Here is a 269,312-nt window from a genome sequence, read left to right on the forward strand (position 1 = left end):
CGGATCGAATCGCTTACCTTACCTCGAACGCCTCGGCAAATGCTTTTTTATTGTTTTTACTCTGCGGTAAACTGTAGAATTTAACTGACAAGCTTAACGAAGTCGGTGGTGTGCCCTTTTTCGTTGGTGTCTTTTCTCTGCCATCTTGTTAGCATGTAACTCTGGTAACTAACCTTTTGGCCCCAAACAACCGCAAGAACAAATGGGGAATTATTGGATTTTCAAATGGTTGTCAGAAAGCAACTTTCGGGCAAGGGATGCTACTGATGGTGGGGGGTGGGTTTTTACCAGATAAAATGGTGCAATTAAAGTCGTGTCCGATGGGTTCACAGTTTTGATTAGCCGAAACTAGGTGCCTTTAATTAAAACCAAGCTTTCGAATAAGTTTCCTGCTTCGGCTGTTAGAAATCACACATGCCTTTGCATACTTTTAGGCGCTTTTTCTTCAAGAATTTGAAAACAGCAAAAGACTGCCATGTTACTTAATTTTTCTCACAATTCCGTCGGTATTTCCATTACACTTTCTCGTAAAGTCAATGGCGATTGAAATAATTTTACACCCTCCAACCTACCTTCCATCCCAAAAACTTTCACCATAAATTCTTTCTCTCGCAGCTTCCATCCCATCACGGCTGCTTATCATCTGCACTCACATTTTTCGAACACTTTAGGCAACCGAAAGATTGCGCTTCGTCCCAAAAGCCACAATCTTTTGGCGGTGTGATTGCCACACGCCACCCACCCATCGTTAACCGCTCCGAAACATGCGAAACAATGATCGAAAGTGTGAGGCTTCCGTCGCGAAACGCCACAAAATGGAAAATTATAAAACAATAAAGACAATAAATTAACGTGATTGTTTCACACTCGTGAAATTTCCGGCCTCGGGTGGTAGGAGAAGATGAAGCAAAAAAAAACCCAAAAAGAAAGGCATATCCTCATACCGACGACATCGACAAGCGCCATCAGCACTCGGAGCACCGTCGATGTGACGGAGCTTCAGAACGGGTCAGAGCGCCCGAAAGCGGCCGGCAGCTTGCCGTGCACAGGGAGTTTTGTGTCCCGTTTCATTATAATGTACGCCGACGGAGACAGTAAATTATGCAAATTTCTATATCTAGCTACCATCAACCGTGCGACTTCCACACTCCAAGGATGCAAGGTGGATGCTGCAAGGTTCGATATAATGGAGATGGCCCGCAGGCATTCGTTCACCGTTCGTCGACCGTAGAGCGAACCGTCGATGCACCGCACACATACAGTCGAGCGCTCGAGCCGAAGGAGTACGGGTAATGCTTTCTTGCGGTAAAGTGATTGTATTTTCGGGAAACAATTTCCGTCAAACGGTGCCTCCAAAAACCATTCCCGGAGCTTCCCCGTTCTGGAACATTGTTCGGTTTAGCGAGTACAGTGTTGGGTGCGTATATGCCACGACTGTTTAATGCTAAATTGATCAAAATTCGTTCGAACGTAGACGGAGACGGGAAAGTGCAAAACTAATTGCTTCGAATCAATAAGCAGAGAATTTTTAAACCAAGCTAGTAGCAACATTCTCAGCATATCAATTTCATTGCACATCACTGTACTTCAACACGTTCCACACGTTCAATCATGGCGCACAAAGCATTTGCCCCGCTCACATTCTTGCAAGTGAAAGTTTGACGACATACTCACACACACACACAGAGACGCTGCTAGTGTTTGAAGCGAGAATGCTCACGAGCATCGAGGTGAGGTCTTGGGAAAATTGTTTCCGAGGAAATTTTCCCAATATCGCGCACCCGTACGCCTATCAATACATATCTCGCCCTCATGCACGCGGCCACATCGGAATTTTCCCATTTATACCTTACCGGCTGTGTACCGGTGGTTCGGTTCAGCACTCGACACACTTCTCCAATTAATCATCGGAAGGGGAAACCGGGGGAACACTGCGCTTCGAAAACCACCAAACATTGTTCGTCTATTGAACCCGCCGCAGCGGGAAAATGCATTGTTCCGCACGGTGCTGCATGCACCGCTTTAAAAATGTATGTAACCACATTTCTCTTCCACAATAGCAGGCGAGACGAGGCGCCCAATTTCTTTTCGTTTCCAGTACAGCTTCTTTCTTATTCACCAAGAAGTATAAAAAAAACTTTCTCCCCGCACTATTCATTCTTACGCAAATTTGTGCAATTTTATTGCGCGACTCTTCAGCGATGGCTACAAATATCGAACCACCCGGATATCGATCACTATAAAACGAACGGGGGGGAGGTGATGTGGCCCCGTACGATTTTCCGACTGTTGCTGTGCTTTATCCATAAACAACGCTCCGGACTGTTGGGTGCGGGTCGGGCTGGAACCGGGTTTGTGATCGGGTTTCACTGTCCAGCTTTTCAATTTCTCGATCGATCCACGGCCGGTAGGTGGTTAAGTTGGTGAACAGATGGGGCGCATGATTGATGTCGGTGGACCAGGTCAGGAGGCCCTGTACGGTGCGACGGATTTTACCGTCTGCTTGCAGTTGATCGCAAATCAACGGTGATCCACTGAAGTCCTATAACGGAGAAAAGGAAGATATTATTTTAGTTTTGCATGAAATTAGGTAAAAAGGAAAATCTGTAACTCTGTGTCTACTTGATTCATTCCTATAAGTCATTTGCTATAATTCATTTTAAAGCTACGCAGTCATTTGTGGCCTTTGTTCCTCTATTCATCATACATTTGGATTCATTCCTACAAATCATTTGCTATAGAAATGAATCGACCTTCGAATCGAATCCCATAATTCGGTTTAAATCAGTATGTCCGGCTGTCTTTTTATGCGTTTGATGAAATTGATTCAATTTCTATAATTTATATTCTATAATCAGCCTCATTGAATAGTGATAAAAGCTTCGATTGCTAACACAAACGAACCTAGTTCAATTCGGACCTTCTTATCTCATAATCAAGCTTGACTGTATCCAGCTACGGGTAATTAGTCATAGATTCAGAGGACTCAAAAAACGAAGTAAAACACAAAAAAATCTTTCTACAACTTCGATCAGGAATAACCGAGCAATCGACGAGGTGATTTATGTCTACAGAACCCCAGTTTGCCTTCACATACAAACACTCCCAATTGACCAATCGTCACATACGATTGACCGTTTCATCAAACAACTTTCCACTTGCACACTTTTTCCCCGAACCAACTCGACCATGAACTCGTAACCACACTCGTGAGGATAAGAAAACCTCAAATGTCGAAATGTTGTCTTCCATCGGCTTCCCTTCCCCCCAAGTGCATGCATCCGTAACCGTAACCACAATGGCACAATGCCCTCGTGGAAACGGATGGAAAAACTCGATCCCGAAACAAACTCCAACCCCAGAAGCGAGGAAAATCCTTTACGCAAACGCTTCTCACACACACACACACACCAAGCTCCCGGTACAGAGATTTCCGGAGCGCAAGCATCGCCAAGCAAACGGGCGGGCGGCCCGATGCTGCCCAAACTGGTGACCGGATCGGAGGATTCGGTCTGACACACTTACCACATCTATGCTACGGTTTTTGGCCGCACCGTAGCCAGCGCACAGATTGCCACCGTGTTGCAGATACTCCCGATGCTCCGGTCGACACTCGGTGGCCGGAAAAATGCTAATATTTGTCGTAACGTAATTAGTGCCATCGTTCGGCAGCAAGTTGTTCGCGCCAGTGTCCGTGCTGCTGCTGCTGCTGCTGCTGCCGGTTGCCGTTGGTTGCGGTGCCGCTGCTCCGGTGCGGCTGTTGCAGTTTGTGTCCAACATGTGTCCACCGATGCACCGAAGCCGGCCGAGGTGGTGCAATCCGGAAATTGGAAACCGAGTGTACCCATGGTGAGAAACCGAGAAAGATAGAACCGGTGCTAATTGAATGAACGATCGTTCTTTCGATGAAATTATTTAATTCAGATTTTAGTCAAACACGAAGCAAACAGCAAACGCGTCCCAGAAACCCCCTCGTTGACCAATCCCCGCAGTGTTTGGTGGTCGCTCATTAGTGTCGAGCGAGGACCAATCCATGTGCACTCGGTTGAAAGGTTTGTTTTTCAAGGAACAAAAACCCAAGAGAAGATGGGGTCTTACGTACGTTACCTCTGCAGAAAGGGGTTAATTCTTAATCAACCCGATGGTGGATTTATTTGGACGATGGGAATAATTGTCGTTAAACAAGACTTGCGGGCTCATTATATCCTTCTAGTTGGCTTAACGACATCTCCTTGAGGATCTTTAATTAGGTCTACAAAGTCTTCAGATTGCTATTTATACAATGTGTTCAGGCTCTTGAGAGAAACTTCATTCATTGAGATGAGTCTGAGAATTTATTCGGTAAGATCGACTGTTTAATGTTCTGTCAATACAATATTCTTCCAGATAGTTAAACTAAAGCTAATAAGCGATCTGTACAAAATAGGTTCAGCACCGACAACAGCATTAATGTTGAGTTACGTGCAAGGGTGCTGGCTGCCAACCGGTCATACTACAGCCTGAGGAAACTTTTCCACTCTAAATACCTGTCGCTGACGGACAAAGCTGGGATTGTACAGAACATTTAAAGTTCCAGTACTCACACACGCCTCTGAGACATGGACTCTGTCCAAAACTGACGAAGCCCTCTTAGCTGCGTTCGATAGGAAGATGCTCAGAAGGATTTTTGGCCCCGTATGTGTGGAAGGACAATGGAGGAGCCGTTACAACGACGAGCTCTAGGAGCTGTACGATGATCTCACTATCGTGCAGCGAATTAGACTCGCCAGGCTCCGGTGGGCTGGTCACGTTATGAGAATGACACCGGACGACCCAGCCCGTAAAGTCCTTTCAGGCCGTCCAGACGGAAAGAGTAGGCCTGATGAGTGATGGCGTTGATGCGTCGACGGCGCTAAACCGTGCGCGGTATCGAGGATTGTTGCAGCAGGCCAAGACCGCAAAGCGGTTGTAGCGCCTGATAAGTAAGTAAGTAAGTAACAAAATAGGTTGGGACAAATAGTTCAGATAAAAAACGGATCTTTTTTAATCATTTAGGAGAATATTCACAATCGATCCAACCCATTATGGAACATTGCAATCATATAATGGAGCTCAGTAAGGGGATAATTACGATACGAAGGAGGATCTTTGCAATCAGCTATGGATTTTCTGCTAAGTGTTTGGTCCAACCTCGTCAGGCTATAAAGTGTCACACAGGCAAATTATAAATCTATCCTAACTCTTTGCAATATTCCATTATATGGTTGCAAAGATCCATAATAGGCTTGCAGTATTAAATTATTTATTTGTAATGTACCCCTTAACGATTCAAAAGATCCGATATATGGATCGAAATTCATTAAGACAACCAATTATTACCATCAAGGGAACCCAGAATAGCTGAAGGAACAGAATTGATCAAGAATCAAGGATATTTTACTCAAATAGCCCTGATTTGTCATCCAAAAAGCATAATGAACTCTAATATTTTTTTATTTTAGTTCAGCAATGATAGTTACATAAAAATTCAAGGTGCCCTGTAGAGTCTGAACGCTGTGGTTGGTTCTGATTTACAAGTAAAATAATAAGCAAAATCTCTGCAAAGTCAACCATCTTAACAATGAAAGGTAATAAATTGTGTAACCAAATTCTGCCCGCCATTAATATGCGGTTCAGAACTGAAAACTAAAATAAAAGCCATCGAAACTAAATCTCCACAAAAGCCCAAACCAAAAGGTAAAGCCACGCAATCGCTCCTCGTAGTTCCTCAGCCCCCACCCCGAGAGGTACTAATTGCAAAGTCAAACGAAAAGCCCGTAGCCGTCTAAAAATGGTTGGCCACGTTAAATTTGGCCACCGAAACCGAAAAACAAACGAAACAGTACGAGAAACTTTATCCCTTTTCTCAACTCAACTGAACTTCTTGGGCGAGCAACGAACAAAAAAAAACCATCCAAAGACTTGCACCAACCAATACTTACGCGTGTGATAGATTCGTCTTCCGGAAGGAGACGGCATAGCAGGAGCTTTCGGGCGTATCCGGCGTACGGTCTATAATTGATGATAAGCAAATAGACGTCGGTGTCCGTTTCCGCTGCCCGGGGAAAAGTTCCACCGTCCGGGCAAGGCTTCGATCCGCCCCACTGTCGACGACCCGCACACTAACCGGCCATGCACGGAGCCCACCACCACCACCACCTGGTGGAGAGCTTCGGCCGATCGGTCGGTCGGATGACGGCGGTGGACGGTGCACCAGCAGCAACAATGCCTGCAAATGGTTAATAATTTATTTTATTCCGCCAGCCACCGTTCCGTATCATTCGGCAGTGCCTACAATTTGTGTTCTTTCGTTTCATCGTAACATATCTCGACAGGTTGCGCGAGTGGGTGTGTGTGTTCATCTGGAAAGGTTTTTCTGCGAAACGGGGGAAAACAATGATGATCTATGGAAGCGGAGAGATACGCATCCAATATTCATTAGCAAAGGCAGACCGACTGAGCAGCATTTGTTCGGCAGTGTTGCATCCCAGCTGCTGCTGCTGCTGCAACATCGGTTGTACGTTTCAATTAATTTCATCTTTCGCTTTCCGGTGCGGAAATGAAAGAACTCTCCCATCCCTATCCTGACCAGCACGCCCCTCAATCCCCCGGCCACGGCCGTTTGCTACCCGGGTGTTTATTGATATTGCACTTCCGTTAACAACTTGTCATCACACCGAGCTTTCATGCAAGCTGCCGGCGAGAGACTCACGCACTTGCCCCTTGAGTTTGTTACCCAAGTATCATCTCAATTCCTCGAATCCACACACACACCACTGCTCCCCCCTCCCCTTTCTAATGCGTGGCAATATAAAACCCACCGGAAGTGGGAGAGATTTTCCAGGCACACAATCGCTGATCTTCTGAAGGGAAGAGCCCGGGATTGCACGTCACGCCAAAGCTGTCACACGCCAAGGCGTGTCAACAGCTGAAGGGTCTCTGAACAGATTCCAGACACCGTTCCGGGCGTCGTGTTCGGCGACGCAACTACAACACCACGCTCACAAACATCAAAGGCCATGCTTCCCACATGCACGAGGCGGCAGTGGCATGTCCTCGTCTTCAAAAAGAAACAATCATTTGTCAACCGGCTCCAACTATACTGCCATCCTCGGGGCATTACCCTAGGAGGGAGAGATGTTTACCAGAGATGGAGAGAAGTTTTTCAACCTCCCAGCACTTCAAACTTTAGACCGGGGCTTCGGGGATATAGCCCGATGACAACTGTACATTCTGTGTAGCACTTTGTACACGCATTGTTACCTACAACATTGTTCTCGAGCCGCTCGAAAGTGGTGGCGAATTGTTCCGGCAGCATTATCCTGCCGACTGGCCGCTCGTCCCGCTCGTCCGCATCCACCGGCCGCTCCGGACCACTCCAGACGACCAGTTCTTCCGGTTTCTTGCTGAAAATTTAATTACAATTCCATGAATGTGTATCTGCTGCTTGCCGGGCTGGTAAATAAATGTAGCAGTATGTTTGAAATAAATCTGATTGGCTGTGGGAATGGTGGCTTGGGTTTCAATGAGACGGTGACAGCAAGCTGAGTAACGATGGGCTAGACGGGCAGCGAGTTAGCAAAAAGCATATTGGGGCAGATTGGGGTACGGATTAAGTGAAGGTACGTACGACGATCGGAACGATAGCCCGGTGCTATGCATGCTATGCAAACTTAAATTATTTATCCGTACGAGCTGAGGCTGGGGCCGGCGTGTTTGGCTGTTGTGTGTATGTGTAATTACAAGATTATGCCATGTTCTTTGCAGCGGCGTAACGAGAGGATCTTTGACATGCATTTAATTGTACAAATGCAACAAAGGATTTTTGATTGTCTCGTCTTGTCTGAGTCTCGCCCATTGAGAGTATGTGCTAGAGAAAATGTATTCTGGATTATTTATTTTTTCATGAAATTAATTATTGAATTACTAGAATATAATGATAGCTCTAACATGCTAGTAGGATTAACTCTAGTTACTTATATTTAATATTATCTTAAATTGTTAGATAAAGGAAATAAATTAAAGAACTACTTCTATTTACATTTCAAACACACACAAACTTTATCCAATCGATCATCAATCGTCCCGCACGAGAAAACACTTCCACAAACAACGAACCCTGCATTGCGCCTGGAAGGTAGGCAAAACACCCTACATCAGCCCATCAGCCGCCTATCGATTCCGATAGCGTGTACCCCTTTAATTAGCACTTCAAACGCGTGCTCCCGTCTGCGCAGAGGTAAGCAGTAATGAACGTTTACCACGGATTTTCATTTATTTGCACATAATTAACAGCTGCTGCTGCTGCTGATCGTCTGCTTTTTGTTTTGTCTGGTCTGTAATAAAACATAAACAGAGCAGTTTCAGCTCCACCAGTACGACTCCATCATTACCCGATGTAGGTTTAACGCAACGCATTGTACAGTAAAATATAAAATCAATGCTTAGTGCTCAACTACAACCCCTATTAGCCTCATCTCTTCTAAACCTATTTCTAATGCTTGATTTTAAACCAAATACTTTCAATTTTCTCTTGACTAAAAAAGGAAAAATCCTCATCCAGTGCATCCAGGCTAGGGTGTGATGCGGCGGTAAGGGGATACTGATTACCGAGCGCGACGAACCGTTTTCCCACGAACTCACTCGTCCACAAAAACTCATCAATCCTATGCTTCAACTAAAATAGCGCGGCACCCGCGGCAAACCCACAATCACACAATCCGTCCCATCCCGGGAACGCAAGCGACCGGAAACGGATGGAAACGCATCAGTTGCGAAGCATCATGCCACAGCGAATGGGGCAGAATAAGGAGAAGCAGCAGCACGCACAAACATAACAGAACGATGTGCGATAAGGACTTAGCGCAATCATTATTCATCTCGCCGGTATCTCTGCCGGAGCGTACTAATGAGTAACGAGCTCGAGCAGCTTGGGCCCACACCCCAGAACAACCGCCGAAGGAACAGAAGCTGATCCTGCCCGTGCGCGCGCGTTGTTCGCAAGGTATCGGAGTGCGGCCCAAAATGAAGACAAAAGACTACTAAATCGTAAGTAGCGAAGCGAGCCGTCGCTGTGCATGATGGAAGGAAAAGCGAGCGGCTCTCGCTCTCGTCTAATCAGAAAAAGGATTTCCAACTCTTCGCCGCTGGAATCGTCGGACAAAAACTCATTTCCTGACAGCCAACGGTAGCCGGCCGGCTTCATCGCTCCACCGGGACAAATGAAGGAAACCGAATCCCTGGTTCAGCCGCCACCGCTGGCTAAGCTCTGGCTAAGGCCTTTGCCTCCGCGCTTCGAGAGGTTTTCCGGTCGAGTGACGAAAGCGCGTGCCTGCCAAATATGGCCGTGAGGGCGGCGTGGAACGGTTTTCGGGGGTTTGGGAAAACAAGTATATTACTTTTAATCAATCATTAGTAAAAGCAGCTTTCATTTGTCTTCAGCTGCTGGCTCTGGTCTGGAGTTGAGGCTACCTCTAACCTTCCCGTGTTCACTTTGAGCGCAATGTTTGAATGCCTCAAGTGAGACACAAAAGCGATACAACCGTCCAAGCAGGGCTAAGCAAAACAAACAACAAAGTCAACCACACGAGGGATACTGGCCGACCGCATAGCCAGGCCGCTATTCGCATTACGGGCCTAGACGACGGCTGTTAGGTTTTTTTTGGGGGGAAATGAGAAGAAAAATGATGGATATAAATTTTCCTTTTAGCGCAAACCATTGTAACCAAACAAATGAAAATAAACATTTTGCCCCGCTTTTGCGCCGGAGTTTTCCCCCCGGGTGTCGGGGAAAATGAGTCAGTGACTCTGCTCAGTGCCCGGTGGCTAGGAAAACAAAATAGAAATGAACGAACTCTCTTCTTTCGCTTTGTTCCATCACGAGACTCTTACTGACGGCTGACAGATTTGCCGACGGACACACTCGGACGGTCAGATGTGGTGACGAGAAAAGCGGAAGAAGAAAGGATTCCATTTTTCTTTTGCCAATTCCGCACTGCAACACTCGAAGACAACTCCGAAAGAGAGAGAGCGAGAGAGCGATGTGGTTTGTATCTTGAGGTTTAGTCTGATGCGATTCTGTCACACGGTACATTCATTTCCGGAACCGGACACGGTCGCACGGCTGAGTACTCTGCTGTATCTGATGTGCGTTGTATGGGTGTATGTAATTAATGCGTGTAAATGGTGTTGCTTTTTGTACTTGCACACAATTGCACGATCTATTGGGTCGATCTATTACACCGGGCTTGATGAGGTTTGCTCGAGACGCGCACCGGATAAACTGTATTAAGTCGTGTGCGTAATTTGTCTTGCGTAGTACGTGTAGTAAATAGTTTAGCTTTTAATTAAGGAATAATGAAATAAACAAAGCGAAGAAACACATTCGAGAACGCAGGAGTTTTTAAATTTATAGCGCCCGAAAGTATGCAATCCGATGTTCAATCCATCTATTGAAGCGTTTCGTTAACCTAACTTCACAGTTTAATTCTCATTTTTCTTGAATTCATTGCCACAAATTCTGTTTCTAATTAAGGATGTACATTCACCACACTAAATGTGTAAATTTTGAATATTTTATCAATTGCTTATCCGATTTAAAAACATATCCTTTTTTAAAAGGCCTTTTTAAATTTTTATGTTCCATTTAGAAGTCATACTTAGTCAATTTGTAAATGCATCAAAATATCGTATAGGTAAACATTACTTAGAATTTACTCAAGGTTTTCTACAAATGATTAAAACAGTTCTCGAGTCAGGCCCTTAAACACGAATTTACTAATTTGTATTTTCATTGCATTTAGCAGCTTCCTGCGAGAAATATTCTATGTATTCCCTGCCTAGGTATGGTAAAAGTAATGATTTAAGTAAAGATTTTCCACATAATTTTTTGTAATTCTTCTTAGTTCTTAGATAGCACACACAGATAAATATAAAATTTTACAGCACATTGCATACCTTCAGAGGCCCACTGCCTTTAAAGCCATCCCGCAGCGCTAGAACGGAGAAAAATTAAGACATATTTCTCCTGTCCAGATCCGTTGCAAAAAAAACAAACGAGAACCTACCAGAACATCGCATTAGCGCTAGCAAACTCTCGTAAACATTTATGAAAATTATGCCACTCCTCCATAAAGATCAGCAGATAGCGAAATACTGTGGCCGTACTACAGCATCTTGTGTACGCGATCCCACCAAGTGACTTTTATTGCTACAAGTGCGGTACTTTCAAACATAATATCGCTCACACACACACCAGGCACTGGTAGTCACCGGCACCTGTCCTGCCGACCGAACCCACCAAACCGTTGGCCTTTGTTTTTAACGACACCGTGCGCGCACAAGAAAAGAACAAAAAAAGTAGTCTTCACCCAAGAAAACATACCACCGTTACAACAACAATAACAACAGCCACAAGAAAAAAAAGAAACTCGGAATCGTCGTAACGCACCCTTTGTGCATTGTGCATCCCGAGCAAACCGAACCAACTTCCTCCATTACATGCTATAATTAAAAAAGTTTCCTGGGGGTCCCTTCATCACCGTTTGAAAAGTTTAACCCACTCAGGAGAAGCTGCAGTGCTCGTCTTCGTTCGTTTTACTGGGTTGGTTTAGTTTTGCCGTTTGATTTCTTAACCTGCATCACGGGTAAATGCAATTTAAAAAAAAACGAACACAAAAACAAACAAATTCCACATCTCCTCGCAACAAACAACACGAGAAGAGAGAGAGAGAGAGTGGGGAAAAAAGCTCCAATTGCAATTGTTACGTTCTGCACGACTCGATACAATGCACTTTCGAGTGCGAGAACCTTAATTGCGTGTGCAGCAGCATCCATTCCATTCCGGAGTTTCCTTGCCGTTCTGTTATGTTGGTATGTTTTGCAACAGTTAAACTGTTTCCCTTTATTCCTTTCATTTTCCACCGCGACTAATGATAATAAATTCCCGGGAATTTCAATATCAAAACCACCGTTAATGCACAATGATTGCAGTCGTGCAATAAATTGCATGCCACAGTTTGTAAAACAACCCGTTACAGTTCTGCCAAATTTCTGGTACTGTTTCAATACATCCCCACAGCCACGCAAATCCTCGTCAATCGTTCCAAGGTGATGGATTGGTATGGTTTGCCCACTGTTTGGGTTGCGAAGGTCAGCGGGGAAGAATCAGCACCCAGCTGCAGCTGGTCTCATTCAATTTATTATCTCCAATATCCTGCCGACCGACCGAAAGGCCGACATCCGAACGATCGAGGCAAAAACCTGCCGACAACCATTTTCTAAAAGCCTTTTCTTCTCGACCAACACAAACCGTTCCGTTCAAATCACGTCACGGTGTACAGCATCCGGAAAAAGGTTAAATCCTTCCCCGGGGGGGGGGGACGAGTCCCAGGAAGGCGTAATCATTTCAAGAGTCATCGAGCCATCGTGCCTATCGTTGGGGTCGGATCCACCGAAACGTGCCCGCACACCGTGGGACAAACGTCCTGTCCTCTGTTGTGCTTTGAGCTTCCGTTATTTCATTTGGTCACACACAATGTTTGCTCGCTTTACCCGACACATCCCTGCGCCCGGAGGGATCCGGTTCAGGTTCCACAGCTAACAGGGCGAAATGGCCAGTGTCCATTTCATTATGTACGATTATGTGGTTTTCGAAACCGGCAACCTGCAGGCAACAAAGCTCGCCCACAAACCAGGACGCAGCAGAGACCCGCGGTTGGTGTCTTACTCCAAAAACGGCCGTGTCGTACCTGGCAGATTGCAAAACGATTTGTAATGGGCCACGGTTTAGCCTAGCGGGTTATCCTTTCCCGGAGCATATTTTCGAAAAAGCATCCTTACCCTGTGCGCCAAGGTAGCAACCAGTGTGTCGCAAGTGTCATTTATTTAAAATTCAAATTAATACTTTCATACGGTGACCTGCGTCTACGTGCTGCGGCAATAGAGCTGAACCTAAGTTCAGCACCCACGGTCCTGGAACGGGTCCTTGAAACGAGCGTTCTCGGATGTCGCGTTGTGTTTGCATGTTGTGCTCTTTTGTGCTCGAGTGGAGCTCGTCCTGCCTTACGGCGGGATACATCCGGGCAAATAAGCATTTTACAAAACGGAAATGCATCTTCAAATGTGCAATATGTGTGTTTAGCCCCCCGGATCAAGGGTGGCGCTCTTTGTTGCATACTGAAACAGCACACGAGCAAGCTTTATAGCTTTCGTTTCTAAGTAGTTTAGTGTTTTCTTACTGTTTTATAGAATTTTATAGCAAAACTGTGTGTTGGAGGCTTTGAACAAGTTTAAGAATGTGAAGGGTTTTGTTTTTTAAACAGTAAAATTATGGTAGTATGGAAATGTTATACCTTAAGCCCATATTTCTATTCAGACTTCATAGCTCGTACCCAATCGCTCCGTGCATCGCGCAAAAGCTGCAATAACGAATTAATTTCCTACCATTTCCATAACACCGTACCATTTGGCAAAATCATTCGCAGAACGGCCAGCTACCCAGTACCAGCGACCCTGCATACAGTTTAACATTGTTTACGAAGAATTGTCCAGATTCCAGGTAGAACTCCCGTACCGTCCACTCCATCGTCAAATTGTCCAGCACACAAAAATCTTCATAACAGCCGCCAGTCTCGATTGCACGGAAAGGATGATGATATTCGCTTCCGGGTCGCTTCGTTGTGAATGTTATTGTCTACTGCCCAGCAAACCGTGTTACCGAACGCTACACTACAACCATCACCGTGGGGACTACACAACCCAGCAGCGAAGTTTTTGCACGTTCAACCGTTGACGGTACTATGAGCCCAAGCGGTAAGCCGGTACTTACTTTATAACGCACACTGCAGTTGTTAATATTAAACTCGGATGGATTAAAGCGCCAACGCAGACGGGATGCTTCGTTTCAATTAAACCGACCCGGTACAGCCACGGCACCGTCCTTACTCGATTGTTGGCAATTGAAATTTGCTGTGTAAAAAAAATGCAAACAGATGGAGAGAAAATGGATTAGTAGTAGCTGGAAAAGTGGCCGGTGATGCAGGTAGGTGCAATGATGTGAAACATAAATAAGCATTTCTACCGCTACGGAATGGAGGAAATGAAATCAGAAGTTTATATACTAATAAATTGCATTATAGGTTCTGAAAATCAAATAACAAGGAGATTTATGGTTCATCTAGAACTATGTTTTATAGCAAGTCTTAGTGCACTAAGTAGGAATGAACTTTTATAGCAAAATTCATCAGTTTGTAAAAATACTCCTATTAGAGCATTATTCTAGGAAAAGGGAGAGAGCAATCTGGCATGGCATGGCAGTACTTATCTGCTGGCAACATTGTATGCAGAAATCAACACAAATCATAATAATAATTTTATAATAATACTCCATTAGAGCGACAAATTATAGCAACAGCAGAATGGCCACAAAAAACAGGGATTCATTTTATGCCAATCATACACTTCCCAACGCCAAGCAGTAGAAACGAAATCTCCCTCAATTACACTACTTACATCGATTCCATCACTAGCGCAGACTCTTGCTGTTTCTCCTGCTGCTGATTCTGCTGGTGCTGGTGCTGCCGATCGGTCACGATGGTCACGGACGCTGGCGGGCGAAGGTAAACCGGTAGTTGTTCGCAACCGAAACGCCGGCATTACCGACGGTTGCGTCCCTTTGCCAGTGGGACTGCTCGCAGCTAATGACAGCGATCCCATCGGTGACCGATGAACGGTTGACGAGCTCGGGACGGTATTGTAGCGCCTTGGCGATGCACCAAGTGACGATGTGACCACATTCTCCAGCGCTGCCGGATCGATCGAGCGGTTGAACTTCTTCTTCCGACAGCAATGGTCCCGACAGGAGGTGTGGATTTTCCTGCCAATTTTCGTGCAGGTAGAAAGAAGAACGAGCGGAGTGCGAAAAAGAAAAGAATCAGTGCGAGAATTGTACCCGAGGGGTGGAGTTTTTCCTATCGAAACCGCGAGATGGGAGACGGACCGACAACCCTCAATCCAAGGGAAACCATTCCATCATCATTAAACGCCCATAAATGGTTAATTGCACGCATTATCTCATCCTCACAGGCACCGTGGCGCTTCGTTCGCCGCAGTTGACATTGAGTATGGGGCCAGCAGCAGCAGCAGCTCCTAAAACCTGGAGCCCTGCGAGCGTTCAAGTGTGGGGCGAGTCGCCTTTCGAGTCGTTTCCCAGCTGCTTCTATTTAATTATCTAGCGTGTCGTGCCCACATATTGACACTTGACTTCTCCGGCGGCTGCTTCCTTCGGTCCGGGGACGAAATGTGCGAACATGCTCAATTAGCAATCGTCGCACCGTCCGTCCTTGTAGCATTTAATGCGGTGCACGCGGTGGCAATGAACCGGCCGTCTCCCGACCATCTCCCGGGCGCACACTGTCAACCTGTAACGAACCGGCCAGATAATACGATGCAACCGCACCGCGCAATACTGATTACACGCGCACCACCACACATGTTCCACATTATCACACCACTTTAGTGGCCGGCGTGCAAAAGGAATGGACATTAAAATCAATATCAATTTTATACCAGCCTTCGGGGATACGAGTGGACGCTAACGCGGACACGGACTACATCGACGCTTGGGATTGGTGTCTTGCGCGGGCAGTAAAGTTTAATGACGATCAGTTGTAATTGCTGATAAATATGGCAGCAAAATACAATCTACGACGATCTTGCGCACGTTGAGCACTACAGTGTGAGGTTCTTAAGTGCATTCTATTTGGGGAATGAAATCTTCAGAATTGAAGTAAGAAAAATGGCTGTTTCTAGACCGATCTGTTTCCCTCTCGATTATCTAAGCGTTAACAATTGGCCAATTGGGAGCTAAGGGGGAGTTCATTTCAACAGTTTCGGCTATTCTTCGGTCGTTAACACATCAGAAATATGGTAAAGTTGGTTCATATCTTTAAACTTACACATCGCCAAGAGGCCACCTTGAACTCTTGATCTATAATAGTTCCCTAGTTCTGGTACAGTGAAAGCATATTGAAGAGATGTTCGAATAAAACCCAACAATCGCCTCACCCCAACATCCAACACAACTTCGATCCAAACTCAATTTAAATTCGTAAAACGCACGGCAGAAATCAATTCCACGGCCAATCGGCTAACCTTTTGTGCGTGGTGCAGTAAATAGAAAGCAAATTTACCGAACAATCGCATCCCGGATAGACAACTGACCTTCATCAACGCCAACCCAAAATACAGAGCCCGGATTCAAAGTTGGCGAAATTAACACCCAACCAAAATGCCAAAAAAACCTTTACTCGCGCCCCGTTTTGGCCTTATCAACCATGGATCACATCGAGCGCACATGCTGCAAGAAAATCACTTTCAAATTCATCCGAGCACGCTTGAATGAATGACGGCGATACGTCCAACAAGGTTCGCCCGCTGGACACACTGGACGGGCAACATGCTGTACAACCATCACGCTGTCGATGCCGATGGCCGCTGATTGAATGGGTTTGATTTATTATGTATGAATTAATTAAATTGATATTTGAACAAAATCATCCGCTATATGCAACGGCATACCGGCCCTATACGGTTCGCTCGGTCGGTGGCACTGTGCAAACACGGTACGGGAAGGAAGGGTGGGGTTTCGTATGTGGGACACCGGAAGGCGTACCGAGTACCAGGTGATCACACGTGTCACGAACATCGATACGAAGCTGGCGTCAGCTGCCCAAGGACGAGAGTTGGCTGCGATTGATGCGATACCGGTTTCGAAACCATGCTTTCAACCGAAGGGACCGAGGATTGAATCCTTTCATCACATCAATCGAGTCAAGCTGTCCGAACAGCGTTGCATCCGTGGCATGTAAAATGGATTGCATACACACAGGGGCATTCAAGGATTTTAGTGGCGCCGTTGCTAAGGATACAGAAATGAACTCTGGTAATATTTTACTTCCAAAAAAGAATATTTTTACAGTAAAATTAACCTTCTTTAGAATAACTAACTATTGATTGATTGTCAAACAACCGTTTTTTTATAGCACGCAACTTTGCGTTTAACCACGACGAATAACAGTTGTCTAACCCTACACGGATGCTCATGGATTTATTTATCCGTTCAGCACAATCCATCCCAACCGTGGCCGGCTGCTAGATTGTGATCGGAAGCGAGTGCATTAGCCGTAAGTGGCATCCCCGGGTCGGTGTTCGATACCATGTTTTAAGCCCTGCCCGACAACGTTGTTTTAACGCCAATGTACCGGCCTAATCCACCCGAAAAACGGTTCACCCACCGTTGATCGCTGGGCGCTTCCGACGGTTTTGGCTAAGGGAAGACCTTCTCCATCCAAGGCTGATATTCGCCTGTCGTTTACAGGCGTCGTTCACTCATTCAGTTCGGGTGCAAAAACGGGGCCCAGCGGAAGTCACTCGAACTCCATGAACGCTGATGAATGATTGAGCCGGCCGCATCGGGCGCATCAGCCTCGCTAGGGGGGAGGGATGTGAAAAGAGAAAATTGCCCACGCAGAACTCATCACGATAACACAAAACCACACTTACGCACCACGGGAAGAGTTATGGCATTTTGATGATAGTTTATGATCGTGCGTGGTCGTTGCGGCCGGAAGAATGATAACATATGCCGGGAAATACACTTGTCTATCATATTCCATTTTCCACAACCAATAAATTCCTTTATTCATATGGAGAAAATTATCATTTCCCGTACGGAATTTGATTTGATGAAATAAGAGGAATAGAAATAATATCGAAATTACAACGCTTCTTCTGCTATAAAAACCGAGGACAACAACAAAACAGACACCATCGACTGCAGGACACACGTGTGCTTTGGTCGTCGAACGTCAAACAAACCACGACGCCTCTTATACCTTTATCGACACCGAATCGACAAGCTTTCCGACAAGGTGAGATCATGCGGTTATAGGCACTACATCATCAACAAACCCGTACGCCGTCTTGTACTGGTTCGTGGTTACAAAGCCGTGAGATACAATTTGATTTTCGCTAACCCTTCGATGCTCAAACTCGCTGGCTGACGACTGTGGGCAGATTTACAGAAGCGAATATTATAGCAACTCAATAGTAACGCTTTGTAACGCTTTTTTCATATTTATTCGGAAGGTAACAAGTAGGGATTTTCATTTCTTAGGAATTTACTTTAAAATCCCTGTATCTATCCGTACACAAAATGCCCGCCCACTTGCGGGTTAAAGCTGCCAAACAAAAACCATCCATCGTTGTTCCGCCGAAGGAACGCGGCGCACGTTTGAGAGAGAGCTAATGGATAAGAAATAATAATAATCAAACACCCATTAATTCCCTGCCAGCGCAAACAACACACACAAGGCGTTCGCGTTATCGCACGCTCCAGTGCACGACGGTATGCGCGCTACAAACGTCCCCTCCTCCCCACCACAACCCCATCCCACAGGCCAATGCAATGCGCAAGGATGTAAACTGCATCCTGGCCGCTTCCGTGTAGCGCATCGAACGCTGCCAGCGGGTGCATAAATTTATGGACTTGTAAATCAACACGCGATCTCGCGTAAAGCACAATTAGCAACCCCCGACTTTGTTCGTGGGCAGGAGCAAAGGGAGAGAGAGAGAGAGACCCCGGGCAACGATGTGCAACGCTAAGCAATCAATTTATTAATTTCACAATCAAAGCAGCTACCATCTCTCGGCATAGGGGGTCCTGACAAGCTGCTGCTGCTGCTGCTGCTGTGTGCACAGGATTAGCACAGGCGTTGATGACGCAATCAGGGACGGCCGGGGATGCATCTTGAGTGGATCTCTGATCGGAAATGCAAACTTCGGAAGGTCGGTTAGCTGCACTACTCGATTATTCTACTGCAGAAGGGCTTGTGGGTGATGGACTGTGGGAGCGCTAGAAGAGAAGGCTGGGCAGCATCATTTATTTGCTGCTTATTTGTTAACGTGACGATAAGAGGTACGACCGACCGGTGCATTAATGTGCGATAATTCAGCATGAGAAATGGGCTTAAGAAAGCTCCATCGATTAGATCGCGGAGGGTATGTTTCAATGGCTATAATACTGCGTAATATATGAGCGGATTGAAAGGTATTCACATATAATATGCAATTGTATGTAGAATTTAACTTTTTCTATTTTATTTTGATGTAGTTAAAGTTTTAATCGTTATAACTGTCATCAAGCAGCTTAAATAGTTTAAGTTATGCATATCTACGGAGAAAACAACTCACAGAAAACTGAGAAATGGTGGAGCTAGAATAGGATTAATTGAAAATATATTAAGGAATAGAACACAGGGCAGAGGAAAATATATTATAAAGAGCTCTATTTTGATTTTAATATCGATTTTAGGGCAATATCGAATTAATATTGCTGCTTGAGGCAAAATTCAAATGAAACCCTGGAACAAACGAATTATTACGCCTAAAACTAGGCAATGTCATTACACAGCTATAAATCGTCCTCATATTGAGATTTTTATAGTAAGACGAAACTTTGCATGGATAAATATGGAAAAAAAATTTGGAGTGTTGAAGTGTTTTAATATTCTACAGCGCATATTGCTCTTCCATTAAAAGACGCATATGCTTAAGTGCCGACTGGTCCATTTCAATTGCTTTTGATCCCGGGCCGGTCTTATAGAATATTTATGAAAAGCTCACCGTCCCCTTACTCCCAGCCCTAAGTGATCGAAAGGATCCCTCACGCTCATGTAACATTCAATGCTGTTAATTTAAATGGACCTGCAGTACAACATGCATTACACCGCACAGGGGGCGCCGAGTGCATCCTGTCATAGGAAACTTTATAATAATCCCTTCGATACAGTCAAACCACACCACGTCCGTTGACGTGCCTCCATAGTAAACTATTCACACGGCACATTAGACGCTCGAATGCGGCTAGCTGCGTTGGTATCTTCGATTTTCTCGCTTAACGCCCCATATCTTCGACCACAGGGACGCGCGTGCCGATACCGGAAATGTGCACCGAAAACCGTCCGACGTTACAAAGCCAGCCCACCCGAAAGCCACCATCGCTCATTAGTGACAACCGGTCCGGTGACGCTGGTGAGATGGGTCACCGAAAGCATCAGCCACGGTCTCACCCTGACTTACCTCTTCGGTTGGATGTAGTTGAGCGGCGATGGGCTGGAGCTGGCGAGCAGATCCTTGCACGAGTAAGCCTCACAGTCACAGTGCTTGGTGGTCACGTTCAGCGACGACGAGTTCGCCAGGCAAGTAATTAATTCCAGCGGCGGCGGTGGCTACACGCGATGGTTTCGCAATCCCGAACAGCAAGGTGCAATTCCGTTCATTAGTGCCAATATGCGACGACCGAAGCACGGATGGAGATGAAAACATGGAAAACATCGAGACAGAGAAAAAAACAGAAACATTCAGCAAAGAGTCAAAGGGGGATGATGAAACGACGAGAATTATTAGTGTGACATGTCGGTGAAACTATAGTGGCGTGCTCATTATAGGCATCATTACATCGTACGTGCGCATTTTTCAGCCCATTCTTTCGGATGCTCTTAATCACCCAATCTTTTTCCTCAACGTTTCAAACTTTCCATCCGAACATTCTTTCCAACATGGGTGCAAACAGGCAAAAAATTAGTTATTTTTTACACCCGATTACATCGCGTTTACAAAAACCAGTGTAAAAACAGCGCCCCCGGCTGCAGACGGAAAAAAGAAGCCGAGATAATCGCAACCGCTAAAGATGACAATTTAATTTGCTACCAGCCAGACAATGGGCGTCCCCACCGGTTGATTGCACGAGTAGAAGGCGGAATTGATCGACTGCATCCGGAGATCCGCTTCCGTATGTGTCATCCGGCGCTTTAACGTCCCCGTACGTCACGTTTACGCATTCTGTGTAAATAATGAGACCCAAATAGACCGGGGGGGAAGGATGGGCAAACATGCAAAATCCTTTCAATCTCGTTCAACCCCGCTCGATGCAGTTGCAGCAGGCACAGTGGAGCGTAGACCGGAGAGAAGTAACACAGCAACAACAATAAAATGCGTCCCCCATCACGTACCGAGCGGGTGATTGAATAGCAAAAATGGCAGAGCGTAGAAAGACAAAAAAAAACTGTCTTCCTCGTTAATGGAAAACAGTGTACAGCCTTGTTAAGGACACGGGGGATGCACCCGTTTGGCATTAAAATAATGTTCGTTAAAGTTAACTTACAATACGATCAGCATCCGACAGCTATATTCTGGGCCGTGTGGATAGGCACGATTAAACGAATAGTAGCGATTTTTCATACGCTTTATTTCATGGCTCTCAGCACAGAGCTTAGAGCTTCTGAACCAAACGTTCACCAAGGGAGGAGAAACAACCGCACATTGCTAGTCGTTAAGCGATCGGAGCTAAATATAAAATATCCTTCAAGACAGAGATAAATTGAAACATGAGACGGTTAAGCATCTAACTGATTGGCTATTACCGAGGGATTTACATCGACTTATGATGAGCGATTAGTTGTGCTAAAGCTTCTGCGGGAAAAAAAATCCTACGGTAGCTGCTTCAATAATACGCCGGACGCGATAAAGCTCGATACAGGAAGTCTGAGGCCTGCATGGCTAAGGAATTAAAGATGCTACTATTAAATAATTGTATCAACCATTCCCACCTAACGATTTTCGCTCGCCAAAAATCCCCAAAACAATCCATCTCAAATCTGTTCTATTTACCAAACAAAGGTCTGGCCACCGGAAACCATAATTATGCACTCTTCGAAGCGCACCGCGGTTCAACCCCGGTGGTGCTAGCCTATCAAGTGGCACTGATTGTGTTGTCCTTTGCGAATAAGTAAACAACATTTGCAATTTAGCTGTCGAACCGGCCCTGGTGCGGTGCAAATCCAGGCCGTACCGACCAAACCGTGCGTGGTACAATTTACCGGTGCCGAAAAACATATTTTCAATTTTCCAACCGGCTACCTCCTTCCAGTGCGACATTTAAATCCCCTCTCGGCTGTGGCTGCCAACGGTCAAACAATACTACGGCCTCACCTATCAGCAAAACCTATGCCACGTCCCGGAAGTCAGAAGAACCATGGAATAGCCGTGGCGTTCCGAACCGATCGTCGCGTGGTGGTGGTGGACGAAACATCGGGAAAAATCACTGAGCAAAACGTCAGTTTCATTATTGCACGTTAGCCATTGCTAAAACAAACTCATGAATAAATAATTTACATTTTCCGCTCAAAACTCAACGCCATTCTATCAATTGCAGGCACGGGAGTTGCCGCCCTGTCCCCCTTCCCTTATTATATACCCGGCCAAAGTGGGTTGTACGGGGAAAATGTTCACAATGTTCAAACAATTTGCCAATCGCGGGAAAAGGAAAACGTGTACAGCGAAGGGGGGTTCGATTCCACGAGACTTTCAGGCCGCGATGGATGGAATTAAAAATTGAAAGAGTACACCACGCGCGCTCTCATAATAGAATTAAGCTGTATATAGTTGTGGGGTAGCTCTTTGCCTCTTCTTGATGAGGCGCAGATATGTAAGCGCGGCAGAACTCTCCCTCCACTGGATAGGCTAGGCGAGCGGGGCACAACAATACACTACGGGTTAAATTTCTCTGTTACTGACAATTGGCTCTCGGATAGGGTAGACACGACTAGACTAGAGACTATAAAAGGTCTCTCTCTGTGTGATATCAGCCGAGCACAGGCTTGGGGATATGATGATCAGTAGATCAGTACTAGTAGTATTTGTAAATCGCTCGTAATGTATGTGACATGAGTAAGCCCACAGCAGAAAAACAACTAGTCCTCTGTGTGTGGCCGGGGACTCGGTCCAGATGAGATTTGAACCTATCCCAGATCGCGTTGAAGACTCGTTCGCTACCGACAATCCTATTTGACGATCTCGAATCTCGCTTGCTAAAACCAATACTGGTTGTTCAGCTAACTAGCCCGAAACGTAATTTATAATTTCAATTTCAAGGAAAACTTGAACGAATGAGTATATTGACTATCGTAGTAATTTATAACAAATAAAAAAATCCCTTTTTTAAAAGTCACATTATCTAGAATTATTATTAAATTAATTAAAGACTGCCACACCAAATTCGTGCTCGGAAAGGTTATTTTTGAAATGGACTCTTAATAATTGAAAAACTATTTTAGCAATAATTAAACTACAGACTTCCGGTACAGCTCAATGCAGTTTCGACTCATTTATACAAATTTCGATGGCGTGTATGTTAGATATAATTAAACACTCGTTCCAACATCAAGCACACGGCCCTCCCTGCTCACCGCCCCGGGATGATGTTGCCAGCCTGCCTGCCGAGCCAGCCGAGAGCCGTGCCTGCACATGAATCCGTTAACAGACAAACAACACAGGACGACAATTGTTGACAACCACTGAAAGGCAACATAAACCAACCGCGCCACACCATTTCCACCTGCTTTCCCACCGCTTCTCCAGCTTCCCATTGAATGCACACACACACACGGGGGGAAAAAAAGAAGAAAGACATTCAAGAAAAACAAGACCGAACACATTGCACACACACACTCGTTCCGGCAATGGAGTGATCATTTAAAACAAGGATGCCAGCACTGGCCAGCCGACAGCCGGTCTGGTCGAGGTCCGGTACGAGCGTACCAGCTCGTATTGACCAGTTAAACAATACCTCCCCTCACTCTTCCCGTGTCTGCTCGAATGTCTGTGGGTCAGTCTCGGCCGATGCGCTTCTCGTTGTGCACAAAAGCTGCAACCTTTGTCATTCGGGCCATTGCTTTCCCGAACGTGGACACACGCGTACGTCCTGCAGCGGCCAGCCACCGTGGAGCCCGAACCGACCGTGGTGCAGAGTGTAGCCGGCAGGACGCCAACAGAAGCTGGCAGCAGCTGCTATGGTAAGCAAACACAAATTTTGAACACATTCTGCGAACCGTTGTGTTGTGTTGATTGCTATCCTGCGGACGACGAACCCGGTGCGGCGGACGTTGCGTACCGCATCTCTACCGCTCAGTCAGCGGCTGGACGGATGGGCATTTCGGAAATGACGCAATAAAAGGGAAAAAGGAGGAAAAAAAAGCACACCATGCGTACACAGATTTAGGAGCAGCCAGCCAGAGCGTTGATTTATGGAAACGGAAAAACCTGGCACAAAACCCGGCAGTAAGGCTTTGGCATCGGGTTGAACGCCGGGCTCTGCCAATGTCCAGCCTTGTTCGGTTTGTGTACGCTGATTTAGTAGTAATGGTGGCGAGTCCCTCGGAACAATGCATTAACTTTTAAGTGTGCCACTAATGCATTATTTCTTTTCCTGAGGAGCCTTCTCCTCAACAGACAAAAAAAACGGCCAAAACTTTCTCGCGATACTCAACCCCCTCCCTTTCGGTCACTGTCATCACATCACAACCATCAAACCGCAGGAATGTGCCGACCAAATTAGAGCGTTTTTCGTGGTAGGGGGGGAGAGGTATTTAATTCCCTCTTTCCTTTCAGCACTCCACATCCATTATTGAAGTTTCTGAAGCAGTGGAACGAAATTCTCCAACTGGCTACAAAGCAACACACGCTAAAAGATACAAGCGATGGAACTGAAAGCCTTTTTTCGGGCCAAACGCGTTCTCTGCTGCGGTCGTTGAGGGCTACTCTTATGGGGCAAGTTTTCTGATGTCTAGTCCCTCTTTTGGGAGGTAGATTCTTCGGGCTCCACACTATCAGAACACCCATCAGGTCAAGGACACATCGCTCACATCAGCCGTTAAGAACATGCCGAAAGTATGGTAAGGTTGGGTTGCGGTGCCCGCGGCACGTGGATAACCGCAAAAACCGGCTTCCATTAGCTTGATTTAGCCATAGCGAGATGGACGATCGAGGCCCGTCATCACCTTTAAAGAGCAGAAAGATGGCCCAAGACCCAAGCGACGAAAGAAGCAAGACAAAAACCGCAAACACACCAAAGAACGCAATTAACGCCTCTTACAAGCAATCGGTACCACCAGGAACACCGGTTTCGCCGATTTCAATCCCTATTTCGATGATTAATGAATGGTCGATAAGGCTGCGTCGAAGGTGGGATGGCCTTAAGGGTGAAGGCAAACGGAGGAATCTGTGTTTTTTTCCAGTCTGCAACCAAATAAGAAAGCAAATGGCAGAGTAACGCGACGATTTCTGACGATCCTGGTGATGAATATCTTCACGATCGCGTTTGCGCAAAAAGGATGTCCGACGCCCATACTTGGGGTAACGCTCATCGGAAGATTTACCGATTCGGCTTGCGACGAACAGAGAAAACACGCACACACACACACACCATTTCTGGTACAGAACACACGGAACAGGTCAATGACAACGGCCGTTCTTGGGTTTGCTTCGCTTCGTTCGCGATTCCTGCTGCTTCGCGCTATGGATGCTGTGGACGATGTCATAAAGCGAAAACTGCTGTGGCTGTCGATTAGCTGGCGCAGATTAGCTGCGGTTTCTAGTGCGGCCAGCTTCGTCCGTACGATCTGGTGGTCCGGTGGTTGACGAATGCTTCGCAATAATTCACTGCTCACACACAACCAACCGACCGACCGACCTAATCCGACACAGAGCCTGTAGAATTGGAGAAGAGCGCTCTTGACTTTTCGAACCGCAACGAATAAGCTTAAGCTGGGTGGTGAGAAAAGAGCGTTGTAAGCAGGCGGGATAAGATAGGGCAGAAGACGTTTTCCCTTGAAGGGCGATCAATAATCACCAACTACCAACACGCTTCAGGAATAATCCAGCTTGATCGTTTGAGATCGTTCTTTAGATGAGATGTTAAGGAGTGGACCTCACCTAGAATTGTTCCCGTGTAATCTGGGATTATGAGTTCACAGAAGATGCCCAATTATTAGCATTAACGGCAATGATCCTCACAAACTGGTTAGATTGACTACCAGCTGTAGAATATTTCAGACTCCTTTTTATTATCTCTCCTCTAGTCTATGATCCAATTTACATCAACCTCTAAAATACACATGTAAATGTAAGGCAGAGTCCAAGCTCCCCACCAGCAAGATAATCAAGCGGCAGCACGTCCGTCAAGATGCTTTGATGTCTTATTCTTTGACACATCATTATGTTTCAATTAGGCACATCCGGCAGCCACCACCGTCCCGTCCCATCGCTTTAACAGTTCCCACGCACTTAGGCAATAAATTATGTCGCTGTCAAAAAACCGGTCCGCCCGGTCCGGCATGTCAAATCAGCGTAATCGACCGGTAGCAGCAGGCTCGTCCCAGGTAGCTGTAACCCGTCCCTACCGTGGCCGCCGGTAGCTCATGGTGTTTTGACATTCGAAAACTATCGAAGCAACCACGTCGAACCGGTTGACAGACGACAGATAAAGCAAGGGGAAACAAATAAATAAACGACAAAATGATTCAAATCGTTTAGAACACCGCTTGTTACCGTCAATTGGCTGCCAGCTTTACCGGCGGTCGTAGTAAAACAAACACCAGAGAATAATAAAAAAACACACACACAGGAGCATTCCAATCAATCCATCACAACGCCTGGTGGATTGATACAGGGGCCGTTATGCAAATTTGCGGTGACGTTTGCGCCAAACTGTTTCCAATCGAAGCGTGTGTGTGTGTGTGTGTGTGTGTGAGCGCTTAGCAACCAGGCGCAAGTAACGCACGAGGACAAATTGTTTGTTAAATTGTCAAGAAGAATAAACAGCAAATCTTGCATTTTTATGCCTGCAATTGTAGAGCAAACGAGCGAGAGAGAGAAAATGACTAAAACAAACTAGGCAGCTTCAATCGAGCGGATGCACTAAAGCAGCACCAAACGAGCGTCCAAGTGCCTGATGAGCCTTGACCGGTTGCCGCAATTGCCAAACCGATGTTCTCTCCCGGGAGCAATAAATTCTGAATTAAAAAAAAATAAACTCCAATACACTATTCGTTGGCACAACAGTGCGGCCAAAATGGATATGTATGTTTTGTTGCTGTTCTTGCAAAGGCAAACCCCCCAAATAGAACATCAAACCAGGCTGCAGTCGGTCGGCTCGCCAAGTAATAGAGACGGTGCAATATAACGCACCCGGGGTTGTTAAAAATTCTATAAATTTTCAAATTTTGTCTCTCACCCGCGGGAATTGTGCCAAAAAAAAAACCCCCCGTTGGTGCAATGCTTGCCACGAGGAAGCAATTGCGAAAAAAATTGCAAAATTCGTATGTGCGTACAATTCTAATCAATTCGAGCGAGCAATATTTATCAGTCAGTGTTTGTTTAAGGTACGTTATTTTCGTGTTACATTTTCTATGTGCAATATTGGTATAAAAAGTATAGCAAAGACCAGTTTAAGTTACGTTTCTGCTGCAACTATTCAGAGAGCCTAATCGATATCGCAGTGTACATGAACTGATTCATGCACTTGAGCGTGTACAGAAGAATTATTATAAAGTTATTATTACGATAACAAACAACTAATTTAATAGCATTTTTTGCACATAGTCCAGTGCTCAATCGATGTTGAACCTGTTAAAAATAGGTAATCGGAATAACTTCCCATTAAGCGCCAGAAAGTATGCAATCGCTGAATAGGAGTTCAGTTTTCCATAGTATACCGGGTGCTATAAAACAGCTTTTTGCCTTATTTATAGCAGATCTATATCGTATCAGTAAAGTAAAAATGAATGCAATTAATCGCCATAAAAAAACTTAAACCGATTCCCTGCGTAGTGGCCCTATTAAAACATTCTAATAAAAAGCAAGCAACCTAAGAAGATCTGGCTTTAAAAACAAAACTGCAAACGCAACACCCGTTTTCGATCGACAACATTTCAACTCCGATCGAAGCCCTGAGGTTGTGTTATAAAGTCATTAAAGCCACTCTTGCCAGACTCGTCCTCGGCGTCCAGCTCGTTATATGTTAAGCCAGCGCGTTCCGGCGACCCGCTGTAAATAATCCCTGGGCAAGAATCTAGACGCACGCGGTGAGAGATAATTAATATCGGTCGATCGGTAGTAAAAAATCAATTCCGGCAACGAGCCGTTGATTGGTGCCGGTGCCGGTTTTTTGGACAGCGATTGGCGTACATTAACAAATAAAATATATTCACCCGTGGCCATTCGACTTCAATCAAGCGGGTCCGTTTGGTGGAGAGAAAGAAAGCTCTGCGTGTGTGTGTGTGTGTGTGTGCTGGAAAGGTAGAATGGCAAACCTGTTTCCCTTTTGGCTGGCTCCCCTGTTTCTTCGTGTTCCGTAACTAGTTTTTGCAAATTCTTCAGCCCGCTCTCGATTCGATTATTAGGAAAAGAACTAAAAATAAATTTCCTTTCAAACTAAAATAAGAATAATAATCAAGCTACTCACAATTTCATTCAGCATGTCCGCCAACAGAATCAACCGCAGCTTGGACAGCTTCGTTCGATAAATGTTCCGTTCCGGACGTTTATCTTCGGCCGGTCCACTCACACGCTCCTGTCCAACCACCGGACCAATCGAGCGACCGACGGTGGTGGCAGGATTCGGTCCAGCCACTAGCAGCCCATGGCGCGTCCAGGGTGCACTGCCGGTGTTCGCATAAATTTGTACTAAAACGCTTAAAATCACAACTAATCGCATTATCGTCGCGCAAATTTGCATCTCATTTAAATGCAAAACGGCCGGACGGCGCGTGAACAGAGCGCGAGACAGAGAGAGAGATGGAGGGACAAAGAAAATTGTAACACTTCTTTTATCGTTTTCTTTTGCTGTTGTTTTGGGAACGCTAATCTCCACTTTCCGGGCGCACACACTTTGCCACGCTGCTCACCACGTTTGGCCTGCTGGCCCACTTGAACGGTTTGACCTTTGCTACCGGCACCGGGAATGAAGGGCTCACCATTCCCTTCACCCTCGACTGCAACAACGCCTCCCCTTCTTCTGGCACTCAATCACCGTTATGATGGGTTCTTGCTCGCAGCAGCCACAGCGTTGGACGACGACAGGTGCCGATCGTAGCAACCGTTGTTGATGGCGACGATTCTTTCTCCTACGGATCCGTTCCGCTTCTACCATGCACTTTGCATACACGCACACACGCAAAACTTCACTCTTAAAACACAACACACGCTGAAGAAATAAACGACCAAGGAAAGGATAGAGAAGACAGCCACTTAAAAGCAAGAAAGCATGCAGAAGGAGAGATTTGGCGATTTTGTTTCAAAAATAAAACAACACAAACTACTACCACCATTAAGACTACTAAGAGAAAACCCCAAAATGCGTCACGCGTTCGTTAAACCGTTATCAACCGTCGATGCGTTCAGCCGTTCATGCGTGGTCATGCGTTTTTGTGTTTGGGAGGTGAGAATCAGCTTTTAAATCTCTTTCACCCGACGATGATTCAGAACACGTTGAGCTTTTAATGCACTTTTGTTTATCGTTGGTGTGTTGTTTTTTTCTCGATCAATATGGTAATAGGACTCACCCAGAAAGCTCTCAAGATTTATCTTAATTTGAATTAGTTTTAATTTAAATAAAGGACACAACAACCCCGTTTTTGTTTGCTTTGTAGGTTAGTGATTGATTTAATAAAAATTAAAAACAAAAAACCGGAATATTTAACAAAAATAAACTTCACGAAACAGAACATACATAAGCACAAATTATTTTAAAATAAATATTAAACAGATAAAACTTAACCGAAAAGAAATGAAAACTAATGCACTTATTTTTAATATCAATAAGAATTACTCATTAAATTTGAGAAAAGACATTTTTATCATTTTGCCGAACTACATAAGGTTATTCAGAACTATAAGTTCATTTATTTCCTTTTTAGAAATAATAAACACTTTCTTAATGTTTAAATTTAAACACTTTCACACACATACACAAAAGCATTTAATTGCTTCAATCTTATGTCCAAATCATAAGTTCCTAAAAACAATTTAAGAACTCTTTTCAACTCTCTTGACGTGCCCAATAAGAAAAAAAATGTCCCACAACTTCACACAAAAGCAACCACTTAATCGTTTAACTTCAGCTCCCAAAGACAAAGCTTCCTAAACACACCGAAAGAACACATTTCTAATCACTTAATGCCCGAACCAACCCATAAATCGTTCACATCTAAAGATAGTGTTTTCCACGCGAAAGGAATAATTTTCTACACTCCGTTCTGGGCGTTCTCGCGACCGACGTTTACTGTTACCTGCTCCACCGGCGACCGATGTCGTTCTGGCCGTTGAAGACGAACCACTGACCGTACCATCCGACCCGATCGAGCGCTGTTGGAATGGTCCTGTTGCGTCCGGTGGCTACTACCCATGTTTCTGCTTCTGCCTTTCGAATTGTTCTTGACGACGGCGATGATGATGATCACCGATGTTGATGATTATCGTACCGGGTTGGGAGGCCACCCGAAGAAGCCACGCAGCTATCGATCACGGTTGGTGACGCGACGCGGTTTGTGGACGAGAGAACGCTTGATGCTCCTTGTTTTTTTTTGTTGCTTGCCTGCTCGCTTTGTTATGATCTTCTCTCCTTCTCATGGGGGCCGAAGGAAATAGAGAAGCGAGCCGGACCAGAAGGGAGGGAAAAAACAACCCTCTGGGACACAACAAAAGCATCGCTTTCGTATGGGGAGAATCGAACGGTGGAGCATGTTCGAACCGGCCAAAACGGAACACGTAATCGAACCTGACGTTCCGTATCACCCCGGTGGTAGAAGCAGCAGATGAAACGGATTCGGGAATTGAGTGGTTTTGTTTTACCCTCATTTGTTGAGGCCGGGTTCGATTTGTTTCTTTTTTCTCCTGCCCTAAGGAAATTGAGAGGAACGTGGGGAGAGGTGATTGGGCAGGAACGGTCAATTGGCGTTGATTATGCCGGGTTGGAAGCTTATTATGCTGAATGAACCGAACGCCCCAGTACCGGTGGGATACTGTTCGTGGTGGTTCGTGAATTGTTATTGTTTACGATACGTCGGTACACGATTTCATCTTAAAAGATTTCTTGAAGGGCTTCCCATCTGCGCTGGGTGGGCTGTGCTTCCCCCTCTGGTACGGTGCAATGTTCAAGGACGGACGATCACGCCGCATCGACTGTGAGCAGGGCTGTGCTCGGGTGAACCGTGCACAGAAGACTTAAGTGCCGCATCAAGCGATGAACCTGTCAGTGGCTGGTGGTAAACGTACTAGAGAAGCGCTTTTTAAGGCTGTTAGGGGCAACAGATATGATGCTCATTCGCGATGTTATGGCTAGCGAATTGATTAGCTCGGTCGAATGGGTCGACTAAACTTGATGAGCTATTAAACTATAAAAATATTTCATTGTTGAGAGGAAGAGAACTATTTTTTTTAATTAAATTAATTCTTTATCAATTAAAAATTCTTTCCCTATGACATTACACGTTTAGCGTAGTGTAATAAAGATCAAGATAAGGCAACAGCTCAGCTGCAGAACAATATAGCAATAAATCACGCCACACGTAGATGAGGCGATTAGATCACTCTAAGGTGTCCTGATGCTTGATCGTACAACGACAAAGGACCGTACATGACAATTGTTATCTGCACATTCTTCATGATTTGCAACGGCCAACCAGTGGATTGGCCATTTAAAAAAATAAAAACAAACATGAGATCGCGATGTGTGCGATCGTTTTCAAGGTTCAGATGTGATCATTACTCAATCACATCGTTTCGAGGGGGGGGGGGGAACAAAGGTAGAAAGAAAGATCACAAGTTTACGGGTTGGGGGATGCAAAACATAACCATAAAACGATCGTCTGTACAAGCATCCGAATGCGAAGCAGTTAATAAGCTGTAGAGCAAGCTCAGCGATTCAGCATTAATAAACTCAAACGATCCTCATCCGCTGCTCCGTATCATTCGTTTTGCCGTGCGCCAACGGACACCAACCAATGGGCACTGGAACTGAAGGTGTAGTGTATCCGGGTGTATGTTTTCATCCTCAGGTTCAAGTTCAATTTGTGGTCAAGGGTATGGCCGTCCGGCAAGCTTAACTATTCCGATGCTGCTGATGCTGCTGGTGTAGATCACATTATCTATACAGCTATAGCTTAAACTGATCGCCCCGTTCTGTTGCTCGAGCTATTCTCGTCGTGCAGCATCAGATCAAAAAGGGGCAATCCAAAGGGGCTGCAAAAACTCCACCGAAGAATCGTCCCACCAAGATACTGGGTCCGCTTATGTCGCGATGTTTATGTTTACGATGGATCATAAAGCGAAACGACCTTGACGATGCGGCTCACGATCTCGGATCAAATGAAATGTAAGTTTTATGTGTTTGAGTCGTAGGTCCCTAACGGCAATTAAAGGCTTGTTCAGGCATCACAACGCATCACGATGTTAAAAGATTAATTTAACCATTTTTCTATGTTAAGAGAACGGATACAAAAAGATAATTTTCATTCCCGCCACATGAGTGTCTTCCGTGACAGTGCCCGCCCGGCTGCTTGAGGCACTGCCGTGACCAGGATTCGAACCTGGGTTACTACGGCCACAACGTAGGGTCCTAACCACTAGACGATCACGGCTACAGACGGTGGCTTGCGAGATGCACCATACGCCAGCAACTGCTTGTGCGCTGCAACCCACATTTCTGTGCTCTTGTGCGGAAAGTGAAAGTGGGTAAAAGTAGAGCAGAGAGATGGTGGATTAGGTGGTTCGAAAAGTGAGGGTGAAAAAGTACTCTCACTCAAAAATTAAATAAATCAAGCGAAATGTTTTGTAAGAACTTGGAAAGTGTTTTCAAGCTGCATTAAATGCCATTTGAGTGTAGAGCAATAAAACCTTCAAGCACTTTTTGATAGACCTAATCGTAAGGCAGGCAAAGAGGAAAGCTCAGCCACAGCATGGAAGCTATTAACCGACTCTCCCACCTCTCTGCCAGAGAAAATATCTAAAAATAACCACTGGAAGCGGGAGGATTTTCTTTTCCCCCACCAATGAAATGAATATTTCTGAACTTTACTTAAAAACATGCTCACATTTATTCAAACCCAAACGGTATAAAACATTTCGACTAATAAAAACACACACACCTTCCTACTTCCATATCAGTCTTTCCGCCCTTTTTTTTTTTACTCCCCCTTGGTATCATTGGTTCATACGAAAATTGCACTCTTCGGCGTACTGCATAATTTTGTTCAAGTTCGACTGCAGCTTCTTCAGGTGCTCCAGCGTAGCGTAATCAATTTTCGGCAAATACTGTTTATCCACATCCTCCAGATCGGTCGGTTGCAGCGATAGTACCCCGTCGGGCACCGGAATATTTACGTTGGCCGTGTGTTTGGTCATAACCGCATTCACTACCGGGCTGCCGGTAAGCGAGTAAACGCTTTCGCCCGCCCTCGGATACCGTATGAAGGCGAGCGGTGTGTTCGGTTCCACTTTCAGCGTAATCTGGCTCATGCCTCGATCGGTGCTGACCGCTTGCGAACGGCTTTTATTGTTAACCTGCGCCAACGGTGTACGCAGCTTGGGTCGCGAAAAGCGTTCCGATTGCCCCATGAATATGTTCTTACCGATAGCCGGTGTACGCAGCTCATTCCGCTTGCCTTTTATACCGAACAACATCGATGGCTGGGCCGGCTTGCTCGGTGTGGTGGTATGGCCCGACACGGAGTTGCTTCGGCGACGTGCGTAATTACTTTTCATGGCCGATGCGAGCGGTCCCATCGGACGCTTGGACGGTTTAGCCGAAGCCATCACGTCGAGTGAACGTTTCGCACATTCCTCCGTCAGATAGCCCTCATCGGTGCGGTACGATTTTTGAAAGCTTGTTTGAGCATCCGCCGAACCGTTCGACAGCTGACTGCAGTTCCCTGCACTTTCCCCATCCGCGGGACTCATGTTGAGCACATCGACAAACAGATTGCAACCGGTCTTCCGCAAATCGCCCATCGTCATTTGGAGAATCTCCTTCGGTATGCGGTTCCTGATCATACTCGTCTGATAGTCGATCCTTTTCAAATCGGCGTCCAGCTTGGCGTCGAGTGACATAATGAAAGTCTCAGCTTAAACAAATAAGGGAGGTCAAACAGGTGGTTCATCTTTCGGGCAGTTTGCCGGTCCGAATCGAAACTTTACTTACAAACGATCTCAAACTCGCGCATTATGTGGGCATGCCGCTCTTCCTGGTAGCTGGTACGATTACGCTTCGATGCAGTGTTTCGTGATACCTTTGTGCGGACCATCTTTGCAAACGGAGCTTATCACTGTAACGATAAACAGAAAAAAAAACATAATGAACGCTTTCACGCTGATTTAAAATGGAGTCCTTCGAGATCAGCAATATACCAGTCTTGTATCCAAATAACGACTATTTTAAACTATCGTTCCACTGTCGAATCACAGTCCAGGTTGCTTTAGTATCACAACAAAAAGCGTTTCTTGAATAATATAAATCAGATTGTGAACAAAATATTAAAATGAAAAGAGATATCAACAAGGATAGAGAGAAAACAGCTGCTCGCAATATCCTTTTTGCAACAACAAAAAAAGCAGCCGCCACTTTAAATGTCAAAAGTTTGACAGCCCCGTTTGTTTACGCTTGCACGCAATACACAAGGAAAAAGCTAGCTCATACTTAACCGCGTGGATGACAGCAGATGGAACGGTTGAGCAACAAAAAGGAGCGACTGAATCGTGTTTCCTAAAATAAGGCTACAAGTGTGAAGAAAAGGCACGGAATTGAATTAAATTGTGTCGAAATGTTGTTTTATTACAGCTGTACACTCTTATCTGCAGCTTATATGCGTGTTTACGTGTGTCGGGTACTAAAATGTAAGTACATATACGTTACTTAATGTATTTATTTACACCTCATTAAACCAAAAGGCTGCCGAACACGTTACACGTGTTCCGGTGGAATTTGATTCGATCCGATCTCTCCCCGCACGGGCGAAGAAGAAATTCTCGACCACATTTCGTCCGTCGTATCCTTCCGCTTACCTTCGATTAAAATTGTGACTCAGCTTGAAGCGGGAGAACGCTTGCTTGGCGTTGATTTTGAGGCCACCAAACCTTTGCCCCACCGGGTTCCTCCTAACTTTCCAACGGCTGCAAACCGTGTGCCGCATACTGATGCTGGACCAGCTCGGTCGCCGTCGTACAGCTAACGTCGCACAAATGGCACTGTATTAGCTTATCGTCCGTGTGCGTTCGCTTGTGGCCTCGCAAGCTATCCGACCGCCCAAAGCATTTGCCACACACATCGCACCGATACGGTTTCTCGCCCGTATGCGTCCGAAGGTGGATTTTCAGCGACTTTGGCCAAGCGAACAGCTTATCGCACATCGGACACCGGTGTTTGCCCTTCTGGCCGTTGGACATAAACTCGCCGGCACCACTACCGTACTGCTGCCCGCTCGTTTGCGATGTACTATCGTCCTCGTGATCGAATCCATTGTTGCTACTGTCTCCGCCGCTAGTGGCCGCTGCAGCCGCCGCCGACGCGAAAGCTCGATTAGACGAGACGGAGTGTTTCGGTCGGTTTCGTCGCTTCCCGCTCGATCCCTTTTCCTTTCGCGGATGTTGCGACGCGATCCTAAGCGGAGTAGAACGATTAAAACGGAATTACGAATGATGTAAATCATATTTGCTTGCACATGCTGCTTACATTGTGCTGGGTGCGATTCGGTTTGTACTGTTGTTGGCCGCATCGAACGGCGAATGCTGCCCTGCATCCTCGCCATCTTCATTATTTTCATCCTCTTCCTCGTCTTCCTCTTCATTCTCGCCATCTTCGTCGTCCTCTTCACTATCGGAGCAGCTCTCTTCCTTCACCATAACTTCAATTACCTTCAAAAATTAAGTAAAATAACAACCAATATGAAAACCCCACACACAATTGCTCCTATCCAGTGTGCAAACGCAGTGTTCCCCTTATCTTACCTGTTCATCCTCACTCTCCTCTGATTCCGCTTCCTCCTCTCCGTCTTCTTCTTCCTCGTCCTCCTCCTCCTCCACCCCGTCCTCCTCCCCTTCGGTGTCCTCATCTTTTATCTCCACTTTGGTGGGCTGTCCACCAGCAGTCTCGCTTCCTCCATTAACTGCAGACCCTCCCCGATGGTGGCGCTGTCCCTCGCCCGGCTCACCATCCGCATCTGAGTCACCCGCTTCCGAGGCCGTACTCGGTTCCTTGGACGTCTTGAGCGATAGCATGCTTAGGAACGATTCCTGCCGGTGACACTTTTCGTGCGTTTTCAGGTAATCCGAGCGTATGAACGCCTTATCACACTTGTCACACTTGTAAGGCTTTTCGCCCGTATGCAACCGGATGTGCATCTTGAGCGTGACGGCCGTCACGAACGTTTTATCGCACTGGTTACATTTGTACCGCCCGTCGCTGGTGCGCTCGTAATCCGATCGATGAAACTCGCCCAACACCGATCGCGTCTCACCGACCTCCCTCTGCTTCACCGGGCTCGGATTGGACGTAACGGAGGTGTTGTTCCTGTTGCTATTGATACTGCTGCTGCGACTGCTACTGCTACTCCGGCTGCTGCTGCTACCGCTACTACTGCTGCTACTGCTGTTACTGCTAACGTTTCCCTTCACGTCCACCGAACGCGCCCCCTCGCCATTAGTCATCGCCGCATGGCCAACCTCCTCAATGGACGCTTGTTTTGCATTGTATTTGCTCTCCACCATTTTCGAACGCTTGGTCGACGTAATTCCTTCCTCCATCGTGGAATCATCCTCTTCCTCGTCCGCACGTCCGCTGCCGATTGGCGCTGGCAAACTGTCTCCACCGGCAGCAGCTTCTGCCACCAGCTGCAAATGCCTCTTCGACTTAAAGTGTTCCTTCAGGTAGTCGACCCGATTAAACGACCGGTCGCAAATGTCACAGTGGAACGGTTTTTCTTCCGTGTGCGCCAGGGCATGTTTGCGCAGTAAAGCCACCTGATTAAACACGGCATCGCAGATCTTACACACAAACTGGCCATCGTTCGATTCGGTAAAGTGATAATTTTCCGGTGCCAAACCTGCCCGACCGATCAGTGGCTTGCCGGTGGAACCGCCACCAGTTGCGATAGGCGCGGCCGTTCCTGCTACCGGTGCTGCCGGGCTTTCAGCTAGTGAGTCCTCCTTAATCGTAAGGGGCGGCGATGAAGTAGCCGACCGGCTTCCACCAGTCGCGACGGCTGCGGCTGCAGCCGCCATACTGGCAATCGCCACCGCCGGCAGCATGCCATCCTTGAAGTGCACCTTCAGATGACGCTCGAGATAGTCCGACCGAATGTAGGATTCTTCACAAAACGTGCATTTGTACGGTTTTTCGTTCGTGTGGTTTCGGAAGTGGATGCGCACGGTTTGCTGGTGCGAGAAGAGACGCTCACAAACCGTACACATAAACTTCCCGTCGGCCGTCTTCACGCAATACTCTTGCTGATGGTCCGGAGGTTTCCGTTCTTCGATCGGCTTTAGCAACGATATGCCCGTGGAAGGTGGTTTCGATGTAATGATCGGCTTGGGAAGCTTGACCGTGGCCGGCAGCCCAACAGCGGGAGACAGTGAAGCTCGTACTGGATCCGTCGAGCCTCCGCCGACACCGGGCGCTGGTTCCGAGGGCGGAGCGGCATTCAGATCAATCGCTCCGGGTGCATCCGGATCTTCCCCATTACCGATTACATGCTTCTTGAGGTGGTTCTTCAAAAAATCCGATCCGATAAAAGTTAGCTCACACAGCGGACACTTGAAGGTGGGTAAGTCTAAAAGCAAAATAAAATCATTATCAAAATTCAGTGATAAAAATGGCGAAGAGACTTGAAGGGTTTTGAGACATTCCAATATTTCGTCTTCTAGAATAAAAGTATGCGTAAGGGCCTGCTGACCCTACGAACCCGGTGACCCAGAAACACTCATGGAAGGATGAGGCCTTATGGGGGGATGAGCCAAAAAAAAGGAAGGGGAGGTCAACCGAAAACACCACCCAAGCTACTTACCGGGATGGGTGCGCACGTGCGCCATCAAATCCGGTTCATGAGCGAACCCTCGGTCACAAACCGGACACCGATGCTTAATACTTTCTTCCGCCAACTTTTTCGAATGCTGCTCTTCCATTGCCACCAGAAACCGGCTGTGTATACCGCTCAGCTTTGGCGGAACGTAGCGACCGACCAAACCATCCTTGCGCTGGAGAAATCTGCCATGCTGATCGCTACTTTCCGCTCCCGTGCCCTCGTCATCCCCATCCTCATCATCATCCCCGTCCTCGCGATGATCGTCGCTCGAAATGCTTGTTCCGGTGCCGGTGTGTGACGTACGCCTCGAAACACCACCAATTCTACCACCCTTCATCATTCGATCGTCCACCAAATCCTCTATCTTGCGCACCATCAACCGTGGCCGTTTTGCTCTACTTTCTGCCCACTGCGAGTGCGGCGGATGCTGCTGTAGATGCTGATCCATCGGCAAATGGTGCGTCTCCTCCTCACCGTCCTCCTCCTCCTCCTCCTCCTCGTCCATCGGGTGAAAGCTGTGGTACTTTTGGTAGTGACACTGCAGGAAATCCATCCGGATGAACGCTTTCGGGCACATGTTACACTTGTACGGCCGCTCGCCGAGATGCTGCTGATGCAGATGCTCTTCCAGCTCAACCGCATCCTTGAACGATTTGTCGCAGTAGGTGCAGGCGAAAAAGTTCGCCTCCGTCTCGGGTACGGGCGGTAACGCATCCGCTAGCCCCATCCCGGCGTGCTCGGTGCGAATGTGGTGCGCGAAGGCAGGATCGGACGCGAACACACTAAAGCAAAGCTTGCACTCGAACGGGTTGTTCTTCTCGTGGATACGCATATGGTAACGCAGATGGTCCGGCCGATGGAATATCCGTGGACACACGTCGCACTGGTACGTCCGCCCGGTGCCTACAAAGAGATACAGAGAACAAGCAAAAAAAAACGTAAGATTGAAAGAAACCGCTCTAGGCACACTGTGATTGCAAACACAGTTTCGGACGTGTTAAATTCCGTGTGCACGCACGCGACGTACCAAGCAACGATGACCTCTGTGCCGTCTTCGATAGGATGTTTGCGGCGACGACCATCACATCTTCGTCGTCATCATCGTCGTCATCGTCATCGTCGTCGTCGTCGTCGTCGTCGTCTTCCTCACCGTCGTCATCCGACTCATCCTCACTGTACCCGGCGGCGGCAAGCGTTGGTGCTGGTAGTGCTCCGTTGCTTCCGCGCTGCTGCTGGTGCACTTTCAACCCGTTCAAAGCACCATTCCGATGGGCTGGTACGTGGAACATGGCGGCACGGCGATACTTTCCGCCCGTGCTGACACCGCTATCGACGTTTGTCCGCACTTGCCGCCCGTTTCCGGTGACCCCAATCGTCACGGTTCGGTGAGGCACCATCGATGGTGGTCGGTGCCCGTTGCTCGTCGGCTCCTCGTCGCCCGAGTGCATGCTGGTGAGAAACTTGATGTGATCCTCATCAATGCCAACTTCCACAATCTCCTGATCCGAAAGCTCATCGCCATTACCGCCATTCGGTGCTGCTGGTTCTGATGGTGCTGCATCGACATCCATCGCAGTAGCAGATGCAGCTGCAGCGGTGGTGCTACGATGCTGATGATGCTGTCTCCGTCGTCGTGCACCGTTTTCATCGTCGTCATGGTCTTTTTTCTCCGCCTTTAGCTCCATCGCGAACAGGCCCTGCAGCAGCTGCTGCTCGTCGCGTTCCGGTTCACGTTTCACCACCTCCGGCTCGCCCACCCTCGCTCTCCCGCTCTCTCTCTCTCTCTTTCCCGCGATGCTCCGGTCCGTACCGCGTTACCACACTGCTGCGTATCGTACGTTCGCTTTCTCGCGATCGCTCTGTCTCTATCCCACACGGAACACACTCCCGGACCGCAAAACACCCGTCGCGCAGTCCGTGACGCAAGATGGGAGCACAACACTTTCAATCCGATCTAATCTAACATAACCCACCCTCCGCAGGCGATGTGGTGCGCTACGCGCGCACAACACACGTTTCAACCTCTCCCTAGATACCGTCGGGGGTATGAAAGACGGCACACGGTGGCAACGGCTACGGTGGCAGCAGCACGTCCAACGTTTCCCCCATCACGTACTCCTACACACAAGCACACACATACACATACGCGCGCGCAAAATCACACACCCCGCGGAACACGCTCCGTAAACCCGTGTGCGGTTGGCGTAGCGGCGGCGCTACGTTGCGTTATGTCCTTCAAATACACGGGTGTGACGACGGCACCCCAAAGGGAAAAGACGACCGCGACCACGACGGCCACGATTGAGCTATTGTGCGTGTGGATGTGCGGATATGCGAATGTCGTGCCCGTGTTCCTCCGCTTCACACGTTCGGAATCGAACCACAACCGAAACCCGAATGGCTGCCAACATCCGGTGCACAGAAAGTAAAACAGCCTGGCATCGAACGCACACACTCGCCCGGGCGCGCTATCTCGTGCTGTCGCTACCCACCAATCGCGCTGTACCGCAAGCGAATCCGTCCAGAAGAACCACACGAACGAAACGCGCACGGCGGAATGAATACCGTCGTTGAAATCCGCGCACCACTACACACATACACGCGTACCAGCGAAACCCAGCGCCACTTGCGGCAGCACCCCGCGGGACCAAAACCTGTGCAGCGTTCGCCGTCGTGTGTATCCGCCTTTTCTGCACTTGTGCACATTCGAGACGTGTGCACGGGCGAGAGGCGGAAACCGGTGGCAACGGGTAACGAGAGCGCTGGTGGTGGTACTTCGGCCTCGGAATCGACTGTATCCTCCCTGTATCGCACGCCTACCGACCAATCCGGTTCCTTTGCGATGCGCGATTTCCAGCCAGGCTGAATAGCTGCAGCTTCTCCCTGTTCTCCGGTTGTTCCACACGACTTTTCCTCCCGCAACCAGCGCCACCACCATCACCGCTGATGTTCCACATTCGGCACGGTGCACGGTACAGGTAGCGGGAAGCAGACAAACATCTTGAGTACCGCGCGCGCATACGGGCCCCGCTTTCCGCACCGCCCCCTGGGCGATTCCACTTTCCTTCTGTTCATTTCGAATCCACGCCATTCGAGCAGTTATGCTGTATTTAGCTCTTCAAATACGCTTACCATGGGTTCGGGAAGGGGACACAAATTACTGCCAACTATTGTAGGATTTTTTAAAACACTATTAACTCAAAAATATAGAGATTAGGGAAATTTTCTTCTAATAAAAACTAAACATAAACACAAACCCCATTTTATCGAGCAGCGGATTAAACATTCGAGCAAAAGATGGCCGGGATTCGAGCAGCTTTTGACAGATCGAACTGCTCGAAAATGCGCTCACGGAAATAAACAAACTTCAAACAGCCAAACCGTTTCCAAACGCATTTCCCGCTTGTCAGATAACGCTGCTAACGAACGAGACGCGGTGTACGGAAAAATACATAATTTCTATACGATTAAATCCATTAAACGATGGTGCGAACTAAAGTGTCTCGTGCGGCTACCAAGCGGGGCCAAAACAGTTCCGATTCGAAGCTGTACATCGAAATGAAGCTCCGGGATTTCGATGTCATATGTAAGTTGCATCCGCTACCCTGCACAGGCAGGCAGCGTTCGATGGCGTCGGATCATTTCAGTGCTTCTCTTTGCAGCGGATTGCCATTTGACCAACATCGAGCTAAAGTACCAGAACGACATGGACAAGCTGAATCGTGCGTTTGAAGTGCTGCGTTCCCGTATACCGAAAAATCTTCTCTCACTCACGATGGGTGACCTGCGAGCCATGGTAGGTTGGCTTGTACCTTTTGACGGTTGTTGTCCGGCCGACGTAATAATGGACTCTTATTTTTTGTAGCAAAAAGTAACACAAGAACTAAACACATCGGCCCCACTGAATCAAACCGTTAGTGCCAATATGAGCGCACTGCTGGAGAAATCTTGTCGCAAAAAATCGAAAGACGATGGTAAGTTCTTCGGGGGGGTCGTTCTTCTGTTCACAGTATGTAAACTACACTGACTCTAAACAGGTTCCAGTCGGGAAACCACATGCACATGCCATGCACACACACACATACATTGCAACTAATTTTCTGCTTCATTGTAACTAACCGGTGTTTGTTTTTCCTTTCCGTTTTCTCGTTCAACATTGGGTGGCTGGTGACACACGCACACACGCACACTCGCAAAAATCATTCCCCATTTTCAATCCCGCTCATAACACTCAGGTTACCTTACAGAGGAAAGCGAACAGGGCGATACGTACCGGGTCGGGTCGCTCAAGCCCTCGTCCAAGGCGCGCTTCGGCCCGCTAATGTCGGCCAAAATTAGGCGTCGCAGTAAATCGACCAGTTCCATCACAACGCCCCAGGTCAACCGTACCCTGTTTACCGTAGCGCAGAGTGCAATGGCGGCAAGAACGCAGCCAGCAGCCGGCCTCGGTTCGGCAATGAAGCCGCTTGCGCCGCACACGGAGCGTGCGTCGCGATCGAAGCAAAAAACGTCCCCAGCACTAACACGACCGAAGGCGATGAGTGCTGACCGTGGGTACGGGGTGATTACGCCGAAGGTACAACCGTGCGCAGCACTCGCCATGATGCGGCATGCAAAGCAGGGAGAGTCTGTGTTTTCGATTACCGGTAGCCCGGTAGTTACGGCCAAGTAAGTCCAAACCAAACCGAATGTTTGTCGCTGAATTGTCCTAACGAAACCACTTTTCGCCTTCGCACTCTTTTACCCCTTTTCTTAGTATGCTCGAATCAAGCGCTAACGTGAACATTCCCGTATCGAACGGTATGCTAGCGATCAGGCCCACGGAGCTAGACGTTATCGATCAGTCACTGCTTCGCAAGATCGATCCGACTGTGCTGGTAGAGCTGAAGCAGCTACAGCTCAATCTGGACAAAATTATGGGTGCTCTCAATCTTTCCTAATGCGCAGGTTTACTTACCTTCGTTTGCGTTGAATGCTACTGATAGCCTACTTTGATATCTGCATGGATACATACCGCGCCGCCCCGCCCCTCTTTGTATTACTTCATTGTTTGTAAGCCATTCTCATGACATTTTTTTCGTAACTGAATAAACGATCAAAGCTAGACGTAAGCATCGAATCGAATCCACACAAATTAAAAAATGAAAGAACTCGTTCCCCTTTAATAGAAACGGTTGCCAAAGCCATCGTAAGCTTTTATGCACGCGTCTCTTAATTAATCTTTGGCCGTTGTCCGCGTGCATAGGCACCGGTCAAATCTCCTTTCTATCGATTACGCTCGCGCCCAACCCTGACTGTGGCTAAGGGCTAGGTGATAAGATTTGTTTTACCCCACGCACGTTCGCCGATATTCACACCGCCTCGCCGACGCTCGACGGTTTGATTAGCGACACGCGTTTGCAACGTTCGTTTCACCATCGCCCGAGCAAAAGCAAAAGTGTCAGTCCGAGTGCGTCGATCGTTCGGGTATATCGTGCCCTGCCGTAACGCTCGCAACCATGGGCGGCATGCACAAATCGCTTACCCAGCCGAACTCGTCGCTCATGGAGCAGGTGACGCTTATTGTGAAGATTCCCGCCGCCACCGTGTACATCGTGACCCGAGGCCTGATGCTGATCGTCAAAACGCTAACGCGTGAGTAGTTGGGGATGGGCGTATGGCGAAGAGTGTTTCAATACGGAACGATTTATCCTTCCCTCTCCAGGGCTTGGAAGGATGTTGCAGCAGTAGTAGCGGAGCTCATGGCGGACGGAATCGAAGCGAAGCCGAACGCTTCGGACGGTAGGAAGGTCATACAAGTCACAACCGTACATGATATTAAGCGGACGTCCAGTGTGTGCGAGGGTTCGGTACTAAGTGTAAGCTTACTTTAAATTAGATCGTACGATAAGTTATGCTTAGGCTAACGAATAAAAGCGTTTCGGATGTTTGGTAACGTTTAACGGGTAGCGTTTAGAATCTTACGGTCGCACCCGAACCGCCGTATGCACGGACGAAATCAAAGTTATCTCCAGCTTGCAAGCGTGGTTTTATCAACGAACCAGTTTTATCTTCACATCCTATCAATATTTACGCAGCGATAGCAGCACCGGCAGCCAAGCTTACCCCGCGTGCCTTCTATTCCGACCCTTGCTAGTGCTAAACATATGCCACCTGTTTGCAAATAATTCGCATCTCGCATCTGCCGATCGGACCATTCGGTACAAACACTGTCGAGCACGCTCTGACACGCAAATTGATTGACCAACCAACACAAGCATGGCGAACATGGCGAGACAACACCTACTAATGCGCCCCGCTTGTTGACGGTGGCCGAAAAGGAGGAAATACGGAATATGTCAGTTTGACCCTCCGCCCCACACGCAAGAGTGTGGGGGACTCGCGCACGGAAGCGCACGCGCTGGAACAAACCAACATCATTGCAAACGTCAGTTCGCAGCAGCTGGTGTGCCATACGCTCCGTTGCGGGGACACGGAAAGGAGAGTGCTACGTCGGGTGACACTTTGCAGCACCGTTGGGAGAAAAACGATCAATAACTTGTGACCATCGCACCGATGTGAACCTGCAGGCGAAGGTTCCATCACCAACTCCGAACAGCGACCAATCCGGCCCAAATCTTCGCCTTCAGTTAAAAGCCGCCAAGCGACCCAATCCCCCAGCTAGTGCTGTATTATGTGAGCGAGGCCAATTCGCTCCGGGGTGGATGCAGCCTGCCTTCTTCGAGTCGAGGTGAAAGTGAAAAACCAGTGCGTCACATTCGACGGATCGCTCACGTGCTAGTATCCTTTCGGATATTGTTCAGGTAAATTTAACAAAACACCATGCGTCTCCATCGCAAACGTGCCGTGCGTTTCATCCTTCTTTGGCGAAGGAGGTTTTTTTTTTCTTCTGTTGGTAAGGTCCAAAAGAAGAAGAAAAAAACCATGCCCACCCCGTGGTTTGGTGTTTCTGTACGGCAACGAAAAAATCCCCATAAAAGAACACACGTTCGTTGCAAAACAAAACTGTGCTCCACGGCGGATGCGGATGCGGATGACTACTGACTGGGAGCGATTGCATATGGCAAGGAATCTCCCTTTGAAATAGGTCAAGTTTACTGCTGGTGACAGTCCATGGCCTCCAATGCATCGTGAAGGAATCAGAGTGTTTGTCTCCGAATCGAAATGAATTCTGCCACTCGAATCTGAGGAACCTCTTTCACTTTGTCCCCCCACGGGACAGATCAATATTTTGTCGCCATGAATCGTATTGGAAACGCGTCAAACCAAGCCGTTCGTCCAGTGTTTTATCGATCGGTGTGTTTGGTTTCTGTGCACCATGATTAATTGAGCGTACGTACCGGAGGCGCGATTGGTAGATCGTAATCGACACCGCTCTTCACACTGTCCTTGGTGGGCTATTTCTGGCCGTGATAAAGTTGCAATTGCTTCCCTTTTTTTTTTTTGCTCTTCAGGAACCACCATCCGCGAACCATTTTTGGAACGTACGATGCCCATCGTAAACATACTGAAGCGTGCATCGAGCTACATCCTTGGCAGCGATGACGACGCGGAAGACGGTTCCACCGAGCTCGTCTACGAGGATAACGAAATACTGTTCTGCAAAAACAACATCTGCGTGCATCCGCCCGCCGTGGTGCGGCAGGAATCGGACGTACTGCACTACCCGGGCTATCTGACCGTCACCACGAAAACGTTCATCGATCAGTACAACAACGCGAAGCGTCCGACCCTGTTCCTCACCTGGATCCCGAACTCCACGCTCCGCAAATGCCCGTCCACGGTCGAGAACGTTCCGCTGGGCCGCAGCCTGGCCGGCAGTGTCGGGTTGAGCGAAAGCAAACTAAAGCTACACCTGCAGCAACAGCAGCAGCTCCATGTCGTCGCGCCCAAAGAGCACGGTCAGACGCTGGCCGCGAAGGGTGCACAGGGCGCGCCGGCACTGCAGGACAAGGGCGCTGGCGCGGGAGAGAATCCGTTCACGACGACGATTAAGCTCGCCAACACTAATCCGTTCCTGGAACCGTACAACGAAACGATCGCCCAGTCGGCAACGAGCGACAGCAAGTCGATCAACTGTTCCGACTACTCGGAAACGATCAGCATCAGCTCCAGCTCGGACAAGGCCAGTCTGTGCAACAGCAACGATTACGACGGGCGGGACGAGGAGCTGGCGGTTGGCCCGGACGAGGAAGGGGAGGACGATGTGGACGAGGGGTGTATCATAAGCTCGGAAGCGCACCACCACCATTCTACCGGCGGCCAGGACGAGCTGGAAGGCGATGAGGCGGAACTGAAAACCGAACTGCAACCATTGCTGGACGATGGCAGCGGCAAGCTGTCCGCAAACGGGGCGTCCAAGCTGCATCACCATCACCACCGCAAGCTGCCATCCCAGTCGTCCGTCACCTCGGTGAACATAACGATCGCGAGTCCGCACATCCAGAATGTGGACATTTCCCCGCCGGAAGCAGCGCTGCCGGCCACCGAGCGCTTCCTGCGCTCGCTCTCCATCACGTCCAGCGACGAAAACAACCCGAACTGGATGTCCCCGGAGCTGTTGGCGTACAAGCACAATCTCGCCTTCCCGGAGAGTGCGTCAGCGTCGCCGATCGTGAGCCGCAAGGTGCCGCTAAAGTGTCGCCGGTTCTCGGTCGACCTGAGCCAGATGCGGGCCCTGCGGTTGTTCTTCAACGACGAACAGTGTACGTCCGGGCAGCTGGTGATTGCGTCCCGGGAATCGCAGTACAAGATTCTGCACTTCCACCACGGCGGGCTGGACCATCTGGCGCAGGTCCTGCACCAGTGGCACTGTCTGCTGCACAACATCAAGCTCGCTCCGGGCGGTCAGGACGAACCGGCCAACGTGCCGTACCGGCAGTTTATGGTTTGCCGGCCCGAGGTGCGCCCGGCCGAGCTGCACCCGGAGGAGGGCAAGGTGTCGAAGATCACGACCGACTACTTCTACGGCACACTGCTGAACGAGCGCGGCCAGATCGAGGACGATCTTCAGCTGCGCAAGTGCGTGTTTTTCGGCGGGCTGGATCGCAGCCTGCGCAAAACCGTGTGGCCATTCCTGCTGCACTGCTACAGCACCGGGTCGACGTTCGAGGACAGGGCGGCGCTGGCGGAGATACGGCGCCAGGAGTACGAGGAGATCACCCGGCGCCGGCTGTACTCGATGTCGCCGGAGGCGCAGGCCCAGTTCTGGCGCACGGTGCAGTGCGTCATCGAGAAGGACGTCGTGCGGACGGACCGCGGCAATCCGTTCTTTGCCGGCGACGACAATCCGAACATTGACACGATGAAAAACATCCTGCTAAACTACGCGTTCTACAATCCGGGCATGTCGTAAGGAGCTGCGCACACCGGCAAATCCGGAGTGGTTGTGTCTCACCGCTACCCCCTTTGTTTATCCCGGCCAGGTACACCCAAGGCATGAGTGACCTGCTCGCTCCGGTGCTGTGTGAGATCAAAAGCGAGTCGGAAACGTTCTGGTGCTTCGTGGGGCTAATGCAGCGGGCCATCTTTGTCTGCACGCCAACCGACAACGACATCGATCGGAATTTAGTAAGTCGCCTGCCCGCCGGAAAGGGAGCGGAATTAACCCCATTTTGTGTGTGTGTGTGTGTGTCGGTTACAGTGCTATCTGAGGGAATTGATCCGGCTGATGGTTCCCAGCTTCTACAAGCACCTGCAAAAGCATGCCGACGCGATGGAATTGTTGTTCTGCCATCGTTGGATACTGCTGTAAGTAGAACCGGACGAGCATCAAGCTGTTCGAGAGTCGTTTGAAACTGTAATTCCCTATTTCAGGTGCTTCAAGCGTGAGTTCACGGAAGCCGTCGCCATACGGATGTGGGAAGCGTGCTGGTCCAACTATTTGACCGACTATTTCCATCTGTTTCTCTGCCTGGCCATTATCGCGGTGTACGCGGACGATGTCATTGCTCAAGATTTGCGCACCGATGAGATGCTGCTTCATTTCAGCTCGCTGGGTAAGTGTTGTGTGTGTGGCAGGGTCCGATAAAGAACCGTCACAATAAAGGTTCTACTATCTCCACAGCGATGTACATGGATGGGCAGCTGATTCTTCGTAAGGCGCGCGGACTGCTACACCAGTTCCGGCAGTTCCCGAAAATTCCCTGCACACTGTCTGGGTTGTGCAAGCGGTGCGGTCCCGGCATGTGGGACTCGGGACATCATCCGTCGATCGAATGCGTCGGGCATCTGGACGATGAAACGTGCGCGCTGGCCATGGATTAATCTAGCGTTTCTAACCGCCATGTTACCGTTGTTCGTACCACCGTTGCCTCTCTCGCTACTATCTTTCGCTCTCTCTCTCGACAAACTGGAGTACGAATATCGAGGATAAGGACTACTAGATTAGCAGGATAGCAATTATAGCGCCACGTTCAGTTAGGATTGCTCAACAGCTCATGCTTTCTATGCTCCGCACAGCAGCTTCTATATGCTTTCCATGTAAGTGTCTATGCTTCGAGGCTCTTTCTAACAAGATATAGCTTCTCAACGCCCTGCTTGAGTTGTTGTATCACTGCCGGCGATCAGTAGTTTGCTGCTTGAGGATAAACGATCTCTCATCCCTTGCATTCCGTTCTGTACAAAGACACTTTCACCCCCTTAGCATATTTTGGTTGTGATGGAGTAACACAGTTATACCGATATTGTACCATCGTTTCTCTTCAGCAGAACAGCGGAAAGTTGCGTATAAAACAAGGTATAAAACGAGTCGAGCTGGGCGCGCGATCGACACTCCAACGGATGGTTTTCGCTGATATGCGACCACTTACAAAAAGATTTAAATGAGAATAATAATTCCACTAAACTGCGAGACTGTTGCGTTGGGTGAGTGAGTGAGTGAGTGAGCGAGTGGTCGGTATAGGAAAAAGGAAAATCGTTCAATAAGAAGAGAAAGCTAGAAATTATCTACTGTTAATGTTATATTATACACATAAAAGCTATATATATACATATAGATATACCAAATTTTATAACCGATTTAAATTATGCTACTCCAAGCTGTACCGACGAGACAGAATATGGCTTCTCTCTACTGCAGGCAGCATGTGAGCAATCGATGTTGCGACCGATCATTTTCCTTTCGCTGTTCACTACTACAACTTATACTACCACTGTAATGTCCTTCGAGGCGTAGAGCAAATTGTGTAGGCAAAACACGGAATATATTCGCATCGAGAATAGAAATCAAACGAATACAAGGAAACTAAACTTAACATGGAAACACACAAGGAAGAAGGCTTATTCTGTTAAGGTAACTTTAGTGAAGTAAAACAAAATCAAAATGTGCTTGCATCGTAGGCGAAACCTACACAACACTCACTCAGTTACGCTAACCGACCTGCAAGCTTATAATGCTGCTTGCTAACTTACACTGCTGGGGCGGTCCGGTGGCCGTGGCGATAATGGCGGCGGGACCTGGGTTCAAATCCCATCCAGACCGCCGTACGCTTCCTCGTACGCATGGCTGACTACTTTATTATGGGTGAAAACCAAATCACAGAAAGCCAGAAATCGTGGCAGGCCGAGACCTTTCGAGGTTGTTTGTAGTGTCAAGGCAGAAGCAGAAGCTATAATACTGCTGCTGTAAATGACGAAATATAGACGAACATAGAGGTAATCAAACATTACAAACACAATAGTAAGGAATACAAATAAAAGAGTAAAACCAATGGCGGCATCGAGAAGTAGCAATCATCATCATCCGATTACTAACTACCAAGTACATATACATATACATAGCGTTACTCCCTTGTAAGCCCCCTTCTGCGCAATGTGCTAAGGAAAATAAAACGAACGAGCAAAACCGTACTGAATTGAATACGTTTTCCTTCAAATTCCAAAAGAAAAAAGCGTTCTCAGCCCCCTCCTGTTTTATCCTCTTTATCAATGACCTACGAGAAGCTGCCTTCTTCCCCCAAACTCGCATCGAATGTACGCTGACGAGTTGAACATTTGCCTACCTTTTCCAGATCCCCCAATCCAATCCTGGCGCCATTTGCCTTCCTGATAGCAAAAATGTCCTTCCACGAGCACTACGGCCAAAACCCAAAAAAAAGAATACGTATAGAACCCTGGGGTCTTATTCGCAAATTCTTCGTTAAAATCACTAACCCATTATGGCTGAAGAAGTCGCTTCATTGCAGCTTGTGCATCATCTGGTGTCCGTCGGCTTCAGTTTGGATCGCCAAGCTCTGCTAGAATAAGGGCAGCGCTATTTTACCAGACTAGCTAAACCGTAGGTTCGTAGGCTCCGCCAATCAGGCCCTTCCTCCCTATGAGGCCCGATGCCGGCATCTTTAGAGAAACGGCGGTCTGTGGCTCCAGGTTACCGACGCTCCTGATCTCCTGTACCGGATAGGCCTGTATGTCGTCCTCACCCGAGTTTTAAAGGTGTCTCCAATCACTCCGACTACAGCTCATCCATCTCCACCTTCCGAACATCCCCTCCTCCTTACAGTCCCGAACGTCGTCTAATTTTAAGTCCTTGTTCAGCCATGGTGACAAACCAATTTTTGTGTCAAGTAATAAATAAATCACTTACAGGGGCAACTTGCTCAGTGTTGTGTTCTAGAAGATGTCTTACTATTTATTTAGTCGATAAAGTATGGAATACGTACATTGGGGGGGGGGCGGGTTAGCGGGGGGCGGGATGGACGATGGTGACGCACACTCGGGGGTCGCGTGAACTTCAAACTAAAGATTCAACCTTCAACCTAAAGGCCCCATTGCGTAAAATACAATATCTCAAATGTACAGCCGCGGTTGCATACTTCATAGATAGCTCGCTTGCCTTGCCGCTGAGTGTGTGTGTTAATGTGCCTGCCACCTCACCTCCCAATCTGATGCCTGTGTTAGTTCAATCGTTTCTCTCCGGTCGCGGAAATGCGCAATTAATAATTAACTTCTACAGCCTACCGAAAAACTAATCCTTACAATGCTAATGCCAAAGCTCACCATAATTCCTCGAGTGAACCTATAACCCTAGCTGACCCGCTTTCCACCCGGGAAAGGTGGAAAAAGGCGGTAGGAAAGTGGGAAGAACGTACCGAGCAAAGGAGGTGTGTCTTCTAGTCCTTCTTGTGTTTGCTGGATTTTTTCTTCTTTTTCGATGATTTTGATTTCTTCTTAGATTTTTTACGCTTCCCGCCAGATTCATCGTCCGTTTCCGTGGTCGCGGCGGACCGTTTGGCACGCTTGCGGTCCTTCTTGTGCTTCCGCTTTTTGCGCTTCTTGCTGCTGGCCCTAGCGCCTGCTGCACCACCACCAGCCTCGTCATCCGTGTCCGGACTGCTCTCCGACGACGATGAGTCCGAGTCGGAGGTGCTCGAATCGGTCGAACTGCCACCACCCGATTTACCAGCTTTGCCGGACAGCTTTTCCAGCTTCGATCGCTTGCTGCTGCTGCTGCTGCCGGTTGCTCCACCGGCACCGGTTGCTACCGATGAATCGTCCCGTTTGGACGCACCCTCCACCCGCCGTCCTGGCGATCCTCCTTCCCGCAGATGTTCGGCCGAGCGTTTGCGCGATGCTCGATCGACAGGTGAAGAGCGGTCGCCACGGGTCGCCCGTTGCTGTTCTTGACCACCGGCGCCTGTCGTTGAGCTTGCAGCTGCAACGCTTCTTTCGTCCGCTGCAGTACCAGCTTCTCGGCCCTTCTGACCCGTGCTTTCATCCCGGTGACCGCTTAACTTGGACGATGAAACACGACCGGACGCATCGTCTCGCTGCGACTGATGCTTCTTGGTCCGGTGCGCGTCGCCATCCTTGCGGGTGCCGTCCCCTTTCTTCGAACTCGGCGATACCGTTGCTTTACGATCTCGACTATTACCACGTCGCCCTGCGCCTCGATTCTCCCGCTCCCGGTCGCGACTCCGTCCGCGCTGGCGTGACTGATTCCTGCTGTCGCTCCTTTCGCGACTATTGCGCCGTGTGTCTTCCTTGCGATCGCGCAACGATTCTCGTGGCCGGTCCTCGTTACGGCGGGCGGGTTGCTGCTGCTTTTTGTTTCCATCGTGCTTACCACTGCCGGCACGGGTTCGATCCGTGTGTTTGCGGCTGTCCGATTCATCCCGCGTTCGGCTACGGCTTCGCGAAGCACCTCGACGACGGTCGGCAAACGGTTTCGTCGTGCGACTGCTGCTATCGTTCGTGACACTTATTTTACGGTTCGGCGGCGGAGTTCGTGAGCCGGTCGGAAACGGTGACGCATTATCCGGCACTTTGGCACCCAACCGTTCCTTGACGGAGGTTCGCACCGGTGAGGAACGATTGTCCAGTTTCATGTCAAACTTTTGCTTGAGTGCGACCGACCGTTCCGCTCGCTCATCGTTGACGGGCACAGTAACCTTGTGGGGGGAGAGGAATTTAGATAAAATTGCGTTACAATAAGCGTTCGGTGCTGCGCTACTCACCTGAAAGCTCAGCTTCGGCTCTTCATGCTCCGGTCCATGTTTCATGTCCAGCGGCCGCGACGGTGAGCCGTCAAGCGGCACACTACCAGCGCCGGCCGTGTAAAGCTTCTGTCGCTCGACGCTTATCTTCTTAATCTCGATCGGCCGTATTGCGTTGATGGCACGCGTGAAAATTGCATTTTCCGCTCGCTTCAGCACCTCGCTCGTAACCTTACCACCGCCGCCCTCCTGCAGTAGGGCATCCCTATCGGCGAGCTGGCCGTCCTCGTGTGCTGGTGGTGGTGTCCCTGCGTCTAGCTGCTCCGTGGATGAGTTAATCTGCCCTTCCTCGTCCATTTCCCACTTCGAAAGCTCGGGCATTACGGAATCGTCCTCCTTTGCCTGGGAGGACAATGGCTGATCGCCCTCTTCCAGCTCCTGCTCGTAGTCCAAGTTGGCGTGCAGATCCAGAACGGAGTCGGACCGTTTCATCAGCATATCACTGTCACCGGTAGTGTCGTGCTTTGAAGCGTTCTCCTCCTCCCGGCTTTCCGTACTATCGGCAAGCCCGGTGGCGCCATCATCCTCTTCCCGTTCGTTTTGCTCACCCTCCACCTCCAGTACGGACATTTCTAGCTGATCTGCCTCATACTTGTCCGGAATGTCCGAGTACAGGTCCGCATGATCATGGCCGTCAATGTGGGCTTCTTGCTGGTGGGCCGAATGCTGCTGCTGCTGTTCACCATTATCCTGCTGATCCTCGTTCTCCGCACCAGACTCACCGGAAGCATCACTATCGCGCTTCTCATCTTCGCTCGCCACACTCGCTTGCCGGTGCCCACGCTCGTCTCCATCATTTGACCGGCTATCCGCCCGTGCATGCTGCTGATCGTTCTTCTGCCCTTCGGCATCTACCCCCGCCGCCGTCTGATCCCGTGCAGCAGCCGGTGTTGGTGTTGCCGGCTGCTGCGAACTGTCCGGCTCCTCCTTCTCCACCGTTTTGCGCTCCCTGTTGCGTCGATCTTTCGACCGTCGTTCCTTATCCCGCTCCTTGCGTTCCTTCTTGTGCTTGCGCTTTTCCACCTCCTTATCCTTCTTGCGCTTCTTCTTATCGCGATCCTTCTTCTTATCACGCCGCTCTTCGTCGCTCGAGTCGCGCAACTTTTTCTTCGTACCGTCCCGCCCATCCTTTTCCTTCTCGCGGTCCTTATCCTTGTCGCGATCCTTTTCCCGCTCACGCTGCCTTTCCCGATCCCGCTCCTTCTCCTTCTCGCGCTCCCGCTCCTTTTCCCGTTCGCGCTCTTTTTCTTTCTCCTTTTCGCGCTCCTTTTCCTTCCGCCGGTCCCGGTCCGCTCGATCGTGGTCCGTATCACGCTCCTTTTCCCTGTTACGATCCTTCTCCTTGTCACGGTCACGTTCTCTTTCGCGCTGGCGATCACGGTCCCGGTCACGATCGATTTCGCCCCGTTCCTTTGCGCGATCCCGATCACGGTGGTGATGATCGCGCTCATCCCGCCGGCCGTGCTGATCCGGCTCGTTTCGCTTGTCCTTTTCGGCGAACTGGTGATGTTTACGATCTGGTTTGTCCTTCTCGTGATCACCACCACCTCCGCCGGTTGAGCGCGAGCTACGGCTGGCGGTCGCACCCGATTTGTCGTGCCTATCCACCGATTCCGACCGCTTCGACCTATGCTTTCTTCTATCCGACCCATCCCGGTCGGATGCATCTTGCGCACCTGCGGCTGCCGATCGTTTGCGGTCACGGGAACGCGATCGTCCTCGACCATGGCCACCTCCAACCGGGCCGGTTGATGATGGCCGATGATCGACGCTCTTATGGTCGGAATCGCGAGCTCCTCTAGCTTCAGCGCTGTGACGTTCCGCATGATCATCATCGTGCCGGCCACTGCTCTGCGCTTGATGATAGCCAGACTGTTCAGAAAACTCTCCAGCCCACTCTACACCGTCTCTGCCCCGTTCTGCACCACCTTGTTCATGGCTCATGGCATTCTGCTGCTGATGTCCAGCGCTCGGGGACGAATGTCGGCTAGACGTTCTTCTGCGACGCTCGTTCATGTCCTTCGCATGTGGATGCATCATGTGGTCGCCGCCCTCGCCGTCACCAAAGTCCGACGGCTTCGCTCCTCCGTAACTACTAATGCTGCGCTCGCGTTCATCGCGTCCCGGATACCTAGCCGGAGACAGAAACAGACCAAAAGAAAAAAAAACCAGGACCGGGGACGGAGCAATTGAACGGCGAAACAAAAAGAAAAGAGAAAGAAAAGAGAGAGAGATTTTATTAATTAGTAAACGATTCAGGCAGCGAAATATCTTACAAAAGCAGCAGCAACATGTGTCACCACCACCGGTCGCTACAGACACTTGCAGGAACACATGTAAATCGACCTCTCTTTACCTCGGTAAATCACTCTCATTGGAAGATGGATGGGGGAGGAGGGAGGTAGAGGATAGCTTTTTCTCGAGGACTCGCAAGCTGGAGGACCGAATCCGATCGCCTAAGGACGACGAGGTGCCTGCTACCATGCATTGGGGGGGCGAAATTTTAATCACTTTAAGCTTATGTTCAACGGTTATTCCTATCGTTTCCGACGAGTTGCTGCTGGCTTCCTTCAAAGATGAATGCGGGATCGGCACTTAAAAAGCCGACCATTACTCCATCACGAAAAACACGATCGGTAATGCTAATGGTGTCCATCAGTTCCGCTGCGCAACGTTTGCTCTGTCGATACGATACGACGTCCACTGGGCTGGTAGTGTTGTCCGTTGTAGTTTCGCCGTTTTAAACTCTATTTTTAAAATTTAACCCAACAATGGCGGAGCAAACACATAGTAACGAACAAAATAAAAAAGGGATAATAAGGTCTTATACTTCACAAGGCCGGTCTCGTATAACAATAGCTTGTTTGTTTGTTTGTTTTTTTGTTTATTTAAATTGCGCCATTCGCAACATTTGCCTTCGTAAAGTATTGTATCACTAGCTATATGAGTTAGCTTTTCCTACTGCTGCTGCTTCCTTACAATATTACGAACGAACGGAAAAAATCATCCTCATAGCTGAAGTATCTGTACGTTGGAATATATTTACTCTACACATTTATATAAAAAGAAAACTGCAGTATTCGTGTTCGATATTACATTTTAAACGGTGGATGGGGTTTATCACAAATCGAGCTTTTCTGACTATTCCAGCGAATCTCTGCTTATCCAGCGACAATCCTGATAAGCCCCGAACAGCTTCATCTCTGTGCGAACCAACACTGCAGTGTAAGTGTTAACCTATTTTAACAATCAAAAACATGAAGCACTGTGGTTTGGGTTTTCTCGAGGGAGACTAGAAACACTTATTATGCTAGCTAAATTGTATAACAATAAAACGATCCAATGTTTTTGGCTGTATTGGCATAAGAAAACCGGGTGCCGCCTTTGAAGCCTTTCGACAGGGGCCTTTGAACTAGTGGTGTGCAAACTGAATCTGACTGAAATGACTTAAATCTTAGCAATGAATTAGATGATTTAAATCATCACGAAGAGTTATTTCAACTCACCTTTGATTTAACTCTCCGTGCCGACTAACCACTCACTCACCTCGTTTCTACTCACTAGAGATTTAAATATCGTATTGGTATATCGCGAGTTCTTTCCGATGCTCATTAACATTTTTTTGCTTCATTGACATTTTGCGATGCATTAACAAAGTTTTGCCCAAAGATCGCTTTGATATCATATAATAACTGACGAGCAGTATAGTTGAAAATTTTAGTGCGGCTACACACACACAAGCAAAAGATCTACATAGTCCCTTTTAATTTTTTTTATGAACAATCTATCATTATGGCTCGTTACCGTATTGTATTTTCTCTTTGTTCATCGTGTGATCGTGACCAATGCGATATCTAACTCTCTAGTGAGTAGAAACGAGGTGAGTGAGTTAAAACGAGGTGAGTGAGTGGTTAGTCGGCACGGAGAGTTAAATCAGGAATGAGTTATTTAACTCATGAGTGAGTTAAAACGCAGTTAATGAGTGGCTTGTCGGCACGGAGAGTTAAATCATTGTTCAAGAATAAACTCTTAAAGAGTGAGTATAAGATGTAACTCAATATTATACCTCATTCACTCTGATTTAATTCACGCTACTGAGTGGTTATTCCCATCACTACCTTGAACGTCCTTAATTTTAAACATTTGGATTATGCTTACTGTCGGTGATTTTGAATTTTTGTTAAATAAAAATAGATAATATGTTTCGGAAGATAGGGCGACCGAAGACCGTAATGAAAATCATCTATCAGAGAACCATCAGTACAAAGATATAGTAATAATAAATAAATAAATAACAATCTCTCTCTCTCTCTCTTTTTTTTTTGCCTAAAGACCTGCCATTTCTGGCTTACTAGATTTAATGATACCACGTAGTTGGATAGCCAGTCCTCACCCTAGGAGGAACAACGGTCCGGGGATTTGAACCCCGGTCCTGCTGTGCCGTTGTTGCGTTTACCATAATGTTTTCATCATTTTTAAAAGCCAGGCTACATGATGCGAGATGCCAAAAAGATTTCGCTAAAAAGGGGGGGGTTATGCGAAATCTATCCGTCAAAAAGATTTCGCCTCCTCGAGCTGAAATCTCGGAAAGATTTCGCTTCCTTCTAGCCCGCTCTGTCACTTTCCATTCGTTGCCATGGTAGTTTTCGGCTGAAGAGAGAGATAGCATGAAGTGCTCTAAACAACGCGGGTAGATGACCGAGATGATTTTGACGGAAAAATTTCGCAAATCCCCCCCTTTTTAGCGAAATCTTTTTGGCATCTCGCATCGTGTAGGCTGGCTTTAACGTATGTGTAGAATCAAAGAATTAAGCGTAACAGAATTAGGGTAACAAAGGAAAATCTTTGACAAGTCCAAGTACAGGTCTGTACTGTGACTGTCAAACAAGAGCTACATCAAGGACATGTATACTATTGAAGCAAAAACAAATGGAAAACAGAAATAATTGTTGCAGATGGACACGTCGATCCATATTTTCTCCATTACTATCATTACCGACTAGTGTTCATAACTAATAGAAAGGTACGCACGTTGCAATATTAAATAAAGAACGTTCCCAGCTATCTTCTGCCGTATTCTAACATGAAACAGATTCCGATAAATTTGCTAATCAACGTAGTAAAAATTTAAATTTGTTTGCCTATTAGAGTGTTCGGGGTCAGACTCGAAGGAAGGAGTTAGATACAGTTAACCATGATGACAAACAGTCTGAATTTGCTATAGTCAGGATTTCTAAGGAGAGTGAGAGTAGCAGATCTTAGAGGGTATGACTGAAGTCCAGGGATTGATTGGTGTCTAGGGACCCTTAAACAAGTTTGAGAAGGGCTTGATGTTTAAGCTTACAAGAGAAAAGGAAAAAAGCTACGAGTAAGTGGTGACGACATCGACTAGCATTCTGAAGAGTCCACCGATTGACACGCGTCTACAACTGACCAACATGATTCTTTCACCCCACTGAAAACCGGGTCACATTTCGTATCAATGCCGAGAACCGAGCACCACTGATTGGGACTGGTTCGCTACATTTAAAAATATCACTGCCACCTTGCATATGGCCAGAGTTCCACCAATGCCAACGAGTGGAATTAGGGGACTACCTTCCGAAGCAGCCGAAATCTGCTGTATCTGAAAGTGCATACAGTAGCTCTTCAAAATGGCATCAATAGTTCCAACCTATGCGCCCGCGCATGTCTCAAACTTGTGTTGGCTGATTCGTTTTATTTTTTAAAGCTAATTTATCCAAAATGCCAAGACAGAAAAAAAACTATCTTTCATCATCATACATGGGACATGACATGGGACATCTACACATATATAACATTACATAGTTTGTTTAACATATTACTCGCAACATACGTTACTCGCATTCTTAATTTCTCTGGGCAATCTGTTGTACCAGGACAGTTAGAAGACCGTAGTGCCGATACTGTAAAACATGTTTTATAATCTATGTTCTTTCGTTCTAACTGAGACGATCGATCGTTTCACACGCAGTAAGAGACCGAAATATCATATACTTAGATACAACCGCGTATTACCACTACTAACATCACACATTCATATCACAGAACTTACGGAGTTTCTCCCTCTCTCTCTCTCTCTCTCACTCTTTCTCTCTTCCAATTTGGATGGTTTAAATTAAAGTAACGCGCTACTGCTGTATAAGTTAAAATATATAAACTGTGCCGATTACATATTCGCAACCGTTTTACGACACACTGACCTGACACTGCGGCGTGATTACGCAGCATCGCAAATAAGAGTACACCAAAAATACTAAATATAGTAATGAGATGAACACAATACCTGTTTGACTGTGCGCCAACCGGCAAACCCGTCTGCTGCATCGAGGGACCTCCGGCCGGACCACCGCCTAATCCACCGCTGCCCATCATCATACCGCCACCAGCGTGCGGTTGTCCGCTGCCCCCCATTGGTCCGTCACGATATTCGCCCATGTGCTGACCGTGCATAAAGCCGCCCGGTTGGTGGTGGTGCACATCGTCTTGCCGCCCACCTGGCATCGGTAGCAAGTGGCGATCCTGTTGCTGGTGACGATCGAAACCTCGCGGTGGGAAGTGCTGCATGCCGCCACCAATGTCGCGACCGTTTCCGCGTGCGCGACCGCCACCACCTCCTCTGGGACCTGCGCCGCCTCTGGGAGGACGATTGCCAAAGCTGTATGGGGGGGGGGAGATGCACAACACACACACACACACACACACACACACACACACACACACATTTCTTATTAGAATGATGCGACTGGAATGGGAAAAAAGAGGTGCTGGTAACTTACCCGAAGTTTTGATTAAATCCTGGCGATCGGTCTCTGTTGAAATCTCCCGGCCGACGATCATCCCGACGATCCCTGTATCTGTGTGAAGAATGAAAAATAATAAAAATAACTACTTTTGCTCGTTCCATCTCCAAAGCATGTCTTTTGTAAGCTAGTTTACTTACCTCATTCCACCGAACGACCCCGATCGGCTTCTGCTGCGTCTATCCCTATAGCCTGGACTGCGAGACCGTTTCCGGGGGGACGATTTGTTTCGTTTCATCGGTGAGCGTGACTTTGATCTATTGAACGATAAACAAACACAGCGTTAGGACCCAGCTCAAAGCTCGATCATTCGCCTACCACCAACGTACCTTGTGTAGGAACGGGAGCTGGCAGAACTGTACGAGCTGGACCGGTTCCGGCGACGCTCACGCATACGATCACGCTCATCCGGATGCTTGTCGTCTGGCGACCGTCGCCTGTCCGGAGACCGCTGACGCGATGTACGCCTTCGATCGGTAGAGTTGCCGCGAGCACCGCCGCCACCACCACCACCACCACCACCCCGACTACCATTGTCGAAGGAGCGAGAGCGGCGTCCTCGCTCGCCCATAGGCGAACGATTGCGACGCATTTGCTGCTGCTGCTGCTGTTCCTGCTTCTTGCGCATCTCTTTCTCGCGCATGATTCTGTTAAACGCTTCCAGTGGATCATCGATAACACTGTACGAAATATAGAAGGGGGAAAAAAACGTTCGTTAGTTCAAAGCAATATTATAAGTTAAGCAAACACTTATCTTACCCAGGTCCAATCGCAGGATGTACATTCGGATAGCCTCCCATCGGTCCCGGGCCCATCGGACGTTGCCGTAAGTGAGGCGGGTGATGTGACATAAATCCTCCGCCACGCATCGGATACATCATCCCCCGTGGTGGACGATCGCCGGGATACATTCCGCCGTGATGATCGAACGATCGTTGCTGCGGCGGGTAACCAACGCCGCCGCCGCCGCCGCCACCACCACCTTGCTGCTGCATACCATATCCTCCCCCGGGACCATTACTTCCACCACCACCGTACTGCTGCGGATGTCCTATGTGTCCTCCGTATCCTCCGTTATTGCCAGGTCCCATGTACACACCACCGGCACCGCCCGGATGTCCCATCGCCGTCCCGATCGCTTGCACGTGCTGCGGATGATTGTGTGGAATGGGCATTAAGCCTCCTCGTCCTCCTCCTCCGCCACCAGCATTGCCTCCGTGTAAGTATTCTGGCGATCGGTCAGCGTACTCGCCCCGGCCACGCTCATTCATCATTCCGTGCGGTCCACCAGCCCCGTAGCCTTCGCCGCTATCCTTCTCCTCCATCAGCGGGAGACGCCGTCGATGTTCATCGTCTCGTTCTCTCTCCAACAGCTCGCTTCCGCGGCCTCCATTACTGCCATCCCTTCCGCCACCTCCACCACCATACCCGCCCTGCTGCTGATTCAGCGCCATCTGCCGCTCGTTCGGTGGAGTATCGTGACCGTGCGATCGTCCATGGCGCATCGGCCGACCACCACCACCCCCACCACCACCACCGTTATAGTGGCCTCGGAAGGCTCCCCAGCTCTGCAGATGGGCTGGCGGTACGGTAACCGTAATGTTATCCTCATAGTCCGACTCATTGTCAAACGCGGGAGCAGCTCCCTGCGGTACCACCCCCGCCATTCCACCGGACGACTCTTTGTTCTCCTGCCTGGGAGAGCCGAGTTCGCCCTGCTGGGAGATTTCATCAAACATTTGCGACTGTAAATTGCTGTCCGGCGCGTTACAGTGGCCAGCGTCCTCCTCGTATGTAGAGGATTCCACAAGCTCTGTTGTAGTGGAAATGGAACTACCGATCGGTACGCCTTCAACACCACTGTATGGTGCTCCGGATGCCGAAAATGATAGACCACCGGTAGTGGTGGTACTGTCCGCTGTCGGTGTTTCTTCTGGCTTTGTTTGCTTCTTGCCTGCGGCAGCTATCGAAAAGAAAGGCGTATTTTAATGCTACTATTTTCACGGAGGAAACCCTCTTTGCTTCCACCTACCTTTCGCGATTGATTTCGTGTAGCCCGTCTCGTTGCGGAACGCGTTGACCGATGTGCGCAGAAAACGGTTCGGTATTAGCGAACCAGGCGATGAACCCTTTTCCTTACAGTCCGGACACTCGTTGTCCTCCGACTCCAGCAACGCCGTACGTACACACTCGTCACAGAACGAACTACCGCAGCACGGTATCATGACCGCGTCCGTGAACAGGTCCTTGCAAATGCTACAGATCAGATCTTCCGGTATTACCTGCTTTTCCTCCGGCGGCATTTGCACCGGCTGCATGGCCGGATTGTTTCCCACCTCTTTGTCGCGCTCAATAAAGGAGCGCGGGATGCCGGACGTACGCTTCACCTCCATACTTTCCTTCGGCAGCGGGCCCATCGGGCAGTTCTTTATCCAGTGGCCCGGCTTGTGGCACCGGTAGCACTTGTAGTTCATGGGAACTTCTCCCGTCTGCGTACCGCGAACTTTCTGATAGCTAGAAGCGAAAAGAACGGACTGAGTATATTTGTGACATGGTTTTCCCCAATTTTGGCCAACCAGATTGTTGGAAGAGTACACCAAAGAGTATCATAAACAAATGCTTCCAAGTACCTGTGTTTAAATCTATCCAACAACATAATAACGTGGGCATTTGAAGTAGGAAAGAGGCACGCATTACAAAGCTGTGTTAGACACCATTAACGACCGTTCAAACTGAAAGACACAGTACTGATGGCCCACAGTACTTACTTGGTAGGATCATAGTCCGCCGTACTTTGAAACATCATTTCACGGATCTTGTCTTCCTCCGAGCCGTTCATCATCGACAGATCGACATTGGTTTGCGAGCTAGCTGCATCGTGCTTGCCGCGCGGAGCCGGAGCCGGCGCACTGTTTGCCTCCGCTGCAGCCGCTTTATCCCAATTCTTTTTCCCCGTATTCTTTACGGGCACGCGCGCGATGGTAAGCGACGTGTTTTTCGGTATCAACATATTATCGTCATTGTACTCTGGAATGAAACGAGAGAGCAGTTTTAGATACGACGTATCGCCAGCTACGCGGGGATAGCTGTTGCGCCATCATACCTTCCTTGGTCTGCGCATTGGTAATTTGTAGATCGAAATCGACGGTTCTGCCGAGCCGCTTCTGCTGTATGATGGATTTCTTCAGATCCGCCACCGATATGTGCAACCCGTCGAACGTGATCGTGTCAAAGTCGAGGGTGCTTTTGAATTTGTAGTGCACCGACATTTTGACCAGATGGATACACGCAAACAGACGCGAAAGAATTGTCCCTGAAATGGAAAAAAACGGCACACGAATATTAATTCTCACACTTGCACAAAGTACTTGTATCGACTGATTGGCAGAAGGAAATTGATCGTTGTAGCAAAAGATTGCTATTGCCAACGCATTGGAAAAATGCATAAGCGTACCAAAGACGGTCAATTTCGCGGAATTCGACAGCACAGACCGACCAAAATTAAGGCAAAAGCAATCAACCACGGTAGAGGTTATGTTTTGTCTCAGCTAGCTGCTGCTTTGCCCAATTGCGATCCATTTTCACAAACCGATGTCGCATTCCGTGCAAAACTTACACCCCCAAACCTGCACACACTGGCAACGGCCAGTTTCACCGGGACCGGGCAGGATTCACGTTGTTTTACATTTTCACCCAGGTCGTCCATGTTTGATACTTTCGCAAAGAAGGCACCCTGCTCTCTGCCTACTAAACCTTCACCGCAAGCAAAGTCTCAACCACACACAGTCGGTGGCGCAGGCTGTTCCTTCTCGTAATTCTTACGTAATTCACTCGGTAAAACAGTTCTCCAATACTCACCGTACGTATTATTACCTTCTAAGCGCTAATCGTTCACCATTTTCCCAAGCTTTGCTGCATGTTTTGCCTGGGCGATTGTACGAAACAGCGCGTCGAAGATTACAAGCTTGTCGATTTTCTACCACAAAAAAAATGAAAGCTGGCGGTGGCCGGGCTGCCAGACAGCCGCTTCACGAACAGCTGTCAAAACTTGAACTGTCATTGCTAATGCAGAAGCGTTACGAAGCGTTACCGAGATGGAGAGTGTGTGCCATTGCATCGAGAATGATCAATTTCGAGCGGGTTTTGCGCTGGTAAAACTCTACAAAAAGATCGGTTGGTATTATATCACACAAAGTAAATCGGCGCTCACAACCAAATCATCTGAAAATACGGTCAAACGCAGACAATTAAAATAACATCTTGGTGGCTTTCCAAAATTTTCAGCAGATTCAACGGAGCTCAGGTTTCAAATTAAAATGTTAGATAAGATATGCTTCCGATATCCTTTCCGGGTGGTGTCCAGGATACGTTCTATTTTTTTGTTTTTTTGATTATACGTAATTGTAATACATTCTAGAGCATGACCTTTAAGTAATGGATTCAGATGTGTCCTTCAAAGCGTTAGCGTTCTAGTCTTGGAAATACATATTATATAAGCTGTTTACAAGACGCTCGTTGTAATCCTTCCTAATGAGGCGCAATCCCACGCCACGGATCATTAGCATTATCATCCAATCATCATTCATCAGTACCAACGGGATCAACGTAGCCTTGTGGTACAGAGCTTCCAACATGTTGATGACGGTGAACAGCGTTACCATGCGCTCGTGGGTGGCCGGCCCGCTGTGAATAGAACCATATTGTAGACGATATAAAATTGCTCGGCCATACGTGTGCTATTAACGCGAAAGACCTGCTCACTGTACGTACCTTTTACACTGGGCTAGGAAGCAGTCGAACATCATCAGCAGGTCAAAGAAATTATCCTCCATGCACAGCAATTCTCTACGTAAGAGTTCGGCCATGAGCACCGTCATAGTTTCGCTGGACTGAATTGTTCCCAATTCTTGCACGCTACTATCTTCAAATAAAAGGAAGGTACAAAACAAGCTATAGTTTCTGAGCCAGTTGTCGGATTCCAAAATTGCTGCCGTTACTTACCGATGGACGAAGAAAAAGAATATACCTGGTCAGGGTTGGCACCATCTGTGGGAACAAAACTTTGGGAAGTCGGATGCCTAAATGATCCTACCTTGAACACTAGCACATCACCCTTCTTGATCGTTTTTGCCGCACGAAACACGACCGCTCCATGGTCAAGTAATCTGATGATGGAGGAAAGATAAGTCCCGCATTTTAAAAATGTTTTGCATGGTACGGGGTTCAGGTATACTTACGAATAGATAGTATTGAAATCGGTGCTGGAAGCGCCCATTTCTGTCTGAAATCGGTACATCCCACAGTATTCGTTACTCAAGATTATGCTTCGCTCGCATGTTGACTCCTGGTTTCCTGCGATATTCATTTCATCCGCTTCAGCTTTATCGAACTTAAGGTCGTAACGAAAACTGCACGCATTCAGCTTCGTGACGCATATAAGCCGCAACAGGACGCTCTCCATGAATCTGTAGGCCGAATTTTCAGCAAAGTCCATCACACAGCCGATATAATCTCGCATCACCCGCTTATCTAACACGATGTAGTACATAAGGAGCGTGACCTGTTGCAGCATTATTCCGTACGTAGCTTTGTCTTCCGCGAAGTGATCACACGTGCATGCTTGAAAGACTTTGAGAAAGTCTTCCGAATGCTTATGATCTTCAAGCAAAATTTCCCACATTTGCTGAGGAGTCAGCGTACTATCCACGAGCGGCTGCTGCAGGCGTTGCAATAAATTGCGCTTAAAGATGTCCATAGCGTTCACAAACATGCGTAGAACCAGTGGACTACCATCAACGGCCGTGAGGTAAGATATCTCGAGCCCCGAACACTCGTACTTGTGGTAACGCTCATCCTTTTGCAGACATGTCATGCTGCAATAAAATACTGCACAACATTCCGCACAGCTGCGGGAAGCAAAATGTTGAACGTCGAATTATGAGTGTACATGGGCATCCACTACTTACGGCATCGTGTACAGTGTCTTGACCAGGCAACAGTTGCACTGTACTTTCGAATCCTTCACGTAACCAGCCACGGGCTTATCGATGAATATAACATCTCCGACATTGAATTCTTTTTTAGCTATTAGCTTTCCATCCACCCTAGGAGAGGAGTAGTACCGAATGATGAAGAGAATGGTGCGTAGAACCGACGAATGGAATACTTACGACTCACACGACACCGTCTTGCTATCATTTGTCCCGAACAGATCCATTTCCCAGCTCAACACGCTGGGTTCTGTATCTAGGATTTAACCAAAAAAAACAGCCATCGGGTATCATCATGTCATGAAGTTGTGATTGAGCGTATGAAAATACTTTTACGGTTTACTTACGATATTGTCCCATATTGTTATAGCCGTCACGCAGTAGATAAGCTATCTCTCTCTGCACATAACCCATTGTAGCTTTCTGCGCGATGCCATGGGCAACTTCCAGAAAGCGTGCAGAATATCTGTATTTGCCTACACTATGCAGACGCTTGCCACAGTGCATCAGGTAAAGTTTGACCACCATACGATTGCCCGTTTGGTACACCGTTTCCCGGACCTTGGACGTGCCTTCCCTCAACAGCCGTTTCATGCTGATCGTCTGCATTTCCGCAAATGCTTTCTCATTACGCTGGTCTGTTCGTTCTACCAGTTGCATTCTGTACTCGCTCAATTTGCTGCTCGAGAGTAAAGACACCAAAAGGTTAGAACGACGAACGTGATCGGGAAGGTGCCTGCGTAACCTACTTTAGTAAATCTATTTTGCCGTAATTTCGCTGAATAACGCTGACTTCAGGAAACTGTTCACCACTTGCAGGTTCCACATCGAGCACCCCACCGTTGTCGTACGCAAATTCCATCTTTGTTTTATTCGCGATTCCACCATCACCCGCTGCGGACGACGATTCCTTTGAACAGCAGCACGTTCTGCCGGTTTTCTTCGAAATGAGCACGAATTGGCTTTTCATCGAAACGTCAGGATTCAAGCCACCAGAAGGAATCGATTCATGCTGGGTTGAACGTTGACGCAGTTAGTGTTTATTTAGATTATTTCCTTTGATTAATGTGCGGTTCGTGAGAAATATATTCTTACCATGGTACAATATTGATAGTGTTACGATATTTTACTCGAAAAAATGTAAAACAATAGACGGTGATGCTATGATTAATCATAATTCCAAGCTTTACCAATCAAACTCTAACTGAACTAGGAGCTATAAACGCATTGCATTCGTTGACATTTTGAAATTCAAATGGGAAAACCGTTCCTGCTTTGGTAAAACGTGTTGTTGTGCATTGCTTTTTAAGATTCATTTTGCCACTCACGAACGGTTCAAGGTCAAGAGCAGCCTTTTTTCGACTGGTAAAAAGGAATTATTTTGCATTCATCTAAAATATCATTGTTGTCGCATCTGGATCGAGTATCAAGTAGAGGCTAAATTTAGTACAACATGTACAACAATTGCGCTAAACATATCCTGTAATGTAAAATCCATTTACCCAAATTTACCAACCCTCCGAAAACTGTGATTTCGGCAGAAGGCCGAATTCGCACCGTCGAAAAATAAAACTGCAATGTTGATGCTCCGATACATTTCTTTCGCAACGGCATTGCTTGTTTGCGCAGCTGGCAAGGAAGGTATCTCAGGTTTCGTAACGGGAACACCGTTGTTTATTGGCTCTCCGTCGTTGTACAGTAGCCTTGCCTCAGCCACTAGACGATCGACTAACATTTGCTATCCTTATGCACGCCACAACTGAAGATTGGGCACTGGCAGGCTATTGCAAGATGCGGGCGAATTATCGACAGACGCCGGACAGAACGCAGACGGCTGAATGTTTGGCGTGGTCGGGAAAGCGTTGCACATCAGCCTGGACAATTTTATTTTGCGTATTTCATTGAGCTGTGCCGCACTGAAGCTTCCATCCTGTCCACCTGCTTCGAAAAAGTAACGGTCGCCAGCACGTGACGCGAGGAACTGTTGCTTGAACAGGCAGAAAAAGGTTGGACCCAACAGCGATCCAGCAATCGGTTCCTCGAATGCCGCACCAACGAACAGATCCAGATCGTCCACGGTGGGGTAGTACAGGCGAAGCTTGTCGATGGTTTTGGGACAGACCACCTTGAAGGTGGCGTTGTACGCTTCCCACGTCGCGAACCGGCTCAAACCGCACCGAGACCGGTAGTCGTTGTACCGCGCAAAGCCAAAGTCCCGCATCTGCTGTATGTCCAGCGCAAGAAGATCCTTACCCAACGGATCATAGCCACGGTACATGAAGTTTTTCCATTCGATGCTGAAGCTGCTATCCATCCGGTTAGTCGATTGTGTAGTAAGTCCTACGAAGTACAGGGCAAACATGCTCTCCAGCGTAATTACATTGCCCGCTACACTGCTTAGCGGGAGCGATTGCACCGTATCGTTGATGTATAAGCTATACCACAGAAAGCAACTTGCATTAGACTTGCCCACCCCCAATAGACGTTTAATACGTGTACTTACTTGATGCTACCTGGAAGTTGGGTTTGCATGAACGGCACCAGAACTCCTCCGAATTCGCCCAGCGACGACGGGTCTTGCAGTGGACTGTAGTCCGATGTGAAGCCGGTTCCTTCGTAGATCAGCCCGTTGCTTATCATGTTCTCGCGACCCAACACACCCGGCAGGTACTCGTAGTACACGATGTGCTGATATTGGGCAATGTTGATGCGTCTCGCTTCCTGGAACAGCACCTCGTCCGTCCAGCCGGGATTGATCAGCCGCAACTGGTTAGCCAATCGGTTGTGCTCCCGGAGGAAAAGTAGGTGCATTGTGGCGGACATCGGGAACTGGTAGCTTCGCTTATCCGCCACCAGGTAGCACACATTCGTTTCGGTACATCCGGCCGGGTCTAGTGCTGGCCATTCCATACCGTTGCGCCGTACCGCCAGCAACCTGCCGCCTGAGAATGCGCGCAGACTGTTGCTTTGTGAAACAGTTGAACCGTACACGAACGACAAATCCAACAGGCTGCTCGCCCGGTTAATCTGCTGAACGGGTTGCGACGGTTGGGCGGGTGTCCTCGTGAGCAACCTTGCGTAATTCAGGCAAGTGATGTTAAACCACGAGTACAGTGCGTCATTGTCAGGAATCGACACGGGATAGCATCGGTTCGGCGCGTTCGGTACGATCTGCCCATCAACACAACACTCCACTGGATCGTCGGCACCGGCGGGCGCACTTAAATCATTTCCAATCGCCTGCAAAAAAAATATATTCACCAGCGTGTTGTTCGGATCGGGCACTTCATCGATCGAGAACACGTTGAACGATATGGTTCGGGCGCTAACGTATGCACTGCCGTTCGTCATCACCGGTGGACTGGAGATTCCGTCCGCGTAGTTCGGTGGAAGCATGCGAGCGTACGGTTCATCGGCTTTACCCCAACCAGGATTCAATCGGCTGGAGCAAGACGAGTCGATCGGACGATATTTGGAGCTCGGGCAGGTAGCTGTTCCATCGGAAGTGGTACCGGTGGTTGGTGGCTTTGTGACAGACCATGCTTCAACGCGGCAAACAGCGATCGAAAATACGATCACATTGATCAGTGTTCGCTGTTTGGGAGAAAAGGGGTTTGATTAGATCGAATGCACATTTTCTATTTTGTTCTTTCGTTACCTTTACCTGTACTGTCCGCATCTTGACTGGGTGATAAATCCGTCCGGCAAGCATCGCTCTCCTTATCGGTGGTGCTATGGCTTAGCACTGTGCAGAACAGAATCGTGCGATTCGCTTTTTATACAAATAAACTGCTACAATCGGGTGTCGCTCGGGTACGTATGTCTGCATTCTGCGTGATCGAACGTCTATATGGGTGACTGTAGCGTCTGTGGAAGATGATCGTTCGGCGAGGAGATTGTTTGGAGAAAAAAATATTGTAACAGGTGCACAAATCAAGACGATATTTTTGCAACATTGCTGGCTCTGGAGTGCTTCGTTTTTTTTTCTTCTGACGGTTTCTGGTGACGAACTCACACATCAATGCGAATTCTTACGATAACAGGATCTCTGAGGAAAGGGGATCAAGTTTGAATGCATATAGCACGCATACATTGTGTGCGAACGTTTCAGTACTTTTTTATACATCGACAATAATTTTTTAACGATTATTTTGTTGGCACATTTTAAAGTGACTCTGCACGAATGGAAGTGGACGAATGGCAGTGAATGTATTTGGAAGAAATACACATTTTGTAACGAGCACCGAGGACACTAGAATCAATCATGAACTAATTTGCAGGAACGTGCTCAGTACACGCTTGTTGTTTTCCTTTGAATTGTATGCCTTTTTTCACTGGGTCGCAAAAGCTCTGCAGCTGTCATCGAAACCTATAAACACCGCTCGAAATTTTCAGCTGGTTCAATCACATGATTTATTTACGAATTTACAAGTTTCTTTGTTATGAAATCATTTCTACATATAATTAAGTTAAAACTCAATGCAAATAATTTTAAAAAACTTTAATTTTAGAGTTATTTTTCCTCTAAAAACAGTTCAAATCCCTCAACTACGCATTGTAACCACGATCGCAAAGCACCTTTGATTGCATTTTGTCATTCCCCGAATGAAAGTTCCAACTTGGCATTCATTTCTTGTTTTCGACGGTGGAAAAGAATTTCAATTTTTCTCTTCACAGCCGCGAAATCTGTCCCGTTTTTTTTTTGTCTGTGATCGAACGGGACTGGGCCGTGCAGAGTCCCGTGTTTCCGCGTTCCGTGCTACATTGTGCAATCGTTAGTTTATTCGTGTGTAGACACGTAATGCAAAAGCGTGTGTTTGTGTGTCTGTAGCGTTCAGGATCGTCAACATAGAAAGTGCAAAACGAAAAGCAGCAACAGCAGCAGGTACGTGCAAATGTATGCTGGAACCCTGGTCTGGTTGGGACGTGCGAAAGAAAATCTGACCACCGATGGGTGATAGTGAAATATGGTGGATAAGGTTGCACAACCTAATAAACAGCCAGCCAGCATATTTCCAGGCAATAGGCAAGAACATGTCAAGGATTTCAATGTTATGGAAAGTAGGTAGTGGGACAAGTGTCAAAAACCCCCCGATTGCGAATGATGAAAAAGAATCGAATCGAGTATTTTCCCCTTTCTTTATCAAGCTTTATGAAGATGGGCCGAAGAAACCGTTTTCTGCATTGATAAAGCATCCCACAGCACGCCAGCCGTTTGATAGTGCATCCTTGAAAATGCCTTGAACTGTTCCATATGATCCGCGGTGGGATTCATTGACCGAGCGCTAGCGCCTAGGTTGCATTTTGTCTCCAACCAGTTTCTCAGCTCCACTCTCCATTTCAATCGATCGAAGTAAAAGTTTCATACAGAGTGGGAGGAATTGAATGTTCGGTTGCAGCAAAGCCCCACCACATTTTGGCAAACAATTGCTATGGAGCTGATTATGAAAGTCGCTCCTGTCCTTGTCGGACGAATCACTTCGATTTGTCTTTTGGTGGAGTCAGTATTGCATATTTTCAGTTCAATAACAAAGAGAACCGGCACACTATGCGAAATGACCAAAACCTCTCGAAGATAGATCCAACATATATGAGTACGACGGAAGTATCTCATTTCGTACTCGATACACCCCACCATGGCAGGTGTGACACGTAGCAAATTATCCAACGTGTACGATACGCAAAGCTCCCGCGGTTAACTTTTTTTTTTACACTCTATGATATCGGGTCGGTTTTCGTGATAAGATGCCAGCATTTTTACGTTATGGTATCGAACAAGCGAAATATGTAAACTACCGATTGCGTAAAGTTATCGTAAATTAAAGTAAAATGCTAATGGATTCAATATTCAATTTTCTTTGTAGGTCTAGTGCCGATCAACGCCTGCTAAGCCAACATGCAGCATTTGGTTTGTGTTTAACATCAAGCAGCAGGATTTTTGTTATCCCTTTTCTGGACTAGTTTCGTATCTGTTGGTGTGATACGACTTGTGGCGGAGCGGGTGACCGGCCTTTTCCGGCCACCACAAAAGAATGGCCGAACAGTTTTCTGCTTCGACCGCTTTTACGAACATGAACAACAACACGGACGGCTGGGGCGATGATTGGGGCGATTGGAATGATAATTCCGGCCCGGCTGTGGAAACGACTATGCCTAAAACCGTTGGTTCGATGCAGACAGCACCGAACGCTCCTCCCAACACATACTTCCAGCCACCACAGCAGCAACAGCCTCAACAACATTTACAAACGCAATATCAACAACCACAACCGCAGATGACACCAGCCCCAGGAACGTACCTGACCGGTGGGCAAAATAGAATGGATCAACACAACCACAACTATGTGCCGAATTACTCGCAAAGCAACACCGGATACCAGCAACCGGCGATGATGCCCGCTACGACTGCTAACCAATATTCAACTGCAAATTACGCGCAGCCGTCGTACGACGCACCGGCAACTAATTTTTTCAACGCGCCACCCTCACCCCCGGCCCCGGCTGTTCCACATCCGCCTGCTTCGACAACGCCCCAACTGATACCGACCTTCAGTCAGACCATTTCCGATAGTTTCGATACAACGGCGAGCAACAACAGCTGGAACTGGACCGTACCGGAACCGCCAAAACACTCACAGCCATCCAGCGGCCCTAAGCCGCAGCCGAACGAAAATGTCGCACCAAAGCAATCGCCACAGCAGCAACAATCTGCTCCGGTCCAGCAGTATGAAGACTTTCCGCAACAGGGCAACTTACCTTCGGCAGCAAGCGTGCAACTACAGCGTCTGAAGGCGGAGACCCTTTCGCCGCAATGGTCCATCGAGAGTCAGGTGTCGTCTAGCGATCGTTCGCTGGAGAGTGATCCAAGCGGCGATAATAGAGGTCCGACCCAAACCAGCACAACCAAGCGCGCTAGCGAAGGTACGATGAACAATGGACCTTTTCCCGCATCAGCTCCAACGACCCTGCAGGCTGCCGTTCCGGATAAGCTCGATGAAGTGCTGGAAGCTTTAAGCATTAAGCAAGAACCAACGGAAAGTACCGCGGTTGCTGGTAACAGCCAGCTCGAAAGCAATTACCGTGGCGAACAAAACTTTCCACCACCACCACCTTCGATCGTTGGAACCGCGGCTGCAGCAGGACCGATTGTGAACGATTCCCTCTCGCTCACATCTAAAACATCCTCTACGACGCCACCCTTGCCACCTCCCCCGATCGATAACCCAACGATAGCATCCTCACCTGCATCTGGACCCCCGATGGCTGGTGGGGGACCACCACCGAAAGCAATGCAAATTGCCGGATCAAACCCGTTCAAACGAACCGGGCCACGGTCACATACTGCCACGCCGGGACTATCGGGCGCAGGTGCATCTCCTGCTGCTGTCGTACCACCTTCGACAAATGCCGGTGGAGCCTTCTTTTATCAGCAACAGACACAACATCCAGCGCTACTGCAACCGGCTTCGGTGGAGGAGCAGCACAACATCGAATCACTGACGCCCGAAAATCAAGAAATTCTGATCGAAACGCGCAGCAGCGAGCAAACGATGGAAAATCAGGAAATTGCACCAAACAACGATCGCAATCAGTACCTCCAGACGGGCCACCTGTCAGAGGATGGATATGGTGTGGAAGGCACTACATCGATGAGCGGTACTTCGCGCACTCTCCAAGCGACCGGCTCCGATGAGGTGGAAACGAATCATGGTGATGCGAACGATGGTCGTCTACCACCGCCGGGTCTTTCGCGATACGTGCCGGGCCAGAACGAGCAGCAACCGGAACCATTCGTGGCGTCGAGCGTAGCAGTGGGGCAAAGCTTTCCCGAGCCACCGCCGGGATTGGATCGAATGGTTCCCGGTATGGATCTGCAGAACGTATCGGACCTTTCGCTCGAACGCCAGGCGGATGGTGAGGTGTCGGACAGTACCACACCAGCAGCACCCCCCACGATTATGCCAGCGGCTTCGATGGCCGGACCGAGTGCACGGAACGATCATCTGCACCATCACCACCATCACAATCATCATCACGAACGACGGGTCGATATGAGCGATCGCAATCTGTATCGCGTGCCGGGCGAAGATGACAATCATACGCATCTCAACCAGCAACGAGTTGTGCCCGGTGGTGGTACAGAAAATGATCGTCCCATGCCCGCACCGGCATCGAGTGCGGTTCCCGTCTCGAGCGCCGCCTCGGTGATGTTGAATTCCGTCGCGTCGCTTGACATGCCCGAGGAGCAGCGTGAGTTGGTAATGGATGGTGAAAATCCGGACGATCGACGCGAAGATTCGCTAGTGGGGGGTAATGCCGATCCGATTCCTTCGGCAGCCGGTGCTGGTTCGAGCGCCGCTGTCGCTGCTAGTGGTGCTGCAGCGTTGGAAACGGAATCGAACGTTACTGTCGACAGCACGTACCGTATGGAACCGTCCAACACATCGACGGCGGACGAGAGCGACAAGGGTGGCTTTTACGGGGGGGCCGCCGGTAGCTCGAAAGGTGGTCGCCGGGAAGACGACAATCTTCGTCGATCGAACAAAAGCAAAAGCTCACGCGATCGGTACGATACGGAAGATTCCGACTACAGCGAGCACGAGCGTCGTCGCAGGGATCGTGGTGAAACGGGTGTAGCGGTTGCTAGTGGTGGTGCAGTAGCGGAATCAAGCTCCTCGCAACGACAAGAACGATCGCGCCGTACCAACGGTGACCGGGAGAAGGACAAACAGCGAAAGGATAATGGGCGCGATCGGGACCGTGACCGGGATCGTGAACGGGACCGGGACCGGGATCGCGATCGTGATTACTATTATCGCGATCGTGATCGTGAGCGAAACAGGTCAGTTTAAGCGGGAAAGTTGAAATCGGAGGCAAGTTGTTTAAAGAATCTTTTTTTTTTTCTGTCTGTTTGTTTGCTTTCCCGGCAGATACGAACGCGATCGTGGTGAACGCTATGGGCGCAATAGCAAGTATGATCGTGACAGTCGCTACGAAACCGACGGTTCAAAGTACGAAACCGAACGATCGACCCGGTACGAAAAGGAAGACAGACGGTACGGTAGTTCCACCACCCGTGACGACTACTACCGAAAGCGAGATGAGCGCGGACCGACGGACGATAGTCGTGGTGGTGGTGCTGGGCGGGACCGCGATCGCGACCGCGATCGCGACCGCGATACGCTCGAAAGGCGACAACGAAAGGAAAAGGAACGCTCGGAGCGCTACCGGGGTGATGAGCGAAGAAAAGGTGAGTAAATGATGCATGCTGGAAAAGGCTGAGGGCCATTTTTAGTAGGAATTCACTCATCCTGGGCCATTTTTGAGATTGAGATTCCCAATGTTATGTGGTGAGAGTCTGAGCCCCCGGGTCGGTTTAGAATCTTCTTCTTCTTTGGCACTACAATCTCGAGAGGTATCGGCCTACCATTTCTGGCTTTCTGTGACTTAATTTTACCCGTAGAAAAGTAGTCAGCCTTACGTACGGGGAGGCGGTCTGGATGGGATTTGAACCCCGGCCCTGCCGTGTGAAGACCTTTACAATAGCGATATTTAATAAGTTTACGATGTCATGGTGTGGACAATGCGTATTATGGTAAAAGACTCGAGAAGGCCCCCCCTAGAATCTTTTGTGTGCAGCACTGTGGCCTGTCATTTTTGTTGTACAGTGGGATTTCTTTATGGTCAAAACCCATTTGATGTAAACATTGTGCATTGTTCCTTAATACTGTTAATAGACAGCGAGTAGAACTTGATACAATACATTGTAACAAGTGGTTTGAGATTATGATATTCTTATGTTTCCTCCTTTGCTGAATATCAATGCAATGTAACAAGTATTCATCGAATTACTGTTCCGTTACCGTCCGAGAACGCCGTGCATGTTTTAGGCCCGATTGTTCAACCCTAGTGCGACTGAAAACTAGTGCGAAGCCCCTGTAACCCAAAATGAATGGTAGGGTTAGCGGAGAGGGGATTTTAATCAAATAATAACAATATTTTATTCGACTTTCTTCAACCAATTTTGACCACACTGAAAGCACACTGAAAGCTCACTGTGAAGCTCTCGCAACGTGTACTGCGGATTGCATACCTTTAGGCGTAAATCCTACAGCGCCTAACAAATTTTGTCAGGGGGGGGGCCTTCTCGAGTCTTTTACCCGTATTATAGCTACATCATGCCAGTCGGTTAAAGCTAGTTCTCAGTGTGATAAGTATCAGCCGGTTCGAATTAGACACAACATTGATTGGACATAATAATATTGACTGCGCCCTTTCGAATTTCGGTGATTTCATCGCTATCTGGTATCTGGTTTTACAGTTTTGAAGCACCTTTAGCTGGTATTATCTCATCCCACCATGTTGCACGCCCGGTTACGTCCGGTCCGGCCATTATTTCCGCTTCCATACGCTCGTAAACGTTTCCATCGGCCGCGCCTAGTGGAGAGTTAAGCATAAAGTCGGGCGGGGCCAGCGAGTCTATCATTGCAACTGCGTCCCGCTTGACAGCGGGTAGCAGCTGTAGGATCGCTTCCTGTACCAGCGCGAACGCGTTCGCATTGAAGTATCCTGCGCTTTGCAGAGTTGCCATATGTTTGCGAAGAAGCGTGGTACCGTACAGCTCGGCTAGGCGCGTTAGATACGTACGCTCCGGTGCACGATCCATCGTGTGGAGGAAGTTGCAAAAGGAATCGAAAATTGTACGCTAGAAAGTGGACAGGAAGGTAATTGCTCAAGCGGAATTAAAGGCTGGAGTGGCCAGGTTGGAACTTACCTCTCCAAACACGAGGGCCAGATCCTTAGCGTAGAATATTTGCGTATTGTTGCGGACGTCGAATTTGTGCATTCCCTGCTGTAGTAGCATTGCCTGTGCGCGTTGATAGGTTTGTTCCAGCATGTAAGCCGTCAGCCAGTTGAGCGTATCGAGAATAGCTAAGTGACGGAGGTCGAACGGAAGAAGCTTGACAATGTAGTGCACACACACATTCCTCGCGATTATTTGATGTATGAGGACGTACCTTGGAGATCTGTAACGTGTTCCACCGTGGAACATTCGACACGCTGTTGCATGATCTGCTCGTACTCGGCTAAAAACTTCATCGATCCCAGTGGAGACATGAGCGCAAAGGCCGCGTAATCACCTTTCGTACGTATTCCTATCAATTGCTGAGACACCTGCTGCAGCAGCACATTGTTTTCACCCTCGTACGTGATGTTCGCATCGTTGTCCACCCTCAAATCGGCAAGTCCCGCCATTCGAAGGTATCCGTGTCCGCCGCAAGCTTCCCGGGCATCCTGAATACCGTCGCGGGCTGCCCAGCTACAGATGGGCTTAACGGCAGAAGCCACGATATGTATTTCGAGCAGCAGGTCACTTTCGATCTGCTCGGCGCGTAGCATACGGACCTGCGCCCTTCCCGACACCCGTGCAAACCACAGATTAAACGTCTTTAGCGCTACACAAGTAGCGAGATGAGGCAGCAGTCGGTGCTGTTGTGATTGGTACTCCAAAATCGGGTATTCCTGGTCGTCCGGTCCGGGGCCAAACTGACGCCTGACAGCCGAGTAGCGGATGCCTACTGTGAGCGCCTTAGCGAGCAACGTCTGTGACACGATACAGATATTAACCCGACCCAGCACGAGCGGTCCCATCGATAGGGCGAATCGTTCGGTAGCACTTTCAATAGCCGATTCAAACACTCCCGTCTGCTCGTTAACATCGCCGAAGCGTGCGAGTAAATTTGCACGCGGAATACGATACTGACGAAAAATCACAAACCCATTGTCCACCCCATTCAGACCGGCCTTTTCTCCCAGATCACCCACCAACAAGCCTGGATAGGTTTGCAGCGTGTGGCGATCACGAATCGGCACCAAAAATCCGCTCACCCCGTGACACTGTCCATCGGCTGTGTAGAGCTGCGCCCATACGATCATGTGCGTGCAGCTTTTGGCTAAATTGCCAGCCCAACATTTTGCCGCCTCAAAGTCCGGCGTGTGCAGGACGAACTCACGCTGGGCAGGATCGTATGTGGCACGTGTTCGAATCGCGCGAGCATTCGTACCGTGGCCTACCTCGGTGAGCGCGAACGAACCGGTAATATTGCCGGCCTCCGTTTGGCCGATCACATGCGCTAGCCGGCCATTAGGTTCGTCAAACATACGTATAACACCGGTAAAAAGCAGATAGTTGACGGTTAGACGCACCAGCAGTGACATATCGTATTCAGCGATCGTGGCGTAATAGACGGAAGCAAGATCGGGACGCTCGGTAAACGTTTCATAGTCGAAGACACGTTCGCGCTGGAGATGTTGCAGCTGTACCATCGCAAGCCGGCGCCGTTCGTCGGTGGGTAAATTACGGGCGGTGCGGCCCCGTATGAATGGTTCGCCGGTACGAAACAATCGATATAGGCGGCGTTGCAGCTCGAGCCCACGTTGATCGGTAAAGGAAAGGCGCATCAGGCGCCAGTCGATGGTGGCAGCGCTGCGGTAGCTTTCCAGTGGACCGTGCTTGGGAAGGGGACAGAAGAACCGCTTATCCCGTAACAGTTCCTCCCTGTTGGATGGGCTAGAAGGTTTTTTTTATGGAGAGACAATTGGGGAAAAACCTTTAACTTGAGTGTTGCAAAACAACCTCTAGCACTAACCGATTTGGAGCAAACTCAGTCAACACCATTTTGAAGGCTGAAGGATTAACGTTCACACGCGGGAGGTTCCGGCAAGTAGAAGCTTCAATTGACGACTGTGAGCCGGACACAGAACGCAGACGACGGGGAAGCATTAGTTGGTGCATGGAAAAAAGTGAATTGAATGAAAAGGCACGATTTTCGAGGAACATTTTTCATTCCCTCTTTGACTTGATGCAAATTATTATTTATGTGCGGCGCAACGTTGTAGCCACCGAACGGATATGAACCTTGGTGCTAACCCCCGAATGCACTTGATTATGTATTCAGATGTCACTGTTGTGGCTGCAGCTTTACTTCTAGATGAGTAATCGTTCTCCAAAAGCTCTGATCTACTGAGTGTAGACTGCCTGCAGTCCCTCTCGTCGGGACTCAACGGGCCCTAATGAAGTCATAATCCTGAACTACATTCTCATCCCGAGGAACCCGTGGTACTCTCCGCACTCGTTCAGCTGAAGCGTTCCTTCACTCCCGGTCCCGACGGCATTCCCTCTGCAGTGCTATGATTGACTCTAGAGAGGTGTTTGGTCCCAGATTGAAGTGCCCTTTCGCGAGGTTGGTTAGTATGGGAGATTTTTCCCACGCTTTGAAAATCATCCAATTACCGACGCATACAACGATCCTATGTGCTGCGTCGTAAGTCCTCGAGTCTGTTATCCACTCTTTAATCCGTCCACCCGGTTATCCCTTCTTCCCAGCATGGTGTCGCGCCTAGACGCTCCACCCTGACGAATCTTATGTCGATGATGATGGATCTGTTTTCGCACTTAAATACTGGTAGACTGGTTGACGTCCTTTACACGGACGGTCAAAGTTGCGTTCGATTGCTTGCCTTGTAGGCTGCGTTTTGAATAAGCTGGATCGCTTCGTTTTCGGTGATTCACTCTAGTCCTGTTCCTTTCTGAAGGACCGCACTTACAGGGCAAGGGTGTCGACCCTGTGTACTCTCTGATCCTTTCGTCTGGTGTATGCTGACGATGGTAAGTGATATCTTCCTGTGTCCTCGTCTCAAGACTTATTGGTGTAAGCGGCTGTATAGCTACTAGTTCGCTGGCTCACCACTCCCACGAGTGTCCTCAAGCATCAACTTAGTCCTCAAGCGGGCCAACAAATTATTGGGCCTCATCACCACCCAAATGGCGTCTAAGGTCCGTGTGATCCGCTGAGTTTGAGGGCGTTGTATTGCTGCTGGGTCCGCCCTATTTTGGACTTCGCCAGCGTCGTCGTTTGGTCCCCAGCAGGTGTCACCTCTATGGATAGGTTGGTGAGAGGGTACAGAGGAAGTTTTGTAAAATCGCCATAAGGCGCTTCTTAAACGATTCCAGTGCTGCTTCTCCTCCATGCTCGGCGCGGTGTCAGTTGCTGGGACTGGTTGGCTTGAAAGATCGTCATTGTCAGCCGCGCAGGCTATTTATTGCCATCATCCTTCCTGCCAACATTGACTCCCCTACCCTCCTGGTAGCCATTCACATTTTGTGTCCCATCCTACCGCTTGCGCGTTCGCCCTCCACTTCCATATTCCCATTGCGACGCTCGCTAAGCTAAGATCGCCAATCCGATCTAGCTAAGCATGGGTCTTTAAGCTAAGAAGGAAAGGAAAGGCCTTTGCTTAAGCCAGGAACAGAGACAGGGCTCGGTAGAAAATAGTTCGCTCGGTGTTTTCGCTCAATCGCTCAAAAACCCCCACTTGCTTGCAGATGATCGCTACCGCGAAGGTGACAAGCGCCGCGATCGTCCCGAACGACGCTACGATCCGGAGGATTATCGTGCCGGCAGCCGCAACGGAACTGATCGCGATCGCGCCCGGGACAGCCGGGAAAGGGACGATCGTAAGGAGAAGGATCGCAGCAAGTACATGGGCACCGGCGGCAGTGGTTATGTTGGTGGTGCTGCCGATGCTTACGGTCCGTCCAGCGGGTACTACGATTCGTACAGCTACTACGCGCAGCATCAGCAGTATTACGAACAGCTGCGCCGCACGAATCCCCAGGCGTACGCCGAATGGTACCGTACGTATTACGCGCAAATGCAGGCGAGCCAGATGCAGCGCGATCTGCGGACGACGGATGGCCGTGAGTCGGTCCATTCCGGGCGCAGCTCGACAAACGACAAAGAACGGTAAGTATTGGGTGGACCGTCCTGGTAGTAAATATGATTTGTTGGAGTGTGTGTGTGAGCGTGTGTTTTTCGGTGTGTGTGTGTGTGGGTTTTTTAAATCTATTTCGTTTAATGTGGTGAAGTGTGTCCCTTCGTTCGGGATCATCGTTATGGGATTATAAATCTCCAAAAAAGGGGGGAGTTGCGTCAGGATTGCTGTACACATGATAACCTTTCATAACATCGCCTTACTCCAAAAATCTGAAATAAGTATCAATTACTACAATCAGTTATGATGGGTTATCATTTAAACCAACCTACAAACGCGCTTTCTAGCTAAAGTGTGTGTGTGTGTGTGTGTTCTCTTTGCACTGCTGCAATACTTCTTGACTGGCGTATGTGCGTACTAAAATTTTAAGCATTTTATAATTCATCTCTACCAACTACTATGGAGGTTTGCTCTCATGATCTCTACGCCTCAATTCTCTATGCCGGCTCTTGTCTAACGTATCTGTTAATCGCGTAAGGTTATCTTGTTTTCCTTTTTTTTTCTATTTATTTTTAACATTACATGTTGTTTTTCGCTACCGTTTTTTGCACTAACGATTACATCCCATCTCATCCCCCTTCCTCACGCTCTGGAATTCGACGTATGTTCATTCATTTTTCTTGCACACACCAACCAGAGCGAATCACATTTAATTGCACTTTTCAGCCTCCAGTGGCTTGAGACTTAAGAGAGGTTTTGGCGGCGCGTGCCCTGGGAATAAGGCTGACATATACGTTACAGAGAAGGTTTAGTTTTTCGATTTAGCAGCTTATTGAGGCGCTTGAATAAATGGGACATGTTTTTTGTTTTTTTGTTGCTGGGAAATGGTTGCGTTTCCACAACCACGGTGATGCTCAAAAATGTTAGCAATCAATGTCAGGCTCTCAGGCGCCCCCACCTTCACCACCACTCTTTCGTAAATAATTCACTGTTTCCCGCCCCGGGGTTTTGCTTCTTCGGTGTCGGGTGAAGTAACCGGCAAGGGCGTACCGAACGATCTCGAGTAGTGATACGCAGCCGCCGCCGCCGCCCTCCCCACAGTGTAGTTGTGTCGATATACGCGCTCTGTTCATCTACAGGTTTAATCGGACCACACCGTTCCTTCATCCGCCCGGTGTGTACAATCCGGAGGATTACCATCGCCATTACAATAATCAATCGCTACCGTCGGCGGCCGGTGCGGCCGGTCCGGGTTCGCTGCTCGACCAAAGCTATCTGACCGATGCGTCCGGTCAGCCGTCGTCACTGCCACCGATGATGTACCACGCCGCACTCCAGCAGCAAACGCAGCACCATCGTCAGGCACTGCTACACCACCAGCAGCAGCGGGCAAACACGGCGCTGGCGCTGGACCGCACGTACCATGGCGAAGCGGGCGGATACTTTCAACCAAGGTGCTTTTCCACTTTATCATTTCATTCCTTTTTTCTTTATTCGGGTTTAGCTGCAGTTTCCGTTTCGGGCTGTGTACCGTGTTTGTTTCGTGGGAGAAAAAGTGCCGCTATTCACTCATATTCATGCTTGTACGTGATGTGGCTCTTGTAGTGTTTGTACTATATATGCACCCCTTTCATACAATTATTTCATTCACATAGACGAATCATAATGCAAAAGGCTGTTGTTTTGTTTCCTTTTTTCGTGTGGGCGTGTGTGAGTAGGAGTATCCTTTTACTGTAGTGCATGTCGTTCTTATTGCTTGATTTGTTTTCCCTTGAATAATGGTCGATACATTTAGGATAATCCTGGTGAAGCAAGGATGTGCATGTTAAGCTTTCCAATATCCGTCCGGTTTGAAATATCCTCCCCACGATACATGGTTGCTGTTGTCCTGAACGTAGAGTAATCAAATCGTACGCTGAAAATGATCGTAAAATGCTGTATTATTAATGCTTCGATGCGTAATGTAATGGTGTTTGCTTCGGTCTCTCATCAGAATCGATCAGATTGATGCGTCCTCTATAAAGCCGGAAACCGCCACCGAGTTGTCGATGATGGAACCGGAACGCTTGACGCCCCGGAAGTTCCCCGAAATTCATCCCATCGTAAGCGTGTCCGCCGGTTTGCTCATATCGACCAAAAATCGACTAACGATGAACGGTATGGCGGACACGGTGAAAATATACAGCTTAGGTAGGGGTACACTGCAGCTACGGCAGCAGCATGAAGAATATTGCTCACGAACGATATCCACGATATGAAATTTCCAGGGTACAGCGACGCAAGCAGAAAGCTGTTCCAAACGTACCCGGGGCCGCTGGTGAAGGGTGTAACGCATAAAAAGTCGGTGATTGAATTCTGCGAAGAGCAACTGCGCCAAGGGCCTCCGTATGGTGGTGCACTGGCACTAATGAAATCGCGCGGCAACTCCATCAACAGTCTTCATTCGTCCTCGCTGGCGGCCGGCGTTAAGGGCAGCTCGTTCTCCTTGCTGTGGAACTACATCATTCTGCTGCTAAGACAAAATGGCGTAAGTGACAAAGATCCAACAACAAAAAGGGTTCATATCTCTTAATCTATTTAACTTTCTTTTCTTTATTTTCGCACACAGACGTTTGTTGGTACTGATATTTCGGAACTGTTGATGCGCAACAAGGAGGAATATCCTTTCGAATCGCTTCAGGCTAGCGTGCCACGTTCGGCCAACATAAGTGGGCGCAATTCGTCGCTATCGCAGGCAGCTGCCGAACGGGAGGGTGATGCCCGGCACGGGGAAGGAGATAGCGAAGAGGCGGCCGATGCTTCTTTGGGCGAGCTGGCAAAGGACACGTTGGTAGCAGCAGCAGACGCGGCGTCACCGAAACCACTCTCGGAGCTAGAAATTACGGACAAGTTCCGCAGCTATCTGCTGTACGGAAACATTAGCGAAGCGCTCGAATGGGCCACCGAGCATAATCTCTGGGGACATGCGCTGTTCCTCGCGTCGAAGGTTGACTCACGGCAGCACGCGAACGTGATGATGAAGTTCGCTAACAAGCTGACGCTGAACGATCCGCTGCAAACGCTGTACCAGCTGCTCAGTGGGAGAACTCCGGCCTCGGTCACGGTAGGAAGACGGGAAACCCTTTTTCGGTATGTGGGTGCAGAGCATTGAATTTATTTGTTTTTTTTTTCTCCATCGCTTACGGCAGAGTGTGTTGGATGAAAAGTGGGGCGATTGGCGGCCTCATCTCGCGATGCTGATGTCCAACAGTTCCGCCAAACCGGAACTGATCAAGAAGTCAATCACAACGCTCGGCGATACGTTGCTGCATCGGGGCGACCTGTATGCGGCACACTTTTGCTACCTCCTGTCCGATGTGGCCTTTGGACGGTTTGCTGACGTAAGGCATGATGTTGCCGGTGCTGGGAACAGTGGAACCGTGCGGTTGGTGTTACTGGGTGCTGCTCACAGCAATCGTACCTTCCGCGAGCTGTCTACGAACGAGGCGATCATGATGACGGAAGTTTACGAGTACGCACGATCGCTGAACGAGGATCGCTATTCAATCGATGAATTACAGGTAACCAATGGGACGAGGGAAAGAGCGAGAGAGAGAGAGAGATAAATTAAATTGAAAACCTTTTTGCAGCGTTACAAATATTTGCTAGCGTGCCGTATGCTTGACCAGGGTATGCAGCTCAAATGTTTGCTGTACATGGAGCAGATAGCGGAACAAATACGGTACGATCCGTACCGGTTTGATACAGATTTTGTGCGAAAGGTAAGGCGGCGTAAGAGTGGAAAAAGGCATGCCCGGAGTATACGCACAACAAATTTTCACGTTTTCCCCTTCAGGTTTACACGCTAGGCGATCGGTTGAAGTATTACGATCCGGTAATGGAAAAGGCGCTGGACGAATCGGTGAACAATACGGGCCGGGGCAATGTCTACGCAAACGTGGAAGATCCACAGTGGTTAAAGCAGTTGAACGAAATACTCCTGAACAATGTAAGTCAGTTGCTTTTGTGCTAGAAGGAAAAATTCGAGCACGGTGCTTATTTTGGGTTTTTTTTACTCCGGTTTCAGTCATCAAGTGGTGCCTCGCAGTACAATAACGTTGGCGATGGCCCGTTGACTTACGATTACGGCACCGGATACGGCTATGGTGTCGAGCAATCGCAGCGTCCGGTAGGCGGTATTGCGACTGAAGAGCAGGTGGCCGTTCAGCAACCGGAAACGAACGACATTAACGAACAGTTCAACGAAATCAACCAACAGCTCGGACAGCTTAATTTGCAGTACAGCGACCAATCGGCACAACAGTACCAGCCCAATGCCGCCGCTCCATACGAGCTGAATCCGGCCCCTGTTCCGGGGAGCTACGATCAGGGTTACGAATCGATTAACCAGCAATCACTGATTGATCCAACGGTCGAACAGCCAGCTCAGGCCACACAGCAGCAGCAGCAGCTGCAGGACAATTATGAGCAGCAACATCAGCAATACAATCCGTATAGCAGCTACGATGAACATCAGCAGCAGGAACAACAGCAGCAGCAGCTGGGAGGAACCAGCTATTTCACACCAGCTCCTCCAGCGAACAGTAATGAGGTGATGGGATCTACCGTGCCGACGTCGTACGATGCAGGATACTGGGGCACTGCCGCTGGTAGCAACAGTGAGGTGAATAGCTTTTGAATACCTTAAACCCAAGTTACTTGGTAGTTGTTATTTGATTTTATTTTAGTCTGGACTTTTTTTCAACTCAATACAAGAACCGCTCGAGAATGTAATGGGTTTTTGGTTTTGTGTTGGCATTATAGTCGCCCCACTATTGCTGGCAATGCCGTTTTATGATTCAGTTTTGGTTTGTGGGCTTGATCTGACCAGCCTAGCGTGTTATGTTTTGCTATGCTCTTTTCTGTTGCCCATTCCCGCATTGATTGGTTTGAACGAATTTGTGTTTTCTACGCACACATACACACACACACACAACTGTGTAAACGCCTTACTTCCTCCCCATAAAATCGGAATGCAGCTGCGAGCACAGGAACATCATCCTCAACACTACCACGCCGACGAGGAGGAGGAGGAACACGAAATGGACGAGGAGGACGAGGATCGAAAGGACGATTGCGATCGTAGCTCATTGTCGCCTTCGCCCGCGATCGACGCGACACGGCAGCAAGCAATCGCTGCCTCGTTCGATTATCATCGCGTTACGCAGCAGCAGCTGCAACAGCAACGGGATGCGTGCGTAAGTAGCATTAAGCCCGCTGGCAATCGCAATCGCTCCCGCGAAACTAGTGCCACTAGCTCGTCGCCCCTTGCGGAAACGTTTCGCGGACATTATTGTGCTAACAAGCGTAGGAACCCGGTGATGCAGCATGTGCAAAAGCTACCGCAGCAGCAGCAGCAGCATCGCCGACAGGCAACGGTGAGACCAATCGCACGGCAGCAAACCAATCAGCTGCCGGTAGCGCAACCGGTCAAGCATGTACAGTTTGATGTGCTAAAATCCGGTGGAATGCGTGCTCCCCAGGATCAGCTGGTGGTGCGTAAGGTTAGAAAGAAACGGCGAAAGGTTACGTCTGCGGGCGGCACCACCGGCGGTAGTGCAGCAGTAGCAGCAGCAGCAGCAGCTTTGCCAGCCAATATGCATCCCGAGCGACGGCAGGCAACATCCATGAAGCTATCGAAAGCCTACCTCTACACGGCGCGCAGCAGGCGGGAAGGTTTCCTAGCAACCCGGGACGTCGTGTACAACGGAACCTACCCGATCGATATGCCTTTCTGTAGCCGCTTCAAGGATTACAATTACAGCGGCGAAAGTAGCGAGTCGGCAGCAAGCGGTGACGCCGGCGGGAAAGCTACAATCGATGAGGGAATTCGGGATTACTTTGAGGGGAAAGATTTTGGCAGCTTGCGCCGTAGACGTGGTGGTTCCGAGCGACGTACCTGCGAACTGACGTACGCAATCGACGAGCCGTTGTAGAATTAGATTGATGTGGTAGCAGCAACAAAAAAAAAACAGGGGGACGAAATGATTGCCCATATAGGATCGTTGGGGATTGAGGGGGGGGTTTCTTCTTCTTCTTGCTACGAGCTAACCACCAGTTTTTTAAATTATCTTTAAGTTACGCTTCGGTATGCTTTTCATTTCGCATTAGCGTGTTACTGTTTTTCGTGCATTGATTTTCTCCCGTTTTCTTTAATTTTTCTGCTTTATATTCGTATTTATTTGTGGATTTTTTCACTCTCTCTTACTTATATACCTTTTTTAATCCTTTTTTCCACACGAATCCTCCACCCACGGTAGGCGGCACCTAAACCGACGATCTCAATGCCAAACGCTGTCTCGAAGCGGCCCGGATACGGTGACGATACGGATGACGAGCGGACGGGAGGTGGAGCGAGAGCTGGAGAAGTGAATGCGGCAACCGGGGGCAGTAAACCACAGCAGCAAGCCCAGAATGCGGCTGCCCAAGCGAAGAAAGCTCCCGGTGGCAAGGATGGAAAAGGAACGGCTGGGCCAGCCGGTGCTCAAGGGTATGCAGAGCGTTAATGGTTTTCTCTTTTATGTGAAGCAGCTCATTCCTATTCGTTTTCCAGGTCGGGATGGTTCGGTGGCATTTGGAACAAGTTTTCCTTGAAGCCGAAAAACCAGATGATACTGCCCGATGATAAAAATCCAAAGGTAAATCTAAGCTTCTTATAAATATGTTGTTTTTCCTATTAGAAGATGAAGTAATGTATTGATTGATCCGTCGTAGATTGTTTGGGATGAAGTGTCGAAGCGTTGGGTAAATACGGACGAGGGAGAGGCAGAAGCGGAAGCGTACAAACCACCGCCCAAGATGTCGGATCTTGTCCCAACTGCAGCGCCAGCGCCTACGGCTGGTCCCCCGGCAGCTGTAGCCCCCGTCGGTGGACCGTCCGGACCGATTCCACAGTCGCAAAATTCCGGTGGTGGACCCGTATATCAGCAACCACTGCTGTCCAATCCGATGGACAGCCGCCCTCAGTCTCAGCCGCTGCAATCGAACGTTTCAGCGGTCAGTAATGCTGGTGGTCCGGTCGGCGAACCGACGAAAGTTCCCACACTGCAGTCAAACATGTACAAAATGCAACGTAACCGAAGTATGTGTACCTCTGCTTCCCGGACGTTCCGCGTTGCAATGAATTAAAACGGCGATTTGTTGTTGTTTAATTTCCACAGCCCTGAAGCGGTCGTACGTCGATGTGTTCAATCCTTCCGGTGCGGCCCCGACCAAACCTACGGAACCCGTGCTGGCACCGGCCGTTCCGACGATGCCTAATGCTGCGGGAAGCTTTTTCGTTCCGGGAGGTGCTCCCAACACCGGTGGAGCAGAACAGCAGACGGAGGGTGCAGCTCAGGTAGTGGATCGATTACGCTTGAGGGATTTTGGTTTTTATTACAATTTTTTGTAAATTTTTCGCTTTCTTTCTAGGGAATGCCACAGTTTTACAACCCGAATCAGTTTGCTGGGGGATACCAGCAGCAGTAGAAGAAGTTGACAAAAAACCACAAAAACACGAAGCAACTCAGGATGATGAAACCACCCTGTCCAGACCCCAGAACCCGGATTTGTTTGATCGTGCCCATGTTTGCGTTGTTGGTTCCGGATACACTGCGCTCCGCAACGACGAGGTTTGATAACACAGAAAAGTATCGCAACGTCTTACTCATTCACCTCCACAGTTGCAAAGTTCCGTAGTGTGCAACCCCTGTTTGGTTTTTTTCCTATTCTATTCCTGAGCTTGTATTTACAACCGTTTCTTTTTTCTCCTTGTGTTAAGTGACCTTATTTGGCTTCCTGTTCCCGTTCCGTTTTTTTTTTGTACTTTTCAATTTGGAAGGTGGGAAAGCTTGCCACGGTGCAATAATCTAAAAGACACACACACACACACACGTGTACAGGGAAAGGAGTTTTCGGAGCTTGTGTTGTTTGGGTTTAAGAGTGAGTTCCTCTTCGGCTTCTTCGGCCTGTGTTAAGTCAAAAAGTCCGGCGAAGAAGCGTCTAATTACTCTATTGGTTTTGTGTTTAGCGTGTTAAATTGTTTTATATGACTGTTACGGATGTAGCCTCCTTTTCTTTCACGTTCCATGTGTAATCAAGTAGACCGCGACCAATCAATACACACACACACACTGCGGGCTAAAAGTCTGCTGCTGCACTGGCAATGACACTTTTAGTGAGAATTTCTATGTTCAATTATGTGTTTATGTTGTTTTTTTTATTATTATTCGTTGACGGGTAGAGAAAGCGGACGGAAAGGATTCTTTTTATCTAAATATTCCCTTTAAGTTAAGCTGTGTGTATTCATTAATTGTCCCTGGGATTCGGGAGAAAACAAAAAGTTGTGTGCAAGCGGGCAATAAAGAAGGGCAAGCGAGTAGTGTGAGTCATTTGTGATACGATGGTAAATCGTTTATTTCGGATTACGCCCGTTTTATGCCGGATATCTCGTCCCTTCCTTATTTCGCGTTACCTTTTGTTTGAGAAGTTCCGAATGTGGGCGAAAAGACACACACACACACAAACAAAACTGAACTCCTGGTGCGCTCGCGAAAAGTATGGCCGAAGGATTATTGCGCTTGGGAAGGGATATTATGAAATGTATAATGTATTTAGCCCAATTGTCGACAGAATAAATTACACTATTAAAATATTACAAATCAAACGGCACGCGTCTAGGCGGTGTTTCCGTGAAAGATCCGGTTGGAAAATCCGACAATGGTCTGCTTCTGCAGCGTGTTCAGCTTCAGAATGCCTTCCATGTCCTGCATCAGTTTGTTCGTCTTGCGCTGCACGGATGCCACCGTCATGGCCACCTCCCGGACCTGATTGCCATCGATCAGTGCGCTGATACGATCGAGCTGCTGTTCGAGCGTGGCAAGCCGTTCCTGCTGGGCACCGATCGCGGTGAACGTTTCCTTCGCTATTGCACTCGGTGGCAGGTAAATGATTGTTTCACGCAACTGTTCACCCAGCGTCTCCACTTTGCTCTCGAGCCGGTCGAGCTGACCGGTGAGCTCGCTCGGTGCGGCAGACACTTTGTTTAATCCGTGAAGTATGCCGTGCTCGAGCAGTGCTAAACGGTCGAGCGATTCTCTGTAGCTGGCGATCGTTCGCCCGTACTGTTCAACATCCGTTTCGATGTCCTTCAGGATGGTGTGGCGCGTTCGTTGCAGCTCATCGGCGGCGGTTACCGTGACAAGCTCATCGGCGAGCTGCATTGAATCGGCGATCAGGAGCTGCATTTCTTCATCACAATCTTCCATATCTAGCGACATAGCGGTGGGTTTTGAGGATCTCCAATTCGGTTTAAAAAAGGCACAATTTTATCCAGCAGAATCCAGCAAAAGGATGGAATGTTTACGTTATTTTGATTTTGACAACAAAACGGCTAGCGTCAAATGTGACAGCTGAACGGGAATGGCTGAAGCTGGCAACACTGCCACTGTGCCGACGAGCTGTCAAAACAATGCGGCGCGTGGGTAAACAAAACACGGATCGGTTGTTTCACATTTTAAAGTAGCCGCATTTGCGATTGAAAATCAGTCAAAATGAACTACATGCCCATCGTACGATTAGCGTCCGACCGTGTAAACATTCCACTGTTTGCCGATGATGGCCCGAACCAGCGTTTGTTTACACCCGGCGAAGTCGTGACGACACAGCAAGGTTTCATGCGGTAAGAAACATCCCACATCCGGCTTTTCCACCGTCATCAGCAACTATCGCTCACGCTGGTTTTCCTTTGCTTCCAGTGGTCATGGAACGTACATGGAGGACGACGCAATAAAATCATCCGTCGCTGGTGTGATGGTCCAGGTCAACAAGCTGATCACGGTGAAAGCGCTGAAAGGACGCTACGTGGGCGAAATCGGAGACGTTATAGTGGCCCGCGTTACCGAGGTACAGGAGAAACGCTGGAAGGTCGATACAAACTCTCGGCTCGATTCAGTCCTGCTGCTATCGTCCGTCAATCTGCCGGGAGGTGAATTGCGCCGACGCGGCGTGGAAGACGAGAAGCAAATGCGCAAATATCTCCAAGAGGGTGATTTGATTTCGGCCGAGGTACAGAATGTCCATTCGGATGGGGTGCTGTCGTTGCATACGCGCAGCTTGAAGTACGGCAAACTATCCCAGGGCATTCTGGTGAAGGTGTTCCCCTCGCTAATTCAGCGGCGGAAAACACATTTCCACAATCTGCCCTGCGGTGCGTCGATAATTCTGGGCAACAACGGGTTCATCTGGATATCGCCTATAATGAACAGTGAAGGCGAAGGTAAACGTGGTCGTGTGGTGGATGGGTGTTTTTGAAGTTGCTATAAAATTCCGTTTCTGTTTCAACAGGCAGTGGAGGTGGTTTCACACAAAATCTTGACGATGTGGTGACGAAGGAGGATCGCAAAACGATTGCACGGTTAAGGAATTGCATCCTCGCATTGGCCCACTGCAAGATCATGCTTTACGACACGAGCATACTGTACGCGTATGAAGAGTCCCTCAAGTACGAAACGCCCGAGCTGCTCAACCCGGAGTGCATGGCCGACGTTGCGTTTCTAACGCAGCATCGTTTGCGTTCGCTAGAGGTGTAAGTGTGGGTTGATTCAATAAACATCGGGAACTAGATTGAAGCAAAGATTGTACAAAGACCGTAGCTTGATGTTTCTCCTTCATTGATCACATAATTTAACAGGGCGAAATCCTATGGTCATCGTTTGGGAGAAATAATTTAAAATTTGTTCAAAATTTTAGCAAAAACCTGCTAAAAAAATAATTTCCGCAAATTCTATGAAATGTCAACAGCGTAGTCCACGGTGACCGACCACTGTGCACGGTGTGTTTACGAATGCGTACAAAAGCAAATACCGTCGAAAAGAGCGAGAAAGCAACAGCAACAATGCAGCGCCGGTCGTCTCGCTCGCACTGATAATCGGAAACTGATACCGCTTGATATGTACGTCAGGCAGCGCGCAGGTTTGCCATTCGTTTTTTGAACTAACAATTTTCACCCACAAATTGTCATTTCGGTGCAAAAAGGTACATTGGACAGGGTTCGGTGTGTGCTTCCTTTTACAGCATCTTCCCCACGCAAGCACGAAGATGGAGGGTATTTTGGTGTTTGATCAAACGAACGATTTAATCTACCACAATTTTAACGAGGCGATGCGGGAAAAAATGTCCAAGCAGGCGTACGATTTGGGTTTGCTCGACGAGGAGTCTGCGGTACAGAAAACAACACCCACCGCGACCAAATTGCAGAGATAATTGCATGTTTGGCCTGTTCTGCATTTTCAGTGTCCCACCCAGGAGCTTAATTCGAATGTCCTGATACAAATCTTCAGCCCGCTGCTGGCCTCGCAACGCATCATGATGTGCCAGTTCGACAACGCGTACACCTCCATCCAGATGGACAACAACCTGAACGTCGTGTTCGACGAGGTAAGTCGAGCGAGGAAGCCCTACAACCGCTTGCCGTGGTATGGCGGTAACAGACAAACTTGCTCCCCGACTGCGGTGTGTTAATCCAATCATATTTCCATGTGTTTGTTATTACCGGGATGGCTTTTTCGGTACAGTTTTTAGGGTACATTTTCCTGGAAATCAGCACGAAGGAGGTCGACTTGGTGAAGCGAGAACTGGGCGCATTCATTGCATTCACCAAATACATCTGCGGACCGAACATTTTCTCGTAAGGACAGCAAATGATGGGCTTCATCGCAGGCTGATTCTCGGACGATATGATTGCATTTTGTGTTTCGCTTCAATTCTAGAATCAAAAGCGACACAAGCAGGGTGGAACATCTTACCGAGCTGATTCTTACCTACCGCGAGCTGTACACCGTCAACCAGGGCGTACTGATGGAAGCAATCGAACAGCTGCTGGTGAATGTGGATGTAAAGAATGCGGTGGTCACCGCCCTCCAGGCAGCTACCGATCGGCTCAAGCAAGACCCCCACTCGCAACGGTCCCATTCGCTGCTGTTTGTTGGCAGCAAGTTCCTCGCACGGTACAGTACCCGCCAAGCGCAGGAGCTAGCCGCCGTCGACATGCTCTTCCTGAATCTGCTCTGCCAGATGCACACCCGGCGCAGCGAGCGCCAACGTATCGTGTCGCAGATAGTATTCCTGCAGGGAAACGTGCACCAAGCGTACGCAGGTTGCGTCCCGCACATTGTCCACGTGGTGCACCTGTTCGAACGCGTGTCGCTCGTCCTGGTAATCGAGCACGCCCATACCGCTCTCGCAAGCCACCTGTACGACGTCTACTTCGCCCTACACAAGCTGCAAAACCTGCAGATGCAGTTCGATCTGGACAATTTGCGCGGTGCGTTCGATGCGCTCGACACGTACACGAAACACACGCAGGACGCACTGAGGAAGGTAAAGTCGAACAATGCCGAGGTGGACGAATGCGTCCGTACGTTCGGCGCCAGGTGGGACACGCTGCGCAAGAAGTACACCGACTACTTTAAAACCTCCGACAATGCGCTGATCGTGAAGATTGAATCGAACATGCCGCTGTTTGTGGAATCGGTCAAGGAGCTGTTCCGGTTGCTGTGCGCTAGCTGCGCGACGCTCGAGCACGGGCTGCAGCGTGTGACGGATATAGCGGACGTGGCGGAGGGTAGCCTGAGCGAGGTGTTCGTTTTTCTGCACGCGAAATCGCAGAAAAACTTTACCATGGGATCATATCCTTTTCCAATGATGTGGCTTATCAACGACGCATCGTAACGGTTCTGTTGCATTTTTGTTTTCCTTAACATGATTGATCTTTGACTAGCACGTACATGGAAGAGTTCCCGGGTATGGTGCACTTTATGCACATAGATCGCTACAATGGAAGAATCGTTGCTCCCTCACTGAACGACCACGATCCGTCGGATATTCTCAAAGATAGGGTAAGTTATATATGTTAAAAATCTGCGTGCGAGCGGTCTAGAAAATTTTTACGGGCTGGATCGTCCGGTGTCTTTCTCCTGACATGACCTTGCCCACTAGAAAGCCTGGCGAATTTAATTCACCGCTCAATAATAAGGCCATTGTACAGTTCATACAGCACGTGGATTCCTCCCTGGCACACACACACATAAGGGAGGCAAAATAAGTCCCCAGCATGTGCCAGGATCTGAACTGTGGGAATGCCCAGTAAGCTTGGCTGAAATGATGAAACGGCTGCGTCTTTTAGAATCCTGTTGTTCGGTATTCCTGATAGTTGCCTACCATTACTAAGACTAATAGTATCAGAGCCTAGTGGAGCCTGTAGCTGATCATTGAATTGATCATTAAAAACATCATCAAAGTACTGGCCGCGTAACAATAGAGGATCTCGGCCTGGTAACTTAGCAAGCGACTGCTTCTTTCCAGTAGCGATCTTGGCCGCTGCTGATCACAAGTATTCAGCTTCGGACTAGACAAATCTGGTGCTGTCCTGTTGCAAGAAGATCGTGGTGTTGGCTTTTCTTTTTACTCTTTTACTAGAAAACCTGCAGCAATCTGAAATGCTAATCTCTGTTCGCACATTAAACCAACAATCTATAGCCCAATTCTTTGCGTCAGTTTCCAGTCGCCCGTCCGACGGTGAACGTATTTAGATGTCGAGTGCTAAAAATAACCATTTTTTGATAATTTCCTGTTCCTAAACAAATGTTCTAATTCTCCCCCACAATGGCTAACCTCAGATCTGGTCAATGGTCGACTTTTCGCGCAACTATCTCGACAAGGGTTACATGTCAATGATCTGGAAAGATGTGACGTTCAGCTACGCGTACTTCCTCTGGTTCGAGGACGAGCACGGCGCGACCTTGAAGCCGAACGAACCGCCAAACCATGGTGCGGTGCTGCCCGCCACCAAACCGTCCCTGATTGCCGGCATCCTGGCGGGAGACTACTATCAGTAAGCCACCGACGCCACTGGGTCACCTTGCGCCGACGAACGCACGCGTAACTGACGCACACGCTTTTTCTCTTTGCAGGCGGCTGATCGAGACTTGCTTCCCAAGAACACCGTCCGGCAAGGTTCGGTGCTACGAACTGTTTCTCGTCCATCTCGGGCTTGTGACTTCGACGATCGTGCTGGAACACTGTCGCCGGCTGGCCGTCACCATTACGGATCTGACGGGATGTATCGGAAATCCGATCGATCTGCTGTAAGGCACGGTATGGTTTTTTTTGAGTTTGTATTCCCTAGTATTAGCAAGTTGGCGAGGGCTGCCAACACTCATTGTTTTCTCCACTACTGTAGTGCACTTTGCAAAGAGCGACATTGCCGATTCCGTAGATTAGCATACGGGGATGGGAAACATTCTGGCTCCCGGTGTTCCAAGTAATGTTTTATTTATTAGAAATGTGCCGCCAAGCGGTACCGGGCTGCATGCATACATACATAGTTAGTACTATCACCACCCAAACCACTGGACCACCACCAACCACCGTTTCTCACCATCGTCTTCGTGCCATTTCATCCAATTGATTGTTTGCGGTCCGGTGCCACAGACATCTACTTTCTTGTGGCGGTTAGGATCGGATGCATCGCAGTCGCAGTTTTGAGGCATTTGCAACATCGTGCATAGAATACGTTCCACCGAAAAATCTGTACATGGTACAAGCCCATTCTACCCATTTGTTTGCTAGCCTTTCTTTCCCAACCGTAGAAAGTTTGTCATTTTTGCATTTACGGAAGCCAATACATTCCATCCGGGAAGTAGTACGAGGAACCGGATTATTGTAGGACGGTGTGTTTGAGTAATCCATATCACACTAAATTCGATGCTCATTCGATGATGACATAGAGATGCTAGAAGATGCTTGCAGAACATACTCCTGAGAGTCGATTTAGTGGACACACTTATTCTGTTTTCATCTTGTAAGGTTTACGGCCTTAAAATACCTCCGTCAGATCCGACTCTTCCGGACTATGGTCGAGCACTCTGATTGGGCAAGAATCCTGGAATCTTGGTCTTATTCTTCTAGAGCTAACTCGGGGATAGTCCTCCGTCAGTATAGTATTTCACTTACTTACTTACTTATCAGGCGATACAATCGCTTTGCGGTCTTGGCCTGCTGCAACAATTCTCGATACCGCTCACGGTTTTGCGCCGTCGTCTGCCAATCCGTTATCTCGACCGTTCTGGCGGACGCATCAACGCCATCACTCCATCTCAAATTGGACCTACCACGCCTACTCTGTCCGTGGGGACGGCCTAAAAGGACTTTACGGGCTGGGTCGTCCGGTGTCATTCTTATGACGTGACCAGCCCACCGGAGCCTGGCGAGTCTAATGCGCTGTACGATAGTGAGATCATCGTACAACTCGTAGAGCTCGTCGTTGTAACGGCTCCTCCATTGTCCTTCCACACATACGGGGCCAAAAAATCCTTCTGAGCATCTTCCTCTCGAACGCGGCTAAGAGGGCGTCGTCATGTTTGGACAGAGTCCATGTCTCAGAGGCGTATGTGAGTACTGGGACTATAAATGTTCTATACAATCCCAGCTTCGTCCGTCGCGACAGGTATTTAGAGTGGAGAAGTTTCCTCTGGCTGTAGTATGACCGGTTGGCAGCCAGCACCCGTGGGCGTAAGTTAACATCAATGTTCTTTTCGGTGCTGAGTTTTGATCCCAGATAGGTGAAGTTTTGGACGACTTCGAAGGTGCGGTCACCTATCTGTACATCACCCCTGCGTAAACCAGTGTTTGTTAGCTGGACCGCTGGTGGTGCCACCATCATTTTGGTTTTCGCCTCGTTAATCTCCATCCCGAGGTTCTGTGCTGCACGCTCGATCCTTTGATAAGCTTCTGCTACATAGGAGAGCCTCAAACCAATGATAACTAAGTCATCAGCGTATGCCAGAATCTGGATTGACTTATAGAAGATGGTCCCCGAAGTTTCCACCTCCGAGTCGCGGATGGCTCTATCTAGCGCCAGGTTGAAAAGGAGACAGGCAAGCCCATTTCCCTGGCGCAAGCCCTATTTCACTAGTGCCTGTAGAACACTAGCTAACTTATGGGCAGTTACGATCGTAGCAAGGTAGCCGATCTCCAGTACTACCTCGAGATCATATTCTGGCTTCCAGTCGGACTATTTTAAGGTCATAGCCTCTCGCATGTAAAGGCCTAGAATTTTAATCAAGGATCGTAGGCACCAGCTTCCTAAGATCTAAGGGAGCTATTGGTCAAATTGTTATGTTTGTAGTATTTGTCGCCGAATCGGATGGAATCGAACGCGTCTGGGTATGGATTCGAACTCTACACAAGACAGACTTTATAGGAGTTCATCTATACATGCAGATACATCTGTGGAGGATACAACAAATCCTTTTAAAAAAGCTACATTAAAATTCGCTCTTTGCGCATGACCCAACAGCAGGATCAGAGAGAGTCAATGAAAGGTTCTTTACACACCGAACAAAGACGAAGGTCCAAGGTGCGCCCTCTCGTGGCGGGTGGAGAAACTAATCCGCGAAACAACCGTCCAACCGCGTATCCTCGAAAGAAATAGATAGATATATTGTTTTCGATCTCCCTCGAGTATCAACCGAGAATTTGTAGCGCAATTTACAATCAATCTCTGTCCTTCCAATGGAAAAGTCAGGTTAACAGGCTCGTCTATCCCGATACACAAACAGAAACTCCGGGCTGTTCTTAGCAGCTGGATGCAACCTCGTGCGAGGAAATGAACGGCCCTTAATACCGTATGATTAGCGTTGATAAGACCTAATTGCACTGTCGATGAGCGTTGTGCACGGCCGGTGCGGCACATCCACGAGCCACGGTCACCAACAATCGGCACCGTCATGCGAACGAGGCGCTGCAGCGCATCTTGATGACACCATCGATGAGCAGCAGCGTACGTACCCCTTGTACGCGTACCGTGGCCGTAATGTACTACGGGTTTAGAGCACGACAAATGGATCACTGTTCTGTTGGTACAATTATAATAATCATTATTGATAGTGATGGTACGCGTGCGGCGCAAAATGTGGTGAAGCATGTGCGTTCACCGGCGGGCGTGCATCAGCAGCTTCCGCCCGTGCCGGGACACGTGCGATCGCTGGACCGATAGGAGTGTGTTCGATTTTGTACCCAATGTAGCCGATGATCGCGGTACTGGAGTGTATTTTTAGACATCTCTATTGACTCCCAAATGAAATGGAGAAAAGGTTTTACATCATTAAAAATGATGCAATTTTTGGATCAATTATTGGTGCGTAACATCATACTTTTGAAGTATATTATCTGCTCACAAGAGTTTGGAAGTCACCAGTAGGTGGAGATGATTCAACCGGCCCAAGCAGCCCTTCGTAGCATCACGCGCCAAAAGTCGCCGAAAACCCCCAACCAAATCCGCGACGGTCGTCGTCGTGCCTTTGGTGTGACCGCGAACGATCTTCGGAGCAAACGCGATCGTTTTCGAAACGCGCCGCGGGAAAATGGTTGCGGTGAGGGTTGCTGCAGTAGGCAGGAGTCTTTTTTTAACGACCGTGTGGCCATTAGTTTGCGCATCCGATTCGATCTGTCAGTCGAGACTGTTCGTCATACGGGGTACGATCGGTGGTGGTGCAGGTTCGCCTAACGTTTAGTATATCGTTAACGTCGTCGTCTGTGCGCGTTATTTTGTGGCCATTTTTGTTTCTCATTCTCGGAAAATTTTACCAAAAAGTGTCGTGGAGTTCTTCAACAGTCTTTACGATCCTATCGCTTTAACTTAAAGAAATCGGCGAGATCGGTGAGAAGTAGCCAACCGCGGTCTGTGTGCAGCTTACGGAGAAGGAAAAACCGATCGATTGTATAACCAGGTTACTTCCTTTGAGTGATCAGTTTTGCTCCCCTCGCTCGTTACGCAGGGGTTAGCCACGTTATTTGTGAAAGAGCAAAAGATTCTCCAGGCGTTAGTTAACACTGTCCCTCTGCCGGACGGGGAAGAATTCTGGAAGCTCACCGTCTCGCCGTCCTCTTCGCTTCAATGTCAGCAAGATAGAGTGGTTTTTATGTAATCAACGGCCCGTACTGTCCGCACCTTGCACTTGCACTTGCACACACGGGAAGCCATCACTCGTCAACCGGCACGATCCACCGATCTCGGCAACACTGTAACCGCGTGCCCTGGGCTGTGTGCAACAGCAACATTTTCGTGTGGTGCAAGAGCTCCCGGCCCCCGTGTCGAGTGGAAAGTGTGGAGGCCATTTTTGAAAATTCGGTCGATGGTGTTGAAGGGCTTCGGAAAACGAGCATAGCCGAGGTGGAGGTGTGGTGAGAGCCGATCGCCGCCAGCGGGGAAGTAAAGCGATCGTGTGTAAAAATAGTCAAGGGCCACCTACGCCTGTTTCGTCGGTGAAGTGTGTGTGTGTGTGTTTTGGTGGATTCGCGTGAACGGGTGGTGTGGTACAAAGTGAAGGTTTACATAATTGCCAAGCCAACAGCAAGCCCTACCCAAGGGACGACGCTTTACAGCGATCGGTTGGTTGCTTTTTCCACCGAAGAAGATCGAGATTCCGTAGCAGCAGCAGCAGCAGCAGCAGACAGACCACACCAAAGATCCACCAACAAGTCGTTGAAGGCCATCCAGCATGTCGGAGATGGAAGTTCTCGAGGAGGTAAGTGTTTCGAGCGGGGATCAATTCGACGATCGATGGCTGGATCTCGTCTCGGTGGGTGTGGCATTAACTGATTGCACACAATTATTTCCAACATCAACCCCGGTCTCTCCTGTGGGAGGGGGGACATTATAGGGTCCTAATGATTGTTTATCGAATCACCGATAAGTGTCCGATGCGGTACGCGAAACACGTCATTTAGTGCGGGTGTAAAGGTGCGCACACCTGCGAGTGAACCGGCGCCGTATATCAGACCAGCCCGCAGTCCCTTTGATAAGCGAGAGAAAGGGGTGATAGTTATCGGGGACCGTCTATCGGCGTAAATCGTGTATCGCCAATGAGTGACAGGTGCCAATAAAGAACGAGGTCTGTTGGGGAGATTGGTGGTAGGCCACCACAAAAAAAGGGATGGAATACAAATCGGACAATTTTTTCACAAAACCTATTGAGATTGCAGATCAGGTTTGCAGTTGCGCTCGGATGCCATTTTTCTGCAAATGCGGCAAATAAATCTTATCATCCTATGGGAGGCCATTTTATAAGTCCTCACCATCATGTCTAATGCTGTTTGATGATGATGATGATGTGCAATAATACTTAAGGAAATATGATCACCAATTTATGTTGTTTGAAGACAGGCCGCCCATCCTTCTTGGCAGGACCAAGCACACTTCCTCGATCCACTTTATCGAAAGCAATTCCAATCGATTCCCGGATGTGTATAAATAAAACGATTACCGGAGGTGCGCACCAATTATCGCGGGTTTTACAAGGTTTCTCGATAACGTGAAGTGGTGTGTATGTTATTATTGTCGGCATTGTCATCGATTGGCGGTGGCGAATAAAATACGGGGGGATTTCTTCCTTTAGGGCGACTCTGGTTTTACGGTTATCATGCGAAATAATTGCACAACATTGCCCTTATAAACCGTGTTGGTCCTTTGCGGGTTTGCAGGACTTATTGCGTGTTGCTAAAGATGGTTTAGTTCTATTAAATTATATGATCGTTATACTGCAAAACTTTCGCAATGCATGGTGCAACACCGAATGGGCATTTGCACAACGGAGTGACGCAATTTTGCAATGGATTTTGTGTGCCTTCTTGCCAGGCTTTGCTCACTAGGATGAAACTAAAAGTGCACTTCGCACCCTGAGTAGACGAAGGGCAAAACAGGCAGAGAATGCAGTTTTCTTCTCCTTCTTACTCTTCTCTTTCGTTCAACTTCCCCACCCAATGGTTGTGACGTCACGCGACTTTGGAGGTGTGTCACTTGCTGCGACTGCGCGCCGTCTCCATCGCCCATGTGTGCGTGTGATTGGGTGTATCAAAAAATTCCTCGGTCCATGCAAGCGGACCGTGGAAATGCAGGGGGGGAGGATGAAGGAACAACAGCAGGGGGTGTTTGATTGACTCCAGAAAGCACTTCCACTTTCGCGGACGGTTGCGTTCGATTCGTCGTGGTGTGTTTTGACGTAATCAGACGTCAGACGTTTTGCGCCGCCCAAGTTGTCTGTTCCCCCTGTTTTCGTAAATGTTTTGGTAAATACATTGGTTAACGAAATATCCTCGAAAAGATTTACGAGATTCCAAATTATTTCGAGGATAATTTGTTTTTGTTTTGATTCTGTTTGTTTACATTTTGAATGAACCCTGTCATAAAATGAACCGGAACCATGTTCATCGAATGTAAATAAACAAAAATTCACTATCCTCGAAAAATCTATGTTTCGATAAAATTTTCGAGGATAGCCATGCATAATGTAAACAAATATTCGAGGATAAGTTTTTGTCAATGTATTGTTGTCTTGTCGTGTCTCGTCATGTGTGTTCGGGAGTTCCTCTATTCTTGTATTTGCTCTTTTCTCTCCTGATTTTGCTTTGCTTCTCTTCATGTCCGTAGACTCTTCGCGTTGTGTGGTGGTATGTTTGTGTGTAACAACGGAACTTTCGCTGCAAGGTTGGAGGGGGTGGGCGTCGAGTGTGTTGTTTATCAGCTGTGATCTGTGCCGTGTGAAACTTTTTCGGTGTGCTGAAACGGGTGAGTAAGAGTAAGATTAGAAACAGAATGCCGTGTGCATGTATACCTCAGCCTGAAGACTGAACCACCAGACTTGCTCAGAGCAGGAATGAAATACACGTAATATAAATTGGAGCGTGGTACGCTTGCGCGTAGCAGATCATAGTGTGGTTAAGAAGAAAAAAAGAAGCAGTGCTACAGTTGTACTAGACGCTGGAATGGCTTGTAATGGTTGAAATTTTCTTATTTTTCAGATTCAAAAATCTGTTTGCTCTACAAAGTCGATGAGTGCATCTTATCAGGTAAATATAATTATATGCTTTTATCCCAGATATCTGGTTTATAGTTTTTTTTTTGCCTTTTAGTTCTGCAGCGTCATGGTGAACGTTGGGAGGTGTTGGCACGGAAGACGGAGCGGGAAAGGGTTCACGACAACTATGCGGTGATAAGGATATCAACGGATTGTGCATTTACAGTTAGCGGGTGAGCCCACGCTGTACCTCGTAGGAGAACCTGGCCATGGGTATTGGAGAATGCATATCGTATGCCGGGATCGTGCTTGACCTTGAACACTGACTCTGCTCGATCACGGGTTCCAAATTGGTCATTACGTTACCGGCGGCTTGCCAGCAATCAGCATCGGCTATTCTTTTTCCGTTCAGTTCTTCCTACCGTGCTTCTGTGTATAAAGTGCCTTCCATTAACAGTAAGTTTGATCAATCATCATTCTACACAAATTGGTTTGCTTTTATTTAAGATCAATTTTGCATCTTTTAGTCTCCCGACAACAAGTTGGAGTTGCTTCTAGCACGGATTATGATGGTGCTGTTGCTGAAGAGAAATGTTGTGTTGCCTGGTTGCACTGGGCAGGATGGTTCACACAGTGTAGTCGATCTCCTGTTGGTGTCGATTGTTCCCTTCGAGCCGGAGGCCCATCCTGGCCGCTCAGTGCGATAGTGTTAGCTGCTAGAAATACAAGATGTAAATATAAAATGGTTACTTTACATGTTAATACAGAAAAGGGTACTATATAGGTTATAGAATTACGGCTTTTACTTACTAATAAAAACATGAACAAGCAAAATGCATCACGTACATATTGCGCAGCTGAACCAGGCAAAGAAATGCTCCAGTGTCGACCCCATTTTTGTCCGGAACATGGTCGTTGTGAATGTTAATGTAGTAACGGTATTTGAAGGCATATCCTGAGCCGATCCCTATGACGATCGAAAGATCCGCATCCTGTTTTATTGACGAAATCATTGCCTGCACAAATTGCTCAAAACAAATCGCACGACTTGAAACCTAATAAAATTTTCCGCAACATTTATTGGCGGAGAACAAATTTGGATCAACAATCACACAGTGAATAGAACGAAGCCGATTGGCTTCGTCAACCTCTCCCCTCTTCTAATCGCATCACGCATGAACTCTTACCCCTTCTCCATGTGCAGCCAGACCAAAAATCAGCGATCAACGATACAGGGCTCGTCTATTCACTTTGCGATGCGAACGGCATATTTTGTACAAAGTGTTTCAATTTGTTATATACATTTTTTCGACAATACCTACCGTCTTGACAATAAAATCATGTCGCAAACCATGTGGAAGAAATTGAAGAACTAAAAACACTTCGGGATTGAATGAAAATACTCAAACGAAATGTAAAAACAATAATGACGGTATAATATATGCCGTTCATATCGTAAAGTAACGAGACAAACCCTGTACGAGTGCACACATGCCCATACACATATTCACCAAAACAAGGTGAATCTATAGGCGTAAGCGAGATGGGTATAACAATAAAAGGAGAGCAAAATGTAAACATTTTGTTCATCATAAACCAAACTCGAGTGTGTGACAAATCATCCATGAGTGCGAGCGAAAGAGGTGTATAAATAGAAAGAGAGGGAGATATTTATCCTCTAAAATTTCCCCTTGGGCGTACGGGGTTGTGTTTTGACAGCTAGTCTAGTAAATTTCACGCGGTATGCACAGTACCAAACAACGTAGCCGCTGAGACAGCTCCACCGAAAGGTTAATGCAGTTTACGCCCTTTACGCGCTGTGTGGTGTAGTGCAAGTGTTGTGGAAACTAATAGAAGACTGAAAAAAGACCTTGCGAGCGCCATATCTTCTCTCCGCGTGGTGGTAGTTTAGCGGAAAAGTTGAGAAATTGTGTATCGTGTGTTTCTGTGTGCGTGTGGGTTGCGTGCTTACGTGTTTATCAGGCTGCACTCATACTTTCCCCGTCGTTCATTCATACGCACCACGGAAACTGTGTGCTGTGGATGCACTTCCCAAGCAACAAATTTTGGATCGTTTTGGAGCAAAAATTAGGAGTTTGGCTTTCGCTCTTGTTTACATTCAGTAAGAGAGGACTGAACCTTTCCGCGGGACGGCTTTATATTGAGAAAGAGCAATACTTCTATAACGAACCGAAGAGAGAGAGAGAGAAAAGGGTGGTCGAGGCAAAAGTGACGCTAGTCTTCACACGGCAGGATCGAGAATCGATTCCGGTCGGGACCTTCTTCCATACGCAGGACTGACCGGCTACGAGTAAAATCAAGTAAAAGGAAGAAGCAGTAATGGTAGTCGTATGGAGGTCTCTGAGACCCAAAGGCTTTATAAATAAACGATCTAAAAAAAGTTACAGGCAATCACTTTTTTCATAATAGTGGCCGACCGGTAGGAAAATTGAAACCGAATGAAGGAACAGAAAACGTGCTTTTAATGCTCTTTAGTAACTGCTTGTGAAACTGTTGGAAAGCCAAAGCAATCGGTAAAATCTCTCTCGACTGCGTTGCTTGGGAAATGTAAGAGCGGTTTATGGCCCACCGTCGTGTGGATACCCGCGGTCATATGCTAGAGATACGCACATATGTTTTTTTTGTTGTTTTCATGTCTCTCTATCACAATACCACCACATCTGCACGGCTGCGTGTACTACACACACACCGTACGGCCATAGGCGGGGTGGTAATCAAGACTGGAAGCACGCTGCTGACTGGAACAGCGCGCGTTTGGAACACCACCACACACTCACACACAGTCGTACCAACACTGGCCATCCCTTTCGCACCGAGCAGGTTCGAACGCGAGCGAGCAAGCAACCCCGGCCCGGCCCAAGGTGACCTTCCGTAGAGTGTGCTGGACACACAGTTTTCCATACAACATATATTCGCCCGTTTGTGCGCGCCACGGAAAGTTGTTTTTGACACACCGGTAATATACCTTTGCGGATCGCGGTGACAGACACGCCAGCTCCCCGGTTGCGTTGGTGATTTTTTCTTCCGAATCATTTTTCGTGCCCTCCAGATTCCGTGCAACGTGTGCGAGTGCTTGTGTGCCCACGTGCGTGGACGTGTGTATGTGTGTACAGTGCGAAGGTAAACTTCAACTTCCGTGACACGATGTTGTGAAGCCCCTCTGTTTTTTCACATATCGCTGTCACATCGGCGTGCATCCTCCTTGGCCGGGGGGTTTTTGGTTGAAAAGTGTTCGATGATGACAGGTGTCACAAAGCGAAGCTGCAGAAATCGAGTGCGCTAATGTTCATTACGAAACGTGTTTTTGTTTTTTGTTTTTCGGGCCAATCGGGAAAGTGTTGTGAAATGCGCTACACTTTCGACCTCTATGGCTAGCAATGTCTGCTACGATCGTTTGCCCTACACGTCACGCGGGATTGCAAATTTTAGGATCAGAATGGATCAGCCTATCCACTTGGCTTGGCCTGGCGTTGCATTGTGTTAGGTTTGCTGGCAGCGGTAATTGAGCGGTCTGCCACCGGGGTTGGTGTGCCACGCAACGAACACCAGTGACGTCTTGCTATCGCTCCAGTGGCAAGGCAAAGTTGCATGGCGACCCTTCTCACCTCGACCCTTCTAATTTTTGTTCTTTTCACTGTGTGAGAGAGGTTCCGTGCAATGTCTCCGTCTCCGTGCCCGTCTCCTGGACCAGCCCCGTTTCAATTGCTCTAATTTGCATGCCCGCGAAGTGTTTGTGTTTTACGGGCCGTAGTTGGATTTGCACGAGCGAGAATGGAGTAACCGCAAGCTAGAGTTTTTTTTTTTGCTATCGAAAGAAGTATTCAAACACGAAGGACCTTACATCAAATCCCATCCGAACTGCTCATTTGAACGTAGGACTCTCTAGCTACGGGTAATTTTAGTAAAGGAAGCCAGAAATGACAGATCGAAGCCTCCTGAGGTTGTAGTGACAATGAAGAAGTTTTTTTTGGCTCTAAAACAAGTGTCCTACTATATTACCCTTCTTCCAGGTATATAAGTTAAGTCCCTGTGAACGCGTGCCCCCGTGTGTGTGTGCGTGTGTACCATTAAAGTGTTTTAAAGTCCAAAGTGTCCAAAAAAGTTTCCCGCCTGCTTGAGAGTGCCAGTGGCAGAATCGTCATCACCATCACTTATCACAAACGGTTCTGTAGTAGCGTTAAAGGCAAGAAAGAAATCCCTTCAAAACGACGACGATTACGACGACGACGGTTGGCTTACGGGACGCGGAAGTACGCGATAGGACACAACGCAGCATACCCTAACCCCATCATTATCATTATCGGTCGTCGTCGCCGTCCGTAGAGCCGCGTAGCCGTCAAAAATCTGGCCAGCATGGATTTGGTGAAACCATTCATGGGATTGAACGTGGATCGTGTCAGTAAGGAAGTAAGTGTGCCTTTTCAAACTATTACTTTCTATGAGGGAATATTTCTTGGAGGGCATAACACCTTGCTTTGAATCTCTTAGACACCCTTGGCATCATTTTAGGAAGGAGCTGGTTCAAACCCGAAAAACAAACCTGTGCGTAGGTGTCAAGAACACGAGGCACAATATACGAACACAGTCACGACAAGCACACGAGACAGGATTAGATAACACACAGCCCCGAAAGTCGTGTCCTCTCCTGTACTTCGGCTCCAGCAGGTCGGATTTTCCCGCGAGTCCTTAGGAACCGAGCGGGGCAAACGAGCACGGCTACCCGGTGACGGTGAGACGTCACTGACCTTGGTGGGTTTCACTGAAGGACACCTTGAAACAGGCTGACGAATGTAAGCTGCTCCTGTGGGCTGTGTGTTTGTCTCTGTGTGAAGCATTTTTTGTTGCTGTTTCGGCGCCACCCTCTAGTCGGGTTGGCGGCCTTATTTGTCTGGTGTGGTTAGAAGAGTTGCTTTCCCACCCGAGATCCATTGATTACATCAGCAGGGCAGAAAGCACCCAAATATTCCACGTTTTTGTTGCACCATCTTCGGCAGACGAAGCTGGTGCTAGTGCGTTAATCATGCAAATACACTGCCGTTAGCTAGGGAAGAATATTATTGATCCTTTTTCGGGTGTTCGGGGTAGTGCAACAATGGTTGGTCCAGTAAACGAAACGAGCTGTGTGAATCGGTCAGGCATTTTAATGGTGGCAGGATGGTAGTACGCATGCCTTCCGATATCCATTCATGATTCACTAGAAGCAGTGTAATACGTTGAGCAGAGTTGCATCATCGTGGAATACGGTTGCTTGGCACACTCCGTTGGAATTATTAAGACAGGGTTGTCCAGATCGGTCTAATAGCGGAACATATCAATTTACGCTTTTTTTCTACCTTAAGACAATAGTTATATGACTTCGTAAGGGTTGTTTTTATTATGTTTAAAAGACATTTTGTACATGAGTAAAAGAAACTTGATATGCGGCGTTGTCAATAATACCGTTATCCTTGTATTCCACAGTTCCAATTTGGGCCTTCGATGTCCTTGTGGACAACCCTTTAAGACGGGATGGGTCGTCTGGTGGCATTCTCATGACATGACCAACCTATTGTAAATCCTAGCCAATCTAAACTGTTCATATAGCTCGGCGCTACACCACGGCCTGCAGGGTTCAGTAAGAAGTGGTTAGCATGATTTACTTTCTGCTTATTAATATACCCGATGATAAGCTATATCAAAAGAGCTAGTCAAACCAGTAATCGGCAAAATGGCACCGGTCATCTGGAACGGCTCGATCATTTTTGCGTTTCACTTTCGTTACGGGCGCCGTGGTACGCCTGCGAAACGCTGTGCGAGAGAGGAGGAATACAAATAAAACACCAAACCGAAATTCATAACAAGACACGGCGGTTTGACCTTCGCTTATCGGACTGCCCGCACGGTCCGACAATCTTATGTGCGCTCGGGGGGATTTTTTTGTTGTTGCTATTCTCATTGTACACTAATTTAGCTCGAGATTTTTCGTACCGATCCGCCCGAAACCGGTTCACACGTTTGGGGTTGCGCCTGTTGAGATTTTCGGTCGGTTCGCGGTGCTCGCGTGGAGATTGGGATTGGTTTGTTGCCTAATAAATTAATAGCGTGCCTGGCACGATACACCTCCACCCGTGAGATCTTAAGACACGAGATTGAGAGAGAGATCTCTGCGACGAAAGAGATCTTCCCCGCGAAACAGAGTTGGGGTAGGGTCGTGAGGGGTTTGATGAAAAGTTACCTTCGATCGGGACCGGATTAATGTTTGAATCGTATCACTTTTTTTTAATTCTCATTTAAAACAAACCTGTCCGTAGTGCACTGACCCGCGCCATGATCATCGGCTTCGAGAACGCCTCCGGCGATCGCCGTGCGGAAGGTCGTTCCGATTCGCTACATCCCTTCGCACGAACGAACCTCACCCGCAACCTGCGGGAGGGCGGAAGTGTAGACCGCGCTGTTGATAGTTGGTTCTGCAAACATGACGGAACTATCGTCCGGCGACGGAGGTGAACGGAAAACCCTTCAGTGGTTCAGGTTTATCGCCGGTGGTATCGGTCAGTCAGTCAGTCAGGTGGAGACGGTGGACCAATTCCGCGTCTGCTACAAACCGGGTGTCCTTGGTATGAACCGCAAACTGTACCGGAGATTGTTGAGCTGAATCGAATAGCAGCAGTAGAGGTGGTAGGATATGCCGTGCCGCGACTTTATGGTGCGTGGTATAATTGAACAATGGTTAATGTTATCACATTATTGTGTGATTAGCTTAATCAGTAACGCGATTAGATTTATTGGGTTTGTGGCTTGGTTGGCCAGTGACGGACAGGGAGTGCACCGGTAACCTCTGAACACTGCGAATGTCGTGCAGCAAATGCAACCGTTTTTAAAGCAAACGATCCTTATAATTATCCCAGCATACAATATTAAAACTTGTTAAATATTGCGCAATTAATGAATTGATTGATTGAAATCATTACCGATAATTTTGGGTTTGATTGGAACAAGCAAAAGAGTAATTTACTGCCACAGAGGCTTCTGGGGACTCTTGTAAGTCCAACGAGGAGACGAGTATCCGAATGGGATTCGATATCCAGCCCTGTCGTGTGAAGTGCCGCTGCTGCTACCGGATCCAGAGCGTTGAATCTTCTACTTCCTTGGCACTAACACAACCTCGAGAGGTCTCGGCCTGCCCTTTCTGGCTTTCTGTGACTTAATTTTACCCGTATCAAAGTAGTCAGCCCTGCGTACGGGGGAGCCGGTCTGCATGGGATTTGAACTCTGGTCCTGCCATGTGAAGACCGGCGCCGCTGTCGCCACGGCTACCGGACTCCCCCAAGAGCGTTGAATATGGACACTAAATCTCCGGCAGAAAACTAGGTCACTGATGATTGGCCTAGATGGAATGCCTCCGTGCAAAAATGACTAACTAACACGTGAGCAAATGAGAAACCCACCCCCTTCGTCAATACCGATTGATGGATTGAGCGGCTTCTTTCCAATCATTCCTTTCCTCCTACTAAATCTACAATGCCATACGAAACGATGACTTGCTAACGGCCATCGCAAAACCGTGACCAAAAGCCCGCGTGAGTTGTTGTTGCTGCTGCTTTTCCGATACATCGAATCGACCGGGTGGGAGCTCCAAAGTTCACGCGGACCAGGAGCTCCAAACATTAGCACCGTTTGTTGTCGTTCGTTGCGATTTTTAAAACGTGGACGGAGTTTGGTTTTTTTTTTGCTGTTTGTTGTGCAATTTTTTTCTTCTTCGTTCTTTCTTAACGCTGTGTGTGCTGACACAGTTGATTGGTGCGAGCACGTCAGTAACGCCGCTGAGTAATACTGGCGGGGAGTGGGGGCCGTGTGAATGCTGGTGTATGTGACGTTTAGCACGCAGCCAACTGGCAAATTCGAAGGGCTCGTTCGGTTGCGGACCTGACCCCCCCCCCCCGCCCACCCTGCGGCGGCGAGGAAGGAGATAGTCGGGCCAGTTTTATGTTCATTCATTTCAATGTCATGGAGATTGGATACTTGTTGTGCATTTACGATGACAACATCTATTGCGCGTCTTGCGTGTGTGTGGTTTTTGCTTACTCACTCTCGAAGGTGCATTCCTCATTGCCGATTGTATGCTGGTATCGCCAGACGGGATATTAGTGCCGGAAGGGCTCCCTCTTGATGATTAATAAGGCTTTAGGTAGGAAGTGATGGTGAAGCTTTTACTTTTTTTTTGAAAGTTGAGCGAAATCGCATCGATCCTGTTCACCCAAGTAATCCACAAACATCATGGTGATTCATGATCGTTGTTGATCTGCGAGGCGTAATTTGCGATCGTTTGATGATCGGTGGAATCGGCACTGGAGGTGCAATTATGACCCGCTTCGCTAATTGATCATCGGCGTTATTGCAACGTGCTCTTCACATTGTTCTAATGTTGTTTGATCTCCTTTTGCTGTGCCGGTGCGATTTCCACTGGAGTCATGTGGTCAACGAACTATACGCGACCGCCGAAGTGGGTCGTGATTTGATGATCAGACGCTTCTTAATTGTGATTGATTGTTGCGCGACTACTTTGGGTATTCCTTGACCACGGGGGATTTCACTGGAGCTAGTAGACATCAGTAGGTTTCAGAAAACTAATCCCATGCATGACATCGTTCTCAGATTATATCACAATTGTAGCACATTAATTCGCTTAGTCAGAATTGAAGAATGGAAATTGTTTGCCGTTTTTAGTAAGCTCCGGAGCAAGAAATCAATTGCGACAAGAGACCTCTCGAACAAGGGACTGAGGTCGAGGACTAGCGAAATCAGTAGACTTAAAAACAGAAATTGGTGGAAATTGGAAAAAAGTGTTGAATGTTTAAAACAAATCAATTTAGCAACCGGCCCTTCAACTCGAACTTAGATTGCTGGCACGTAGAATAATGATGATTATTTTTCAAATGACGACACCCTGATCCGTTCCGATTGGACTCTAACCCAGTGAAATTACGTCCGAACAACGAACAGAACGCAAGCCAAAACATAAAACCCCGCAGCTATCTGTGCTTAATCCACACTGGCCCTTGGCCGGATGCTTATGACAGATGTTTTTGCTTTCATCCATTGACGTACGGCGTCGTCGTCGTCGTCGTCGTCGCCCCATCCCGTGACGTTCTCGTGACGGAATCGAATAACAGAATCGTGTTCCCATAGTGGGTCGGTTTCTGTATTTTTGTGTGTGTACTGTTAAGTAAACTTCTGAAAACACATTAGCGTTTCGACCCGACAGTGTGCATTGCCGTGCGTTTGCATCCACGTCCGAAGTGTCGGCCGATGAGCCATGCGCGCTGCGTCTTGCGTCTATTTTTAACTTTAATCCGATTCGAATGTTTCCTTCCTTTGGCAACAACAACACTGTGTGGGAAGCAACAGAAACAACCACGAAAAGATTTTGCTCTTGAGCTTAATCGCCTAGAGAGGCGAGATGCACTTGAAAACCGGCGTGCGGTGGACTTCGGGGGTTCGTTGGAAGATGCTGTTGTTGGAACGCAGCAAAGCAAATGACCGATGGTCGGTCCCTACCTACGGGAGACCTATCTGCCCCTTCTACCGTCACTTCGGTAGCCAATCAAGGGCCAAATGGGCCGTTCCGTTTCGGGGGCTCGTCCCATGTTTGCTGTGCGAACGCGGAGGCCGGTTTTCAATTTATCTTTTGCCGTCTGGTATGGGCCGTTGCAGTTGCTGGTGGTGGTCTTGCCCGGCGTATGCTGATGCTGTGGGGACAGACAGAGATTTTTCTGTGTTTGTTGACTATTATGTTTAAGCTAGTATAAGGTGAATGCTTTACACATCGCTTAAGAACGATTATTTTGAAATAATTACTATACAAAGATCGCAGCTCTGGTTCCTATAAACCCCTGGTTATCGTCGACAATTTATAAAGTCCTAGAGAAAAGCTGGATAGGATTTCAATACTATACTTCACTCAACCACAAATCAATACCTCCAACTATTATTAGTTCACGGGATGTATTTGATGCTTTCTGCGAGTGGTCGCACGGTGGAAAAGGCCCCGCCTCGAAGCCGGTTTCCCTGTTTCGGTTGTGGAATGTGGTAAAGCCACCTCGGGGCAGGTTATGGCGCCTTCTGCTAAAGAGGTGATACCGCTAGTTGCGTGGGACGAAAACCATCACTGGAAGGAATGCATGCCTCTGTGGAAACCTTTGAAGAGATTTATCGACCGATTATTGCGCGACGGTTCGGACCAGCGTGTGTGTGTGTGAGTGTGCTGGTTTATATGCTCGCTAGCTATGTCACCGCGCTGTGGAAGACTGCTAGCGTACCCTTGTGCACGGTCATCTTAATCTTAAACGCATACACAAGCACACAGTGAAGGGGGGGGGGGGACTGAAAGCCATTCAATTGTCGGTCGCGTCGACGTCACTTCGTTAGTTACAATTCGAACCACTGTATGTTGGATGTAATATGCTGTTGAAAGAGTGCACCAATACAAAAGGGAGATGGAAAATCAGCTAGGGTGCATGTGTTGTAATGGCAATTTTATTTAAAAAATATTTAATTGCTTAGTCAATAAATGAGAAGCTTTGATTAAGTAATAAAATTGTAAAAAAAAAAACTTTGACAACAATTACAAAAAAATTAAAACACAAAAAATAATAAAAAAAAAATTAACAAAAAGAGATAACGCCCTGTGCCGAAGAGAATTCAGCAATCGGGGCTTGCATGGGACATTTCGATTTGGGGCGTGTGTGTTTTTGTGTGCGTATGCGTCCACACGAACATTTTTCTCGTCGCATCGGAAAATGTACAGCGTCAAACGGTGCCGCCGACGAACACGATCGACATCCTTTCAGTCAGTGTCGTAACGCCACCCGGACGATTTGGCCACGCCGCGAACGCGAACGGTTTGGTTGTCAAACGAGGTGCTCTAGCGGATGAATCAATCTCGCATAGTGATCTCCATTGGTGGTGGTGATGTGAGCGATCGTTTGTTCAAAGTCAGCTTTCCGCGAAGAAACAATTAGCCCTAATATCCAAGTGTACAGCATTCCTGTGCCCGACAATGTAGAACGTTTTTTTTTTTTAAATGACTGATCTCTATCCGAAAGGTGATCTTTGTCTTTTATGGGGATTCCTCGCCGAAAACATTCCCTTCGAAAGCGTTCTTCCCGAACTGCATAAAAATAACTTCAGTAAAACAATAAACTGCCCCACAAGCACTTGAGCGTGCTAATTTGCGTGCTGTACGTGTAAAACGGCTGAGAAGCCGGTTATCGGTTGTGTGTGCGTCTTTTGCGGATTACGTTGTGATTCCCCAAAGTGACACAACCTCCCTCCGAGGAGAAAAAAACAGTGAACAGGGTGCAAAACAAAAAGCAACATCAAAACATCCCCCAACCGTTTAGACACGACGACACACGGCGCGGGCGGTGATCATGTGCCGGTTATTTTTGGTTTGGCCATTGCCAGTCTTCTGTAGCTCTCATGATGCTCTCTGGTCCTCCTTCTCCTGCTGCTGCGGTAGCCACACAAATTGCTAGAATGTGATGAATAACTTCTGGTCAAAGTCATTGCCGCTTGGAATTTATTTTCAGTATATTGTACCGGTTAATTCCGGACCTGTATCCAGGTGTTTTTGAGTAGCAAAAAAAAATTAGAACAATCATCATTAATCATTGGTTTCTGTCCGACTCAATGTATTAGTTCCGGTTCTAGGCGTTCTCCAACGTTCCAAGACTGAATTGTTGAAACAGTTCGCAAAGTTTAGCGAAGTTGTGTAAACACACTTGACAGCATGGACGATTCGCGATTCGGGGCTCCCTAGGAAAGGAGGAAGCACGTGAAAGCACACGCTTGGTTGGATGGTGAAGGGACAGTACAGAAGCTGCCATTATCACTCACCCTTTCCCTCGTCCTCCTTCCCCCCACCCCCTTTTCCCGATCCCTTCTACTCGTCAGCAGTCGTCGATCATGTATTTTTTTGTTTTGTGAGAACGAAAATAAACATTCCACCCCTATGCTTCATCCCTCCTTGGTTACTGATCTCCGGTCCCGATCTTGGCGATGTGCGCGCACACCCCTTCTCAACCTGTTCACCATAGCTAATTGTATGTGTGTTGGACTATAGGTGCGCGTGTGATTGTCGTCACGCGTAAATTATTGCGGCGTGATCGGTAGCTGCGAACCAATTTTTCGCGCCGCGATCGTCGACAACAGACCCCGCACTGTCTGCGAGAGAGCGGGAGCGAGAAGAAAAAAGATGTAGAAACGTTTACAAAATAACGGTGGCAGTCGCTATGATCTACTGACAGAGTGTAGCGCCCCAACTACCTTGGACATAAAAAGCACACACACACACACCAACTTCAGTGCTCGCGTGTCCGGGTGCATGACAGTTTGTGTTGGCGAAACGTCGTTCCACCTCAGATCGTAGTAGGTTCGCTCTCTTGTGCTTTGACAGTTAGTGTTGCTCGAAAAGGAGCCACAGCTTTTCGTTGCAAGATTGTTTGCTGTTCACCGTATTGTGCCTTTTAATACGAAAGTGTTTTTGTTTTAATATAGAAAGCGTTCTTGTGAAAAATTATTCCTGCATATCCGGTGTGACAAGTGATACCGGGTGTAGTAGTGCTGCAGTGTGCGTTCGCGTAGAGCGATTCATTGATCTAAACACAGCCTCACACAACGATCTTGCGGACATACACCCAATCGCTTGGTTTGTTGAGCGCACGAGACACGAGACGCCAAAAATAGGGTCCCACTCCTAAACCTGGTGGAGGTTTAGCGCTACCGTCAAGCGACAGAGTGCTCTTGTGCCGAACGAAGTATGGGTGTCATCAAAGATAACTTCACCAAGGTAATCTATCCCCATCTAAGTACATAGTAATCGGGGCACACATCAGGGAATGATTGTTTGCAGCCGTCAGCCGTGCATCCGTTGGGTCGTTCGATTTTCGAGTGTTTTTCGTGGGGCCCGCATTTAAAATGAAATTGATATACGAGTCGTTGTGGGGAGCGGGATTGGCAAGCGTGCCGCTTCGTGTCTTGCTTAATGCCATTCCGAATTTGGTGACCTTTGCTAACCTTGGCCGGTGAAGTGAAAAGCAGCAGTGTGAACGATTGAGCCGGTGACCGCGAAAAGACTGCTCGTGAGGGCCATTCGGACAAATCAGAAAAAGATGGTTGTTCCTGCACGTTTTATAAGGCACGATTGTATTTTACGAATTTTGCGAGTATACGATAAGTATATTAAGCCTACAAACAGACAGTCAAGCAGCAGAAGCATAAGAACTCAAATTGATCCTCTGTCCACTTACAGTAAGGGGTTATCGGTGTATTATTTTGAGTTACAAAAAAATCAACCTGAACAGCGCTCAGCTCGTGTCGTACGTCAGCAATGTACTGCCGCCGAACGGGATTGACGTACATGGAGGCGCATGGTGTGTGACACACAGTGTTTGTAGACACGTAGACAATCATCGAACTTTCTCTTCCTTCTCCTATCGCTTGTCTCTCTGTATTTTTTTCCCTGTTGTTGTTGTTGTTGTCTCTCTAAATGGTTTCCATCCTATCCTCTCACTCACACATTGTGCAGTGATGCTGCTGTGTGCGCATTTTGTTATTTATTTCCGTCCGTCGATCCATTCCCACAGAGAGCGAGAGGGGAGGGAGGCCTTCTGTAGGAACGTGGTATTCGACGAAGGAAATCCTGCGAACTGCGTAGAAGTTTTTCCGAGCAAGTTTTCCTCCCGATGTGTATGTCGTGTGCTCAGTCTGGATGCTGTGAAATACGGTGGGATTTGGACAAACAAATCAGTTAAAATCGAACGGAGATATCATCGATGAGGTTTCGCCTCGGATTGCATCGGGTTGGCTTCCCTGCAGGTCATCCCTTTTCGACCGGCAGGCACGAAACGGGGTTTTGAGTGGGTGAACGATCGAAGAGGATGGTGGACAGAAATGGCGCGCCGAAATGAGAGAAATCGTCGATGAGGAGTCGCACTTGTAATTGATTTCTAATTATAGCCAGTGGTAACGCAAAACGAAACCAACAAAGGCAAACCACAACAACGGATCACTGCTGTACGGTGTAGAGCGGTTTGCAGTGACAGTTGATGAGTGAGAAACATTGTTATAATGTGCTTATGACATAATAACTAACTTGTACGCAAATTCAAGGGTTCGCGAATTCTATGCATTCGATTCACTCACTAGCATCTTTAGAACTTGAATGCCCCAAAAGTCGCAGCAAAAAAAAAATCATCTCATCTCTGTCTGAATGCGTACATAATCGAAATGGCCAGAGTCTGGCCATTATATAATACAACAATCTGCATCAACTTCCTTATTGCCTCATTCAGTAAACAGATGGAGCAAGCAAAAACAAACCCCTATCTTCTTTGGAATCAACCCTCCGGGGGTCAGCAGTTTAATTGTCGCACGCTTTTAAACACGGGACAGTAGCAGCCTGATGACATTGGGGCGATAGCTGCTGCTCACTGGGCCGAGGTTTTGGATTACAGTGGTGGAAACTCGGCTGCTTCTGCTGTGGTGCACCCCATTCCAAGTCCAAGTCCTCCCAGCAAACAATTGTAAACCGGTGCACACTTCCCTTGCATCCGGAGTGCACTTGGTTGGTAATGCAGGTTAGTTTTTCCACGCACTAATCGCCATAAATCCCATTTCGCTGCGCTAGAACACGGGTGACGTGCGGCGCACTTTACCGCGGCCGGCACCGCAATCGTGTGAAAAAATAACGCGCGCGGTGTGTATTTATGGGCAGGCTTTCCCACTTGATGTCTATCGCCCGTGTCACAGCGAGCCATCGTGCTGGACGGGCCCACGTGAGTTGTCAGGTCGGTTGTTTGCGAAACCACTATCGATGTGTGGTTTGTGGCAACACTGATTCTACCTATTAGCGCGTACGGTGAAGGCGTCAGGATGCGAGCATTGGTGGCGACGTACTGTAAACAACCCACTAACCCACACCGTACTCGGCACCATCATCATCTGCGTTGGAGTCTAAACAACAACATCCGAGGGCTGTGCATAGCCCTACAATTTTCCCACCCCTGTGGTCGGATACTGCGTCTTAACTTTTGCACCCCAATAGACGTGGAGAGTATCCATTATAGGAGTATGGCATACGGGGAACTGGAAAGATCTTCCCAAACTGTATTGATCTTCTGTGAAATTGAGATGAAAAATTGATCTGTAGGGTCGTAGTAGAATACATTTCGATGGTTTCTCCCACTTGATCGACGCCTTGCAGGTCATTGAAGCCCAAGCCCCAACTGTTCCCTCCAGAAGCACGCTATCACCTAATCAGGGGTCTGTAAATATTGATACTCGGGCGCTGGCAGAAGATGCCATCACCCTGTTCTCGCGTCCCCTTGTGTCGAAAGGTCGTGGAAAAGTCCCCGCCCAACGGTGGCTTCGGTGGCTTCGGTTTCACCTAAACCCGACCGATAGTGTGCATTCATTGATGGGATCTATCGCGTTCCTTGCGAGGGAACGCGTGCGCACTCGTCTTCACGCAAACTAATCGGCAAGATTATCATTTACTGCCTTGCTGCGGCTCATACCGCCCCGCATTGATGCACCTTCCTTGCTCGATGAGACACGGGAACTGTGTCGGCACTTAGCGCTCACTATCGTCGAAGCCCTAGCCGCCGACGAACCACATTATCAGTACAGTGGCTCACTGTGTACCGGTCGCACCGCAGTTCCGCACTTTACGTTGGGCAGATCGCGCAAATTTCCAGCAAGCCTCGACGTTCCCGGCGTTCACGTTCACGATGGATTGCAATAGAGAAAAGGTGCGCCAAACGATCGCAAATCTGTGTGGAGTCTTTCGGGTGAAGCGATCCTCGTCCTCCTCCAGAACGACGTCTATCGGAATCGGTGGTGCTAGTTCAGTGCATGTACTAGTTTGTTCTCTCTCTCTCTCGGTGTTGTGTCGATGTAGTGATGTGTAGTGCAGGGGCTATACACTTTGATCGGAAATGGATGAGCAGGATACTGTGTGTTGGATCTCCACTAAAAGAAGAACCCTTTTGTTCGTTTGCAGATCCGTGATCAATGCAAGGAGCTCATCCTCACAGACAAACAGATCGAGGAGATTATGCGGCGGGTGATCAAGGAAATCAACCGAGGGCTAAGCAAACAAACGCACGCCGAGGCAGACGTCAAATGTTTCATCACCTACGTACAGGACCTGCCCAATGGAAAAGGTAAGTCCGCCGTCGCCCGCACTTGTGCTCCGGTGCTGTAGTTGTTTGTGCTGATCTTTCTTTTTCACCCCCTCTTTAGAAAAGGGTAAATTTCTGGCCCTCGATCTCGGTGGCACCAACTTCCGGGTGTTGCTGATTCACCTGAAGGACGAGAACGACTTCGAGATGCTGTCGAAGATTTACGCCATTCCACAGAGCATTATGCTCGGCAGTGGGACGCAGCTCTTCGACCATATTGCTGAATGTTTAGCCAACTTTATGAAGGTGAGTAGAGTGTGATCGTGTATCGTCGTTTATTAGGTGCGAACATCAAACTAGTTTTCGCCTGAAGCTGGGCGTAATTGATATCTTAAAAGGCGTCTCGATTGGAAGGATTTTGTCGCCCGGAATCAATGGCTCATCATTTCGACATATTGACACATCAATTATCTCGACTAGCTCATATCAATAATAGCGCACCAGTGTGTAATAAGTGTCAAAAGATACAAACGATAGCGCTATCAGTACAGCGGGGGCCTTGCCGGAGATGATAGCCGGCCTGCGCTTTTAATATACACCTTTTCGCGAGCGATGAAGCGATAAACGTTTATGCCTAACCCCAGCGAAGATTCATATCACCGCAGGCGTTCGGCAATAATTAAAGTGATCGCCTTTTTTACGTTATGCTCCCCACAGGAACACTCAGTGTACGAGGAACGTTTGCCGCTAGGATTCACATTCTCATTCCCGCTAACGCAGTTGGGTCTTACCAAAGGTATTCTTGCCCGATGGACGAAAGGTTTCAACTGTTCCGGCGTTGTCGGCGAAGACGTTGTGCAGCTGCTGAAGGATGCTATCGCCAGACGAGGGGTAAGCGTTGGGATTTTGGGGTTGGGAGTTGGGTTGTTTGTCCCCGTTTTTATCAGGTGGTGACATTCCATTTTCCATTTATTGATGCCACAAAATCGGCAAAGAAAATCGTTAATAGCGTAGAGTAGTCGTCTGTCGATGATGGCACAAGTATAGAAGCAAAGACTTTTAAAACAATTACAACAACTTCCACCAACAACAAAAAAACAGACGAGTTTTTTGATAAATGTTTTAACGCGCTTTCATTTAATTTTACACTATACGTTAAAATGTGTAACGAAAACCAAACTTCAAATACCCTCATCTACAAATTATTAAATTCATCGCGTGCGCAGGACGTTAACATAGCGGTGATGGCTATTCTAAACGATTCCACCGGAACGCTGATGTCGTGCGCGCACAGTAATCACGATTGCAAAGTCGGCGTGATAATTGGTAAGCCACCCAGTAGATCTGGACCAATTTGAGTCCTTTATACGATGCGTTTGTTGCCGTTGGGATCGTATTGTTTTTGTGTAGATTTGCAATCGCGTTCCTACCGGCAACAAAGAGGAACATTTTAAATTGATTCTAAATTACTCTTCCTATATTGTTTTAATTCGTGTTTGCTTTCGTTTTTTTTTTTGTTCAACTTTGAACTGATGGTGTGTTCAGTTTCTTCTGTATTGCTAGCAAGAGAGCCTCTGATACAACTTCCTAAGTGCGCTTACTTTCTTTTCTATTTCTTTTACCGTCCATTTATTTATATTCCTTTCCTTTTTATACACATAAAACACACCCACACCAATCGGTTCTGTTGCAATGATACGGAACATCGCCGGTATGTCCTTATGCTATCATCCGGAAATGCCACGTCGCCTTCGGTACCACGTATTGGGTACCGGCGTTGTACCACAGCCAGTACGGGAAATGGATAATTTATTTAGCTCTTTTTATACATTTACTACCACACATATACTGTTCACAGTGCACAACTGCGCGCGCTTGTTGTTCCATTCTCATATGCACACTGAAATCTTGACGATGCATGTGTCTTTGCATCGATCTTTGCTATCTGTCCTTTTGCAAAAGCGGAATCAAACTTGTCGGGGCGTATTAATTGAGTCAGCCGTTCAATTGTTCGCGCATTTTCTTTATCGCACCAGGAAATTAAAGTTCAACACAATTTAATGACGTCCCCCTTTATGGCTTAATACCCAAACCGGGGTGGGGATGTTCTTTTATGATCCCACTCTCTATCGCTGAGGAAGATCGCGCTAGTACGGTAGTATTTCGCTAGTTTATGATAGTGGGAATTGAAGACGGAGTTAAACAATAAGCTGTATAGATAACGGGACCCAGGAAGCTGATAATGGAGATCATAGTGGATTAGTCGGTTGCTTTTCCAATATTGCTGACAACAGCCGTTGCTGCCGTTGTTAGTAATCTTTTGCGACAGCGAGTGATATCCGCACTTGGAAACTGACAATGTTTACACGTATGCTGTCCTTCAGATTTCAACTCTCACTCTAGCTATAGCCGATCCTCATCTCATTACACACCACCTTTTCATAAATATTGCACCAATATATTAACAACTTTATTTATTTTCTTTTTTTTTTGTTTATTTCTCGCTCCTCCATCACACGAACTGTGCGTGACTTCACATGTGCCTGTCTGTACAAAAATATTCCCTTTTATTTTTAATTGCTCGTGATCGCGATTCGTGCCACCGTGTCGATCTTTTGTTACACTTTTCTTAAACTGATCATCACCCCTTCCCCGCTCGCTCTCTGTCTCTCCCGATGGCTGATGAAAATGCTTTGAATGCCTACGATATGAACCATTGCACGTGAATGTCATCTGCCTCTTCCGGTCTCCCATCAACAACCTCTACCTGTTCTCCACCGTTCTCTTCCGAACACATGTGCATTGCAACACTGTGCAACTCTGCCACTGGGCTATAACTAGGATGTACAAATTGATATCTGTGCCATCCTGAACGATACGACTGGTACGCTGATGTCCTGCGCGTGGAAGAACCACAACTGCCGAATAGGACTGATTGTCGGTACGTAGTTGCCTAACCATCCTCACGTATGTAAGACTGTCTGTACGTGTGCGTTTGTGTGTGTGTGTGCGTGTTTGTGTGTGTGTGCGTCGCGGCTTCAGGTGTGAGGACTCTACCTAACAACAAATGGCAAAGGCACAGGAACCATGTTAGTGCCGCGCTTGATGCTTGATCTGAATCTTTGGCAATTGGACGTTTACTTACGATTGGCAACGTAATTGGCTTTTCTCGATTGGAGCACTCGGTAGGATTCCGTGTCGGTCAGGATCCCGTTAACCGGTACTTTCAAATTAACACACAAAACCAACAAAACTCTTTTGCTCTCTAAATTGCTTTAAAAAAAGGCTCTTCTTCGATATGCTTTTGTTGTTTCGCATTTCCAAACTTCTTTTGTTTGTATTCCTTTTCTGTTTCCATCTTTTTTCTCTTGTGTTTCTAATGCTTTAGTTTACTTTCTATATCCTTTTATTGTTTTGTTTTCTACTGCTTAACATTCCTGCATGCCGTTACCTTTGTTTTATATTTTCCACTCTCGGAAATGATGTGTTAATTCAAACATCTTCTTTATCGCCGCCTATGCTCTCCGGCTAATCCTGCCGAACATCTAAAGGTACGGGCAGCAACGCGTGCTACGTCGAGCGTGTGGAAAACTGCGACCTGTTCGATGGTCCCAAGTCCGGGCCGAACATTAAGAAGCACGTCCTGATCAACACCGAGTGGGGTGCGTTCGGGGACGATGGGGCACTTGATTTCGTGCGCACCGAGTATGATCGCGAGATCGATCAGCACAGTATAAACCCGGGCCGACAGCTGTAAGTGTGCAAAGAGACTGAAGCCACCAGAATCGTGTCTACTGATCCCCATCCATTCTTCCGGACGCTTTCAGGCAGGAGAAAATGATCTCGGGAATGTACATGGGCGAGCTGGCGCGTTTGGCGATAGTGAGGTTCACGAAGGCAGGCCTTCTGTTCGGTGGCGTCGGGTCGGACATTCTCTTCAAGCGCGGCCAGTTCTTCACGAAGTACGTGTCGGAGATCGAGTCGGACAAACCGGGCACGTATTACAACTGCCGGGAAGTGTTGGAAGAGCTCGGGCTGGAGCACGCGACCGACGAGGACTGCGCGAATGTGCGCTACATCTGCGAGTGCGTATCGAGCCGGGCGGCTCATCTTGTGTCGGCCGGCATTGCGGCATTGATCAACAAAATGGACGAACCAAGCGTGACGGTAGGTGGCGCGGAGCGGGATCATTCGTCCGGAAATGGATATTTCAGTTTCATAAACGCTCTTTTTTCCGTTGTTTTTCAGGTCGGTGTTGACGGGTCTGTGTATCGTTTCCATCCCAAGTTCCACGATCTGATGGTGCAAAAGATCCGACAGTTTGTGAAACCGCACATTTCCTTCGACCTAATGCTGTCGGAGGATGGTTCCGGGCGTGGTGCGGCCCTGGTAGCGGCCGTAGCCTGCCGTGAGGCACAGTAAACGTCTGGTCTGCCGGTGGCATACCGCACCGGGACGCGACGAATGGGGAGAACCTAAACTACCTAAAAACACTAAACCGCGGGTGTGTAGCGGCCGGATGATGGTGGCTGTGGTGTGTGCGTGTAGCTGCTACGGAATCAACGACGATCGATGGGTTTATTGTTTAATCGCTCTCGCTGGCGCGCAGTCCGGGGCAGCACGTGCTCTCAGACTTTCTTCTTATTTTTATGTAACGTTATCAGTTTACCACCTTTGGTCCGATGGCGGCACGATGGAAAAAGGGAGCGGGCCAACAATAATGTGGTGAGCCTTTCTTCCCATTGTTGGCGCGCTGCTTGTGACTGCGACCTAGTCGTGCGGTAATAGTTGCGTATGAAAAAACCAAGCGTTCACACTTCTCACCCTTCTAGCGTCGTAACCTTAGTGATTTATACAGGTATATACGCATATACACACATTATACATGCATATAGAAACAGTGAAAGAGATAGAGAGAGAGAATACAAATGTTGATCAGTGAATAGGAAAAAGCAAATCATTTTACTAAAGAAAGGAGGACACGATCGCGGAGCGCAGCTTCTTCTTTCGGTCCTCCGTCTAAACCACCGTATCTCCTACCAAGCAACTGGAGCTGGCATGAAAAAAAAAACAGATGCGTTCTTGCCCACAATCCCACTGCACATGTTCAGCTTGTTCACAAAAGGATGCTGCCAGACCCTAAGGATAAAGAGACGAAGAACAACTAGCAAAGCTATCTATGGTGTGTAAAATATCTTTCGATCGGCCGCCACAACCAGCATCGATATGTGTGTGAGTGTGTGTGTGTGTGTGTGAAAATCGCGTAGTTTTTGTTATCCGATGCTTCTTCAGCTTGATGCGTGGGCACAGCCCGCCCCCTTCTTATTGCCATACAGTATGCGAACTCCTACGGCACTGCTGGCTTTCTGCTTTTGGTGACCATTTTGGGGGACATTGGTGAGTTTCGGTACTGATGATGAATCGCTCTGTGGTAATAACCGATCGGTGACAATTAGTGGATAGCAAAGGGTAAAATGCAGGGAGAAAGTGAAACAATAATCGTAGACAAAATCAATACCCCTTTTTTGAAGCAAAACCCCGGTCTGCTGTAAACGGATCGTTAAGCGCGTCACGTTCAAAACGAACTTGCTGTGGGCAACAAACCGGGGTGGGGGGGCACACGGTATGAGTTAGCGTATGTAGATTGTACATTGTTTTAACGTTAGTTACAATTATTACTGTTGCTGTATTTTTCTTTTCTTTCGTTTCATTCGCAAAGAAAAAGAAAACCCAGCTCAGTGCTACACACAGTGAGGGGGAAAGGAAAAGGGCACGTTGCGGATGTTGTAAACTAGCCAATCGAATCATGCGTTTGGAAAGCGGGACACAAGCAACGCCTGCAGGACAGTGTAGAAATATAAGGAAAAATCAGAAAAGAAAAAAGAAACACACACAATATGTTACAACCTAGAAAGAGGCAGCAAAATACATATGCAAAACATACAAGGTGAGTGCGATGTTGTAATGGAAGTGTAATAAATTATAAATTGAGGGGTTGAAGACGAATAGTTGGATTGCCTCACGAAAGCAGCACGCAGCAGCAAACGTAAAGCCTGTTAGGACTATTTATGGACTGATGAGGACGCCCCGGAAAGGAAGGATAGGAGCGTCCGGCCCGGATGTATGTGCTGCCCTTGACTCTCCTTCTCCGTTTATTTTGTAGCTGGTGTGTAGTGTATAGTGAATTGTTTTTCGCTCCGGGAGTTATTATTGTTTTCTAGTGGGTTTCTATTAGGTTTGAGTTGTTTTTTTTTTGTTTTTGCATAATTTTATGTTTTACCTTGTACTAGTAGCAGCATGTATGTATGTGTGCAGCATGATCATGTACATATCCTCCAGGAAAATAGATTAACAGACAGAGGCACTGCGGCCGCAACAACCGAGCTCTACGTAATCTTGAGATGCTTGAGATTGTTGAGTGAGCAGAATGGAAATTAATATCAACCCCGGATTTGATTTCATTCGTTTTAGTTTGCGCTAGCCGATACGCGACGAACGCACTAGGAGAAAAGGCCATTAATGTAGACAAGTTTGTTGAACATTGTTCGTATGTTCTTCGTGTGCATGGCATGGTGCAGGTGGAACCGAATCGAGGGAATACATTTGAAGGGCAACCAACCAACAGCAACACTATTCCACACAGCGAAATACAGTCATACTAAAGTGAATCGGATTAGTAGAATATAAAAAAATATGTATGAAATATATTAAATTTAAAGTATTACCCTTCTTGTATCGCTTTATCTCGGTTTAATTTACATCGCGTGAGCTTAGTTGTGCTTATCACCAAGGGTCCAAGGCGGCAGAGATCCTAGCCGTGCCTGTGTTCGCTTCAACCTGACGCTAAATCGGACCTTCCCTAGGCTCGTCGGCAGATTCTTCGGGAATCATCTTCTATAAGTCTTTGCAGATTACGGCACACGCTGATGACATATTGTTAAATAGGGCTCTCTCCGTATGCAATACGCACAACGACCGAAGAGACGTTGGAGAAAGGATCTGCAACCATCGACTTTTCACGGTGATTGATTTCTGGAAAATCCGTTCACTGGAGAGCATACAACTTACAAAACTACAATTTTATCAACTCAGTGCAGTACAGAACATTTTCAAGGTACAATTTTATCTATTTTTATTTCATTTCAGCATGTGTTGAGGCACAACCGTTTGTTTTGGTAAAAATTCCACGAAAAACCCCTTTTGACAGTTCACTCTGCACCAACACACACACACACAAACGTTCGGGGTACCTGTCAACCTGGCGCACTGACAGCTGGGTCGCACTGGTTGGAGGTGCGTATACACAACCAGCAGATCTGGGCGACACCACTACACTCACACTCGCTCAAAAATACATGGTATTCGCGCATACGCGATAACGCGACTGTGTAGCCTCCGTTGCGATCGAAGGAATCGCTGCCGTTGTGAGAGGGTCAAATGCGAAAGATAAATTTCGCTCGTACGTGACGGCGTACGGCTGCAACCAGCTCCGGTCGTAGCGAGCTCGTAATCAAAACAGAAGTGAATTATCGTGTTGTGTTTGCTGCGGAAAAGCATCCATTCCCGGGGTGGCGGCAGAGTGTCGATCAATCATTGCCCGTACAAGCAGGTGAGAGGTGCTGGTTGGTGGTCCGCAGTTGGTCCAGACGAAAGCAAAACAATGTGCACAAAGTTGTTGCGATGTTGTGTTTAAAGATGTATAAAGATTGCCCACGAGGAACGACGTAATCTTATCTCGCCAACTCGCGGGGATTAAAATGTTCAAGATAGTGGTGCAAATGGTAACTTCGAGTACCTCGGTGCCAATTGCGTGCGAAACCTGTCGTTTGCTCGATTGTGTGTTTTTGCTGTTTGCCTGCCTGTCTCTATTGCATTGCATTGTTCCCCGCTCGCAGTAACAAACATCCTTTGATAACCTCATATTTCAGCGTCACATATGCAGCTAGTCGCGGTAATTATGATTGCCATCCTCCGCATCCTATCGTGAGCCGTTCGTTTGTGAAGAGTGGCAATAACACAACAATAGACGGTCCTCTCAACCCTTGCTAGCCCGGCGGCCCGAAAGCGGAAAGAAAGCAGAAGGCACAAATAATCATCTTCAGCCCGTATCGATTTATGATGGTGCGATAGAGACGATTGGGTTGGGGGTGGCAAGAGAGCAGCGGTGGTGGTGCCAGCGGCGGCGGCAAAATCCCCATCTTCGAGTGACAGTCCTTGAATACAGCTCCTGCTCCGGACCGAGCGAAGCGTGCTTTGTGGAAGGATCAGGCGGGCCTTAAGGACAAAACACTTGTGGCGAACTGAACAGACGAAGCGGCGGAGGAAGCGGTCATGAATCCGCGCATCGTCATCATTGGTGCCGGAGCGGCCGGTGTAGCCGCAGCCACACGGCTCATCGAGCGGGGCTACAAAAATGTGAAGATTCTCGAGGCAGAAAATCGCATCGGTGGAAGAATCCACACCGTTCCGTTCGGGGCAAATGTTGTTGACCTGGGCGCACAATGGTAAGTGTATGTGTGCGTGTGTGTGTGTGTGTGTGTGCTTTCTTTTGCATTCATCGAGATGAAGGTCACTAAATAATCGATTTCACCCTCCGTGGGCGGTCACTTGCTTCTCTCCGATTTTTGTAGGTGCCACGGCGAAAAGGGCAACGTGTGCTACGAGCTCGGCTCGAAGTACAACGTGTTCGACTCCAACAGTGCCCGTTACGAGCGGTTCGTCCTGACCCGCTCGAACGGTGAACAGATCCCGAAGGAGCGGAGCGAAAAGCTGCTCGGTCTGATCTGGTCCATTCTGGAAACGCACAAACACGAGCTGACCGGATACCGGGGTTCGCTCGGGTCGTTCATTATGGGGAAGTTCCGGGCGCTGCTCGAGACGCCCGAGTACGCGGACGTGAACGACGAGACGGCGTATCAGGTGCTGGAGTTTTTCCAGAAGTTTGAAAACTCGATCGAAGCCTCGGACAGCTGGTTCGACACGTCCGGGCCGGGCTATCTCCATTACTGGGAGTGCGATGGGGATTTGCTGCTGAACTGGCGCGATAAAGGCTACCGGACGGTGTTGGAAATATTGATGGTAATAAGTCTGGTGACACCGACATTTGGAGCTCGTTTCATTTTGGTGGAACTCTTTTCCAGAAACGACACCCGCTCGCCACTGCGGCCGAAGCAATCAATCTGGAAGACTACACCCACTTCAACAAAACCGTTGCCAACATCAACTGGACCGCCGGACCAGACAGTCTCGTGTCGATTCGCTGCACGGACAGCACCGTGTACGATGCGGACCACGTCATCTGCACAATGTCGCTGGGCGTGCTGAAGGAACGCTACCAGACGCTGTTCACGCCCGATCTGCCACCGATCAAGCGTAACGCCATCCAGGGGCTAACGATCGGCACCGTGAACAAGCTGTTCCTCGAGTTCGATAAACCATTCTGGGCGAAGGGTTGGCAGGGCCTGAGCCTGATCTGGAACCAGGCCGACCTGGACGAGGTGCGCCAAATGCCGGACAGCTGGATGGAGGACGTGTTCGGGTTTTACATCGTCGACTATCAACCGAACGTGCTTTGCGGGTGGATATCGGGCAAAAATGCGCGCCGCATGGAGCGGGCCAGCGATGAGGACGTGCGCCGGGCCTGCATGTTTCTGCTGCGCAAGTTCATGAAGGGTTGCAACATTCCCGAGCCGGTCCGCTTCCAGCGCACGAGCTGGTACGCGAATCCAAACTTCCGCGGCTCGTACACGTTCCGCTCGATGACGACCGATTTGCTGAACACGTCCGCGTCCCATCTGGCGATTCCGCTGACGAATTCGTGCGGTATGCCGGTCGTGCAGTTTGCCGGGGAGGCCACGCACGATCACTACTATTCGACGGTGCATGGTGCCGTTGAGACGGGATGGCGTGAGGCGAATCGATTGATCGATCTGTACGACAGGTAAGTGGAGTTGGCTTACGAGCGTGATAGTGTTGGAAAGAAAAAAGGCCAACAGATTGGGGAAAAATGTTGAAAGAAAATTCGAGAAGCGATTTGATTAAAATTACTATCAACTGTCAGTCACATGTGTGAAGCCTAGCCGAGATGAGGCGTGATCTTAATTTAATTATTTAACCTCAATTCCATCAAGATTCAGATTGTTTTCTCTTTAAAGCTGTTTACACGAACCTTCAATATTTCTACAGATAAACTGACCATTAATTGATTTTTGTTTTAAATCAAGAATACGATGAGCATGCAATAGATTTCCCCGTGTGTGTGTGTGTGTGTCTTGAGTGAATTTCCAAATTTATTTTCCGTCATTTTCCTTCTTATATTAAAGTAACAAACTGGCTGCCACACATTACACTACGTTACGATACCCTTTGTTGTTTGTTGAATCTTGTTTGATTTGCCTTTTTTTCTCTCCCTCTCTCTTTTTCTCTCTTTTTTGTTTTGTTTTTCTTTTCTTCTTCCCCCATCCAGCAGGAAGGCACATCTTTGAGCACGATGATGCAGATTCAATTTGCCCTAGCTTGAACGAAACAGTTGAACACTACAACACTACACACAGGATAAGACTTGTCTACATAATTCACAATACGTTACAATGTACGATATTTGCCTCCTTTTATTAGTAGTAGATTGAATAAATGTTTCTTATTATTTCTCAGAATTAGGCTTCATTTTTGTTCTTTTTTTAATTTTAATTACCTTCGCTTGAAACGCTAACACCACTCCACAAACCCGGCACTAAACGCGCTGGCATCTCGTTCTCGTTGTAGATTGATACCACCCTTCAACCATGGCCCGAAAGCGTACGTTGACGTGCTGATCCTTGGCGCCGGCATTGCCGGGCTTGGAGCCGCCAGGCAGCTGCGCAATTCGGGCAAAAGCTTCGCGATCCTGGAAGCACAGTCCGTCCCCGGTGGACGCATCAGTACGAAGGCGTTGAAAAGGCACCACGTCGGTGGGAAGGGCTGTCAGCTGGTTGAGGCCGGCGCTCAGTGGCTGCACGGCCGGCAGAACGAGCTGCACGAGCTGGCCAAACGGAATGGGTTGCTGCGCGAGGAAACGTCGGAGGAAGGGTTGGGCGAGTTTTTGCGTGACGATGGCTTCCGGATAGACGATCAGCTGGTGAAGCGGGTCGACTTTATCGTCGGCCAGATACTGGAGCAGTGCGAGGAGTTTGCGACACGGTCGGAAAACGACCCGACGCCATACCCGGTGTCGTTGGAGGCGTATTTGCGCGACCAGTTCCGGAAGCGAACGGAGAAGGATTTTACCGCTGAGCAGAGGGTGCTGGCACAGCAGCTGCTCGACTGGCACTGCCGGTTTCAGATTATCGACAACTCGTGCTTGCACGTGTCGGACATTTCGGCCAAGCTGTGGGGCAGCTACTCGTTTAACGGGGAGAGCTGCCAGGCGCACATCAACATGCGGTACGGATTTCAGGCCCTCGTGAGCTGTTTGATCGAGGAGATCGGCGCGGAGAAGATCGTGTACAATAAGGCGATCTGTGAGATACGCTGGTTGGATTCGCGCAGCAAGGTGATCGTGAAGTGTACGGACGGTACGATCTACTGCTGTCAGCATCTGATCGTAACGTTCTCGCTTGGCGTGCTGAAGGACACGATGGATCAGCTGTTTCAGCCCAATCTACCGGCCAGCTATAGTCGCTCGATCCGCAGCATCGGGTACGGGACGATAGACAAAATCTTTCTACAGTTCGAGGAGCGTTGGTGGGGCAAAGCGGAAGGCATTCAGCTGGTGTGGCGGGACGAGCTGCGGAAGGATTCGCACTGGACGAGGTTCATCTCGGGGTTTGATGTGCTCAGCCCGGGGCCGCCGAACACGCTGCTCGGCTGGATTGGCAGCTACGGAGCGCTGGAGATGGAGGCACTGAACGACGAGCAGATCGTGAGCGACTGTGTGTTCATTTTGGAGAAGTTTACCAAGAAAAAAGTACCTAAACCCGTCAATTATTACTGGTAATGTGCTGCTGTGCTTGCATTTCCTAAAACCGCGGTCTGAATTAATTGTTTGTGTGCGTTTTTTTTGCAGTACAAGATGGAACTCCAACCGTTACATTCGTGGTTCGTACAGCTACACCTCCGTCAACTGTGATCACGAGCAGAACTTTATGTCCAATCTCACGGAAACGCTCGTATGCAATCAGTACGACAAGTTGGGTGAAGAATCACGCAAAAAGGAATGCCCGTCGTCAATAAGCGCCACCCCGGTGGCTGCTGGCAACCGTGCGGGGAGTGCAGCAACATCGACGAGCAACACCAGTGGCCACAGCACTAGTAGCAGCAACAGCAGCAACACCCTAACTAGCGTCCCAATTGCAAACCTCAGCACCAGCAACACTCCAAGCAAGGTAAAGTCGAATCAAGCTACTACAGAATCTCTAGCCAATACGCCGAGCAAATGTTCGAGTTCTGCCTCTATCACGGTAACACCCAGTGGTGGTAGCACGAAAGGGGCTGCTCAGGGTAGCAGTTGTGCCGGGAGTAGCAGTGCCAAGACCTATGCCACAATCCACTTTGCTGGCGAGGCTTGCCACGAACGGTACTTCTCCACCGTACACGGTGCGTACCTGTCCGGGATGGAGCAGGCCAAGAAGATTATGATGCGCGATCAGCACTAACCTAGTAGACTCAATACGCAACACTACAATCGTAACGAAATCAAAAAAAGGCAGACCAAACGTAGACAGAACACAAGAGAGAGAGAGAGAGAGAGAGAGAGAGAGAGAGAGAGAGAGAGAGAGAGAGAGAGAGAGAGAGAGAGAGAGAGAGAGAGAGAGAGAGAAACAGATCAAATTAATTAGAAAACAGTTGATAAGCAAAATGTGTAGCAAAGCAATCCCGGCAAACAAAACAAATCCCGAACAAAACCGGGAACAAGCAGTTGTGGGGAAAGTAGTAGCAATTCTTTAAGTAGTAGTTTAGCAGCAGTAAGCCGAAGGGAAAAACGTGTCGCCACAGTGCCACGCAATCATCTATTTACCTTTTCATCTTGTTGCAAACGGAGGCGAGTGAATATCGTAAGGCATAGCATACGTAGGCTCAATACATCCGCAATGTAGGCAACTCTTCCCGAATGTTAAGTTTAACTTCACCATTCTCTGGAACTTGCGTTCTTCCAGCTGCTGGTTCTTAAGTTCCTTTCTAAATGTTTAGCTCAACTGTTGTGAACTGTTTGATGCATTTGTATTATACGCAAGGGCAGATGAATTTAAAGCAATGTAGCAGCCTGTGTCAGTTAGACTGTGCCACACAGAGCCGCGATGACCGTAGTGCTTTCCTGCGTTTCTATTTTATAGAGCAGTCTAGAGAGAACGGAATAAATAATTCAAAGCATGGAAGTGTGCCTATGTTCGGGCCTTCGATTAAAAAGTGAAAGAATTAGTGCGTCTATTGCGTACTCGATGGAATTTTGATTTCAAAATCGAACCAGTTACTTTGAGTAAATAGTGTGCCATAATATGCTAGGGAGCTAACCATAATATGAAATGTTATTTTTGGGCTGTCTCAATGCAGGGGCTGACTACGCTTTTTTTGTATTTCGTATGTTGTTTTTTGTTTCATGAGGAAAACTAATTTTAACTTCAATTTTCTTACTCGTAGTTGTATGATTCCACAAAGATATCCATTATGAATAAATTCTTATCGCCTTTTCTTTGCTAATCTTTCCTATATTACCTTATTTGGCTTATAAACAATAACGAAAAAAATTCTGTTTTTGTGAAATATACTGCGCAAACCCTGTAGCTGTCAAAATTTCACACATTCCCATTGGTACTTGGGAAAAAACGATTGTTGCTATAAAATGTAAATGGTAATTGTTTTAATGTCTATTTTAAACATGGAAAAACTGTTTCGCTACCATGCAAAAAATCCACAACGATATATCACACAATTAAGACGATAAAACACACAATAAGCAAATGAAAAATCGAAAAAAAAAAACTCATAAAATGTATTGGAGATGCATACGATGGTGGCCGTTAGCGTTACCACAGTGCAAGCTACGCGAGCGAGTATATAAACGAGGTTCGTCGTTTCAAAACAAGTCATTTTTTTAAATTCCTCGTGAATGAAGGACCGTGGCTAGCACGTGTCGTGCAAGGTGCAACACATCAAAACGGAAATTACGGTGATTAGATGCTGCAGCACTGTTTGTGGTTTGTTTGGCTGTGCGGTGGTGTGACATTGAGGAACATTTCCGCCTAGAACAAATGTTGATGTGATATGATCGAGTGTATTTATTGTGGCTTACGATAGCTTGTACATTGCAACAAGTGGATGTGTGGGATTGGTTTTCAAAACTGTGATTTAAGTGACCTAAAGTGTGTGTGTGTGTGGAAAGTATACCACATGTATAGCAACGAAAGTGATGGAATATTACAATACTGTGCGCGATTCACGAAACTCTACCCCGTGCTTGTGAGGAGTGCTCAATAATTGTTCCGGGTACATGTCCATTTATGAAACGTGACCTGCTTGAAACATAAACGACTCTAGTGAAGACAGACTGTTTTGTTCGGAAAGAGACATTTGGAAAGAGTGCTAAATATTGATCCAATTCACTTCGTCCAATCCTAGTCAAAGCCTACTCATCCTCTTTTTCTGATCAAAACATCATCAGACTTCTTCTGTTTTGTTGTCCCTCTAGAAGGACCAAATATTGATCATACCGATGCACTCGTGAACAGACCCTTTCGAGTGCTGTACGGCGGCTAATTAAGCTACACTATGGTTTTATTATCCAAACTGATGAGACACGCCACTCAATTCCATCAATCGTTTTCTGTGCCCTTAGTGAGACCGTGTTCCCAAAGGGGTTGAAGTATTGGGAGTCTGATAGGTGTTTCGATGAAAAACCGAAGAAACCTGTTTGAATCCCCGTCGCTGGATGGATGGAAAATAAGAGAAACAAAAGCAAAACAACACTCAGACCAGCACACAGATCGTCAAATAAACATTATCTTAAGTTTTATTGCACTTGATATAAGAAAAAGCCTTAAAACGACGACGACGACGATCGCTTCTATCTGGATCTGGAGTGTTTGTTTTGCTTTACAGAATGATACCTTTTATCTTCCTTCCAAATCCTTTCCCTTTTGCGCTCGCAGGCCCCGAACACTTAAGGATGGAAGTTATGTGAGGTCAATTTCGTTTCGACATGAAAGTGAATGATGTTTTACTGTTCAAAATTAAACACGCAAATGCATGTAAACGCGTAAGGTTATGATGCTCGCACGGGTCGGTTTTCCAATTTTACTCACGTTTCAAATTGTTGCTGCCTGCTTCAAATGCCCTACCCCCGAACACGTTTCCCCCTCGATCTATCGATCGATCGACGCGCGCGTTCTTTCCGATGGGTGCAATGCTAGCAGGTAACTAGCACTGCCCTTCATCAGCATTGAATTTTTATTTTCCTCAACCACCAATACCGGCAGGGTGATGGTGGGATCACGGTCATCATTATACCCCCGAGGCCTAGGCTGAGGCTCTTCGCAAAGAATACGGTGAAGAAGAAGCACTCTGCTCACCGAAAACCGTCAGCGTCGTAGAAAACGGAGACAAGGATTGGTCCGGGTCGTGCTTTAACTTAACGCCTTCGTACGGCAACCAAACGGACCAGGCGCACGATCGAAGGAGCCCTGCGAGCCGTTCCTTCCCTGTGCCGTGCTGCGCGTTCACATATCGCGCCACTATACGCAGGAAAAGGAAAGTAATCGATACATTCCTTCACTGACGACCACTGGTCGAACCGTCACTTTCTAAACCGGGGAGAAAGATATTACGAACGAACCTTCCCGACTTCGTCGAAAGTCGGGTTGGAATTCTTTTTGCCGTGCTTTTCGGTGATAGCACCGGGAAGAAACGACAAGTCAAGAGTTATCCTTCTGCAGAGTGGAGTGGAGACGTCTGGTGGTGGATTTTTTTGTTTTTGTCTTGCGAATCAAAGCCAATCCAAGTAGGAGGTGGTGAGATGTTCCTCTACACAGCAGCTTCCGTCGGTGGAGGGTTGCCTAGGGACAGTCTCAATGTACAGGTGATCATGTTTAGAATGAAATAAAACAAGAAAAAATAACTCTTGTTTGTCACCTGATAACTTTCACCCAATAATAACAAATGATCGTTCAGGACAAGTTTGTCAGTCAAACAAAAGCAAGAAATCTTTTACATAACATGCTCCACTTGCAGTTTGGGTGGTATTGTTTTTTTCCATTCCTCTTTGTGGCCCCTTTTTCGTTGTTACCTGTTTAAAACCGGAAATAAAACCATTAAAAACTGTATCGATTAGGAGAAACGATCGGTCGTCCTGCAGTCGCCATTGTTCCGATGCATTTCGCTCTTCTGTTGGCTTTGTAACATCATCATCATCATCCACCGATTATACGCCCTTCTGTTGATACATTTTTATAGCAGCAATCTGCATCGATGCAATATGCATTTGAAATGTGTGTGATAGATCCATCATCATCCTCGTGGGGAGAAAGTGTTTTGCCCTCACGGAATCGGATCGTACACGAGTGCGTCCATTAGGGAGCCTATCGGCGGGGGGTTGGGTTATTTGTATTTTTGGTATGCAGAGCGATGCAGCTTTTCACTCTTAATTAATTCTCTCCGTTTTTTATTACGGTTTGTTTTTAATGGATTTTATGCGGTGCAATATCGTAAGCAGTTAAAGATGGACTGAATTAAAAAACAAATCATCCCGATGGGCTGTGAGTCCTAGCAATGCATCCAACCGTCGTTGCATGCTACAGCTTCAAGATTTTTTCCACCTCTAGAGAAAGACTTCGATATGTTACAGGAAGCAGATTTTGGCTTCGGAACACAGTTTTGTAGGGGATGTCCGTTGACTTGAAGAGACTTGATCGCCAGCTGTCAATAGATTTTGTTGAGAAATCCTTTATTCAGGAAGGCTTTATCCACTTTGGACCCTTTTTTCATCGCCATTCAAAATTAGTAATTTATTTAAAACAAACGTTAAAGCACCATTAAGGGTTGCGGAGGCGATCGTTGAATAAACGATATTAATGAGCCTAACACAACTTCGCAATAGAACGAGCGGTTTATGCGTGTGTTAGTGCATTCGATGGCAGCTGCTAAGCTCAACCTTATCACTTCAACGTGCGTCGGTGTTAGTAGCAGCATCAGGTCATCATCTCCCATTCAACCGTTCCATTCAGTGCAAACCCGTCACATCCATTGATCAGCAACCGATATCGGCTTCGTGCTGCAGTAAAAAGCGTTTATACTTCCCCAAAACCAAAAACTCACGCGGATTACGCGGCAGATAATAACGCCAAAAGGGCTGCACCAGCAAGAGCAAACGATTAAACAGCATTTTTCTTCTCCCGCTTTTCGAGCACCATCACAACAACAACCGATCATTTCACAGCAACCAGTCCAAAACAATAATAATAATCGGCAGATAATGGTTGCATAATTTCATCATTAAATTCATATCCACAGCAGTGAACAGTGGCGCAGTGAAGGAACGGCGATAAAGATTGCTCGCAGCGTAAAACAAAGCAATAAGAAATAGTTGAAGCTCGTGCAAAAAAGCGAACCACCGTGAGTGTGTGCAGATTGGAATGGATTTGGTGCCCTCGGGAGCTGTGTGCTCAAAACCCGGCAAAAGAGTGTGTATGTGTGTGCGTGAGTGCTGGTGTGATGTTTAACGATTAACCGCATAAGTGTCGTACGCAGGTGTGTCGTATCGGTTTGCTCTCGGGCGTCATCGGGTGTGCATTGTTCGGCTAGGTTCGGCTTTCTTATCGAAGGAAGGATGATGCTGATGTCATACAACGGTGTACGGCGTGCGCTGTAATTATAATAATCCAATCTTTTGGAGTTCGCCCGTGCCGCCTAGTGTGTGTGCGTGTGTGTGTCTGTGCGTGCGGTAACATTTTGAGCCGGGTTTGCAGCTAAACGCGTAAAAACAAATTTATCGATCATAATCGACGGAAGCAATCGGAACAATGGAGAACGAATCCTGTTACGGTGGCGGTGACATTGCCGGCGCCATCTTCGGTACGCTGGTCGCGGTGGTCCTGGTGGCCGTGCTGCTCTGGTGGCTGTACAAGAAGAACTACATCCTCAAGCGAAAAGGTAAGGCGTTGGTGTGATTACGAATCTGTTCATACGTTTGCTTTATCGCACGGGGAAATTGGATCGGTTGGGCTATCCCAATACCGGCGTCGCTCATCAATCAGTCAGTTACATCGGTGCATCCGGTGTGCCTTTAATTTGATATTATGAAACTTTTCCACCGGTAGGTTTCTCTCGCTCTTTCTCCGCCGAAGCACAGCGAATCGAGGTGTATCATTTACCAATATTGTTTACTTCACTTTTAGCGCAGATACACCGATTAGCCCGGTGCGGAAGACTGACAACAATTTTGCATACCCGATCCGAGGTAGCGTCACAGCGGCCTCTTTGGAGCGCAAGACCAAGCGCGGGGCAGGGTGATTAGGTCAATCAAGCGAGAAAAAGACCCTCGCTACTACACGCCACCGGCCTGCCCAGAAGCTAGCTAGGTGTGCAGGTGGAACATGAAGTGGGCTGGCAGGATGTTACATGCGTCGCATGCAAATGACACACAAGTGTGCGTCGCCGTCGAAGTGTCACGCTCGCTCATTGCCCGGGAGTTTAATCACGCATCGCGATTGTGCAACGGTTCGGTTGGCATCAGCAGCGCTCGGTAGTCCAGCTTTCCAGTCCAGGGAATCTCGAGGGAGGGGTTGCAATGGCTTTCCCGAAGTGGCGAGCTGAGGGGGGGGGGGGGGGGGGGAGTACAGCAGTAGTGGTGGCGAGGTAGAGTTTCCTTTTTCCGTTTTTGGTGGCCGGGTTTGGTGAAGAACGATTGTGTACCGCCCACGGACCTGCGATCGGAATGCGATTGATCCCACCAAAACCAAAGCAGCACAGGCAGGGTTTATCATCATTTGCATACGAATCATAATGTTTATCCGATGGGTAGCCTTGGTTTCTCTCGCAGTGGACATCGGTTCATCGATCCGTGGGCGATCAGAAGTGTGTGTGCGTGTTGTTTTGACCCCCTACACGCAATTGGTGCTTCAGTTTTCTAAGCTTTCCCTGGTGGTTGAAGATTGCGGTGCGATATCGGTTATTGTCTGCTTTTGGCCTGAGGCCCGTCGATCGGGCCCGTCAATCAGAATCGCCATAGGGCAGCATACCGGGCGAGGGCGTGTGATGCGTGTTGATCGATAAATATTGAAAATGTGTTGGTTTCTGGACCCCCTCAAAAAAAAAAAAGAAGCGAAAATCGATTTGGGTTCCAAAAAAAAAAAACCGTGCATGTGAATAAATTAGTAAATGGAAGCTTCCTACATAAAACGGAAAAAAATGCCACCCGGGAACCACTGTATTCCGTATCTGATTTTAACCACTACCTAAAGCACCATCATCACTCCGAGGAAACTCTCTTTTCCGAGTTCCGAGCACCCGTGTAACGCAACGCTACAGGGCGTGTAGGCGCTACAAGCATCGCGGAAAATAAAACATCGACCAGTACCGGGCAATATTTTCCAATTGCAGCACGTGGGGAAAAACGCATTTTTAATTCCTGTGTTTGGTTTGTTTTGATGTATCTTTCTCTACACCCGTGCACCGGAACACTGATACGCTGTTCCTGTCGGTAGCTGGTCGCGGTAGTAGTAGCACTACCTAACAACAGTGGTCACTTTGGCGAAATGACATCTACCAAACACGCAACAGCGGCTGCTTCGATATCGAAAGGAAAGCAAGCAACAGGAAGCTCGTAGCCTTACCGAACGGTGCAATCCGTCATCAACCAGCTCGGTGCGTGACAGGGCGTAATGAAGGCAGCGCATAGACATAAGCATCCTACAGACTTTTGCAGGGCGGCAGAAATTACAAGACAAATTGCGTCGTCGTTGATTGAGCGACGTGTCCAATAATTGTGTCCAGGATGTAGTTTATTTTATATTGGAAGGGATGACTGTTGGGTTCAGGCGATCACTTTAGTGGAAGATCACCGATATAAAAATCTCAACCACAGCTCTCCTTCACTTGGAAATTTCGGCAAGTCAGCCAACCACGCGGTATTTCCTCAGAAATACCTTAGCCAAAACATCGATCTGGCGTTGATAACCTTCCTCCGGGGTTGTCCGGATCCAGTTTCCGAACGGCGTTACTGTAAACAGTTCACGCCTCGCATCGCTATCACCTGCGCACCCATCTGTGCGTGACCTGTTGCTTTAACCTGTGTTTCTGCGCCCAATCAAGGTACAAAGTACACGCTCCAGATATTGGAACGGTATCACGCACAATTGGGAACTAAAGGGAAGTTTCGTTGAGGTATCGGGAAGTGTAGCTACGAGAAAGTCTGGAGCCACTGATTGGGGCGATATATTATCGCTAGGAAGTCTAGCGTTTTTGGAGATATCCGCCAGAGGTCACGCACAGTTGACCACTTAGCGGCGTCCAGGAATCTGAATCGCGCCACGATCCTTGATGCTTATCGTAATGCTCTCGAAACGGGGCCTCCATTTGATACACCCGGGTTTTGCAAATTAATAACGGCAGGACCGGGCGCGTCGGTCACATTATTTTGGACAGTGATAAGCGTTGCTGTGGGTGCGCTGGGCGCTATTTTCTCGATCTACGGACGATCGCGATCGCTTATCTGCTGGCCCGGGCCAATGTTGAGCCGTATGTAGATGTGGCGGTGTAGATGTTGGATGGATTGTTTTTCCTTCCACTTTTTTTGTTGTTGTTGTTGGTTTGTCGCTGCAACCGGAAAAACAAGTTTCGTGTTCTTCAGGCAGAAAACTTGCTAAACGACACACAGACACACACGCACAGGTGCACATTGGGTTGGATGGACAGCGCGCCCGTTTCACACGAGAACTCGTTTTTCGGAAACTCTTGAAGCAAGTTGTGCGCGCGCCCCACGACGACGGTATCTTTGGCCAGGATTGGAAATATTTGCTTCCATTTTTTTTTTCTTTCGTTCCTGCTGCCAGCTCACATGGGGGGGAAACGGACACGCATCACATGGAGCAGGAGCTGGGACAATCTATTGCGAGTTTATGCAAATTATGTGCGTGTGTGTGTGTATCCAAACTCCACCCGATTGTGCCTAGAACTGAACCCGCTATCTCCGTGAGCGATAAAGGCAAACTGGCTCCCTGATGAAGATGCGTGCACTGGGCGAGAAGCAATTAGCTCTCGGGGAGCAGCAGCCGGCTCCTGCGTTCCTGGGAAGCTTTTCTGGTGACCATTAGCTTACGCAACATGTAAACCACCTGTCTGGACATTGTTTTGCGCCGTTTATGCCTGACCTGTAGCAGTAGTTCCGGTGACATGATATCCCCTTGCTGATTTATCGATCTGAGCTGTCTCGCCTGCTCGCGGGACTACAACCCCGAAGGCATGTTCCACGTCACCGCGCAGAAGAGTGATTGGGTAATGTTAAAAGTTTTACCACTTTCTCTAATGCTGGTGCTTAAACCCCACGGCGCGATGTGTTTGTCGCGTGTACGAGAAATCGCAACAAATTAATCTGTTGCTTTTGTTTTACTTAGTTGTGCCTGTTTAAGATTTTTCTTCAGTGAGTTGTTTTTCTACTCATTTTTTTTTGTTTCTTATTTATTTATGTTAGTTTTCAGTTGTTTTAAGACAGTTTTTTTATTTACAGACATTGTAGCGTCTTTTTCTCATTTCTTGCTTAAACTTTTGGATTCTTCTTACCAAGGGCTTCTCTTTTCAATCATAACTTGTAATTAATTGGTATCAATTTTGATTGCAAAATATCTTGTGGATATTTTAAATACTTCACTGCTAACATAACAAGCTTTTTCTCACAACCCTTAGCCTACCGTCGATTTGCGCTGCAGCTGCCGAGTCCGCGCTGTGACGAGATGACTGCGCACGGTGACTGTTCGTCGCAGATCGGTCAGCGACCGACTGTCAAGCCAAAGGAGCCGGCGCAAAAAAAAACACCACACATTGTTTAGGGTGACCATTTCCTCGGATCAAGTGTAAAAGATAAACATTCCAACGATCCGGACTCGGCCCGTTTGCCTCAGGCATTCTCCCCCCCTTTCGCATCGCTGTTGCCTGCCAGCTTTGTTGGCTATTTTCTATTCCCCATTCCCATTCGTAGCGTGCGGCTTTAACGGGGGTTGGAGCGCAGGGACCGCAGGCAGATCTGCCATGCAGATCGCTCGACCCGAAACCAAAAAACCCTTGCGCGCGACTTGGCCTGTCAAGCGACAAAGTGGATGATTTTTATATCACTTTTCACAAACGAAACGAGCGGCGCTACGGCAACGGTTTGTGGTGCCCAACCCCGTGGCCACACTCACCCCGATGTGTGTGTGTTTGTGGTGGTGTGCTGGTGGCTTTCCGAAAAAACTGGTTTCTGACATTTTTGCGTTCTTGAGCGCGCGCGCGCCAAAGAGATGAAATGGGGGTGGTTTTGGAGAGGGTGGCGAGAGGGAAAAGAATTTTTATCATTATACACACCTCATAGTCTTCGTCGTACACACCACACACGAAAACCTTCTTTTAAGGGGCGATCGCACACACACGCGCGTGGACAAACTGTTAGAAAGCCTTCTTGGTGGCTTGAGAGATACCTCTGACATTCACTGGGCTAAGTTTGGCCATTGGGGAGACTTGGATCTCGCGAGTATCTGTCGTGTGTTGCCGAAGAACTATTTCATTTGCATCTGATAAATAGAATTCGGAGCCTTGGTGCTCTGCTCAGCGTTCCCTACTGATCGCGAGCTGAGCTGAGATACATTGACATTTGTGAACAATTTTCTACCAAATGAAATAGCGTCTCTTGTTCTTCTGCTTCGTCTAGAGAAGGTAGACAAGAGCACGCCGAATAGTTCTTAAGTTGGTGTAAAGCATCGCTTAATTGCTCTTTTGATAGTTGACTTAACCGGCCACATTCGCGCACATACAAAAGCTCTTCTTCAAGAGGATAGGAATCCTCAGCATCAATTTCGAAGCTTCGGTCAAAAATCATATGAACGGGATTATGGCACCCTCTAAACAGCGAGAGCCATTGAAGGAAACGCTTTGCCGAATTTAATTCAATTATCGTTTCTCCTCTTCGACTCCGTATTGTGATTGCCACGCTTCCAAAAAATTATCTCAATTCGCTTCTTTAATATATAATTATTTAATGATTTTTTGTTGTAAAACAAAATGAAAAATATCAGATAAATAGATAATTGCTATGAACCGTTTTCCGGGAGCTTTTTATCGGGGCGTCGGTGAAAGCGCCAACCAACGCTAATGAAGGCATTCATCACGGATCGATGAGACTGAATGGTGCGTAACAATGAATCGACCCCGATGAATGAAGAAAAACCCCGGAAATATAATTGCTCTGAGCTTCAATTAAAAAAATTCTAAATTCTTGTAATCGATTACAAGTATAACACCAACTTGGCTTTCTCTTTTATTAAGAAATCACTCCCAGCTTGAGTTCAAACAAATCAAAACCAACCCAATGGTCTCTCCAGCTGTTTGTTTTCCCTTTTTTTCCCGCCTGTCGAAAAGCGTGGGTTTTAGAATGGCACTGTGGCCCAGCACCAGCCAGTGCTTGTTGCCCTAGTGATGTAACCCACTTTTGCTCGGCTGGAAACAAACCCTTTCCATTCATGCGTTTTTTCGTTGTTAGTTTTGTTCGTACCACCACACGGCACGATTGTGCAAACTGTCATAACAAGCATACATACAGGCCCAAAAGGCGCGCACACACACACCGATTGGGTAGCGCGAACGATTTACAGGCCAGCGGTTGTTCTATGGTCTTTTTCTATCTCCTCTCTCCGGTGTCTTTACCCGGCTGTAGCGATCATTAAACATCTCGCTTGCATTCGCGAGAACGGTTTGCAGCCATAAACTGGGTAACCTTCCTGCGCGGCGTCCAAATGCGATGCAAACTGGGGAACGATTTGTACGAAACCGATGGCACACGATGGCATGTGCTGTACCACCGACCATAAATATCGCAACCGTGTACCGTCGTCATCGCCGGGGACGAGAGTGCACTATCGCGATCTTTACTCCTACTGCGCTCAACTTCCGACGACTTTACCGCGACTTGTTCCACGTACGGAGGTCGATTAGTAGCCCCCCCCCTCGATGGCCGATAAATGTGAGCTCATAAAATCGGTGCATCGATACAATGCGACTGCACTGTTGCAATGCGGACGACGGCACGGACGACAACGATTATAGATGGTCACGGATCGTTTAGCTTCCTTGGTATGGGCCAAGTGGATGGCTTTCCAGCGTGTGTGTGTTTGCTAATAAGTTGGTGTCGCATATAAGGCTGATCCACACGGCTCAGATGCTGTGCCTCGGTGTGTATGTTTTTTCTTCTCCATCTGATGCGGATACATCATCTGGTGTTGGAATGGAGGTTGCGTTCGCCTACGATCTCGCCCGGTTTCTCAGCACGTGTGAGCGATTTATGCGTTCCGTGCCTCTTGCGTTTATCAAGCCTCCTCCCCCCCTTCGGTGTGAATTTCCGATCTAATCTCGAACTGCATCTGAGATTGGGAGGAGTATCTTTTAAATCGAAGCGATTTTGTTACTCGCGCACACCAATTATCTCCAATTTCCGTTCTTCTTTCACTCGAAATTGGTCGACGTGTGTGTGAAGGTGTGAGACGCTTCGCTTTACTGTAATACAACTTACCTAGCAGAGGGAACATTCCTCGCCTTACCGACAATGCACTACTAACGGTGCATTTCTGGGAACGCATTTCGGCTGGTATAATTGTTCATAATCGAACTCACTAGCGACTGGAAGAAGGGAAAACCAAAAAATTGGGAATATAACAGTATCGATCATCGTTGAAAGCTGAGAATGATTTAAGTTACCGAACTTAAAGAAGAAACTCTATTGCAACATACGTTTTTTTTGCTTCAGACTGCCCTAAAGTCTGATCTAACCATCGAAGCCATACATTACAATTTAATCGTGCCGCGATACGCGATACTCACCGTAAACGGCAGGCACAGATCCATTTCGAGAACTGAGCCATCGGTGTGCTTGATTTCTCCCCTTAGTATGAAGGCGCGTAGTTGGGCAGAAGGCCCAACCATTTGGCGCACTTCCTTTTTGTGTGCGTGTCCCAAAAATGTATCGAGCCGCCGGTTGGGGAACATTATTACGCCATGAAGGAACGCGTTTCGTTGTGCAGCTTGACTGGACAATCGATACAATGTTCGATTATGAAAGAGTTCAAATGGAATGTTAAATTTGTTTAAATAAAATATCAGGAATTAGATACAGAGAATTGATAATAATTGATCGATAAGAAGCTATAACTACTTGAAATTGAAATTAAGTTAGGTTAGGGACAATTATTGTCACTCGAACCGGAAACAAGTTCAAATTCAAACATTCTATCAGCTAATGAAATATCAGCAAATCCCATTTCCAACAGCAAATTAGGTCAATCTAAAATGATTAAAAGAAAGCTCCACATCATCCTTATTATTACGAAGACCTCAAAAACCCTCGAAAGTACTTGCGGGCATCAGCACTCCACACTAGGGCCACTTTGCGGCACTCCTGCGTTAACAGATTGGCGGCCTAGCTTTCTCCCCTGCCCAAAACTAGAGAACCTAGGGGCCTAGGTTTAATTGACCGTAGCGGTACCGGTTCTAAGTTTGTACCGTACTTCCGCCAAGCGTCCACCCTCCCCCCCCCCCCTCTTATTCCCTCCTTCCATGCTAGGTTAATATTTGATGCAATCAGTACACGCCGGTTACCTGCTCCAATGTAAATAGCTCCAAAACAGTCCGATTCCGATTGCCATTCGCAATCGGAATTCGGCAGCGTTGCCCTAAGACCGGAGAGCGTCCCGGAGCCGCTTACGTGTCGGAAATTATCGGCGCATCATCGCCAGGTTCCGTCCCTGGTCAGTCAGCGATCGGGGCCGGGCGAAGAAAATCGCTTGAATAATTGCTTTCGAATTCAATGTTCTTGCCTTGCCGTGTGCGTGTCCGGTGCGCCTGTGCGCACTGATTCGTTTTCCCTCCGGTCCAGGTTTGGATGGCTCGGGGAAGTGCGTTTAAACGTTTCTCTCTGCCCATGCTCGAATGAGGTTTGTTTGCACCATTCATAACGCACCGGGCAGGTGAGCTTGCGCAAGCAAAGGGTGTCTTATGTCATTGTTTAAATTCCAGCCGCAAAAAACAAAAAAAAACAAAAATAGCGATGAATATTTGGGACGCTAGTGCGAAGTATTTCGATGGGGCTACACAAAATCAGCTCGAAGTGTCGGGAGTTTGTATCCGCATGACACGACGTGCGGATGTGGAATGGGGGAAGCCAAACAATGAGGATAACATTCTTTCGTGAAACACACACACAACTGCTAGTTACATCCTTATTTGGCGTTGAATAGTTCGTAACAGATGGTAACAAACGGCGGGCACGACGAAGGTTGTAACGGTACGGCCGATTGGTAGAATTCCTTCTCCAAAAATGGATAAGCCGCCTTCTCGTACCAAAAAGTCATTGTCACAAACAGTCAACCCGAGGTCGAGAAAGAAAGTTGTGGCTTCGGACCGGCAGTTCTAAACCGTTCGTCCATCCTGCCACCAACCTGTCATTCATATTCCATCCAACAACTCCAACCTCCGGGTCCGGTTGTTTGGAGTTGCGCGCTAAATCTCGCCGCAAAAACAGTGGTCTGGTGAGAAAATCAAACAACGGTAGATAAACAGCATTCGAGTCCAGTGTTTGAAACCTGTTTGCTAAAAATAACAACCCCCTTTACTGTGAGACATTCTGCGAGACACACACACACACACACACACACATCAAACAGCTCATCAAAACAGTATAGCGATGCGGCGGCGATCACCACCGATCGGGTGATCGGATTTTAGACCTCTTTTTTTGGGGATGCTTTTGGGTTGTTTTCAAATAAAAGGTTAACTGATCGGACTGCAGCGCGAAGATCCACGTTTCGGGGGTACACGATTAACCTTCGCCGGCTAAAGGACAAGTGATCGTCATTCGTGCGCTGCTCGGTGCCTCTCCGGTATGATCTCTCGCGTGGATGAAATGAAAGGGTACGGAACATAGTTTTTTTCCCCATCTGGACTCGTGCACCGTGCGAACTACAGGTGTTTTAATGGTGGTCGAAGGCTAACTCAAATTCTTTACGACGTATTGATTCGCGACTCGTGCGACTTACTCGATTTATTGATTGATTTTATGGGGAATGAAGAAAAAAAAACCTCACAGGGTTCGTCGCTTTTGGGAAACGAAAGACTTCAACGTAGTGCCTTTCTGTTGGAATCGTTTCGGAGATTAATATTTAATTGGTTGTATTCTTTTATTATTATTTTTTTACTAAAAATTATTCATTACACTTTAACAAACTCTTTTAACGAGTTGTTATCAGACATCTTTATCTGGCGCTTTTGTACGAAAATTGATTCTCACTCAAAAGCCATCACTCGGGGCCACTCGGGGGTTCTCGGTATCTTTCCATCGCCGGCTGCTTCCATCGATCGCATATTTACGTCTAGAGAACCAGGAAGCAGTCTACAATAGCGCTCACTCTCCCCTTCCCGCCACGTCAATCATTTCCCTCCTACCCTTGGTGGCTTCTTGGTGCTTCGACCGGCTGACCAAGAAAACCCAACAGCAGTAGTACACACGCTGCCAGTGTCAGTGAATCTGGAGCAGCGCAATAAATTACGGTGATATTGAAATTCCATACGAAAACGTTCGCAAGAGAAGGAAGAAAAGCAAGGATTGGCCTCACCTGAACGTTGTGCGCTCCAGAGGGATTGGTTGTAAGGTGCATTAAGTGTGTGTGTGTGTGTGCCCATGGGATGCGGTAAATTCCTACCCACCACCAGCATCGCCACCATAACCTCGATAATAAATAATAAAAATTGTAATAATAGCACACGAACGGGATAGCCAGGAACGGGCCGTTGGTCAGTCTGAATGGAATGAATGGATCACTTCTCTCGTACGGCTTGGGGGAGGAAAAGGGATACGAAAGGCTGCTGGGAATGGCGACCGGTGACCGCAACCGCCGGGCAGACTGCGTTCTTTTATTCACGTGTTCTAGTTTATTACTTGAACAACCTTTTCCGAGTGGAATTCTGTGCCAAATTGCTGTATCTACAGGAAGTATAAATTAACGCTAGAATCTCTGAAATTGGATCAACGCGCAGTTCAAAACAATTTTTTTACGCGACTCTTCGGTTCCCTCTATCAGAGGTATTTCCCGATGCAAACAGGCTTTTAGCCATTAAAGAGTTCAACATCGATTTAAGAGACTTGAGTGATTATTCCGTGCTGTAACGATCGAATCTCGGCGAAAGAAGTCTTTGGTGGAGTTGAGTTCACTGATCAACAATCTCGTTCCTGATCTTAAGCTTTAAAGAACTTCTTTAGACCAACCCACAATAACTCCTGATAGACAAGCACCCACTAAGCGTTTTTTAATTGGATAGACCAACCATTGGAGTGTGGCAGTTCTCATGTGAGCCCAACCTGCAAGACATCTCTCCAAAGGTCTTTGCCCCGTTGTGTAACATACAATGTACCAATCTTCTTCATCCGCACAATGTTGCAGCAATGCGATTCCGACGCATCCGCCTGGAAGATGGTGTCAGTGCAGTACATCATTAACGCACACATTACGTCCTGATCCCCCCGTGGACCCGTTTGCTGTACCTACCTTGGTCACACACAATGAATTCCACATTCCACAACAAGCCGTGCGCAAGTTCGATCGATTGCCTTTCTCCCTCGCCAACCAAGGATTGCTTAATGTGACGAAAGAAAGCTGATTGGCGTCTGGTGATATATTTTACAGCCGTGATTAGCATATTGTGGTGGTCGCTTCGGGAAGCCATCAGCCCAACCATAATTTGGAACTTGATTTAGCACTGTGTGAGTGTGGGAGAGCGAGAGTTAGTCTCTTCGTGCCGTTTTGCGATCATCAAAGATATTAATTTTTTGTATGAAATTCCTTACGAGGCGAATTCCTACGGCGAAGACAGGTTTTGGTGATGTCGTCTGATCCATCTTTTATCAGGGGAATAGCCTCCGATTGCTCTATCAAGGGGCCTCCGTCTACGAATATAACCCATAGCCACGCACAACAATCGGAAACAATAGCCGACGCCGTGTTGGGAGCTTGGCGGAGGCAGCAAAAACAAAATCGAAAGCGAAACCATCTCCAAGACAAGACGCGATTCCGCTGCACGTGGGAACGAAACAAATGTACAACAAACTGTGTGTTATGAATGAACGTCCGAGCATTTCGGGGTGAGCATCAGTTGGAAAGGAATTTATCAAACGTAAAGCATCTCCCCAACCCTTTAGGTGGTCATCGGCCATCCATCCATCCATACTGTATATCAATAAAACTTATCCGTAGGTAAAACCGGAAACGTGGACTTGGTGTGGCGTGGCTTTCAAAATTTACATCTTTGCCCATCTTCAGGGGAGGGCTCGATCGTACGACGTGCAATGAAGCTCGCTGTACGCGTAACGAAAGTTTTCTTTATCACGGCTTGTTTGCTACAAACCAGAAAGTGTGAAACGATTTGCTTTTCTTTGCCAACTGTCAAACACTATCCCTGGTCTGTCATCAATGTCCCGGACGGGGTAAATAACGTCGGTTTAAGTTTGTCTCCTTTCTTTTACAACCTCATCGCATACAGCTTCAATTTTGTTTATTTAAACGTAACGACCATGTACGGCCCTCGGAGGTTAGGGATGGGCTAGGGCTGTCTTCCAACAAATAGAAACTTTCCGTTTCTTTCTGCCAGCGAGGAGAATTTTAATGTTTGCTTTTCTCCTTCAGCTAGTGGTGCTACTGAAAGCTCTTCGACAAGTAGTTCAATTCTCTCTTGTGGCCAGCCATAAAACCCTTGGGGTCAGCACTTTTCCTTTCACTACTAACGGCCCTCCCCCCAGGCTTAAGCGGGGCGACTGCGGGACAAAGTTTTGATTCGATCAGGCTTTTGCATAACGCTCCCGGGGCAACACAAACTATGGCCATCACGGACCTTTCGTCATAGGCAAATTATTGGGGAAACGCTGGCAGTGCTGCTGCTCCCAATCATCCGAAAAAAAAACGGTCGAACTAGCGCGTGGTCGTCGTACCCGTCTGCAGCCCCAATCCATCATGACACAAACGCGACGCAATCGATCACGCGCGTCCGCTTGCTCCGATTTTGGAGGTATAATTTTTCGCGCGTAGCGACCTGCCCGCTCGCGGTCTAAATCGGATCGGAACTCTTCAATTCGCGATCTTCGCCCGCTCGGCATTGTGCGCGCCTTTGGGTAATTGCGAGGGACGGCCTGGTCGCACATGTTGTTGATTAAGTAATTGTAAGTAAACCCACCGCTGGCTCACCCAGATTCGGCGGGGTGCGTGCGCGCACTTCATTTGCCTTTCGGTCGGGAGGGCAGATTGACATGCGAATCGATCGTGGTTGCAGGTTGTTGTCGTGATTCCTACGAGCCCGCAAATCCTACGGTGTTCTGTCCATAAATGGTGTGCTGCGGGCTTTCCAGCGGGCGTAAGAACGGGCGAGAGTTCGTTGCTTCTCTGTTGATCATGTCGGATGTGTTGCCACACCGATCGAGAGGGCGACGAATTAGTTGTATTGCATTAGTGTGATCCACCGCAGCAGCAGCGGGACAGATAGATTCGTTAATAATCGATTAGGGCGTCCTCGGCCCTTTCATTTCCTTCTTTTTCCACCTGACGCGGGTCTGGGCTGGACCAGTGTGTGTGTGTGTGTCTAATCAAAGTAAATGATTTCAATTTTGTATGCTTCAGGCCGCCGATCGGTCGAGAGGATGATGATGATGAGAGCACAAGAAGCAGGAGGATACGTGGATCGATTAATCGTGACAGAACTATTATTTGGGAAAGGATGTGCGTGCCTCGCCGTCGTTCTCTGTCTCGATTTCATCAAGCTTTGGGCGGGCGTCAGTGCGTTTCACATCTGTGTGTGCAAGAACACCCGGATGGTTTAAAGTTCTGACTCGTCCAATGCCAACATTAGACATATCCTATGTAGGATTCTGTTGCGAAGGTGGAACAACACACACACACACAGCCTCATCTTTCTCGACACCCTATTCTGGCGTAGGGTGTGTTCGCTGTGTGGCGATGACAAATCGTGATCGAGACGAATGCAGTTTGATGAGAGTAGGAAATGGTGATGAAATGTCTTGAATTTGATTTCGAAGAGGAAAAAAGGCAGAAGAAAAAACACAAGCAAAATGTGTTAATTAAGGCGAACCCACCATGACGAACCGATGACTTATGCTAATGGTACATATATTTTAATAAATCATGGAAACAATAAACCGCAATTAAGTAATTCTCCTTGGCACTCGTTTTATGAATAAAACAATCATGTCAAAATAATGTATGAGTGACCTATTTAGAAAACTGCAGAAAACTGAGAATTGAGTGATTGTTTTAATACAAAAGCCACTGTAATTTTTTAATTTAATTTATTTAATATTTTTTCTTATTTTATAACTTTTAGTTGTATAAATTAGAATGCTTTTACCAAACATATTAAATGACTCATTTTTTTCTTCTTATCCTTCCAGGTAAGCATCATGAAGACCACATCCAACACGCACATCACCTACAATGGAGGCATGCTCAAGAATGTGTTCTGCGCCACAGTGTTCAGGGTCGGTGAGCATAAAAGTATGTGCAACATGTTTCGCGCCAATCAACATGCACGTCCACCCGTACGGTAAAGAGTTTGAAAAATGACACCAAACTACGTGGCCACCTCCTCGACCCTCGACCACATTCCAAAGACCGAACCGCCGCTCGATCGATTAATCAGTATCCTAGCGGTGGCCGGCCATCGACACTTTGCAGTGGCGCTGGCTGGAATTTTCGTTTGTCAATACGCGGTCCGAAAAGTCAATCTTCCCACCGGAGCATGCACCAAGGCGTGCAGTTTTGTGCAGCGGGCGCACTAAGTTTGATCCCGTGTCGTCGGCACGGCTGTGTGTGTGTGCAAACATTTCACGGTCGAGAATGAAGCGAGGAGAATAATTTCTTCATTAGCACATACCATGACCTTGTACGGAGTGTGTTTTCGCTTGAAAGAATGAGGGGGGGGGGGGGAGCAAAACCCATTTAACAAAACCGCCGGTATGAAGCTCATCCTCCGACCAAGAGGAGAAGAAAACAGCTTTCCGTCGCTTCGCTTCTGGCGGTCAGCTTTTAGGCAGGAAAAGGCATCAGAAAGATCATTACACTCTCCCCGCGTACGGGGTTCGGATGCTGTTCGCTGGAAGATCAAACATTTGATTGATCGCTCCCCAATGACCGCGGAACCGTTCGGGAACCGTTCTTTGGCCCTTCTGGGAGTACAAACGCAAGAGGCGCATTCTACAACACACGATCGCGTAGGTCTTCAGAAAAGGTCACACCTGAATTATCGATATGTTGTTCTGAAGAACAAAAAAACAGCACAGAGAACCATCTGATCTTATCCTTGAAACGAAGCGTAAGAAAGGGAGCTGCCATGTCATCTGTCAGTTACCGCCATCATCATCACACACGCGTGCTCGTATTCACCAGAGCCTCGCGCGAACGCTAGTGCTTACGTCCGTAAGTGTAATGTTGATTACTTGCGAGAAGAATGAACCTTTTGCTCTTCACCCTTCCGCCCAACAGACAAGCATTACACACACACACGCACACGTCTCAGCCAACCCACCTTCAACTGAACGCTTTTGTTTTCGTTCAACAAGAAAACAGCCATCGGGGCACTCCCTCAAACGTCTGCAGCCCCGTTGGAAGAGTGGTTGGCTACGGGTGTTCCTGCCAGATGGGGCCATTTTGCTGCAGCGTGCTGGAGCTGGAAGATGATAAACACTTTCTATTTGTCTATCCAATGTTAAGCATCGTACAACAATTGGCTCTATTTGTACCCTGTTTGCTATTCTTCACTTTCCTCCTGGTTTGCTCCTACTCTTGTCCTTCTTACTTGAAGTTGTCGGTTTGTCAGTATGTTGGAAGCGATTTTTGCAAACAACTTTGTGCTGTTAAAGACTGTAAGAATGAACTTGACTTAATATAAAAACTAGAGAGCTCTCATGGAACACTCGTCTACAGTTGGATATGCTAGACAAGATAATTGAATGTCGAGCTCTACTCTTTGTGAGTAAATTATTGGTAATCAGTAACGAACGAATACGAGCCACACAAGTACGTCGTGTCGTGCCAGATCTTGATGGTTGATATTTTTCAAGCAAGACGCGTTGTGCGCCAACGTGAATGGTGGTGGTGGTTATTGGTATTTTATTCAAAACAAACCAAAACACACTTTTTTATGGAGTTGGAGAAGAAAATTGCTTTCCTTGTCGCATTCTTCAGCACCAGGGGGAAGAAAAGAACTCTCCCTTGAAATGTGATTGCCAGGTGGAAACAGGTTTGGTGCGCTGTTGTCAAGCGTGTTGCTGTCTTGAATATTATTAGTTTTGATCTTTTCCATCCTGCAACGAAAAAAATTCTAAGGGGTGGCTCACTGTGCACGGGGACAAGCGAAAGAAGATCTGGCGCGCGTTATATAAGCACACAAACGCGGATGGGAATGTCGTTGTGTCAGAGAGAGAGATAGAGGGAGGCAGGCACATACTCATACCATCGTGACATACCGTGGTGTGCCGTAATTTATGGTATTTATCGAGACTTGTGAGCCATGGCAAAGGGCACCACTACACTCCGGGGCTCGAACTCCGGCGCTGCCAAACTGTTCCTCTTTTTCACCCACCAAAAGGGCGCATGGGTATTCCCGTGGAAAGGGACAGTGAGAAAAGCAAAACACTATCATGGACTTTCCGATTCCGAATTACAACCCAAAAACCCGATCATACCGGGTGCCTGTACTGTTTGGTGTGGAGAGCGTCAGGTACCCTTATTTCGAACCCCGGAGTGTGGGAATTTCTGACTACAAATCGTTTTACTGCCCGGTGTGTATCGAATCGAAATTAGAGGACACCCAGGAATATCAGAGTACCCGGTGGTGGCTCTGGGTAACAAAAAGTAGCCCAGCTTTCGCTTTCTTTAAATGTAAATTTTTTTTTCTTCCAGGTACTGTGCCCACATACACCTTGCGAAAATGACCCGCGTCCGTCCTCTGACGGATTAGCAATCGGCATTCTGTACCGATCTTCGCCTACTCCCTGTGGGTAAAACACGTCGTCGCCATCTTCTAATTGTGACTAGACGATCACGACGCGAACTCTGCGCCGATCGACGACAGTAGACGAGATATGCTGGTGGATCATCGTCATGATCATCCTTCAGCTGGTAGACCACCACCTCCACCGGGGAAGAAATTAAAGCCTCTGCGAGAGCACCACCACCGGTAGCGTACCGAAAAATGGCGTAAATAATTTCGTCGACATTTGGGGCCGGTGATGGACTCGCTACTTCGATCGCCGTCTTTCACGGCGGTCGTGTTACGTAAAACGGTGCCTGTCATCTTGTCAGGATGGAGATGTGAATGGCCATCGGGCTCGCGGTATACTATCGGCAACACCATCATAACTTCTGATTATGGTGGATCGATTCGAAAAGAAGACGGGCGAAAAAAAAAGAAACCTCGATGGCACATTAATTGGAACCGTATGATTGGCATTAGTTTACACCGATCGGTTCCTTCCATTTTCGACCTGTCGGTTGGTTGCAGTGCAATCGACTTTTGAGAGTTTTATTCAATACCTTTGAAAACTTCTTAAGGTACGCCATTTATTAAATATATTTCTTTACATTTTAATTTACAAAAGACATCTATGTAGAACAGGTGTAAAAAAAAAAGAAGAAGCTAAACTAGCGTGTTCTGCTGAACTTCAGACGATCTTCAAACGCTGCTTAATGCTGACAATTATAAAAAGAGATGAAAACATTCACGAAAAGGATACAAACAGTAGAGCATCAATGCTGTGACCTTGCTCTAGGGTTATGATGTATGAGACAATGGACAACAACAAGTTCGACGACTGCTCTAGCATTTGTCTGACAACTTTATCTATTAATTTAGCTGTCAGAAAAAGAAAAAAATGGAGCTTGACAGTTCTGGACACGAGGTCTTTTGTCTTGATTATTTTATAGAGGTCGTAAATCCACATTCAAGTCTAAAGTGACAGACTATGACATATGTTCTGTCAGTCGAAAATGCTTGTCAGAACGACGGTAGCCTTTGGTAACACATAACAGATCCGAAGGGTCTAATGAGATCCGAGGGTCTATACAAGGGCCCAATGATGCCGATGACACGAGAACTCCATACAACTTTGATTGTTCATTGTTGTCTGCCACCATTTACTCGACTTAAGTTAACCGCACTTGCTCGGGAACTTCCTGAACATCGTGTGACATTCGGGTCTTCGCTTAATCAATGTTCTGTGCCAACTTCAACAAGCAGCAAAATTAAGATCATTATTTCAATCAACAAATGACAAAATGCTCAATTTTCTGGTAGCTACCCCGGCTAACGTGCGAACAAAATGCATCTATTCGCATCACCACAACCGCAGTGATGATGCCCATAAACTATCGATCAATATTACGTTGGTGTCGTGATTGCGGGAAGAAAAACTAGCTTTCGTCACTTTTGTTCTACTCACACACGAAGAGAGGGAAGCCTCCATCCCACGGGTGGTTTTTGTTTTTTAGGGCAGGCAAATTGTGGAGGCAGATGATGCTTAAGCGGTTAAGAGTGTTTTTTGCGCTTCCTCCAATTGCATCAGCAAATCAGCCACCCGCCGCCGCTGGTTGGTTGGTTGAAATTGCACCATCACGATCCGATACTCGCCATGGGCTTCCCACTGGGGCATAGAATGGGTTGTTTTTCTCTGCACTCTGCTGCTGAAGATTCTTTGCGTGGACGGTCGACGATCAGACGAAGGTTGCCGCATTAGTCGTCCGGAGCAAATGACATAAATAGCAACCTTCAACAGCGGTATACACAGCAAAGCGATGGGTGAAACAAACAAAAAGAAACACATCTGGAACAGAAGTTCCTCTCGTGTTGGCGCACCGTCACGGAATGCAGAGACACCCGGAAGGGGGAGACACGCGTACGCACCCGATCAGCCGAGAAGATCACAAAACGGGACTAAAAATTGCAATCGATACGCAAGTGCTGCTTAAAAGGAAAAATAATTTACGCCATCCCGACGCGTAAGTAGTGGAAAGGATAGTGAAAAAAAACAGACGAAGACCTAAGCTTAACCGAGCGCAGGCAATTAAAACATTAGCTAATTGATGACGACCGATGTCGACGGCCGGGGGACGGCGAAGTTCGATGAAGCAGTGCGCAATCGTTTGATCACGTTACGGGAAGATGCATCTTTTCCGGTCTTTGCGCGCTCTCTGTAAGCGGAAAGTGCTACAAATCACACCAGGAGGAGCAGCGGCAACAGCAGCTCCGAGTGCATTCGCAACCCTTTTTTGCTGCCTTCAACTTCACCTCATTTCACACCGTCCTTCGTCGGAGGTGCTGTTGCAGTTTCATAACAAAAACGGCTTCCCAGCGGACGACGAGATTATTGATTTGCAAAACGTGCAACCATGTGGCAAACGGACGCGATCGAATTACTCGATCGAGCTTCTTATGTTATCATCACCTTCTCACTCTTGTACGATCCCATGTTCCGGCCATCATTTCATCCGCAGCCATTCATTCACAAAATCGTGGCAGCCCGCAAATGATTTCATCACCATGTTGTTCATTTCAATTAGTGTTTAATTGTTAACTCTCCGTTTTTTTTTTCTATTACGTACATCGCCGTTTTCTTTGCTTCCCGCGTGAAATAAATACCAAAGCTGGTTGATGGTAAGCTGTTTTACAGCCCGATACCCGATAACGCGTTCGATTGATGGATATTAGGGATCTCTTTCTCTTTGCTGTTGACTGGTGTTCCCATCAGCTGAAACTAGTGTTTTCTAATTGCTTACACGTTCATTTGTTACCGTGTGCCGGTGCGCGCGCCCTTGCTTGATTGTGTGAATGCCGGACAATCGTGTGAATTGATTTCAATTTTTTCGCCACCGGCAAATGAGGAGCTTTACTTCAGCACTGCACACGGGTGTCAAGCAGAGTGACAGATCGTTAAGATTGTGCATTGATATAGAAAGAGGAAAGAGATCTAATGAGGGTTCCCAAACAAGAGAAGTTTTTAGTGGCGAAAATGCTTTTTCTTGAACAAAAGATTTACATTCACATCAAGCGACGAACCTCGCATCAGTAAGCGATAAGCCGCACATAACTTGAAAACATTTTTAAAACTTCAATCATCAACTCTACTTAATTGAATGGTCTGATACTACTAGTTGCTGTTATTAGCAACTTAATACTACTGATCAAGTCTCATCGATCGAAGAAAGGAAACATTCAATGACAAATTTATTGTTGAACGAAAGACTTTGTTTGACCTCAAACGTCGAACCTGCCTTCAAGTAGAATATTTTACATCTTATTCTTGGAAATAGTTATAATTTTGCTGTAGTGACACTTTTAATTTAATTTTAAAGCCCTCTTTTCATGCACATGAGTCACCAGCCAAGTGTTCCAACAGAACCGATCTCAACCATTTATATGTAGTCGGTTTTAGCTTTTTTTTTCCTCGTTCCCTGTGTGTGGTGTGTTCGCGGCGAGCGTTCTCGAGCGGTAGCTTAACTTTCCACCGACATCACGAAATCCACTGCACTTTAGGAATGCAAAACATGCCGTTTAGCTCTTGCGCGACAGCACAAACCGTTCAAGGTGAGCCAGCGGGGCTCGGCCAACCGACCAACCAACCAACCGACCGACAAACCTCCCGGTGCGAACCGGTAAAAGTGCGCAATTTTCATCGCCGTCCACCACCGCCACCACCAGCTCACGTTCCACCGAGCGATCGAGCGAGAGGGATCGCTTGATCTGTGTGCGCGGGATCACCTGACCTGACCGTGCCTTGCCTGGTGCTGCAGGAAAGTGGTGCATGCTGGGCACGGCTCACGGCTGCCTTCCGCTCGCAGCCCCAACACCTTCCGAAAGAATGCCGCAAGTCTGTCCAGCTTTGGAGCAGCATTTTCGCCGACCAACCGACGTCGGTTGGTGGTGTATCCCCTACTGGGCTTCGATATCCATGCCACTCCGGCTCCGTGGTGAAGTTGATTAACATTTTATGCATTTTGCATGGTGGAAAACGAAACGTACCACACACACACACACACACATACGTGCGTTTGTATTGCAGTTGGGATATTTCCAATCGGGAATCTTAAGCCACAGCCATGGCCCAGGCTGTACAGTGGTTGTTTCTGGCTGGTTAGGTAGTTGTGTGTTTAGATCGGGGCGACTAGATGCGAAGAATGGCTCACGGTGGTGTGTACAGTCGCGGCTAAGCTCCAGAGCGAAAGTGAAAATACACATTAAGCAATTAGTACCGGTGTTTAAGGTTTCCTTTCTAGTGGCGCGTTCAAGTTGCACCGAGAGCTAACCATTTTGTAACTCAATTAAGCTGAGCGTGATAGAAAAAATGCTGATTGCTTGGTTGCCTTTTTCACGCTTAACCCAACAAATTAAACTGTGCTTAAAACATTTTTAATGCGGATGCGATGAAAGGCATCGGGAATACAATCCCCGACAACGACACTCCCATAAATTGTAGATCAAGTACACAGTACCAGGCACAACACCGATAACGCGGGCAATAATTTCTGGTGCAACATAACTCCGGCTTCCCGGATAAATTCTATAAATGCGAGCTTGCATATTGCTTGCAAAAAAAAAAATCAAACTTGTTATCGTCCACGCTGCAGGCTTTTGGATGCTTTTGCCTGCGGTGTCGCTAAACCTGACCTGCAAGAAGTCGGGGAGCGATGCGCTCCCCTTATCGCTGGTAGCGTTTGCCTTTGCGGCACGATTTTCTCCCCGGCTGACACTTCAATCGCACGCGGTGCGCTGATACGAACGAGATGCGGCCATGAAGCCTAACTCCCCGACTGGTGGAGGACACCGTTAGGTAAATGATGCTGCCCCTATCAAACGGGATGCGAGTGCAAGGATGTACAGTTAGGTACAAGGAGGAGGGCGGATCGGTTGGTTCGTTGCAGTTTTCGCACCGAGAAACGGAAAAACCCACGTTGGCCACAAGATTAGATGATTGACAAAATGAAAACTGAACCGTTTGTGTGTGTGTGTGTGCGTGCGGTCATCAGGTTCTGTGGTAGGGAAGAATCTGTTTTCATGCGCTGGAAATGGGTTTGCAGAAAATTATGTTGACAGGAGGTGGACAGCAGACAGCAGAGAAGGAATGTCTGTACAATGAGGAGAAAAACCAATCTTCAATGGAAAATTGAAAAATAATATCAAAAAAGCATCTCACTCACATATTTAACCTGTGAACAGATAAGCAGTAAGATTTTTCATATGAACTAGCTAATTCTTAAACGAAGGACTCAAATCGGCATCAAGCGACAAACCTCCCTTCACTTACAATAATTTTAGTATTTAAAATTGTAAAAAAAAATCACATAATTCAGCTCCATAGTTAAACAGTCCCCAACCTGCTGTCCGCTTGTACAAGCAAAACACCCTAAACGCAAAGCTTTTTTCGTCATTAATCAACCACAACACGGCTTCGATCGATACACGAACGACCGGTTCTCGGTCGGCAGCCATCAGGGTCAGGAAAGTTTTTTGAAGCCGCTGGATCGTTGTCGCTCGGGGCGTGCTCGTTTCTTTTAATCGATCGAATATACAACAATCATTAGCTGGCCGAAAACAACGGCGCACGGCGTGAAGCGAGGCTTCCAGCACTCCCACGGGAAGATGACACCACGGGCGACAGGTCCGACCCTAGGCGGGATCGGATTAATAGATGGTAATATCGGTACCGGTGTCACTTTCAATTCCCGAAATCCTTTCAAATAAAAAAGACTCACCCTGGGGATTGATTATTTGCTATTGAACGGCCAAACCAATCCGGACCGCCCGCCCGCCCGCCCGGACAAACACACTTACGATGGTGACAACGCCAGCGTGGTCAAGTAGTAAATTTCACTGCTTGTCCATGTGCAAACCAGCACCAGCCCCAAACAAATAGCATTTAATCAGTGTTTTTCCCCCAATCTTCACTCCGCTGCTTGATTGGCTTGCGTTTTACGTCTGCGTTCAAGAGTGCAGGAGTCCGGACCCTGCCAGAGATCCGGAATACGCACCCGGGAAGCAGCGCGGTAATGAAGTGTGATGATGTCATCTAAAACTGCGCGCTTCTGAAGAGCTTTTGTCGCGTTTTCTTCCTTCTTCTCGATTATCATATCACTCGACCGGTCAAGCGCAGTATTGCGTCCAGTGTGTTGTCGGGAGCAAAGATTTGACAAAATCTCCACCCAGCACTGTGATGTGTGTGTGTGTGTGTGTCACTTGGTGGTTTCTCTTTTTGCATAGCTAAGCTTCTTTGTCGCCGGTGTTGTTTGCCCTCCTTTACACCGCACACACACACTGGTACACAGTCACCCCTTAACCGTTTGAAATGGGAGAAATTTAACATCGATCACCCGTGGCGAGCCGGACAGAAACCGGTCCAACCCATCCCGAAACCGCACGGAACCACACCGCGGGCACCAGAAGACACAAGAAAGCATCCCAAATATTGGAAATCAGGATGTTACAAGTTCTCGCCGTGTTTGGTGGAACGCTAACTACAGCTCCCCCCCTCTCTCTCTCTCTCTCGTGCATCGTGTGGCGACGATGCACATGGACGCGGGCGCACGAGTCCGCGTTGTCTGAATTGCATACGAAAGTAGTGTGGCCTTTGGCGAAATCTGTGCCAAACGTGTGGCAAGCTGATGGGCCAAACACCACACTCTGTGCATGCTGAGTACGTCTGTGCACTGACCGTGAATTGGGGGTTTTTTCGTAGGGAAAGATGTGCCGGATATCCGCGTCAGGATAGGGTTCGAAAGACACTTTCGCTTGGGTTTGTAGTTCAAATTCGATCTCCCAATTACTTCCTATGAGTCTTGCATCAAAAATAGCATTCAAAATTACTTTCAAAGTCTTGTTCTTCACATCAGATTAGCTAAAATGCCCTTTAAAAGGTTTAGGTTTAAAGCTGCCAGGTTTATGTGTAATCCCATAAACCCATAGCCTTTTTATCAACATCGTGCTCAAGATCACGATCTCAGACTTGGGGCGGGAAAAATACAATGATCCAAGATGACACATTAGTGAACTACTCGAAGAGGATCCTCAGTATAAATAGCTAAATACTAAGGGTCCCACTGAGTCTTTCTGTCTTCAAAAAGTCAATCCAGATCCTGACATGACTTGATTACTTCGACATCATTGTTTGGGATTATTACTCACTTATCGCTCCTTAAAAGTCGGCTATAGCTTCAGACACTTTGGCAGTCAGAACCGACAACAGTTGAGATAGGCGCTAAGTTGTGGCCTATCCCTGAGAGACATTTTTACGAAATAGTGTACACCTGTGGTGACGATCGACGTTTGACGATGTGGAAGACAATGGTAATGATCTCCATGGCTTTTGCATATAGTTAAGTATTGGACAGCAAATTAGAGCAGCTAGGCTTGAGACAGCTAGCCTTGTCATTAGAAACATACCGAACCACCTATCCCATGAAGTCTTTCAAGGTGATTCCTATGGAATGCGGCATCAGGGACTTCTGTGGATACTTAAGCGCCTAACAAGCACGCAAGTTACCTTGACAGAAACACAGCATAAGAAACAAGAGTTGATAATGTTCATGTTATACACGACGAGTTACAATCGATTTCCACCAGTATAGCACAACAGTATCAGCATCCTACCGATCGGATGCAACACGCATATATCTTCCTACCAGATCCAAGAACCGCACCACAAGACACAGGACACAAGCTAATAATAAACATAAATAAACGACCCGGTACAAGATGTTCGCCTGTACCGCAAATCCATAAGCTTCTTCGGCAGTATGTTGACAAAGTGCTGCTCTACACACGGCAGAAGGCAGCATTCAGCGTCGTCTTCAGCAACAGAACAGGAACAGCGTTTTCAACCCGCAGTAGGGTGGCTTGATTTATTTCCCATTCCAACGGCGTTACCATTAAGTGGTATTTAACATGCATTAAGCTCATGTTCCACGAGATGGTAGTCCGAGTCGGCCGAGTCAGATGTCGTTTGATTTGGAACCGTGGAATGGTGCTTGCTTGTGCGTTCGATTTCGTTGAAGGCACAATTCTTAATCAGAAATACGAAAAACAACCCCCTCAACGATGGTAATGATGCGACAAATGCAACAGGAGCGAAAGCAAAACTCGTTTTTGTGATGCACTTTTTTGTTTGCGAAAGAAAAACAGACGCAGATCTCGATCGATCGTACCGAAACCGAGTCGTGAAATTAATCGTTTAATCCTTCCTTTCCTCTCGCGATCGAGACGCGCTCACCTCAGTACGAGTGGGATGGTCCGTTAATTTCTCCATTAATCGTGCGATTCCGTTTTCGATTAATGTATCTGCCCGAGAACATCCGCCCAAGCCAGGTGGTCCCATCGATCACACGATCGAGAGATCCGAGTTCGGCGTCGTATCGATTAAAGGGAAAGTGTCCCCATCGCAGGTGTGCGTTTGGGGCACTGGGCTTTCTCAGGTAAATAATGGCTCATCTTTTTTCACGCTGTGCGCTCTGCTCCACAGACAAAACTTAGCACCTTGCTGTTAACTTTCAAGGTAAACCTCCGGCGCTCGTAGAAGAAACGAGCAGAAAAAAACACAACAAAGGGCCGCACAATGCACCAACACGCTCATACACACACACACCCCGAATGTAGTTTGTTCCGGCTGGTTACGATTAGTTGGTTGGCACCTGTTATTGTCGGTGACAGAAAACAAAACACATCCACGGCGCGCTAAGTGCCCGCGCGACAGTCGCGCGATTATCAGGTCGCACCCCGAATCGGCGCACTGTGCAATGTTGCTTTACGTTTTTTGCCGCGTTTCGATCTCCACACCTCTGGCCACAAATGGCATGCGGAAGGCTGGCCCGAGATCACCCGGCTTGTCTGACCTTCAGCCGTCGTCCCGTTGTGTTATGACGTGCCCGATATCCACTGGTTCCACACGAAGGGATTTCTGTTTGACGGTGATCGGGTTTTTAGCCAACTTCTCTGGTGGAAAAAAGTCGTCCGAAACGGTTCACTCGAGATAGGAAAGAATGTGGTGCGCTTATGACCCTTATGTGTGCAGAAGGTTCTTTTGGAGTGATTTTTGAAGCTGGCAGATACGCATTACGGTTCTGTCGAATGGGGCACGTCCGTTTTGGAGAGCAAAACAAAAATACAGCCTACACTATCTGGGCACTGCGTGATGATTTTCGTTTTGCGCCGGTATTTCGTGCCGATTGGGCGGAGTTTATTATAAAACAAAAACTTTTAAAACCTAGATAAAATTGAAGGTGTACTAACTGAAGGAAAATGTTAGCAGAAAAAAATGCTAAACGATCCTTACTGCTTAACTAACTAGCCTTTTACACGACCTTCATCTAACGACTGTCATTGGCCTTTCCATTGAATAAAATTTCCCATTTCCCCATCACGGAAAATCGAAAGTGAGTCTCTTTACCTTCTTGATCGATCACATCCAATCACGGTGCGTGCTTTTCTTCTACTTCCACAATGTAAATTAACCTACACCGATCAAAGCGCCCGTCTTTTTAAGGCATTTTACCCTTCCAATGATCCTCAAATGGGCCAATTTCCAGCTGATAAAAGTCAGCGAGGGAGCAATTGGCTGCAATTACCGAAGGAGTAAAAGGAATATTAAAATGGGTACGATGATGAGTTGGCAGTTTGATCTTAGCAGACAGACCCGCGCTAACCGATATCCATGATCGCCCATGAGCAAGAAGCAGGTTGAATATATTGCAGCATTTAGATTGGAAGCGTTTGACGTACAATAATGAAGCTTTTATTGGGTGCAGCTGTATCGTTTTATACAGTACTTCTAAGCCAATGTGGGACACGCTCAGCGTTCACAATTTATTTAATAATATTTTACTTTGACTTTGCCAGACTGTAGATATATATTAGCTAAAGAAGCTTCGAAAAATGTGACCTCTCTTCTTCCTTGGCACTACAACCTCGAGAGGTCTCGGCCTGCCATTTCTGGCTTTCTGTGACTTGATTTTACCCGTAGCAAAGTAGTCAGCACTGCGTACAGAAATGTGACCTAAACATAAGGTTTTTTTTTCCGTTGCAAATATTGATTCTATCCTCAATACCCTTTTATTAGCGTGTTGTGGATTGATTCCCGGAATATCTCTGTTAGGCAGCGAAGACCTTCAGCTCTAATTGGAACACCCTGCAGCTTTAGGGGTTTAATGTCTGTCTGCGAAAAAAAGGTTATGTTTATTAGGCTGTGTTTTTTATGAATTTAGGAGACTTTTTTGTAGTTAACTTATGAGAGGGTCATCCGAAAGGGAAAGTTAAGATCAGCACCCTGGAGCGAAAAAGGTTTCCGCTGACTTTTTATATCTTCGTAGAATTCCAAATGTCATAAGGAACCTCGATTTTATGGTTGTTAAAAAAGCCGTTTCCTCCTCCGATTCTTCGGGTTGGTTAATTTCCCGAAGAAGAAACAAACAAACAAAAAGGGGTAGAAATTGGCCTACTAAGAACCCACAGTCATCGTACCTGTCAGCGAGCAATGCACTTATGTCAAATGAAAGGCCGTAAGTGACAAGCAAAATTTCTTAACAGCAAACAACGCAGATCTACATCAAAAGTGCTCTTGATTCTTTCACGCTGCCGGGCTGGGACGTCCCACACGACGGCCGGTTGAGTCTGGGGGACCGCCGCCAGTGAATGTTTGTTTTTCGAGACGTAAATTAGGTCATGCAATCCGTTCGCATATCAATATGGTGTTGCGCTGCTGCTGCTCCGGTGCTCTCTGCTCGGATACGGTCATGACCATGACCACGACCTACAAAAAAGACGCCTCACAGCACACACACACACACACGGTGGATGATTAGACCGACGGTGGCAATTAAACAAAAGTGCTTAACGTTCCGGAAACGGGCCAGCGAATCTCATGCCAGTCGGGTAATGCTGGCACGGTCGGAATGTGTTTGTTTTTGGGATTTGGTGTGGCGTCCCGTACTGCGTCCCGTGCTGCGTCGAGGGTAAATTAAATAACACCCCAATCTTTCGGCGAATAGATATGGCGAACGAGGTGGCAGTGTTGCCAGACGCACACTCGCCGTATTCCGTTTTAATGGTCTGGATAATTTTATTTGCCTGCACGCTTCACACCGAACGAGTACACTCAGCTCCCCACTGACAACTGATCAAGCGCCGATCAAGTTCAAGCACCCCACATGCCGTGCGAGACCGGTAGAAGCAAAAACAGGTCCCGGGAAAATGGCGGGAAATTGAAGGATCCCGATTCCGGGACTCGGTCGGCACCACCACCAGCAGAAAGAAGAAGAATGGTGGTTTATTGCTTTATGATACGATTGCTACTCGACCCCGATTGGATCGTAACTCGATTTGCGCCCAATGGTCTCTCTCTCTCTCTCACCCATGCTTTTCCGCTTCAAGAGACCCACTCATTAGGGGGGGGTCTAAAAATTTATGATTAATGTTGCTAGGCGCACATTCTTGAGCTCCCCCTCCAAGCACACCGATGTCGGCACGTGCTGCTGCTGGGATTTTTCGCGCATCACCCTGGACCGCTCGAATGCGACTAGTGGAGAAAATTGGAATTTACTAAACATTATCGTTGACATTAAACGTTTTTTCCCGCTTTGCTTTGGACTTTCTTTGCAGGTAAGTGATGGACTTTCGCCGCCTCCCACCGACTGCGAGGTGAAAGGTGGTGCTAAAAATGACGTTGTGATCGATGCAAATGTAGCAAATTGTGGGTCCGATCGGCTTTCACTAAACAAAAAGGTAAACATTGTACCGGTACCGGATGATAGCAAAGACGACAAGTATACCAACGGTCACCGAGAGATGGGTAAGAGAAAATTCAACTGAAAAGAAAGGAAGGAAACACTATCGGAAGCAGCCAAACGAAGAGAGTTGTGTGGCATCAAGTAATTAGCAGAGGGAAAAGATTCCATCATGCTGGTAGTCACTGTGATAGTTGATGAGTCAAGATTGGCTTAAACTATTATTTAAGTTTCATTGTTTAAGTAAGTTTAAGTTTAAGCTGTTTGTGCGGTCCTTGAAGCCTAGCTCATTTAGAGGACCCCAATTTCCATAATCCAATTTGGGGGCGGTCCGGTGGCCGAGGCGACAGCGGCGCCGGTCTTCACACGGCAGGGCCGGGGTTCAAATCCCATCCAAGACCGCCTCCCCGTACTTAAGGCTGACTACTTTTCTTCGGGTAAAATTAAGTCACAGAAAGCCAGAAATGGCAGGCCGAGACCTCTCGAGGCTGTAGTGCCAAAGAAGAAGAGGAAGAATTTCCAGAAGGGACCTAGTACAATATCTTCATTTGGCCTCTGATTATCGCTCAATCAACAGATTCGGCGTGTAAGGGACAATCTACTTTCATTCTCCTTAGGGCCTCCAAAGGGCCTTGGACCCGCCACTGCTCTCCAAATGTTCTCTCCAAAACATAAATATGCGTGATTTAAGCCCTAGAAACACTAATGAATAATTGATGATGTGCGTACTGTCTAAAATGATTCGCTTATTATATTAATTCGATATTTCAACGAGGATAATAGCCGTAAGTAAATCAGTATGTGACTCTACCATGCGAATCCCTTGTTAATCTCCAATCGAACTTCATGCCACTCTCAAGCCGAATGCCCTCACGGTGATAACCGAACTAAAAGCATTAAAAACCGGCCAAATCAAAACATAGGCCTCCCACCAGCCTATCCACTAATGCCAATCACGCAACAAAACGCAGCTACTTTATCGCGTGCGCTCATTTCCTGCCCGAAGAGCAGCGGTAGCAGCATTAATCGATAAGTGAAGTGATTATGTACGCCGTCGCACGAAAGAAATCTATTTTTCAGAGAGTGTGTGTGAGAGAGAGAGAGAGAGAGCGAGAGTCTAATATGCAGTAAAATTGCATTGCATAAAGCCGACCTAGCTGCAGGCAGGCAGCAGAGCGCAATCAGCTTTAAAAACCTTTCGATTTCTCTCTCACATACAGCATAATCCCACCGGGGGGGGGGAGACTTTACTGCTGCTGCTACTGTTGCGGGGCTTTTGTTTTGGTAGGGTTCAGGTTCAACAAACTAATCGCTACCGGCCGGCCACGTTCTCCCACGCCGGGCATTCAACCCCCCGAAGCAACCCTCCCATCCAAGCGGTTCAGTTGAAAGTGAATGTGAACGAGCGCACCGGCAACCGAGATTTGCGCTTATCGTGACTGACCTCGGTTTTCGGTGCGAGTGCAGATCCGAATTGAAAAGGGGGTGGTGGGGCTGCTATTAGGGAAGGTTTGAAATATAATATATATTTGGCTCGAACCGAATTGCGCTTCTTTCGAAAGCTTATTAGACATTCCGCCCCAAACGCTTGTCGCGACCAGCGGATTCCCATTTCACCGAGTGACCTTGATGAATGGTTCCCTGTGGGGGGGGGGGGGGGGTGATGGTTGATCGCACGTTGCCAGTGGACAACAACCTTTTTTCACACCCAGACCCAGGTACGAGAAGGGGAAACCCTCCTGCACACGCTTCTACGGGAATTGTTTCTGGGAACGTGCACCACATGGCCAACAAGGTGGTAAACAAAACAAATCCGGCGGGGAGAGGGGAGGGGCGAGGGGGGGATGGAAAAGAAGGCAGTTTCCCAATCCAATTAAAAATCATTCGCGACGAAAGGAACGCGAACGTCAAGCTTTTGGCACAACACAACGCGATGGAATGCCAGAAGTGAGAGTTTTTGGTCATTTAGTTTCGATTTCCAGCCTCTGCTCTCCCAGCCGCCATTCCTCAATTCTTTGCCACCGTCAAGAGGTCAAAAGAAGAAGAATCCGGCTTTGGCGAGGGAAGATGGGTAAAGAAAACCACAACAAAAGCTTGGTCGAGAGAAATGTTTTATGCATGCCGAGGATCGTGGCGCACGAAATTACACGGGTTACTGCACTTTCTTCCGGCTGTGTTGGCTGGCTGGCCGACGGTTCCGGGCACACCCTCAAGAAAGGGGGGGGGGGGGGTTTCATCAGGGGGGGGATGGGGGACGTTCTACGCGATGTGTGTATGCAATACGCTGCACGAAACAAGGGTGTGACTCGTGCTGCAGCCGATCGATTCGCACAGATTGGCCGCGGGCGTCGTCGAAACGAAAGACTCAAAGCGACGAACGCCTCAAAGTGCGACCGCCAAACACACCGATCATGGGGGGGGGGGTTCTATCCACGTCTCCATTTGCTGAATTTAAATGCAAGACAATGCTGCCACAGCACAGAAAAGTGCCACCAGGACATTCAACTGCGTGCGCGCAATGAAACAGAAACCCGGCGGTGTGACGAACGATGTGCCCCATCCGAATCAACTGCGATAGATTTCAATCTTTCCACTTTCGGATTTACTTCTCGCGCACCAGCCCAAAACCAAACCCTAGGATCCTGCTGCCGGCGAAGGATTGCAAAATCTACGCACAGCTGTGTGATTGACGTGAGAAACGTACCCTTCATATGGGCGGGCAAGAGATTTGCTTGACCCGCCGCCGCCGCCGCCGTGCCAGGTTCGCTCATAAATTGTCCAAACCGCGCTGAAAACGTACCGCCACCAATTAGCGCGTCCAGTCATAAATCGAACGTGATGTAAATCGTGACATCGGTCGGGACCTTTGGTGGCAAAAGACGAAACACGCCGCCAGTGGCTTAAGTTTTTTGCGCGACATACCATCCGCGTTCGTTGCTTGATGAAGGTGCTAATAATTCACCAGACACAGGCCACAGATGAATGACGGCCACGGTCGCATATCGCTTGCACCTGGGGGTTTTCTCTCGCCGTTGAATATGGATTCCCTGACCGTTGTCATGATGTCAGGTTTGGCCACCGGATATAAATTGAAGCTTAAGGGGGTTTTGTTTTCAATTAGTGTCGGGCACACAAATTGCAATCGGAAGCTTTCTCCTGGTTGGTTTTCCTAATTGAATGATTGCTTTTTTGAGGAGGAAAACGGCTCACATGCATCATTCATTAGGAGGAATTATTATTTACAGACTTATAAAACTGCTCTGATATAATTTGAGACATTCCACAAGTTTAGACGATGCGTTTGAGTAATAAGAACTGCAGGCAATCTTCTGAGTGATCGCCGTCTGAAAGTTACCCGTATTGCTTAGATAGTTATCAACTTCAACCAATTAATTAATTAGTTGATCATAAGATTTAAAGCTTGTTGATATCTCACGCATCGGATAAATTTTAAGGACTCCTAATTTATCATCGATCAACTATATCTAAACAGTAACTTTGGCCACATGATCCACTTGTCCCTCAACGCAACAAATCTCAACTGTCAACCTTCATCTTCATCGGCGGAGATTGAAACGAAATTCCTGTGTGTTCGCATAGCACGCCGTGGGATTATTTTTCCCATGCATAAACAGCAAGTTATTCTCGATCATGATCATCGAGGTATATCAGCTGATCAAACCAACCCCGGCCAACCTGTCAAAACGACTTGGACTTGACGTGACCAAAAACTTCATCACACAAACCCATGCATGCATAACTGGTCGTGGCAGCATTATCCCGGTCTAGTTTATGCACCCGCCCTAGCACAAATCAGCTGTGGGACACTTTACACCATCTAACCGTTGGCATCTGCCGGAGAAGTAGATAGGCACATACAAAGAACGTACAGAAAGGGTAAACAACACCGAACCGTGGAGCATTGCAGTGAAGTAAACCGTAAATGTACATATCAAATAGGCGATGAAGGAAGCGATGGCAAAGCAAACCGGATCGACGAAACGGTGATGTGAGTAAGCTGCAACTTCCAACCAAGACCACCCTTCTTGAGCATCGTGCGCAACCCCTTCGGTCGGCGGGGCTCCAAGCCGCGCCCCACGGTGTCCGCACAGCCGGAGCAAGTCGCATGTGCCACCGTGAAAACTAGGTTATGTTTCTTGTAGCGTAAATTTTTACGACTTTCCTTCACCACCGCTTTGGCGTGATTGCTGCTGCTCTGCTGCATGCATTTAATTTTCATCGAGCTGCTCACGGTGTGCCGATGAGGGGAGCGCGCGTGTGCGTTGGTTGCAAGGATTAAAGACGGAAGGGGGGAAGTTTAGATAGGCCCATCTAGCCATTTTGTGTCAACTTGTGTGCTTATTTTTACATTGTTTCAAATGTTTATTTTCCGGTGGAAACAATTTACCTCTAGCGAAGGATTCAGTGGTGATTGATATGAAAATAAGTAAAGCTGTAAATGATACTAAATTAATAAAACAAAAATTATTTAGTTTGAACTGAATTTCAAAAATGTAAAATAATAAATAAAAAAATTAAGGTAAGAAGACAGGAAAAAATAAGGAACACAACAAGAAAACAGCTCTATGCAAAATCAAGCCTCACTTTCCATCATTCGTGACGCACGCGTGACAGCAACCACCAGCGCAACAGCAACCGTTCGGTGAAATTAACAGCAAAACGGTTTTAAGTGTTGCAATTTTTCTCCTCTTCTTGCTTTGCCGAGAGCAAGCGTGCGCTCAAAATACCTTTGCGTCTGGCTTGCTTGGAGGCCAACACCCCGCTTGGCACGCAATCACAGTTCTGCAGCCAACCCCGAACAAACCAAAAACCGTTTCCGCTTGTTAGCCGGTTGATTAGATGTGTATGTGATCCATTTTGGGACACGGTGCATTTATATGCTTTTCTACACAAAAACAAAATCCGCGTCAATTGATTGATTTAGCGGAAAAGATTTTAAAACTAAAGGAAAACGCTTGCGGTTGTTGCTGTTTTAATTTTAAAGCGTTTCTTTGCGAATCTTAAACTTTGGAAATGAGAGACAAAAAGGCATAAACGATGTGGTCTCTAATTACAAAGACAATCCGCCGAACTAGGCTGGTCTGGTTTAGATCGTGATCGTGAGTAATAAAAACCACCGATCAGTCGTTCGATCAACCGTTGCTTGTGTGTGTGTCGATCAATCTACTCATAAGTAAACATATGCTTGAGCACACGATAAGCAGCTGAGTAGGACGCTTGGTCAACGAACAAGGCACGCTGGGGGTTTACGCTGATTACAAGCGTACAACGCGTTCCCTTACGGGCATCGATAGCTCCACGAAACGAAATTATGATAAATTGAATTTCTGCATGTAACATTGGAATTCGTCTAGAAGCGATCAACTCTCTTACGGAACACCCAGCTAACTGACTCCACCTAATAACACGAATTAGTATCGATACGTTCCTAGCCCCGGAAGTGCAACCCTCGGCCGACGTTCACGTTCGAAAGATTTCAACGCACGAATCGAAAGGGAAAAAAGGGTTCGTTGTTTTTTTCTTCCCCAATTTTCTCCACCTTCAAATGGCATGCGGTGCGGTGTTTCCGCTGATTTTTCGTAGGGATCGCAGCAGATACGCACAATTAGTAGCAGCAGGAGCCATTCTCCCTGGGCCGTAAAATAAATTAAAACCCTGTTATTCCTGCTGATCCCATCCCATGGGCATGCATGGGTCGCCCGTGTCCCGGTTTCGACGAATCGGACGCGCCTAGCTCACCACTAATGAGAGCAAAATGGATGGATTTATTTTTCTCGATTAGCACCCAAACTCAAACAGCGAAAGTGACGGAGAGTTCCCGAAACAAAAAAGTGAACCAAAAAAGCTACACAATCAGGGTAACGCTTTCGAACCGCGGCGGGATAGGGAAAACTGAGAGCGAAAGTTGCAGTCACAGTCGTTTAATGTTGCAAACGACCATATTAACGCTTCATGCCATATGCACACGCACGCCCACTGATATGTGCATCCATTAGCTGATGGATGGATGGATTCGGTGGAGGTAGCAGCAGAAGCTACCGTAAATATAGATTTTTATTTGCAAATTTTTAAAGCAAAAAGTGGGTGGCCTTTCACGAGATGCGACCGGGAGTTCAAATCCCATCCGGACCATTCATCCATAGTGGGGACTCACTATCCAACTGTGGTGGTATCAATGAGTGATTCTAGTGAGCTAGAAATGGTTGTATAATTTTCCGGAAAAAGGACCATTTTCAGCTATGTCCTCTTTATTTTTTAAATTAAAATTAAAAAAAAATTATCGAAAATTAGAAGCAGTTAAAAAAATGGATACTCTTCGGACCTTAAGAGATTTTTCTTCTTTTTTTGTTATTATTTAATTGTTTACCAACGAGAAGCCACAATGAAGTCGGCTCTAGCACCAAAACGACCGTCAGCCTCAGCTCACAATCTAAACAAATTCATTTAAATCATAAAATAAATTATACTTCGAATATTTCCAACATTTTCTTCTGCACTTGCGCGACGCATTTTAAACACATTCAAGAAGAGGAAGCAACACATGCGAAGAAGCAACGAGAAACGGAATAAAATCGAATTCCAAACATAGCAGCATCGAAACCGTTCGGGTGGAACTGGTTTTCTGGAACCTAGCCACCACCCGGCGGCCAAGGGTTGAAAATGCATCCCTCAATCACACGACTGATGGCCCGGTGTCCCAACGGGATGGTTGTTGCTGTCTGTCCCATGCTGCCTTCCGCCGCGTCCTGAGCAGACGGAGGCCAACGGACCAACAGGTCAATGTTTACATTACTGCTGCTACCATTCCACCTGTATCCCTCGGCTGTGGCGTGTTATGTTCACACGCGTAAACGATTGTCATATTTCATGTTGCTCTTCGCTCTGCGCGATTGACTTTCGACCCGATTGTGACTTTTCCAAGAGTCGAGAGGAAGAAAAGGAAAAACAAGACCCATGATGACTCTCTCTCCCTCTCTCCCTCGCCGTTGCGATAATGATCATGATCGTCGTCGTCGTCGATCGACATCTTCGCTCTTGATGCCTTTTTTTTTTTTTTGAGCAAGTAACAGGATTTATTCGTCAAAAAAAAACGGGCCTCTCCTGCCTCAATCGAAACAATGCGCGGCGGGACTATACGGCCCCCGAAACCGGGGAAAAGTGATTCAGACGAAAGACTTCATCATTCAGGCAGCAAGCGACGAACCTTCGCCGGTCGGTCGTCTTTTTTTTTGTTTGGGTCGGGAAGGATGCAGACACACTCGGTACAGGATGTTTGAAACAGGAATCCTGTTGATTGACTCAATTCTTGCGTGTGTGTGTGCGTTAATGTTTTTTTTCCATCCCTTCTTACAATGAAGATTGGCGTTGGCGGTCGCGGGAAAGAAGATGAAGCAAGCTTATTCTGTCCTCACGCTATGGGGTCGTGTCTTCCGTGTGTGTGTGTGTGTGTGTTTATTATCCTGCAATTCAAAAGCAGCACCGAGAGAACGCGTTTATTCCGCAGGAATATTTTCAGCTCTGTGGTATAATTTTCTTCTCATTGTTATTGGCATTTTTCTTTTTCTTGCTTTCTGTCGTTGCTGAACCCCTGTACACGGTTGTTTATTACGCCATTGTCAGGTTCAAATTGTATGCCTTTCTTATACTTTTTTTTCCCCCCGATAGCGCTCTTTAAATTCTTTATATGCTTTCCATCTTCTGTGCTGATCCCCTCGGGGGATGATAGTTGGTGTCCTGCCAGGAACGCACAACAACCTGTGCACTGTGTTCGAGAGTTCGTTTCCCCCCCCTGTTTTTTTGGTGGGGATTAATTTTTGTTTGTTAACTTTTTGTTTTTCCTTCGGGCTTCTACACTTTTGCATCGAATGCATCCGGATGCTGTTGGCCTCACGCAATGCCGCACTGCCGCACATCATCGCCGCAGGAAAGCGATTTTTGTTGTTGCGATCTGTCGGCTACTGGTGATGAACTTTGTGCACGCAGAGGTGCTTTTCTTGCCTTTTTTTTTTGAAAGGCTTTTCCAGAAGATTTTAAAGCTCTTTCACATTTTTTAAAGGCACTTTTGAAGCTTTCATTCAGTCATAAAGTTTAGCTTAATTAAGTGAACAATTGTGTCTTGAGATCTCTTGTCTTAAGATGTCGATTTTTCATATCTGGGAATACGATTGGTTTTTGTATATTTTTTTAAAGTAATTTTCAATCATTTTTTAAATAATACTAAGCGTAAATAATCCTAGACACAAATTCAAAAATGTTTGAAGAAACACACCCCGTGAAAACCCCTCAAAGCGAGTTTAAAATTTTATGAAAAATTAAAAAAAAACAATTAAAAAGTTACCAGTAATGCAAATGAGGCAATGAAACTTAAATAACCATTTCCTTTTAAACAAATAATCAATTTCATTGCACATAAATATTCGTTAAAGGTCGTTAATGCAAGGCTCTTTTTTGTGGTTTTACTCATCAATATTTGATCGATTATACCCCGCGTTGCGGAAGGATTCGCTCGAAAAAGAAGAAGAAAAAACAAACCACCCAACACACAGGTAATGAACATAGAAAGAAGTCAAAAAGGAAAGACCGGACGAAGAGAGAAACATAAGAAAAATGGGTCAGTACGTTATCGCCACCGTTCGCTGCCATTCACTCATTCGCTGCACTCGTGCATGTTGCAGGAATGGCTTTAAAAACAATGGCGCAACGACAGCGCGGCGACGGTTAGCAAAACGGAACCGGTCGTGGAGCCCACGGCCGGTCAACTCAATCGCCCAATGATCAATGGATGCTGATGATGATGGGCGGCGTACCGATGGATGGATGGATGGATTCGCGCGAACCGGTTTTTCGCACACCCGATGGACCTTGCACCCACCAGAACATGCCAGAATCAGCTGCCCGGTCGCCCTAGTACCTTACACAGTTGGCTGCATAATTTTCCTCCCCAAAGGGTGCCAGTTATTATTGCTGTTATCATCCACCACGGAAGGGCGAGATACACACAATCGTCCTAATTACTTTTTCCAATGGGGCAGATAAAAGCAGCCCCTTTCCAAAAGTGATTTCTCAATTTTTCGTGCTCGGAAAGTGTGTTGTGATTTCCTTTTTTTTCGGTGCCTGATAACTAACGGTGATTCCAACGGGCCCAACGAAAACGATGGCATGTCAACGCAGATTTATGTTGGACATCCGTGGACGCCACGCAACAGCAGAGAGGCATCTCGCCTGCATGCATTACCATTATTCGTTGATTGTTTTCGCAAGTGCAAGTGGATGTAAGCTGTGGTCCAGACAGAACCCCCTGAACAATTCCAAACTTACCACGCCTTTTGGAAACTGACCGAAGCTGGTGGGTTCCATTTCGTGTGCCGTGAAACCTGTAAATCAAGCTCCTTCTCGTCCCTGAGGGAGTTTAATAGCAAGGACATAAGCGACCACGGCACGCGATGGAGGGATTCGAGAGAGAGAGAGAGAGGTAACGCAATTTCGTTACGGGACAAGCGATAATACATACAGCAGCACCAGCAGCAGCAGCACCATCTTGGGAAGGTTTTTGGTCGAGAAACACCACTGCGTGAACTTGACCGCGCGCGGGTACGCTTCGAATAGCGGCCGTTGAATAATGAACTTGACGGTAACTGCCAAAATGGGTGCCTTTACGCGGGGGACACAAGCCATTAGGTTATTTACGGTAAAAAGGTATTTTATATCAAGGTTTTGTTGTTTAACTCTAGAAACACTGAGCTTACGCTGAACGATGACCTAGTTCAGAGACAGGCTTGAAGTAGAAAAAATCAAAACACATGGTTTGGATTGGAACACATTAGAATATTATAAGATTGGCTGGTTGGGCAATCGATTACATTACATTACATCGAACATTGCACAATCTACTCCACCTGTTAATAGTCTTACCAAAAACAGCTTCAGACAATTACGCCTCCTATTCTCTAAGGACTCAGATCGATTGCACAGCCGTTTGATACAATATTTGAAGTACAGAAAACCTAACCTGCGCTCCAAGCTAAAAAATCGATTAGGTGTTTTGATTGGTTCGTAAAAGTATCTCTTCGTCCCGTTTTGTAGTTCAAAATGCTTGAAGTTGAGACAAGAAAAATGCTGATCCGTCTATGTATTATAATAGAATATTTATAGCTCGATACTGTGGCGCCATCTGAACGTGAAACTCCAGGCGGAATGCTGCGCTGCAGAGTGATAGGACTTCCATCGATGCTGAGTCTTTTATTTTGAACAAGCGCACAACGAGCCACTGTTCCAGCGCTGCTTAGCCAAACCGTGCACTTGATCGCAGTTGTAAACATTCAAATCAATCAATCGCATGTGCCCCTGTTTTTCGTCAAGCTCGTCAAGTCTACCCGCAAGTCACGATTCGGAAAGAGATCAAACGCCAAGCCAAAAAAAAAAACGAAAAGCCCCCCCCCCCCCCCCCCCGCTCTTTTATAGAGCAGTTTTGATAGGGGGACAAAATGGCAACCATCACCACAACGATATGGACATATTTGCGAGGAGCTACGCGTCGAAGTGAAAGGCCGAAATCATTACCAATCGAAGCGCGCGGCTTCATTTATGTCGCCAGTGAAAACATGTGCAGCACCGTTGTTTTCGGATCGCAACTATCGATCGACACTAATCTGGCAGCCGCGCGCGCTTCTGTATAACCGTACCCTTCCCATGCCTATGGTGGGTGCTTTCCAATCGCAACCCTCCGTTAATCCCAATCGGAAAAAGCGTTTGCTGGTGCTGGAAGAGTAGGCAAAAGGCAAAGAAAAGGACAGTAAAATTTGTAAAATCAAATTAAGTTACAGCTAAGCTTTGGAAAGGAGGATTTAAACTTAAATTCCTTTGGCAGAATTCCACCCATAAATCCGTCGTCGTCATTTAAGTTAAGCCAACTTACTTCCTGTAATTAAATGGTGCGAAAAAGCCCCCCGTCGCGAAATGCGTCCCAATTCACCGAAAGCCCATTAGCTCTTGTGAGCAATCGTCTGTGGCTAGAGGGCATCCTATGGTCAGGTGGATAATTACGACTATTTGAGAGAATCTTGTTTTTATTGCCGCCCTACTGCCGGGATGCAGACGAACGGCGGCGCGTACACAGATTAGCCATTTCAAAATATCCGAAGAATCGTTTATCGTTTCGCGCTCTAATGGGTGTTAATTAGATTAACGTTATACCCATTTCGCCCGTTCGCAACAACTTCAAACGCTAACACGCTTCCTATTTTTCTGTGTGTCTCTCTTCACAGATCCTCAACTAGTGACGGATGATCCGGAGGCGACAGCAAAGGGCGCTGAATATGCGTTCGACAATCCCGCCTTCAAGACGGACGGCGGGGTGGCCGCCAACAGTGCAGCAACGACGAACGGTATCGGCGCACCGAACAAGACCGGTTCGCCGCTGGATCCGAGCTGGACCTCCAAGCAAAATACGATCGAAAAGCGCAAAACCGTCGACGACAGCTACGTGAATGTAAGTGTAGGGGGGGGGGGGGGGGGGTCTGATGCATACATCCACCGGTCGGAACGCAATGCGCTTACTACGATTTTTTTCCTATTCCGTCCATTAGGTGACAACACCGCGGCTCGTTTCCCTGCGCGGTTCCGACTTTACCGGGCTCGGTGTGGAGGTGTACGGTGGGCTGAAGGAAGGAATCTTCGTGAAGAAAGTTATGCCCCAGGGTCCGGCCGCTGGCATCGTAAGCACAGGTAAGGATCGCTAGATGGGACGCCGCGAGGACGCCCTTGGGGTGCAGTAAGCGATGGGCAGGTTTTTTTGTATATCGTCACCGCCACGCGGGACTAGGGATGATTATAATGCAATCAGTGACATCATATGTGGACCGGATGCTGAGGGTACCAAGTGCGTGAGAGAGAGAGAGTTATGTTTTCGGTATGGACTTCCAGGCTTTTACACCCAGGACGGGAAATAGGTACGGGTCTTTATAGTCCTTTGAGACCAGTTGAGCAAAGGAAATTTGAAGAAGGTCCTCTAACGATTGATGTACCTGCGGATGGAAATTGAATGTCTCCTATATTAGTATTGGATGTCTGATATTTTTCACCAAGCATTCAAGTCGATAGCGCAAATGAGGTCCGGTCCGTTGACCGAGGCAATAGTGGTCTCCGCACGGCAGGACCGTGGTTCAAGTAGAGTCACAAACCCAATACACCGGCATCGTTAATTATTTGTACCGATAAACCGATGCCCAAAATACTGCTCTAATCTACGTTACACATACAACCCCCTGCACGTATACTCTACTCCTCCATCCGAGTCAGTATCAAAACGCGGTCACGATTCCAGTCTCCCGGGCGGTTGTGTTTTTGTTTTGGGAAATGCGATAGCGATGAAAGACGGCCGAAAGACAGACCACGACACACAGCACAAGCAAAACCGGCATGCGGTGGGATGGAATTCGGCTTAGTTAATATTAGTTTACCCAGAGGGCGACACACACACACGTTATCGCAATACCCTTTTTCCCTTTTAACGCAAAAGCCATACTCTTGGAGCGTCATACGGAAAAGGTGTTGAGCACAACGGTCCGTTGCGCCAAGTAATCTAAACCTACGCCTACTAGGCTAGCTTTTCTGGAGAGTGTGTGGTGGTTGCCTGCAAAAAAGAAACAAAAATACTCCGTAAACTGATCTTGCTATCAAACTTATGCAACAGTGGCTTAGCAATCATATTATCTTAATGCCACAGGCTGGTTAGGCTAAAGGGTGGTAAATAAGTTAATAAGCTAAAAAGGCAGATGGAGATTTGATCGCTTTACATTCTTCAAATGCTTTGCCTTAAAGCATTGCAATGTCCCCCGTTTGCGTTTATCTCGCGCGGACGCCCCGCAACCGTAACTAATTGCTCTCAGACATCGGGGTCCCGAACGGCCACTAATCTCACCCACTGTGGAAGGTGGTGGTGGACCATTTCGTTCCAGCAAGTGCAACCGGGCGGCCACCAAAGTCGGTGCACAGAGCGCAAAACCTTCTCGCTCAATCAAATCGCTAATCCAATTTTGACCCAAACGCCCCGATCGTTAATTCGAACGTAAAGTGGTCACATTTGGCGTTACGAAACCGGTCCCGAGAGTGCCATCGAACCGTTCCAAAAATTCTTGGTGTGTTTGGAGTGGATTTGGATTTTTTTTCTTTTTGGCTAACCCGCCTCAATCGAAGGTGACCTCGAACTGATGCTGTGTTTATGGCTGGCCACACACCGCCTGGTGCTGTTTTCACGACTAGAGCTCGGTCAAGTTTGCGCAAGACTGCGACGACGGGTCGAAGTAGGCGATGCGAAATGAAGCAAAGGGAAAACATTAAAATGTACTCCGGGTGGCCAGCTGTCCCTCGCTGCTTACAGTAGATTAGATTTGGCCCCACTAGCCTAGTGTTGTAGGGAACGTGGAAAAAGCGGGCTCGGTGAATTCCAGCAAAACGTGTGTTGCAACTGGCTAATAATAACAAACCGAAGTAATGCAATTCCACTCTTCCCAACCCCGACACAGGTGACAGAATAACGAGCATCACGATAGACTTTCGGCACATCGTGCAGGAGGACGCCATGACCATCCTTAGCTACGCATCGCCCTACAACGTACAGCTCGAGCTGGTCAGCGGCACGAAGCCGGTGTTACCGCAAACCCAGAGCCCCAAGCCGGGCCACCAGAGCCTCACGCACCCGCTGTACCGTTCGAGCAGTCAGTCGGATCTGAACACGGTAAGCAACGGCGAGCAACGCCGCCTAAAAGTATGCAACCCGCATGCAACTGCTCGAATAACCTGTTGTGTTTTTCGCAGATCGAACGTAACTCACGCAAGAAACTGTTCCCGGGCGAAGATGCTTCCCCGCTGAAGATGGACAATCGGCCAGCAAGCCCCGGCAAAGCGCCGCTCCCGACCGTGCACAAAGAAAACGAACGAGAACCGAAAAAGCATTCCTTCAAGCAGCAGATGCGTGAGATGATTGAGGAAAAGTTCCAAACAAAGCACGCACCCGCCGATGTGGAGCGCAAGGGATCGGGCGCGGCCGATGAAGGCGCACCGGGCGGAGGCAAGAAATCGGGCCACAAGTTCGGTATCCGTGTGTTTCCGCCATCGGTAAACGATAAGCTGTTCGGTAGCAAAAGCCCAACGAAGGTGCAGGCGGACAATGAGAACAACAGCAACATCGAGAAGAAAGAGTCGGACGACAAGCGGGTGGTGGAGGAGAAGGATGTGGTGCAGCAACCTGCGCAACCGTCCCCGCCGGTGGTGAAGAAGCGTACCAAAGCCGACCACAAGCTGGTGCCGGATGTGGTGCTGCAGCCACCGACGGCGGAGGTGGTGGTGGATGGTTTTCAGCGCCAGAACAGCCTAACGTCGAGCGGCATCCGTCGGGATGCGGCCGGTATTCCGCAGGAGATGCCAAGCTTCATGATGCAGGCGGCTAATGCTGCGCGGGACAATCGGAAGTCGATGGAGGACGGAAAGCGCAAGGGTAAAGCACCGCTCCGCCCGCCACAGAATGAGTCCGAGCTGGACGAAAGCACGGTTACGGTGGATACGAATCTGAGCAGCATCGATGGTAGCCGGACGATGCTGAACGGGAGCATGGATGTGCCGGACACGCGAACCGAAAAAGTGCCGCGGATGAATTTTTCGGACAACTTTGCCGAGGAGGTGCTGAACTGCACGATCGACAGCATTAACGGTATCGAGCAGTTCAATGAGACGGGGCCGAGCAATAGCTCGACGCCGAAGAGTGACCGCAAGAAGACGTCCTCGCTGACGGAGAGCGAGCTGATGATGCGATCGGGCAGTCCGCAGGCCGCTGGTGATAATGGTGAGTGTGGACGGGACGACGGATCCGAACGCATTGCGCACATTGTAGTAACTTTCCTTCTTCTTATCTATTTCCAGAATCCGATGTCGAGCAGGAGCAGCGCAACCATCGGCAGCAGCAACCTCCAACGCCACCACGCCGTGAAGGCAACAAGATTGAGCTGAACGCGGACGACATTACCGTGCACCGTAGCTCACCGAGTCCGGCGCCCGATTCCAGCAGCAGCAGCACTGGCAGCGAGCAAGACAATGGCGAGCAGGAGGAAACCAATCGTCGCACCGCTAGCTTGGGCGACCTTTCGAAGCTCGAACCGACCGGGAAGATGAACCAAACCACCGCCAACAGCTCGAACACACTGGAGCGAGCTCAAAGCCTCGAGATAACGGGCGACGCTTCGGTGGTGACGGTCGTGAATGGTTCGGCGGTTGGCGGGGAAATGCCCGGGAACGCAACGGACGGTGGAAGAAAGCGTAAAAACTCGTCCGAAATCATTCTCGACGGAGCGGCGAAGGAATCGACCGACGGTATGAGCTCGCTGCAGCGTCACCGGCTGAAGGGTGCCTCCGCTTGGGGCAACCTCGAGGATGCAATCAACTCCGGCGAGCTACTGTCGAACGGCGGTGACGGAGGACCACCCGGGGCAGAGAACCGCGAGCACCACGCATCACAGGTGACGGTTAAGCAGAACGGGTACACCGAGCTGAGCACGAGCAAAGCGATTATCGTAGCGGAAGCGCCGAAAAACGGCCGCCCAGAAGCGAACGACACGAGCGAGCGCGAGGAGCACATCTCGCTCACGACGATCAGCATGAACTTTGCCGGTGCACCGGTGGAAGCGGAACCGGACACAAACATACCGGACGACGTGAAGGTTTCGCGCTACCCGTTCGGCAGCCTCGAGCGGCCCAAGTCGGACGTGCTGAGGAAGCTGCTGGGCCAGAAGGAGGAGCTGGAGAACACGCCGTCCGTGTTTATTTCGGCCGACGGGGGCGAAAGTGCCGTGGTCAGCACGATCAAAATCGAAACGAGCCGGACCACGGAACCGCGACGGTCCGAGATGGGAATGGGCGGCGGTGAACCGATCAGCCTGACGTTGATCAACCCGCCGGAGAGCGACCGTACGGAGAGTGGACAACCGTCGCCTGTGTTTACGAGCGGCAGCAATGGCGTCAGCAGTATCAACATCTCCTCGACGGATTATGGCACGGTGCCGGGCTCGATTACGCTTAACGGTGGCACGGGCATGACCAAGTTCTCCCTCACGGCGGACAACATTGTGACCATCTCGACCGCACTGGACGGTGTGGCGACGATTGGCACGGAATCGCAACCCTCCTCGATCGTGATGATCGACGACGAAAAGCTCGACTTTAGTCTGCAAACGCTGGACGACTTTGATGCGGATCCGCTGGATGCCCCACCACCACCGATCGATTTCACCCCGGACGGTGGTGTGTCGGATAATGTCCTGGAACCGGAACCGGCCCCGAAGCTATCGAACGGAGGTGTTGTGCTAGCAGCGGAACCACCACAGCCACCACAGCGTAGCTCGATCGCGCTCGGACGGCGTGACAGCGGCAACGGGCCCGCCTCCCTGACCCCCCTGAACGGTGGCTTTGTGACGGAAATTACGCTAAAAGCGCCGGAACCACCGACAGCTGCCGAACGATTACCAGCACCACCGCTGCAGAATGGCACGTCAAGCCTTCCGGTCGTCATCGCCAGCAAACCGCCGATCGTGTCGAAGAAACCACCGAAACCGGAAGCGAAACCGATCAGCAGCCCCCCGTCCCGGATACCGGTCGAGCGGCGTATGTCCAACGAGCATGGAGGTGCCACCGGCGGTTCGCTCATACCGCGCAACACCGAAATCAAGTTCAGCACGGCACCGTACGAATCGTCCAGCGCCACCACCGGAAGCAGCAAAACACCCACCCGCGGGGTCGATCAGATCCGGTCCACCTTCGAGCGGTCCAACTCGAAGACGGAAATCCCGGTCCTGATCCGCCGCACCTCGATCCCATCGATCAATCTGTCCCCGTCCGCGTCGGCTACCGGTGGTTCGATGAGCAATCTCAGCAGCAGCAGCAGCACCACCAAAGCCAGCCCGTCCCGCATTCCGGTGTTTAACAGCAGCTCGTCGAATGGTGGCAGCTCCTCCAAGCTGAACGGTGGCTCACCGCCACCGACCCAAAACGGTGGCCACCCGAACGGGCTCTACCGAAGCAACAGCAACAGTACGATCATGAACCACAACAACCACAACCACAACAACAACAACCATCTGGTCAACAGCAAGATGTCGGTTAGCATAACCTCCATCAAGAACCAGTCCAAGCATCCGAGTGGCAAGTTCTAGTAGTGGTAGTGGTAGTAGTAGTAGTAGTAGTATCCGTCCAGTTTATGCGCGTACGAGTGAATGTGGCCGTGTGTTAGAATCTATTTGTTATGTATCTATTATATATTAGACGCGCCGTATGCATGAATGGATGGATGGATGGATGGATGTGTGTGTGCGTATGTGGGAAAAACCAACGAAATACCATTACCGCATAATAATTGGATGCAAATTTTCTTCTAAAAACGGCGGGGAAAAGCGCTCAGGTTCGTTTCCCTCCCGCTCGTTCAAAGGCAGAGTGAGAAGAGCGCAACACACGCGCGACCTCGCGTGTGTTTGTGACCCTTGTTTTCCGTTCCGGCCATATTACATTACTTACCTTTCGCTTGTTTGTATCGGAGCGCGACCGTACGCGTGTCGCTAGGATAAGGGTGTGTAGTTTTAACCGTGTGTTGAGAGCAAGAAGCGTGTGCGCTCGCTGTCCGTCTCGAGCAATCGACGGAAACGCAACACGAAACAAGGAAAAGTTGCTGTAAAGGAAGGAATTATTATGTTATCATTTAGTCGTAGCAGCAGCACACAGTAATGTAGGTTAGGATTCTTTTGCTTTGTGAATGAAATGTACTTACTTGGCTACCAACCATACCATACCAGCAGACAGATTAGAGCACTCACTCTCTCTCTCCATACATCCAGCTAGGCTCGACGCGAACCCCTCGAATTGGCCCCCTGAACAAGGGCGGGCTTTTACCAATAATATACCAATATATATATGTATGTATGTATGTGTGCGGCAGCAACCAATTTTGTCCATATTCTCTTTCCGTTCGTACGTTCGGCTAAGTGCAAGTTATAATATGTCAGCGCGTTATAATAAATTAAACTCATAATAACAAAACAAGCGATCGAGGGTTGCCGAGTCTGCGTTGTTTTGAGAAACGCCAATACACAAAATAATCCACCATTAGCAACCGATCCCAAGTGAACATCTGACGACGCAGGTTCACCAACTGGTGGATGCTTGCGTGCGGTTTGTTCCCGTCAGCAAACACACTGCTACACCACCAGGAAGCGGTTTCTCAAGCCCCGGATATACCACCGGATACCGGATACAACGAGTCGGCTGAGGACAGTTATCAAAACTGTTCAACGGTATCAGCCCTAAACCAACACAGCATCGTCATTCGGACGATCACCGTTATCTACGTCCTTTCTCTAAATCCTTCCTTTCATCACCCGATCCCTTTTGAACACGAAACTTATATTTAAATCGGAATAAAGCAAAAGGACGGCACTCTCAGCCTAACCGAAGTGATAGTTTCGCTAACTCACGCAAGCTTTCGTGGAGGTGCACAGTGGAATGAGAACATGGTGAGAGAGGACAAAATGATTTACTTCAAACTCACAGTAAGTTGTGCGCTGAAATTGTGTAAAGCATTCTCATTTTGGCGTGGTAAAAGGTTCGAACAATCGAGGATTGTTGCAGCAGGCCAAGACCGCAAAGCGGTTGTAGCGCCTGATAAGTAAGTAAAAGGTTTTTATAGTTATAATATAATTTTTGCTAATAGATTCGAGAGATTGAGAAGGCTAGAATCTTTTGTGTGCAGCACTGTGGCCTGTCATTTTTATTGCACAGTGGGATTTGTGTATGGTCATAACTCGTTTCATATAAACATTGTGCATTGGTCCGTAATACTGTTACTGGACAGCGAGTAGAGCATGATACACCTGTTTACAGTTACAGTCGAATCGTTCACCGTTTGCTGCGACTCATGAGCTGCTTGCTTCGATTTGCGTGCCGTTTCCATCGAATGCGCGACATGACGACCGAATCACATGCCATTACCATGGAATCACGTGCCGATATACATGGATTTTCGATTGCTCCTGTATGAGGCATTTGGTAAAATGAACAGACTGGTTAGATCATTACCATTAGAAAACATTTCGTCGGCATTTTTATACGAACAATCGGCTAATAAACCGTAAATGACGAAAAAATGTGCAGTACAATACCAACATCGAACAGTATCGATACACATGACTAGTTTTTCAGAGTTTAGTGGTGATCTATACATTAAACTAGAGGAAATGAACGTGTTCGAACGGCGAATAAAACTTAGAATAATCTTGAAGCTTTTTGTTTACATTTTTCTTTTTCAATATTTTTCATTGAGTTCCATGAAATAGTTTGTATGTATCGTTCATTTTTGCTTTGACACGATATGTAAAACACGTGAAAAATAGTTTAAAATAATGCTTTCTATTGCCTTTAGTCGTTAAAATTATCGGTAAGTTTAAGCGATAACAAAAAAACTATTGCTTCGAGAGAAGAAGCGAATTTGAAAGGTGCTAACATTCACAAATCCATAGATACCGGCACATGATTCCATAGTAACGGCATGCGATTCGACCATAGGGTCGCTCTTTCGATGGTAATGGCACGCAAATCAAAGCAGACAGCTCGTGAGTCGAATCAAACGGTGAGCGATTCGACTGTAACTGTAAACAGGTGTAATATACATTGTAAGAAGTGATTTGAAATGTTATTATTCTTATTTTTCCTCCGTTTTTGAATATCTATGCCCGTTAACAAGTATTCATCGAACCAATGTTCCGTTACAGTCCGGGAGCACCGTGTATGTTGTAAGCCTGATTGGCCACCCATAGCGTGACCAAAAATTATTGCGTAGCTCCTGTAAGCCAATATAAATGGTTGGGATAGAGGGAGGTGGATGCAATCGAATAACAAGCAATATTTCATTCGACTTTATTCAACCATTTTTGACCACACTGAAAGCACACTGAAAGCTAACTGTGAGGCTTTCGCAACGTGTACTGCGGAGTGCATACATTTAGGTATAAATCCTACAGTGCCTTACAAATTTTGTCAGGTGGGGGGGGGCCTTCTCAAGTCTTTTACTTTTTTTCTTACTTCATTAACGGTTTATTTAAATATAACTTTTGTGTCCTAAAAACTCATGCACACATTTCACCGTGAACTTGCATACAGTTGCGCCCCGTACAACGTGTGGGCCTATTCTACACCTAAGCCAACGAGGCGGGTAAAAAGCCTCTTAGGGGGGCCGTTGCTACCGACGAGCGAACTTTTCAAGCCTTTGTCTACGCAACCATCGGGGTTGTAGCGGCTGACGGTCATATGTAGGCAATCTAGAGCAAGCTTGTCTTAGGCTTGGTTCGTCCCTGGATGATGAAGACTGGGTGGTCTCATTCCCCCACGAGTCGGGTTGGCACGGTTAACTGGGTGAGCTGCTGAAGATCGGTGACGTTGGAGTAGAACCCTGGCATCATCAGTCTTTGAGGCCAGACTCCCATGCACATGGAATCACGAGAAGTCATTTCTTCTTCCTTGGCACTACAACCGCGAGAGGTCTCGGGCCTGCCATCTAGCTTTCCGTGACTTAATTTTACCCGTAGTAAAGCAGTCAGCCTTACGCCGGCCCTGCCGTGTGAAGACCGGCGCCGATGTCGCCTCGGCCACCGGACCACCCCAAAAAAAGTCATTTACCATTCACACAAAAGGCCTGCTTAATGAAGTTCTGCACTTACTAGTAATCCGATGCCAGATCTCCGAGGTTAGGGGTGGTCCCGTTCCGTGCGAATCGGACAGTCGCCCCACTCCAATGTGAACTTCAGGAAGACGACGCGTTTTGAGACGTCAATTGCTATTTTTAGCCGAGCACTTGGAGTCATTTCAAACGAGTGACATGACATTCCAGTTCACACAGCTATAGCACACGCCTCAAACTCGTACCGTTTTAATGAAATATGCGCGCAGAGAGCTGTGGGTGAGTAAAATCGCTTACCCCGGGGGCTAATCCTATAGGAAGAGCCCGATGCGTCATAAACCGTTTTACTGCTCGCACAGCTCAGCACAACCCGACCCGACCCGAAAAGCATTGTGCCGATCAGCATACGGCGGCCGCCTTTCGTTTCAAGCGTTTTGAAAACCCCCATCGTAAAGCAATAACTTTCCAAACCACCACAGCGAACGTTCCGTGTCAAATTGCGCTGGATAATGTTGAACAGATGTGGCCGTAATCCCATCCAATCTTTCCTCTGCATGTGTGTGGAATAGCTCCTGATTGCTTTCGCTGCACGGTGCACCACTAGGAACCGGTTACAGCTAACCATCAAAAGGATTGCACAGGATTCGACCCGCGGTTCGATGGCCGATGGCCTTTCTAGAGAGATGGTGTGTTGTTGCCGTTGCCAGACGTTGGTTCAATAAAACAATAAAGCGCGCCATGTGTGCCCCTGGTCGTGTCTGTTTTTTGCTCGGAAATGTAATTGCATCATGGTACGGGAATTCGTTGCTTAATACGACCGGGCCAACAGCTTCAAACAGCATATCATGGGCGCCTTTTTGCGGGCGTCATGTCCACCCAAGCATCTCACTTACAGATCAAGCCCTTCACTACTATACAGGAACAGCACGGAGTCCGGTGAGCGGATCTGTTGGCTCAAATTCGATATGGTCCGGGAAAACTGAACCTCTTGGCATCCGTCCGTCGTAAGGTGATCCTCGATTAGCACCGACGTCTGTTCGGCTGTACAGCAAATGGGAAGGAAGTGGAACATTAGAACATGACCCCCCCCCCTCCCCCTCCCCAAAGGCATGTTTTGGTCTGCGATAAGCATATCTAGCTTTATATGGGAAAGAGATACAACGTTACGGCGGAGTGGCTATTCCCCATCACTAATTTTCTCTTCGTATTTTCTTACAACCGATTATTCCGGGAAATCTAATTCATATAACGTACCTTTCACGCGAGCACAATTTATTCATTCAACAAATTCACAACGTCGCGTACAAAAACTTAAACCAAAGCGAATCACACCGAAATCAAACAATCATCCGGCGGTGTTTTGTCTTGGCGAAAGAATGTTCACAATTATGTCTCTTCTCTCTTACTGAATGGCACAGTAATAATAATAAAAAACAAAAGTTTAGATATAGAAAAGACCTAAGTAATAGTTATACGAAATAAAAGAAAGGATTCAGTTTTAGTTTTAGTGTTCAAATAGTAAATGAATGAAAAAACGCATATAAACTCTACCTTCTCCGAATCGCGGTCATTATTCGCTCATATAATGACATGCACGATAAGCGCTCCTGCTACGCTTACGCGCGTAATACGTGCGTATTTTACGCCACATGAAAGGCTTTCAGCCGTTCAACAACGATTGTCCCTTAATGTATGTATATAGTAAATACCAGTAAAAAATGGTGTAAACATGGTGAACAACGATATTGGTGGCTGGCACAATACTACCAGTTTTGGGGAAGATCTAAGGATGGTTTCTGTGAAATGATGAAAAAATTGAGAAAAAATAAAGATTAATATAGATCATGGAGTCCTCCATGAGTTTTCCACACAGATGGGAAAATTCTGCACACTTTCGCTCTCTCTCTCTCTCTCTCTCTCTCTCTCTCTCTCTCTCACTCTCTCACTCTCTCTCTCTCTCTCTCTTCTTGGCTGCTTTCCAATTTTCTTCTTCTTTTTCTTCTTCTCTCTCCCTCTCTCCCTCTCTCCCTCTCTCCCTCTCTCCCTCTCTCCCTCTCTCCCTCTCTCCCTCTCTCCCTCTCTCCCTCTCTCCCTCGCTCGCTCTTTCTCTCCCTCTCTCCCTCTCTCCCTCTCCCCCTCTCTCCCTCTCTCCCTCTCTCTCCCTCTCTCCCCCTCTCTCCCTCTCTCCCCCTCTCTCCCCCTCTCCCTCTCTCCCCCTCTCTCCCTTTCCCCCTCATCCTCTCTCCCTTTCCCCCTCATCCTCTCCCCCTCTCTCCCTCTCTCCCTCCCTCCCTCTCTCCCTCCCTCTCTCCCTCCCTCTCTCCCTCTCTCCCTCCCTCCCTCCCTCCCTCCCTCCCTCCCTCCCTCTCTACAGATAGTAGAGTCGGTTTTCCAGTTGCTGGTGGGGCTGATTGTGCAGGTACTGGGCGGTGAGGAAGGCCAGCTTGTGGGCGTACTGGCAAACGGCCGGCACCGCAATCGTACCGCACCAGTTGTAGTACAGATGGGTCTGCTTGGAGGTGTACACCTGCAGCTGGTCCGCGGTCAGACCACTCTCGTCGTGCACCACGTTGTACGAGGTAGGTGAAACCGTGCCCTGGCGTACGGTTTGCGAGATCAGGAAGAAATCGGTCCGTTCCGGCAGCGTGATGATATCATCCACGATCGTGCCGGGCGGCGGATTGCGGTCGGCCATAAAGAGGCGCGTATTGATCCGCTTGCTCACCACAATCACCGACAGCTGCGGCTTGAAGTCCTGCACGTTCGCGTACACCTCCAGCAGGCGCTGCTTGATCTTCTTCACCTCGAAGTCCACCACACCGCGCAGCTGCCCATCGCCGACGCCGTCCCGGTAGACGAGGATGCGGCGCGGCAGGGTGCCCGCGCCGAACGAGGCCTGGTACGAGCGCAGCGCTTTGCCGACACCGTTGGCAATAAAGTTGGACAGCTCTTCGCCCCGCGTGTGCGGTTCGATGGTGGAGAAGTACTTCGGTTCGGTCTGCTTCGACGCGTACATGGTCGCCACCATCGCGCCGTACGATTTGGACCGGTCGTGCGTATCGTGACACACGTCAAAGCCTACCACCATGGCGGTGCTGAGCGGGTTCCGCACCATCCACGGAATGCCGCCGAGCTTGCAGTTCAGCTGGATGACGACCTTCGTCGCCACCGACATGAGCGTGCGCACGTTCCCGTTCTTCGGTGTGATCGTGCGCAGCTTGATCACCTGGCACGGGAGCGCCCGATCGACGCAGCACTTGCGCTTGATCACGCTGTACCGGTCGGCCCGGTCGTTCGGCACGATGCACATCACCAGCTGCAGGTCCTCGTTCAGCAGCTCGGTCAGCACATTTACGTACGCGTTGCCTGAATCGTTCTGCACCGTGGCACTGGGAAATGGGGGAAAGGAAACGTTACTGAAGGAAACACACAGTCGCAATAAACGTTCGCTCGCTTACAGTCTCGGCTCCGAAACCTTGAAGCTCATGCCACGGGCAGCCTGCATGACGCAACCGAGGAAATCCTTGGCCATGCTCTCCTTGCCCCGCTCGCACACCACGTACCAGCGGTGCAGCGGCACCGATTTGAACATCTGGTTCCGGTGCAACGCCTGGCCCCAGTCGGCTTCCGGGCCGGACGGTACCGCGTCCCCATCCAGCCGGAACAGAATCGACTCCTGGCGCAGCGTGCGGGCCGGCACCTCGACCAGCCGGCGTTCCAGCTCCGTCTTCCAGAACTGAAACACTTCCCGGCTGGCGGGCGTACTCTGGAGCCGCTCGTTGAAGCGCTCCAGCCGCTGGATGCGCTTGTCCGCCCCGATGCGGGTGTGGTCCGCGATCGCACGCATCTGGTGAAAGTCGCGCCGCATCTCGTCGGTGATGCCCGTCAAGCGGCACAGCTCCGGCACGAGCAGTATCGGGGACGTTATCCCGATGCGTGCCATCCGCTCGCTCGGCATCGATACCAGCATCGGTTGTTTCGGGTCGCGGATCGTGATGTTGTACTGCTTCTTGTAGTAGTCCATGAACGTAATGGACGAACCGTCCTTCGTGCTGAACGACGACGAGGGCGACACGTTAAAGTCGACGTCGCAAATTTTGTACATCTTCTGATTGTACACCGACATGACCTGTGCACCGAGGACCTGCTTGCGGAAGTTGTCCCTGAAGGAGCCCGGCTGGCGCTGCACGGTTTGCAACATCTTGTAGCACGTGTCCGTGCGCAGCACACGGTGCGTCACGTCCACGCACAGCAGTATGTCCTGCTCGTGCTGCCGGATGGAGGTAACGTACCCGGGGTACAGCTCCAGCCCATACTGCGGGATGGTGATTTTCGCTTCCGGATCGAAGAAATGGCGATTGATGAGCAGCAGCTTCAGGCTGCCCATCGCCTGCCGGTGCATCAGGTTCAGTATCATGAACGCCTTCTCGGACGTCATGTCCACCGTACCGACGTGACGTATCTTCACCTTGTACAGCGCGTCCGTGCGCGGATCCTTCACCTGCAGATCTACCTCCTCCAAGCGCAGCTTGTTGTACAGGAACAGCAACGTACCGTCGAAGATGTACGGCCCAATGACGGGGCCCTGCGTGCGGATCAGTGCCTGCATGACGCGCGTATCCTCCACCGTTGGCTCAAAATCGACACGGTACTGGAAGATCGAATCTTTGTTTTTGCGCGTCAGACGGAAATAGTTGGTCTTTACGACCAGCTTCGTGCCAGAGGCACCCTGCTTCGAGGGTGCGTTAGCACGGCGCGTTATGACCACCTCCGGCACGTAACGTGATCCTCGCATCGCTCCACGGCCCAGTGCGCCGGTATCGCCGCCTCCGCTGCCACCATTGCCGCCGCCGCCACCACCACGCGGAACCGTCCTTACCGTCGTCGCTGCTTGTGGGTTTGCATCTGCTGCAGCAGCAACACCCGCGCCTCGGGATGTACTTGGCTGCTGGGGCGCGGCAGAATGCGGTTGCCGGGGTTGGGACGGGCCCGGTCGACCACCACCACCATCACCACCACCCTGTTTCCAGTTCGGTTGACCACCAGCGGCACCTGGAGCACCACGCGTTCCGCGGCCCCGTCCTCGATTCGGTTGCTGTTCCATTGTTGAGATCTTCTGTAGGGGGGCAAAATGGGGGGGGGGGAAAAAAAGATTTGGTTGCTTGAAATAAATCAGCACATCAACACCTTACTACTTCAACGGTGGAATTTAATTGGAAGCAATTCTAATTTAAAAAAAAGTCTTCTACCGGGAACTTTCTCTCGGAATCAATATCGCTTTGAGTCTCTCGCTCTTTCCTAGAACCATGATTTCTCCTAGCGGGGAAACATGCGGGGAGCTATTGAAGCCTCTTTTCTTCGAACTAAGTCACCACCATGGGTGTGTGTGCGTGCTCATCACAAAGAATGCGACCCAGCAGCAGACGGTTTACTGTTCTTCACTGGGTTTCCGATAACGTCGCATATGACCAAGAATATGCGAAATAGAAAATGGCGATTTCAGGCACGAAACACTGCCAAATTTTTTTCCCCACTAAATCTCAACTAACAACACGCTTTGTAAATTAATAGACCAAGAATTCCCAGTTGCAGGGAACATCGTAAACAGTGCCCCTCAATATCACACTAAACTTTAGAACCTATTAATGAATTTCCCCCTCTGCTTTGAGTTGTTAGTTGTTCAACCGGCCAAAAACGAATCAAACGCGCGGCGCCAGGTTTTGGTGATCCTCGCCTGTTCTCAAAACGAATGATCCCTCTTCTGAACTTCAGAGAGAACACTAGTCGGCCATTTGCTGTGCTACGGTAAGCCTAACGCTGCTGCGCAGCATGAACAGGGCGGCAAAATTCGTCAAGGATTGCCTGATGAAACGATACAAGAAACGTACTGGTGCGGATACAATACTGCATAACCAGCAAAAAAGTTACACCAACCGCCGCCGCCGTCGGCGTGAACAGCGAGAGGAAATGAATATACTGGAGAAATGATGATGGCTCTACGTACCGTACCCTTTACGAAACTTCTTTAGACGATTCTTTTCTTCGCAAGCTGTGTTGCCTTCGACACTCTTAGAATAAACTATGGTCCACACTGGTTTAGAAATTAAATACACAAATCTCCAAAACTGTTTGCTTAAGCGCGACGGTGCATCGGATTACCACGACCGGGCGGTGTGACCGCTCACCACGAAACTAAGTATGGAAATGCAACATCTAGCGTTTGATCTTGTTTTGACATGCAAACAGCAACAAGACGCTTTGCCATCAGACGTTTGAAAGATGCACGGTTCGCTGTACAAACCTTGGGTAAGACGTTAGAAATAGGAACGAGAAATTGGTAACAAAAAGAGTTCCAAATGAATTCAATCGATAGTGGAAAATTTGGAAAAAATACAAAACAAATAGAGCAAATTTCTGCATGACTTCAATAAAGCAATAATGTGTCTACGGCGAATAAAATGTACAGCTGAGCTCTCCTAATTCAGCTACTCCGCAGATCCCCGCGAAAGCGTAGCCATCACTCATGTGTACTGTGCTCACTTTCGCATTCAGACGGTTGTGCGACAGAGATAGACCTATGCATGACGTCATAATACCATGGTCACACGAAACCACTGCTGGGTCCGACTGCGGAACATGCGTTTTATCACGTTCTAGCAAAATTTGTTCCTCACTTCTCTAGCAATCGGTGACTTTTCAAGTTGTGTGGAAAACGGTAACCTACCTTACTGTGAGTGAAAAATCGTTCAATTTGCTTCATAAATCCGTGTACCGTGCATCATTTCGATCGTAAGTACTGCATCCCGGTTCTAGTGCATCGAATTGCATGCACAGCAGAAACAGGCTGCTTTCTTTCCTCGTCGAAATCATTGCTCCGCCTGTGATGAGATTAGCGCTGCTGCGAGTAGCAGCTAGCTGGCAGAAATGAGACGTGGTAGATTTTGTCTCGCTCTAGCACCCTGTGAACCCCAATCGGTGGTTCTCGCTTACGTATGAACCGTCTGAAAATTTTGCATTGTGGCTGATCCCCCACGGCTCTGTTGCTGCAGCTGGTGGTGGTGTGTCTGTGTCCCTCTACTTGCGTAATGAAAATGTGTAACGATTGGAACCGAAATGGTACTCCTAGCTGAGTATCGAAATATAATGAGCATTTATTAGACGGAAAATGAAAAGAAACTTTTCACCCTCTGTCTGGTGTGTGAAATTACACGTACCTACTGCCACCAATCAGGGAAGGGGGGGATGATAAGCTGTCGAACCCCAATCGCCATATTTTTACCAATACCCTAGATACCACTACATAGACAGTACGTGCTAAGAGTGTCACTGCTGGGGCCAAATTACTAATTTGAGGAGAAAGACGTTTCATTTTTTTCCTGTTACAGTGAACTCTTTCTATTCACAGGGTAATAGAATTCTAATCACTATGGCACAGAGAAAATTTACAATTTTTCCTCGCAATGTAAAAAGATTTTTTTTTTCTTATAATTTGATTCTTTTTCACCGTGTTTTTCTTTCTATCTCTTCTCTCGCTCTCGCTCTCTCTCTCACTCTTTTTGCAGCCATATTTCGTTTCGCTACTGGTGTGGACGACATTTCCAGACGTACGTAGAGTGCAAATTCCTAGTGCTGCTGGAAATTCATATTACACAGCTGCTGCAGCAGTAGAGTTTCATCCGTAGCAGGCATAAAGCCCCCCTCTCGTACATTCATCGGCCTCTCATCCTGCTCATAGCGGTGGAAGAAGTGTGAGCTTTTGGTTTCTGCCATCTTCTGCCCCCGCCCATACCTTTGAAAGTGCACTGTTGTTTCTATTGATTACCACCAGCAAGGATCGCCTGGAGCGGCGCCTATCGTTTTATATGACTTTAGAAAGCGTACAAGGTAAGTGTGAAATCGTATAACGAGAGATGGGGGGGATACCTTTGGGTTGCCACGGCAGCGCCCATTGGTGGGATAGTAGGCAAAGAATATTTGCCAACAACAACAAAAAAGTTTCCAGCTTACTCCAGTGAGAGTGTATGCATTGCAAATCTGCAGCAACCATTATAACTAAAGTCCATTGCAGCCTTACATAAGCAATTAATGTAAAAAAATATATATTTCACTACGCCATCTCATTACAGAAACACCAGCACTCAAAGAGGCACCGCTATCTCCCATATTAAGGAGTTTCAGTGGTACGACGTGCATGATTTCGCATAGAAGCAGCAAAAGTCATAGGTACGTGTCAAGTTCGCCGGACTCATTTAACATCCCAACTTACCACGCAATGACATGATCTCTCCCTCTCTCTCTCTCTCTCTTTCGGCAGGACTTCAAAATATTCTAGCAATAGACACCGGAAATTACAGCCGTTCAGGGAAACGTGAAAACTGTACCCCCAACTACTAGGCATCTCTGTAAATTTTTAATTTAAAAACTCGTGTTATAAGAAGCATCCATTTGTACTATTCTTGCGCCCAAACAAACAGTGGAACGGAACACCGCTCTGTACCACCGCTTCGAGTCAATCGCGTATGCTAGAAGCAGCGTTTTGCCGAAACTGGAAGGACAGTTTTCCGCGGAAGAAAGATTGGTGGTGGTGTGTGTTTATGAGAGAAGGAGAGAAGGCAGGAAAAGGTGATTATTTTGATAACTGCGCACACATTTATCGAACCCAGACGTGAAAGAGAGACTTTCTTACTCGCAAAACGAAAACAAAACAAAGGGGCATAGTTTGAAGCCCCCGATACAATCTCCTGAATTCGAGCTGCTAGTAATCTATCCGTGTCGTTGGAAGTCATTGGTGGATTCCGAGTTAAAAGAAAAACCAAACGGTCAAACCGCATTTCCACAAACCACGAGAACGCAAGAAGTTCTGTTTGAAGTAGAGTGATCGTGCAAACCAATCATCATCTTAATCTTATTCCGTTATCATTTGTTTACTTTCCTTCTTTTTCTTCACACACCTCTCTTTTGCTTATGTGGTTTTTAACCGTAGCTAAGGTGAATTAACTATTTTATGTTTCTTTCTGTTTGTTTTTCATTTTCTTTGGCATTTTTGCTGATCTCTCCCGCCCTCCCCTCCGCTCCCCATTAACTGACCGTGTGCGCGAAACTATGGCTGCCTTGTTTTGACGGATACACAACCCAATGCAGCGTGTCGATCAGTAAACCCCCACCTGGAGAATAACACAAATAGTTCGCACTAGTTCCGAACCAAACCACAGACCACATTTGGTAAAGGATCCTCGCGCGTTTTGAAAAGGGCTGTTTGAAACGGCTGTTCTACAGAACGAAATCATCAATTTCCAACACCTGACACCGCCAGCACACCATCATCCTACAAATGCTTTTGCTAGCAACATCCTCCAGCAAACGATTGGAAAACGACGCCGCATTTGACGCCAACACCGCTCTGCAGCTCCGAACCCGCCCGATCTGTAACGATCGTCGCGTGCGCGAACAGATGAATTTGGTCAGCCTGGAGCAGCAGCAGTGCCGTTGGTTTCGTTAAAAGCTCATAATTTTCTCCTCCAACGATCACCTGTGACCTCCCCAACACATACACAAACCCTTGCGTATGTCGCGCTTGCCATCGAGCCGCAAGGGGACGCAATTGCTTGCATGAAGTAAAACGCTGAACACACTGCGAAGGCGCGCTGTGTAGCGAGAAGCTGCTAGCTGGACTGGGGTCGTGGCGCCGAAGTTACGGTCCAGCCGAGAGCCCATCACTGGGAAAGCCTTTCCTTTTGCTTCGCGCCTGTTCACTTGCGCTCTGGAGCTAAGATTGTGGTTTAGGTAAGTACGAAGCATTGGTGTGCTCTTCGTGACCGTCGTCGCCCAGTGCGGTACAACATTAATGTGCGGTTTTGTTTGTAGTTGCGCCTGATCGTTTCATAGAATCGCGCGTGAAGAGTTTCGTCGTCAAGTCGCGTCTCCCATTTCGCAAAAATGGCTACCGTCAACGTGAATCGCAATGTGACCGATATCTTCTACCGGTACAAGATGCCTCGCATCAATGCGAAGGTAGAGGGTAAAGGCAACGGCATTAAAACGGTAATCGTGAACATGGCGGAGGTGGCGCGAGCGATCGGTCGTCCTGCAACCTACCCGACGAAGTATTTCGGTTGCGAGCTAGGAGCCCAAACTCAATTCGATCATAAGGTACGTATTTTAAAACAGAAAATCCTGGCGTTAGGCTGAACAGAGTAGAATTGAGGACCTCGGCATATATGTGTAACCGTAAGCAAGGCCAGTAGAGAGGCCTCTGAATATTATTGATGTCGAGTTGCTGAACGATCAAAAGACAAACTATCGCAACATAAAACAATGTTTTTGTTGTTTCGTTTTTGTAACGATTTCTAGAACGAGCGTTTCATTGTGAATGGATCGCACGATGCCACCAAGCTGCAGGATCTGCTCGACGGCTTCATCCGCAAGTTCGTCCTGTGCCCGGAGTGCGACAACCCGGAGACGGATCTGATTGTATCGTCCAAGAAGGGTACGATCTCGCAGGGCTGCAAGGCGTGCGGTTTTCACGGTCCGCTCGAGGTGAACCACAAGGTGAACACGTTCATCATCAAAAATCCACCGAACGTGAACCCGGCCAGCCAGGGAGCGTCGCTGACCGAGGGTAAGCGTAGCAAGCGCACCAAGAAGGGCGAGAACGGAGACGACTCGACGGTTGGGCTGAACACCACCAACGGCGGTACCACGGAGAACGGTGCCGAAGCGAACGGTGGTGACGAGTCACCGAACGGTTCGATCGCTGGCAATGCGGGCGACCAGAACGGTGAGGATGATGTGAGCTGGACGGTGGACACGTCGGAGGAAGCGGTACGGGCCCGTATGCAGGATCTGACCGACGGCGCGAAGAACATGACGGTGTCGGACGATTTCGACAAATCGGAAAAGGAGCGCATCAACATCTTCTACGAGCTGGTGAAGCGGAAGCGTGACGCTAACGAGCTGGACAACGTGCAGGTGCACAAGGAGCTCGTGACCGAGGCGAGCCGGCTCGATATCCAGTCGAAGGCAACGCTCGTCCTGGTGGAGCTGCTGTTCACCGCCAACATCATCCAGGAGGCCCGCAAGTACCGTAACCTGCTGCTCCGTTTCACCCACGAGGACAAGAAGGCGCAGAAGTACTTTATCGGTGGGCTGGAGCTTACGATTGCGATGCACGCCGAGAAGCTGATGGACAAGGTGCCGGGCATACTGAAGCTGCTCTACGATAGCGACGTGCTGGACGAGAAGGTGATACTGGACTGGTCGCAGAAGGTGAGCAAGAAGTACGTGTCGAAGGAGGTCGCCGCACAGATCCACGAGCGCGCCAAACCCTTCGTCCAGTGGCTGCAGGAGGCGGAGGAGGAAGAGTCATCCGAGGAGGACGACGATTCGGAGGTCGAGATCGAGTACGACGACCGTGCCAAGGTGGACTCGCTGCGCAAGGAGCCGGCCAAACCGGACCCGAAGAAGCTGGCCAAGGCATCGCTCGAGGAGGATGACGAGGATGGCGAAGATCTGAACATCGACGATATCTAAGCTTCCTTTCTTCGGGCGCGCGCTTTGTGTGTGTGTGTGTGAGAGAGTGTTTCGTGCGCGATATCCTTTTGACGACAGTTTTGCTAGACACGCTTTTCTCTCTCTCTTGCTGGGTTTAAATACGGTTTTCTTTTCACTCGCTTTTGTCGATATGAAATCGCTATTACGATTTGTTGTTTTTTTCTTCTAATTATGCCTTTTGCTTTCTACTTGGTTTTAAATTATCATGGGGTGGTAGCCGTTGTTTTTTCCCCGGGCTCAATTCGTGTTTATGTTTTCTTGTTTGCTTAAATCCTAATCGGGGAATCCATTCCTAATACACGTATCGCTGTAAGCCCATTTTATGTCGTTTATGTGAACAGGCGAATCACAAGCACTGCTACGTCATGCAACTCTCCTGTATCTCATAATCTTTCCTATGTTAGAGCGCAATAAAAGCATATGAAAAAAAAGATCTCCTTTAATATGTTTTTGTTTTGATTGCCACCACCCAAGTTGTTGTCTACTACGCTACGACGGACTAAGACTATTTACGCTACGGTGTTGGATGATTGCAGAGATGCTCGAACCCGCTTTTCTAGACGCATTAACCTAATCAAACCCTTTACCGGGCTTGCGGTCGTCTGGTGCCATTCTCATGACATGACCATGACCAGACTCCAATGACCTTCCTCATAGAGTGGGTCTACATTGACTTCTGGTGGGTGTCTGGCTGTATTTAATCCGTCGCGACACGTGCTTTGGAGAACAGTGGAGCAGTTTCATCAGGATCTAGTTACTACCTGATTGGGTCAAACAGCACCTAGCAGCACCGCGTTGTTGTCATCAAGGCGTAATCATCACCGAATGGCGATCGAGGAAAGAAATAATTGCGACTCTTCTAAGGGCAAGCCGATCCGATGCAAAATGCAACTGTTCGATGTGTCCATTTGAATGTCGTTGAGAGGTATCCGATCCGGGGCTGATGATAATTATCGGGCATTGTAAAACTCATGTGAACTTGCCGCGGTGGGGAGGGAACAATCTACTTTGCCTCGCTCTGTGTATGCGCATACTACGCAAACATAGCGCAACTACCACCGCTCGCACGGACGGGTATCATAAACATCTCCCGAACACATCATCTTATCCACGTTAATAGCGTGCAGTATCTTATCGTTCTACAGTGCGCGATCACTCACTTGACTATAGCTGATCCTACTGGTGCTTGAGGTGCGCCGTTTCAAGCGTAATCTGCCCGATCACATGCCCCATCACATAAGATGGCACGGGAAGAGTTCAACGTAGCGACAATCGACTCGGCAGAAGGATCCTTCAGTGCACAACAGTGGAGCAGCTACCTGGACGGTGGTGCCAGAGATCGTGAGAATGCTGGTAAACGCTTCGCAAGACGTACCGAAGGCTGCGGATTTAGTGCCCTGTGCGTCGGCCTGTTGATCGCGATTGTATTCGCAATCGTGCTGCTGTGTGTCGGGTTCATAGTGGTGTACGAAAACGAAGGACAGGTCGTCGCCACGGTGGACCTTTTCACCGAAGACTTGCCCCCAGGTAGCAAGGGCCTTTGCGGTGAAGAACGAAATGATCCTCTCAAATGTACCTCTCTTGTATTCCAGAGCAAGCTGTTTGGTTTGACTCAAATCTAGCCGAACTGCGCAATGCATTTCGCGTGGTGGAAGAGAACAAGAAACGTGCGAAAAATGTCATCCTGTTCGTAGCCCTGGACAGTGCGGTGCCGTCCTTTGGCGACTACCCGCGACCAATCTGGGAATCGTTTCCTCACCTAGCGTTGCTTCGACCGACGACGATGGTGGAACGCACAGCACGTGCATCATTCAGTCCGACCTCCATGTTCTGTGGCATTGAAACCGGCTGGCACACGATCGGGTTCGATTCGGCCGTTAAGCCTTGGGATACATGCGTCAGCACGCCAAACAGCAGCAGCACGCATCATCATCATCATCATCAGGCCGCTTCGATCTTGCAGTGGGCTCAAACCGTTGGCCGTCGCACCGGGGTGATAACGAACGGGGAGATCGTACAACCGTTCCCAGCTGCACTGTATGCGCATGCGGCTAATGCTAGCTGGCTGCACGATAGCCCAGACATGCTGCTGTGCCCCGACGTGCGCTCGCAGCTACTGCGCGGACCGGTTGGCAAGAAGCTGAACGTGATCGCTGGGAAGCTTACTTGTCCGGATGAATTTTGCCGGGAAGCGTTCGAAGCGGAATGGGAAAATGAGCGCCTGGTGGAAGGCACCAGCTATAAAGTAGTGAACGAGTTGAGCGACCTGTTAGATCCCACACTACATGATGCTGAGTATAGTCTCGGATTGTACGATCAGTCAGCTCTGGCGGAATCAACTGCTTTTCGCGATTTGGTGGTAGGAGCTTTGAACGTGCTGGAAAGTCCGGAAGGATTTGTGCTGGTTGCCATTGCAGATCCCTCAGACGCTCAGGTTGTTGTGCCAAGGGAGATCGATTCGGCGGTACGAGCAACACTCAAGAAGCTTAGGTGAGTTAGGGGGGTTTTTGCTTGTTTGGTGTGGCTTACTTATAAATCATTAATCGTCTACACCACTTCTAGCGGCGCTCTGGACGACAGTTTAATCGTCGTGGTACGTTCTGACGTCCGGGATGGAGATGCTGGGTTTGCGACGGTGCACGCCATTGGACCGATGTCCCACCTGTTGCATCGGGTGCACAACGAAACGTTCCTGGCGCATTTCATCTCGTACGCAGCACGCATAGGGCGCTTCAGGGATGCAGATCTGACGAATCTTATACTACAAATAGTGTGAAGAGCATCAACGTCTTGCGAGAGTGCAAGGGGGGACGTTCGATGCACGCCAGCCAATGCCTAGTTTAATGTGCAAAGGTATAGATATTCTACTGTTATAGTGCGTCCAATTTTGTATGCAGCAATTAATAAATAATCACTTTTAACACTCTGTTGCGTAGGTTAACGCGGTAGTGCTATAATGAAAAAAAAAATCGGTTGCCGTTGGTTATTTTCCATTCTCTTCTACCCGATTTGCCTCGCGCACTGAAACAACCTCAGAACAGACACACGTTCCGCAGCGTTCAACCATGCCATGACAGCAAAGGAACAACATCAACAACAAAGTCACTGGAGCTTTTTTGACATTTTGCCAAGTTATGAAATAGTGACAGCGCGTCCTGAATGCGAGTGTGCGTTTACGACACACCTGTGGAGGAGAAGGCAACGGTGGCAGCGACGACGAAAACGGAGTGGAACGAGCAGACAACACACACTCAATTTCGCGTCGTCATTTGTGGGTAGGTGGAATTTAGCGTTAAACATTGCAGGATCCCTCTGTGCTCGGGGACGAATTGTAGCAGCTGGATTCGGTGAGCGAGCTACGAGCACAGCGCCCCGTAACCTGCTAATGGAGATGGCCGATTGATGGCACGTGCATGGGCTGCACACCTTCACGATCGGTTGTTTTGCTGCTGTTCACACGCTCGCTCTAAGTGGCTGGGTAGCTTATCAGTCTCAGGCCTTCTTGCTTCCCTCACCATCTTCCCGTGCACCTAGCCGCCGCCACAAGCGCGATAAGGGTGAAGCGGGGATCACGGATGTGCTTACAATCGCGCAAAACAACAGCAAGCAACCTTCCGAAAGCCGCCTTTGAAGAGTGTGGAGAACATTATGTAAGAGTGGAAGTCCACAGCAGTGCGGAGCCATAACATTCATCGAAAGTCGTCGTGGTCGTCGTCCCCGTTGAATCACTCCCTGTGCGTCGACTGATTGGGGTGGATCGCGTGCGTGGTGCGATTTATTTACCATTTTAATTGACTTCTGTTGACCCGGTTTTTGTTGTGCTTCTTTTCACTTTTATACAGCGAACATTGAACAGTGCAGCGTTCGCTGGCGGAGGGCAACATCCGGTAGGGTGAAAATGCAGCAGCTGTGGTGAAATAATTGTAACATCGATTGCAGTGATTTTTATCCCCCACCCCGCCCCGGAAGGAGTTCTAAAAACATCTAAGAAGACTCGATTCATACTCGAGCTGCTCCCTCGACCATCGACCTCTTTTGATTGAATCGAGTAATACCGTAACGGAACGGAAACGCGCACGACGCGACGATACGCACGATGGTGGAAAAGCTCGACACACGGAGCTGTGTCTTTTCCCTGCTCTACTCGGTCGGTTCGTTTGCGGTGGCATGCGCCAGTCTGTCCACGCTCAACCCGAGTGATCGCATATCGGTGCAGAAAGGTGCGCTGCTTATCAGCTTCGGGTTCGTGTACTTTGTCGCACTTACCGAGTTTCTCAACAAACTGCTGCTGAGGACACCGTTCGGGCACAGCTTCGTCAAGCGCTACCGGTTGCGCGTTTCCGATGTGCTGGACATAACGAACAAGTACGTACGCGCCGGACGGGCGGGAGTGAAAAAACGCTCGGAACGATCACTAACGTACGATTTTTCTCTCTACCCCACGTTTCAGGCTCGTCTCCGCCGTACAGGCCGCCTTTTCCTGCATTGCCGGACTGTTTGTGTGCCGCTGGTCATGCCCGAGAAACTTTCTGCACGCCTCCCACTTCCTATCCGAGTCGTACGCGTGGTTTGCGGCATCGTACTTTTTCTACGACCTTTGGTCGATGTACAAAATCTACGCCGCTGAAGCAGCTATTAAGATAAAGGTAAAGCTCGGCTTGCAAAGCTCGGCAGTGGCCGGGGATAATAATAACGTGGGCGCTGGAAGCAACGGCGGCACGGCAGCGAATGGAGCACTGGCGGAAAAGACACTGCAGGCGCTGGACGACATTCCCAGTGTGGGGCAGGGCACACTTTCGTTCGTGAATCCGTGCAAACTGGGTATTCCAAGCTTTGCCAAATATCTGTCAACGCATCCTTTGATGGTGTTCCATCATCTGTTCATCGGGTCGTATGGGTTGGTTGTCATATCGGTAAATATCATAGTAGGCTTGCGGCGCTGATCAGTCAAGAGTACTAGTAACGAGACCACTCTGTCCTTTTCTCTTTTCCAGTATCTTCGCGGTGGACTGGGTGATTGTGTGTTTAGCTTCATGTTTATGATGGAGCTTTCCACACCGTTCGTATCATTCCGTAGCATTTTGAGCGTGATGGGATTGAAACAGTCGAAACTGTACGTGATCAACGGGCTGGTGATGCTGGTCACGTTCTTCTGGTGTCGCGTCTTTCTAATGCCGTACGTCTGCTACTACTACAGCCAGGTGGTGAACAAACCATTTTTTGAGGTACTACCGATAGCGAAATACTTCTCTACTGCGTCATGTAACTCCCGTTTTTTTATTATTCCAGGCCGTATGGAATCTGCCGTGGGGATGCAAAGCAAGCATTTTGGCACTGTTTCTGCCCCAACTCTACTGGTTCCGTTTGATGGTGCGAGGTGCAATGAAGGTACTGTTGGCTAGAGCTCTACCCTGTTTGGCAAACTGTGCTCAAGCGTTATTTCACGCCTTTCTTTTGTAGGTATTTTTCCCACCGAAAAACAAACGCAACACAAAGCTTGCGGCCAACTCGTGCGCAAACGAAGTGTCCACCAACGGGGAAACCATGAAAGCTTCCCAATCCAAAGATAGTGAAGTACGGTCTCTAATGTAAGGATAAACAGTGTTTAGGCAACAGTCGGACAACAAGAGCGCGTTTTGGGCAGGAAAAAGGGGGCGGCGAAAGTGGGTGAGCATTGACTCTATAGGGCATTGACATCTTAGTAAATGTTAATGAATAAGTGTTATTTTGTGTGTAATTTGAATGTATATTCACCGACATGTTCGATGTAGTATGATTCAACGTTGACGAGGCATTGCGAGGCATTGAGCGACGTGAGTGAATAGCGCCGCATGGAATAATCGGACGTGACGGAAGGGTCGGAGAAGAAAAAGACGGCTAGCGAGGATGGGAGATCTTTAGCAGGGACAACTTACTCACTTCCATGTTGACAACCAAGATAGAACAAAATGTGCTGCTGCTTAGTTTACTAGTCATAGTATTTGTGTTTCCTTTTGTTTTGTTTTTTGTTCACTCTATATGTAAACAGGAACATGTAATAGCTCTTAACACTGCAACAACAAACAATGCGCTCAGCCACAGGGATATGTTCAAACATACACAAACACACAGGATCTTCCAGCGGTGTTCTTTTGGGCGAAGTGTCCACTGTACGAACGCGGTTTGTTTATTTGTGAATGCCCCTTGATAAGTTATACCACGCAAATGATGCAACAAAACCAAACGTAGGATTACGATCATACATAAATACCCTTCCCATACACATAAACATACGCACGCGCATCCCCATACATATTATACTATATTGTATTGTTGTTAGTAGAGGAGCATACACGCGCGGTGGTGGCTTCGATGCAGGAGCAGGAGCAACAACACAACCATTACTTATACAGCGAACATCTCTTATCGGTAGGTGATAGACTTTTTTGTGCATTTTTTCTACAAAACATTTAGCAAACAACAGCGCACAACGTTTTCGTGCGAACTAGTTTACAAGAGTACGGTTATACATGTACACCACCACAGCCCACACAGACACATTGAACCGTGAGTGCGCGAATGGGGCAGTTACTAAGGACTAACGGTGAGATTAGAGCAGAAGCAAGCCGAAAGAAAAGCAAACCGATAGTAAAACAAACAAAAAATATTCATATAACTAATAATCAATGGAGCTTTCATATTAGTGTGATGTTTACCATGTTGTTGTTTAGGCACACAGCAAGAGGGCGGCGAGTCGAACGGACGAGCGAAATCATAAGAAAAAAAAAATGCGGGGATGTAAAGACAACCAAACCATGTTTGTTGAAATACATTTGAGGGAGAATCCGGTATCGCTCACCCTGAACGCGGCCCATGATCAAATCATTACATTCGGACGGAAAGACGGAATAGCGTATCAAATTTAGGTTGAACAGATAGACTGTCTTGTAGGCGCGGTAGCAGATGAGGTAGCGTAATAATTGGCTTACATACATACACACAAAAATTTTCTGGAGAGATTTTGAAATGAAAACGAAACAATCTTGCGATGCGAAAAGGGATTTGGCCTCCCGGAGGTGGTGCTGCTGCTGAGGGTTGTTTATAGCAAGGCAAACTATAGGATGAAGGCGTAACGTTGCAATCCCTTTTGTATCGCACCTTGCACCTACTATTCCAATTGCAACAATGTGAAAAGATGATGGTGGAAAAAAAGCCCCCGTCGCTGGAATTCTTGTACGAGGGATGTGTTGTGTTTGTGTACCAATTTACATAAAAAATATAATGTGTACTGGAACTTTGTAGTAGCCTTTGTTGGGTTGGAATTTACACTTTATTCTAGTGCTAGGCCCGCGAGGGCCATCCGAGAACCGGTGTGAAGGTGGATTTTACGGCGATCATCTGTGGGCATCGTGAGGCCTGTGAGGTTGTTCTTCTTAGCGTAAGCTTGGCAGAAAGCTTTGTGCAAAGGTCAGAAGGATTTTGAGCTCTATATGTGTGCATGTCGGGACACTGTATTAGTAAATGACTTACAGCAGTGAATAAAAAAAAATAAGATTTACAGCTAAATCGAATCCAACGGCCAATTTAATTCGTTCGATCAAGACTTCAATCGATAACACTGTGGAAGTACTCGACCGGGCTGTTTAAACACACGGGCCCAAACGTCAAACGTCATCCAACGAGCAGGGCGCGCACACATGGTTAACCTTCGTCTCCTGAACCCGTTCCTGAACAAAACGCGATATTACATTGCCGTGGTACAAGCAAGCCTCGATTTTCACGCTCGCCTCGCAAATTGTGTGTGTTTTTCCCCACGCCTGGTAAAATAAAGCCTTCGCAGTTGTACTTAATCGACGCCCACACCTCACAGTTGCCAAGTGTGCGTGTCCCGAAGCGAAAGCTGTGCGCATTACGTAAATAACAAGTCGGTAAAGATTGTTTTGAATATTCGCGTACAATCCTTGGCTCGGGAAGTCGGTCGGCGATTCCTTTCCATTGGGGCGAGCGTACGTCGGGTGCTTCCTGTACGCTTCACAGCCCACCCCTCAAACCAGCTATCTCGTGGCTGTGCAGTGCAGTGTGTTGTGAGATCGTCGATTTTGCCCGTGACCGATCCGGCAAGCACACAAGTGTGCACAGGAACCGGAATAATCGGGCCAGTAGTGTGTCGGTGAAGGGGGATTGATGCGGTTTCGTGACGGTAGGAGTGTGTCCGCAAGTGGTTAGCTAAAAACAGCTGCAGCGGCATTGGTGCAGGCAGCAGTAGCGCACCATCAACACGGATCCCCCGGATGTGCTGGTAGTGACTGCGAAAGTGCAACGCAAAACGGCGTGAAAATAGTTTACGAATACATTCCGGCATTCGCGGCAGTGATCGGTGGAAGGTGCGAGTTCCACGCAAAAGCTGCAAGACCGACGTGAAGGAAACCAGCATGAATCGAATGGTAATTTTTTTGTTTTGGTTTTTACGTCCTTCAAAGCAATCGCACCTCCCGGTCCGCCCAGGACCAGGTCCAGAGCATCTATCACCGGGTGCTGTCAAATTCGGCTCATGACCGGCAACTTTTAGCCTGCATGCTCCCGGTCGGAACAATTGTTTGCAATCTTTTTTTTCAGCGCTAAACGGCCGTAAAAATGTGCCGACAAGCTTTTGCCACTTTCGATGCCGCAAAGGTAGCATTTGTTTCATTCCAATATCCTTTGCATGGGATGGGAGTTTGCGGGAGGAAACAACATAACCAACAAAAAAGGCACTCGGGAGCGACTGTCACCTTTTGACAGTACGTGAGGGGAAAGGAGCAGATGTGTAGGGTGATGCAGGTTGTGAATCTAGTAGGCCGCTCTGGACAAGCTGAAATCTTTTGGGATGTCCTCTGGCACAAAATGCGTAGAATTGTAAAAATTCTTTGGTTTGTCGGAAATGGATCGAAGGTTTATTGTATGTAGATGTGTCCACATTTTCCCATAATAGTTTCAATTGTTTGAACAACTTTGTTCACCCAGCTTATTGCTTATTGCAAAACAGCCGGCTACTGCAAAAGAAGCTGGGTGGGTGTTGGTAAAATAAATTTGAACATTCCCCTCCAGACTACAAGTACACGAAAATAAGAAAAAATGCAATTTTATTGCTATATTAAACAGTAAAAAAAAAAACCATTTGAACATAATTGTTTTGTACGGTTTGCATAACTTGACGAGCGAGGTCCTCGTCGTAGCGTGCAACGTGTTTAGAAACACGTGGTAACGCCAGTAAACAGGTTGCACAGCATGCCATGCGTTTTTTGTTCTTAATGTTGTTCTTTTCTTTATACTGATTTCGTTTTTGCATTGGACTTCTGTTCCTTGAATATCTGGTTCGCTTATTTATAAGTACATTTGGTTTTTATTGAGTAAATTTGTTTTATTATTTATTAAATAATGAATGATTTGTACAAAATTTAATTAAAATTTGTATTATTTACAATATAAATATATGTTAGGGCGTTATTTACGAAGGATGACTGATGAAATAATCCTAAAAACTCATAGAAAAGTACTATAATCAATTCCGTTTTGCTTTCTCTTGTAGGCGCTGAAGAAGTCTTCCTACGGTATTGAAGAGGATGATGACGACGAGGAGGAAGAGGCCGACGACAAGGGAGGCGATTCAACTGACTCTGATTTCGACGACGATGAAGATCCGGACGAGATTGAAGTACCAGGTAAATATGTATACGCCTCGACCAACGGCCAGTAAATTATTCGCTGCTGATCAAATTATCAGTATTGTAAGGCCAGGATTCAAGCGATTGTAAATAGTATTAGTATATCTATTGGAACCACCGATCGGTCGTTAAATGTGTGTTGCACAGAGAACAGGATATGTTGTAATTCATCTCTCTGGCGCGAAAGCCCAGTCACGGTTATGTATATCTATGTTGTCAGCCAGAGTTGCATCGATGGAAACACCCAGAATGCATCGGTAAGACTTTCCCAGGATGGCAGGGAAATAGACGGAAGTGCAGAAAGAGAGATAGAGAGTGAAGCAATCGAAATCATCGCTAATGCGTACTAATAACTAACCGGTCATGCCCTGTGCACACACAGACGTACCGGGCCGCACCGGATAGGAATATATTTGTCCTTTGGCTTGTGTACAATGATAGCCGCTCGCATAGTTTATCCGCCCACTTGCAGCGGTGGCGCGGATTTTACAGGTTTATGTTTCCATGCTCGCCATATTATCTTCTATGGCGCGCGTGTGTACTTATACGACAGCCCGATTTTATGTATATATTATTGTGGCACACACACACACACACAGACACACACACGAATCGATTCAATTTTCTTGTGCGCCCACTCCAGCGCCTCTCTAATCGCCACGCTTTGCAGGACATCGTCAAGTGAGGCGCGCGATGTACGCGACCCATCCGATGCTCTGTCCGAAATCGTCCGGTGCTTGCCTGCTGCACGACTTAATGGGAATCCGTTTGGCGAATTTCTCACGAGCAACAAAACCTCGCAGCACATGGCAAAAGCAGGTGTGGGTGGTGGTGGTGGTGAGCGTCTTCGCTCGATACCGAAACCCGAAGCCCGAACCCTTTCGGTGAAAGATTCTTCTCGTCGCCCACACCAGCTCACCACCGCCGCTTGCTTCTGCAAAACCCAAAATACTCGCCCCCCCCCCCCCCTCTTTTGCATAAGTAGGCCTTCAATTCCTTCGTTTAAAGTTTGTCCTATTTGTTCACTCTTGCTAGCGTGGTGCTCTCTCTCTCTCTCTCTCTTCCGCCCATTCGATGCTGGGTGATTCTCCTAAGGATCGCGACAACCCTCACAACCCGCCGCGCTAAACCGTTGTCAAGAGGTGGCGGTGATATGATGGAGTGCGCTCCCCCCTCTTCCTTCGTTTAGAAAGTTTTCCTCCAACACTTTCGCACTATGGGGTGTGCCCCGGAACAGGGGAACATGGTGGATATCGAGATGTGTCCTCTCTATTATCGTTTTTAAGGCATAAGAAGGAGTAATCCTAAGTAATGATTGGGGTGGTCCGGTGGCCGATGCGATAACGGACCGGGGTTCAAATCCGATCTGGAGCGCGCCTCCCCGTACGTAGGGCTGACTACTGTACTCCGGGTAAAATGAAGTCACAGAAAGCTATAAATGGCAGGCCGAGACCGTTCGAGGTTCTTGGAATAATCGAACATGCCCGGGATATGGCAAATAAGTCAGGGTAACCCCTTTTTTCAATCGAGGGTGCTAAACTTTAATTTTGAATAAGCAGGAAAAATTGGTCTAAAATAGGATAAAGCGTATACTTATATATCTTTCTTCGGGTAGAATTGCCAGTCAGTATAAGTATAGAAAATTGTGTAGCTCTTCAGAAAACCCACAAAATTGTCTTATGACTGCTTCCGGCCCATAGTGCTTCTGGGCCGGGTGGGCTATCCTGTGGGCTATATGAATTGTGTTCGCGATTCTATCGCCCACCCCCCCTTCCCTAGCTCACGTCTCTAAACATCCGCTCGGCTAAAACGACGATGATTGAGTCCTGCGTGGTGTTTCCGCGGACGCGAGTAAGCAAATGGCGCGCGCGGTGCGTTAAGAAGCGAACCATCCTCTCAACCCTTTCGCCTCGTCTAATTGTGAAGCAAAGCGCCGAGATGGCTGTGGATGGGTGGGCCGTACCGCCGGTCGTGTTGGCAAAGGGCTCTGTTCGTTATTTGTGCGTTCGTCAGTTGAATTATTAGCTCGCATGTGTCAAGACGTGAAAGACGTGGTACCAACCGCCGCAGGTGCTGTCTACTCTTCTGACCGACCGAGCCTAAAATTATCGATTATTGTGCCTCCCTTGGTGGTGTGGTGTTCTTGAGTTCTTGAGCAGAGGCTTCCGCACTGCTACGCTAGAGTGGTGGTTGTTAGCTTCTTCAAGAAAAGGTACAAAAGTGTGGCTGCATTCAGGGGCAACATTGCTCCAACAATTTTATCCCAGTTTTCCCTACATAAAACCTCACCACTAACGCTTCTGTCTGTTTGCTTCTTGATTCTAGGCGGTGGGAAAGATCTTGCAACGGTTGCCACGCTAACGAAGAAGTACAAAACGGAAGCGGCCAGCAGTTCGAACGTCGTTGGCGCTACTGGATTGAACCGGATCGGTATGGCAGCGACCGGCATTAGCAAAACCGACCCACAGCCCCAACAGCCACAGCAGCAGCAGCACAAACAACAACCGGCGCAGCAGCAGCTGAACAAGATCAGCAACTTTGTGATGAAGCAACCTTCCAAAGATTCGATTGCGGCGGCAAGTGGTGGCACCGGCGGCTACAACACAACCGCCATGAAGCCAAGCGTCGGTGCAAGGTTAGGTGGGGTTGGTACGACACCGGGCACCGGTGGCAGTGGTGAGTAGTGTAATCGTTCACCCAGAATCTTAGTATATTTTGGAGAGCTGCGTGAGAGAGACGGAGGTGCCTTTTAAGAACCGACACGACAAAAAACAGAAAACAAAAAAACGTATCGGATGCGGTTAGGCGTGGGCATCCTGCTGCTGCCAGCCATAGCTTTAGTCGGATTAATTGCATTAATCTCTGGCTGGTTTCGCACAGGACGATGCACATGCTTTCTACACCTAATTTCATGCTTTGTTCGCTAACTTGCCCCGTCTTGTTTGTGTCTCGTTTTCTTCCATTCCCGTTCGCCGTCCGTCCATCGCTTTATCGAACATATTTCCTCGCGACTGGTCAACGAAAATCATCATCTTGCGTCGGTGTTTTGCTGGTGTACATAAATCCCAATCATTGCCCGCGTCGCGCACCCTCGCATGCTAATCTCGATGCATCGCGTTGCATAAATTATTTGTCCTTTCCCACCATATCCTTGCGCTCCTCCTGTACCTATTTACTTGCCCTCACTATGGAACCGGCATTATTCGGTGTCGCGGTGCAGTCGGTGAAGGACGAAAGATGTCCACGGCGGGCGGTGCTGGTCCATCGAGTGCATCTTCATCTTCTGCGTCGTCGTCGTCGTCGGTGGGTGGAAGTCAACATTGGGTGGTGGGTGGTGGTGGTGGTCCTAGCGGTGTCGGTCATACCAAGCCGATCGGGACGACGAAGGGCACGATGCAGTCGGCAGCTGTGGCAACGGTGACGACCGCGACAGTCGCTCCACCGATCACTGGAACGATACCCCCGGGAGCGACCAGCATACTGGGCGGCCTGGGAAGCTACTATCCACCGAGCATTGCCACTCTGCTGGCGCAGAGTAAGTTACCGGGCCCTTCCGGGTTACTGCGCCGGTGAAATGGTTCTGCCTTCTTTTTTTTCCTAGACCCTTACGTTGTTGAATGGATTGCGTTTTTTTTTTTGCTGTCCCCGTTTTCCCTTCTTCCTTTTGACACAATTCGAAGGGGTTATAGAATAATTGTCACGAGATGACCAAGATTGCTGATTTGAGCAAGCTTGTGTATTGGTTTTACACGAGTGTCTAAGTATATTTTTTCGTCCTTGCTTCATATAGTAGTGAAACATATTCTTTCGCTTATTGGCATGCATTATACATTTCTTTCTTTATCTGATTTACTGCGGGAAGGTTAGTGTTTCTGGATTTTATTTATTTGAATGATTGTTTTTCAGTTGTTTGATGGTTCACCGGAATTGTATCGAACATTGCATCGTCTAGTGGAAATCGATTCCAATGGTGTGAGACGTCTTCTCGTAGATTCGCTTTTGGGCGGGGAAACGGATGTGCGTTTGATGCGCATTTCCGGACACTAATCCTCGATCTGAATCTGAATGCAATTAAATGCAATCGGTGGCTGAACTGGCCAAGGAAGCTGGGTTTTACGCTGAAATGTGTCATCTTCTGTTCTACATTGCTACTTTATGCATGTGTGTGTGTGTTCCTTTCTCCTTTTTAGGTTTCTTTTTGACAGTTTTTACGGGTTTAGTTGTTTTGCGCTACTGTCCTCTTGTTTGGTTATTATTTCGTTATAAAGTAGATACATATTTAATGACATTGATTTATGTTTCTATCTCACTCACTTTTGTTTCTCTTCCCTCCAGTGGAAATGTCCGGCATGGGGTACGGTGGAAACTCATCGCTCGCCGGTGGTGGCGGCACCACCAGCACGATCGGTGCCGACAGCATGAACAAAATCATGACCAACCAGCTAATGTTGCAAAACCTGCAAGCGATGCTGGTGGCCAACCCGCACTACCTGACCAGCGGCATACCGACGCAATTGATCTCACAGATGGTGATGGCGGATCCCAGCAAGGTACAGTCCGTTGTTTTGTAGTTGGCACAGAAACCGTCGCCTTCCTGCACGTTAATGCTAATGCTTTGTTTGTTTGTTTGTTTGCAGCTGCAGTTGAACCAAATGCCCGAAGAGGAAGAAGCGGAGGACGAAGAGATGGGTGTGGCGGAAACGTACGCGGAATACTGGCCCGCAAAATGTAGGGTGCAAATCAAGCAAAACGGGTGGTTTTTGAGCTATGATTTGATTTCCTCCCCCTTCTTTCCACAATGCAGTGAAAATCGGTAAAAAGCATCCGGATCCGGTGGTGGAAACGGCTTCGCTATCTTCCGTGGAACCGAGCGACGTTTACTACCAGGTATCCATCCCCCCGGAGACGATCAACGGTGGGTTGTTGAGTGCGCTGCAGCTAGAATCGATAACGTACGCGAGCCAGGCCCACGCCCACCTACTGCCGGACGGTACGCGGGCCGGCTTTTTGATCGGCGACGGAGCGGGTGTTGGTAAGGGCCGCACGATCGCCGGCATTATCTACGAGAACTATCTGAAGGGGCGCAAAAAATCCATCTGGATATCGGTGTCGAACGATCTGCGGTACGATGCGGAACGGGATTTGCGGGACATTGGAGCGGGGAAAATCGAGGTGCTTGCACTGAACAAGGTAAATGATGAGGCTGAAAATCGATTATCAAACAGTACCAGCAGTGTATATTAATGTGGTATCGTTCTCTGTCCCTGCCCCCTCGCAGCTAAAGTATGCCAAAATTAACTCCTCCGTTAATCACAACGTCAAGAAGGGTGTTATATTCGGCACATACTCCGCCCTGATCGGGGAGTCGCAAAGCACGGCGGGAAAGTACAAGTCACGGTTGAAGCAGCTGCTCCAGTGGTGCGGCCCAGACTTTGATGGTGTGATCGTGTTTGACGAGTGTCACAAGGCGAAGAACTTGTGCCCGGTCGGGTCGAGCAAACCGACCAAAACGGGTCTGACGGCGTTGGAGCTGCAGAACAAGCTGCCGAAGGCGCGCGTAGTGTATGCGTCCGCTACGGGCGCGTCCGAGCCGCGCAACATGGCGTACATGGTGCGGTTGGGAATATGGGGCCAGGGAACGCCCTTTCCTTCGTTTAACGATTTTATACAGGCCGTTGAAAAGCGGTAAGTATAGTTGAGGGGATTTTTTGGTGTGTGTGTGTGTGTGTGTGGGCTGATTATTACCTTCCTTTTCCCGTTGTCGTATCAGTGGAGTCGGTGCGATGGAAATTGTGGCAATGGATATGAAGCAGCGTGGAATGTACATTGCCCGACAGCTCAGCTTCCACGGTGTAACGTTCAAGATAGAGGAGGTACCGCTGACGAAGGACTTTAAGCAGGTGTACGATGCGTCTGTTGAGCTGGTAAATATGTTCAAATCAAACGCGGCAACACCGAAGACTGCTACTTACAGCTGCCGTTCCCTTTTTTCGCCTGTACAGTGGGTGGAAGCGATGCAAAAGTTTACCGAAGCGGCAGAACTGATCGATGCCGAGAGCCGCATGAAGAAAACGATGTGGGGCCAGTTCTGGTCGGCGCATCAGCGTTTCTTCAAGTATCTGTGCATCGCGTCGAAGGTGAACCACGCCGTGAAGGTGGCCCGGGAAGCCATCAAGTACGGCAAGTGCGTCGTCATCGGGTTGCAATCGACCGGCGAAGCGCGCACGCTCGAGCAGCTCGAGCGTGACGATGGTGAGCTGAGCGATTTCGTTTCCACCGCCAAAGGTGTCCTGCAGTCGTTGGTGGAAAAACATTTCCCAGCGCCGGATCGAAACCGTATCAATCGGTTGCTGGGGTTGACGGAAAATCGTACCCAGCTGAACAGTATTCTGGACGATATTGCCCGTAGCAGGAAGGAGCAGGCTGCTGCCGCATCGTCGACCGGGCGGGACGCGAAACGTAAGCGGGCCGGAATGGCTGCAACGAAAGTGGCGGGCGTGCCAAAGACAAAGCGTTCCAGAAACGACGGTTCGTCGGACGAGGACGATGGTTCGTCGTCGGATGCGTCGTCGTCTGCTTCTTCGCCGAAACGGTCGAACGAATCGGACTTTCAACCGTCGGACAGTGAACCGGAAGAGAGCGACAACGACGACCACTACGACAGTGCTGCCAGCCAGAGCGACGAGTACAATCCATTCTTTACCGGGTCGGGCAGCGACGACGATGATCCGTGGGTGAGCAGCAAAACGAAATCGTCCGTTAGCAGATCGTCGAAGGTGAAGACGAAAGGTAAGTCTTCTACTGCTGCCGCTACTCCGATGGCGGTTGCTGCAACGGCCGCAAGGAAGAAACCGGTCAGCACGCAGGACAAGATACAGGCGCACCTGACGAAGAAGCAAACCGACACGAAGCCCACCACGATTCAGTCCAGCAACGGGTTCTCGATCCAGCTGGCCGGTGGTCCACCGCCCAAGGATGCCATCGAACGGGCGTGCCAGATGAAGGACGAGCTGTTGGCGAAGATAGAGCGTTTAGGCGATCGGCTTCCGGCCAACACGCTCGATCAGCTAATCGACGAGCTGGGCGGTCCGGAAAACGTTGCCGAAATGACGGGTCGCAAGGGGCGGGTGGTACAGAACGACGACGGTTCCATTCAGTACGAGTCGCGCTCGGAGCAGGACGTCCCGCTGGAAACGCTTAACATAACGGAAAAGCAACGCTTCATGGACGGCACCAAGGATGTGGCAATCATCTCCGAAGCAGCCTCGAGCGGTATTTCGCTGCAAAGCGACCGACGGGTTCGAAACCAGCGACGACGCGTACACATAACGCTCGAGCTGCCGTGGTCCGCCGACCGGGCAATTCAGCAGTTTGGCCGTACGCATCGCTCGAACCAGGTGAACGCACCCGAATACATGTTCCTTATCTCAGACCTGGCCGGTGAGCGGCGCTTCGCCTCAACCGTAGCCAAACGGCTCGAGTCGCTCGGTGCCCTCACGCACGGTGACCGGCGCGCGACTGAAACGCGCGATTTGTCGCAGTTTAACATCGACAACAAGTACGGCCGGACGGCGCTGGAGGCGGTGATGAAGACGATCATGGGTTACGAGGCACCGATCGTACCCCCGCCGGCCGACTATCAGGGCGATTTCTTCAAGGACGTGGCGGGCGCGCTCGTTGGCGTGGGTTTGATCGTCAACAGCGAACAGATGCCGGGCGTGCTGAGCCTGGACAAGGACTACAACAACATATCGAAGTTCCTCAACCGTATCCTCGGCATGCCGGTCGAGCTGCAGAACCGGCTGTTCAAATACTTTACCGACACCCTGGAGGCTACGATCGAGCAGGCGAAGAAGCGGGGCCGATTCGATTTGGGCATTTTAGGTACGTGAGGGGGGGGGGGGGTGGGGGACTGTTCGTTTCTTTTGTGCTTATCTGTGTGCGTTTTTCAATAGATCTTGGTGCAGCAGGCGAGAACGTGACACGCATCAAGCTGATCCGATTTGCCCGCAAACATTCTACCGGCATTGCGCCGACCGAGCTGCACGTCGTTAAGGTGGAGCGTGGCATGATCTGGCAGGAAGCAATCGACAAGTAAGTAGCTCTTCTCTTATCTTCAATTTTACTTGATTTTTGGTACAAAAAAAGGGTCCGTTTCTCCTTCACCACCCTCCAGATGGGCAGAACTCGGTGGCGAAAAGGAGGGTTTCTACATCTCGCAACATCCCCGCAACGGTAAGTACAACGTGATACTGGCAATCGAGATCGAGAATCCGGCCAAGAAGAAAACGCTGACCGGGGACCGGGATGCGAAGGGCAGGAAGGAGGCCACCCTGTTCCAGCTCTACCATCCCAACACGGGCCTCCAGTTCAAGCACGAGACGCTAGCCGAGCTGGAGAAAAAGTACAAAAAGGTGCTCAGCACGGAAGCGGAACCGCACTGGACGCAGCTGTACGACGCGTCGATCAACACCTGCTCGCACAGCTACTGGAAGGGCCAGTGTCGTAACGTTTCGCTCGGGCATGAGTGTGAGGTAAGGAAGCGCCAATTCTTTCCTTGAAAACGGGCATCCGCTAACACTCGGGGTTTTTTTCGTAGGTCGGTTTACGACGCCGTACGTACAGCGTGCTGTCCGGCTCGGTACTGGCCGTGTGGGCCCGGGTCGAGAATAGTTTGGCGGCGCGCATCGGCGCCCAGTCCCGGCTGCAGGTGATCCGGCTGAAGACGAAGGAAGGTGTGAAGATCGTCGGTACGCTCATTCCAAAGAACTGCGTCGAGCAGCTGGTAAAGGATCTGGCCACCGATTCCGAGAAGGTGGACGAGGTGATCTTTGACGATCAGTAAAGTTCGAATGTAAACCCATCACCCATGCTCAATGCTACTGATTCCGACAACGTCCGACGTGCGCCGGTTCCGCCGTTCTCTTGCTCGGGGAACTGAAAACGAGTGGAGATATTTCGCTTTTGTTTTCGATACAAGACAAAGCCGTGATCCTGCAAACGGTCGCAATCCACACACACACACACATTCAAAATAGAGTAGTCCGTCTTATGGTAGTGGTAAAACGCAAGATTCCCCAAGTTTAGTTTAGTAGCGACTGGTGTCCTTCGAAGAAGAACCTATTTTGCGTTGTAAAGTTTTTGTATAAATTATCCTAGTTTTAACAACGAACCCGAGCGTTGACACTTGAACCAGCTGGCCAGCACTTTAAGAACAAATGCGCCCGCCTTCGATCGTTTCACCGTATGTACTTCTGTCGTCGCCTGTCTGCCTGTAATGTTATCCCTACTTTCAGTGAGATCTACTAGCGATATCTCTCTCTCTCGTGCCCAATCGGAGAAGATAGCCAATAAAGGATTTAGTGAAAAAAAAACAACAACCACAACCGGAAACACCCCGAGCAATCCCTGAAATCATCCGCATGTAATCCTGTCTGAAGCCATGTAAGTAAGAGCGTTGTTTGGAACTCTACAATGGTGTAAAATTTATTGGAAATGGAGCTCGAACAAAAATGTCAACTGGCGGTGGCTGGCCAGACTAGAAAACGTTTGTCACGCGATCCTCATCTGCAAAATGCGCCCGACGTGGAAGTGCTGCTGCTCTGTGGGGGGTGTGTGTTGTCATGTGGTGGCTTTATCGTACAGCAGGATAATGTCCTCATCGGTACCGTTCGCTTTGCGCGCTTTGTCTAATGCTTGGTACGGAATGTAGCACACTTCTGCAGCGGAAAACAAAACAGAGAGGGATATTATTGGGTATTAAAGATAGCAAGCGTACGCTTTGAACCATTCCACTTACTGTCTTTGCAGGCAGGATTACGGTACATGAACTTCTGCAGTCGCTTGTTGTAGCCGCACAGAACTATGTAGTGGCCCATGTAGCTGGGCGTAATGCTTAGGCAGGAGCTACACGAAAGAGGCGTGTGAATGCGCGACTGGGAGCGTTTCGAACCCGTTCAGCTCAACCCACTTACCGTATCTCGCAAGGCAGCTTGTTGAATTTGCACAGGTCGCAGTACAGCAGCGAGGCACTGATGAGCAGTATAATGTTCCCGTACGCACCCAGGTGGTCGATCAGAAACCGATAGTTGACGGTGCACTGCTTCACGTCCACCCCGTTCTGCTCCGCGTAACGGAATTTGTTGTTTACCCTTAGCATATCCTACGGGGGGTTTGGAACGGGAAAAAGATAAGAAAACCACTGGCAACGTATGACGCATACAGTGGCGCGCTTACCAGTGTGTAGGATTTGTAGTAATCGTTCACGCGATGGTTCGGGTTTGCGCCGAGCGTTTTCGTGAGGTATTTGTGCGGTACATTAAAGTCCTTCAGCACGTAACACAGATCAATTGTCCATGTGCTGGAATTAGAGGAAGGGAGGGGGGGACGCTTAGAATAAGGGCTGTGGTGGTGGTGCTGAGACTCACCTTTTACCGAACTGGCCCTCGTCGCAGATCTGCTGAAACTGGGACAGAAACGTTTGTCGCTGTCGACGGTCCAGTACCATCAGGATGCATGCTAACCCACAGTCCCAATCGTACCGCTGGCTGAAGTGTACGAGCGGATGCTCAAGTATGTCCGGAACGTAGCCTGAAACGTCTGCGAAAAATTTAGAAAGTGCGCTAGAAGCGGAACGGGGACCACTTGCGCGCTGCACGCTTTACCTTCCATCGCGCTGGGCTCCACTATCAAACTGTGCTAATCTTTGGCCGTGTGGTGTTTCTATGCTTTGCATTAACCTGTTAACGTTGAAGGACGATAAAGACCGGCCCTGGATTGAGTGGTTTGGTGTTCGATAAGCAAAACTAGATAGAAACAGAACGGGGAGGCTTCGTTATCATTGATATCGTAATCGAACTGGAACGATGATTGTGATGGGTGTCGTCCACATACCTGACGATGGGAGTGTGCAGTGTTGGAGAGAGCTTTACCAGGGTAAATATTGGATATTGCGAAGGTCACACACCGTGCGCCATGATGCATTATGAATGGCCTCGATATTTTCCTTTCACGACCATTCCGGACACCGTTTTACCCGTTTTGGTAGAGAGCAAACCACTAGCCATGAAAAGCAATTCGTCCGAAGCGTAGCGTTTGTTTTGATGCAAATCGTATCGTTCGCCAGCTGTCACTGGATTGGCTTCGGATTGTCAAAGTTCGGGAGAAAATGAGAGAGAGAGAGAGAAAAAAAAGGAATTCGGCAAATCTGCTCGAAAGAGAAACAAAACTGCTCGAAACACGTTGTGATGGGGGATTTTTTTAATTTTTTAGTATGTTTTTTTCTTTTTATTGCAAATTTGATGTAGTGATATGCTTTCAAAGCGCGTTAAGTGTCTAAAATTGTGTTTCGTTCAATATTTACACTTTCAACTCTTTCTCTTTGTATGCTTTCCCACATTCGAGCAGCAGGTTGGCAACACTGTACTTAAAATTTCTCAAATTTGAGCGCGAATTTGAAGACGATTGAAAGTGAGCACGTGCTCGATGCTTTTGGGTTCTTATACCTTCAATTTAATCTAAATTTGGCACTCCACAACAAGATTGCAGCCAGTTGAAGTTTTTTCAATGCAGTTATGAGTTTATCTGCGTATCCATTCGTATTTCAGATGTGTATCGATGCCCGTTGACCGCAAATATCGTTTCCGGACAGCGTGAGACTTTTGCTCCTGTTCGGGTCATGGATAATAGAAACGCAGCAAAAAGTGTCTACATTTTCATGAGACAAGATGTGCTGCTTAAGAAAGCCAAACCCGTCTGGAAAAGAGACGACGAAACGTTTTGGAGGAATAAAAATAAATTGATTCCGTTGTTGTTTCCATTTTCCACGTTGTGTGAGGCAATTATTTTATTGGTTTTAGTTGTCGTTTACCGTGACCATGGAGCAGAATGGTGCTGGGGATAGTGTGTATCGAATGCCGGCTGCCGTGTCGGGAGCATACGTGGCCGTCCGAACGAGCCATCCGAGTCCGCTTCCGACCCCGAGAAACACCGGGCACTGGATGGTGGCGGTTTCTTGTGGCGCCGAGATGGTTTGATTCAATTTCCTGTCGATAGCGAAGTCGGAAGCCTTTCGAAGCCACGGTTGAAGCGGCACAGCCAATGTCCTGCTGGGTGCGCTGGGGTGGTGGTGATGGTCACCATCCTTAAGAGCGCGTCATACCCCGGATGCGGATGTCGCCGTCCACCGGCCGTGTTCGCCAGCTGCCGCGACGTCCTGCAGCGGGAATTGATTTTTTCCTTCGCTTGTGGTGCTGCTGCCGTGTTATTTTGTCAATCGCAACATCACCATCCACCACGGGCAGCGGTGATGCAACCACAGGCACTCGATTGCTTTCCATCCACCGGGCAGGGCGTGTGGGTTGGGTGGGTGGGACGCGTTTGTTCACACGACGCCACCACTGATCTGTTTGCGGCGTGAAAACAAAATCAATTTAAAGCGCGTCCGCTCGCAAAACACCACCACCAATCCGCCGTCCGGTGTCCTGGCTGCACTCAATAAAAACAATATCTTTATCTCGACCGATGCCATTACACGACTGAATTTATCTATTTTTGATAGACATTACTGGATGGGGAAAATTCGCAACAACAACAAAAAAAAAAAAAACCACCCTCGGCACGTACGTAGTTTGCCACCGCTCGTGAATCGAAGATGGACGGCGGATAAGCCGCACCGTGGTGGAATGGTTGTGTAATAAATTTGAAACTGCATATAAATTATCAAAAGCAAATAATTCGACTAACCTGAGCACGGAGTTAAGTGCCTTTGTTGCTGTGGTTAGCCTTATGGTTTATACGAGTGTGTGTGTGTGTGAGAGAGAGAGAGAACAAAGGACATTTTTACCGGAAAAAACAGGGGATCAATTTGCTGATGCCATCTATCACACGGTGCATTAATTATGTTGAGTGCTGCAGCCTTAAAATATAATGTCTCCTCATTACTTAACAGCACACAAAGCTGCTTCAATCCGCGTTGCATTTTATTAAAATTGTTCAAATATTAAGTCGATCTTGTCTGTGCCGGGGAAGCAAGGTACTCGAATGCCACACTCGGTCACACTCATTTCGTATTCCACCATTTTAGCTTGCGCTGTTGCAAAACGAAAGGCTATTAGACAGACTACCTGCAGTACAAATGATCGAAATTGATTAAATATTGCATGCCCGGGGACAAACAGGGGACAAAACATTGACCATGGCACGTTTCTAGATTAATTGCTCCGGTGAGTAGCAAAAGATTTCCAAAATTCACCATCACCAGTCGCGTCCGGGACCGGGAATCCGTATACACTGCAGTTCCTGGTTTTGCTATTGGGAAAAGTTTTGCCCGGAAGTTTGCATGAATAGTTTATCCGATTTCTATGATGGATTTTGTTGGCGGCTCTCCGGTTGAACGCTTCTTGATGTGACTGTGTGGCGAATGCTTGCCACTAATCTCCAGCGGGACGCTTTTTTAAAAAATGGGTTAAAAATTTAACTTAATAAAAAAAGATGGTTGTCCATTTGGTTGTTCACCAACCAGGGGAGGGTGGGGGGGGGGGGGGGGGGGGGGCAGTACAACCGGAGCATTTGGAGAGCGCACCCGATGAAAAGCCATTTCGATGCCCGAGCCCCATTTAATTGATTCCATTTGCATAATTTATTGAAATTTATTTGTAAATTATAATTAGCAAACACTAATAATATCCCTGTACGGGACGACGGCCGGGGAACGGTACGCAATATCCACATTATAATTGGACACAATTCCCTCGTGACAGAACCGGGTGCTTCGACGGATGGAGCGAACAGCGGACAATGATGTACGATTCAGTTCAACACTGTTTTCACACATCAAAACAGATCATCATCACCGGGCATAGCCACTCGTTACAGGAGATGAATGTATTTGTGTGAGAGTGTTTTTTTTATTGTTGTCGCCTTCCTCACACAAACACCTTGCCCTAATCCCTGCATCCCCCGTTTCCAAAGCTACACGATCAAACAGATCAAATGTGTCGCAAGAAGAACAAAACTGGTGGGAAGCACACGGGGCAGGCTTAAAAATTGGAGAACCATTTTCCAATTTAATTAATTCTGCGAGATTGTAATTCGCAACCTGTTCGAACTCCGTGTCCCAGCGGGGGAATTCGTCAGCTAGAAATGGGCCTGGAGGGAAGAACCCTTACTAGGTCTTGCTGGCTTTGGATACATTGTAACGGGTGGAATTGGCAACAGAACGGGACAGGTGAGGGCTAGAATGAAGTGAGATGTTTTATTTATTTATTAATGCAAAAATCTAGCTATATTTAAATAAATCAACAAGAATCTCATATTTACCCGACAGATTGTTGAATCTCAAAAGTAATTAAAAATACCTTCAAAATAGGCTTTAAGCTCAAAATAACCCAATTAAAAAGCCTGTAAAAAACTGTCAAAAAATAGTTACCATTAAAGATCAAATGTAAAGTAAATTTATTTATTTAATCAAAAACTTGTATTTCATTCCGATAAATGTAACCTCAGAAAGCTTAAAGGAAGCTCTGTCAAACAAATAGTGTACATGTGGACAAACGTCAAATGAGCGCAAAGTTTTCATTCCCTAATTCAATACTTGAACGGTTGACTGTTTTGGGTTAGATTTTTTTTTTTGGTGCAAATTTCCTCACCTATTCTCGCAGCGAAAACGCGAACGGAAAGCCCTCAGAATGTTGTACAAAATCCTCCATTCTTCCAACGAACAAACTCGCCCATCTCCGCTCGCTTTAGTTCGTAAGAAGATCAACAGTTTGTTTTGAAAGCTCGTTGGTGAAATTGTTGCCATTGCACACGAAACGGCCATCGAGCAGCCGGTTCGGGTGTGTGTATTTGCATAAGAGCGTAGCACCGTGCGAAGGGTTTTAGCTTCAACAAAACAACCCAATCGCTGATACACTGCTTTGAGTGTTGGTGGATAATGGGTGGAAACCACCTCCCAGACTTGCTCCACACACTGTGCTGTCGTCGAGTATCAATGGTCGTAAGTGGCAATTGACTTTGAACAACTATTTTCCCATTCCCGGGCGTCCTCGTACTGATAGCGTCGAGGCGTCGAATCAGCTTCAGGTAGGGGAGAAGCGTTATTCGGCACAAAAGACGAACTGGATACTGGCTATCGGCATAGGGTTAGGACATTCGTACGTGCGCCAGATCTAATCAAATGGGTAGCTTAAAATGTGCCTCGCTACCTCGCTATCTTGCCCCAAATCCATCAAAGACATCTCCAGAGAGTCCCCGCTCGGGTGCCAACAGCCGGGACAGCTGAGAGGTGATGTTGTGAAACTGACGAAAATAAATTTCTGTCCAGTGTGGCAGTAGTTCTGCTTTGTATTGGAGCCGAGCTCTAGGAGCTAAGCGCCCAAACGACACTCCGATGCACTCTCAATGGGGTTTTTGGGCAAGCTTTTTCTCTTTGATCCCGCACTTGAAGAGCTGCTACTAGTTTGAATGATTTATGTGTTTACACCGCTTTACTGATTCGAGCGATGGACAGAATTTGGGTTGAAGTGCTGACATTTCCATGCTAATGATGTCAACTGTGGTCTGTATGAAGAGGCCATTTTGATCGTAATATAAGATGGTTTTGTACTGTGAAGCAGTGGTTTATTAAGTTCACTGGAATACATCCTAACGTCTCATGGAACACACCCCGAGAGTGTAAGGCTCTACCACGTCTCATCTGTCCCTGTGGACGGCATAAAAGGACTTTGCAGACTGAGCCGTCCGGTGCCATTCTCATGACATGATCAACCCACCGGAGCATGACGAAACTACGAGAGTTCGTACGATGGCAGGATAACCGTACAGCTCGTGGGCCTCGTCGTGATTCTCGTTTTTCTCTCGGAAGCGGCTATAAGGACTCCATGTCCATGAAGCGTAAGTGAGAACTGGGTTAGGTGATAATATAACATGATGTAAGCCGTCGTTCCACTTCCAGGCATGTCCGTTGACCAAGAAAAACTTTTGCTTAATTATTTTTTTCTTGGGATTATATTATACTTGTAGGGATATTTTTCTGAAAAAGCCGAGCTTAAACAAACGTTGGTTTTACGAGAAGAAAAATCAAACTATTATTAAAATTATTACACTTAGTCTTGAGGCAATTTCTTTTCGTATTTCCGATGGTAGCTTCTTACGACCATCCGAAGCTGCATGATACAATTTGCTGCATTTTGCCTGTTGTATCCAGCACAATGAGACACCTTCCCCTCACAATAGCTGTAGGCACGCGCTCTGAGAAAGTCGGCTCACCTCTCCACGCGAATTCGCACGTGCTGGGAAAATGGCAGCCAGCGTGGTTTTCTTAAGCGTGAGACCCCGTGAACCTTTTGTGCTCTCCACACTCTGCGTTTCCCCAGCTGGATGTCGCGTTGGCTACCACAACACAGCAGGCGCATGTACAAACAAACCCCTTCCCAATCGGGAGGTTTTTTTTGTGTCCATCCATGGGGAAGTGTCCGTTCCCATGCTGACCGGTGTTCCCGTTTTTTTTTTTGTTGCTCCTGCGCTGGGTGCTGGGAGATCCCTTTTGTAGTGCGACTTGAGTACATAAAAATTAATGCTCTTTCACACGGGACTCAAAACAATGGTGTCGTAACGAGATTTGTCGAGCGGGTTGACGATATGATCTGGCTGGATGGCTTAAGGGGCAGATAGAGATTACATCAGTGTGACCTTCGGTGGTGTTTCGATTGCAATCATCGTCTGCTTCAAAACCCACTGGTTGACCTTATTAGCGCGGCACACGCGGTGAGCCAGCTGTAACCAGCGCCGTAAGACACTTTAATTAATATCCGACAATAATTGCGACCGGGCACCGGGTGACACATGTCACTAACGGGCACTGGTTTTTGGGGTATGTAACAGCATGATCGTTTGATTAAAGAAATGGGTTTGTGCTTTCGCTAAGAATGGTGCTATGGCCTTCGGAATGTATGACATGGGTGCTGCTCGCTCCATACACGCTATCTGATACGTCGTCTTCGTGGTATTAGACAACTTCGGCGAAGAGTATTTTCTTTGTTCCACGAATCCAATATCGTATAGTAGCTCTTGCTTAGCGACTGTCCCTCCCTCTAGCAGTTATCAGGGAAAAATTAGAAACTAATAAATAAATTTGAAAAACGCACGCCAATGCTTTGCGAAAAAGGTTTTCAGAGGGAAAAAAGGTTTCTTCTATTTTAAATACCGTAACAAATAACACGCTTACCCGTGATCGGATGCGTTCCCGAGCTACTCTTCGCCTGCACACTCCCGGATAAGTGCAATAAACTTGGCTCGGAAAAGCTTTTTATGAAGCTTTTATCAGTGGGTTAAAGAATTCCCAGAGCACAGACAAAAAAAAAAAAAAACCGAAACCTCTGTACCGCAAACAGCACAGATCCGTATCAAACGAAGCTTGCTGCCTGGAAGCTTTCTCCACATTGGCTCCATAAATCCCAAGCCCCGGGAACAGACACACACACACACATTCCGGGCTATCCCGGGTTGGGTCACATTCCAACTCCCGGGCCGTGGGTGTGTGTCGTGTGTGCCGCTTCGGGCTAATGGAATTTTTCCTACCACACATTCCGAGTGTGTATACGAGTGGCCCAATGGTGCGGTTACCTACGGGCATTCGTCCCCTCCACCCCCCCCCCCACCGACACCGGTCCGGCCCGTCCGGTGCGATTATGCAAGCACGGGGCACATAAATAACGCATGTGGTGTCCCCATCACGCTGGCTGGGCCGGGCTGGGCCGGAGGAGTTTCCCGCTGGGACGCCTCGATGATCGGATGTCGGAGTTGGAGTGCTGCCCGGCCATAAGTATCGATGCTTCTTGGAACATACAGACAAAATAGCTCGCGGCAGGATTAAATTGCAATCGATTGCAATCGAGACCGTGGGGCAGGAGGGGGGAGGCCGGTGTGGATGGCCGCCAGTGTGAAATGGTAGCCCTCTGCTACTACTACGCACTCGGAATGCGCTCGGTACCGCACACAATCTCGGTTCGGGGAGGATTTTTTTTCTTCCGTTATTAGGAAATTAATCAAGAACCGTGCATGATGAATGGAAAATTGAACAGATAATGGAAGATGAGCTTTCCAGGAATAAAGGCAAACGTTTTTGTAAAGTAGCCTGATCCTGGTTAAGGTGCTAATTCCCGGCGTGCGTCGGCTGTGGGATCGAAACACAGCACATGCACCTGAAAAATACCTGGAATGTACAGATTTGTTTTAATATAGAATGGGATTAAAGAGAAAACTCTATCAGCTATTAAAAGGCTTGTTTTCATCATGATCCCTTATGAGCTTTTTCTGTATTTTTTAAAGTTGAGTTAAAGTTTAAAGGACGTTGTTTAAAACTACATTAGTTATTTTTTTTAATAGTGTGTGAGATGCTTTTTAATAGTTATAATGTGAGCACTAGTAATTGATTGATAATTGTTGATAATAATTGTATAGCAATATTAAGGCCACAGCCCGAGGCGCTCGATAAGGCGCTTGGGTCTGAAAAACGGCCACAGAGATGCTCCCAAACTTTCGATTTTATTAATTTTAGCCAAACGAAAAAAAAATCATGTATTTTTCCAAATCTTGTTCTTTCACATATTAAATAATTATTCCGCAATATTATCCAGCGGCGCCTTGCAAAAAATTGTTTTTAATGAATATCGATGGAGGCGCCCAGTACTTGAACGAGGTAACGGAATAATGGGGTGTGTGAAGACTGAAGTTACCAAAATTAAACTTTGAGCTGATATCAGTGGCAGTGTCGAGCAGCTAACGAATAGTTGCAAGACAAGTTTTCCTAATTTTTAGATGCGGCCATCTTGTTTTACGCCAATTGCTCGGTCTTTCTCCCATAAACTGGTTTGCTGTTCATTCCCGAATGCTTTCCGTATAAATAAAATGTGACTGTCTATTAAAATTGAGCAAAATATCACAAATAAAACGAGCAGTAAGACAAATTTCCTGGGAAGGAGCGTATCGCTTGGAGTGGATGAAATTTTGAACTCTCGGACAAAACACTTCCACGGGATGGGTCACGGGAGCGATCCGGTCCATTCTTAAGAATGCATCTTGACAACAGGAGTGTTCTTTAGCTGGGCCGTAAGAAGAAGCAAAAGAAAGGTAATAAATTCCAATTCATTTGAGGCTTAACTTTGCTTTTTGAACAGGCACCCCAGGACGGGAGCCTCCTTTCCAGGGCCGGTGAAAGGTAAATAAAGCGTTCAATCTAGCCCCACTGGCAAAGGCCTGAGCGCACCACTTGAGCGCCTTTTTATTTTTCCTATCCATTCCCCTCCTCCCTTTGCTCCACCAACCCCTCTTCATCATTACTAATGGCAATGCGAAGGAACGAAGGAAATCCATATACTACTTGAGCCTCGTCTCGGGTCGTTCTGTTGCACCGATTTCGTTCTGTCGTTGGTCGCTGACCCACGGGTACGGTGGCCGGGGGAAGCTAAGTACTTTCGGTGGGGTGGAGGTCAACTTTTGGAGAATCGGGAGTGGGTGTCGTCGTTTGCGGGTAAGTTAGTGCGGTGTAAGTTCCCGGGGGCTTGAGGTCTGCAAAATGGACCGCTCGTGTGGTTTTGATGATGCTGGGACGGACACACTTTTCTGCCGATGGCTTCCCAAAGTCCCACGGTCCGCAAGGGGGACACATGATGACGAACATTTTTGGACCTTCGAATGGTGCGGGATTGGGGCGAAGCATTATGTGCAACGGTCGGTTCCATGTGTTCCGGTGCGGTTGAAGTTGGTGCAGTCGGTTCGGTGGTGAGCTTAGAGCTTTTGTCAACTCCACTACTCTGAATGATCAAAATCGCAGCATAAAGTTGGCCGACCGGTCCGGCCGAGATCGTACATCAAACGAACGACTGGGTGGGAAAGGGGAAGGTGGGGAGAACTGGCCCCGAACTGGCCAAACCGGAAGGGCGTGCAGTAATTTAATGATGGTTTTATTTGCTTTTAATTTATCGCTTTTATGTTCAGCTTAGCGGCATGGTAATGGCGGTGGCCATGTACGTCTGTGTGTAATGAATTTGTGTGTGTGTGTGTGTGTGTGTGTGTGTGGATGCGGACAAACGGAGTGCATGGTTCGTTTCCCTATGCGTTTTTTTTTCGTCAATGCTATACGATGTCCAGTAATCATTACTTAATGAGATAACGTTCATCCTCATCATTGTCGTGGCCTAGGCGCTTTGATGAACAGTTTATTGTCCCCCGGCGCTTGTAGGCAAATGCGCATGGAGACATGGTAGCATCTGGGTAATGGTTTTAATTAGTTCAATTTTATGCACTAATGGATGCCGTTTTTGTTGTGCACGTGCTCGTCAATTGAGCGGGAATCTTCACAAAGCGGGCTGCTGCAAAAAAGACTGATTTTCCACCAGCGGCGCACTAATGCGCATCGAATATTCCGATGGAGGCGCCTGGTTGTTCACCGCTTTTTGAGAGTCCCACGTGTTTCTAGTTACTTATTTTAAATACTTTTTTGAAACAAATTACAATTCGTGAAGATCGATACACTCAAAGCTTAAATCGATACACCCCAAACAATGGTGTATTTTGAAGACGGATTACACCGACATTAAAGAGCTTCATTTGAATGTATGGCATGGCAAGGAATAAAAAAAAGGATAGCAGGAGGCAGTTTACAGAAGGAGCCACTGTTAAAAACGATGTCAACTGAAATTAAGGGTTCGCACCATGGTACCACACAATTGATCTACCGAACAGTGTTTAAAATCTTGTCCCATTTGCTGCCCCGGTTCGAGGCCTAGTTGACTGATGGAAGGTACGAGGAGAAGAAAAAACAACCACTTGAAAGTTTGGCAGTAAAGGGAAGTTTTTAAAGCCATTCCGGACGACCGGGACAATCTCTAGCGCCGGGTCGATAAATAAAATACGGAGCGTTAAGCGTTCGTCTCTCTCTCTCCCTCCTTCAGCTCGTCAGCAGTTTCCACAACATTAGCTTTCTTGAGCTTCGTTCTTCACCGTCCTTTAGGTATTCAAAATCGATTCTAGGCTTCCCATCAAAGGGGCTTCAGTTCATTTTACTAGCCAACACCCACCGTCCCGGGGTCTTCCGCGCTACAAAAGAGGCCGGTGAAAATTTAAAGTTGAAACGACAGGGTCAGACTCGGCCAAAAAGGGGTTTTGGCTGCTTGATACATACATCCTTCCGGCAAAGAAGAATGTGATTTATTTGGCTTTTGCTGAAGTTGCTGAATCCCACTTTTTGGGCGGGAGTTCTTTAAAAAAAAAAACACGCGTTAAAATTACTTTTCCTTTTACTATAGGAAAATAGAAACAATAAGCGTGAGGGGAGAATTAACCCGATTCGTTGGGTTATGGTATTGAGCGATTAGTAGTGAAATGATTACTTCTCAGCCCCGGCAGTCTAATTTACTCTTCCCAGCAGGAATCCCGATGTCACGATAATCTAATACTCAAATGCGCCGATATAAAACCGATTTATGTTTCGGCCGTTTGTGCCGTTTGTGGTTGATGCCGTATCGGATCGGTAAAAAAAAAACGGCAACAAAATCACAATAGGGCGCTCCGTAGAATAACAGCGTATAACCACAGACGGGCGTTCATACGCAAAATTCCATTCCGAAAAGCCCATACTTCATTAACTTTACTCCTCCTCACCCTCTCTCATGTATTGTAAAAAGTCCTGCGACACGCCATGTGGCTTGTCGGCTGGCAAACAGCGTCCTACCATAATTACTCTAATCCCTCTTTGATGCGTACGATTGTTCGGCAGTATTGGCAGCAAATTGTGTGGAATAATGTGTACCTACCCCCCTCCTCACACAGGGTTGAGGAAAGGGGGTGGACATTGCAATTTTGGTGCAATTTACATCGCCGCATTTTATGCCCCGCCGTATAATAATGATTTTATTCCGGCCGTGCGTGCAAAACCAGCAAGAACTCGTTTTTAGTTAATTAATTTAAATAACATCGATCAACGTGCTCGCTAATGCTCGCTTTAACAAGTGGACAAGTGTTTCCTTTGTGAAAGTAACCGTGTTATGAAAATAGGTTCATAAATGGGTAAGCTCTAGCAAAGAAACACGGACCGGCGTATACGACGCGAACTTCATAAGCTCCGTAGCAAACAAGCAACGCTAAACCATAGTAGGCTCTGCTCCGGTTGCTGCTGCTAAACAGTTTTCCAACGGTAGCCGATGGCAACGGTCTCGTTGACTTAAATATGCAAATGACAAACGAGAAGTGGCATCGGGCAAATATTTGTGAAAAACACTCCACCGAGGCGTTTGCAACAATTTGTCCGGTTTTGTACTTTTCGGCTGCATTTATAATGCATCCATAGAGTGCTGGCACTCGCTCATGTGTGTGTGTGTGTGTGTGTGTGTGTGTGTGTGTGTGTGTTTGAAGCGGTCCGAGTCCGAGCTTTCGTACTTCCGTGCGTGCTGTGTTAATAATCCTCATCGATTCGCATTATTTGAGTTCATTAGCTCGCATGTCAACCGGGTAATGAATAGATGCACTGTAATTGCACTCTACCCCAGGACAGATCACACACACACACACGTTCGCGGAAGCACTAATATTTCAAACTGACCTTTTAAAAGGTGTTGCAGTGCGTACCGATGATTGATTTATCTGCATACCCGGATATTGTGCACTCGGTGGCACATTTTAATTGTGCACTCTTTGATGATCATCGGACTTTCGGACTCTGTGTGTAAATTTTTGAAACGAAATAAACCTTTAATGAAGGATTTTACTTGAGAGGGTGCGTGAAAAAAAGAATGCGTGACACACATCCATCACGACCCTTGGGCTTGGTACCACCTCAAGCAGAAGGTTAATAAATCTTCTCCGTGTGGTCGGATCGAATTTGACGAGGTTGAGAGACTCCCGATGCCGGGTCGGTCCCGACTCCATCCGGGTGAAGTGCTTCCACTCATGGCGCAATAATTAATAAGATCATAGCAAGCTGGAACCATTCTCACTCCGAGTTTCCGAGGAAATGGTGATTCTCCTTGGCACGGAACCTGTCAGCTTCGGTTTGCATCCCGACCGTCCGAGGTTCCGAAAACCGTTTGATCCTTGGCTGCCGCACTTGAATGCACTCGTGACAGACAAGATGCACGTCTTCGCAGGACGCTCGAGTGTGGCAACAACGGGGTCGTTGCTGCTGCTGTCGTCGTCGAGCCAGTGGGACGGAACTGCGCGTCAATTTGATTATAGCGGGGTACATTTGAGCGACTACATCGAGTCGGGTGTTTCGAGTGGAGCATATTGGGTACGGTGGATTGCTATTTCTCTGGTCTGGTGCTGCTGATTCGGAGTTTGATTGAAACAATTAACATGTAAAATCGATCGATATTACCGTTTTTCTCACCTTTAAGATACTTTCGCTGTTGTCGAACAAGGTAAGAAATAATAATTTTCCCTCACTTTAACGTCACATCAAACGAGCAAAAAAACAGGGACAGAAGTGCCCCAATGGCCGGAAAGTGTTTCAATTATACGCTTTGAAGCGGTTGTTTCACTAGTCCACGGGGCATCTCGTTGGCGTTTTCAATGTTCTTCACACTCTGTCGTCCATTTGCCGGCTACCGAAGGATGATCTAGTTGGTTGTGGAGCCGAACAAAAAACCCGATCGAACTCCATAGCAACACATTCGCCGGTAGCGATTCAACGACACACGCTCCGCTCTATCTCTATTTCGCTTTCACCATCCGAAGCTCTTTCTTTTCTCCATTAACTGCTCACACACACTCAGTCAAAAAAACACTCGCTCCTGTGGGTCATACCCGGCTCTATCTCGGTGGTTGAAGAAGTCCACACCATAGGACAAAAAAACCGCGTCCGAATATCACGCTGCTGCTGCTAAAAAAAGGAAAAACATTTTCACACCGTGTAGAATTGAGTGCACTTCGGGTACGAGGCCGGCCACTGCTGCTGTTAATTGATTTGCTGGAGCTTTCCTTCGGGCGGCCTTTTTTGTTGCATTTGCAGCACGAAACAACGGACAGCGAACATCGCGGTGTGCACGAAATTTAGGCAAATGTAGTTGTGTGAGGATGCGCTCGGACCCGGGAGCACATTTGCCGTGCCATCATCCGTGCGAGTCATTAATGTTTACGGTATGGGTAGTCACGAAACGAAAAAAAAAATGCTGGAGGCTTTCTTTGGGGTTTTTCTGTATTGGTATTGGGCTGTTGCGCGAATGGTAATTTGATTTTCTTTGATTTGAGGACTCGCCTGTTCGAGTGCAGAGAGTTCGTGTGATGGGATCAGCTGAGTAAAGGTTTATGGACATGTGTGTGAATGTGGGAAAGGGAGCGTCTTTAATGCCTTGTTAGAGCAGTGTTTTCCGTACCAATACATGTGTAAAGTACATAAGTGTTGAAGAACAACTTATTCGCTGCTTTAGCGCTGATTAGCAGCACATCATCCTCTGGATGAACTTTAAGAGAATAATAAAAAAAAAAAATCTGAAGCTGCTTAATTTTCTGTTATTATTCCAAGAGATAGTTAAAAAAATGTATAGCAAAAGCTGTTTCCTTCGTTCACTAGAAAATATTCATCTCCATTCTCATTCATTGGCTCATTCAAGCCAAGACAGAGCGCTGAATTTCGAAAGCTGTTTAACTCGCGCATGAGAGAGACCTTTAAAGCTTATTAAATACTGTACAGAACCGAATGAACAGTTTATGGCTGTTTAAGCGAGAAAGCACGACAGAACAGGTATCAAATCTCAATTTAGATGTTGCCACGTACAAAAATGCTAAACAAAGAAATTATCAGGTTGTGCAACCAACGCTGTTTAAAAGCTTTTTAATAGCTCCCTTTCAAGTTGTTCATGGTGTGAGCTTTCCACATCACTAGCAATGTGTTACCCTTTTGTCCTGTTACAGTATTCTCCACCCTGCAGCTCGTTGAAAGCTCCCAAAGCACCGCAATCGATAATAAACTACTCAAGCTCACAAACAATTTTTCTTGCAATAAATGTGAAACTGCATGAATTATGAGCACGGGATGCAATTTCCCACCGTTGCAGAACCGAGCCGAGCCAGCCTTTATCAGTTCCTGAGTCCAGAAAACCAAGACCGTCTGCCCTAGGTGCAGCCGGGCCAATCATTCATGCGATTGAGTAGAAAGTAACCAGCGTCCCCGGGTTGCTCGTCCGCTCCGTAGGGATGTACGATCGTATACTTACCGAGGCAATCCAATTCCGTAATCAGCTTAACCTTCCCACCATTCCCATCCCGGTGCGGGAACGCCGGTGCGGTCAATCTGGGAAGATTTTGTTAGTCTTCCCCGGGCCGTGAGTGAGATCTTGACAAGCGAAGAAATCGTTACCGGCACAGACAGAACGCTTTTGGTGCTTTGCGTTTGCCTTGATGCATTTCACCGACACCGACGCGCAGGCATGCATCTGGCCGGCAGTGAGTCTTTTGAATCGTGAGGGAAACCCATCGGTTTGTGGTTAGCCTATGTTAGCTGCACGGGTTGGCTGGCTGGCTGGATGGACTCTTCCATCATTACCTTTACGCCGGGAAAGTGAAGCGAAGCGACGCACACTTTGCCTAACTAGCAACTTCCAGGGCACTGGCAATTGTAAGCGGGAGCAGAATTCGTCCTCCCCCGGAGGGCACTCGGTGGGCGTTCTCGGGGTGAATGGTTCTATGCTTCTCGAAAGATGGTGGCACAGACAGGCACAAACACACACCGAGAACGCTAGAGAGCGAGCGAGCGAGCAACAGCAGCTGTGTAGTTAAAGGGAAGATAAAAATGATGCTGTATCAATGCGATGAGTCAGCTGATTCATTTGATGGAGCTAATCAAAGGAACGGAATTTTTCAACCGAACTGTGTACATGATTCACCAGGAGGGGGAACGCCCAGAAGTTCGGGTGCGGCAGGCTGGCCGTGGCCGGCTTCGCAATGAAGCATTACAATTCCAATTTGCCGTGAGTACACAGACACGGTGGCTGGTTTGTAAAGCTAACCGGAAATTTCTGCTCACACAGAAAAGTTGCTTTTACATCCCGGCTCGTTTGTATCGGCCGAGGAGCTTGTGTGTGGGATGGGGGGAATGAAAGATTAACCACACCGTAAGCGGAAAGATGTACATATGCTCACTGCACCGGCAAACTGCTATCGGTTTATTCCGATAAGTCAATATAATTAAAAGGCAATCATAGAAATGGTTTAGAAAAACAGCCAAGTTCTGGGGTTGGAAAATCTAGGTTCTAGCGATGCTATTTATAGGATAGGCGGTCATTTTGTGAGAATTTGAACCAGGAAAAAGGTTTTAAAAGGACCGCTACACTGCTCTCTAGCCGGGCAAGCCACTAGCAGAAGCTACTAGCTGTCCCCCCCTCTAAAAAGTCTAATCTCGAACATTTATAATCATCTGTGTGACAAGGGTAATTACCGATGGTGGTGGTGGTGATGCTACTACTAAACTTTCAAACATCCCTTCTGCACGAAACCGTACGCTGTTTGGCCATTTAATTAGCTACCGGGTTTCGGGTGGTATTGGACACCTTTGCTGATGTGATGGGGGAAAAAAACCAACGAACCCAAGCACCAAACAATAGTTGTCGGCCCACTCGGTCAGTTGTCGTCTGCATCGAAAAACCCAAACAGCACCAGCGTTGTCCTCGGTACGAGAAAGTGGCATTTGTTTTTGAAATATATACAGAGTGCCCATAATAATAGTAATAATGTGACGCTGGTTGGCTAGTCTCTAACGAAAACGGGGTGGAAATTCGAGCACCGACCAAAGACCACCACCATCATCATCATCATCAACCGGGCTGGAATTGGTCCCCGTGGAAGAGAAATGCACTTGCAAACTGCACCGTCGTGCACTGTGGTCCGATACTATTAGGCATCGGACATGGACAGTTGCTACCAGACAGTTGCACTGCTGCTGGTGGAATTAATCTAGAAGCTCTCCGCGTGGTCTGATGATAAGCTAATGTCGTTTGCGACGGTACAAAACGGCGGTGGAATATAACCTTCTCGTCTGCAGTCCCTTTGGAGGGTTAATGTCGGTAAGCGCTGACAAATGGATAACCGTAGTGTGGATGCCTTTGGGCGGTGCGAGCATACGGTTGACGCGGGCTCTGGATGCGATGACCACTGTGATCACAGCTCAAATGTCGATCCGGCACTCGGGTATGCATTTTTACTAATTTCTTACGCTTGTTCATAGGGCTTTGGGCGAAATGGGCGATCTTATGATACGGGGCGGGCTTAAAATCTTAGTGGAGCGCATTCTCTTAATCAGGACGCTTTGGACAACCTTTTTCTGGTGAGTCTTGAGAGCTTCTGATAGGATCTTTTTTTTTACAAAACATTAAGAGGTATAAGCAGAAGACTTTGAATAGCGTTCTCCTCCTTAATATCTTAACAGCTAAGCCAGATACGTACAAAGCGAATTCCTTTGCTGGTTGATTTTTGGTTGTCATCCTTACGGAATTTGCTTACGGAGCTTCCTTGCTTCTTCTTCTTCTTCTCCTTCTGCTGCCTCTTCCTTTGGCACTAAAATCTCGAGGCAGCGTGCTTCTCCACCTTGTCCGTCTTTGAGTTCCTGGAGACAGTCCTGGATCGGCTTTGACTACGGTCACTTTGCGTTAGCTAGTTAACCTATAGAAAAAGCGCATAAGGATAATTTATCTACAATGTTTCTATTGTTTTACAGTATAATAAGTTGTGTAAAATACTTTTCCTCACCACAGATCTATTCCTGCTCGAATACCAAGTAAGTCCAACCTTATCCCCAACTGCAAGAAACACGGTGAACGAGCTTGGATTGTTCCGTTGATGTGTACGGTAATTTACGAGCCTCATCCTGCGTAACATAATTGTCCTTACCGATGCATGCACATTCGAGGACAAGAGCAAGAAGAAAGAATGAATGGCACATAAATGGAGAAAAAAAATTGAAAAAGAAATCCACTCCATTCACTGCCATGGCTGTGACACTCGTTTGGGTCAGGACCGGTTTAGTTTGTGCATGAGCTTTGCATGATAGAAAAGACCGACGACGACGACGACGAGGACGACCGCTGCCGACCGAACGATTGCCGCTTGCTTCTGCTGCTACTGCCATGTAACAACCGAGCGCATCAACCGGAAAGCGACTGTCATTCTTTGTATAAATCATGCAATCATGCCAATGTCTCCGGTTGTTTCTGAGATTCCGATGTACACAGATTCTATTGTGAGCGAGCGGTTGTACTTGTTCGCTGTTTTTTTGTTTCGTTTGCTTCGCTTGCTTGGTGCGCAAGAATGATCCTCTGAAGCGTCAGGGAAGGGGCGTAACACCGGGCCCTAACACAATTTGAAGCACACCGGTACACGCACGGAGACATTCGAGCAGAGCACGAATGGGGGTTGGTCAAATATTAGCAAATTAGGTAGCATGCCCTGTGCCGGGCTGTGTGTCTTGGGATCGGTGGCAGTTCTTTCTTTCCCGAGCGAAATGGGGGGGTCAACTGGCAGCAATCGTAGTAATGGCAGGGCTGAGACGTTGTGTTCCAGAAATTAAGTAGCATCTTCTACAGCAAGAAAGTATCCGTCGGATGGGCGGATGTGCTCACGTCTGTTTACCTTTCCCCGATGCAACTATTCTCGCATGTTTGATGTACTCTGGCGGGAAGTAAAAGCAACCGGCATATAAATAAAATTATGCTGCATTTTTGATAAAATTGCAGCTTTGAGCAGATAAATAATGGAGTAGATAGCTCAGCGGAGAAGAATTTAATAAATCTTCAAATTTATTTAATTACACATTAGAACAAGCTCACTTCAAACCGTGCAGGTGGAACGTATGTACGATGGTTGTTGGGGGCATTGGAGAAACTGCACCGCATAGCACGGTAGGTACGGCAGTGTGGCATGTTTTGAAACCACAAACATTTAAAAGGTTGACCTTGTTGCAGCAATAAATCTTTGCTCGCACACAGGACAGCATTTTGGCAGCGATTCGATACGGAAATTGAGACATAAAACCACACAGACACACATTGAAGCAGTGCAGTAGCAGCACACTGGCCACCGAGCCATGCGGCAGCATTCTGAAAAGCAACAATCTTTTGTGTACCTTTTTTGTTTTGCTGAGGCGCTTTTTGTTTTTTTTTTTGCTCACCAACAAACCCCTCAATGTCATGGAGTACGAGGTGGCAATGTGGGTTAGATCGAGCTCGTTCACTTTCAATATTATTCACGTATTCAAGTGTGCGTTTTAAATTGTGACCTAAGTAGGCAATGGGTTTAAAACAAGTTTTGTATAGCTGCCTCACTTTAAATTGGGGATGCGTGAAACAGGATGTCGAGAGAAGGTCAAACAAGCCAGCTTTAGCTATTGATTAGGTATCGATTGACGCTCTTTTTGTTTCATGAGAAGCAGGACATTGTGATGGCGTCAATGTTTGTAAGCTACTGGTGGATAACAAAATTGGGAGAGTCCTCTGGCACGACTAATTCTGACATTGGTTCTTAAAGCTCTGCTCTATAGGTAGATAAGCGCCTTTAGATAACATCGCGTCTAAGTAGGAATGACGAGGTCTCTTGATAAACGATAACCTTAAGAAGATTTGACCACTGTTTTCGTACAAATTTAGTTGTCAGTTCATCTAGATTTGAGGAGTCCTGAGGGGAATGAAAATAGGTCCGAAAACCTGTTAAGCACCAAGTTCTCTTCGAATGCGAGGTCCCTTAGTAGGTTTGGACAAATTGTCTGTCTCGTGTCTTGGCACACGAGGAACATTGAACGATGAGGCTTCCTGGTACTTAGAAAACTAGGCCATTTTGGTGACTAAATTCTTCCTCATCCATGTGCAGCCATTAGTCGATGCTGAATCATTCTCAGATTCTTAGAACATATTGGGCTTCAAACACACAGGATCAGGTAGTTGAAGCTCTGTCATACGGCAGGACTGGGGCTCAAATCCCATCTGGACCGTTCCTCCGTAGTGAGGACTGATTATCCAGCTACGTGGTATCATTAAGTATAGGAAGCCAGAAATGGCACGCATGACCTAAGAAGTCGTTAGGCCAAGAAGCGAGAGAGAGAGAGAATATGCTCCTTTGATTACGATGTTTCTTAGACGGCAAGGTCTTGTGAATGACAAGGTCGCTAGGTAAACAGGCTACTTTGATGTAGAGTTTCTTTAGACGAGAAACTCTTGGACGGCTTGACCCTTTGACCAGCGAGGCTACTTAATTTTCACTATATATTCACTGAATGGTATTAAAACAAAGTTTTCCACACCTGAACCTCACCCCTTTTACCTAACTCCAAGATGTCCCACTTCAAACAGCAACAACCGTAAACGAGATTTACGCACACTAACGCAAGATCTGTTGACTAATTTTTCGCTCAGTTCAGGCCTTAAGATTTTGACTCGACAAAAATAAAAAACGCAAAAACAAAACAAAAGAAAACCCCAGTCAAAGAAAGCATATTTGCCCGTTATCTTCCACTACGGGGTGAATTATGCAAACAGCAACAACATAACAGAGAGCAAAACGAAAAAAATGATAAAAGCATCATGCCACGTACCTTGCATTCGAGATTCCCGCGGCCAAGTAAGTGCTGCTCCAAATGACTCGTTACGCCTTCTCGCAAAACACCGATAACAATGAATTACCATAAGCACCGCTACAGACATTCATTCCGTGGGCCCCGGACTGGTGGCTCATCCCTCCCCATCCGCTGCCCTGCTTCTCACTACCGGCATCCCACCATCTGCAAAGGGGGTGAATCTTTGCCCGAGCGTCTAGGAAGGGATTCACGCCCCGGCCTGGGTCTCTGGCCTGGCGAGCTATAATTCATTTATATGCAGAATAGTCCCAACTGTTATTTCTTTCCGTACTTTTATGCATATAAATTCTACCATTTGCGCCTGGGTTGAATTGTTTTTTTTTTCTGCCATGCTTTCCCTGTGTGTGTGTGTGCGATGTTCTTTCACTTTCCGCGCAGCTTTCGGTTCCGTGGCCAAGGTATCGGTCGGGATGGTTTTCAATTTCTGATACCTTCCCGGCACCCGCTCCGCAGGGCGAGGGCGAGTTCATGCGAGAACGCTTGATTGTATAATGATCTTTTCCATCGCTTAGCACAACCAACAACAACAGCGCACGTTTTTCGGATTCTCAATTTAAATTTACCCGCGCTGGCGAGCAGCCGGAGCAGCCGGATAGTGGTGCTTCAGTTTTTGTTGGTCACCGTCAATAGATAACGGGAACGATCTCAATCCCGGCCAATCCAAGAAGGAAGAAAGGAAGGAAGCATCCCAGTTCGATCTAGATTGGCTCCTTCGAAGTGGCCGAAGCGTGGTTCGGATGCGATCCGGAAGCGATTGCCGGGGGCTGCCTTCGATTTCAATTAGGATAATTCCAGCTTCAGGGCACGTCCGCACGGTTAATATAGTGTGTGGTGGTAGCTGGGCGTCCAGGGCGCTAACTTATTTTTTGGCAGCGTCGTTTTTTTGTTTGCCGCCGTGTTCTGAGGTTTTGCATTGCAGTTGAGCTTCACGGGTTTCGGGCGTAGTGGAAATAAATTTAAAAATGCATTAGCAGAGAGAGAGAGAGAGTGCCCCCGTCATAAATGGGACTCGCTCGTTCCTCGTTCTGTTCATTGCATCTTTGTAACGAGCGGTTTTCATTTCGTTGATCTTAATACACATTTCCCCGAGTTGGTTGAGGTTCCTTCCTTATCAGGGCTTAGTTTCTGATTTGGTTAGTTATATTATCTTCTGCGTAAAGATTTGAAAAAAAGGAGAAAATCATCTTCCTTCAGAAACCTCTCACATTACAAAACGTTTTTGTGTCTGTCCTTGCCTTTACGAACTTATTTTTTGCCATCGCTCCATGTTTTGTGCCCATTCTGTTGGCCACCACCGTTCATTCAAGGCTATCAAATAGCCTTCGGCGAACTGCGGGGCGGGGAAAAGTTTTTTCTTTCTATTTTATTTTCGGTCCCCAAACCCATTGTTATGTATTATCATATTTCAATTACACTCTACGCTTGGTTGTGCCCTTCTTAAGAGTTTCTGGGACGCTTGTACTGCCGCGATAGGAAGGCAAGGTCATGCAAACTTAATTTAACTAGATGCAAGTATTAGCTTTAAATTAACGGGTGCTTGATTGTAAATGCATCTTTTATGAGGTGGCCAGAAAGACGCGGAAGCCATATTCTTCTCTAGGCTAATGCACTGGATCAAACCAAAGGGAAATATTTTTTTTGGCCGGTCTGTATAAGAAGGTATATTTTTATCAATTTTCGTGATTTTATTTCCGAAATTAATTAACATTCGGTGGCTTAAACAACTTGTGTCTACATTCTAGAACTAGATCGAGAAAAGTAAACGAGCTTGCACGCGAATGCTAAGAGATCTGAACTCAAAATACTAAAGGGAAGTGATAGAGATAGTGACAGCTAAATAAAGCGAGAGAGAGGGAGCGAGAAAAAGAGAGAAAGATAGAGAGGGCGAGAGAAAGAGAATGAATATCATGTAATTTTTTTCGAAATATCTTTGTTTTAATGTGAAACTTAAGGCTACATCAAAGGGTTCTACTACAAAAGAGGAACTGATCTTTGGGATCTCCGAATCAAAGTCGTTTCTTTTTGAAATCGATATCACATTTAAACATTTTTTTCACGTTCTTTTTTCTTCCATAATGAATTAATATTAAAAAAAAACAAACATTACACTTTAAGCATGCGGACAACAGTTGTGATCTTATTTTGTAAGGTTTTCTTGCACATCGGTTATTCCACGAACGTAAAGCGATCGGGTAAAACAGAGTGCGTAAAAATCCCCGAGCGAAGCGTCTGGCCGCCTTGCCGTCTGTGTTTTCGTTATCGGGTTTTATGCAGATGTGCTGAGTAAATCGTAGAACGAAACAAAACAGAATGCGCACTCCGGACCGGAAGTGCACCACGCGAAACGATCGAAACCGACTATCAAGGTCCGTGCGGCTTAGCCCCGAGCTAGCCAGCGAAAGTGGTCACTGTGGGGGGAATGTTTTATCTGCCATTTGTGGGATTTTTTTGCGAAGCACGTGTGGCTCGTTTGCCCCAAACGGTATATAAATGGGGGAAGATGTTTACCGATCGTCATCAGTTTTGTTTGGGCAGAAGATTCGTTACAACGTTCGAGGATCGCTGCGTGGTATTAAGATGCTTTCAAGCGTGTTTGGTTTAGTGGTGTGCCTGTTCTTATCGACGGTAGTGTCCGCGAGTAACGATACAAACACCAGTGCAGTAGATCAGTCGATCGCCAGCAGCCCTTCCGGGTATGGGTTCGAGATGATAATGGCCAAACTCGATTACCTGCAGTACAAGCTGCTCGAGATGGACTTTGTGATAAAGGAGCACAGCGAGGGTATCGAGCAGAATCAGGCCCATCTGGAGAAAGTGTTTGGCAGCATGCTGTGGGCGATCAGTCGGTTGGATCAGGCGGTCGGTAACAATCTGACCGCACTGCAGGCACAATCGTGGAAGATACTGTCCCGGCAGACCGTCTGTGCTAATCATGAGCTGATGCGAAATGAAATCTTCAGCCTCCAGCCTAAGCAAGGCCTGTCGGCCAGCGCACGTTCGCTGTTTGATCTACAGGGAATGCGTCACAAAGGACCGTTCGAGTCGTGCCAGAAGGAACCGAGCAAGATGTCGGGCAAATATCTGATCCGCTCCAACAACGACGTGGAACCGTTCCCGGCGTTCTGCGAGCAGACAAAGTTCGGTGGCGGTTGGCTGGTGATACAGCATCGGTTTAAAGGGGCGCTCGATTTCTTCCGCAACTGGACCGAGTACCGCGATGGGTTCGGAAGCATCGATCAGGAGTTTTGGATCGGGTTGGAACGGTTGCATCAGCTAACGTCCGCCAAGCCGTACCAGCTGCTGATCGAGGTGGAAGACTTTGCCGGCGATTATCGGTACGCGCGCTACAAGGAGTTTGAGATAGGCAGCGAGGCGGAGATGTACAGCTTGAAGAAGCTGGGCGCGTACAGTGGAACGGGCGGTGATTCGTTGACGTACCACAAGGGCCACAAGTTCACGACGCTGGACCGCGATAACGATGGGGCCCCGACCAACTGTGCGGTGACGTGCGAGGGTGCCTGGTGGTACAACAACTGTCACCATTCGAATCTGAACGGGCGTTTCATGAATGCGGTGGATGTAAAGTCGATATCCTGGTATCACTTTAAAAGTTCGCACCAGGGTATGGCCTACACGCGGATGATGATTCGTGAGATTTAGGGCGACCGGGCCGGTCAATAAAATCAGTTAAAAATTAACAAATGTTGATGTTTTATTCGAGAAGCTGACAGATTGATATCACGTATGAGTTGATTAAGAATAAATGTAAATGCTATTGAGAACACAAAGAAGTTTCTTAAATATAAGGTAAGAGTACGAAAGGATTCAACTTTAAATTAACTTAATAGTTTTTACGCCTATTGGTAGGCAATTCGCAACACATCGTGAGCAATTCAGCTAGGCTTTAATTATTTGGACTATTCGGGTAATTTTTTTCATTAATTTTACTCTTAATAAAAATTATTTCAAGGTTGATTTTATAGTGTTTTAACATAAACTTTTCCTATATACCTAGGAACCTTTTCACAAGAGCACACAGATGAGCCGAACGAGCACAGTAAATACCATTAAACAATAATTGTTATCAAACTCAGTATCAAATTATACGTTACGCTCTCATTAGCTCAAACCAGCTCCAGCTACCAGGTCAGCTTCGTCTGCGTGAAAAGTAATTTACATCTAACAACGCAATTATGCTCGGGCAAAAGAGATATCCAATCGCACCCCCAAAATCCGGCTCATCGGCGGATTGACTTTGGTTTGGTACGGTTCTGTTCGGTTTGGATTGAATCGAACTGAAAGAATCCCATTTGCGATAATCTGCGTTAATGGCAGCTGCGTCGGATATGATCGAAGGCTGCAATGGCCACGACGCGGGGGTTTAAGAAGCGATAAATAAGAAGCGAACACAGCCGTCGCGCCTTTTACGCCGCTTTAGCGCGGGATTAAGGAAATGATCAATTTTAAATGTATTTTGCTTGCGTTAACGCGCACGATGGAGTGGAAACCGTTCGGGGTCTCAAGAGAAGTTTGGTTTTCTTGAGCCAATAAATTTTGGAGGTAATTTTTGTGATTGAAAAATATTAACCACTTGCTTGTGCCCACCGATGATGAGGTTAGGTAGCTGCTTGCTTTTGTCACATGCCGAATTGATCGGTACATCTGGCACTGGTCTGCTCGCTAGCAAATGGACGACTTCATTCATTTTGATCTATTGAGCCGGTTTAGCAAAAAAAAAAAGAGTGGGAAAACCCCGATCTTTTATGAGACCGTTCGAACATGAGTCTTTCAGTTTTCCGAAATTACCAAACTGGCACCGGTAGCACTGGGTGTGGAAAGTGCACGTGGAAAGTTTGTCCACTCAGCTGGAAATGGTTGATTTGATTCGGCGTTTTTTTTTACCCAGTCGCTCGGGCTGCTTTACCTCCGCCCTCTGGACGTTGATGCACGAATTGAAAACTCCGACCGGTGTCACCATGTTTCCGGGCGAAATTACGAAAGTGAGTTGTACAATGTTTGAATTAAATTACAAATCGGTATTGAAAAGTAGTAGTTCACCGTTCGAAGCCAAGTGGTGCAACTGCCAGTATGCGGGTATGAAGTTCTCGCCAGCCGGCGTTTTTCCGGGAGCACAACGGAAGCAAGTAAAGAGAAAAGTTCGCCCGGCAGAAAGTTTCCAATATTGTGCCGAGCGAGCGCTTGTGTGGCGCGCTGGGGGGGGGGGGGGTGTTAGCCGTTTTTCCGCTTCACCTGGCCCCGTATGCTGGTGAGGCGGGCGGGGCGGGGAAAGCTTCTTCTGTGGTGCAAAATGGTAGTTTTCCGTTTCATCGGAGGCAATGAAAGGTACATGGTGTGCCTCGTGCTCGTGAGTGGGAAGTGGCTGCTGTGTTGGTCGAAAAATCGAGCGACATGTTAAACACTAGTTGGTCAAATGCATTAACTGAATTTTTAATGTTTTCTTTCCGCAATGCATCGGACTATATCTGATGTATGAGAGTGAGCAAATGTCCTCTCGTGTAAGTTGGCTCGTATTCCACAGTTTTGATTAATCCTTTGACATGTTTCAAGAAATTAAATAAAAAAAAACAACCAGGAACAAACCGATTCAATAGAATCGTAAAAGTTTGTTGCATTAAATTAATCTACCAAAGGACTGCGAACATTTCAACAGCTAGCATAACTGTCAAATCCTATTGTACCTCGCCGCTCGCTGTGAATCTCAACCGCACAGGACCAACACGCTCGTACACGAACACACGCGGCAATCGTTTTGAACGCATTAGCACGGATTATGGCATCAAAGGAATGGCGTGTTAAGCTTTCAAAAATGTGATTTTTATTTTGATTGATATCGTCTATTTTGGCACACACAAAAAAGAAAAAACCGTCAGTTAGAATTCCGATGAAAGCCGCCATGTAAGTTGCTAATCTCCACTTGGCGGTGGAAAACGGGCCCGATTGGAAAGGTGAAAAAGTTACGGTTACGGAACCACCTGAGCCAGCTGGCTACCGCGTGTGCCGCGACACGTGCGAAGCTGCAAAATTCATGTGCGCCACGATGCGACGCGTGTGCGTATGGAGAGCATTTAATCAAATGCTGCTGACGTGCCTGTCACGGGGGTATGGTTTTGAAAAGCGTCGGCTTACGGAGGTGCCCTGTGCTCGTTGTTTTGAAATGGATTCCTTCTGATGAGAATATATATATAACGCTTGTACGCGGGTCGAAAGGCGTAAAGTTGTTTGTTTGAAAGATGTCAAATATTTAATCAATGCTTTGTAAGCTGTACTGTTTCGATATGATTTTATGCTATTTATTTTGATTTATTTCCTCCAACCACTGTTTAAAAAAAAACATCAACGCGTTCACTTAAACAAACCAACACTATCGCCCACAGAGGCGGTTGCCGTGGCAGGGCAACTCGAGCAAATAAATTTCAAGTGAATCGCCCCCACCATCACCACTTGTGAAACAATTGAAGAAACACAAAGCGTGGTACCGGGTTTAAAAACAGTAAAACAAACAATGTACATGAAAAAGGATGACCCCACTAGCGGCAGAAAAGACAAATAAACTTTTACCAACCGACCACAAACAATTGGTCGGTAGGTGAACGGAGCAATATAAAACACGGAGGTTGGTTTTATTTTTAGTTCTGTCTGTTTCTGTTTCAATGCCGATGTTTCATTTACGAATGGGTTGTCTTTAAAACTGATTGTTACTTTAATATTATTGGGAAGTGATTATATTTGTAGCAATATATATTACATATAGCTATAGATATAGATTACATATAGCTATAGTCTACAAAGCCAGTCAGGAGCCTTATTGATGTATGCAATTTTTATTGATATTTGTTTATAAATTAGAATAAATGTATATCCTATTTTATTGTAAATTTATTTTAATTGGATGAATTCATTTGTATGTGCAAGAAGTTCGTTCCAGCTGTCCTTCGAGTACATTGACGTTGTCTTCATCGTGAAGTAGTTCAGCTTATATCATACCATATTTCCGATATTCGAAATGGTATAGATTCGTTCCACTAGGCACTAGTCAGCCACATATGACATCTTCCCGGGAGTTGTTTTTTTTTCTTCCACAAATTCCCTCCCCCCCCCCCGCCTGTGTGTGGATAGCTTATTCCGAAAATCGAGCAATACATCAATCTTTTACTTGGCTTTGATCGACACCGATTTCCCGGGAAGAAAGATTTGCTCCGCCAGGCAGGTTTTTGCTTTTTATTTAGCGCTAGTCCCACCACACGTCTGTGTAATCGACTGAACACCAGCACCTTCGAGACTCGCCGAACGTCTTAAGCATCCGGAACATCCCGTAGCACCATCCGTGTGTATCCGTAGGTGGTGGTGGTGGTGGTCGCAAACGAAACGAAGTGTCAAAAAGAAAATTCCACTTCTTGCACGCGATACACCGCCAGTACATCGGAAAGGAATTTACCACCATTTCCATCGTGCCGGGTTCGGGAGTGTGAGCACTAGTTTCGGGAATGGATGGATGCGTGGGCCCCGCCATTATGGGTTTTGCGGGCGAACGCTGCAGCTGATAGAGCAACAGGAACAGCAAGCCGCAGCGGAAGTTCTGCTTTCCTTCCACTTTGGCTGACACTGATAAATGTTGTACCTTCAGCTGATGTTGGGTTATTTTTGTGTCGGGTTGGATTTGAGTGTGTGGGTGTGTGGGATTGCGATCGTTGGAAAGCTCATAGAACGTAGCTTAACCCCGTTTTTAGTGGTTACATTTGTGTCATTAAAACCTGGATGTTAGCTAACGATGATGTGGGGTTAGTTTGGTGGGTTTTTTTGTTTAATGTAAAGTGGACTTAACTTCAAGCTAATAAGAATTCAACCCGTCGCTTTAAACTCCTATTAGATGTCGTTCATTGCTGTCAAATAATGTCAGTGCTGTCAGTGCTGTCAGTTTCGTACTGTCAAAATCAATTAGTAAAAAGCTTTTGCAAGTTCCCTTCAGTTTATAAGACTTTTTCCCCGCATGAACTTACTGCTTACATGATACCTAGCATCGGTTCGACATACGAATCCAAGTTTTAGGTTAATCTTCCTCTATCATGGGTCATTACTTCGTCATTTGCTTCCCCCCAAGCCCGAATGCACGTGTTCAGCCGCAAACACATTCGAGCGTACTCAAACATCTCGCTGCATCCAAATTCGGTATCTTTAGAACGCATATCTTCCATTAGCAAGATTGAACCATCTTATGGTATTCCATTCAAACCGATGGATTCATACGGTCCACCCGCATCGCGTCTCGCGCGTGTCTGGCCGAAAACAAACCGCAACCGATCATATGATGACGACGACGAAGAGAGCGACGACGACGAAGACCGTTGTCGAGGGTAGGATTTTCCGTTAATTGAGAATAAATTTGTGTGTAATTTGATTACGGAGGTTTTTGTTTCTGTTTTCTTCTTGTTTTGGAAGCGTTTAATTATTCAAAGTAAATGATGATGCCATTGGGATGCAGCATGAACGGTGCACGTGTGGTGAATGCGGAAGGACTACGTGAGGTTGGGCGTAGAACTATTATGAGTAGCTTGGACAGGGAAATGTGGTGCATGAGAGAAATAAAAATGGAGCGAATGGTAGACTTGCCGTTTCTGTAAACACGTAGTGATGCTTTAAGACTCTTTACTGAAGGTGCTGAAGAAGGATTTTTTTTGTAAAAATTTATAATATTTTTTTTAGGGAAAGGCCTTTTGAACCATGGGAAATTTTCCACTAGAAAGTCTTTTGCTATATAATGACCCCATGGCTACGTGGCCTTTCGGTAGATGAGGTTCTCATCAGGGACTTTTACAACGGCGAGGTCTCTTGATAGATGTCACTCAGAAAACAAGGCCTCTTCGACCTCATTTTAGGCTTGGACGACGAAATGATGATGGTCCTTAGTAGACTAGTAGACCCTTGGTCGTCAAGGTTACTTGGACCTTGATGATAATGGGGATTGCTCACTCTCGCTCTGTTGGGAAACAATCGCTTGCATTTAGTAAAGAAAAAATGGTGTCAATCACAACTTCGCTTTTGATCAGAAATGAACACCAAAATGAACCCGAATGAACTTGAATAAAAGAACGGTCGAACGATGCAAAAAAGACGCCTTGAATAAAAAAAAATTTACAAATTCTACTGTTGACAAACGTAAGTCCTTTAAACTGTGAACGAGTTTGCTGTGTATTGAGGCTATGTTTCGTCCGCATTAATTCTGTCTAGCTCGAGCTCGCAGACACAACCCAAAATATCCCATGAGACGTAAATCTTCTTCGCTGCCTCCGATCATGGGAACGTGATGGGTGCTAGCGTGACGAGCCGTTGATAAAATCCAGCATAAAGCATTAGATCCCGACACACACACACACACACACGCAACCCGAGCGCAGTGTCCCGCCGATTACTAGTGCCGAATCGATTTAAGCCGATTAGAGGGAGGCTTTATTTTGTTACCGTGTGCGTGGTTCGATTTGTATCCTGCAACAGTTTCAGCCGCTTGGTTACGGTCCCACGGGATGTGCGCGATTAATCGACGGTCGGTCGGTGGCTGTCGTCACGTCGACAGACGTGAGAAATGGACCACCGGAGGGAAACTAACCCCAAAACAGGGCAGGATTTGTCACGGTTCCCTGACGGCACGTCCTACGAAACACAGCAGTTTTAGTTAATGGCGGAAGCTCTGTAGCAAAATTTTTAATTGGAATTCCAAAAATAGCCAAAAAGTTCTGTTTCATTTCTTCTGCATAGTAAAACTTTAACATTTAAACAACAGCAATTAAAGGTATGAATAAATCAGCAAAAAAAATTGTACTATTTGCAAGAGTAACAAGTTTTCACGTATTTGATTTCGAAATCTTGATCCTTGAAGCTGCTAAATCATTGCTGTTTATTTGTACCGCCCAGCGCAAATCTCCACCGGCAATGGAGGACTTGAAACACACATAATTCTTCGTAATATGTAGCGCAAATATTATGTTCCGTTCCGTGCTCGTCGTGCTATCTCGCATCACACCGTGCAACACCAGCTGTGGCGGCTTGGTTGACAAATTAAATGTAGATTAAACGTACGCCCGAACCGGTTGCACTGAATTCCTTCCTCGTTTAGGTTGTTTAAAGACCTGTGGGGTGGGGAATGTGTGCTCTGGGCGTGCCTTCAGCACGAAGGTAACCGCCGCTTGTGGGATTGAACCCGCGAGAATGAGCGAGAGAGAGAGAGAGAGGATGAGTGAAAAAAGTCCCGAAATTAAAAATACTCTCACGCTGGGGGAAAGTTATAATCGGCTATAATCCTTTATCCGGAAGCCATAATTTCGAGCAGCATCCGGCTGTGCGGGGAAACGGTTTTCCTTAAAAGCGGTTCGCCCTGGCTGGTGCCGGCATTTCTGGTTCAAATGAGCAGCACCGGTACACCGGTAGTCGCTTGCCATTGAGAGTTCCATGTGTGGGATGGTTAGTGCAAAATTATGATAGAAACCATAGGTGAGAGCGGCTTGGTGAACGGGGGCGGCCCTAGCCGGTCGGTGTGATGGAGAGTGTTTAATTTTGTACCAAATGGCAAAAACACTGACGACGACGACGGCGACATCAACAAACGGGACGATGAGCGTCCGTCCCACCCAAGCGAACTGTTAATACTCACGCCAGGCTGAGCACAGGGGTCCTGGCTGGAGGGTTGTATTGGTTCTAGCAGTGGCGCTGCATCACATGGTACTTTGTTACAGCACGGTGCAGCAGACGTAGCGAGGCTTAAAGGAGAAAGAACGATTCTAGCACAGCAAGAGCATTTCGGAACCGAATGCTTAGGTTGCTCCATGCATGTGTGTGTGTGTAAAAGGCATTATTGGTGGAAAATGGTGAGTGCAAAATAAGGCCCCCGGTGCAGTTGGGAAAAGCGAGTGGATAAGACATCGTTTCCGGAACGGCAGCAAACTGGTAGGGAAGTAATTGTGCATAAGTTTGTATGGAATAATTTGCATGTGGCTTTTTCATGGCCACAGGAACGCGCCCGGCAGCACCGTGAGCGGGCGGTGAGTCTTGCTGCATTCGGCAGATCCATCAGACAGGAGCTACAGGGGCAAGAGGAAAGAAAAAATGCCAAACTGGGTTTACTGCGGCGCGGCACCACACAGTGAACGGTGGTATGATTTTTGGGGGACGGTTGAACGGCTTGAGCTTCGTGGTGTATAACAAACGATTCCATCTGTTTTTACTGTTTCCTGCTGTGCGGCTTCAGCTGTGTAATGTGAGAAGGCAGGCAGTTTTTACCGGAAATGTTGAAACCTGAAATCCTGGGTAGCTTTCTGGAGCGTGGTAATGTACCTTGTACAGGGATCATAACAGAAGCGCAAACCCGTATGTAACAAACCTTTTTTTCCGTACACAATGACACGTAATGAAACATGGGTTTTTGCTCCACTACAGTTGTTACCGTAAATGTATGAGTAGATATGTTTGTAAACAAAACAAAGGCTTCAAGAGATTGATATAAATATTTTAAGAGTCTTACTCTTAGTCTTTAAGAGTTTAGGCTGGTGGCTCATAACATAACCTTAATCTTAAAAATCGGCTTGAATATGCCGAATGTTCAATTGAATTTTCATTGAGGTCAATTTGTGTAAAAATGATTCTTATCCGATCCATGCAGGAGGATTAAGGGTGTTGATAGTGATAGGTCTCGTTCAGCCATACGCCCTATTGATATATGCCTGTAGATGCCTGTAAATAGTATCATTTCTTCTTCTTCTTTGGCTTAACGACCTCTTAGGTCATGCGTGACATTTATCACCTCCCTCACAGGGCCACCACCAGAATAACATTTTTTTAAATTATTTTATAATTCTTTAAAATAAATTTTCTTATTTTTACCTCGAAAATGTGCATGAAAATATTAAACGTAGAGAAATATTTTTCTTAATATCCCGCTTATTCATATAGTTATGCTACGCACTGTAGTGCGAATAGTAAGTCATTAATTTGCGCACTTATAGTTCGCTCTACCATTCGATGGATCGATTACGCTAAAAAGTCATTAAAATCTGCCATTTTTAACGGTTTCATCTAGTTTTATACCATTCCCCGCTTGAAAGTTCAAAGCGAAAAGCGTAAGAAAATGGCAAACCAAACCAAGTGATGGCAAACAAATGAAATTCTCCCCAAAAAAGGCGGCTGGGTTTGCCCCGTTGCTTGCTCCAACACTACGGGGAAACACCACCACGCAGAGCGCATAAAAGAGTGAAAACAAACACCGTGCCATATAGTCACCCACCCCGTGACGGGGAAGCGGGAGTTGGGGCGCTATTTGGCTCATTAATTAATTACGATTCCTTACATGATTGCCTAGGGGCGACAGCTTTGCCTGGTTCGGGTTCAGGGCTCAAGCTTGTAAGCCTTCGGTGGCCTTTCGTTTTCACTCATTTTCCCATCGAATGTGCTGCCGGGTTTTTCGTTTGCGAATTCTGCTCACGCTCACGCGAATGCTTGCGCGCTTTTTTGTCTTTGTTTGCCGAGCCGGTTGTGTTGTTTGCCGTTGCCACCTTGGTGGTGTTTTGTTCGTCTGGCGTCACCACTTTAATAAGTGATTTTCCTTTCGTCTTTGGGCTTGTTTTTCTTTTTCAAATCGAATCGAGCGTTGGTCGTTTGCTTAATGCCTTTACATGCCGATTCTTCTTTCTCTCTCCCTCTCTGGCAAATTGTCCTTTGATGGAATGTGCCCTTGAGCATAGAATCGCCTTTTCTGGAAGTGATTGGGATGAGCGATGTTCTTTTTAATTTCTACCCATTAGCGGCGGTGGTGATACATTTCTTCGGGCAATGGCACTATTGATAGCTGATTTGTTTGCTCTTGGAATTAGCCGCTTTAATGGCAGGAAGCGTGAAAAATCATTCATCAGCAGAAATGCGGCATCAATTCGGGAACGATTGTAGATGACATGTAATTAGTGTGTTCCTGGATGAATCGCTACAATAAATTAAATTTTCGTATTAGATTTAATGGGTTAACTGATCTGATTACGGTGGAAACGCCTCTTTAAAAAGGGTTGCAATTACGGTCCAGCAATATGGATTACTTGAATGGACTGTTAAGGATCGTGAGTACATTGTAACAATTTACCCGGGCCGGTTCGATTTACCTTTATCCCTAACATTAAAGCCACTTTTCCTTCATCAATGTTACATTGTTAACCTTTCAATAGGTTTTTGGGACAGCATTCTGTTACCTTTATTGAAACCAATTGCCAACAGCAGGTACCACGCTATGTTACGTATCCGGTAGCTGGCAGTACGAACGTAGTACGAACCTGGGGGTTTTGCTCCCCTAAATGTTTCGTTCCCGGGACACAAATAATAATCGTAAAAATTTATACACTCTTCATTTTTATGAAAAGCTTTCCCTGTTCAATTGTGCTGTAACGTTGTATCACGAGTGCTTGTGATTTGTGAGCAGACACTTACAGGCGAGAAGAAATAAAAGAAAGAAATCGGGGAACAAAATGTCATCGGGATAGGGCTAACAATTACCCAAAGGACGTTGGATACGTGTTTATAGGGTTCTTGTAGTGTACTTTGATTTTTGAGATGAAGTTATTTTAATGCAGTAAAACGCCAGAAATCTTAATAGTGTTTGCTCTTGGCATTTTTAAGAAGTTAAATAAAGGGCGACCGTGTCTTTAATTATTTGAGTCGATTCTAAATCAAATTTCCTTAGCTGACCAATACGTTTATCAAAATTTGCAATACATTTTCAGATTTTTGTAGCGTAAATATCTGAATAGTTTGTAATAAAAATATAATTATTTTTGAGAAAATAAATTATGAGCTACCAGGCGTCTCCATCATACTCGAGAAATGTGTCTGTTAGTCTCCTTTATTTGCTTCCCCTTAACTGCCCCCTCATTCTAGTATTGCATAACAGTATTTTTGTTTAAGTTAAGAGGTGTATTCCAGAGAGTAAAAGCTGTGCAGAAATCATTGTAAAAAAATCGAATTTTCTTACAAGCTACCAGGCGTCTCCATCGAGCAAAGGGAATAAATGTGTAAGTCTTTACTTATTCAGTTGCAACTATTGTTTAACCACATTACTTAATGCAGAGGTCTAATTAAACCCTCCTACTAGAATTCTATCTAGAATCATGTGAATAAATTGAGAGCCAAATCGGATCTGGTAATAAAAGCTGTCAAATATTTAAACGATTCAAGCATAAATTCGATAATCAGTTTTATCCGAATCGGAAACGGAAACGTTTAATAAGCAGCTTTACCAAACACGTAATCGTTGCTCGCAAGAAATGCTTCATCATAGGAACGTTTGAGTAGGAGTTTTCTTCTTATTTTTTGCCTCTCAACTAAAACTCTTCCCTCGAAGCTCGCTGGTTTTCATAATTATTTACTGCTGGAAAAGAAAGCAAGGGTAAGTAGGAGTCTCGCTCACTTGCGCCGGCATAAATCACCCCATTACTTAAGAGGGTGGGAAAAATAATCAACTTTCATATCGAAAGAAACGGTGTTTAATTCATGCACAAATTGATCCGAAGCACGCAACTAATCAATTATATTTTCTCCACCATTGCTTTTCATCGTGGGAGACGCCCTTAAATCATTCCGGCACCAGTAGTGCACTAGCGGGCTTTCGAGCGGTTGGGAAGGGTGCATTTGGGCTGTTTGCTAACCACGGTGGTCTTTTTGAGGAAAAATCGTTTAATCGAACTGGTCTTTGATGTCGATGGCAGTAGATTAGGAAGTTTTCAACTATGTTTTCTTTCTGGGATCTAACCACAATGACCCTTGCTTCTTGTGCAATGATAAACGGAGAGCTTGGAGTCGTTTGTGAAAGTTGTCTTCCGATGTGGGCAGTAAAATAACTTTCACGTCACGGTCACCGAACAGTTATTGGGGAAATCGATAGCAAGTGACAGTATTCCTATAAATGTAGCATTATACATTTATGGCTCTATTTATCAGCGTGGCAAAGAGGTTTAAATGGTGCCCTGAACTACCGTATCATAGTTGACGTTTTCTATCGTCCCACAAGCGCAGGTTGAACATCTAACGTCCACTCGAACGGGTTGGCAACGCTTGAGTTGAAGTTATTCTTGTACAAAATGGTAATTTCCTGCTGTATCTGCTGCATGAGGACGGTCGACCGGTAAACAGCTAATGTATGCTGTGTTTGTACTCCTTCGGTGGTCAGTCTGTCGGCTGCACTGTCAAGGTGGGTGGACTTACTTAACATATCTTCGAACGAACAAACAGCCCGCCCGTTAATTTAATCCTTCGTCGGGCAACCCCGGTGCAAGAAAGTTTGTGCATGAAGATGCACCACGTTCTCACTCAGGTCGTCGGTCTCTAGAATAGCACGCTTCTAGGAGGTTGTTTGCGCTAGGGTTTCTAAAACATAGGCAAATTTGATTTGGCAAGTTACAGTTTTTGTAATGAATACGAACTGGTTTACAGCAGCCATGCTGCTGACGTATTATCAACTCCAATGAGTTTGATTTTCGACACCTTTTGTACCAATGTTTTGGGGTTTGCCAGTGGTTTATATCGCGCCCTAATGTTGAACACATAAACCCACAACGACACACGCACACGCAAACAATTATGTTCGGTTCGGGATGCCGGTTCGGTTGTCTGCCACTGGCAGAAGGTTGTGGACGTACCTTACCACCACTAATTAAGTCGTGTCAAGTGAGCTGAAAATCAAACATGTCAATTTACGGGGGCCTTACCGGGGCAGGTTAGTAATAAACCTGCCGGCGTATGATTATGAGCGTTACCTAAGGGGGATAAGCTTACAGTGCTGGAAATTTTGGTGGTAAATAGCGTGAAATGGTTTCCAGCTGACAATCATTGGTGTGTCTGTGTGGTGGTGGTGTTGGTGTTGATTATTGTGAAAATTGATTAATCAATCAAATGCATTAATTATAATGGATGTGGAAGACAAAAAAAAAAACCCAAATGGGTGATAACTAGCTCACTTAAGTAATTTGAGTTGAAATTATAGTTGAAGCACGTTTTATAAAGTTTGCGCTATTGAACAATTTCACCACCGTGGATCAATTTTGCGTACAAAGAAACATTGAAAATTGTGTTAATGACGCCTGCAGGATATGCAACACCGAACCAAACCCCATCCTTTAACAGGTCTCCTTTTAACGAGTTTCACAAGCAAGTAACCCATTGCTCGGTCGTTCCTTTATCCCATGGCAACAGCTCGTTGGCGATGGTTGTCCATTGTTGTGGTTGTGTAGCTGGCGGCAATATCCCGATATCCCTGGAGTACAATCACCGTCTGGTACGGTGTTCAATGGACATTTGATACATGGCAGATTACTGAATCGATAAAGCACCATCTCGGATGCTGCTGTGTTCTTAGTTACTTTAAAGGATTATTTCACCACTTTAAATATATAATGCAAATAAAAGACAAATATTTCAAAATATACATTCATGATGTTCAAAGTGCCAAATGTTCCAATTATTAAAACTGCTCAAAACAGTGTTTGCCACTCAATTCACGATGAAAGCGTAAAAGAGATGGTTAAAAAAAAATCCCCTCATACAGCGTAGCACTGCTGCAAGCATTTTCCGCGTACCGTATTAATTTACGCCGAACGCATTAATAGAAAGAATGGGTTTTAATCATCCCATCAAATTAGTTTGCAAATTGACTTCCCGGGTATCAATTTGCCCGGGCCGCCCGGTATACTCTGTCGATCGATTGGTACACCCGACTTCATTTGCGATACTGAGTTATAATTAATTAATCAATCATATGACCAAAGTAACAGCTTATAGAAATTAGTGCCAATCTAGACAAAAGGGGGTGCCAAACAAAAACCGATGCATGATTGGATTGCTATTTTGTGCTTGTTTTCCTGTTTTTTGTTGGGCTGCTGTTGACCGTATATAGTACGAATAAAGCTTGTTCACGTGAATTGCTATCTGTTTTATTAATTAACCCTGCTGCAATGAAATATCATATTTATCAATAGTTCAAATTAAATATTCTACTCGACTTAATACCTTGCAATCAAAGTCACTATAAAGAACCGATGCAAAATTAGCCTACTCAAGACTGAAGGTTTATACGAAGGGGAGTGGCAGGAATCTTTCCACAGCTTCTACCGAGCCCTAAGTCCAAGCAGTGGGAAAACATTCCGTGCCATTGGGTTAAATTCCAAAAGCCCGACCCCGGTCCGGTACACGCTGCTTTGAATCGATGGAATTTTTCCTGTCACATTCCGTGTGTGTTTTGCGGCATGGTCACCTTTAGAGCATGCTGGCTGCACCCGGCCATTGGCGTATTGAAATCTTGGATTATTCAGACATTGCGCATACATAGTATTGCGGAGAATTTCGCCCCAAAAGGAACGTTTCATAATTCTATTCCAATGAATATCGGAAATATTGTAGCAGGCTGTGTATGCGGCTACTGTTAGGCAATTCGCATCACACGAGGCTTTAAGGTAAATGTTAGCAATAACCGTCAGTACGATTGAAACGTTTCTAAAGGGTCGAGCTACGAAACACTATATTTTTAAATTATTCAGCAGTTTTCCATAAACTTTTCTACTTTGGAATTATTCATGCACTTCAGCTTAAAGCTCTCCGCACATCGGATAAACTTTGCTGACAACACATTTCATTTCACTTCATCGTAAAAAAAACAACACTCCGAACCAGATGCTAATGCTTGTGAATGGTGTAGCACGGTATCGGGCAAAATGAATGGCACGTTTCGTTTTATCCTCCACAGCAACTCCGAGGATTGTCAATACGGAACTAGCAGCGTTTTATCATCCGGCAATGATGAATGTAAATTCCGATCCGTTCCATTCCCGCGAATGGTTGATTCTAATTTGAAAAACATTGCCGCAAGAGTAACGCCGCCGCCGCGGCTTAACGATTCATTGAAGTTACGCAGGGACTTTGTTGTTGTTTTTTTTTTTCTATGCGCGTGTGTGTGTGTGCTACGGTTATTCGCTGGCTTAGTTTTATCGAGCCACCCGATTCAGGCCGCTGGTTTCAATGTGAATTAAACAGAACAAACCAAACGAACGAACTCTTTTATGCTTCATTGATGAATGGCGGGGGGCAAAAGTATAACATTGGCAGCCGTTAATGCGGCTCATTATGGTATAGCATATGAATATGTTCTAAGAGGTGAAGTTGTTTTTTTGTGGAATAAAAACGTGTTTAATACTTAATTCTAGAACAGAAGGCTTAGGTTTTTGTTAGAGGACATTCTTCTTTCACGAGAGCAGAGCAAGTTTACGGCCATGTAAACTATGGCCGTAAAGCAAGCGCATGAATTCCCTCCCGGCGTATAATAAGACAGAATTTTATTAAACTGCATATAAACAAACACGCGCTCAGACATCGCTGGTAGGGACCGCTTGCTTGCCATTGTAAGTTTCGTATGATGTGTCCAAAGTTGCATGGTACACTTTTTTTTAGCAAAGAGGTGGTAAAGTGAAGGAAAGTTGAATAAAAAGATTAATAAATTATGTATGGGGTGTGTTGGTGGCGGCGATGCACCGTGGAGCAGATGCGTTGTAGATTCATTTCAGCTGTATAAATAAATTTTCTTACCGTGACAAACAGTGGCCATACGTTTGATGTAGTTCTGGCTGGAAAGAGGAGAGGCATTCGAGGAAAATATTGTTTACAGTGGTTAAATAAACGACACTGTTTACGACGATGTGATAAGCAATGAAATAAATGCCGACTAATATTGTTATTATAAATATTGTAATGCGGGTTGCCTAACATAAGGCGCAACGCAATTGCCGCTGAACGTATTTTGATTTGTTGTACGGATTGAGACGCATCTCTCTATATCAAAAAGAAGGAAGCAACTCTAATTGATTAGCTCATCATTGTTCTAATGAAAGCCAAAAAAACTGCTTTCACGGCTGCCAGTAAACAATTAATATTTGACACATCAATAGATGTTGTTTGGCGCTGCATTTGTTCCGTTTCGTATCCTGCCGAGTGTTTCAATTGCGAAGATGAAAGGTTTCAAAAGATCAAAGTGATTTTTCAAACCGGCGTACGGAAGTGTTGCTGCGTTCGGTTGTTTGGTGAAGTGGTGAAATGCTTAAAAATGCACTTAATTGGTTTTGCAAGAGAGCAAATTGTGCGCCTCTTGAACTTGAGAACCACAGAGATGTAGCTGCAAACAATCGCCGTTTGCGGTTTGCAGCGTATCGATGGGATCGCTTAATAAGATCGCTTGTCAAGTACAGTGACAGCAGCACTTAAAGTTGCGCATTTTTTCACTGCTCCTTCATAGAACCTGCCACCGATACCATAGGTCCGGAAGAGTTGAAGTTGGGTACAGTTTTATTCATCGCTGAACAACAAGCAATGGAGCCGTAACGATGTTTGCCGAAGGCCAATTCTTTACGTATTCAATCGCTCATCGTATCATCGTAATAAAAGAGCAACTGTAACTGTGCAACAACCAACCTCCCCTTGCCGTTCCAACCCAAGCCTCCTCAATCATCCGCTTGGGGTCCACCCTTCAATCAATGAGTTGATTTGCTCGATTGTGTTTGCACTGCTATCGGGTGCGCACCGGGTATCGAGTGCGGAACAGTGAAGTGTCCTTTACAGTCAAACCCGTTTACCCCGGTTTTGCTGGATCCGGATAGCTGGACCTAATTTTCCAACCGCAACCGCTGGAAAACTGAACGTTAAACCATCGGAACCACAGCCAACCTCCCCACCTGGTTTCTTTTGTTGTGCTGCTGTGCTGTTGTAGTTGTTGTTGTGAGCTTTCCTTTTGTGTTCTCCCACATCCCGGCCCCCGTCCTGTAACTGCCCTTGGTAATCCAATTTCCTTATCAACTTTATCGTAAAACGATGCTGTTTGGTCTGTCTCGGTTCTCGATTTGTGCAAGTGTTTACCGGGAAGAGATGGGGAGAGTTTTAGCTTGGAAGGCACTTAATTTCGTTGGATGCAATTTAAGTGTTTATTTTCATCTTGATTTGATGCATTTTTACCGTTTAATTGAATGCTTTTGGATAAGTTATTGCGGCTAGTACGATCAGTAAATAGAGATTTTAGAATTATTTTAGTATGAAAAGAACGACGTAGAATGCCATCTGTAAAATGCATTAAAAGCTTAGCCGGACCGAAATAGATCATGCAATGAAATTGATAAGTAATCTCCAATATCCATTCTCATCCTTAAAACTTTTTCTTTTTTCCTCTGCTTATCGTATTATCCTTGCTGCTACCCACAGGAACCATACATGGATATCTCTCTCTTTGTGTGTGCTCTAGTGAATTTATCTGGTTGCCTTCCGTTATCGATAAATTGTGTTTTATTCTTTTGTTGTAATCCAATGCGCTGCTTGCACTGCTGTTCAAAATGACCTCCTTCTTCAGCCGGGATCGGGTTTTTGGGAGGCAGGGGTGGCGACTATCGGCGAACAAAAAGTTAGTCTTTCTCGAACTGGCGACCATGCCACCTTTTGTCCACGTTTTGCGGTACATTGTTCGAGCTTTACGGTTTTATTACAGCAAACAGGGATACCATAATTGATAGAATAGTTCTTATGAGCATTGTATCTGCACTGTTGAAGTTAGAGAGAGAGAGGGAGAGAGAGATTATATTTACTAGGATAAAAATCTCAGGTGCTTGCTATGCTGAGATGCAGTAGAAGCAAGAAAAAAATGGCAGGAACATATTGAATTACATTCCACGAACCGGGAAAGGCTTTTCCCACAGGGCGAGGAAAAATTCAATTTTGCTAATTGGTAAGTAAGGACTATATTCTGGTAAAACATTTCGTTACGGAGCTTTAAACTGGAACAAGTAGTACAAGGATGGTTGTTTATATAAGAAGTTTTTATTATAATAAGTTATTAGGAATAAGTTTTTAATGTTAAAATAAAAATCTGTCTAGTACTCTTGATACTTGCCAAAGACATATTTAGCATGTGAAACCCCGAACGGGGATGCAATTTATTCTAACGGGCTCATTAGCCGCGAAGAAAAAAACACCCCTTCTGTGGTACCGAAAGGCTAATAAAAGGTAGGAACAAAGGACAGCAACTAGTAATCAGTCAACGACCGCTTGCTGCAGGATGCTACCGACACAAAAGCCGCTCGGTGTGCCGTGAACGCGAGACTGGGCAACCTGGGACAGGTGTACGCTAGTCGTTGCGGTTCTCACGGTCGTTTTGTTAACTCGACAACTGTGGTGTTTGGTTGTTGGTTTTCGCTCGCCATCTTCGCCTTTTGTCTGATTATTATTTTACGCTTTTTTTTTTACGGTTGTTGGTTTTCGCTCGCCATCTTCGCCTTTTGTCTGATTATTATTTTACGCTTTTTTTTTGTTGTTTTTGTGTTGTACTACAGCGCGGAGATGAATCGCATTGTTTTGACTTTTGAAGTTTTTTGCTTGTTAACGCAAACAGAACCAGCGCTCGAAGATGGGGTCGAAGATGGTTTGGCTGATTTAGTTTGTCCAGTGTAAAAATTCGCCTTTGCCGAGCACTATCTATACGACCTGTCAGCAAAAGTGACCAACGTTCTGTTAACTCTGCTTCGGTTCGGTGTGGGATGGAGGGGGTAAGAAACGCGTGTGTTGAAAGCCAAGCGAGTGCGGGAGAGCTATGGTAAGATTAATTGTGGGTAGTGTAATTGGCCAACTAATCTTAAGCGAAGCTATTTTTGTGGCTGAAAAGTGCTCTGCCGGTATGAATATATATTTTATCGCTAAATAGAAGGAAAAAAATGTGACTGTTTTGTGGGAGGTTTGGGGAGAAAAACTTTGCAACGACCAGCACTTGCGCTAGTAGATTTAAAATTAGTCTTAAAATAAACAGAAGGGCATCATCTGCTGGACTGAACCGGATAGGTGCTAATGCAAAGATCGATAAAAGTGCCGGCGAGTTGCTCGCTACTGCTAATGGTTATGATAATGCATTCAACTGTGCGGGAGATTACACGGACGCGACTCTATCCAAGATCGCTCGGTGTGCTATCGGTAATGTGCTTATGATGATTGGAGCAAAATAATTCTTTTAAACAATTCCATTTCGCTAGAGTCAAACAGGAGTATTTTCGTCTTATTTTGTTACCAGTAAAAGAGAAGAGCGCATTTGAAAAGGATTCTTAAGAAAGATAGAATTTTCTTACCGAGCTTCAAGACGCACCGAGTGTACTACGCAAAACAGAACTAAAGAGAGCAACATTGAGAAGCGTACGGTTTTGCTAAAAGGGGTTTTGGCTAACCATGCTTGCTGATAGCTAGCCGTAATTTACGACCATTTCTCCTTTGTGTCTAAATTGTCTGAGCGGTTGTATCTGTTTCGAGCGGGGCAGAAGCTAGGCAGAATCCGTCCGTACAAAACGCTGTACGAGACTGGAAGTACGCTCGAGAGAAGGCGTACATTCATGGTCTTAGACATACGGCGCTACCATTTGCTTCTAACCCGAACTAGGTACAGGGAAGGAAAAAAGGAAAACGATTTTACCATCGTTCTAGAAAAGAAGTAGAGAGGGCGAGCGAGAGAGAGAGAGGGAAAGCGTGTGAGTGAAGGGCGTGGAAAAAAGTGACACGCAGCAATCCTTATGCACAATCCCGGAAAGCAACTGTCACTGTTTGCATAAATCATGCAATCATTCCAAGGTCTCTTCGGCTGTTCGCCGGAAATACTCATATCCATTTCAACCCCATCTTGAAAGGATGCTGTACAGCACTTACCTTGCAAAGCTGTTCTGATTGTACGAACGACTGTCCCGATGTTGACGACATCACAACCGGTACCGTACCGGTATTAGCACCGTACGATGCGAAACGCTTCAACGCTGCTGCCAGTACTTTGTAACGGAGTTGGATAAAATATTTGCAAATTAGGTCCGGGAACATGGAATATGGTTCCTGCTCACTCTCCGGCATGACATTTCTAGGGAAAATAAAAATGTTAGTAAAATAGTTGAAGGTGCAACCATTTGCAAACCGGAAAGCTTGAGCAGATCTCACTAAGCGCTTTACGAATAAACAAATAACGAGTGAAATCTTCTTTCTCACTTATTTTTTCGCTGCTGCTGGTGATGGTGCTGGTGGGTAAATTTAATCTATCGGCGATCCAGATAGGAAATTGAATCGGAATGAAAACCAAATAATAGAACAAAGTGTTGGCAGTGGTTCGGGATTTAAGTGGAACACATTCAAATACTCATTAAATTCGTTCAATGAATTGAAATGATTAATCAGACGGTGGATAATTACCACGGCGAGGCGCAACCGGGCCAAATGGGCTGGCCCGAAACCAAATCGTGTAAATCGGGCAAACGGCTCTCGATTATCATTTTATTTTATAGCCCGTGGTTAGGCGATTGAATGGTTTGGTGAAAGAAAACAATTATTTCTACATTTATATCGTGTAGAAATTGTACAAACTACCAGGCGTCTCCATTCCGTTTTTAAAAAAGCTCCTCTCTAAAAGCTTTTAATGAATTTTTTTTTTTAAAAGTCTTCAATTTTCCGATGAATTAAAAACATCACACACAATCGCTCTTACCATGTTGCGTCCGTTTGAATAGCACGCTGGAAAAGATACTCACACAATAGCTCTCGAACGAAGCCGTGCGGTGATGGCTGCGTAGTGAATGGTTGGAATAAAGTAATGGAAATGTTGCACAAAGAAAACATTACTCCCATGGCTGGCGGGGCTTTAAATAGCGCACCGTACGTACTGTGGCTATGAATAATGTAAAGCATGTAATAGCCATATCAATAGTACTTCTGATGAGCATTATCGATAGCCAAGTGCTCATCGGCCGGGCCGGGCGACGATGACGATGGTGACTTGGAGTGGTTACTTGAAACTGATTATGCCGATGGTACTCTGCCGGTACCATGCATGGGCTTGTAAGGCACAGGCACATACACGACGCTTCGGATGGGAATTTAAAACGGCAGTTTTCTATCACATGTTGCTCTTCTTCATGGGGATCGGAACGTTCCCAGCACAACAGCCCTAACGCTAGCCACGACACGTATCTTTCCTGTGTCAGAAGCTTACACAGCTGTGTGCTGGTGTGAGTGTTCGTTGGATACGAGCAGCTTGATCTGTGGCTAGACAGTCGTCGTCTGTTCGCAGTCGATTGCCACTTGTCACCATTGACACTCTTCAGCTTAGACGCGTGTGTTCGCCGCCCATCCGAGAGTGGGACGGATCGCTTTGCGTTGTGCTTTCGAGGCGATTCTAAGAGCTCCCGGGATTTTTTTTTCCGAACGCAGCGCAGAAGAAAAACACGGGACCGGGGCGTATGTAAATGAAATCAAAGTAAATACTATTATCCGATTACGACCATGAGAGGACCAGGGTAACACTGGCTGGTACCAGTTGCAATCTACTGTTCTACTGGAAATGGTAAATGCTGGTTTTTATTCTTGCTGGACGAGTCTGTGTTTTTTTAAATCAAAAAAGGAAACGACTACATTCAGACAAAATAAAATACCGGTGAGATCTAAACACGGTTGCATGATAATCCTATTCGGCACAGCACAACACGATGAAGTCGTTAGGGACAGAAGCGAATTGCGCATGGGGAAACGAGCACTAGAAAACTAGTCGCGTTTGATTAATAGCGGGTTGGGTCTGATCCTGGTTGAAGAAGGTACATCAATTGGTAAATTTGTTTTACAACCCAATGGAAGCGTCAGCCATTATTTAACGCGAATTTGAATAGATATCAAACGCAAATCTCTTACGATTTCCATTACACCCCGCCCAAATGTCATGCCATTGAACCTTGAGCTTTCATTAAGAGGACGGACAGACAAAAAAGGCTCTGCCCTCTTTGATGCTGTGTGTGATGACGTTAGTTAAGTCTTTACTTCACTCTGTTTCTACTGCTGTCATGTGCCTTTTGCAAGATAAGGGAACACCGTTCGGCTCTATCGTTCCACTGCTCCAGGTCGGAGTCGAAATTGTGATCCAGAAGCTAGATAGAGAGACCCGCTGCGGGGACCACGCCACGGTACAATCTCACTCATAATTTAATGAAAACCAGCCTTGCGAACAAGATGAACAACGCGAGTGGTGTTCTTTTTTTCTCTTCTGTTGCTGTTTGCTCTTCGCTCTTAGTTTTTGTGGTTGATCTTTTATGATAATGAAGTTCCTGTACTTTCGGGTCGCTCTGCCTACGCGCCAGATGCCGTCCACCAGACCGTTGGACTTGGTTGCAAGGGTGGGGCAAAATGGTAAAAATACCTTTGGCGCTGCAGTTATCCTTAGCAACTTTATAAAAGTTGTCATCTTTCGCATAAATAAGAATTTGCTCTACATCTGCTGCAGTCACCGTTACGCTTCCTGTGTGTGTGTACGTACCTTTCAAATCGCCCAAACTCGCCCTCCCCGAATTTGTTCGGGAGCTCCGTCAATCATGTAAATTTTCGGGAAGCAAAACGAAACTTTAATGTTTACGTATTTTTGCGTCCGGTTGCTGAAATAGGTTTGGAAGCGTTTCAAAATATGTTTGTGCGCTTATTTTCCGCAAGAAGTAAGCGTATCTCTTTTCACCCACACAACCTCACACCGGCAAAAGCGGAACTATTGCGAAACAAAATTTATATTAACATGCTAGTGGTGTGTTTAAAGTTTTATGACATGTTTTAGTAAGCCGAGCAAGCGGAACGAAAACGGTGAGCGCAGAGAGAGAGAGAGTGAGAGAGAGAGAGAACGAGAGAGAGCTTTCACGAAATTTTCCATTTTCCAGGAAGATTATTTAACAGGTACAGCGGTGTCAGGTGTCAATGGGAGGTGGGAAGGGCGGGAATGGAAAATGTTACACAAAATCCCCAACCCCCCCCTCCCATTTTTCTATAGCTCCACTCACACAACCACGCACACACACACACACACACACACACACACACACAGAGGAGGTTTACGAGTGGGAAGATTAATATTGCTGTCCAATTTGTAACGAAAGAAGGATGATTGTCAGCTGATAGTGAATGGTAGTGGATTATATTTTTCAATTTGTGCAGTGCCGCCGGTTGCATTTTGCACCGCTCGTTAGATGCAGGTCGGATCAATTTTCCCACCCCTTTCATCCCTCACGACACTGCTCTTTTCAAGCGGATGGCATAATGCAATATTTGATTTTTGAATGATTTATTGGGTAACCATCCCGATGAGCGGTTAAGCGAGCAAAGCGAGGCTCGTGAAAAGCTAAAGTTCACGTGTGCTGCTGCAGCCGAATGATGGTGAAGAAGCATAATAAAATTTGAGGTCCTGCTAGCCTGTCGGGGGCCGGTCAGCCTTACCGACTGTGTCTGTAGAAAGCAATTTAGAAGTTTATATGAAGAAAATATTGCCCGTTTTGATCTTGCTGCGTGATTGACTTACCTATTCGGGAAGGGAGCGACATCATAATGTTGAAGACGTTCGAGCTGTCTCTTGTTCGGTTGCTATTCGTTGCCAGAATTGTCGTAAAAATACTCTACGACGCTGGGCAATTCTTCCTTGCTTGCTTGCATGCTTGCTTGCTGTCGGTCTCTAATCTCCCTGTGGGCATTAAATTACAAAACAAGCGGACGACCATGATTATTTCCTTATTTTGGAGTCTCTTGCTCGCTGCTTCTGTCTCTCTCTCTCCCTCCTTCAAAAACTCTCATTGTATCATCGTTGCAGTTGACGAGACTGTGAGTGAAATTATGCAAATTCCCTCCCCATTAACAATATAGTCATTTACTTTCAATTGAAGTGGCTTGCCTTGCGTGAACGGTCGGGACGAACGGTGGGCTGGGCATAAAATCAACAAAGAAATACAAGCTTCAATCTTACGGGGCGATTTTCATCCTCCACGCAGTAATATTATCATGAGCGGTGAAGGTAACCACACCGGGGAAGAGCACCGGTGGGAAATGTATGTCCCCTATCTGGGAAGGCAGGCCGACAGACAGTGTCGCTCAGGCTGAAAAGATGGGATCTTTTGAAATTTAGCTGGGAAGTAACTAGCGTGGCTTTGAGAGATTGGCTGAGAGATTGGAAAAGGAAGATGCTTCCTTGCATATTTTTTAGTATTTTTAATACACTTGTGAGGTTGAAGATACGGCCAGGAAAAAAGGAAATGAATAACTAGATACAGTAATAAGCCTGCTTCCCAAGGACTTGGTTTGTGAAGACCGAGATAGTAAATATTTTAATTGAAAAATGTAGAACAGAAGAATGTCACCAAACTCCACTTTAGGAAACATGTTGAAGGTGCTGTTTATCATTCGAAAGCATGGAAAACTCCTAATCGATTTAAAGTGACCGGCATGTTACCTTGTTTTTCCTCGCCATTTTGGGGGCCAAAACTGGGCGGACCCTTAGCTGCCTTAATCCTTCCCTGCGTATTACGGCTAAAAATGGTCGCTTTTCCAATCGATTTACAAAGACGAAAGAAAAAAAAAATAAAGCAAAGCGAAAACCCGCCTCAAAACAAACATCAGTGTAGTGTCATTTTGACAGCGCCTATGGTAAATGTGCCTGTGGAAGCGTTTTCCCGGCCCGTTTTTCTGCCCGTTGTCAATGGGCAATGATTAATGGGCATCGAGTTGGCAATGTTTAACAGATGTGTAGCGGATAAATGTGTGGAAAAACAAAACGTGCGAAACAAAAAAAAGCAAAACGGAACGACAACAAGGCCAATAAATTTCCGTTAAAGGTTCGCTGTACCGAACCTCGTTTCTTTTGCTTTTGTTTTTGGGGGTCGCGTAATGCGAAAACATCAACCCCAAGCGTCATGGAAGTGATTTCAATCGATTTCGGATACCTGCACTGTATGGATTGGATTAGGCATGTTTTATGTATTTAAAGAAAGGGAACGCAGCAAAAAATCGGTCTGTCCGTCAGCTGTCGTGTGTGAGGCAGGCATCGAAATCGCAGGAAAGCGTTTTAGACAACAAATATTTAAAAAAATTCTTTCAGGTATTAAAACGGTACCGACAACTAGCGATTCTGTTGTATTTTAATGGGATTATTATAATGTCAGCAACAGAGCAGCTCCATTGCTTGCAGCGTTCGAATTCTTGGAAAGCAGAAGTACTACAAGCTCGAATAATTACCTCCATTCGAGCGCATTGTTTAATATAATGAAGCCTTCAGGACATTGCTGTGCCCGATGAAACCTTGCATTCGTTTGCGGTTTATGCATTAGAGCAAGCGAATCATATTAATGATAACAAATGTAATAATGTTGTTGGCGAGGGCGCATCAGAGAATGAATGCTCGATAAGCCGAGTCTTTCAAGACGACTTGTTGGAGCTTCAATGACGTGTTGCGATTGCCTTTTCCCTTTTAGAAGTCACGTTAAAAAGAAATCAGAAGAATCACTCCGGTGACCATCAAAGCTTATGACGGGCCAGATTACATGTTTACGGAGGGGAAGTTGGGCTTCGAAAAATATAATTGGCAATCAAGTGGTTCCCACTTGTTCTAGCGAAAAAGGAAACAGTAAACCTAATCAAACCGTAATGGAAGTTTGGAGTGGCGCGGACTTTTAGCTGCTTTTAATGGAGTTACGGGCCACAATCGGGAATTGATTTAATGATATTCTTAGTTTGCTGCTGGAACGCGAATACCTGGAGAATAAGCTTGCCGGTGGAGCTTGATTACCGCAATTGCTTGTTGGCGAATGATTGCAAAGCTTGCAACGCTATCGGGGGAAAGCTTCCGATACGAAAAGTTTGATTGGGTAGGCATGATCGTAAACCGTTTGATGTATGCGTGTGTCAAGCGCATTAAGGGAGAGTTCGTGTGTGTGTGTGTGTCCAATGTATTCAAAGAGATTCTACAGCAAGAAGCTCAATTCGCTGAAGGAAACTAATCAGTGCAAGCAATTCTTGATGTACTCCATTTTTCCCAGTGGATGATAATAAAAAAGGGAGCTTTACAGCGTTAGTCAACCGTGTTTCAGACAGTTAGGACTATTCAAGGATTGGAATAGTCAGGCAGTTTAGCTTATGAATCGATGGGTGTATTTTTTCGCCATCCTGGAAGATATTTAGAATGAACTTATCGACTAATGTTTCCAATCATCGTCTCTGTCCGCATCCTGGTAAACGACTGTCGCGGCACAAATTTTAAATATTAGCGCCACAATCAGATTAAACTGGCGCTGGCGATTAACAAGCGAAAGCGGACAAGGAAGCTAATGAGATGCAAAATTCAATTTCCATTTAACGCTGTCACGCTGAGAGACATGCCAATTTCCTCAACCACATTAGATATGGCAAATGATGTGTAAAAATAATTGAATTGATTTGAAATTGACTTCTTCCTCATTATTCTTTATGGATGTTTGTAAGGTAAGCGAAGAACAAAATCAGTTTCCTAAATGATTTAAATTACAAGCTCATGAACAGTGTTAAACAACTTCATAAGGTCCTGCGAGAAAAAGCCATCTCAATATTTACTTCACAGTGTAACAAATGCGAACAGGGAAACGAACGGCCGGCAACGCACACCGGTCGGTAGTTTGCATTAAATTACAAAACTTATTCAATTAGTTGGTAATGAGCAGTTTCCGGGAATTTTGTGGTGTCGAAAATGTTCCATCGAACGTGCAATTGGAGGACGTTTGCAATCAAAGCCTTGGATTGGTTAAAAAAAACACGCCGGTAGGTAAAAGGATTGAATTAAATTACAAATTGATATTGCAGCAGCAGCAGCAGTTCATCGGTTAAACGATCGAGTTCGAACTTGCCGGGACCCGTTTTGTTTGAGTGGAAAAAGTTCGGTGCAAAAACTTTTGTGGAAGCAGTTTTCCTGGCACAGTGGCAACTGTTACTGCTAAGAGTCGTTTTAAAAGTGCGAGAAAATTGTTTAATAATATTTTACACTTTTAATCGCGTTGACCAACAGTTGCTTTATGGGGAAATAATTTAAATCAATTGTATCTAACCACTTGCACGCTCGATTGTTTAATAAAATACATCACCACTAAACACCTCAAACCGGTGAGCGAATGCTTAGCGAAACCCCATTCGCCTGGCCCACTCGGGAAGCGTACCGAACGTGCAGGATTAGCCAGCAATCTGCATAACGCATAAGCTCGACCGGGAGACGAGGTTCTGCCCGATGGTGTGAATTTTCCCGACAAGCTGTCCTTTCTTCGAGCAGTTTCCGACAAGAACAAGTTTTAATCGACTCCCTGTGTGCACGAGTGGCGCAACCCGTAACTAAACGGGGCCGGGCTGGGAAATATTGAGATTCGATAGAGAGAATGTGCAACGAAACATAAGGAAGCACTAAGCGCACACGTCTTGCCCACCCAACCTCCCTTCCCGCAGCAAGTGATGCTTCAATGGCAATAAAACAGAATCCCAATTGATATGCTCCACTTTTCGCAAAAAACCCACCTTCACTCGCTCTCTCCCACTTCGCCGCCATCCACCCGGAAGACCGGTGATTTGGCTCTGTGTGTGTGTGTGTGTGTGGGGCCGTAATCGCTTCTAAAAGGGCACAGTTTTGCAGAAATATGTGAACTCCCGGGGCAACGTTGGCAACGGACCCAAGCCATCGTTTATTTCAATTTAATCGGGTGCACATATTCTCATTGCGTCTGCTTTGATGCCTTCCACCTGGCGGGCTGGCTGGTTGGCTCGCTGGCCAGCTTTTGTACGGGACCAGAAGACACCGTACGTCGCCTTTGACGTTGCGGCTTAGTGCATGCTGCTGTGCGCGCTGCGTTACTCGTTGCTTGCAGGTGGAATCGCGCTCGAAACGCTCGAATCCTTCCGCTCGACGGACCGGTGCAATCGAACGTTGAACGCACGGATGTGGCAGCAGTAACCTTAATAATGATCCTGTTGGTTGAACGGATTTGCAAATTATGTCACCATTCCAAGACGGGGGAAGCGAGATTTGTGTAACGCTTGCCCGACTGTTCCGGGCTTTAAACTGCCTCCACTCCATTTGCGTGTCCATTAGGTTTCTGCGCGACAAAGTGGGACAAATGTAAGGTGACTTTTGCAAAGTTATCAACCTCGCAGTGGTACACTAATAAACATTCTAATTTTTACCAATTTACCAACAGGAGTGAGAATGTGTGATAACTCTTTCTGAGTCTTGCGCCGTAACGCGCTTCTTCCGGTCACGCTTATCGTACACCACTTTATCATCACTTTGCAGGTAATTTTTGTTACAACTGTGGAAACCCTTTCGTACTGCCCTAAACGCCTCGCTCGCTTAAAGAAGAATGATTTCCTTCGGGAAGTTGCTGGGGACGACTTTACGCACCGGAAAGGGTGAAGTTTTGGGGTGTAAATTATTTTTTGAACGATGTTGATTCCCTTCCCCGGACGAAATGTTTATGCAAATCCACAAATTAGTAATGTATACCTGCAACTACATTTTCATAATTAATGCAAATAAAAACAGTGACTGACTGTGCTAGCAAACTTCTTCCGCTTCGGTGATTTTGCGTGTCAAGACGTCAACCGTCTTGCTAGCGGTACTGTGATAATCCGAGGCAAGAGTTATTCGTCACTTGGTGGACTGTGTAAACCGGGTGTTGTATTGTTTAGGGGTTTCTGTTGTTTTGAAAATGTTTTTGGTAAGCAACTGATAAAGTTTTCACAAGAATGTACAAGGAAGAATAACTTAGGAGTAGTTTTAAATGAAAGTAGAAAGGATAAAAAAGATAGTTTAAATATAAAGAAAAAATAGATGAGCTAAAATAAAAAGGAATAGATATTGTAAGCAATAGAATGTTAAAGAAGAGAAGGATATAATCGAACATCAGAATAAAAAGATGTTAAAAAAGTAAGTCAGAATTTGAAAATCATAGAACAAATGAAGTTGAAAACCTAGACGAATATTTCTAATACTCTAATGAATATAGGAAATCCGAACAAAACCAGCGGTCCGGTGGCAGAGGCAATAACGGCGCGAGTCTTCACACGACAGGACCGGGGTTCAAACCCTATACAGACTGCCTCCCCGTACGTAGGGCTGACTACTTTACTACGGGTAAAATTAAGTCACAGGAAGCCAGAAATGGCAGGACGAGACCTCTTGAGGTTGTAGTGCCACGGTGGAAGAACAAAACCAGTTGAATATAAAGGAAAAGAAAAAAATGGAGTTTGGAATTTTTATGCTCAATCCCACAGCAATTAGCATCAATCTATGCTTTTTTATTTGGCCTTGCAGTCATCTATCGCCAGCTCTTTTTTTATCACAACCCCAGTTCCATTAAAAACAGCTTTATGACATTGAAATAAAAAAAAGAATGCTCCGAGGCCCTTACTAAAGTTATAGCAAAGGCTTAACAGCGTAACATAAATAAAGAGCATAATTTTGTAATGAACCCGGTCGCTACAATCGAGCCGATATGTTGAATTTAATTACATTGATCTTTAGTCGGACTGTCGGTGAAATGGGTTTCGCGCCGACCCCCTCTCGGTTCTCGGAACCGAAAGCAAAGTTGTGATAAATCATTCCCCCCCCCCCTTCACTCCCCTTTGATATGCATTCCAATCCCATTCCCCCAAAAAAAGGGACGATTCACTTCAATTCACGACCAATACACCGGACATGGCCTTTCGATTCTCGTTTGTTCGTTTGTGTTATCAGATTCGCTTGAAATTTGCTCGATGCTGGTGATGGTTTTACTATTTCGTTTTCATCAGAACTTACCACCACTTCTTCTTCTTCGCCTGCTGCGTCAAGATCCCGCATATTTTTGTCCGCCCTAGTGCTCTAGATTTATACAGGCTCATGGCGAACGCATCGATGGATGAAGTTTTCGTTTGCCGAAGGATGCGTGGCGCGTTCACATCACCGGCGGTTGTGTGGTTTTTTATCCGTGTGAATCCGTGTGTGTGTGTGTGTGGCTGCGGGAGTGAAATTTCGGGCGTGAAAATGTAATGGGCCATTTGATCGCTCGCGGCCACCCCGTAAACGGGTGAACCGGTCGGTGTGTGTTGGTGATAAACAGGAAATGCTTCGACACGGAAAAGGATGGCACCGGAAAAAGGCAAATAAAGCAAACAGACACACACACACAGCGCACTCGGAATCGGTTGGGCTGAACAGGGGCGGGGGGTGTTCGGTTGATGGTCACAAAACAAATAGCACCAGCGGACCGACGTGTCCGGTTAATGTTTGTATTTCGTGTGTTTCGGTTTTCCTTCTCTGGACGCCCGAGCTTTCCACGCGTTCATCCCCCGGTACTTCAGTCTCGCACGGGTTGATTATTTTTAATTTCTTCTTCTCCCAGGCTCGTATCGTTCGATTTCGGTCCGGTTTTGTGTAAACTATTTATTTTCCAATTACGTTGTCAACCTCACGGCGAAAGGCAATCACGCTTCGGCGGGTTTATTGGCGAAATGAGGTCTTCATGTGCACGTTTCCAGTGCAGTTGTGGATGCAAGTGCAAGTGCATCCACCGCGCGGGGTATTCAAATGGATGCGTTTGATTGTGAGCCTTTGTTGCTGTTGCTGTTGTGTGTGAGTCTTGTGGATAGTTATTTTTCAATTTAAACGATAAGAGGAGGAACAAATGATTGAAAGGTAGATGTATTTTCCATTTTTGCACTGTGAAACTCTATTA

At 47.3% G+C, this 269,312-nt stretch overlaps 22 protein-coding genes, 3 long non-coding RNA genes and 1 other non-coding gene across 72 annotated transcripts; 13 read left to right on the plus strand and 13 right to left on the minus strand.

The window, feature by feature from the left end:
* Window positions 1-2,153: 2,153 nt before the first annotated feature.
* On the minus strand, window positions 2,154-30,333 carry LOC118508188. Of its 2 annotated transcripts, none has more exons than XM_036047750.1 (9): window positions 30,204-30,333; window positions 28,379-29,119; window positions 20,158-20,306; window positions 14,530-14,893; window positions 13,847-13,986; window positions 7,286-7,424; window positions 5,961-6,247; window positions 3,526-3,757; window positions 2,154-2,542 (listed from the first exon to the last, which is right to left on the minus strand). In XM_036047750.1, the coding sequence occupies exons 2-9, from the start codon at window positions 28,649-28,651 to the stop codon at window positions 2,300-2,302; spliced, it is 1,827 nt and encodes a 608-aa protein (XP_035903643.1). In that variant the 5' UTR covers window positions 28,652-29,119; window positions 30,204-30,333; the 3' UTR covers window positions 2,154-2,299. The 2 variants fall into 2 exon arrangements, with proteins under 2 accessions (XP_035903643.1, XP_035903642.1); XM_036047749.1 differs by having other exon boundaries at window positions 30,105-30,204.
* Window positions 30,334-32,480: 2,147 nt separating this feature from the next.
* Trnah-gug lies at window positions 32,481-32,552 on the minus strand. The gene has a single exon. It is a non-coding gene; the product is annotated as a tRNA-His (tRNA).
* Window positions 32,553-32,984: 432 nt separating this feature from the next.
* LOC118508190 (borealin-like) lies at window positions 32,985-34,520 on the minus strand. Its single transcript, XM_036047751.1, has 3 exons — window positions 34,318-34,520; window positions 34,112-34,235; window positions 32,985-34,034 (listed from the first exon to the last, which is right to left on the minus strand). Exons 2-3 carry the CDS (start codon window positions 34,212-34,214, stop codon window positions 33,115-33,117), a joined length of 1,023 nt encoding a protein of 340 aa, XP_035903644.1. The 5' UTR covers window positions 34,215-34,235; window positions 34,318-34,520; the 3' UTR covers window positions 32,985-33,114.
* Window positions 34,521-34,715: 195 nt separating this feature from the next.
* LOC118508192 (zinc finger protein 236-like) lies at window positions 34,716-41,034 on the minus strand. The gene is made up of 5 exons (XM_036047755.1): window positions 39,013-41,034; window positions 37,968-38,888; window positions 35,914-37,733; window positions 35,639-35,820; window positions 34,716-35,566 (listed from the first exon to the last, which is right to left on the minus strand). Exons 1-5 carry the CDS (start codon window positions 39,668-39,670, stop codon window positions 35,065-35,067), a joined length of 4,083 nt encoding a protein of 1,360 aa, XP_035903648.1. The 5' UTR covers window positions 39,671-41,034; the 3' UTR covers window positions 34,716-35,064.
* A 314-nt stretch (window positions 41,035-41,348) lies between these two features.
* On the plus strand, window positions 41,349-43,096 carry LOC118508197 (borealin-like). Of its 2 annotated transcripts, none has more exons than XM_036047762.1 (5): window positions 41,349-41,571; window positions 41,648-41,781; window positions 41,851-41,959; window positions 42,233-42,653; window positions 42,742-43,096. In XM_036047762.1, the coding sequence occupies exons 1-5, from the start codon at window positions 41,469-41,471 to the stop codon at window positions 42,923-42,925; spliced, it is 951 nt and encodes a 316-aa protein (XP_035903655.1). In that variant the 5' UTR covers window positions 41,349-41,468; the 3' UTR covers window positions 42,926-43,096. The 2 variants fall into 2 exon arrangements, with proteins under 2 accessions (XP_035903655.1, XP_035903654.1); XM_036047761.1 differs by having other exon boundaries at window positions 41,350-41,571; window positions 42,221-42,653.
* Window positions 43,097-43,252: 156 nt separating this feature from the next.
* LOC118508193 (TBC1 domain family member 16) lies at window positions 43,253-49,840 on the plus strand. The gene is made up of 7 exons (XM_036047756.1): window positions 43,253-43,619; window positions 43,690-44,788; window positions 45,440-47,336; window positions 47,411-47,555; window positions 47,629-47,735; window positions 47,802-47,983; window positions 48,052-49,840. Exons 3-7 carry the CDS (start codon window positions 45,475-45,477, stop codon window positions 48,249-48,251), a joined length of 2,496 nt encoding a protein of 831 aa, XP_035903649.1. The 5' UTR covers window positions 43,253-43,619; window positions 43,690-44,788; window positions 45,440-45,474; the 3' UTR covers window positions 48,252-49,840.
* Window positions 49,841-50,581: 741 nt separating this feature from the next.
* Window positions 50,582-63,329, minus strand: LOC118508191 (E3 ubiquitin-protein ligase RBBP6-like). Of its 3 annotated transcripts, none has more exons than XM_036047753.1 (11): window positions 63,175-63,329; window positions 62,405-62,614; window positions 62,070-62,328; window positions 61,334-61,815; window positions 60,061-61,264; window positions 59,631-59,981; window positions 59,442-59,558; window positions 59,278-59,355; window positions 58,785-59,156; window positions 52,439-54,608; window positions 50,582-52,372 (listed from the first exon to the last, which is right to left on the minus strand). In XM_036047753.1, exons 2-11 carry the CDS (start codon window positions 62,568-62,570, stop codon window positions 51,095-51,097), a joined length of 6,477 nt encoding a protein of 2,158 aa, XP_035903646.1. In that variant the 5' UTR covers window positions 62,571-62,614; window positions 63,175-63,329; the 3' UTR covers window positions 50,582-51,094. The 3 variants fall into 3 exon arrangements, with proteins under 3 accessions (XP_035903646.1, XP_035903645.1, XP_035903647.1); XM_036047752.1 differs by having other exon boundaries at window positions 63,160-63,312; XM_036047754.1 differs by lacking the exon at window positions 63,175-63,329 and adding an exon at window positions 62,918-63,082.
* A 306-nt stretch (window positions 63,330-63,635) lies between these two features.
* On the minus strand, window positions 63,636-66,356 carry LOC118508194. Of its 2 annotated transcripts, none has more exons than XM_036047757.1 (8): window positions 66,041-66,354; window positions 65,639-65,970; window positions 65,472-65,547; window positions 65,268-65,405; window positions 64,539-65,207; window positions 64,303-64,466; window positions 64,072-64,222; window positions 63,636-63,984 (listed from the first exon to the last, which is right to left on the minus strand). In XM_036047757.1, the coding sequence occupies exons 1-8, from the start codon at window positions 66,259-66,261 to the stop codon at window positions 63,771-63,773; spliced, it is 1,965 nt and encodes a 654-aa protein (XP_035903650.1). In that variant the 5' UTR covers window positions 66,262-66,354; the 3' UTR covers window positions 63,636-63,770. The 2 variants fall into 2 exon arrangements, 1 of the variants encoding a protein (XP_035903650.1); XR_004905747.1 differs by having other exon boundaries at window positions 63,849-63,984; window positions 64,072-64,218; window positions 66,041-66,356.
* A 581-nt stretch (window positions 66,357-66,937) lies between these two features.
* On the minus strand, window positions 66,938-69,569 carry LOC118508196 (peroxidase-like). Of its 3 annotated transcripts, XM_036047759.1 has the most exons (4): window positions 69,307-69,569; window positions 68,950-69,158; window positions 67,795-68,885; window positions 66,938-67,726 (listed from the first exon to the last, which is right to left on the minus strand). In XM_036047759.1, the coding sequence occupies exons 2-4, from the start codon at window positions 69,001-69,003 to the stop codon at window positions 67,036-67,038; spliced, it is 1,836 nt and encodes a 611-aa protein (XP_035903652.1). In that variant the 5' UTR covers window positions 69,004-69,158; window positions 69,307-69,569; the 3' UTR covers window positions 66,938-67,035. The 3 variants fall into 3 exon arrangements, with proteins under 3 accessions (XP_035903652.1, XP_035903653.1, XP_035903651.1); XM_036047760.1 differs by having other exon boundaries at window positions 68,956-69,569; XM_036047758.1 differs by having other exon boundaries at window positions 68,950-69,569.
* Window positions 69,570-69,882: 313 nt separating this feature from the next.
* LOC118508198 lies at window positions 69,883-88,741 on the plus strand. 3 transcript variants are annotated; one of them, XM_036047763.1, is made up of 18 exons: window positions 69,883-70,176; window positions 71,156-74,133; window positions 74,222-74,541; window positions 79,678-80,098; window positions 81,206-81,520; window positions 82,060-82,256; window positions 82,334-82,593; window positions 82,675-83,169; window positions 83,255-83,626; window positions 83,696-83,827; window positions 83,902-84,054; window positions 84,133-84,729; window positions 85,085-85,303; window positions 86,366-86,595; window positions 86,659-86,743; window positions 86,820-87,186; window positions 87,266-87,444; window positions 87,519-88,741. In XM_036047763.1, exons 2-18 carry the CDS (start codon window positions 71,324-71,326, stop codon window positions 87,573-87,575), a joined length of 7,209 nt encoding a protein of 2,402 aa, XP_035903656.1. In that variant the 5' UTR covers window positions 69,883-70,176; window positions 71,156-71,323; the 3' UTR covers window positions 87,576-88,741. The 3 variants fall into 3 exon arrangements, with proteins under 3 accessions (XP_035903656.1, XP_035903658.1, XP_035903657.1); XM_036047765.1 differs by lacking the exon at window positions 81,206-81,520; XM_036047764.1 differs by lacking the exon at window positions 85,085-85,303 and having other exon boundaries at window positions 87,519-88,473.
* Window positions 75,407-78,324, minus strand: LOC118508200 (peroxisomal acyl-coenzyme A oxidase 3-like). The gene is made up of 4 exons (XM_036047767.1): window positions 77,942-78,324; window positions 76,310-77,862; window positions 76,066-76,223; window positions 75,407-75,996 (listed from the first exon to the last, which is right to left on the minus strand). The coding sequence occupies exons 1-4, from the start codon at window positions 78,130-78,132 to the stop codon at window positions 75,607-75,609; spliced, it is 2,292 nt and encodes a 763-aa protein (XP_035903660.1). The 5' UTR covers window positions 78,133-78,324; the 3' UTR covers window positions 75,407-75,606.
* An 803-nt stretch (window positions 88,742-89,544) lies between the features above and the next one.
* LOC118508201 (exosome complex component RRP4) lies at window positions 89,545-90,731 on the plus strand. Its single transcript, XM_036047768.1, has 3 exons — window positions 89,545-89,766; window positions 89,843-90,363; window positions 90,432-90,731. Exons 1-3 carry the CDS (start codon window positions 89,639-89,641, stop codon window positions 90,674-90,676), a joined length of 894 nt encoding a protein of 297 aa, XP_035903661.1. The 5' UTR covers window positions 89,545-89,638; the 3' UTR covers window positions 90,677-90,731.
* Window positions 90,732-90,973: 242 nt separating this feature from the next.
* LOC118508204 (Hermansky-Pudlak syndrome 1 protein homolog) lies at window positions 90,974-101,780 on the plus strand. Of its 6 annotated transcripts, none has more exons than XR_004905752.1 (12): window positions 90,974-91,038; window positions 91,161-91,307; window positions 91,380-91,523; window positions 91,661-91,773; window positions 91,856-92,773; window positions 92,869-92,983; window positions 93,764-93,978; window positions 94,058-94,241; window positions 100,576-100,713; window positions 100,947-100,994; window positions 101,058-101,398; window positions 101,470-101,735. XR_004905752.1 is itself a non-coding variant. In XM_036047775.1 (8 exons), exons 1-7 carry the CDS (start codon window positions 91,185-91,187, stop codon window positions 94,233-94,235), a joined length of 1,806 nt encoding a protein of 601 aa, XP_035903668.1. In that variant the 5' UTR covers window positions 91,065-91,184; the 3' UTR covers window positions 94,236-94,241; window positions 96,274-96,541. The 6 variants fall into 6 exon arrangements, 2 of the variants coding, with proteins under 2 accessions (XP_035903668.1, XP_035903667.1); XR_004905751.1 differs by having other exon boundaries at window positions 90,986-91,058; XM_036047775.1 differs by lacking the exons at window positions 90,974-91,038; window positions 100,576-100,713; window positions 100,947-100,994; window positions 101,058-101,398; window positions 101,470-101,735 and adding an exon at window positions 96,274-96,541 and having other exon boundaries at window positions 91,065-91,307.
* Window positions 97,563-123,850, plus strand: LOC118508206 (hexokinase type 2). Of its 13 annotated transcripts, none has more exons than XM_036047784.1 (9): window positions 97,604-98,674; window positions 104,974-105,370; window positions 117,006-117,168; window positions 117,248-117,432; window positions 117,844-118,017; window positions 119,968-120,067; window positions 120,678-120,879; window positions 120,954-121,293; window positions 121,375-123,850. In XM_036047784.1, exons 2-9 carry the CDS (start codon window positions 105,317-105,319, stop codon window positions 121,546-121,548), a joined length of 1,392 nt encoding a protein of 463 aa, XP_035903677.1. In that variant the 5' UTR covers window positions 97,604-98,674; window positions 104,974-105,316; the 3' UTR covers window positions 121,549-123,850. The 13 variants fall into 13 exon arrangements, with proteins under 13 accessions (XP_035903680.1, XP_035903677.1, XP_035903672.1 ...); XM_036047779.1 differs by lacking the exon at window positions 97,604-98,674 and adding an exon at window positions 102,637-102,732; XM_036047783.1 differs by lacking the exon at window positions 97,604-98,674 and adding an exon at window positions 102,644-102,683.
* Window positions 101,404-102,251, minus strand: LOC118508208. Its single transcript, XR_004905757.1, has 2 exons — window positions 101,753-102,251; window positions 101,404-101,658 (listed from the first exon to the last, which is right to left on the minus strand). It is a non-coding gene; the product is annotated as an uncharacterized LOC118508208 (long non-coding RNA).
* On the minus strand, window positions 114,468-115,920 carry LOC118508210. Its single transcript, XR_004905758.1, has 2 exons — window positions 115,848-115,920; window positions 114,468-114,716 (listed from the first exon to the last, which is right to left on the minus strand). It is a non-coding gene; the product is annotated as an uncharacterized LOC118508210 (long non-coding RNA).
* Window positions 123,851-124,389: 539 nt separating the features above from the next.
* LOC118508203 (amine oxidase family member 1-like) lies at window positions 124,390-130,478 on the plus strand. 2 transcript variants are annotated; one of them, XR_004905750.1, is made up of 7 exons: window positions 124,390-124,735; window positions 125,055-125,630; window positions 125,757-126,204; window positions 126,267-127,066; window positions 127,891-129,096; window positions 129,170-129,833; window positions 129,888-130,478. XR_004905750.1 is itself a non-coding variant. In XM_036047773.1 (6 exons), the coding sequence occupies exons 2-6, from the start codon at window positions 125,458-125,460 to the stop codon at window positions 129,756-129,758; spliced, it is 3,216 nt and encodes a 1,071-aa protein (XP_035903666.1). In that variant the 5' UTR covers window positions 124,390-124,735; window positions 125,055-125,457; the 3' UTR covers window positions 129,759-129,884. The 2 variants fall into 2 exon arrangements, 1 of the variants encoding a protein (XP_035903666.1); XM_036047773.1 differs by lacking the exon at window positions 129,888-130,478 and having other exon boundaries at window positions 129,170-129,884.
* Window positions 130,479-131,171: 693 nt separating this feature from the next.
* LOC118508202 lies at window positions 131,172-181,651 on the plus strand. 4 transcript variants are annotated; one of them, XM_036047769.1, is made up of 7 exons: window positions 131,172-131,269; window positions 134,605-135,243; window positions 174,428-174,651; window positions 174,749-174,887; window positions 176,687-176,898; window positions 176,979-178,002; window positions 178,080-181,651. In XM_036047769.1, the coding sequence occupies exons 2-7, from the start codon at window positions 135,114-135,116 to the stop codon at window positions 180,359-180,361; spliced, it is 4,011 nt and encodes a 1,336-aa protein (XP_035903662.1). In that variant the 5' UTR covers window positions 131,172-131,269; window positions 134,605-135,113; the 3' UTR covers window positions 180,362-181,651. The 4 variants fall into 4 exon arrangements, with proteins under 4 accessions (XP_035903662.1, XP_035903664.1, XP_035903663.1 ...); XM_036047771.1 differs by having other exon boundaries at window positions 131,174-131,269; window positions 134,608-135,243; XM_036047770.1 differs by having other exon boundaries at window positions 131,191-131,297.
* On the minus strand, window positions 140,675-142,422 carry LOC118508211. Its single transcript, XR_004905759.1, has 2 exons — window positions 142,153-142,422; window positions 140,675-141,951 (listed from the first exon to the last, which is right to left on the minus strand). It is a non-coding gene; the product is annotated as an uncharacterized LOC118508211 (long non-coding RNA).
* Window positions 181,652-186,210: 4,559 nt separating the features above from the next.
* On the minus strand, window positions 186,211-190,083 carry LOC118508212 (protein aubergine-like). Of its 4 annotated transcripts, none has more exons than XM_036047790.1 (3): window positions 189,880-190,083; window positions 187,329-188,986; window positions 186,211-187,259 (listed from the first exon to the last, which is right to left on the minus strand). In XM_036047790.1, exons 2-3 carry the CDS (start codon window positions 188,972-188,974, stop codon window positions 186,239-186,241), a joined length of 2,667 nt encoding a protein of 888 aa, XP_035903683.1. In that variant the 5' UTR covers window positions 188,975-188,986; window positions 189,880-190,083; the 3' UTR covers window positions 186,211-186,238. The 4 variants fall into 4 exon arrangements, with proteins under 4 accessions (XP_035903683.1, XP_035903682.1, XP_035903685.1 ...); XM_036047789.1 differs by having other exon boundaries at window positions 189,875-190,083; XM_036047792.1 differs by lacking the exon at window positions 189,880-190,083 and adding an exon at window positions 189,510-189,651.
* Window positions 190,084-190,476: 393 nt separating this feature from the next.
* Window positions 190,477-195,860, plus strand: LOC118508214 (eukaryotic translation initiation factor 5). Of its 2 annotated transcripts, none has more exons than XM_036047795.1 (7): window positions 190,477-190,600; window positions 191,433-191,754; window positions 191,997-192,093; window positions 192,185-192,492; window positions 193,012-193,653; window positions 193,735-194,019; window positions 194,221-195,860. In XM_036047795.1, the coding sequence occupies exons 6-7, from the start codon at window positions 193,807-193,809 to the stop codon at window positions 195,397-195,399; spliced, it is 1,392 nt and encodes a 463-aa protein (XP_035903688.1). In that variant the 5' UTR covers window positions 190,477-190,600; window positions 191,433-191,754; window positions 191,997-192,093; window positions 192,185-192,492; window positions 193,012-193,653; window positions 193,735-193,806; the 3' UTR covers window positions 195,400-195,860. The 2 variants fall into 2 exon arrangements, with proteins under 2 accessions (XP_035903688.1, XP_035903687.1); XM_036047794.1 differs by having other exon boundaries at window positions 190,502-190,659.
* Window positions 195,861-196,463: 603 nt separating this feature from the next.
* On the plus strand, window positions 196,464-198,343 carry LOC118508213 (alkaline phosphatase, tissue-nonspecific isozyme-like). Its single transcript, XM_036047793.1, has 3 exons — window positions 196,464-196,947; window positions 197,013-197,910; window positions 197,983-198,343. The coding sequence occupies exons 1-3, from the start codon at window positions 196,662-196,664 to the stop codon at window positions 198,194-198,196; spliced, it is 1,398 nt and encodes a 465-aa protein (XP_035903686.1). The 5' UTR covers window positions 196,464-196,661; the 3' UTR covers window positions 198,197-198,343.
* A 195-nt stretch (window positions 198,344-198,538) lies between these two features.
* Window positions 198,539-202,700, plus strand: LOC118508216 (ceramide synthase). 10 transcript variants are annotated; one of them, XR_004905762.1, is made up of 7 exons: window positions 198,539-198,695; window positions 199,263-199,785; window positions 199,871-200,333; window positions 200,415-200,645; window positions 200,710-200,808; window positions 200,881-201,087; window positions 201,192-202,700. XR_004905762.1 is itself a non-coding variant. In XM_036047797.1 (6 exons), the coding sequence occupies exons 2-6, from the start codon at window positions 199,517-199,519 to the stop codon at window positions 201,010-201,012; spliced, it is 1,194 nt and encodes a 397-aa protein (XP_035903690.1). In that variant the 5' UTR covers window positions 198,539-198,695; window positions 199,263-199,516; the 3' UTR covers window positions 201,013-202,700. The 10 variants fall into 10 exon arrangements, 7 of the variants coding, with proteins under 7 accessions (XP_035903690.1, XP_035903696.1, XP_035903691.1 ...); XR_004905764.1 differs by having other exon boundaries at window positions 200,881-201,083; XR_004905765.1 differs by lacking the exon at window positions 198,539-198,695 and adding an exon at window positions 198,776-199,181.
* A 375-nt stretch (window positions 202,701-203,075) lies between these two features.
* LOC118508215 (protein strawberry notch) lies at window positions 203,076-214,477 on the plus strand. Its single transcript, XM_036047796.1, has 12 exons — window positions 203,076-203,843; window positions 204,968-205,100; window positions 207,429-207,779; window positions 209,439-209,653; window positions 209,741-209,831; window positions 209,908-210,293; window positions 210,382-210,788; window positions 210,874-211,027; window positions 211,106-212,987; window positions 213,059-213,197; window positions 213,280-213,637; window positions 213,703-214,477. Exons 1-12 carry the CDS (start codon window positions 203,832-203,834, stop codon window positions 213,946-213,948), a joined length of 4,374 nt encoding a protein of 1,457 aa, XP_035903689.1. The 5' UTR covers window positions 203,076-203,831; the 3' UTR covers window positions 213,949-214,477.
* Window positions 214,478-214,563: 86 nt separating this feature from the next.
* On the minus strand, window positions 214,564-216,232 carry LOC118508218 (protein GUCD1). Of its 4 annotated transcripts, none has more exons than XM_036047806.1 (7): window positions 215,997-216,232; window positions 215,768-215,908; window positions 215,531-215,693; window positions 215,340-215,463; window positions 215,078-215,265; window positions 214,903-215,009; window positions 214,564-214,822 (listed from the first exon to the last, which is right to left on the minus strand). In XM_036047806.1, exons 2-7 carry the CDS (start codon window positions 215,772-215,774, stop codon window positions 214,725-214,727), a joined length of 687 nt encoding a protein of 228 aa, XP_035903699.1. In that variant the 5' UTR covers window positions 215,775-215,908; window positions 215,997-216,232; the 3' UTR covers window positions 214,564-214,724. The 4 variants fall into 4 exon arrangements, with proteins under 4 accessions (XP_035903699.1, XP_035903697.1, XP_035903700.1 ...); XM_036047804.1 differs by having other exon boundaries at window positions 215,531-215,702; XM_036047807.1 differs by having other exon boundaries at window positions 215,768-215,874; window positions 215,997-216,227.
* Window positions 216,233-238,219: 21,987 nt separating this feature from the next.
* LOC118508220 (tenascin-R-like) lies at window positions 238,220-239,418 on the plus strand. Its single transcript, XM_036047808.1, has one exon. The coding sequence runs from the start codon at window positions 238,294-238,296 to the stop codon at window positions 239,374-239,376; it is 1,083 nt and encodes a 360-aa protein (XP_035903701.1). The 5' UTR covers window positions 238,220-238,293; the 3' UTR covers window positions 239,377-239,418.
* The last annotated feature ends 29,894 nt before the right edge of the window (window positions 239,419-269,312 follow it).

Source organism: Anopheles stephensi, chromosome 2, assembly GCF_013141755.1.
Source record: "Anopheles stephensi strain Indian chromosome 2, UCI_ANSTEP_V1.0, whole genome shotgun sequence".
NCBI lineage: Eukaryota > Metazoa > Arthropoda > Insecta > Diptera > Culicidae > Anopheles > Anopheles stephensi.

Coding starts and splice junctions, on each gene's coding strand:
- LOC118508188 (XM_036047750.1), bottom strand. CDS start 28,651: ATGCAAATTTGCGCGACGATAATGCGATTAGTTGTGATTTTAAGCGTT. Junction 7,425..13,846: donor ACTGCAGTGTGCGTTATAAA/GTAAGTACCGGC, acceptor TTAAATTTTCAG/CAAGAAACCGGAAGAACTGG. Junction 6,248..7,285: donor AGCGGCTCGAGAACAATGTT/GTAGGTAACAAT, acceptor AACCATTTGCAG/GCATTGTTGCTGCTGGTGCA.
- LOC118508190 (XM_036047751.1), bottom strand. CDS start 34,214: ATGGTCCGCACAAAGGTATCACGAAACACTGCATCGAAGCGTAATCGT. Junction 34,035..34,111: donor GCGCGAGTTTGAGATCGTTT/GTAAGTAAAGTT, acceptor TATTTGTTTAAG/CTGAGACTTTCATTATGTCA.
- LOC118508192 (XM_036047755.1), bottom strand. CDS start 39,670: ATGGAGCTAAAGGCGGAGAAAAAAGACCATGACGACGATGAAAACGGT. Junction 38,889..39,012: donor ACAGAGGTCATCGTTGCTTG/GTACGTCGCGTG, acceptor ATCTCTTTGTAG/GCACCGGGCGGACGTACCAG. Junction 35,567..35,638: donor CGAATCGCACCCAGCACAAT/GTAAGCAGCATG, acceptor TACTCCGCTTAG/GATCGCGTCGCAACATCCGC.
- LOC118508197 (XM_036047761.1), top strand. CDS start 41,469: ATGGTGCGAACTAAAGTGTCTCGTGCGGCTACCAAGCGGGGCCAAAAC. Junction 41,572..41,647: donor CCGGGATTTCGATGTCATAT/GTAAGTTGCATC, acceptor TTCTCTTTGCAG/CGGATTGCCATTTGACCAAC. Junction 41,960..42,220: donor CAAAAAATCGAAAGACGATG/GTAAGTTCTTCG, acceptor CATAACACTCAG/GTTACCTTACAGAGGAAAGC.
- LOC118508193 (XM_036047756.1), top strand. CDS start 45,475: ATGCCCATCGTAAACATACTGAAGCGTGCATCGAGCTACATCCTTGGC. Junction 47,556..47,628: donor ACGACATCGATCGGAATTTA/GTAAGTCGCCTG, acceptor TGTCGGTTACAG/TGCTATCTGAGGGAATTGAT. Junction 47,984..48,051: donor GCTTCATTTCAGCTCGCTGG/GTAAGTGTTGTG, acceptor CTATCTCCACAG/CGATGTACATGGATGGGCAG.
- LOC118508191 (XM_036047753.1), bottom strand. CDS start 62,570: ATGTCGGTGCACTACAAATTCAAAAGCACCCTCGACTTTGACACGATC. Junction 61,265..61,333: donor CACGAAATCAATCGCGAAAG/GTAGGTGGAAGC, acceptor TCTTTTCGATAG/CTGCCGCAGGCAAGAAGCAA. Junction 59,982..60,060: donor CATCCTGCGATTGGACCTGG/GTAAGATAAGTG, acceptor TATTTCGTACAG/TGTTATCGATGATCCACTGG.
- LOC118508194 (XM_036047757.1), bottom strand. CDS start 66,261: ATGAAAAGCCAATTCGTGCTCATTTCGAAGAAAACCGGCAGAACGTGC. Junction 65,406..65,471: donor AAGACGGTGTCGTGTGAGTC/GTAAGTATTCCA, acceptor CTCCTCTCCTAG/GGTGGATGGAAAGCTAATAG. Junction 63,985..64,071: donor TTCCTAGCCCAGTGTAAAAG/GTACGTACAGTG, acceptor TTCTATTCACAG/CGGGCCGGCCACCCACGAGC.
- LOC118508196 (XM_036047759.1), bottom strand. CDS start 69,003: ATGCTTGCCGGACGGATTTATCACCCAGTCAAGATGCGGACAGTACAG. Junction 68,886..68,949: donor TGCGGACAGTACAGGTAAAG/GTAACGAAAGAA, acceptor TCTCCCAAACAG/CGAACACTGATCAATGTGAT. Junction 67,727..67,794: donor CAACTTCCAGGTAGCATCAA/GTAAGTACACGT, acceptor TCTGTGGTATAG/CTTATACATCAACGATACGG.
- LOC118508198 (XM_036047763.1), top strand. CDS start 71,324: ATGGCCGAACAGTTTTCTGCTTCGACCGCTTTTACGAACATGAACAAC. Junction 81,521..82,059: donor GGCGGATACTTTCAACCAAG/GTGCTTTTCCAC, acceptor GTCTCTCATCAG/AATCGATCAGATTGATGCGT. Junction 85,304..86,365: donor AACAGCAACGGGATGCGTGC/GTAAGTAGCATT, acceptor CACCCACGGTAG/GCGGCACCTAAACCGACGAT.
- LOC118508200 (XM_036047767.1), bottom strand. CDS start 78,132: ATGTTCCTCGAAAATCGTGCCTTTTCATTCAATTCACTTTTTTCCATG. Junction 76,224..76,309: donor ACACGTTACAGATCTCCAAG/GTACGTCCTCAT, acceptor TCCGTCACTTAG/CTATTCTCGATACGCTCAAC. Junction 75,997..76,065: donor TGGCCCTCGTGTTTGGAGAG/GTAAGTTCCAAC, acceptor TCCACTTTCTAG/CGTACAATTTTCGATTCCTT.
- LOC118508201 (XM_036047768.1), top strand. CDS start 89,639: ATGAACTACATGCCCATCGTACGATTAGCGTCCGACCGTGTAAACATT. Junction 89,767..89,842: donor ACACAGCAAGGTTTCATGCG/GTAAGAAACATC, acceptor CTTTGCTTCCAG/TGGTCATGGAACGTACATGG. Junction 90,364..90,431: donor AATGAACAGTGAAGGCGAAG/GTAAACGTGGTC, acceptor CTGTTTCAACAG/GCAGTGGAGGTGGTTTCACA.
- LOC118508204 (XM_036047775.1), top strand. CDS start 91,185: ATGGAGGGTATTTTGGTGTTTGATCAAACGAACGATTTAATCTACCAC. Junction 91,308..91,379: donor TGCTCGACGAGGAGTCTGCG/GTACAGAAAACA, acceptor CTGCATTTTCAG/TGTCCCACCCAGGAGCTTAA. Junction 93,979..94,057: donor CTGGCGGGAGACTACTATCA/GTAAGCCACCGA, acceptor TTCTCTTTGCAG/GCGGCTGATCGAGACTTGCT.
- LOC118508206 (XM_036047777.1), top strand. CDS start 116,734: ATGGATTGCAATAGAGAAAAGGTGCGCCAAACGATCGCAAATCTGTGT. Junction 117,169..117,247: donor GGACCTGCCCAATGGAAAAG/GTAAGTCCGCCG, acceptor CCCCCTCTTTAG/AAAAGGGTAAATTTCTGGCC. Junction 118,018..118,352: donor ATGCTATCGCCAGACGAGGG/GTAAGCGTTGGG, acceptor TCGCGTGCGCAG/GACGTTAACATAGCGGTGAT.
- LOC118508203 (XM_036047773.1), top strand. CDS start 125,458: ATGAATCCGCGCATCGTCATCATTGGTGCCGGAGCGGCCGGTGTAGCC. Junction 125,631..125,756: donor GTTGACCTGGGCGCACAATG/GTAAGTGTATGT, acceptor CGATTTTTGTAG/GTGCCACGGCGAAAAGGGCA. Junction 129,097..129,169: donor AAACCCGTCAATTATTACTG/GTAATGTGCTGC, acceptor TTTTTTTTGCAG/TACAAGATGGAACTCCAACC.
- LOC118508202 (XM_036047769.1), top strand. CDS start 135,114: ATGGAGAACGAATCCTGTTACGGTGGCGGTGACATTGCCGGCGCCATC. Junction 174,652..174,748: donor TCGACGACAGCTACGTGAAT/GTAAGTGTAGGG, acceptor TCCGTCCATTAG/GTGACAACACCGCGGCTCGT. Junction 174,888..176,686: donor CGCTGGCATCGTAAGCACAG/GTAAGGATCGCT, acceptor ACCCCGACACAG/GTGACAGAATAACGAGCATC.
- LOC118508212 (XM_036047790.1), bottom strand. CDS start 188,974: ATGGAACAGCAACCGAATCGAGGACGGGGCCGCGGAACGCGTGGTGCT. Junction 187,260..187,328: donor AAGGTTTCGGAGCCGAGACT/GTAAGCGAGCGA, acceptor CCCATTTCCCAG/TGCCACGGTGCAGAACGATT.
- LOC118508214 (XM_036047795.1), top strand. CDS start 193,807: ATGGCTACCGTCAACGTGAATCGCAATGTGACCGATATCTTCTACCGG. Junction 194,020..194,220: donor AAACTCAATTCGATCATAAG/GTACGTATTTTA, acceptor AACGATTTCTAG/AACGAGCGTTTCATTGTGAA.
- LOC118508213 (XM_036047793.1), top strand. CDS start 196,662: ATGGCACGGGAAGAGTTCAACGTAGCGACAATCGACTCGGCAGAAGGA. Junction 196,948..197,012: donor CACCGAAGACTTGCCCCCAG/GTAGCAAGGGCC, acceptor CTTGTATTCCAG/AGCAAGCTGTTTGGTTTGAC. Junction 197,911..197,982: donor GCAACACTCAAGAAGCTTAG/GTGAGTTAGGGG, acceptor CACCACTTCTAG/CGGCGCTCTGGACGACAGTT.
- LOC118508216 (XM_036047797.1), top strand. CDS start 199,517: ATGGTGGAAAAGCTCGACACACGGAGCTGTGTCTTTTCCCTGCTCTAC. Junction 200,334..200,414: donor ATGGGTTGGTTGTCATATCG/GTAAATATCATA, acceptor TCTCTTTTCCAG/TATCTTCGCGGTGGACTGGG. Junction 200,809..200,880: donor TGGTGCGAGGTGCAATGAAG/GTACTGTTGGCT, acceptor TTTCTTTTGTAG/GTATTTTTCCCACCGAAAAA.
- LOC118508215 (XM_036047796.1), top strand. Junction 209,654..209,740: donor TGATGGCGGATCCCAGCAAG/GTACAGTCCGTT, acceptor GTTTGTTTGCAG/CTGCAGTTGAACCAAATGCC. Junction 213,638..213,702: donor CGCTCGGGCATGAGTGTGAG/GTAAGGAAGCGC, acceptor TTTTTTTCGTAG/GTCGGTTTACGACGCCGTAC.
- LOC118508218 (XM_036047804.1), bottom strand. Junction 215,464..215,530: donor GAGGGCCAGTTCGGTAAAAG/GTGAGTCTCAGC, acceptor CTCTAATTCCAG/CACATGGACAATTGATCTGT. Junction 215,266..215,339: donor ACTACAAATCCTACACACTG/GTAAGCGCGCCA, acceptor AACCCCCCGTAG/GATATGCTAAGGGTAAACAA.
- LOC118508220 (XM_036047808.1), top strand. CDS start 238,294: ATGCTTTCAAGCGTGTTTGGTTTAGTGGTGTGCCTGTTCTTATCGACG.